General features: G+C 42.6%; 2 protein-coding genes across 4 annotated transcripts; both read left to right on the top strand.

Annotated features, from left to right (window-relative positions):
- The first annotated feature begins 32,645 nt into the window (after positions 1–32,645).
- LOC307231067 (metabotropic glutamate receptor 4-like) lies at positions 32,646–186,416 on the top strand. Its single transcript, XM_080001616.1, has 10 exons — positions 32,646–32,757; positions 106,622–106,838; positions 146,603–146,738; positions 146,958–147,112; positions 147,988–148,128; positions 157,934–158,134; positions 169,213–169,349; positions 170,620–171,555; positions 182,736–182,982; positions 184,637–186,416. Exons 1-10 carry the CDS (start codon positions 32,728–32,730, stop codon positions 184,684–184,686), a joined length of 2,250 nt encoding a protein of 749 aa, XP_079857742.1. The 5' UTR covers positions 32,646–32,727; the 3' UTR covers positions 184,687–186,416.
- Positions 186,417–248,653: 62,237 nt separating this feature from the next.
- Positions 248,654–271,215, top strand: igfn1.1 (immunoglobulin like and fibronectin type III domain containing 1, tandem duplicate 1). Of its 3 annotated transcripts, XM_080000670.1 has the most exons (27): positions 248,654–248,800; positions 252,779–252,864; positions 254,131–254,166; positions 256,686–256,805; positions 258,195–258,337; positions 258,515–258,614; positions 258,762–258,806; positions 259,629–259,662; positions 259,804–259,987; positions 260,415–260,528; positions 260,633–260,801; positions 260,983–261,255; positions 261,410–261,979; positions 262,076–262,432; positions 262,853–262,957; positions 266,045–266,169; positions 266,504–266,645; positions 266,734–267,027; positions 267,171–267,467; positions 267,848–268,027; positions 268,169–268,297; positions 268,425–268,733; positions 268,867–268,952; positions 269,081–269,273; positions 269,356–269,652; positions 269,954–270,280; positions 270,420–271,215. In XM_080000670.1, the coding sequence occupies exons 2-27, from the start codon at positions 252,816–252,818 to the stop codon at positions 270,422–270,424; spliced, it is 4,683 nt and encodes a 1,560-aa protein (XP_079856796.1). In that variant the 5' UTR covers positions 248,654–248,800; positions 252,779–252,815; the 3' UTR covers positions 270,425–271,215. The 3 variants fall into 3 exon arrangements, with proteins under 3 accessions (XP_079856796.1, XP_079856794.1, XP_079856795.1); XM_080000668.1 differs by having other exon boundaries at positions 261,410–262,432; XM_080000669.1 differs by lacking the exon at positions 254,131–254,166 and having other exon boundaries at positions 261,410–262,432.
- Positions 271,216–273,632: the final 2,417 nt, after the last annotated feature.

The following is a 273,632-nucleotide window of genomic DNA, read 5'->3' as shown; positions in this document are numbered from 1 at the left end:
ATCCTCAACTCGAAAAAGGAAACAAAATCGCTCGCTTGATACGCTGATTTGTTCGACGAAGGGAGAACACGGGAGAAAAATAGGTCGGCTGGTCGGGGCGAAATTAGAGCGAACGACAAAGTCGACGAGTTGGCGGAGTGCAATTTCCGATGAACTTTTGAGCGCGCCCCCCCCGTCGACTCGGGGGCCCGGCGCTCGCTCCCGGTTTGGACGGCCAACATGAATATTCAGCGGCTCAGCTGTCTCCCAGCCCCTCCAGAGACTTCCCCCTTTTCTCACGCCTGGGCTCCGCTCGCTCGCCGGCTCCCGGCGCTGCCTCCGATCTACTGTGCTCCAAAGATCTGAGGCAGAGTCTGTTCCCCCTGCACTCCACAGGTGTGACCCCGACACCTGTGAAAGGGCGAAGCGCAGCCTGTGTGGAGCTCCAACTCTGTGATCACAGGAGGGAGCCGGGCAGCCGCGCACGACATGGAGAGAGAGAGGCTTTCGCATTTGCCGTCGTCTAAAGCTCGCTCTTTGGAGGTGATGCCGAGAGAGAAACATATATCCCGCCATACTGTATGTCGTGTCGGTTGATGTTATTCCGTCGTTGAGGATGACATCTAAAAGGTAAAGAATGGCGCTCCCCCCTCGCCTCGGAGATTTCCCTCGAACACAAACGACGATCGTATCGCTTGGATTTGAGAGGAAAAACGACAAAATGTCAATCGCACCGTGCACAGCAGAAGCAAAGAGGAGAAATAGAGGCGTTTCCACTTTATGTCGCCTATAAAGCGTCCAACTGGTGCGTTTCCTCCAGGACGACTGTTCGGGTTGAGAGATTATGTGGGGTAAAATACATTCTGCCGCGTTGTTTGAGGGGTTGTCCTGTGCTTGTGGAGCACCGCAAAGAGATTGATCAGAGGCTTTTTTTTTTTTTCATTTTGTGCCTATAAGCAGCCAAAATGGCCTCTCCCTCCCAACAGGGGGAGGAGGCGGTGCCGCCACCTCTTATTCAGCGATGCCATGACACTCAGGCTGTGCGTCCTGGGCGTGTTTGTTGCCCTGATTTCTAGCTTTGGTTTCCGCATCGGACCAAACGTAACCCCGCCCACGGGTCGACCCTGGCGGACGACCCTCCTCCCGAAACGCACCGCGCGTTGCCGACGTGCGTGAAACCGTCCAGACCACCGTCCAGACCTGGAGGTGCTGCGCTTGGCTGGTTTCGGGCGTCCCAGACTTTCTTCAACAGATTGTAACGTGTTGTTGTCCTTCTCTACGGCGTGTCGTGGAATCAGTGATGGAAAGTAACTACATTTCAAAGTGAATAACTATAAACATCGAACTGTCCCGTGTTATAAATGTAGTAGACTCTACAGTACACACTGTACTACCGCATTTCTAAAGCAGTTGCAGTAATTGAGTTAACAAAAAATCTGGAGTTAAATTGATGTATTTTAAGCAAACAAAAACGATCAACAAATATATGAATCATCAACTAAATGTGTCACACTGCTGACACAGGATTTCTCATCAATGATGTAACAGGTCTACATCGTTTCAAATGACGATGACACCAAGTATAGAATTGATTTTTTTTTTTTTAATATTGTAATCGCGGTATGCATGATGCAATGCATGAGAACTCCGACGCACGATGTGACAAGTACTCGTCATTTTTAACACTTTGAGTACACCCCGGAGCATGTCCTCATGTAGGTTTACTTCGAGCGAAATGTGGAACTTTCACCGTTATTGGAGTAATGTTGCCTCACGGTATTTGCACTTTTACTTCAGTCCGAGGCTCTGAGTACTTTTTCCACCACTGCATGGGATTAGAGGTTGGGTGTATTTCTTGGGATTTTCTTGCATAACCCCCCGCCCCCCTCCAGCCGATGCGAGACGTTGCAATAAAACATTTAAATAAAAGCGCGCAGGCCACTGAGCGGCAGCTCCTGGGCCATTGGAGTGTTTAGCAGCCAGCGATTGGACTTGACGCGCTCGTCACAGTCTACGCGCAGTGAGACCGGACACACTGCAGCAGCGAAGCCTGACTCACTGGGAGGCGGCGCGCACGCCAGCCTGTCTATCTGCTCCCCATCTCCAAGAGAGTATGCACGCGCACGCACGCGCACACACACACACGCAAGCACGCGCGCACACACACACACACACACACACACACACACACACACACACACACACACACACACACACACACACACACACCGCGCACAATGCGACGCGCCACGTCGTTTGATGTTATTCTGCAACAGAAATAACCGCGCGTGTTGCTGTTTGTTTTATTTTTAGTTGGGTTTTTTTTTGTGTTTGTTTGTTTTCCAGGAGATTCCAGGATGCCAACCCACACTCTTGGAGAAATGAGTGGGAGAAGGCGGTAGATGTGGAAAAAAGAAAAGAAAAAAAACAGCGCGTAAAGGACGCGCGGAGATGAGGCTGGTCCAGCACGACACACACACACACACACACACACACACACACACACACACACACACACACACACACACCGCGCACGCTCCCTCTATCTGTTCACTCAATCTATCTATCTATCTATCTATCTATCTATCTATCTATCTATCTATCTATCTATCTATCTATCTATCTATCTATCTATCTATCTATCTATCTATCTATCTATCTATCTATCTATCTATCTATCTATCTATCTGTCTATCTGTCTATCCGTCTATCCGTCTGTCTGTCTGTCTGTCGGTCTGTCTACGTAGCGCAAGGAGGAGGTTCTGAGCTTCGCATCTCCAACCAGCCAGAGCGCTCCCAGTCCGCCCAGTCTTTCCCAGTCTCCGGCGGTACGGGGGGCTGCCTGCTTTGCCTGCTTTTAGGGGAGTCGATTCTTTCTTCTTCTTCTCCCGCCCGCCCCCCTCTCCCCTGCTCCCCTCCCCATTTTCCCATGCACACAAAGTTGTGACTTGAGACTTCCATCATCACTTTTGGATGGGCGCTGGACGCTCCCTGGTCGCGGGGAACCGACGCAGTGTCCAGAATGGGTGGATTGGAATACCCCGCGGATACCCGAGACAAGGTTTAGTTGTTTTTTTCCTCCTGGTGAAGCTGACGGACGCGTCGGGGATGAGAACCACGTCGCGCACTGGGAGAAACGTCCATTTGGCACCGATTCGCTTTGCTTTGGATGTGAGTCTGATCCTATGAGGGATTCTTCCTGCAGGGGGAAAGACAAAGTGGTGAGTGGCCGAACACGCAAGATTTAAAATGGGTCAGCATCGAATGCAAGCCGCCGTGATTTAAGTAACTATGATTCCTGCATTTAGTGATACATCCTATGTACTTCCCAAGACTCCGTACAGATCCTTGTAGACTAGAGAGCGTCATACATTTGTGGGTGCCAATTCAGGAGCATAACAAAGAAAAATAAACAGATAAGCTGCATATTTTACTCTCATGAAGTGAGCAGGAACATATTTAAAATAAACATTTTAAACCCACATCTGTGCTTCCCAACCCCACGCCCCGCACAATAAGCACATTGATCTGGTGCGTAAAGGCGCAGCGCCTCCCAAGATCCCTACACATGCATGTCATATCATATAGAGGAGTGACTAGAATCCATACTGTTGACATGCACCACACCAGAGCTTTTAAGACGCCACATTAGATCTGTTTTTGGGATGTGAATCCCTTTTTACAAAGACTATTAATGTGCGTTTATATGTTCTATTCAGCTCATAGACTGCAGTTGTCTCTTGTTAAAGCCAGGCATTACATTTGGGGCACTGGAAAAACAACACTGAATTCGTCATGGGATTCATTAATTAAATGAAAAGATAAAACGAATAAAACGATAAATAGATAGATAGATAGATAAATAAATAAATAAACAAATATTTTTGCGGGTTTTTTTCACCTTAAAAAATATACGTTGATATTTGAGTCAAAAACACCAAAAATGTGTGTTTAACAAACGAAAGCATTTTTTAAAGTTGACTCTTTTTTTCAATCCCTCTCTCTCTCTCTCTACCTCTCTCGCTATCTCTCTCTCTGTCTCTCTCACACCACACACACACACACACACACACTATCTCTACCTCTCTCACTATCTCTCCCTCTCCCTCCCCTCCTCTCTGTCCTTATTGAAGTTGAATCACGTAGAAGTAGGTGTTGGGGGACACAGTGAGTCAACAGCTGTACAGATGTTCTCCTAAAGACCAAAGAAACTCCCAGGACAGTGAACACTGATGCCCACACTCCAATTCATTAGCTACGATGTCCCTTCAGGGCTGTTTGGTGATAACAGCGTGCAGTGATGTGCTTATTTATATATTGTTTTCCTCACTTGTAGCATGTGTGTGCTGAAAATATTTCCATAATATTCCTCTGACATGGACTCCATCGTATTAACTTTGTCTCCAGTTTGGAGAGCTCCCTCAGGCTTTTTTTTTTTTGGAGTTGGAGTTGGGAGATGGGGGAGGTGTCACTGGTCAAAGATTGCCTTTGTGCAGTTACTCCCATAGCATCACTTCATGGAGGAGGAGGGGGTGCATGCGTTTATCTGCAGCCCTCTGAACGTACGGCCAAGAGGGGAAGTGCTGCTCCTATCAGTGGGTTAATTAATCAAAGAGACTGACTAAGCACAAAAGAGATTTTAATTCCATCTAGTTCAGCCTCCGAGCTCCCACTAGATGGATACTCGTGCCTCATGTTGGGTAATTTTTTCAGTGTTATTTCTTTTTGCTGGCTGTGTTCTCTACATCTGCGTTGACTGATAGCAACCTGGATCCAGCTACCGGGTGCGCTCAGGAAATCTTGCCCAGAGACGGATTGCGTGGAACACTCAGTGGAACATGGAGGGAGAGAGGTGCAGAGCACATTCAAACGGCCTCAGATCTACGTTGCCCATCTCTGCCCGGCTTATCTTGTTCCTCTGTGTTCGTTTAGCAAGTGCAGCGTCAGCGGAAGACACCCGCCTCGCCTGCTGCAAAGTTGTCTTTAATATGTCACTGGGCGGAATGGAAGCAGATAGCGCCGATTCATCTATGTCCGTAATAAAACACGGAGAATGTTATGGCCATGTTACACTTCAATTTTGCAGGTAAAGTCATCATTCGATGGAAACGTCACGTCGAATGAAAGCGGATCGCAGCGATCAATACGGATATAATTATTTCCTATGACTAGAGCAGAGAGCTTGATAACGTTCTCCATGCCGCTGAGAGATGTGACGCTTTCTAGTCTCCACATCCCATGCAGCGCAAGTGCCAAGATGAGGAAAAACAAACAAACAAACAAAAAACTGCAATAAAAAAATATGTGTACTATTTTCAACAACAGACCTGTGGCTAAATTCCCAGTAGGCCCCCGTTGTTCCCTTTACAAAGACTTGGGCTGAAAATGGGAAGTGTGTGTGTGTGTGTGTGTGTCTGTGTGTGCGTGTGTGTGTGCGTGTGCGTGTGCGTGTGCGTGTGTGTGTGTGTGTGTGCGTGTGCGTGTGCGTGTGAGTCTGTCTCTGTGTGTGTGTGTGTGTGTGTGTGTGTGTGTGTGCAGACGAGGTTCCAGCTCTGCTCTTCTCCCCGCAGACGCCATCTGCTCATCGGGGAGAGCGTCCAAACGGAGAATCACGGCTCGGTTACAGACACACCACGCTTCCTTGACTCTGCTTTCAGGACCCGTCTCTTTAATCCTAAGGAAAATGCCAACATTTAAACCCCCCACACATTCACACACGCACGTACGTACGCAAGCATGCACGCACACAGTGTTTCACTAATTATTATTTATTATCCCCGAGATGTTTTTACATTGTCAGTCTGTGTAAATTATAATGAATCTCTTTATTTTTCAAGTTACTGGTTCACTGAGAAATGTCCTACAAGTAACATAATAAGCTTTCATTCCTCTGAGGATAATGTTCTTAAAAATATATTTTTCCATCAAAAAATAATGTAAAAAAATTATTTTGAGAACACTATTGTATCTTCACAAAGACCCGAGTGAGAAAACATTGATGACACTGTTATTTTTGGCAACATACAAATGAACACTTGGAAGCACCGTTGACACATCTGTTAAAAGCAAGCAGCGAGCGGTTTCCCAAAATGTTGCTCGAAAATGTTGGATGATGATGTCATTGTATATTTGCGTTTAATTTGTATGTCCCTTCAGGGCCATTTTGTTTATGGTCGTATAGAAAAAATAGAATTTGTATAATTAAGGACAGAATGGGACACTCAGCAACCATGGTAGTTCTGTTTTTGTGTCATCTGAATGCCTCAGATTATAACATAATGCAACCGTGGGTTTGGTGTTATCTGAACTTATGAAGTCGTTCTGAATGACAGTGACTAAATAAAATTAAATATTAATGACTTTAGGGTCGTATAGGTGCAGTGTGCACAGTGAAATACCTCTGTCATACAGTCATAGTGCTCATACTGCAGTGCGCTGCAAGGGGCAGCCCAGGGGTCCGGCCTGGGCGGGAGTTGCTCTGCCACTATTTGGGAGGTTATTTCCCTCCCCTCCTGTGCCGGCAGGGAGGAGCTGTGTGCAAAATACTGTGATTGGACCTCAGTGCATTATGTGCCACCTGTGTTACCACCTGTAGATCTTTAGCTAATTGTCTTTGAGAAAACAAATAGTTGTTCAGTGAAAGTCATTAAACTGTGGGCAATTGCCAACCAATTTGTGTGGTCTGGTTGTCCTGTTGTCAACCACTTTTCATAGGAAAGTTAGTTATCCTGGTGAATTGATTTATTCTGTCAAAAATGGATTTTTTTTTTGTCAGTTCCCAGGGTGGAATGGAAGCGGCAGAAGGAGACAGTTTGGTTCCACTTGGGCATGCGTTTATTAACAGGCGAGGACAGGTTGGCTTGCTTTAATCAACACTGAGGGGCACACTGGCCAAAAGGATAAAAAATAGTAATGTTAACAGGACAGAATAAGACTGGAGGTCGGGCAGTGTGTTCCGTGCGGCTCCTCTGGCTCATAGAGGGCTGCTGAGCTCAATACGCCGATCCTTCACAGCAAGACAGACAAACATTTATAAAACGTTCTTGTGTGCGGCTGCGGAAAGGGAGCCCCATTGGTCTGCCGCATACCCCGCACTGGCCGGCCGACACATTTGAGCCCCGGCCTATGGACCACTCTGAAGTTAAATCGCTGAAGAGCCAAGTACCACTGGGTGATCTGTGAGTTGGTGTCTTTCATGCAGTGGAGCCACTGTAGCGGGGCGTGGTCTGAGCACGCCTTGCTACAGTGGTCTGACCACTGTGCACCACAGGAGGTAATGGCAGAGGGAGATGGCCCACTTGATCGCCAGACACTTAGACTTCTTGACTGTGCTGTACCCTGTGTCCCGCTCTTAATGCTTGCGGCTGAGGTACAGCACCAGCCGGTCCGCGTCCTCACCTCCTGGGACAGGACTGCGCCCAGCCCTCTGTGCAACGTGTCAGTCTGCAGACAGAAAGGGAGAGCAAAGTTAGGGGTAAACAGCACTGGCTTCCCACTGAGAGCTGATTTCACCTTCACAAACGTCTGTTCACAAACACCTTCACAGAGCTGCTTCACCTCCTTCTTGGTCTTGGGTCTCATTGTGTTTGTGACTGCAGTGGTTTTATCCAGCTGGGGTTGGAGCAGGACTTTACCCAAGTGGTACCTGAGATACCGTACACTTCTTTGGGTTGGCGGTAAGGCCCACCCACCTCAGGAGCTCCAGCACTGCGCCCACAAGCCATATATGCTGTCCCCCACTGTGAATGATTACATCATCTAAGTAGGCGAAGTGTATGCCGCGTGCAGACACAGGACTCGGTCCATGAGTTGCTGAAACGCAGCTGGGGCAGCAAACAACCTGAATGGAAGCACATGAAATTGGTAAAGACCCTGCAGAGAGGACAAAGCATATTTTTTCCTTAGACTCCTAAGACTTCAAGTAGCCCTTGGTAAAATAAAAAAATGTGTTGTGAAAAAGGGAGCTGTAACCGGTGGAGAAGTTTATCGACCCGGGGCATTGGTTAGGCGTCGAACTTTGACACTGGGTTCACCTTCTGGTAGTTTATGCAGAAGTGGACCGACACATCCGGCTTATCCACCAGCACAATGGGGGTAGACCAGTCACTCGTAGACTCCTCTATTACCCTGATGTCCAGCATGGCCTGCAATTCTGCCTGCACAATTTTGCGTTTTTGCTCGAATACGGCATTGGAATATCGCTAATAAGATGAAACTGAGAGCGTGCTTGTACCCCTGGGGTTGTCTCCACCTGGTGGTGAATGAGGGACATGTGGCCTGGCAGGGAAGAGAAAACATCAGAGAAGCCACGATGAAGTATGACCACGTCCACGCTCTGGCCTGGAGAGAGATGGTCACTTAACAAGACCCCGGTGAGATTGGCCGCCTTTGGAACCTCGGTCTAGCATGCCCCGGGGGCTCCTGCAAAGAGGAGTTCAAAGGGAGAAAGTCCTGTGAAGGCCTGGGAAAACACCCTCACCGCAAACAACAGGGCTCCTACACTTGTCCTAATTACGGCTATTGTCGGGAATGAACATACGAATCATGTTTTTTCAGCGTTTTATTAAAGTGCTCCAGCAAGCCGTCGGTCTGGGGATGGTCAACGCTGGTCCGAATTGAGCGGACACCCAGTAATTCGTAAAGTTCCCGAAGTAAGCATGACATAAAGGAAGTGGTCAGGATTTCCTTCGGAATCCCAACTCAGGAGATGACCTGAAACAGTGCCTTCGCCACACTTTTGGCCGTAACACTGCGAAGCGGCACTGCTTCGGGGTATCGGGTTGCATCATCCACAAGGACTAATAAAAAACGATACCCACGAGCCCTGCGGTCTAACGGCCCGAGGTCCATACGGAGTCTTTAGAACGGACCTCGACTAGTTGGATGGGCCTCAACGGCGCTCTTGGCGTAGCCGGAGGGTTGACCAATTGGCGGAGGGTTGACCAATTGCCGGAGGGTTGACCAATTGACACCCAGGAAATACCCGGCCAATAGAAGCGGGCCATTATCCGCTGTAGTGTTATATAGTGCCCGACTTGTCTGGCCATCAGGTTAGCCCCCTGGAAGAGCATTTCCCAGCAGCTCTTTGGGACCAACAACTGAGTAATTTATTCCCCTGACTGAGTATCATCATTCACTCTATACAACCTGTCCCTAATTACCAAAATGTATGGGTGAGTGAGCGCGGCGTCTGGGCGCACCGACGTGCCATCGATTTTAACTACCCGCTCTCAGGCCAACCGCAAGCCAATCATCCCAGGACTGCTCCAGCGGAAAATCATCCATGGGGAAGGCCAGTGGGACCGGGTACGATCTCACTTGGGATTCCCGCCTGCCAATGTCCCTTCCACGTCTCTCCGCGTCACTCAACACCCATGTCTCCCTACAGACCCTGAGCGCACTCCCCCAGCCTCTCTCATTAACCCATAAAAGCCTGGCCAATCTGTGGCCAAAATCAGGAAGTGTGACAGGCGGGAACTGAACTGCTCTTTCACCTTGTAACGAATTTCGAGCCGGATCAACGGATACGTGTAGATATTCCTTTGCCCCTCGCCAGCTCCCGGTGGTACGCTGCCGTCTGGCCATAGACCTCTGCGTGGTTCTCGGTGACGGTCACAGCATCGTTGAGGTTAGCTGGCTGGTGACACTAAACCCAATTAGCGGTCATGGCCAGGAGATCTACAAGGAGCTGCTCCATCACAAGGAGCTGCTCCATGACCGCTTGGGCACTGATTTGGCCAATTCGTGGCAGGTGTGCGGCCGTGGGAAGGAAGCTGTGCTGCTTTCTGCAGCCCGTGGCTTAACCACACCCCTTGGTCTGCCACAAAGTGAAATATGAATTAGAATTATATTTGATCGTTGTCGCTCAATTATAAAATGATCAAAATTTGGCAACCTTTTTCTCATGGTTACCAACTTGGTAATCACTTCAAAATGTTGGTGTAGTGCCAAGCAATTTCTGAAATCTCAGACAAAAAATCATTCTCAAGTAGTCTTTAGAATTTGGTAATTTGATTTGACATCACTGATAATATGAGCCGGGAACATGCAGCAGTGGTCTTGAGGGGTTCTCAGTTATCATATACAAAGATTCTCCCGCAGGCCGCCTCATGTGAAATGGAATGTGAAATGAGTGCACTTAACATCCCCTAAGTGGAATGTACATATTCTGTTTCAGGCTACGTGAGCATTCAGGATCAGGTTTCTGAGTACATCCTGCTATTACATCCACCTTCACTCAAACTTCCCACATGTATATGAACATTTTTGCAACCAATATTCCTGACCGGTCATGGGAACAATGCACCTGCAGCAAGCAGAATAAAAATCAGAATCAGAATCAGAATCTTGGTTCATTCCGCCTGGTGCATTTACATGTGGGTTACTAGGAATTTGTCGTGGTGAGGATTGGTACGTTTCTACAGCATAAAAAAAATTGAAATAAAAATAAAAAACCTTAAAATAAAAATGAGCTCTGAGAAAAACTGTGCCTGAGCTCTGTGTGGTTTTGTATAATTAGAACTCGTACATGTCACTGTGATGCACATTCAAATAAGAACACGGAAAACGCTCAGAGCTACTGCAACAAAATACATCTGAGCCTGGCTGTGAAGTAGTAAGTAAAAATAAAATAAAAATATACATAAAAAATTGCCAAACATACACAAATGGCCAAAAAATACTCAAATATATACAGAATTAACAAATATACAAATGCAATTTTATGCACAGGTTAAGCTATTGGTATGGGTATATAAGGTATAAATTATAATTACTGGTTATAATTACATAGCTTTCTCTCTTCTAAACCTTTCATTTACCAGTATTTTGAATGTTATAGTATTATCAATATAATATTACAAAAACCCCTTGACACAACAGGGCTTCCTCTAGCATTAAAAAAATATATAAAAATATAAAAATGTTGTGATCTGGAAATTTACTACTAACTTATAACAGCTGCAAATATCTATATATTATTCCGACTATGTCATAATTAACCATGATGCAGAATAATTGTAATTATCAACAGACATACAGTAATCGATGTTAATGACCTTAATGAGTAATGAGGCCCAATTATTGGCGTGAAGTGCCAATGTTGCCTATTGCTTGATGAAGAGACATCGCAAGGTATTCGCCTGGTTGAACCTTCCAATAAACCATTTATTATTTAAATGCATTATAATACTGTATGTCACTGCTGTAGACGTTAATCAAAATGTCACACCGTTCTCTTCCTGACGTATCAATTTAGATTTTCCAAGGTTGTATAACATTGAAAAACAGCCCTTAATGCCTTCTCCATTGAAAACCAGCACAATACGCTGTCCTCTTTGTATCAGATATGGAAGCTAGGTCCAAAGCCTTAGTTACCTTTTCTCTTCTTCTTATCCGCGGCGTGACAGTTGTAATTATGTCAAAGAAAAGAGCTTCTTCGATGACAGCGCTGATGTCAGCAGTAACTGATCCAGGTGGCTTCCTAGTACGAACCTACCATCAGGGATTTATTTTTTTCTGTTATATATGGCCATCTATGGGTGAGGCACTCTTAACTTGAAAGCTTTTTTTTGCTCTAAGGCACCTGCATAACGCAATCACAGGAAATAAAGGTGCCGTGACGTGCTCACCAATCAGAAAACATCTCAGCATCTCCATCATTCTTTCATCAAATGCATATTTATAAAGGAATGAAGAATGAAAACAGTGGTGTGACATAACCTTCTATTTATTTAAGATGCTGCGTCTTGAGTTTCAAAAGTGCAGAAAAATCTCCTGGACATAAGCAGGGCACTCAATTAATGTTGGCCATTGGCCACATATTGATAATCTGTCAAATTATCACCCTCCATGGCTGGAAAAGTCTTCCAACATTTAAACTCCCAGAGCTAATGAGCAGATCGGGTGTGCTTGTGATCCTGTTCCCCACAAATAGAGCCCGGCAGATGCTCTGGTAACCACACAACTGTCGCGTTGTCAAGGAAAGTCTCACATCTGTCTGTCACTTTCTGATCTGATAGGGTTTCCATGAAAGGTGCAGTGACTGCTCACGCTGTTTTTTTTTCTGCTTATTTTCTGGATAATCGGTGCAATTCGGCCGTCTGGCTTTCATCCGTGTCAATGTGTACAAAGCTGAGTCAGTCTTAAAGAACATGCGACACAGGGGAATCCATTTAAGTTAACAGGTATCTGCACAGCAAAACGAACGAGCTGTGGCTGAAAACGCATGTGGACATAGAAGACCAATGTTTAAAAACGCGTGCACAATCTACAAAAAGACATTGTGGATTTACACTGAATTCAATACATTTGCAATAAAACGTCTTGTGATGTTACTGCTTTCCTCGGGTGTGGGTCCCTCGCCACCCTCGCGAGCTGAGGACGGTCAAGCCACAACTTGTATCCCAGAATCAACCTGCCATGGATCCACTGTCTTGATCCAAAGCCACAAGGACACTTTTTCTGACATAGATACATATGTACATGTGATATATGATATAGATATAGCCATTTATCTTCCACTCTCATTTAAAGAAGGTATCTATGTTTTGTCAATCTCTACTGCATCCATATTTGCCACCAGCTCGGACTCTTTAGTCTGGGCAGAATTTTGTGTAACATCTCCCAGATCCTTACCCTAATAACACATGCTAACTCGGTTGGCATGCAGCCCGGGGCTATGTCTGTACTGGACACAACGGGGATGAAATTGGTTTCGACCTTCTCATCTGAATCTGGGTGAGAAAGACAAAAAGACAAATTTCTCCCCCAAAGAATTTGTTTCCCCTTAACCAGTGCTTCATTTGTAAATCAGGATGTGCCGGAACCCAGAGAGGCTGCTGATCTGGCGGAGAGCTGGTGGTGACTGCACGGAGACCCCAAACCCTTTCACACCTTTCACCCCCTCGCTGCATGCTGTTTATTGAAAGTTTATTAATATTACATGTGTTGCGTGTCCATATTGCACCGAGTTCGACACTGCACGTCCCTGGGTCCCCAGTGATACACCCGCCAAGTGTGGAGTAGATCGGATGAACGTCCAGACAGACAGACAGACAGACAGACAGACAGACAGACAGACAGACAGACAGATTGGACGGACAGAGATCCCTTCCGTTATAGTTAGATTACATATCTTCTGAACCACATTTGAAAGTCTCAGATCTTCAGAGAGGGCTATCTAATGGTTCCAGGCCTGAGATAAGATCGGTGATGATACAATTTCTTTCCACTTGGGCCCCCAAGGAGCTAATTTTAGTGTACAACCCCGACATACAATAAACTGTGTCTTACAATGTACAATTCAGTGTCAACCAATCACAAAGTGGTATTAAAGCAATTTATTAAAGCAATTGCCTCCCATGAAATATCACATTTCCGGTAAAAAATGGGTTTGGTAAGAGCCACGTTGTTGAAACATCTGTGAGGGTGAAGACTTACGTTTCACTGTAAATGCTTAGGTTTTGCATTGTTAATCATAGTGTATTGGAATTTAATATTATTTTCTGTTCATTTACGTACATTTAACTAAATAGTGTGGGTTCTCTATCATGCTGACAATGTGACTGCTATTTGAATATTATTGCCTCGTTATCGCACTGTTCTGCTTCATTGTTTAAATGCCTCTTAAAGCCTGTGAAGACCGTCCTGTGCTCTAATTAGTGTACATACGGGGGAAAAAAATGGGCTGCGTTACACTGAAAATAGCTCTGCAAAAGAACGGCGTGGGAGGGGCGAAGTGCACACTCAGGTGTAGGTGCCAGGACGGCCGATGCCACAGTTAAATTGCTCCCAAATGCTTGCAGGAGAATATTCAGAGACTGCGGTGCATTTTATGTACAAAGTGTGGTGCCGCGTCTGCTTATGTGATTCAGGGTTCTGTCATAGAAGCAGGAGGAGTTGTAAAAATGAAGCTTTATGGATGCACTTTTACTGCGACCTCCCATACAAATTGTTCCGCGGTGGTGGGGAAAAAAATCTCCTTCACTAAATGTGAGGAGAGACAGGTTGTGGGGTGCCGAACAATGATAACTACCTCCATAGGAGTCCATTTCTTCATGCAGAAAATCCCCTTTTCCACACGTGTTGATAGAGGAAGCATAATTATAGTCCCAGGCACCAGCATTACAAATGGATGCCCGGACCGTTACCTGGGAACAGCTCTGGTTTTTATGCCCACACTCTCCCTGCTGTGGAAGAAGATGCGAGAATAACCCCCCCCCCCCTCCAAAAAACAAGTCTCTGCTCAGAAATAGATTGCTGTGTTCCCTATGATGAGATTAGGGTAGAGGTGATGCAGGTGCTGGGGCATCGATGGAACCTGGCGGAGAGGCTTTACAGCTGCCGTACGGAAGGAGAAGCGTGGAACTGGGGCACTGGGGCCAGATCCCAGCCTCCTCATATTTCATTGTGATGATTTGCTTAACTCTGCTTTGGCTGATTAAACTGTCTCTCTTATCTTTTTGAAGCAAAATTGCCAAAATGACAGTTTGACAGCTAGTTTTGATTTACTGTGGCGCATGATTCTTATTCACCACTCCCTTTTTCACATTGAGGATACCATATAATAAGGGCTGGCCATTGTACTACACACACACGCACGCACGTGCGAGCACACACACACACACATACATACACACTCATACGCACACACATTGAATCATTCTAATTAAGCAAATTTAATTCATTCATGGAGGGCAGGTGGAGGAAAGGAAGGAAAGAAAGAGGGAAGGAAAGAGGGAAGGAATAAATGATAAACGAACCAGGGAGAGACGGAGGAGGGAGGGGTGTGTTTTGGAATCCGTTGTGCTGTAGAACGCAAAATAGCTCAACCTCACAGTCTTATCAGCGCTCACGTGGAGGAATACTTGCTCCAGATTTGTCATCGGCATAATCTCTGATATGTGGGTGTCATTAATAGTTGCTCTCCAAAATAAAACTGTGCATCCTGTGACGAACCGTGGCACGCGTGCATATAAAAGGCAGAATGTGATTAGAGAGCTCTGAAGATCTGTCTCAACCACAACCACCTACACGGTGCACACACACTCACACAAAGCATATGTGCACAATACAGAAAGCCACACACACACACACACACACACACACACACACACAGAGCCAGAGACCAAAAAAATGCTTAGATACACATGCACATCACACATACAACACATCCCATAATATTCTCAAGCATGCGATGCACATGCACAGCTCAGGGGGTGGATTGGGAGCGTGTGCCATACGAGCGCCGCTCTCAGATCCCTCCAGCTCACCGTGGGTGTTCTGTCTTTTCCACGAGGGATGCTCATGTTGCTTTGTCGAGGCAGGTTCAGCTCCAGGATTAATGAAAAGCTACGTCTTAGTCATGAAAAAAGCATTTTCACGATATATTTAACATCGTGCATAGCGAGGGCTCACATTAGGGAATGTTGACTTATGCTCGCCTACAGCCGCGCTTTCTGATTTGTTCAGTGACACCGCTGTGATCTTCTGTGGGTCTCCAAGGCCCTCCGGCCATCCCCATTGAGAGTCTAGTGTTTCTCTTGTCTTCAGGAGCAAAAAAATGGATAAAATATATATATATATATATATATTTATATATTTCAGAGACAAGTGTATACAAACGCACACCATGCCGTCCAAAAGTCTGACAGCGCCTTTAATATTCATCTCCTGGTGTAATAACTTTCCTCTTCTCGGTTGATGAGTGCTCATTATTGTGTACGACAATCGCGCCTGAGTCAGCAGAGCATCTGCAAAACCCCCTTCCGGGCTACGCAGCGTGCTGGGCGGGCTTCCTGAGACGAGGCGATGGCACCAGGTGACACTATTCATAACGCCGGGTCCCGCTCAGCACGCCGCCCTAGCTCTGCGTCGCTGGCGGAGGGGGGCTGAGGTGGAGGCTCTAATGGGCGACGTTGGAAAGTCTCTGCGTTCCGCGAGTGGTGTTATTTCAGAGGTAGCTGGTAGTGAATTATTGATTCTGTACAAACGGTTGTAATTACAGAGTGACTCGGGATGGGTGATTAGGTTCTTGCCTGTCTTGTTCATTTGGGATCAGAGGGCTCTCTGACTACATGATTGTGGTGGTTGAGCCAGGGCGTGCGGGTGACAGTGTTGGCTTTGTCCCGTGGCGGCTCGGCTGTACCGGGTCTGCCTGATCAGCCTCTTTAGCGCTGATAGGTGGGGATCGCGTCGTGCAGGTCGCTGCGAGGCCTGCGAACAGCACCACCGCCGAGGAAACAGAAACGGACACTTATTATTTTCTTTATTTTATGTTCCCGGTTTTGGCCAGCGAGCCTTTTTGCTTGGTGAACTTTAATAAACTCTCGCCGAGTCGGCACCCCACTGCCAGAATGACGTACCCTCCCTAAACGCGCGTGTGTGGGCAGCGACTCCCACAATGATGAACTCCAAGGCATTCCAGGAATCTGCGTGCGCGCGCCCCCACTCTTCTCTGGCCTTCCAGCCTCCCACTTTCACTTTGCGCTCCGTCAGCGATTCTGCTCCAGTGAGTGGCTGGCGTCAGGTTGCGCCTTACGGAGCTTTTAAAAGGCTGTTAAAGGTCCTTGCGAGACGATGCCCCTATCCCCTCGGCGCCACCCACTCCCCTTACTTTGTCCACCCACCAAGCCCTCCAAGCAATCACAGCTTCTCAGGATGTCAGCCGGCATTACCGTAACCCCCTTACGCCTGCGATCTGCTCCAGCCGACCAGGGGAACTGGGGCAGAGCAGAGGCACTCACTCGAATCAGTCAAGAGGGAGAGCGTGGCCAGCCATCTCCGCCACACTGACCTTTGAAGGCCCTTCGAGTACTGGAGGAACACGCTATGGACAGTGTGGGCGGTGAATGATGGCGAAAGTAATGGTCTGATTCATCTATTGGTGTAAACACAAAAATGACTACCACAGCAATGCTGGGACTCGAATAAGACTCAAAGGTCATCCGATTGAAAATTTTTAAGGGGAAGACAAGTGGAGGACCCATTATGTGCTTCCCGGGCTCCTCGCATTCCGTCCAGGTTGCTTCATCTATCAGGCAAAATGGCAGGACTGCGGATTCCGCCTGACAGCCGAGGCTTCCCCTTTGGGGGACTAAGTGGCCTCAACCTGTCGCAGTCGCACACACTGTTGCTGACAAGGTGATGATGAACACCTTTCATTAAAAGACAGAAGCCAGGCTCTTTACCTCCGATAGCGTCCTCTGCCTCTAATGTCCAAAGGACTTGGATCAAAGCTGGGAGACAGAGCCCACGGGCCTGAGCTCTGTGTGGTTTTGTATGATGAGAACTCGTACACGTCACTGTGATGCACATTCAAATAAGAACACGGACAAAACGCTCAGAGCTACTGCAACAGAATACATCTGAGCCTGGTTCGGAGCACCGCCGTGGACATTGTGTAAATCTCATAACATGCACGGCAGCATCAGGGATACTGTATGTAAATAAATGCACAAGTTATAATACGAATCCTTAAATAGATTGAGATATAACATAGCCAACTCTTGGTTTGATTGAAATGGATGCATAAATAATGCACTCTCTTGATGAAATATTGACTTCCCTGGCCATAATGTCATACTGTTTGAAACTTTTTGGCAGGTTTTCAATACTTGTTAGTGACTTCATTCCTATTGTAATGCATATAAAGGACTCCACAGACAAGACCTCGGAAGATCTTAAAATATTGAAGAGCTGTATGACACGGATATTCCATTTTTGCCGAATGGAAATAAATAACGCAGATGATTTGATTCATCCATATTAATCCAAACATGTAATATATTATCTTTAATTCGATTTCTTTTATACAGTATATAAAAAAATAATTCAATTGAGGAATTATGGATTCATTGATTGATAAGATATGAGTGGTAAGTAGATGAACAGGAAAGGACAACAGCACAACTAATGCATGCCTCATCTGAATCGTTTAATCAGCAATAGCGGAGCAAAGTGCCATGGGCTCATGGTGCAGAATATAAACAGGAGCTTTAGGGAGAAAAAAGGTCGGCTGATCCCTTCATAAACACCTGTTTCCAAAGTGCACTCACCGCCATTTAACTCTATGTCTTCAAATGAGATAACTGCCGTCCAACCCCGGCTCTTATCCCTAAATCAATGATGCTCCTAATGGCCATCATCAGAGCCTGAAATTACGGGTTACCATCCCCATGACAACTCTAATCTTACACCGTGCGCTGTCGATCTATCAATTGCCGGACATTTTTGTCCCATTTACTTGGTTGCCCCAGGACCCTTATGTAATCAAAATAGGCCAATTCAGAATTGTTCAATACGGCTTGTTTTTGTGGCACCACGGCAATGGCTGACTGGGAAATCACACATCTTTCAATTACAGTACTTTTTTTTTTTTTCTTTCTCTTTTGGTGATGGGGTGGTGGTGGTGGTGGTAGTGGTGGTGAATGTGGGGTAGAGGGTGGTGGGGGTGGGGTCTGATACTCGGCTCGTGCTTTCCCACACTCAGTCCTTTGATGATATCAAAGATCTGATAAGTGCGGATCCAGACACACACACACACACACACACACACACACACACACACTACATTGTTTCTATTCAACACTATGAATGGAAACACAGGAAGCGCACTTTACGGAACCTTGTTCTGTGCGGATAAATGGATGATTTGTATGATTTGTTTACAAAACAATCACAGACAATAATTTTTTGTATATTTGTGTGTATAAATCTATTATATAACTTGAATATAGGTTCCATATAGTGCAGGGCGATATATCGTCATAATATCGATATCATTATATGAGACTAGATATCGTTATCCAGATTCTGGTTATCGTGATATTGTGATGTAGTTGAATGTTGTAAAGGCGGCATTACAGTGAAGAAATGTAATGTTCTGTTTGAGCTGTTCTTACAGTATTATAACGTACACATAACTCATGATTATTTCATGTCTTGTGTGTAAATGTCTTGTGAAGGCACCAATAGTCATCCCCAAAATGAAGTCAATAACAATATCAAGGTATTCAAAGACATTTGATTGATCGTGATATTTGATCTTGTCAGTTTCAATAGATTTTGACAATCATTTCAATAACACCTAACTTCAATTAACGTATAATTATTATTATTATTATTTTTTTTTTTTCACCACTCGATGACCTCGTCGAGGGAAATCCCTGCTTACTTTCTCTGGTACGTCTCCACGAAAGCAGTGAACTGTGACTCGCTCAGCTCCCTTTCTCGGTGTGTTTTGGGTGTCTTTCTTCCCGGTGACTGTTCGATGAAACAATAATGGAAGGGGAGGCGTGCGCTCCCTCCTCAGCCTCCCCTCGGCCTCGTTTCGTTTCCTGTACAGGATTTCGATCCGTCTCGCCCGGAAGCTCCGCCGCCGCCGACACCTCCACTGCAGTGCCGTCGCGCTTTTCGTTGCGAGAACTTCTGGGTTTTTCAGATTACCCTGTTTGTGACTCAGAACCCCTCTCTGGTGCGCCGTTGGCTTAATGAGATCCACTATTTGAAAAAAAAAAAAAATTTAAATCATGGAAACTGTAGGAAAATAGGGAGACTTAAATGATTGTGTAGTCTCACCCATAACTGCGCTGTGCATACTTTTTATTCCACCCTCGCAATAACAGCTGGCATATTTATCACTGAATTCATGGCGTTCTTGGTACTGTGTCGTGTTATTATTCTGGCATAACAGGCAGTTCCAGGCCGACAGATTGGCAGTCTGACCGTTCCTCTCCTCCTCCCCACTTTTCAGAAGAACTAATGCTTAGCAGCGCTGCCATGCCGCTGTTTTTGAACGACTTGTGATTCGGAGCCAGATGAACCTCACTCAGTATGTGGGCGTCTCACCATAGAAATGTGTGCAATTGGATGACATTGTTATTTATTTATGGCTGACCTGGAGGTGGTGGGGGGTGGGGGGTGCGTGCTTGGAGGGGGGTGGCCAGGCTCACAGACTCTTACAAAGCTTTGCAATGCAAGTTAAACCGCCGCTAGGAAGACCGGAGTCTATTCAGCCTTTGCGCTACTCAGCTCTGAGTTTCAACCCCAAATGGGCAGCATCTTGGACAGGTAACAGTTTAAAAACACACACACAAAATTTATATATATATATAGTAAATATGAAGCAAAACGCCGGTAAATATGAAGCAAAACACCGGTAAATATGAACCAAAACACTGGTATATGTGAATCAAAATAACGTAAGTCAGCACTGCCAAGAATGCCTTTGTGACACGGGTAAGTCAGCACCCGGTCCTCCAGGTTGGGGGTTGGGCGTGGGGTTAACAACCTCACCCCGTAAAAAAAAACATCTTAGGGAAACGACGAGAAGAAGCTGTTCTGGTAAGGAGCAAATGGTGGGGGCTCGTCGCCCAATGTTCCAGAAAAAAAAATATATACAGTATATATATTAGAGAACGTGAGAGATATTTTGTCTTATGTCTTATCTATCTATCTGTCTATCTATCTTATCTCTCTCTCTCTCTCTCTCTCTATATATATATATATATATATATATATATATATATATATACATTTATTGCTATTGATGGCATTTGGATTTGATTTTGATTTGCTGCCACACTTCTAAGGTGAATTATGAGATAATTATGCAGTCATTGCTTTATACAGTATATATTGTTTATCAAGTAGGTCTATGAGGCACACACACATACACACACAAACACCGTCCTTATGGAAGTGTGAAACCTGAGCATCTTTGCAGATGCAAACTTCATGCTTGATGTATTCTGAGAAAGTGCTGTACAGTGTAAATTGCACAACTTATTGGCACTGTTGCATCATTAAGGCAGGAGTGTGTGACTTTTCATTGATAGCGGAATGTCAAATCTTCAGATAAGAGGAAAAGAAACCACAATCAAATAAATAAGAATAATAAATGGATGGGAAGGAGGAAAAAAACCCCAAAAACATTTCAAAAACATCGCAAGAGGAAGCAAGAAAGAAAAAAAATACTGCTTCTCACATCTGCTCAGAAAAGCAAAGGTTTTTGGTGGGATTACTCCGGTCCATGTACCCAGTTACTCGTGCGTCGTGGAGTCGTTATCCTGACAATGTCTCCTTGAACCTCATTAATTTTCCATCAGTTTACCTTCATACTGGATGGCCTTTTCAAGTGTTTTCCGAATACATTACACCTGTTGGGGAATTCATGCACATCACATCGGGGATAATTAAGGCCTTGAAAAGAAGCTGTTTTCCTATATAGTGTCAGACTGACAAGCTTTTACACTTGCCACCAAATATTTGATGGCAGAATAATAAGCAGAAGTACATTTTGAAATTTAATCGACTCCTAGACTTGTCCTGTTTTCTTTGCAACGTCCCTCGCAGGTAGATCAAAGTTCCATTTCACAATATGAACGGCCTGATCGTATGTTATACAGTGAATGGCATCGCAATTGATGCTGATTACGTTCATATTTTTAATTATCTAAATAGTTAAGAACCAGATTTGGTGGCCCGTGGAGACGACCGAAGGGACTTTGTCTCTGGAGAGCGGTGAAAAAATAAATAAAAAATAAAAAATCCGCTAAACTACAGAAAAAAACAAATACATTTATACAAATTTCTGGTTTCCCTGGAGTCGCAGGTGTCATAGATGGCAGCATTTTGAGATCAACCAAGATGAATACCTTCTCCAAAAAAATAACTTTAAAAAAAAGAAAATGTGTTGTTAATATTTCCATTTTGCATATGAGGCTCTCGTCAAACTGCGACACCGTTCATTAAAGTCCTGTTCCTCTGTGGAAGTGAGTATAGGAAGCGTCGTATCTCCCTTTCATGTCCCGCTCCGAGGTAGGAGTCCTTTTTTTTTTTTTTTTAACTCCCAGCGTGATTCCTGGGAGTGATTCTCAGGCGCGTGATAGATACGGGCCCGGATCTAGCTCAACGGATAAAGTAAATCAATGTGTCGAAGAAAATACCGGCTCGGGTGTTGACGGCGGAAGGAACCCCGCCGCTACGCCCTCTCTCTCTCTCACACACACACACACACACTCAGGGGAATGACTTGCTGTGACATACTGCGTACATGTTGCGTTGTCACAATCCATTCTCGGCGGGGTGGATACTACGGGGCGGTTTCGCGGACACGGATTAGGCCTAACTTCCGACTAAATCCCATTTTTAATCTGGACTGACTGGAATGGTCTTTTCTCAGCCATGATTTAAAGTAATCTCAGACTCGCTCGTGAAAAAAAAAAAATCTGATTTCCACAGGGAAGACCAGAGCTAATCTAGGTCAAAGTGAAGGCTTAAATTTAACCCGGCCAAAGGCTGGTTTATCTTTGGTTTGAGGGGCGTGGCCTCCAGGCCGACCAGGTTGGTCTGGACTAAGATCAGCACCAAGACTGGATGAAAAGAGCCGACCAGTCCTTCATCACGTTAGTCTAGGGCTTCCTAGTCCAGAACAAATTCATCTTGAATTAAGCAATGTCTCAGAAAGGCATTTTTTTCAAATCCTAGATTAATTTAAGCAGGATTGCCTTCAAACCATCAAACTATGTCTGCGAAACCGGCCCTAAGAGTTTACGTTCCAAAAAAAAACGACGGTGCAAATGCGGTTATTTGACCGACGACGTGCCCAGAAATCCCAGGCATCATTAGAGTCAACAGCAGGCTGGAGATGGCACACCTCACTCGTATTTTCACTGGACCATTAACCAATCCCACTGAGAGGGAGAGAGAGAGAGAGAGAGAGAGAGGTTTGGCCGTAACTGCCGCAGGCGGCGGGAGTGCCACCACGCTTCGTGGAACATGTAGAATGAAGTTCCAAGGCGTCTCGACTCCCCCCTTTCTATCATTGTTCCACCCCAGCCGCAAGGCGCGTCCAGGCAGCAAGTCAAAGGGCTTAGGGGTCGGAAACCAGGTAACAACAACAACGATGATGAGGGTGGTGACGGTGAATACCAAGTAGCGCCTCCGCTGTTTACCACGACGGCGGAATTCACAAGAGCGTAGAAAGATGAAAACGAAACAAAGCAAGAGTGAAGCATCGAAAAGGGAGGCCGGGATTAATGCTCATGAAGGGATTGTTAGTCAGTGAATCTGCGCAGGGGTAATGCCTTCTCCTTACTCCCCAGTGGGCTTCTCCTCGCACCGTCTTCATTCATTTTAAGCAGCGTGAGATTCCTCCTTCTGCTCCCTCAGAGCAGAAGACACCCAGCTCCGTCTCCCATTTCAGTCCATTTATCCTCTTCGAGGTGCAGCTCAGTGCTCCTCGCCGTCCATTAGCCTGTGAAGATCTATTTATTTATTTATTTATTTATATATATATTTTTTAAAGAAGCATTCTGTGCAAGTAAACCAAAAAAATAAATAAAAAATGTAAGGATGGTCCATTTGCTTTATCCGCCTTGTTCAGCCACCTCATCTTCTGAAGGAGCTTATCTTCGAAACAAGCCATTACATGCACATGGAGAGCCAATCCCTTGTCTTGTTATAACAGGCCCTGGATGCATGTGCCCCAATGTGGAAGTGGAGCGGCTCTCTGGTGCGGTTGTCACAAAGTTGATATTTTGGGAGATAAATTGCTGCCCTGCTTCCTTGGGGCTTCTTCTCTGCAGAGGGAAATCAAATGGCCGCCTAGATCCAGCATTTGTATAATATCACGTCTTATTGAGTTTGAGCACATTTCACGTGTTCCAGATAAATCAAAACTGTCAACCGTATCTTGCTTTTTTTTGTTGTTGTTGTTTTTTTTTTTTAATAAATGTGTGCCAAAGTGAAAATTTTTAAGTGGGTCCCATCTGATAATATTCACCAGTATCAAAGCACTTCAGACGTCAAAGGGCGAGGGATTAGGATAAGCAAAATCACTTTTTCCGTGACGACGTTGTTCCCAATAGACAAACGCAGACTGACGCATGATATGCATAATATCTGTATGATTTTGGGATGATATAACATCTCCTTTCTTCCCTAGAGAACACCCTTTCATGGTGTGATGCAGATGTCGCTCCAGTGCAGAAAGAGTCACGTTACTTATTAAAGAGATCAAAATGAAAAGGTGACGCCAAAATGAGTAAATTAACCGAAGAGACATTACACTCATAGGAAGATTTGTGTCGAAAAAAACCCCCAAACCCATCAGATATAATAAAACGATCGCAAAATTTGATAGCAGTAGGGAAGCCCTGATGGGTAAGGTGGAAACAATTATTTTGGGCATACGTCTAAGATTATCTTGTTGCAGCGACTTACATTGCTTAAATGCATCACTAGAATGTTTCTCATAAGATAAGATAAAGATACTTTATTAATCCCCAAAGGGAAATTCCAGTGTTGCAGCAGCAATGGTTATGTTTCTTCTTAACTACTTATTAAGTCATTAATAAGTTGCATATGATATAAAGTTAAATCCTTTCACTCATTTGAATTATGTCATTCCTCCATTAGAATTGAATTCAAGCTCATAATAATGATAATAAAGGCATTTTAGCATTTAGATATGGGTGATGGGATGGGAAGTCTCGGTTTCAGTGGTTTGGATGATTTGATGCTCAGAAACAGCTTTTGGCCGACGCCTTGAGTCTACCTTGTTAAAACAGCTTATTTTCAGTTGTGTTTCAGTCATGTTTAGTCATGTGTCAAGAGGCTGAACAGGGAAGCGGGCGAAACCTCGGACATTAAGAGAGTAAAAACTAAGGAGATGCAATACTCAACATCCTTCATCAGATCAAATATTCCATTTTGTGTCTCACAGGCTGCAGCACCTCTGCGCACGAAGAGTGAACAAATGTGCCAATCATGCACTGTGAACTCCTATTATCCCAAAATAAAATGAAGACATATGCTGATGAGAAAATTGCATTCGGTCTCAAACGCAAAAAGCGCCGGCCTGCAACCACCAGGCGCTTCAAGGGGTCACGCACTAATTTTGTGGGTTAAGACCTATTCAAATTTCTCTGCATATAAAATAGGCCGCGTGATGGTGAACATGGCATCGTTAACAATCTTTACCTTGGATAGAAATCTGTTCAAGAATGAAATGAGGTCACGCAACATAAAAATGAAAAGCATCCCGGAGGAGGGCTTTTGTAATTGTAATGAAAACAGGTTATTTTTTATTTTTGCGAAGTAATTGTATTCAAAACTGCAAGTTACATATTTAATAATGATATTAATAACCTTTGCAGGGTGGTCAATGTCAAAAGGATGGCAGTGTCACAGTCAGGTCCATCTGATCCTGGAGAGATGCTCGCAGCTTGAATGATGCCAGATAATACAATATACTGCCGCAGCAGAAGTTAGGTGTGAATGAAAGGTGAGCGATCCATGGGTGAATAAGGTTACCTTCTGTCCGTCATCTATTCATTTTATTGCTTAGTGAATGAGAAAATTAACCTAACTGTTCGGTGACTGTATCTATATATGTACTCTGATAATGTGTTTTTCATTGGTCAAATGGAGGTTGGGTGTACTACTTTCTTAAAGTGGTCATCTGAAAGATTATTTTGTTTAAAAAAAATCCCAAATTTGATATTCTGTTTAGCTGGCACACTATAAGAAAATTCAATGTCGCCATTCATTGTATTTGCGTTATGCATGTGCTCCTCTATGTGCTGTTTCCATTGTTGGCGGCGGGGTCCACCTTTCCCGCCAAGAATGCGCGGATCAGCAATGCATGCATGTGTCCATTAAACTGGAAATCAGAAAAGAAAGTGTCTTTGTCTTAGAACAAAGAAGAGGATAATGTCGGAAAAACAAAAAAGGGTCGCCGTTTTGGAATGGAATTTTGCGACATATAGTGTAATCCATCTAACACAAACAATTCTATGGATTTCCACTTTGACCTGGAAATACCCACTTCTCGTCAAATGTACGGGACGATTTTCGCAGATGGGATTCTGTAAAAGTCAAAACCGCTCTGACTTTTTTCTTTGCCTTCGGAAAATTCCACGGAGACACCCAGGACCATTTGGGCAAAGCATCCACACTTTGCCTTGTGCTTGCCGTGAAGCAGCTTTTATGTGTGAGGACGACTTGATGTGCAAGCATCTTTGTGGTCTTTAAGTGTACCACACATTACCATAACGGTGTATTTTTGTACTGTAAAATAATTTAAAACTGCTTTCAAATGCACTTTTATTCTTGTTGCGCGGCATAGAAGCGCACCCGCATTAGCTTTCAATCTACGCAGAAAACACGCGCCGAATCCAGCTTTGTTCGTGCAGCCTTTCAAGTTTTGCTGTTCATCTTTATTTCACTACACCACAGCTGTAGTGGCAACACTCTTCTAAGCTCCCCGGCTCTTGTGTACAGCAGCCGCGCCGGCTCCACTCCATTCATTTTCCTCAGGGCAGCCATCTACCTCCCTATTGATCTGCCGTGCAGCATCACCATGCCGGAGAGTCAATTAGAAGGCTCCTCCTTCCCTCCTGCCCGAGCTGCGGCACGGCTCTGAAAAAGCTCTCTGGCCGCCTTCCCCGCCCGGCATTTGCACGGTTTGCAGCAGACGCAGGAGGGAAACGCTGTGTCAGAACATGCTTACATTTATTTACGATGTCGTCTCAACCGCGTTCTGTTTACGCCTCTGCATTGACCCCTTTGGGCAAAGTGGTCGAGGGCTGCAGCGAGAGAAAAGCGGATATAAAGGAATCTCACGATGAACGCGCGGCTTTAAAAAAAACAAAAACGTGGAGTGGTTTTTAGTTTTTCATCGTTATTTTCTTTTGCAGAGCCGCGTATCTGTAAGAGGAGCGGCGAAGAGAACGCTCGCTGATAATATATCAATGCCATGAGGATAATTACACATTTACCACCGAGGCCTGTCTCAGTGCATGTCTCAGAGCCCTACGTGCTTTATCGGGAATCGCCCGTTTGTCCGGGACTCATCCACAGATACTATGTTAACTATGTCATTACACAAAATGTCAAAACCGCCTGTAAACATGCCCCACGGCATTGGAAGGGAAGCATATTTGCTGATATGAACCGTCCTATAAACTGAAGAAGTTGTTTACACTATCTCCCAATAAATGAATAAATACATAAACGAATGATAAGGATATATTGAATTAAAGAAAATGTTACTGTATCACTACTATTGCTGACATTGGCCTTACATTGAAATATATATATACATACAGTGTATATATATATATATATATATATATATATATATATAAAGCAAAGCAAACTAAACTAAATTAAAGAGTCCTTTTTTAAAATAAATTAAGTTGCTAAATCCTCATCCACTACTATGACTGCGACCATGAAACAACCAAAGCAACAAACAACCTTGCCTGAGGGTTATTATATGGCCTTTTGAAATGCATACTTCATTGTAAATATTGCTTTTGCACCTGAGGAAAGGTTGTTTCCTCTATTGGAAATGTGTTCCAGCAGCTGTCTGACATTTTGGTTTTAAATATGCAATACCCCCCCCCCTCTCCCAAGAACCCTGGGATACCTGTTCATGGAGTTACTATGGGTCATATTCCAACCTGCAAATTCACACATACACATTCACACTTATTTTGCCTTGAAAATTTCTTTCTGCTAACTCAAAGTCTTTATTTTTTCATTATTTATTCACTTAATTTTGTCATTTATTTCTAAAAATTTAGAAAAAGGGATCACATCGCACCCAGTGTGCTAATGCTGCTCGTACGATTTGGTTTTATCATCAATATCTTGAGGTTTTTTTTTTGCTCCGTAATAAGCCCATTGTTTGATTACAATGGCACTCGTTTGGGTTTCACCGCGGCGTGGTAGGCGGGAAAAGCGAGCGCTGTGCCGTGAGCTGCGTTACGTAAACCCTGGACCGGAGGTACCACTGCGAGCGAGTCATCTAAAAACAAGCCGTGCTGATTACCCTCCTGATAATTCGTGTAATCTTATTGTCTGCCTGATAGTAATCTCCATCTCCATTAATGCAGCACACTTCCTCACATTAGGTTTTCTCTCCAAGTGTCATGAACAAGATTGTATCTGCCTTAAAGATTAAATATTGAATACAAGCCCTAATCCCTTTGAGAGGAAAAAAAAAAAAAAAAAAAAAAATATATATATATATATATATATATATATAAATAAATACACATATATACACATATATATACACACACACACACAGATACATATGTGTCTCAAGCCACATAGCCAAGCCAAGGAAGGGCATAAGGAACGCAGGTAGAATGTGCAAATTTTAGGTAATTATTTCCCCAATAAATATGTACAAATTAGGATCGAGAAATATTTAGACAATATCTACTGCAGGGCTCAAATGAAGATCAAAGGTTTAAAGAAAAAAAAGTTTAAAATAAAGACAAGTGAACACACCGAACGGACCTCCCAAAGGACAGAGGAGGGAACATTATACAGGGACAGAGCCAAGCTAAGATGGACACAAGCCTGGGGGGGAGGGGGGACCTCGCAAACAAAACGACACAAAAACGTGAAACGTAAACTGTGTGCGAGTGGGTGCGACCATCACAATCATCTTACTCTTGTAATCCTCATCGGCTTACTCTAATACTTCGGCTTTTCTTCGACAAGCTGGCGGCCGGTGGTGTTCGGACATGGTTCGGACTTGGCCGGCGTTTCTCTTTGTCATCCGTTCTCGAAGTGGACCTGCGGTGAATCAACTGTGAAAAATGACTTCTCGGTCACTAGTGGATGGTTGGGTGTATTCAAGGGACCCTGTCACTTCCGATGCGCTCTCAATGAATCTCGGGCCCCTCGCTCGGTCCCAGTCTGGACGCTGAAGTCCCGCGAAAAAAACTAAACAATGCCTACGGCTCCATTGCGAAGGGCTGTGCAGAGAGATTGTTCCTTCAGAGTCCATTATGACTTGAGGAATGGACTGCTTTTTGGGCAGATACAAGGTGTATTCTAATGCTGAGTTGTGTGGCTCTCGTAGGTGGAATTGGATGTGTGTGGGTGTGTGTGTGTGTGTGTGTGTGTGTCGGAAGAAGGTTGAGAGAGCACATACAAGGAAAGCCAGAAACATCCTATTCTAAAATTTCCATTAAAAACTTAAAAAAAAAAAAATTCCACTTCCATGACCGGGCGTCGTCTAGATGTTATCATAAGAAATTCTCAAATCCTATAACTGGGTGGAAAGAAATCGCTCGAAATTCCATGGTGGTGAGCGAGGGACGCTGTATCTTCTATGCAGCGTTTGGTGCTGTTTATTTAAGAAAATATAATGGTCAAATCCCACTGAGAAAACATTCAATCAAATGGTTCTTTGTTTCAACACAGGAAAAAAACATGTGAGGATGGACTGTGTGAAAGTACAGAATCTGAGCAACGTTCACGACTCCAATGAATCCGATTATGATGATCATTTAGTCAGGTACATTTTTGTAACAGAGCATTACCTCATTAGTGGTGACGCTGAGTTCCTACAATATCACACATTCAAATAACTTATGTCAGGAATGGACTATGATTCTCGAAATTTCATGCAATTTCATTGCATTTTTATTTTTATAGTAAGTATGACCGGAATTCGAATAGGACTCAAATATTTATAATCAAACTGTCATTTATTTCATGTAAAATTATTGATTAATAGTTTAAGCTTTAAAAACCAACATTATTCTCAAGTGTTACCAGTAAAGCCATTGCTATATTATTTGCAAAAAAATACAGCTTTGTGTGGCTCGGGCATCTGTGCATTGAGCTCTGCAGGAGGATGCGGTGATATGGATACCGGTATTGGATTTTGATCTGGTACCAGATGAAAATGAATGTATAGAAGCAGAAAATATCCCCAATACAAGAATTTGAAACAGAGAGCCGCATCAAACATGTCGGATAATAGAGGCAACTTGATATACATTTCTTTCTGTGGTTTAAATGTATTTTTACGCTCCGTGTCAGTACAATTGCTGTACAATTAAAGAAGCCCATCAAAGCAGCGCTTTGGGGGTCGGTTCTCAGCAGATCCCTGGAGGACACTGCCTCTTCTGTTCTCACTTGTGCTGGTGCTGCGCGAGTTGAACCCTTCCACTTCGCCGTCAACATGATTGGTTGGATTTCAGAGCTTCGGAATTTTAATGAATAAAACATTCATGCATATTAAGAACAATTCTACAATGTTATCTCACTCATTTTTTGTTCAACTGGATTTCCTTCTCTGCCAAAGTGAAATTAATGTCGGTTCATAAGTCTTTCCTTTTATCCCGGCCAACGAGGGTTATCAGAGCAACTCCATCCTTAAAACGGCAATCTCGATTTTTTTTTCTATAGTTATTTCCAAGACCACCTCTCTCCCAGGCCTGCGCCCTCTAATCTGTGACCCACATATGAACTCTATTAAGATAAACAAAATTAGATTTGCCTTTTCGTAAACAGAATTACCTTCCATATTCTGGTCTGATACATAATTCATGAAAAAAACAACTTTATTATAGCAATAAGTCTACTTGGTCTTCAAGGTGGACCTAAAAGTGGCCACCCTCCTGAGGCCAGGAGTTATGTGAGCCTTTGGAGTTGGGCGTGGCTTCCCTGGTTTCGTTGTATTTACTCCGTAACTTTCACTGATTTCCCCTTATCGGTCCACCAAAACCTGTTTCTGATCAAATTTGAGGCAAGAAATAGGCAATCCAGTTGCTGAATCTCATCTCATATTAGATCTTACAAGGCCTCATTTAAAAGTTGGTTCCGACTTTGGTTACCCTGCTCCAGGCTTGTTGGGGGACACGGCACTGCGACGCACTGGGACACTCAGAATCTATTTTTGTTTCATGTAAACAGCGGAAAATAAAACAATAAATAAAAGATAAATACTTCCACAATAAAAACACGCTATTTTGATTGTTTTTTTTGGGGGAAACACAGTGGATCGGATGGGGGCAGATGACCATAGAAATAAATCTTGTGATGAGCTGACGTCAGCTCGTGCAGAAAGCAGAAAAAACCTTTGAAAAGGGAGCGTTCAGGGCGGTTGGAAGCCTGAGTGTTGTGTTCGAAAGGGATAACTTTGTCATTAGTTTACCTCATTATTTGACACTTGGGCCACGTCTAATATGAACATCCGACATTTTAACATTATAGATATGACAGAAAATAAGGAATAGCATAATAGGTCCCCTTTAAGAACTTTATGAGCTTTCCTTTGATGTTCCTCCATATACGTAGATGATTTATTGGGGTTTATTAATATGTATGTCTTTATTACTGCAATCACAATAAACCGGAATAAATTACTATTGATATAAACATAAACCCAAATGAATTGCTACTCATTATAGTGATTTTGTGTGTTTGAAAGACGTTTTACACCAGTGAATGAATACCAGTTATATAATGCGGTACATTTCGGCTTCCTGCCTTTGCTTTATCAGTACAAAAAAACACTAGGACCTGACGCAGTATAGAGATGTTCAATTTGTGTGACAGCAAGAAGTGAAAATGTCTCTTGATGAGCTCGCCGAGTCATACTGTGACAATGAAGCATGTGGGATCTGACGGTAATGCCTGTCAACCTTGGGAGTCCATGGCAACCTTTGGAAGTCTTTCAAGATGTACGATGTAGGAGGGGGCAGAGTTTAGAAGAGAACAAGAGAGTGAGAGGGAGAGAGAGAGAGAGAGAGAGAGTGGGTGAGGACTGTCTTTTTTCCCACTCAGCTGCTGCAGCAAAAAAAAAAAAAAAAAAAAAAGGTAACAGAACAAGAAAGTATTGAAAAGTTCAAACCAACCCAAATCCCTCTTCCATCTTTTCTTCTCCCTCTGTGCGCCACGTCTCACTCTTTTTCTCTTTTTTATCTTTCAGGAATCCAGTCGCAGGCCCGTGGACCCGAGCGGGTCTAAGGGCTCTGACATATTTCAAATCCCTGCCCGGGGGAGAGGGGAAGATTAAAAACTTCCGATTGAGGAGGAGGAGGGAGAAAAGAAAAGTGCTTATTATTCAACTTAGCTAATGCTCCGAGTGAAGGATCTCTGTCGGCCCGGCCGTGAATAATAACCAACAGGAGAGCGGCCGACCCGTGCCGCGGTCAGATGATAGAAGGAGAGAGCGGGGGAAATAGTAAGTGGAGAACAGAACATGATTACAACCTGTGAAGGAGCCCAGCTCGTATCGCACTTTAATTGAATGCCTGGAAGAGAGGGGGGACATGAGAGGACACCCTTCCTGTGCCAACTGCTTCAGGGGGTATCACCATTAGCCCTCCAGCCATCATAAAACAATACCTGTTCCCTGGCACTTTTCCCTGACTCTGGAGGGCTGTGCATTGCGGGTGTGTGGCCATGTTTCCATCCCTGGGGCGTAGACCGGACTGGGCCGGCTGTAGGGGATGCTGCCAGACTCTGCCGCCGCGTCTTCTCCTGCTGCTCCTCCTCTACTGCTCCCCGTGGACCGCTCAGGCCGCCAAGCCAAAAGGACCAGGACACACACACCTGAACTCCATCCGCATTGACGGCGACATCTCTCTGGGTGGCTTGTTCCCTGTGCACGCCCGGGGCCACGACGGCAAGCCCTGCGGCGAGCTGAAGAAGGAGAAAGGGATCCACCGGCTGGAGGCCATGCTCTTCGCTCTGGACCGCATCAACAACGACCACAACCTGTTGCCCAACATCACGCTGGGGGCACGGATCCTGGACACCTGCTCCCGGGACACGCACGCCCTGGAGCAGTCGCTCACCTTCGTCCAGGCGCTCATTGAGAAGGACGGGACGGATGTCAAGTGCCTGGGGGGCGGGGCGCCCGTCATCACCAAGCCTGAGAGGGTAGTGGGCGTCATCGGAGCCTCCTCCAGCTCGGTGTCCATCATGGTAGCCAACATCCTGCGCCTGTTTAAGGTAGGTCATAATTGCAGCATGTTCATCTGTTGGTTTACTAAAATGGATGCTTGACTGGACAGTTTTGCTATGAATGTGTGTGTGTTTGTATGCACCTTGTTGCAAAAAGAGAACTTCATTTATTGCTTGTCCTGGATTTCCATCCTTCTTGGATATTGAAGGTGGTCTGTGACATGATTTTATTGATTTTCCTGTATGTGAGCTTGAATAATTAATGGCAGTGAAAGAAGAACAAACAACATGCACTATTAAAAGGCTCAGAGGAATAATTCTTGTTAGACAGCTGCTGCCACACAATGGGCGTTTTCATACCGGTAATTCCTATGAAGTGAACCCTGGGTAACTCTCATCTCTGACTATTGCCCTGAAGGAGTCTGTTGCGTACCAGTAAAAGATGTTGCCTCTCACAACATAATGATTAATAGGGCACTGGTTGTTTCAAATATTTCCCTCAAGTCTTTTTCAAGTGTGTAGATGTGAATACGAGACCTAGCATATGACTGTTCATGGAAATGTAGACGTCTGATGGATTGTTTAGTAAATGTCATGTGCACCCATCCGTGGCAAACATAATAGAGCCTTCTAATGCAGAGGTTTGGTTGCTCTTTGAGGATTTCCATTTTTTTGAAAGCCATATAAATATGTAAATAGAGCCTCTTTGAAACAATCCCATGGCCAATTACACATTTAGAGTATTACCTCAAATTACTTTGGTGTGACTGGCTAGTTGGTTTCAAGTCTCAGTTCTCGAGCAATTAACACAACAAATTTGAAGAATAAAATTGCGAGTTAAGGGTGTGCAGTCAAATTTGATTTGTCTAAGCTAGGGATGCCACAGTGAGGAATTTTTCCCAATAAACTCATGACAACACAGCATTTTACTACAGTTGGGGGGTGGAGTGTTCCTGTTATGCATGGGCGCAAATTACGCTTGAAGATTAAGCATGGAGGTAGACGGGTCCCGATCTATGTATTCATAAGGCACTTAGTGTTTTCCGAATTAAGAAATGTTTTTATTTGATGAACGTCGGCACTGATATGCTAAAAATTAACTACATTTGTTTTATTTCTATAAAAAAAGCAAAACGCCGGTGGGCTAGTTATGTAATCGGTGATTGCCCAATACCGAGCAACACCAGTAACACCGATAACCGCGGCCAACCCTAGCCTAAGCAAAGTAGTAAGGAATTTCAGAGTTTCTTCACCTTTAGAACAGCACTCTTGGAGATGATCTGTATTTAGTGGCTCAAGTGTCCTTCAGTAAATCAGATGTTTGTTTTCTTAGGGGCTGCAGAACCCAGAGCTGCATTCTTAGAAATAAAGTATAATATTGTACCTGTAGGCTACGGCTCTTCACACTGGCAGTACCCTGTAAAGACCAAATTTCTAAGTCATTTATTTAAACCTATCTATATCAATCCCTGTGTGGTAGTTTCGCCTACCACACGCCAATCAAGTGGCATTTTCAGGGCCCAGGGTGTTGGACGGGAGGTTGTAAACATCAGTTTATTGTAGAGAGTGGGCCAGCTGGAATTATCACAGGAGCAGATAGACACATGACATGGGCTCCTTGGATATATAGATATTATATTATTATTTATTATATTATTTTATATTATATTATATATAATATAATAATATTATATTATATTATATTATATTATTATAATATTATATATTATTATTATTATATAGATATTGGATATATTCGGCAGCAAGTGAACAGTCAGTTGACTGAAGTTGACTTGAAGTTGATGTGTTTGACGCGTAAGGATCTGAGCGACTTTGACAGGGGCTAAATTGTGATGGCTAGACGACTGGGTCAGAGCATCTCCAAAGCAGCAGGTCTTGTGGGGTGTTCCGGGTACGCAGTGGTTAGTACCTACCAAAAGTGGTCCAAGGAAGGACAACCGGTGAACCAGCGACAGGGTCATGGGCGCCCAAGGCTCACTGATGCACATGGGGAGCGAAGGCTAGCCTGTCTGGTCCAATCCCACAGAAGAGCTACTGTAGCACAAATTGGACAAAAAGTTAATGTTGGCTATGTTAGAGAGGTGTCAGAACACACAATGCATCACAGCTTGCTGTGTATGGGGCTGCGTGCAGACTGGTCAGAGTGCCCATCCTGACCCCTGTCCACCGCAGAAGGAGCGGACAATGGGCACATGAGCGTCAGAACTGGACCATGGAGCAATGGGAGGTGGTGGCCTGGTGTGATGAATCACGCTTTGTTCCACATCATGTGGATTGGCAGCGTTAGGGTCCGATACAATCGAGCATCCCTGGGATGTGCTGGAACAATGAGCCCGTTTCAAGGAAGGCCCCACTTACAGGACCGAAAGGATCTGCTGCTAACATCTTGGTGCCAGATACCACAGGAAACCTTCAGAGGTCTTGTGGAGTGCCCGACGGGTTAGAGCTGTTTTGGCGGAACAATTAGTGAGGTATTAGTATATATATGTACTGATCAGTGTATATATATACACACACTGTACTATATATCTCACTCTTTCAACACATTCATATTCGGGCATGCGCACTTTCAGAACTACAGTAAATGTGGGGCACATTAATGAGCAACTCCAGCTGTGCATTCTTGATCCCACTCTCACATGGAGGCCTCAAATCCTTCGTCATTAGCACAGAGCTCATTTCCACTTCATTAAAGCAAAAGAGTGGTGTCACTGCATATTTCATTTGAGTTCCTCTGATCTCCGTTCCCTTTGTACCTCAATGTATATATTAGCGTTTTTCGTCGTGACCTTCTCTAGTGTTCAAACACCTGCAGGTTAACGTGGGAGTCGCAGTCAAACTGTTGGGAGAGCCTATCGTCTTGTTGACTCTCGGCAGATCGTCATCCATTAACAACGCTTACCACCTGAGCCCTGTGCCATTGAAAATCAACATGTTTCCAAAACATCTGCCGATCAATAATCCTCCACTCTCACTGAAAAATGGGGCACTCAACAATCAGCAGAGAGAGAGAGAGAGAGAGAGAGAGAGCGAGAGAGAGAGAGAGAGAGAGAGAGAGAGAGAAAGACTTCCTGACGTGATGTAAAGCAGACGAAGCTGGTTTGTATGGATTAAACAGTTAACACACACACTTAAAGGAGAGTGGTGTGTGTGGGCTCGTGAGTTACGACTGCCTGAGACATGATCTGTAGGTCGACTGACAGGCACCGGGTCCTGGAGAACCTGGTTCTGGAGAGCCGGTTTCTGGAAGACCCAGGGCTAGGCCTCATTTAAGATAAGATACAATAAGATAACACTTTACTCATCCTTGGGGGGAATCCAGATGTTACAGCTGCAGAAGTTGACAGGACAGTGAAAGTCAAAAAAGAGATAATCAAATATGTGTACACATCTAGAAACAGAATTTACAATAAGGGAAGGTGGCGCTACCCGAAAGTAAAATACAGAAAGTTTATAGCAGCGGGGTTTGGCAATAATATGAATTGTAGTACTGGTGAATATGCTGTTAAATGTGTAAAAAGTAAATGTATATCCATACTGAATAAATATACATCTTTAGACTGGTAAGTTAGCAGTATGGTAGTGCAATTAATGTGGGATTATAATGAAATATAATACCTGCACTGCTAATTGTAGCAACAATGAAACCGATAATATTACTTATGGTAATAATAATAATAATAATAATAATAATAATAATAATAAATATAGCTGCAGGCAGCAATTCACAGGGTCCAGTTTAGTTCCACTGCATGAGCTCCGGGGGGCCTCATCATGCCTTGCCGGAGAGCGGCGTGGGCGGGGAGAGAGCAGAGGAAGCACTGGCACTCCCAATGTACGATTGGCTGTTTGTGTCACATGTGTTGTAAAATGCACTATGAGTCGATGAAACGTCTTTAAAACAACTGTTTTTGCCTGTAAACCAGAAATTCTCATTGTTATAACTCACCATGTTGTTTGTGGTGATTTGGTGCCGTGTCGGACAGATGATGTCGCAGTGACGGAAGGGTAACCTTTGTGTGATAAATGATATATATTACTATATATATAAATATATATTTTATTTATATGAAACACATCATGGACTCATGATGGACACAGTTTGTGTTTTACGACTTCCCCGAACCCCTTGAAGTAAGGAGGGACACAATGCCGCATCTAACACCAGGTTAGATGCAAAAACAGAATGCCTTTATTTTTAAAAAATTTGCAAAAGATAAAATATCAAACAGAAAGCCCTGCTGATGTCAAGCAGGTAAGACGATACACAGACACCTACACATGAGCATTTTGTAACCACTACAGTGGGATGGAGGCTACACCACGTACCTCGCACGATGCAAATGGGTGTTTGGAGCCACAACCTGCACATATATAACAAATTGGATGATGATGTCACCAAGCTTCCTACTCAACAAACTCATCTTGCTTCACCAGGTGGCCGGAGGTTTTAGAGCCATGCCGTGTCAGTGATCCAGGAACGTTCTGCTACTTCCAGTAAAATGTTATCGGCTTTTCACTAAATCCTGCTCCAAATGTAGATCGATATGGCTCAAATTTGAACCACGAGACGTCTTGGTTCCAACGAGACGTCAACCATGTCCGTGAGTTCAGCAGTTGTTGTGGGCCAGATACTTTAAGCCCAAAAAATGCCAAAGAGTATGATAATAATAAAAATCTGAACAGTAACTATAGTTTTATCATACTATTCAGAGGTTCCGAGGCTCCCGAATCTGCACTCTGTGATTATATGCCAGGACGTTTGGAGCTGACCGAGGGACTCTCCCCTACCGCGGTTTCTTTCTTTAATCACTCTCCTTTTGCAGGGATGGGGGCCCCGTCAGGCTCGGATTAGGAGAATGGCGGGTTCGAGTTCAAATTGATGGTTTAGGAAGACCCACTGCGTCAGCTCCGGGGGGCCTCAACCCTGCTGCGTGCTGCCCGGCTGGAGAGCACTGCAGTCGGGGGAGAGCGTGAGGGAAGCACCGGTGCTCCTGCTGTACGATTGGCTGTTTGTGTGACATGGTTGTTTCTCTGTTCTGTACGAACTTAAGAAATTTGAGTGGTGACTTCTTTCCTTGGATTAGGTTTTCAATAAGTAATGTTACCATGAAATACGAAAATTGTTGTGGTATTTCTGGGATTAATTATCATATGACGGCTTCTATTTTTTCGAGGCCTAGAACACATCACTCACTCGTACAGTTGAGTGGACTCAACTCGACCTGGTCACAAATTTTTGTGGACTAATGTTTTTTCAGATTTTTTCATGAATCCAGCAAAGTAATGAGGGCCATAGAAATAAAATATCACTTGGACAGATCCACAGTGCGACGCAGTCTACACCGCACACTGGACACGGTGCCAATGTACATTATGAACCAGAATCTTCACATTTATAGTAAATAGTATGATGATGTCACAAAGCCTCTTACTGTAAATCTCATGTCGTTCATTTTGTTTACAAACAGTTGCATGTCAGTGAAGCACAACCACCTAAATACTTGGGATCAAAGTTGGTCAGTTTTTCACAAATTTTTGCTGTGTATGCGGATAGCTTTGGATGAAAGTTGAACCACGAGATGTTTGACATGCCAGTTCAAACGAGACACAAACTGTGTTGATAACATCTGTCGTTGTTGTTATAACTAGTTTTAGCCTGAAAATTTCAGAGAAAGGTCAGGGTTAGCGCTGCGGGCTGAACCCCTAATAATGACTTATTAATAACTTATAGAGCGGTGGGAATTGAATAAATGGAGGAATGGAGCAATTATTTCCCTGGATGTGGACGAGCCAGGCGTTGTGCATGATGTAACGTGTAGAAAGGGGAAAGACAGCTGGAAACGGCGCAAACAGTCTGGCATAAACATTTGTATTAAGGGAGGCACGCATGGCAGCACACTAAGGATACATATGAAGATATACAGTATACATGGACACATGGACCCATGTAAAGCACATCCTCGTTCTCAAATATATGCATGCACACAAACCTTGCTCATTCAAACACACATAGCACACACATACACAATACAAACATGCAGCCCATGCATATACAAGAGGCAATCAGGCATATTTTCCCCACAAGCCACTTAAACCCCAGCAGCAACAGCAGCAGCAGCAGGCCACCTTTACTGTACGTAGTTATCGGGCTTAAAGTGTTTCCCCAGCATTCAGCCGCATGCAGATGTGGTCCAGAGTGGCTTAATGAATATTTTACACAAGCGTTACGTAATGGCCACTTGGGAGCTACAGGAGCTTCAGCTGAAGAATGATTCGGCGGAACCCGCTGAGAGGGGGGTGGGGGCAGGACGGGATCATTCATATGCAGAGACAAACCTCGTCAGGTTGTTTTATTATTTATTTGTTTCACCAGTGCTCTAACAGCGACAGCATATAGCCACAGCATTTAGCACAGCGTGGATTTTACTGCAATGTGTGTCCCTCTTGAAAGAAAGAATGGATATAGAACTTTTAAAAGGGAGATGCAGCAGACAAGGGTTCAACATCTGTCCATCACTAAAGCCCTTCGGCATTAGTGGAACAAATACTCAGACTGTACTGTTACTTCAGAAAAAGTACAAATACCCTGACACAAAATTAAGGTGAATTAATTATTAAAAGTGAAAGTAGCACATTAGAATTTAGACTGTGCTGTACTTAACTTATTAAAAGTAAAAGTACTTGTAATATCCAGTCTCTAAATATATGGTATAAACTACTTACTAAGAACTACCTTTTTTGTGCAGATCATGATTTTGTGGGCATCGCAAGCCAACACTCAGATACTGGGCGTGGACAGAAAGCACCCGGATTCCCTAGTTATCGTCCTCGTGGACTGAACAGTACTATCTAAAATAAAGGGAATTTAAGACACAAACTTCAAGCAGTCTATGAACTGCCCAGCCAGAGAGGAGAACACGCTGGATCACTGCTACACCATCATCCACAACGTGTATCACACTGCTCACCGCCCTACGCTGGGAAACGCAGACCACGTCTTGGTCCACCTGATCCCTGTATACAGGCAGAAAGTCAAACCGTCTAAACCTGTGCGAGGAGAACCAAGAAGTGGAGCAGCAAAGCAGCGGAGGATCTGCGTGAGTGCCTGGACCGCACGGACTGGGAAATGTTCAGGACCGCAATCGACGGTCTGGACGGATACACAGACGCTGTGACGTTGTGTATCAGCTTCTGTGAGGACAGCTGTATACCGAAACACACCAGGGTGAGTTATAACAATGACAAGCCCTGGTTCACAGCCAAACTCAGCTTCATTTGAAAAAAGAGGAGTGTGCCGACAAGGATGGGTTTAAAGTGGAAAACACACGTTCGACAAGGCTCTACCGTCTGTCGGGAAGGTGATCCGCTGCAACCGTCCTTCCCTCCAGAACCTGCACACCTCCAGGACCTGCACACCTTCAAGACCTCGAGGCGGGTGTTGGAGATTTCGGCTGACCCTTCCCACCCAAACATCACCTTTTTGAGAGGTTGTGGTCCATCAGGACCAAATCCTCGCGCCGCAAGAACAGTTTTTATCCTGTAGACTGTCTTTCTCACACATACGCTACTGCCCCCCCACTGACTCTTACGCACATACACACCCCCGGTGTATGTTATGATCTACAGTATACTGTAGATTATAACAATATTTTGTCCTGTGCATAGTATCACAATTGTATTGTTGAATATCTAAAATATCTGACTATTTCTGTTTTGTATTGGATATGTGTATATATTCAACATTGTAATTGTCATATATTTTTATTTATTTTATTAGATTTTACTCATATTTTTATTCTCCTTTTTTTGGACTGTTAAGCTCTTTATTTTTTAATCATTATGGCCTGTACTGAAGTGCACCAAACATCACCGGAAGAAATTCCATGTATATGTAATTGTGCCTGGCAAAAATAAAATCAATTCTGATTGTAATCAGTACTCTTGCAAATCCATACAATCCAATACAATTCACACAAAAAAAGGCATTGGTGGTGTCATAGTAATTCACAAATATCTACAAATATATATATATATATATATATATATATATATATATATATATATATATATTTATATATTTTTTTTAAACAATGTACTTAAATACAGTAATGAGGGACTTGTACTTTCTTACTTTCCACCACTGCCCTATGGTAATGCAGTTTGTCGCTTCAGAAATTGGGTCTTTTGGTATGGTGCCGAGAAACTGACAAATGCATTTCATTGATTTAATTGATTTGGTCACTGCTTGCCTGGGACAGTGCAGACTTCCAGTGACCCGGGATTCCCTCAATCTTGAAATTGTGCACTTCCCATACCTCGGCTGCTTCTTTTGACCTTAAAACTGACCATCGCATGGACAGAGTATCCCGCATCCATCGCATAGACAGAGTGTCCTGCATCCAACCGAGAAGTCAGGTTCGGGGAGAAATCAAAAAGTAAGAAGATTGTATCATGTGGGCCACCAGCATCCCCACTTTGGTTATTATTTTGGTTATTTATTATTTTTGGTTGATATTTTTCTTTGGATTTCTCCCTCGGGGCGACAGGGGCTTTAGGGGTTGGCTTGAAATCACAGCACGACACCCCCCCCCCCCCACCCCCCCAGTATCATTATTTTTTCATGGGTTAGGTAACTTCAGTGGAAATTTGGCCCTTAGATCTATGACCCAAATCACCGAAAGAGCAGTGGGTTCACTCTGGTGCCTTAAGGTGATGTGTAGGTTTGTGGCTAAAAAGGACAAGATTGCTATATCTTTGAATGGGAAGTCGTCTATATCTGAAATTCTGCCGTACATATAAACATTTAAATTTCCTATTTGGATAAGAGAGTGACAGTACAACATTTAAAGCATAAACCTGAAAGCATGATCGGTGGATCTTCCAGGACGATATGAACACAAGATGGGGCCGCCATCTTTAGTGGTGCAGATCTAAAATATTCTATCTTTCTAAAGTGAGAAGAGCTCTAATCATTGAGTTTCATATCCCCATGCATTGTGCAATTGATGGTAACTTCATGCAAAATAATTATAATGTATAAAGTATAATGTATAGTCTGGGATGATGAATGTAGAATAGTAATATATTCAAGATTCAAGAGGTTTATTCGTCACACACATATACATACTTTCATACATATATGCAGTGAAATGTTAATGCAACGCACCCGGAGATTACACACAATATGTCCTAGACTGAACACAGTAGCTACCTAAGAAAATTTCTTTCTACTAGACCAACTAACTGATTCCTAAAATGTAATACAGTAAGTAGAATACTTATAGAATAAAATAAAAAAATATAGAATAAAATCAAATGGAATAGATAAAGGGAATGGGCTTACATAAATGGGATAGACTTATGTATATGAGATAGGCGATTATGTAAATACAGATATGTGCATTAAAGTGGCATGTGAATAAAGTGAGGTAGTGTTAGTGGGATAATACAGCACAGTATACAACAGTACGGCACAGCAATACGGTAACCGAACAACCCAGAACAGTGACACAGTATGCGGTATAGCATGCTACATACAGTACAGTAAGGTAGTGGAGCCTAGGTGTGTGGCTCAGTGAGGACCCCTGGTGAGGTCAGCATTGACAGTTCTTATGGCGGCTTGCGGGAAAATACTCAGTCTCAGTTTCTCTGTTCTTGCTGTGTGACTGCGGAGGCGCTTGCCCGACCGCAGCAGCTGGAACAGTCTGTTGTTGGGATGGTGAGGATCCTTCATGATCCTCCGGGCTCTGCTACTACACCTCCTAGTGTATATGTCCTGCAGGGAGGGGAGGGTAGTTCCAGTGGTACGTTCAGTTGAACTCACCACCCTCTGCAGGGCCCACCTGTCCTGAGCAGTACAGTTCCCAAACCAGGCAGTGATGTTGCCTGTCAGGATGCTCTCCACTGCTCCAGAGTAGAAGGACTTGAGGATCCTCACCGAGACCTGGAATTTCCTCAGCTGCCTGAGGTGGTAAAGACGCTGCCTCGCCTTTTGTCACCAGAATGTCTGTTTGTAAAGTTCATGTTAAATCCTCTGTGATTTGGAATCCCAGGTACTTGAAGCTGCTCACCCTGTCAAAAGAAGTCTCATTAATCACCAAGGGCGTGTGCATCCTCGGTTGTAATCCTCGCCTAAAGTCCACAATCAGCTCCTTAGTTTTGCTGACGTTCAGGTGTAGGCTGTTGTCCTGGCACAGGTCAGCCACCTCCTCACGGTAGGCCTTTTCATCGCAGTCGGTGATCAGGCCCACGACAACATTGTCGTCAGCAAACTTGATGATGGTGTTGGAGCTGGACCTGGCTACACACTCATGTGTGTACAGGGAGTACAGTAGGGGGCTGAGGACGCAGCCCTGGGGGGGATCCTGTATTCAGGGTGAGGGAGCTGGACATGTGCTTCCCCACCCTAACCACCTGGGGCCGGGCTGTGAGGAAGTCCAGGATCCAGGCACACAGCAGAGTATTCAGTCCAAGCTCCTTCAGCTTGCCAGCCAGTCTGGTGGGGTACTATGGTATTGAAAGCTGAACTGTAATCGATGAACAGCATTCTCACATAGGCCCCCTTCCGGCCATCCAGGTGTGTGAGCGTGGTGTGCAGTACCTGGTAGACCGCGTCATCCGTGGATCTGTTCTGCCGGTACGCTAACTGCAATGGGTCCAAGGTGCGGGGGAGGGAGGCGCAGATATAATCCTTAATCAGCCTCTTGAAACTTTTCATGACCACCAAGGTGAGGGCCACCGGACAGTAGTCATTCAGGCAGGCAGGAGAGGCGATCTTCGGGACAGGAACGACGGTGGACCTCTTGAAGCAGGACAGGACCACTGATTCAGCCAGGGAGATGTTGAATATTGTAGTGAACACCGGAGCTAGCTAGTTAGCACAGGTTTTCAGTACTCACCCAGATATGCCATCTGGGCCCGCAGCTTTCCTGGTGTTCACCCGCATCAGAGCCTTCCTGACGTCATGCACGGACACTGAGAGTGCGCGCCCATCCCCAGCGGTGTAACTCCCAATTAGCCAGCGAGCTAGCGGTGCTGTTGCCAGACTCAAACCGCGCATAAAAGGAGTTCAGTTCGTTGGCTAGGGAGGCGTCCACAGTCGTGGCTGGGGAGGAGCTGCTCTTGTAGTTTGTTATCGTCTGCAGCCCCTCCCACAAGCGTCTTGTGTCCCCCTGCTCCATCTGTAGCTCCACAGTCTCTCTGTACGTCCGTTTAGCGTCCTGCACCGCCCTCCGCAGACTGTAAGATGCCGCTTTGTAATTGTCCATATTACCGGATCAAGACTGTCTTTGTAAGCGGCTGTGCGAGCATTCAAGTTCAAGTTCAAGTTCAAGAGATTATTTGTCACATACATATACATACGGTCAAACATAAATGCAGTGAAATGTCATGACACCCGGTGATTACGCACAATAAGCTCTATAAGCTCTAAAAATACTAAAAAATACCAAATGTACGTAATCGACACAAGGTGCTCGCGCAGGCAGCCGCAAGGGGAGGCGCCACAATCGCGATTCTGGGTTCTATAATTATTTAATTCCCAGAGCGCAGCGGATGGATTTGTCAGCCCACGGTTTCTGGTTTGGAAATATCCAAACTTTCACCACGGGAACGATGCTGTCTGCTAACGTAGCCACGAAGCTCACCGCTACGTCCGCAAACTCGCTGACGTCACTTGAACTTGATTAGAACATGTCCCAGTCTACGTCAGCAAGTGCGTCCTGAAGCGCAGCCTCTGATTGGTCCGTCCACCGCTTCACTTTCCTCGTCACCACCAGTTCTCGCGCTTTTTTAAGGTTTGCTTTGTTAATGTCCCCAGTCACCACCACAGCCGCGTTGGGATTTTTGTTTTGAAATCCGCACAACACATCATACAGGTCCGACAGTGCTGTGTCGGGGTCCGCTTGCGGTGGGATATAAATGGCTGTAATGATGACCGTGCTGAATTCCCAGGGGAGATAAAATGGACGGCATAAGATTGTCAGCTGTTCCAGGTTCGGCGAGCAAGAGCGGGAGAGAGACTTGGTGTTGTTAGGGTTACACCAGCAGATTTCCCCGACTCCCCCGATCTGTCGGCGCGGAACACAGAGAAGGACTCGGCTGGACGTATGGCTTCGTCCGGCACCAGTTGGTTCAACCATGTCTCCGTCAGGCAGAGGACGCAACAGTTCCTTGTGTCTCGTTGGAATTTAATCCTCGCTCGAGGTTCATCCATCTTGTTCTCCAGAGACTGAACGTTCGCAAGAAGGATGCTTAGCAGAGGTGGACGGTAAGGTTGCGTCCTCATTCTGACCCGAATGCAGCCTCGTTTACCACGGTGCTTCCTCCATGGGCCCGCTCGTCGAACAGCGGCTCCATTTTTGTTGTTGTTGAGCGTGTTCGCGCGTAGAATTTCAGTCGACCACTCTACTTCCACGGATAAAAAGTCCCAAGGTTGTTAGTTTAGGGAGGTTTTTATATCCATGAGTGCATCGCGGGCGTAAGAGATAACTGCCGATGCTTTTTTGGCGGACATTATGATAAAAAACAGAAATACAAAAGTCGACCGGAGCGCCGGCGCAGGCGACTGCAAGGAGCGGCACCACTATCGCCATATATATTGTCATTGTCATATATATTGAATATTAATATACATGAAGAATGAATTTATGAGAATGAAGATGTTTTACGTGTTTGTTTGTCGTATTATGATTATTTTCTTGTATACTTTATTAATCGCTCTAGGGGAAATAAGTCCTCTGCATTTGACCCATCCTCGTAACTGACCTATCTAGGAGCAGTGGGCTGCCACGTAGCGGTGCCCGGGTAGGAGTAAGGGGTGAAATGTCTTGCTCTAGGGCACTTCAGCGAGCTACCGGGAGAAGCTGGGTATTGAACCAGCATGTTCAGATTATAAACGACCTGTTCTACCTCTACTGCCCACCTAAATCTCAATTCAATGAAAATAGTGTTCAATGTCACACTTATCAACTTCTTTGTCTACAAATGTTTCTTCTGGCTCTCCAGAAGAAACATTTGTTTGCAGCATTTTTTTTCCAAATGTTGTTTCCAACCCATTCACTTTTGTGGTCAAAACATTGGATGTCACCACTATGTGATTTTGGAAAAAATAAGTAATACATAAAAAAACATCAGTTAAATAGATATGTAAGTAAACAAACAAATAAATAAATTAATACACTTTTTTTTTTTTTTATCATATTTGGTTTTGGAATAAATTAGATATACATTAGGGATATAACAACATAAGAACATGAGTTGTATTAGAAAGTAAGTGGTTTTATATGGTTATATAGCCTGATTGCATATCTACTCTATATCTAAATCTCTTCTTTACAAAAATCATCTAAAAGAGATGAGCCGTCGATCCGACAGGGGACAATAAACACACACCCTATTTTGTTAATCAAATGAAGCATAAACAAGGGACAAATCTGTTCCTTCAAACAGCATCATATGTTTTCAGACTATTTTACATCAAAAGGTTGAGTTCAATCATCTTAATTACCAGAGAACAGTTTGTAATCGCGGCGACTCTTCCCCTCTGCTGGCGCTCCGTCGTTCCTCACGTTTACGGCTCCATCCCTCTGCGTGTTAAAATATGACACGTTCACCGCGCTTTGATTTCTGAGTTGTTGCGTTTAATCGGAATTATTTTCTATTATATTCCAATCGCCTTTCGCTCAACATGGACAGGAACGGCAAGCAAACATCCGGCGCGAATGACTACTCAGCTTTTCACAGGGAATTTTATCGTCTCCCCTCGGTAGTAAAAAAACATCAATAACCATAACTTGTTTTTCCGTTTCCTAATTTAATGCCCAAGCCACCACAGTTCGCGGGAAATGCTCCAACCACGACCCCCCGTCCCCCGTCCCCCAACCTGGCCACCTTTAGGGGGGGAGAAAAAAAACACAAACGCGGCCCTCTGTTTAGATAAAAAAAACGGATGTTCTCGCGAGGGCGGCACTTCATCACACTTAACTTAAACTCTCGGTGGAAGACGGAAAAGTGAGACAAATGTTCCGACAGCTTCACAATCAACGGCTCTGAGGAACGGCTCTTGTCTTCAGCCGCCGAAACGCTAGTTTAGCCAAAGCCTGTTAAGGTGACGGTTAAAAAAAAAAAAAAAAAAAAAAAAAAAATCCCCTGGAAAAAACGGCTTCGCGGAAAGTCGAATGAATCCGTTATCGTTTCTTCTCCTTCATTTGAGGGCCTGGTTCAAAACAACACCGGGGGGTATCGTCCTTCCACATCCGGCCGAGATGGAAGGTGTTACTTGAGCTGGGACGCTCAGATCAGGGGGTGACAGAGGTGTGGCCCGAGTAGCTCCAGATTTGACGCGGGGCGCGCTGGGCCCAAAGGCCTCTCACGGTACGCTCGCGTTTTCACTTGTTCGTCGACCGCGTAACGATATCTTAACAGTTTGATTCCCTGGCGTTGTGTGTGAGGCACCTCCTCCTTTGTGCCCCAGAAGTCCAGCTTAACAAGCCACGGAGCGGCAAAAATCTTTACCTTTTTACCTTTTATCTTCAACAAAAGCCTTCATTGTGCAGATAAAGCCAGCCTTTCGCACAGATTACATATTTTCATATTAACCGTTCCCGCCCACTCGTCACAGAAATGACCCTTGGACGCGCCACATCGCAGCCCATCTCTTCCATTTGCCACTGGGAGTATCTGTGCTCCCCAGGGTTTCCCGGGCCGCTCAGTCTGCTCCGCCTACGTTTTCTAAACAGACGTCTGTTTCCACGCCTTCGGCATTTCTCACGACTTCTCAGGAAAGCAATCAGCGACGCAATATCCCTCATTTTAAACCGCATTCCATTTCCTCCACCTTTCCCGCACGCCTGACTATCAGCGCTATTAATCCGACTTGCCAAGCCATTCCTTTATGTCGCCCTCGCTTTTCTCCTAAACGTGAAGGGGAATCACTGCGCTCAGGCCAGAGACCACATATTCATTGAGGAAAGAGCTCCATAATTACTAAAAGATGCGTTACAATTGACATTGTTGTGAACTTATATCTCTCACGCACAAACTCAAACTCTTGTCTTACACTCGCCCCCCCCATGTAGTACGTGGGCAGGTTTCAGCTTTTTCTCCGGTCTGGGCTCTCGGCTCCATGGCTCCATCAGGAGTTTCCTGTTACAAAGTTATGGGGGGCAAACGCACAATCTGTGATCGGTGCCAAAAATCCCACCACGTTTCAGGAGTTATTTGTATAAATCACATTTGGTTTTATTGGTAAATTCACTTCATTCGCTACTTTCATTGCTGCGCCGCAGTGTTTTTACTCACGTTACGCCTAAATGGGTGACCTGCCCAATTGTGTGACGCTGAAGGTGAGCAGTCTGCTTTCAGAGGAGTGCAGCGACCAACAGCCACTGTGCAAGTGGCGCAACAGTGTTTTTTAAACAGATTACCTACATTTCTGTCATATTAGTATGGAGGCATTGTGCGGACAAACAAACAAACAAACAGGGAATGTGGCATTTCAACCGAGCGCAGATTGTGGATTCAACCCCCATTACCTGCATTGAATCCCTGATCCAGTATGCAGGAACGTATGAAATGTACCCACGCACTACACGGGATCTGGAGTATAAAACAGATCAGAACTATTCCTTTGAGGTAGGCCATCCCCTTTTGGCTGCTTGGAGTTAAAAATGTGTTTCCCCCTTCATAGAATGTCATGGCTCCCGTCGGCTGCACACACATCGGCAAGACCGTCGTGATTCCACCCTTCTGAGCCTCATAAACACTACAAGGCCTTATTGTACTCAGTACTGGGGGTGGTTTTGTTTTATTTCACCTTCCAACAGCCGGCGCTTATTTTTTTAAATTATCTTATCAGGGTCGACACGCTAGGCGGACCGCAAATCGGCGCGAAAAAAAACCCAAAACAAAAAAATGAAATCCAGCCAAAACATCACATTCCATATTCTCACCTTGTTTCACTGTTTTTATGTCCCCGTAAAAGCTGCCGCTGACACCGGTGAATGACACCCGGGTGTCACAACTGATTTAGCGGCTCATTTAAGGAATGACAGCTAAATCAAGATAAACTAGGATCAGCTGGTCACGACCGGGCGTCGCCCCGCGGTGAAACTTACTGGATGGGAGTTCGCCAGAAAGGACCGCGAGCGATCTCATATCGAGACGGCAAGGTCAGGTCCTCCACACTGCACACTGTGTTTACAATCGAATCCGGAGGTCATGAATTACTTCAGCCAGAGAGATGCAGTAACAGCAGAGAAATGTTCAAAGAGCAAATATTGAATATATATAAATAAATATATATATATATATATATATATATATATATATATATATATAAATATATATATATATATATATTGAAGCATTATCTGGAAAAATGTTTAACTACAGTTCAAGTTTACAATGAATATAGAACATTTCATCTATAAAAGAAAAAGTCTATCTATCTATCTATCTATCTATCTATCTATCTATCTGTCCATCTATCGTCTGTCTGTCTGTCTATCTGTCTGTCTGTATCTATCTATCTATCATCTATCTATCTGTCTGTCTGTCTGTCTGTCTGTCTGTCTGTCCATCTATCTATCATCTGTCTATCTATCTGTCTATCTAGCTATCTATCTGTCTATCTCTCTGCCTGTCTGTCTATCTTTCATCTGTCTATCGGTCTGTCTATCTATCTATCGATCTTTCTTGTTTCTCTTGATATTCTGATTTCCCGATTTTTCTCAGTCTTCTTTTTCAATCCTTTTTAGGTTTATATTTATTTATCACTGTTCATCACTAGGTATATTGTATATTGCTTTTTTTGTTCAGTTTGTTTTTAGTGTCATTGTCAGGTTCATTAATTTTTAGGTTTGTTGTTCATGGCAACATTTCAAACGTTTCAACGTATCATCTAGTTAATGTTTGGGTTGATTGCAAAAATGTATATTGCCAAATTTGTTATCTATCCATCCACCCACCCACCCACCCACCCATCCATCCATCCATCCACCCATCCATCCATCCATCCATCCATCCATCCACAGTGTGGTCTATGGCAAACAGGTTTCAGGGTGAAACTGCAGCAGAGATTGACATTAGATGCAAAACAGAAGACAAACAAGTTTGCATTCCTGCATTCCTTCACATAATGATCCCATTAATGGTGAAACTGTATATTTCATATGAGTTTTGTTATTTTGAGTTTTTAGAGTTGTATGTAAAACATGAATGCTGGCAACATAAACATTAACGAGACGGTAGAGATTTTGGCGACGTTATGATAACTACTTTATGAAAAAGGTTTTAGTGTCATATATGAGAACCTTAAATATTATGTTGATATTAAAAAGGCTCCTTTGGGTTGCTTTGGCTGTTCCGTGACATTAGTGGCCACTCTGGACTGAAACAGCAGCGTTTCGAGCTCCATTACCTCTCGCCTCCTTCACTCGCCGCCATTCGTAGTTCCTTTGATTCGTATCCACAGCCTGCAAAACAGCTGTTTGTTACACATCTGGCAGCCAGGTAATCATTCAGCATGAATAATGTATATGCAGCAAATTGATTTCTCATATTTTGCCGGGGAATTTGATGGGGTGGTGACTGTTTGGAATCATTGGATATACTGTAAATTGCCAATCTTACCACCCGATCGTCTCTTTTTCTCATATAGATGTGTCAAAAAGGACATGGACACTGATTTGGGAAATAGCGGGGAACCCCTGGCAGTGACTCTACATTATGAAAGTTATTGGGCCGAGTTCCAAATAATCATATTTTAGCTATTTCATGGACCCCCTCCTGTGCCCTCATTCTGCATTATAAATTTGAAGTTCATTATTACTTTACAAATACATACACACTCATTTGAAATAAAATAGTTTGTTCAATCAACCAATGGAATTCGGTTTTGTTGTTTTATTTTTATTTTTTCAAAAACAATTAGACTGGATATTCTTTGGGTGGATGAGTAAATACATCATATTTCCAATTGAATTCTGCCCATTTACTACTGGATGGCTTTGGAGAAATAATATATTTACGAACAATGCCACTAACAATTTCTTACTAACAATGCCACATTATTTAGACAGTTTTTTTTTCAAATCAGTTGCAGTGGGCATCAGGCCAAGTATTAGATTTTCCATATTACAGCCAAATCATCGCTCAGTGTTTTAAGTACGATCAACATAGCGCATGATATAATACTACACATTTTAAGATCAGGATTATTTTACAGATATATAGCAACAAATGTCACTTTTTACAACATAAAATGATCCCAGATAGCCCCAGATAACTTTCTTCATTCCCATTTGAAAAAGAAAACCCTCAAATTATCTCTCTGCCTATATACCCTTTCAACATTCTCCAAAGTCCAAGGTGGTTTGCCACTCAAACTATGTTCAATTTGAGGAAATAGACCAGAGTAATTTACAAGTGGAAGTGCCCTTAAACTAATATTTTTCCATCTGAGGGCTAATGGCATTTTGATCCCTGTGCGCCAGAGTGGTAGGAAAAGAAAAGTATTTTATTTTGAAATTAGCTTTTAACACTGTTACACAGCTATTTGATGCAAAATCATATATTTATCATTATAATATGATCATATATGGCATATGTTTGTTTCTAACTTAGATGTCACATAAGTAGGGACAGCTAGACAGAACAAGATCATCTTGTTTTTTATCTTTTTAATATTATGCCTTCGCTACGTTGTCTTTAATGCTGCAGACTCATTCCTCCAAAAAAAACAAAAAAAAAAAAGTAAAGAAAGAAGATGAATAACAAAACGATATCACAGCAAACAGGGCTACACGACAACCAAAACAATTGTCAGAATTAAACACGACAAAGGTGTCACGGAGGTCCTACTATTGGAAATGAAATCAGGGACGGTTCCCCGAGCAATTACACTTAATTACTTTGTTTGATCCTCTGCCATGCACATTTTATTTATTACTTAAGATGTGTTTTTCTCTTTACCCCCATGTCTGTTTTGTTCACATTGAAAGGGATACATTTGTTATGGCGGGTGTTGTCTTTCGAGGTTTTTCCTGAATTACATGTTCATGTTTTGCTCCATGATTACAGTAGAATTCCACTTTGTGTGTGTTCGCATCATCCACCAAATAAACACGTTCAAACACAGACACAAATCAACTTTAACCATCTGCTTTTACAGCGTGCCAGGCACATCCAGCGTTTTCTGTTTTTAAATTTCATTGTCTTCTTTTCCTCTTCTCATTGTAAATCTAGTTGGTTATTCTGAAGGAAAAACAACGTCATGTGTGAGTTCTTCCTCGGGAGAAGCACACTTGAAGGCTTTCATGAATAATTGTTATTTTTCTGCATTATACAGTGGCTTTACATTTTGGAAGTTTGCTTTAAAGTCCCCCCTGAGATTATTTTGTAAAAAAAAAACAAAAAATAATAATATATTTGACATTTATCCGATATCTATTTCGCTGGCACTTGATAAGAAACAGCCATGAAATGTATGTACGTTATGTGCTCCTCCTCAGTTTCTATTCTTGGTGGCGGGGTCCGCCACGCACAAGAAATGAAAGGCAGCCGCGGTGAATTGGACGAAGCAGCATTATAGCTGGATGTGGTCAGTAAACTGCCGATATGGATGAACATTCATTCAAGAATTTCCCCACCACCTCAATGACCAAGAAAAAAAAAAACAAATAAATGGATCAGAAGAAGGCAAACTTTGGAGAAAAGGAAGTGACCGTCTTAAAGACAAGGGTGAACCTGACAAAACGTTGCAGTTTCAAATGGAATTCTAGCACTTGTGGTGAAATCGACCCAACACGGACGATCAGGAAACCAAATATCCACTTCCACTTCATTTTCCTCCACACTTGTATTCCTCTATAGAGATAAACACGCCGTACATTGAAAGGTTGTATCCGCTGAGAAGATGCAGAATCCTCTACAAGGTTTTGGTTTCTCCCGTGAAGATGCAGAGTTATTTGCTTCGCACATTATCTGATATTTTGTTGTTCATTGTTAATAGGCGTTGATCAATATTGTTTTTACTCATTTTAAAAAGAAGAGGGCAGTGGAAAATCCTCTTGAACTGTCTTCCGGTGTTCCCTGCACTGCGGCTCCTCCTGCTCTCCGGCAGAAGCAAGGGGCCGGGGCGGGTTAGGAGCCCGGCCTGTAGCCATGGTGATCTCTGACACGTGTTAATCTGGCTGTGAAAAAATGTCAGCGTATTGATTCTGTACGGAGTGATGCATGCTTAATTTAATGTCATCATGTCTGGGTTCACGCTGCCTCAATCGTCCTCCAGGCCGGGTTACTCTGACAGAAACGAAGCGGCGTCATCACGCTGTGCTTTTCCCCTCCGAATCGCATCTCGCTAGATGAAGCGACGACAGCTATGTTTTGTCTGCCGGGCGGGGCGCAGTGGATATAGATCATAAAGTTGCACTAATGAGCGCGGACGCCAAGCGCGTTAGGGATCCATACCGCAGCCTCCCCTTCTATATCCCCCACCAGATGAAAGGTTGCCGCGCTTTATTATCGGACCAAATGATTTATTGATTGTGGATGGCAGATGCCAGTTGCCGGCAGCTTAGCTGAGCTCCCCTCGTCCTTATCGTGGCCACAACAGCTGTAAAGGTGATTACGGTTGCTTACTGATCACAGCTGCCAGACGTGGGGCCGGACGGCCAAAAGGCCAGACTGTCTCCGTAAAGGTAATCAGCTGTCAGCGGAGGAGTCCCAAACACTTGTTATCAAACGGCCTGGCCGAGCGGAGGAGATGGACCGTGGAGATGCCGTAATGTCAGATTGTCTCGGCTGGAGAGAGAGGGGGGGGGAGGGAGAGAGAGAGAGAGAGAGAGAGAGAGAGAGAGAGAGAGAACTTAGCAAATACTGGAGAGAATAACAACAAATCAGAGAAGGAGGTTATAGGAGGAGGAGAGGTTATATCCCATTACACACACAACACACACTTTTTAAAAACTGCTCTGAAGATATTGGGCCATCGTGCTCAGAACTAGTGTGGTGACTCTAGTGTAAAGTGACATTTGTACATAAGTAAAAGTATTCAAGTAATCAAGTAATCAATTCAAGTACTTGCTCGTGCATATACTTAAAGTGTTAAAGTGAGAAAGTACTTGTCATATCCTACCCTATAATATGACTTATAGACTTTTTTTTCTGCAGATCTTGTGCAGAGTTCTTGTGCAGATCCTGATAAAACATAGTATTGTTAGTGTCACTGTGATTTACAAATATATACAAATATATATATATGATGTATGATAAATATATTTTAAACTAAAGTAAAGTGACTATCGCCGGTTATTGCAGGTTAGATCACCCATCCCCTGCACACACACACACACACACACAAGGATCCCTTGTCATGACACGTTTCCGTCTGCTCTGGGCTCGCTCCATCTTGCCCACTCTCTTGAATAAACCGGTACGTCTTAACACCATCGCCTGTGTCTCTGTGTCGGAGGGCCCTGAAAAAGCCACTCGGGTGGTGTGTGGCAGGCAGCCCTGCCACACACAGTAACCAAGCACTTTTACTTTGCTACTTCCAGCATTGGGTGTGTTTACTCGGCTGACTGGACACAAGATACCTCGGTGACAACCCCTCAGTTGCTGTGACTCTGGATTCGGAACAGACGGCAAACAGAAGTCAAATAAACTCCTCCTCAAACAAATGGCAGATAAAGTGTGTATTTGTGTGCATGTGTGTGTGTCTGTGTGTGTGTGTGTGTGTGTGTCGAAGCCACAACCCCCCTTTGAGTCCGGTGCCTGTGGTGTCACGTGGTAAAAAGGGCGGCGGACCTGTTGGGAATTGTCTGGAGGATGAGGAGAGGGGAGGGGAGGAAGAGGGAGAGGAGGATGAGGAGTGTGTCGACCCCCCCCGCATCTGAATCCGTGTGGAGTTTTCCCCGACCGGAGACGGTCCGCAGTCAGGCGTGAGAGAGACCATTACACACACTTCTGGCACGCGGCGGATGATGAAGAGATCTGGGATCCTCCTCCTCCTCCTCCTCCTGCGGAATAGACGCCGCTGGCCATGACGCTGCGTGGAGTCGATAAAGGCCAGAGCCCTGTGTCCCCAGAGCGAGGAGGGACGAGGGACAGTCTGCACAAGAGATCCTGGCATTTCAATAATAATAATAATTGTAATAATAATAATAATAATAATTATTATCATAATATGCATTGTATTGAAAGCATTAAAGAAAAAAACAGAAGCATCCAAAATATTTGCTTAAAGAAATTATGATAATATGAGTTTCATATCATACTTTTTAGAGCTCCTCCAGACAGGTGTATTTTGTTAAATTATTGTGGTTTCTGAAATAATCAGCCACTATTTTATTTGTATAGTAATAATTATAATAATAATATTTAAATAATAATAATAATAATAATAATAAATAAACAATAATAATAATAATAAATACAGCTGCAAGGGGTTCAGCTTGGTCACAGCGATTAGTATGACCGTATGGATATGTATGTGACAAATATCCTCTTGAATCTTGAATCTTATTTCTCCTGATAAAGGTATTCAGTAATATCAAATTAATTCTCAGTAATGGAATACACCCTTATGTCATAATGGCAACACATCTGGCTTTGATGTGCCATGTCAGGCAATTATGACAAAGTGGCGCAATGACGCATGGTGACGACCCTCTGTGACCAATTATGGTTTTCTGAGTTCTGTGAAACGCGCCATTACTGCTAACACGAATTACAACTTTCTGAGTTTCCATGGAATGCAGCATCGGCTCCTGCTGTCTGTGTCGTCTCGCAGATCCTGCGCAAAGCAACCACCACACACCAATGGATGGACTTGCCCCGTGCTAAAGTCCCCTCCAAGACGCAACCTGCACATATATAACAAACTGGATAATGATGTCACAAAGCGCCCCGCTCTGCAAACTACTCGCGCGTCCGTGGGTTCAGCGGTTGCCATGCGTTAGACACTTTTAGCTGGAAGAAAACCCAAGGTGAAAAATAATAATAAAAATCCAACAAAAACAATGGGGTTGGACCCCTAATAATAATAATAATAATAATAATAATAATAATAGCTCCAGGCAGCAATATGGCAGTGTCTAGTTTGGTCATGTAAAGTATGTATTACAGGTTACCGATATTCCGAAGTTCCGTTATCCGATGTTCCGAATCTGTGCTCTGTGATTACATGCGGTGTCGTTTGGCATGGACCGAGGGACTGTCTCCGACCGTGTCACACCAGACGTCACTGAAAATCGCGGGTTCTTTCTTTAATTGCTCTCCTTTTGGCGGGGATGGGGGAAGCACCGGGCTCATTTTGGGAGGAGGGCGAGTTCGAGTTCAAGTTGGTGTTTGAGGAACACCCGCCGTGTCAGCTCCGGGGGGGGGGCCTCATCCCGCTGAGCGCTGCCTGCCCGTAGAGCGCCGCAGCCGGGGAGACGCGGAGGAAGCGCCGGCGCTCCTGCTGTACGATTGGCTGTTTGTGTCGCAGGTTTGTTTCCCTGCTGTACGATTGGCTGTTTGTGTCGCAGGTTTGTTTCTCTGCTGTACGATTGGCTGTTCGCGCCGTGTCTTTGTAGCTAGAGGAAAGCGGACTCTGTATCGAAAACAAATCTCATCAATTTGTCATTGTGATCCTTTGAAGATTTTATGGTGAAAGTGATCTAGATCGTTTTATCGCCCAGCCCTAGTTCCTCCAAAGGTTCTTAGAACTTCCTGCGTTGCCTTCTGTGACTGATTATAGTTTTCAGGGTTTTGTTAAACGCAGCACGAGTTACAGGTTCCCCTGTTTCCTTTAAACGCAGCATCGACTAACGTCGTCTGTCTATGTGTCGCAAGTGGGTTGGTGTGAAGGAGTTCCGAGAGGCGAAGCTTGGAATTATGAACTTATTGACTTTGGATGATGACGCCACAAAGCGCCCCGCTCCCGAAACGAATTGAATCGCCTCAACTTTCTTCTACTCCCAGTAACGGTTTTTCACAAATTTCTGCTCCAAATTTACATTGAAATTGATCAAACTCGAACGTCAAGATGGCTGAAACGTCCCAGCTCTGTCTTGTTCCAGATACTTGTAGCCCGAAAAAACACCAGGATTAAAAATAAGAGAATCCCAGCAATAATAATAGGGTTCCAGGGACTGTGGGCTGGACCTCTAATAAAAGCCTTTATTTGTACAGCACCTTTCATTGACATGCAACTCAGAGTGTTTACATTAATATACATAAATAATACAACAATTTTTAATAGCAAACAAGCACAATGCATTTCATAAAAATAAGTTAATATTATAGTCAGTTATAGTTTTGAGTCATTAAGACCATGAAGAATCACGACCATTCCTCAGCAAATGAATGTCAATCATTATTTTTAGAATAATTGTCTGAATTATTAGTCTTGAACTACTCCAAGCAATTCTTAAACACTTCCTAAAATAATCCTCACAATAGCCTAGGGCCCTTTTCAACGGATTAAACAGAGCGAGAGATTGAAGGATCTCCATCATTCCTCAGCAAATTATTTCTCTTGAATTCACTTAATTCTCTCATAATAGTTTAGTTTCGGGCTCTCTTCACACACTCCTCTGGTGTGGCCTGATATTCTACTGATTCTTTACTAAAACATTTACTGCACGGTTACAAGGTGAATGGCATGGGTGGGTTTGGGATGGCGGTGATTTTCCAGCGTGTTTTTTTTTTTTTTGCTCGAGTGTTTGTATTGAACGTTTTTTGGGACACGAGGGAATTCCTTCCAGAATAACCTCTGTATTCCCACTCCATTTTGGGGCAGCAGTAAATGCCAGGTTCATGTTCTGCGCAAGGGAGATTACGTCAATGAAGCAATTAGGGGAATTGGAGCTACTTGCCCTTTTGGACAGGTGATTTTCCACCAGTTTTCAGCTCTAAAATGCCAGTTGGGCCTGTCTGTGACAGTTCTAAAGTTAAAATAATGTGAAAAATATGTTAAGATATCGTGATCTTTTTTTGTGCATTGTTCTTCCTTCATTGAATTTTATAGATGTTAACGCGATTGGTTTATGATGCATATAATGTCACACTAAACTGGAAGCATTTTATCCATTTCTTAAATCTGTCTCGAGGAAGCTTTCAGTCCTCAAAAGGAAAACGTGCAAATTTTAATTTTGGTACAACAGAACTTTAAGAGAGTGACGCCGTTACGTACAGTCCATTATGGATGGTGCTTCCTTTGTTAGAATAACATAGCCTACATCTAAAATATTATTAAATAGATAAATAAATATATTTGGAGGAACAAGGCAAGGGGATGCACAATGAAGCGCAGTTCACGGGCACCCTGTTGCTGGCATGCGGATGGGATGGGCCCCTAACTGCCACTGGGCCCCCGTGCAGCTGCACCGGTTGCACCGTCAGTAGGTACGCCACTGCGGCGCCAGCTTAGCCAATGTAAGCTAGGCAAGGCATCCCAGCAAGTGTGCTGAAGACCTGTGAACTCTCACCAAATTTTATTTTATTTTTTTTAATCGGTGTCAGCATGCTGGGCATACAACAATGAGTATTTGTATGCCATTGCATCTAGGACAGAGTTAGTCTGCAAGTTGAGTTAAACTTCTTAACCTGCAATGCAGCTCTTTATTCATCTTTAATCATCAACAGCTGCTGCAATAACTCTGTCCTGTGGACGACCTGTAGAATGACAAGAGCACAGTCATTGGTTATAGTGAACCACCACCAATCCCCCTCTTTGGAGAACTTTTTATCATGTTTGGGTCTATAAACAACTGATCAGTACTCCAAGAGGGGTAGAATCACTACGGGTGGGACAAATAAATATAGAACCAAACAACTTTTACACAAAAACATAGCAATGGGCGACAACATTTATTGAAAAACAGTTAATTAGGTCCAGGAAAACTGGAACCACAACTGGTCACGTGGCCTCTTCCTGTCATAATTATGGCAGTGAATGAGGGAGGAAAGGAGAGGGATGCAACCAGGAGGGTGCTGGGGTGCACTCCAAGCAGGTGTGGTGGTGTGTGCGTGTCTGATGGGACCGCCTGTATGTGTGTGTGTGTGTGTGTGTGTGTGTGTGTGTGTGTGTGTGTGTGTGTGTGTGTGTGTGTGTGTGTGTGTGTGTGTGTGTGTGTGTGTGTGTGTGTGTGTGTGTGTGTGTGTGTGTGTGTGTGTGTTTAAGATGTCCACCGGTGAGTGTACATGACTTATCCCTATTGGTACTGGTGTAGAAGGTCGGTATCATGTTGTAGCGCCTCCAAGCAGCGGAAAGGGCCCCGAAACTCTGCCGAACTCCGCAGTCTTGCCCTAAGGCTGCAGGCACTGAGCACCCTGCCCTGCAGCCACAGAAGACCTCCGGGCCCCCAGAGAAGCCAGAGGGCCGTGGAGTAACCCCCATGCCCAGCCCAGAGGAGCATTACCCAGTCCCAGGGAGCACGAGGAGACCCCGCACCCTAGGGGCGCACACATACAACCAACCCCCAGGCGCAGGCACAAGACGCAGCTGCAGGCACAGAACCCGGGCCACGGGCGCCAGGCACGGACCGCAGGCCCGGGTCACCTTTGTAAGGATCCTCTTTGTGGACTTCAGCTCTGCTTTTAATAACATCCAAAGACATCTGATGATCCGGAAGTTACACGATCTCAACATTCCTCCCCGTCCGATCCATCTCATGCATAGTGAGAGACTGCGAGCTGTGATGATGGGCACAATCACATCACCTGCACTCACCGCTAACGGAGGAGCGCCGCAGGGTTGTGTGTTGAGCCCATTCCTGTACACACTTTACACTAATTGCACCACTCTGTCACACATCGCTACTTACCTCAAATACTCAGACGACACAGCCATTCTTGCCCTACTCACGGACAACCGCTATGCAGTCGACTAGCACAACACGGTTGCACACTTCACCCAGTGGTGCAAGGACCAACATCTTTATCTCAATGTCAGCAAAACAACGGAAATAATAACTGTTCCCCCCTCACCTCAGCACCCCATTCTCTATTTGGGATGCTGGTTACTATATCAATAACCAAACAGTTCATATGGTTAAAAGTTTGAAATACCTCCGAGTGACACTGGACAATAGGCTCAGCTTCGACCAGCAAACTAGTGACAACCAAAAGTAGCCACCAAAGTCTATCAGTCGTCCGCAAGCTTTAAGGACCCCCAAACTCCTCCTGTTGTTGCACCAGAGCGTTATTCAGCCTATCATACAGTACGGTCCTGTTCCACCTGCTTCTTTAACATGTTATCCATTACTACCCGGCCAAGCTCACATGCGTAACCAACCTCGCTGCCAGGATAATTGGCCTCCCCACATCCAACCTCGCAGAGTTAAACAAAAAGCCCATTACACACCTTGCAACCTCAACAGGACATTACACACCAAGTCAATCACCACCTTACCCTACTGCCCCCCGAGCGCAGGTACAAAGCGTCGAGGTGCAGAAGGACTGGCTTTGGGAAGAGCTTGATCCCTGCAGCCACAGCCACCTTGAACAATAGGGCTCGCTGAACGGGCCCGGCTGAGTGTGTACTGTTGTCTGTCGTTGTGTGTTGTTTCTCCGTGCCGTTGTATGAACTGTTGTCTCGTGGGTACAGTGCTGTGGAAATGAATTTCCCCTTTAGACAATAGAGTCTAAAGTCTTAATAAAATCCTAATAATTTAGCAGAATAATAACTCAGGAGACAGAAACCGCTGATTCTTTAATTAGCCTTGTTTTTTAAATTAAGTGTATTGACACAGTTCAAAAGGGTCTGAACTGGGTTATTTAAGAATAGAACGGGCTGGACTAGAATACATTGCAATACAATGGAATATGATTGATTCGTCTCAAAGAGACTAGACTAGAGGGGAATAGAATAGAATAGTATAGAATAGAATTGAAGATACAATAATGGAATAGACTAGACCTGGCTAGAATTAAATCTAATAGAGTTCAATACTGTATAATACAATAGAATGGTCTCGAAGAGATTAAAACGGACCACAATATATAATGGACAAGAATAAATATAATAGAATGGACTGAACTGAACCTGAATATAATACAATACACTAGACTGGAATATAATAGAACAGAGTGGACTCGACTAGAGTAAACCTGAGTATAATAGACTAGAATATAGACTAGAATGGATTACATTTTAGTATAGTGGAATATAACAGTAATGAATATAATAAAATATAGTACAAAAGAATGGATGGATAAACTAAACTAAAATAAACTAAACTAAACTAAAGTAGACAATGATAGAATGGACCAGACTAGACTAGATTAGACTAGAATGGACTACACTTGAGTAGAATGGACTGTAATATAATATACTAGAATTGAATACAGTGGAATAGAATGGGGTAGCATTTCATAGAGTAAAATGAACTACATGAGAATAGATGGGCTAGAATAGAGTAGACGGGAATAAAATAGAATAATATAGAATGGACCAGAATAGAATTGAACAGGAAAATGTAAAAACAACATAATGTTTCCACAAAAACAATACTGCAGCTATTTTGAATACGTATGTATAAAAAAAAAGCTGTATAATACGTCATATACAAGTTAGAAGCAGGCAAGAAAACAAGAAAATATAATGAGAAACATCACAATCAATTTCACAAGATTAAAAAAATAAATGAATAAAGCTCCCAGAAGATAAACAAGCGGTGCAGCATGAGAAAGACCAAGCGGTGCCATGCGTGGTTCATCATCCCTGTCACCGCGGTCCTTCGCCATCAGCCGACGCCGTAGCTGTGTTCACCTCCACACACGGGATAATTGTGCGCGCTCAGATTGCAAGGGAGCCGGGATGAGCGAGATAGCGTCCGGGTTTGGGGCCTGGATCCACGCGGGCTCCATTACAGACCCTCCGCCGCCTTTTCCCAGCGATCTGATCCAAGCTCCGTGGCGATAGCAGGAGGTCGGCCGAGATCTGTCCCTGCAATCTTATCTCCCGTCTCCTCCTTACAGGCTGATCTATTGTAAAGAGAGGAGGTGGGCAGTGAGGGTGAGGTTTATTTATAGTGGGTTTATTTATTTGTTATATCCACCAGAACCCTCACACACCCAACTACCATGTCCCCCGACAAGCTGATTGCCGGTCACAACCGCTCCATTTCACCACGAGAACATTCCAAGCATTAGTCTTTTTTATTTACGCTTGTCTACCAGATGGCATTGTTTAATCCAAAGAGAAATTGCTAGCTTGCTCACTGTGGAGGAAGCAAGGGAGTCTTTCCTTCTTCTTTTTCTCTCGAAACAAACCTTCCCACACTGGCATAAATCACCCACATGCTATTGTACTTTTCGGATGGACGTTATCACACCTTACTGGTGACACTGGACTTTAACTTTCTGTGATCCGATATCACACAGCCGTCGACATTTTACAAAATCCCTATTTCATAATGCCAGACAGATGCGCGGATCTGTGAGGAATTAGATGAAAAGCATGGAAATGATAGTATGCGATGGTGCGTTTTGGAGGTACGTAGGAGGAGGAGGAGGAGGAGGAGGAGGCATAAAAAGAAAGACAGTAAAAGTCTGGAGCAATATTTGTTAAAATATACCAAAGCACACACCAGCAGCTGTGTTTATGAGCTCCATATGCCGTCATACTGATTTCTGTGAGGTATCTGACATCCCGGGTCGACTGACAACCACAGAATTAACCCAGATGAACATTAATGGAAAGTCAATAGCTCCAGGGTTAAATTGCTTAAGAATTATTTTGCCCTTTGTTAAACTTTTCAAACATTGACGTGTTCAGGAAAAGGGAATATCCTTTAGGGAATATCATTTCCAAATCTGGATGGTAGTCTTCCAAGTGCAATACCTTTATATTAATATATTAAGATGATGATAATAATAATATATGATAAATTAAAAAGTAAAAAGAATCATAATCATGATAAAACATTTATTATTATTATTATTAGTAGTAGTAGTATTTATAATAACAATAATAATACTAACAATAATAATAATAATAATAATAATAATAATAACAACAATAATAATAATAATAATAATTAATAATTAATAATTAACTAACAATAATAATAATAATAATCTTATAAAAAACCCAATAGGTTATTGTACTCTCTGTGCCAGGGACCGTTGGACCCTGCACTTCTGTTCCCAGGTCTAATAATAGTAATTAATAATAATAATTTCAAAAAGTAAATCATAGTAAAAATAACAAATACTGGTTTAAAAATGGAAAATAATAATAATTGATGTAAACTGTGCAAAGGCTATGAGAGAGTAGATCTTGAGGGTGCCTTGCAGATTGTTCCAAAACAGTAGGTTCCTCCAATGCGAGAAAAAGCGAAATAAGCCAGCACCACACCTACGGTAGTAAAGCAACATGCTTTTCCCTGTGAGGCACACAGGACATTTCTTCCAAGCTGGAGACTGCGAGCTGCAGCCCCTCATCTTCTTTGTGGAGTCTACAAAGCGGAGCGCCTCACTGCGCCATTTTCCTCTTTTTGTTGCGCGGCAACCGCAGCATCACCTGTCAATCACTTCCTGCTACTGTCAATAAGTCGCCGGTGTGCTGATATTTGACATCATTAAGTAGCTAAGATGAGTATACCAAGAATTATAAAAACATCTGCACATAAAAAGAATTAACGCCAAACGTGGGCGGCTGCAGGGGCAGAAAGCTCCAGTCACATTGAGAAGAAAGAGGGAGAGACGGGCCACCTGTTGGAAAGCCCCCCTGTCAGGTCCTGACCCTGCCCTGAGATCGGTCGCAAGATGAGAGCAGTGTGTGCAGCCTGGCAACCATGTTGTTTATGTGTCTTATTTTACTCTGCCCGCGCTTGTCCTAGAAATCAGCCTCGGATCAGAGACGGAGCTGTCAGGGATTGCGCAGCCTTCAAGGATGCTGCTTCACTTATTTATATTTTGCTCATTTGAGAAACCACAACCGCAGCCCTCCGGTTGACACAACCGCTTTCAGTTTGGTTTCTTCTCCCTTTAGCTTTACGCTGCCGATATTTTTTTAACCCGGGCCTTATTAAAAATGTTTTACTTCCCATCATTAACACGCTTAACACTTTACTACTGAGAAACTCACCCCTCTGCTGCGGCTTCTCCCGGTGCTTAAATGCCGTGCAGTGGGGTTCCAAACGCTGCTTTTAAAATAAAACATTAAATCCCCTTTTCCGAAACGGGACGCTCACCAACACACAAGAGACTAGAAACGGGAAGTTGCGTTGCTTCCTACTGGCGACCTGCTGCAGCCAACACCATGCTGGGGATGTAACGTGTGTGTGATTTTACTGTTTATCAAGCAACACATTTTCGCTCATTTGGTGGTTACACTCTGAGGGCTTATTGAGCTGCAGAGGGCCATTTAGTCTTTGAAAACATACCCCGGCTCGGCAATTTACGATTGCCGTCCATCGGCATCGCCAGCAAAGAAGCGATAGACAGCCGTTAAACATGAAGAGTTAGGCTACTTATTACAAAAGGGGGGTGAAAAAATATGTGATTTATATTACACGCTTATCCTAAACTCTTCATAAGTCCCTGCGATCCATCATCACTCTGGAAAACACAAGCAAGCCGGTATGAATGTTGTTTCTGTTCTTTCCTCAGCCGTGCTGATAGTAAGTGTGACTAATGGCGACGCCTGAAAAGGACTCATTGCACATAAATTGACTGTTATTTTATTTCATTTGAATGATTGTATTTATTTATTGAGAATTTTTTTTTGGTTTTCAATAGAAAGGCTCTGATTTAACTCATTAAACTGTTTAATGTACTGTATTATACTGGGAACTGAATTTACAGCCATTTATCTGAACCTCACAGCAGCCTACACTAACGAGACAATCTATAACATGAACTTCTCCCTTATGTAACAATTCAAACAATGAGTCAGCCGGAGTTAAAGTTTAAAGGTATTAATTTCCCTGAATATAATATCCATAAAAATTCTTGATATATATTTTTTCATCAAAACCAATAGTGACAAGCCTTTGACATTGGAACATTCATTCAAATATATTTTCTATATGCCTCTTTGTGCAAAAGAAAAGTATTTAATTTCCAAGACTATTATGAAAACTATAATGTAATATACAAAAAACATACATATATGGAATGAATCACATATATTTTGCCATACAATGAGATGTGTTGGAAAGTATATGTTACAAATTGTAATGACCATAAATCACATGTATTTCTATATTCAAGAAATATGTTAGCATATAATAAAATAATTATAAAATAAGATAAACAATATAAATCACATCATATAAATACACCCCCCGGGATTTTTAAAGTGTAATGCTATCTTGTCTCATCTTCATGATATAATATAATGATTGAAATTAATCGAATCTGGCAATAAGCCTGTGCCATCTCTTAATATCAGTGTAATATTTCATTGCAAATAATGGAACCATTGAATGTAAATTTTGCTGCATCTCTAATTTAGAGTTCTCTCATCTCTACTTGTTAATTGCGTTTCACTGAACATGATCTGACGTTTTTCGCTTTTTTTTTTTTTTTTCATTTTTTCACAAAACCAGCAAAGGATTCTCAGCTTCCAAGCTTTTGTGTTTATGTAACTCCCTCTCGTTGTCAGCGGACACTCCGAAATTCGTAATTCTTGCCCACGACTCCAGAACCAAGGACCGTCACCTTCACCACGTCCCCGACACTCAAACTCTCTCGGCTGAGTTTTTGTGACGTGGCTTCATTCATCCTCCTCCGTGTTCGTCTTCATTCTTCCGCTTTCGGGGGGCGAGGGCAGGGGAGCGTTTCCGCAGCCGGGGGAGGAACTCGTTTATCAGTTGCTTGCAGATCCACGCCACGCTGAATCAAATCTGAGTCTGATGTGATGCTGAGTGGGGGAAAAAAATAAAAAATAAAAAAAAAGATTCTGCTTCTCGTCTCCCTTTTTCTAAGACCGGTTCCTTGTGCCGTTCGGTGAAAATGATCCGGGGTTTTTGGAAACGCTATCTGTCGCCGCAGCCCCCAAAGCTTGAACCCTGCAAGACGTGTAGGAGACGAAGAAAGTCAGGAGCAAACTTCGATTTTTTTTTTTTTTTCCCGTTCCTCCAAATGTTCTGCTGACGGGGATCGCTCTTCAGCTCTCATGGCGGCTTTTTCCTTTATAATTTAACCTCCGTGGCTATTAAGTCATTCAGTGTGTAAAATCGTTCCCTTTTTTGTGTTTGATGATAATTGAATTGTCAGGAAATAAGTGTACCATATAATTATATTTCTGACATTTTGCGAGAAAAGCTTTTTTTTTTTTTCCTCAAAATGGAACTACGAACGGCGAACTCGGCGAACAAGATGAAGTTAATTAAGCAACCCGTCCTCGCCGCGTTCTAGTGCAACCCGCAGGTGTGTAAGGACCAGGGGCTCACATTTACCCCCACCACCACCCCACCCAGAGCGCTGGATGGACCGTTTTTTTTCTTTTTCCTTTACCTGGAAATTTGTTTTTGCCGGATTCATTCCATTCGAAATTCCCCAACTGTTGTTTTGCCAAGTGGTTTTCATGCAGCGCTTTATGGGGCTGGCAGAGTGGCGGAATGAGTTCAGTCTCAGCGCCGGCGTCCTTCTGCTGACTGGGTCCCACTTCCACTCCGGAGTCTGTGACGCACACCTCCGCGTTACCGAGATTGATAGCGTTTGTTCGGCAAAAGATTGGGGCGTGAAACAGTGGAGGTGAGCGAGCCTTTTTATTCGAAACAGAGAACCACTGGAGGGAGAGTGATTATATTTAAGAGAAGGAGAAGGGGAAAAAAAAAAAAGAAAAAGCTGATGAACTTCGGGTGTATTTAATAAAAAAAAAAAAAAGAAAATAGAGCTTTGAGAGAAAAGCGTGTGGGGTGGAGGAGGGGGAGGAGAGGAAAAAAAGAGGGGTTCGAGCCTGTCGTTGTTTTAATTAATCTGCCCTCGTTTGAAAGGTTCCAGCTTCGCTCCGGCTTATTCATCCTCTATGGCCTAAATCGGGGGGGGGGCGGGGTGGCAATGCAATTTTCTCCCCTCGACCACATATCACAGGCACAGAAACCAAAGTCTGCTGGTGACTATAGAAAGTAGTCTTTCAAAGGAACTCAAGTGGGTCTTCATGAAAAATGCATGAGGCTGGGCTGCACAGGGAGCACGGGGGGAGCGCGGGGGGAGCGTGGGCGTGGGGGGGGGGGGGGGGGGGGGGAGTGGATGCCTCGCTGCGCTGCGGCTGAGGGGGAGGGCGACGGCGGCAAACAGTGTTCTGATATGTCAACGTTGCTCAGCGGAGGAGCCCCATCCGAAGCCACGTGGAGGTGTAAAGCGTGTGTTCATCTCCAAGTCTATACCCCTCCTTTCTTCCTCCTCGCTTCTGGATCCTGATCGGATCCTGATTTGGTTTGCTTTTGGTTTTGGCTTGGTTTGGCGCCGCCGTCCTCCGGCTCCCCGCTCTCAACCCCTCCCCGCCCCCCAGAGAGAGACTCGCTGTCTCTCTTGCCAGTAATCTGTTGCCGCCCTTTCCACCCTGCCCTTGAAAATGAAAATCGTTCACTCAGAGAAAGCACCCAAAACAGCCGCCGAAGGAGTGTTTAAATATTGTTTTGACTCTGTGTCCTGTTATCGGTCGATGGCGCGGACGTACGGCTGCGAGGATTAGCGAGTCACCCCGACGCAACACTGTGCAATCACCCATTCAGTCGTTTTTGTTGCTGTTGTTGTTGTTGTTGTTGTTGTTCTGTGGAGCGGCGGATTATGGAGGTGAGCTCCGCCGTTAGAATTGGACCAGTCGTCCAGAACGGCACGCCCTCCTCAACCTTCGCTCCATTAAAATGGTAATGGCGGAGCTTTGGCGCCTCATTTGCTGCGACCATTCGCTCCCGACCTTTCACCTTGACTCCCCCGAAGCATCAAATGGAACATCAAGGCGTAAAATATAAATTCCTGCAACACTTTTTCTTGTAATGTTGTTTTTTGTTCGGTCATACTTGTCAGGGCAGAGCGGCCGATAAGGAGGAGTCACATCAGACATGACGGTCGCAGGGAGGTCCTGTCACTGTTCAGGCCCACGTTGAATCCACAACTTATGTGAAGACAAAACCTATTTGGAACTGAATTGGTGACCATCAGTCTTTGCAACAAAACACAACCTTTGATATGTAGCATAATATGTAATATGCAGCAATAATATGTACCTCACACATGAGGATAAACCCTTATTTGTGATTATTGTGACCGAATATTGTTCATTTTGCAGCAGCTTTACTCAGTTCTATGTTGTTGTTTTTTGTGATACAATTGCAGGAATTAGAAAAAATTGAAAATAAACCTCTTTTTTTTTAACTAATACCAATGAAGAAAGAGGCTTATGTCATTTTTGATACTGATTCTAATTCCAGAAATGAACAAAAACAACTTTTTAAAAAATGTTGAAACACAACGATCCATGGGGTGGGCCTGATTAAATGGATAAATTACACTAGGCAGTATTTTTCGCGGCACACTATACTACACGTACATTTGGTATTTGGTAAACAAATACAATGACTTTTAACTGCCACATGATTATTATGCTCATTAATTTATTTAGGTATATATTTTAGCTTATCTATTGATATTTTGCTATTCATACGACATTTGTTAGTCATTTTATTTATAGTGGAAAGTATAGACCAATATTATATATTTAATTTATATGCATTTTACATTTGATTTTAATATGTGTCTTTACTTATTCTGATTAAGATATTTAATTGTAATTTTAGATATTTATATTTATTATAGGGGACATATTATGCTTTTCCTTATTTTCTCTCATATACATAATGTTACAATGTCAAATGTTGATATTAGAGGTGTCCAAAGTGTCAAATAATGAGGTAAACTAATGACAAAGTTTTCCCTGTGAACAAAACTTTTTGTTCGGGATTTTGTTCGACTGATTTTTTCCGACTGTTTGGCTTCTTTCTGTTGTTCTTCCAGCGATAGCAAGACCGACAGAATGGGGTTGGTTGCTACCTCTGTTTCCGTTTAATTTCGGTCTTCAGTAAAGTGGAGGCGTTTGTCTGCGGAGACGATGGTCACAGGCCTGTTAAGCTCTTGAAGATCATTTAGCACCAGATTGGGGAGGACTAATTTGCACTTTACACGACTGGAATAAAATACAAAAGAAACTTGAAGTTAGAGTCAATAATTCCTCTGTTATTTTAAACTGCACTTCTGATGTCCGTGTTGTGTGGACGTCCGCTCCGTAACGTGTGACTGAATTGTATCGCCTGTGCTTTTAAATGTGTGATTTTGTTTCCAGAAAACATCTGGTCTGTCATGAAAAAGAGAACTTCCTGAACAAATGTGGCTTAGACAATTGTTTGGTACCCTATGACACCAATAAACGTTTTCAGCGGTCTTTTCTGACGTCAACTCGTGACGGGTTTCTTGATATGGTCATCTGCTCCAGGCACAGCACGCCCACGGAGTACAGGGACGCCCATCCACCCGACGCCCCTCCACCCGCTCAGTCCGTCTCCGAAGTTGTTCAACCGCTTCACAGACTGTCCCCACATTTCATACGTTCTATAAAAGAACTGATCTCCTCCAAGGTGTGAATTTGATCGCCTGGACAGTCTGTGTAGACAACGGACAAACAGTCTGAATCTGTTTACTCATCAAAGTTTGAGAAGTGGGGGGACACAGCAGAGCACGCGGGGGGTGTCCCCATCGTGCAGGGTGCTTGTTTCGTTAAATGAAATAAATTTTCGACTCAATAAAATAACGTACTTCTAGAATAAAAACAGACAGTTTTGGCACCCCAATGCTGGCCTGCCGCGGGCTGCGATTATTTGAAATGAAAGTTATATTTACAATGAAATGAAGGGTCCCCCCCTGCAATTTCCGCCCCTGTCCCTCATCCATGTCAACATGATCAGCCATCTCCCTACTTCCCTTGGAGGGACTTGGTACCCCGCGTCGACGGAGCGGAGTCCCCGTCACCGGGTCGCACGGAGCGGAGGGAACCCCCACGCTCCCCGCCGGGCTCCGTGCCACTGGCAGCGCTGCCATACGAGCTTCATCTCCACTGAACCGAAAATACTTTTTTTCCCACATATCAGTGCTAATGTTGTGTTTGTTAAAAAAAATAATAATAATAAATAAATATATAAACATTGAAATAAAGTTTTCGATCAGATTTTTATATTTTTGAAAATGTTAAATATATGTCAATTCAAACATTTAATGTAGGCAGTTGATGTTCTTGGGGGGCACGGTGGCGCAGTGCATTGCACTGCTGCCTCACAGCAAGAGGGTCCTGGATTTGATGCCTGGGGCGCTGTTGGCACCGTGCTCCGTTATCTCCCAAATAGGAGTCTTTCTGTGTGGTCCTCTGGGTTGGGCGTGGGGTTAACAACCTCACACCGTTGAAAAAAAAGCATGTTATGGAAACGACGAGAAGGCGCTATTCTGGTAAAATGGTGGGGACTCGTCACCCAATGTTCCAGAAGGAACGGGAGGAACTGAACTGATGTTCTTTACTCTGTCTGGGCCCCCTACTGGCAAGGAGGCCCTAGGCATATGCCTAGAACACCTGTGCGTAGATCCGGGCCTGCACATGGGCTCTAACAAATACTGTGCTTTTACTTGGGTTCCTGTACTGTTTAGTATTCTGAGAATTTGCTGCCAGCAACGTGGGCTATGATCGTTTTAATTTGAATTCATTATTACCGCTGTAAAATCCCGTTTCCTGGGGACTGGATTGCGTAGGCCGCTGTGTGTAACATCATGATCGTAAGAGAGTTGCACATTGAGTGAAGCAGGGCTTCTTTTGGGTGGGCCGGGGATCAGGGGGTTACCCAAGAAAGCTAAATAAACTAAACAAGTCGAGTTGTTTTTCACTGCCCTATTGGGGGTGAACAATAAGAAAGTTGGTTAGCTTAGCTGACATTTTGTGATTCATCCAGTTTTTCACGAGAGGAAAAGGTCACGCTAAATTGAGATTTACATAAGGCGATGTGTGCGACTCCTACTTTTCCTTTTATAATGCCAAATCTCAGAGGACTGTTGGACACAAAATTCACATAAAGGATAGAAGATTCCAGGGTCCATGGCAGTACAAGTGCTTCCTGCTGTTGGCATTCTGTGGTGTGTCCCGCAGAGTGGTAAAATTATCGGCAAATGGCTGAAGTGGACACAAACCGTCCACTTCACTTTGAAAAATGAAGTTACTCTATTGTTTTTTGTTTTTTTACCCTTTACCAAACAATTGTCTAAGCCACATTTGTTCAGGCAGTTCTCTTTTTCATGACAGACCCGGAAACAAAATCACACATTTAAAAGCACAGACGATACAATTCAGTCACACGTTACGGAGCGGACGTCCACACAACACGGACATCAGAAGTGCAGTTTAAAATATCAGAGCAATTATTGACTCTAACTTCAAGTTTCTTTTGTATTTTATTCCAGTCATGCAAAGTGCAAATTAGTCCTCCCCAATTTGGTGCTAAATGGTCTTCAACAGCTTTACAGGCCTGTGACCATCGTCTCCGCAGACAAGTGCCTCCACTTAACTGAAGACCGAAATTAAACGGAAACAGAGGTAGCAACCAACCCCATGCTGTCGGTCTCGCTATCGCTGGGAGAACAACAGAAAGAAGCCAAACAGTCTAAAAAAAATCAGTCGAACAAAATCCCAAGAAAATGGCAAACTCTTCCTGGCTTGCCGGCGGACGTGTGAAGCGACCGCGCAACAAGTTCACACCAGGCGAGGGCATTGTGCAGAAAGGGTTTTGCATTCCAGGAGGGCCTGTCTCCGATATTGGACATATTTGTAAAAAGAAATCAGACAGCACATACAAGATACTAATCTACTTACACGGTGTTATTCCATAAGGGCGGCCATTCATAAGAGCTGTCTAATTGAAACAGCAACTTGAGAAAGGGATCGATGCTACATCGGCGCAGCGAGCTCGCCTTGTGAGAGTCGTATTATTAGATTTCATACAATCTGATAACCCTTTTGCTGGTGATTGATCTTTTCCATTTCAAACATTCAGGCTCAGATCAATGCGGCTGCCCTCCAGCCACTGCTGTCAGTACGTTGTATCGGAGCTGATAGAATGGACATACTCAATCCCACATAGGTGCTGAAAAAACACACACAAAAATACTGGAGGTCCAATATCCGCCTCAGGAAGCCCCGAGCGGATGGAAGAAAAAGTTTGATTTTGAGAATTGGAGCCGTAGACCTTCTTCTTCTTCTTCTTCTTCTTCTTCTTCTTCTTCTTCTTCTTCTTCTTCTTCTTCTTCTTCTTCTTCTTAAGGTTCTTAAGGTTGTCTTCATACTATGTTGTCTGATACAGTGCTGGTTGTGACCTTAACTTCCTTTTGACTTGTTATTTAATCATTTAGACAACCATGAATCCCATAGTGTATTTGAGTAGTTGACAGCTGAATTCCCATTGCGATTCATTGAAATTGAAAGAGGTTGTGTTATGGTCTTGGAAGAGAGTAGGGGGTCCGATACTGAAATTGAAGTCTGATTGAGATGATGTTGATGTTGAAGTTGATGGCTCAAGCCACTTGTAAATACTCAAATGGAAGCCAACAATCTGTCCTTTAAGCTCGTATTAGTTGTTTGATTGACAATGTTCAGAGATGAACGGAGCCAAAACAACAGAAAACGTCTAAGTGTCAAACGACTGTTGGTCAGCACTGTGGATGTGCCTCGACTGAGATTCTGTAGTAAAGAGAGAAGAGTTGAATGCATGTCTCTAATTCTCCCACACGATCCCACATCCCATTTCCTACCGGCCGTCGGTGGGTGTAGCCACGCACACGAAGCAGAGGCTTGAATGAAACGTGACGAGATGAGTCACTGCATGTTGTTCCTCTGTGCGGCCGGTGTTAAATAACCTCCTCCAGTTCCTCTTCAGATGTCATGCACATGCAGCGAAAACGTAGCGTCCGAAACACTGTGCGCAACATGAAAAGCCCCCACACCTCCTCCCGTTTTAGTCGACGGTTATAGATGTAGGAGTGAAACATCGGCCCCTATCGATTTTGGCGCGCCATCGTATTTCATATTTTGTCATTTGAAGGTGCATTGAATCCAAATACTGGGAGTGAAATGTCTTCTCGTCTGTGTCAAATGAAAGAGGAGAAGAGGCAGGAAGAAGAGAGACGGATGGACGGTGTATTTCTGTTAAACAACCCGGTCCCGGTCTCAAGCTTTTTCCTGCTCACAGTCGCGAAAATGTATCCATTGAACCGTGTCCCGGTGCACGATTGTCCGACTTTTTTCGTGCTACAAATAACAAAATTTCAACCAAATGATTTGAAGGGGGAGATTTTTTGTGCCACATGAAACATGGGGCATTGATGTTTTCAAATTTTAAATGCATGGGTGTAAATTTGGTTCAGATGAGCAGAAAATAAAAGCGATGATAACTTTTTCTCTGCTGAATGGCCTGTTTAATTAAAATAACAAATAACAAATAAACTTACGTTACCCATGAGGTCATTGCATCGAGATGCAGAATAACATGTCACAATTGTAGTTTTTTGTAGTTTTCAGGGTTAAGGTTCTGGTTGTTATTTCAAAGGTTTATAAATCATTGCGTAGATATTATGCAATGTATATAATAATTCATTTTTGCTCCTGTATAAACCACAACTCTATTGTCAACTAGTTTTTGTAGTTTTTAGGGTTAAGGTTCTGGTTATTATTTCAAAGGTTTATAAATCATTGCGTAGATATTATGAAATGTATATAATAATTCATTTTTGCTCCTGTATAAACCACAACTCTATTGTCAATCTTGTTTTCAGGAAAACACGGGTTTTTTTTTTCCACAATGTCATGGTACTATGGGTACTACACTACCCATAATCCTAAGTGTAACAGTGACGTCTCTGATTGGTGGAGCTCGCTGTGACCATGGAAATGTTTCCCGCACTTGCTGATAGATATATTCAAATCTTCAGCCAGGCAGGCATTCCACAGACCTTTTAATAGGGAAAAAGCGAAACCAGTATCCCGCTTTTATTTTGTGCTCGCGGAACCAAATTGAAAACCATGCATTTTACGTTTTAATACATCCATGCTGATATCCCCGCAGTGGCGTACTTTCATCAGGTTAGTTTTAGTTTTAGTGTACGTGTCTGCATCCCCCCTCCTTTCCCATGCCACCCCTTTCTAAAGTCAAAGAAAATCTCCCTATTCAAATTAATGAGTTTAAATTTTCTTATTTGCAGCGCAAAAAAAGTAGGACAATCGTGCTCCGGGACACGGTTCAATCGATTAATTTTCGTGACTAGGCGCACAAAGAGATGTGATACCAGGTTGCAATTAAAAACAAAATACAAAAAGATAAAACAATATAGATCAATACATTTGGAATTCATTTGAGGTTCTGAGGTATATTCATAGGCTAACAGGCCTGTTTGACGAAGAGCAGATCATTTACAGAAAACCCTCACATCAGACGTAGGATCCAGGGATCCATTCAATTAATTTTTTTTCTATTTTTTTCCATCTTCTTTTATCTGTTCTTTTTCTGTAAATAATGACAAAAAAAAAGCAAAGGAAACATGGTTGGGTAATTGTCATGTGCAATTGGGACACATACCATATAAGATGTGGGTCTTCAATAGACAGAACATGTTAACATGGCAAATTAAAGAAAGAAATTCATTCAGAAACACAATTAAATAGAGAGAAAAACTAAAAGATAACAGGATGGATTTTTTTTTTTTGGTATGTTGTTATATACGTAGAGAGCGTGTTCAGCGAAGCAGGGCTATATACATATATCTTATTGCATATCTGATTAGTCCAGTGGATTTCAGCACACCATCACCTCCAGCCTCCCTGGAAGCATCCATAGAGTTGCACCAGGGGAAAGACACCAGGGGCGACCAGAGGCGCTCTGAGCTTAATAAGTGTAAAACTAATGAGCAAATTTCACAAAATCCCAAACCATTGCAATTTTAGGCAGTTCGGGCAAAATGTATACGTGTAATTTACATCTTTCAAAACCGTCGATACCATAGCATGCTGTTGAGCCGACCCGGCCGATTAGTCTGTGTTTTTATTTCAGTTACATCGCGGCAGAATCTGCGGTCGAAAGATAATTGTTGATATAAGCTTGACAATGCTGGAGCCTTTGTTGTTGTATAATGGCGAGTAGTTGGAGAGAGATGGCCTTCGAAAACCTGAAAGGAAATTAAGATCCATGGTTGTAGAGTCACATAATGCAGGTTTTTGGTAGCCCCGTCTCCTGAGAGCCGGAAATTTTCAGATGTTGTTGTGCACCGACTAATGGTTGAGGGCGTTTGTGTTAATGGCATAACAATGGACCAGATAGAGAGAGGCGTTTTTTCTTTTGTGAAGCGTCTGTGGGGGATCCCTCCTCAAGGTCTCCTTCCTCGCTCCAACTCTCCCATAAAGACCTTTTGAGACTTGACTTGCTGACACGGAGCTTTACAAATAAACCCGATTTGACTTGACCGAATATGTCTTTAATGTGAGAGCCGATAGCGTTTGACGCACCTTTTGTTTTATTGTCATACTTTTAGGTTTAATGATTAATAAAGACTCTCTACTCTATACTCTACACTTTCACCACTGCTTGCTTCCAGCCTCATAAAAAATGTATTCATTGTTGTAGGTAAACTAACTTAGGGGAAAAAACATAAACCTGTGTTTTCTCTGAAGCCTTGAAGTATGTGTGGGCTTCCAAGCTTTAAAACCCGGGAAGCATAAGACAAATTGTACACAGTAGTAAATAATGCAGGTATAGTTATACTAATCCTATGAAATATAAAAAAAATCGAGAAAAAAGAAAGAATAATCAAAAAATTACGGCTTGAAAAATTCTGTTCGACTTATTATCGATTTCTTGGTTCTTTTTTATTTTGCCCATAAAGGTGGCGGTTTTGCCAATCAAACCTTCACACGTTCTCAAAATGTACAACTTGGGGTTATTTAGTGAAGTGCCGCGTGTTGCAGTGAAGACCTTTTGTCTTCTGGGTTTGGGTTTTAGCCAGTTCACTAGTCAGCACTGATGATAAGCTCACATAATTAGACTTTTAATATTGTATCTATTTTTGGGGTTTGGTGACATATAAAGCAGGCTTTATTTGCGAAGTACGCTCACATTTGCCTCTGGTTGTCGGTGACTCACAATAGCCCAGACCAGTGCTTGAAGTGGAGAAAAAAAAGTGCCGGTACTCCCCGTAGTCATGTGTTGGAGGGTTATAAATCTGCTTTATGATAAAGTTACATTTTAATCGCATTACCATTGTACAAATAGGATACAACCAAATTTGTCCTTGGCATTTGACCAATGCTATACCAAGGAGCAGCTGCAGTGCCATGCCTGGGGACCAACTCCAGCTCTTTAACCGGTGCTTTGTTGGTCTTCTTCTTTTTTTTTTTTTGGTGGGAGGAAACCCACACAAACACAGGGAGAACATGCAAACTCCACACAGAAAGGACACCTGTGACGGCCGGGATTCGAACACAGGACCTTATTGCTGCAAGGCGCTAACCACTAAACCACCGTGCCCCCTCTGAAGTCAGAACTCTGAAAAATCCAACCTTGTACTTGGAAAAGTTTAAAGGAATTTAAGTTGGAATCTCAGAGCTGATCTCTTGCCGCTGAGTTTACCAAGATAACAGACCTGGCGTCTCGGCAACATGGTGGCGTGCACCGCTGTTAGTAAACAGAGTTCACTTTGTATAGATTTTAAACCATCGACTCGAATCACCGATTTCCGAGTTCCCATGAAACGCAGCATCATGTCCTGCTGCCTCTTGGCCCGATGCGGACTCTGTGTTTGTAATCCACCTGAACCAGAGCGCATGCAGCAGCCTTTACCAACAATGGAACAGCACTGGTGGAATAGTAAAACGAGCTGTTTCCACCAAAAAGGTGCAAAATAGAAAGAGCAAACAAGGATGCCTGCGAGCTAAAGAAATCCCCTGTCCTTATCCATGTATGGTCAATGACCTCACGGCAACCCCGGGCCGAAGCTCACAGCTTGTCCGTTATGATAATAAAATAAAAAAAGGTACTCCGACTCAATAAAATATGATATTTTACAATATGTCCCCTTGATTTGTCCACTTGAAAGGTCAGAACAGAGTATCGGCCGCTTGTGAGAAGTGCCAGTGCTCAAGAAAAAGTCACGGTACGCCAAAAAGGAAAACATAGAAGTGCCGGTACAGCGTACCGGTGAGTACCGGCCCATTTCAAGCACTGGCCCGGATCATCTACAATAATCTTTCCTTCAGATCAGATACAGTAGGTCAGCGGTCGGGAACCTATGGCTCTTTCGATGACGGTATATGGCTCGCAGACAATTTTGAGCTAAAATTTTTCATCACAATTAACAAGTAATAAATAATTATTCTGTGTCATTTTAAAGTAAAACAGGTAAGAGAAATTACAATTTTGAAAATACATTTCTAAATATAAATGTGGCGGACAAAGGGGCATAACCAAGCACCAAGACTCTGGGGCGCCTTTTACTCGGCGCCCTGCACCTCCCAGGTCTCTGCTCAGGCGGCACTTGTGGGAGTGCCCACAGTTAAGGGTTTAGGGAGGGAGACGGAGTCTTTCTGGCCGTAGTGCACCGACATGGCTGAGAGTTTTATTGTTCATTTCAATTTGCGGCAGGCAGGCCACAATTATATATATCACTGAGGATGATTATAATAATTGTGTATAAAAATGATCCTCTCGGGCGCAGGAGGAACGGCGTTCCACTGCTGGGCTGCTTATGAGCCCGTGCGCCAATCACCTCTGTAAAACAGACAAACATTAAGAGAACTCCCTGCCTCCAGTCGGACCAGCTGAACACAAGTGGACAGAAATGGAAAAAACTTCAATATGTATGTGACAAATAATCTCTTGAACTTGAACCTGAAGACCAACTGATTCTTAAAACTTGGGACGAGCTTCCCGTCACATAGCACACAATGCAGCGTGTGAGTATTGCCGTATTGACCATGTTTGGCTCTACACTCGCATGTGAGCAGTCTTTCTGGCATCTGAGAAACATTAAGAGCAACCTACGCTCACGTTTAACTGATGGAAGCCTCAACGCAGTATGAAGCTTAACCTCACTACGTATGAACCAGACTACAAGGCCATCAGCAAAACCATGCAGCACCACAAGTCGCATTAATGGTAAAAAGTATTTCATTTATTATTGGTAAGCTACAGTATAACAACAATATTATTAAGAAGAATAAAGAGAAATGTACTATATATAGCACTTTTTAAGTACTCAGAGATGTGATATATGTTAAAAATGTATGCCTCACTTAAAAAATGCACGCGTTAAGTTGCATTCAATTTTGTTAAATATTACATGGCTCACAAGGATATTTGGCTTTTATGGCTCTCCCAGCCAAAAAGATTCCCGACCGTTCCCGTCTCATTTAAGCTCCTCACCAGGTCACACTCTGTAATCCAGAGAAGTTTCCTCTAAATATAAAGAAACGAAATATTAGTTTATTTCATTCTGCTTAATTAAACCTTGTAAGAAAAAAAAAAAGCGATATACTATTGCTTGATTACGGTCCTGTTACTGCCTTAACAGGTTCACTGGAAGCCATTATTGATTAACATGTTTTTTTTACTAGCTGTCTCTTTTTCCACTGGTGTAATTGTAATTGCTCGCCCCATGATCTGTGGTACAGTCACTAATGAGCTTTTGGAAATCTCAAGTAGTGGGCAGAAATAGCTCTCAATGCTTAATGAACAAACCCAGCGCTGAATGAGGATGGGCAATTAAATGTGGAGATACGTTTCACTCCTTATCAAGGTTTCCCGTGCGCTTGTTTTCTGGGAGCTGACAACAGCCTCGGAACCCCCTTCCCAATATCATAATTCTGCTGCACTGCAGAGGCAGGGGAGGGGGAAAGATGGTGAGAGAGAGAGCGAGCGAGAGAGAGAGAGGAGAGAGAGAGAGAGAGAGAGAGAGAGAGAGAGAGAGAGAGAGAGAGAGAGATACCCAGACACAAGGTGAGTATGCCAGGTCAGAGGCAGACAATCTGCATTATAAGTGCAGTAATTTGGCAGTTTTAATCAGTGACACAACATCGTAGCAGGGCCTGTGAAGTGTCTCTTAAGGCGATGTGGGAAGTTCAGGAAACCGGTTACAGAGCCGCACCCCGCTGATTTGGACACTGCTAGTCAATAATTGAATGTGCCGTCAGTTATATCTAGTCGCTCTGCAGGGCGAGTCCTGTGTGTACAGGTCCGCCGCGTTGATTCATTTTTCCCCGACATGACTGAATAAATTGCAACATGTCAAATGAAATATTCATCCCACTGTCACGATTATGAATAGATTATATTTTTAACTAACGCTCGACTGCCCATCACATCCAATTATCCGTGGGCATTGCCACCATGATTAGATCTGGTGGGGAATTCTTTGGTTGGCGAGTCTGGAGCCCTCCGTCTGTTTTCAAGCTGCCTGTCGAGCCTCTTTAAAAGATTCACTCCACCGGCCTTGAAAGCAAGCTGTGAAGTGTCAGTCCCTCCCACCACGTGCCAAGTTGCACAAATCCGCCGATCAAGGGACAAATGCCAGCGACGCCGTGGTCAGGGAAACCGTCCGGAGGCAGTTTGAGTGGCTGACGTGACACATCGCTGTGGCCGGCCCCCCCCGACAAACTGTCGCCTTTCTGGGCAGAGCATGATGGGACGCTTCCCCCGGCTCCTCCTCCCCCGACACCCGGCTCCAAGGAAACGCTGAGATATTTCCACAGCTTAGAGTCAGTCTCAGTCAACGCGGTTCTGATGACAGCTTCAGAAAAGGAAGGCACGACTTCTTAATTCTGTTAAAAAACACCGACAGCCCATCTCGCTATTATCGTCAATATTCACAAGAATGATAATGGAACACATGCCTGCACATCTTGACAACTTTGGAGCAGGCTCCATAAAAAGACTGTGACTCATACGTGATAATTACAATGTGAATCGTGATTGCAAGTGTGATAGAAGGATCTCATTAGAAAGATGCCACACCTTGCTAAAAAGGGGGAAAGGCGGCATTTCATGGGAGAGGCTCACAGCTTAGAGACTTCCATTTTCACCGACTTGCTGTGACCAATGGCATTTTCTCCAGCTGTTGCAATTCTCGAGCTCATTCTTGAGGCTGGGAGGACTATCTCCCGACTTGCCAATAAAATGTCTCCTGCCACTGGGAAAGAACGGAGACCGTCAATTGGTTTCACCTTATCTACCTTTAACACGCCTCTGCCGACTTCCTGCTTCCTTTTTCATTGCCGTTTTCTTTGTTTGTTTGTTTGTTTGTTTGTTTATTTTTCTCTTTCTTTCTTCCTAACTCCCCCCCCCCTCCTGGAAAATGCACAAAAATAAATGTGTCCATTACTGGAAAGGTATTATCAAGCGGAAATTTTAAGGGGTGACATCAGGCGAAGCAAAAGAAAATTAAAAAATAAATTAAAATGAAACTTTCCGACTTCATCAGTCATACAAGGCGCGAGCAAGGTTCTTTAATGTTTTATTGATTAGCGATAGTGTTTCGGACTCCGAATGGTAAGAAAAAAAGAAAAAAAAGAAAAACGTAATTCTATCTCCAACGGATACTATCCTGTAACAACGATATAGCTACTAGAGAGCTCACAGTAAAATGTCTGAATTGATGCTGTCCATTACTTCTGAAAGGTTCATAAGATCAAAGCTTTATTTAGATGATGAAGTGAGTATGGGGATTTGACAAGGACGGGACATCTCTCCATCTCCGGAGGCGGACAGGAGGTCAGGCGAGGTAAAAAAGCGATCACTCGCTGAGTGCCCCCTCAAAATCAGGACTCCAAACAATTGTGAAAATATAGATGACAAAGCCTGGCCGGGGAATTGCTCTGAAAGAGGCTGATTGAAAGCTCATGTCAGGGAGGCCGAAGCAATCAAAAGACCTGTGTATTTCAAGTGGAAATGGGTCATGTCAGAAGCATGATAAATCCGGCCGCCAGATTCACCAAATCCCGAGGCAGCTTTCCTCTCTTTGGGCTAGGGTTTTTCTTTGTTAGCGCTCCGCTCCCGCCTCCTAAATAGTCTCCCGTTTAACCACCTGAGCAATTGTTACGTACCGTTTCGAGTCCGGAATCGCTATGCGTGGGTGGCAACCAATCTCATTACCTGTCAAAGCTGCTGAAGCCGGAGACAAATCAAATGCACTTGGCTCCATTATGGGGAAAACTGGAAGGGGCCCTGTGGATGAAATGCTATTGGTGGTCTCACTGCAGTGGACAGTGTCTAAATCTGCCATAATGTCTCCTAAACAAAGCTGTACTTATATATAAGACCTACATCTGTGACATACGGGTATTTTTACAGCCCCTAACCAGTGGGGTGTTGTTAGCTCAGTTTGGAGAACCGACATTCTGCTACGCCTTGGCTCCGCTTTGGCTCAGTTTTGGCTCAGGGTAAGTGCTGGGTGCATCAGCTGAAAGCCTGCGTCGAGGAACCTCAGTTGCTACTCGGCCGTAATGAAGATTGCTTCTCATTACTAGGGTAGCAAAGTAACTTTTTTCATTGCGCAATAATATCATGTTAACTCTGCAGTTTGGCCCATTGTCTTCCAGGTGGTAAGACTCACTGGTAATTCCAGGGAAACAGATGTGGTTTGGAATTTCAGATCAAATATCCCAATATTTTCTTCTTTGGAAAGTGGCCGTGGTTTAGAGGGATAATCCATGCATGCCACTATTAAGATAAAAGTGTGCATTATGCGTTATTTTTGGTAAGGGCACATTTCATCATGGATCCTCTACCTTTTCCATTCTAACACTAATCTGGCTTCTGGCACAACCAAGTAAATCGGCGTCACCATGATGAAGCAGAGGGTGTTTATCTGCAAGACGAGGCATCGCTTGCTTGGGTCAGATTTCAATAACGAAATTGACTCAGAAATCATCAATTATCAAGTCATTTATTTGTTAATCCACAGAGGGAAAGCCTCAGAACAAGCTCTCTTCAAGTTTCCTCCCCGGCCGCCAGCGCCTGATCTCTTGCAGCTCGACAATGGAGGGAACAAAAAATATTTAACTGCAGCAGAATCCTTCCCGCTGCTGCGATATCCAGACATATTCCACGCTAAGATGGCGGATAAGCGGAGCATTGTAATTGGAGAAGTGACCGATAACTGTCACCTCAGAATTTATGAAGATATCTGGGAAGATATCTCACTTTGACAGCTCTCTTTATCCCTCTCGGTGTCAGGCGTTTTGTGTATACAAGCTTTAAATGTACATCCCTTATGAAGAAAAGTAGAACTGTCGGTCGACCGTTCAGTCTTTCTGTTTGCTTTCTGAGTTTGCTTAATTAATATCATTTTTTTTCCCGGGAGATTATTCACATAATTGCATCCAATTTGTAGTGGTAGTGTAGTCTAGTTATTGTAAGGTGTTCAGTTTGATGGTGATGAACTCACACCACTTCCTCTACCTACACATGTTCAAGGATGTCTAGAGTAGCCACATATTGCAATCCAGAATGCCTGACGTGAGGCGTAAAACGTTTCGCGAGCGTTTAGTCACGTAACTTAACGCCTTGATGAAGGGAGGTGATCCTTGGTGTTATTCCCAAACAGATGGCACACCCGCAGCGCATCACACTAAGCTTCCTCATCGTACCCTTTTTGGAAACAAACAAAAAGCCACCTGCACCTGGATCAATGCGTCCGTGACCTTTCAGACAAGTGCACACTTTTGAAACGGGACTAAAGTCTGGACAGTCTATCGCCGAATAGGTTATGAGATTGTAAAGAAATCAAGGTGTGCTGCTGTGACCCTACAGATCTAGATAAACCATCACGGTTGTTATTTTTGAGTTTTCACAGCTAGAGCTGTGAAAATAATCATTCATTACATCATCAGCCGATCTCAATTACTCAAACTAACCCACGATCATCTTGTAAAATCGTTAGATTCCATTTATCCAAATTTAAGGTGACTCTTGAGAAAGAAATAAAAGAGAGTGAAATTAACGAGAAATGATATGTAAAAAGGAAGAAATAAATTAAATAAAAATAAAAGGACAAGAATTTACATTTATACCAGCTATTATTGTGTCTGCCTGGCTGCCGTGAAGTCCATATGCGGTTGCCAAATTTGTGGAAACTCTTGTTGTTTACACCTTGTAATAGATTCCGTCAAGGGGGATGCAACTTGAGAGTTCACGAAGCCAATATTATGAATGCAGAAATAAATGAATTAATAGATTACTATGAATTTGAAAAATACCTTCACTGTTGACCCACGTTCTCAAGTGCCAATGCCTATCAATGTCTCTTCTTCACGAGGTGGATTTCTGATGATGATGGTGTGATTAACTATAAGGTTATACGGTGATTAAAATTAAAATTACAATTCAATTGGTAATCACAGTTATTTGTATGATTAATCACCAACTGAAATGTTGTGATCGTGAGGGCCGTATTGGGAACATTAATACAGTTATAATTGGAATATTTAATGTGCATATAAGGAGGCAGGCGTTGGATATGAGACATAGTGAACAGTGATGTTCACTGTTTTTCCAAAAGGCACCAACGGTTGCAACTTACCATCATTTGCCTATTTTTTTTTTCTTCTTCCTCCTCCGCGGGGATATTGTTAACAAACAAAGACCTGCTGCCATCAGCACCTTGTGTAATAGTCAGATTCATAAGAGAAGGTTTCTTTGCCGCAACATAATTTACCTTCCATTAACGACTAACAGCTACCCTTCCTGCGGAGACTCTCAACTGTGAAACCTTGAAAAATGTTCAAGTATTTCATCGGGCCTCCTGCCTTTTTGGGGTACCTGTTGTGGAAACCACTGCACAACGAGACAAAAGCATTGACAAGTGTCAGGATGAACAGCTCCGACTAGCTTGTGAGAATCACTTTTTTGGAGGAAAACGATACCTCCATTCATTTGACTGTGGCTCCGTAACTCAAACATGAACCTGTGAAATGCTCCATAAGCTCCTGGGCTGTGAGCGGTGCCATCTATTATTTTATCTCTTCCATACGTTGCTGCGAAATGACAGCAGTGTCAAACTGAGAGAAGCAAAAGGAAACGTCACAGAAAGAAATGTCGACGCGCGCTTGGTGTTTACAGACTACAGAGAGTTAAATATCAAGTCGGCTTCGACATGCGATCCAGAGCCTTCTGCCGGAGACATGCGCTGGCGTCGATGTGACACGCGCTGCCAGGTGATAGTTTGCTGGAAGTGACGGGGCCCGGGGTGTCTTCCTGCTGCCTGAAAGCGTTTCCAGGTCGGCGGGCCCCCTCATCTCCGTCTGCTGTCCAGTCTGCTTACGCACCTTGTCAGAGGTTTTTTTCAATTTTACATAGAAACCCTAATCTGTCAGCGGTGCTGGAATTTCAGCATTTGACGTTCTCCTCGCTCGCGACCACACGAAATAGCAGATTTTAAATTGTACCTTACCAGGTGTTTAAGTGTAAGGCGTAATCAAGCCTTATGTAGGCCAATAAACTGGGCTGAGGAGGGGCGTACCAACCATGCATCACCAGGAACACCGTCCTAAAATAGCCGGCAGGCCACACCCGAGGATGTCTCTCTCCATCCCCGACGAGATGTAATCATCAGCGACAGCAGCGTCGTCTCATGAGGAAGGCTGTAGATCACACAGGAAAGGTGTAGACAAGGTATTGAGTGCTCTGCATTCCACATACACAAACCACAGATCATGATGTATTGCAAAAGCAAAATGAAAAGTCCCAAACTGTGCTCAAGTTCTGGAGTTGGACTTCCTGATCGTCGCTGCCTGGTATACCAAAGCTCTCCCTTTCTCAGGTAAATCCCAATCAAGGGAGGTTTGAGCTGCGAAACCCTGAGTTTATGGATTTATTCTTGTGGATGGAGATTTCCTTGTTCAAACACTGATGTTTTTATTCATATTGTACAGAATATGCTGCAACTCCTCACCAACAAGTTACCGAAAGGCTGTTCAAATATTGAAGGATATTTATATATTGATATTGAAGGATAAACTGAAAGCTCTCCATTTAAAGTTCACAATAACTTAAATAAATAAATAAAAACATTCTTTGTGCCTTTTGGGAGTGTATGCCTATGTTTTGTGTTCAGATGCAGTATAGCAACGGCCTAAAAATACCACACAGCTTGTCTGTATTGACCAAAGTACTTTTTAGTACATTAGCACTTAAAGATGTTGGCATACGCTGGTAAATGTACTTTTTTGGGGGTGGGATTATTCTGTTTTGTCTTGTCTGCTCAGTTTGAGGACAATTCCCCCCTGGCCAAAGATACCTTCACTGCTTGCCGCTCGCTGTCATTCAAACCGCGGCATCAGAGCGGCCTTCGGGCGTTTCTACCTTTTCCCCCAAACTCACCGCTGATCCTTCTGGCCCCTCACCCCAGCCTCACCCTCACCGCCCTTCCTCACAGTCAGAATCAGCAAACTTTTATCGCCAGGCAGATGTATGCTGGTCATTTGTTTTGGTGTTTCATAACGGCAACAGCAACAAATAATAATGTAGAACAGGCTCTCTCTCTCTCTCTCTCTTTCTCTCTCTCTCTCTCTCTCTCTCGCTCTCACGCTCTCTCTCTCGCTCTAGCTGCTAACATAGCATAGCTGCAGCTTTTTTGGTAGCCAGTGAATAGTCAGCTTCAGAACCGTCTGGTCATTTGGTAGATCGAGACAGTTCCATGCGCTTGGCGTCGCCATTTGCTGAGAATGATCTTTTTGGGCATTTCAGGAATTTCTGCGCTGAGCGTGTTTTGACAATAGTTGTTCTTCTTCTTTGGTTTAACGTTGGTCGGGCAGCTAACAAAAACTAAAACTGCCAATCGAGTGTTTATGTGAATGAAATAAAAATCCACCCTGGGAAAAGACCAGACTGTGTTTTGGCAAAGTTTGGGGGCAATGGGAGTGCGCGAAGCAAATCCAAACACAGGAACACACACATGAAGAGGCCGCTGCCCAATTATAGCCGTACAGGATACAGAGTATAGGGTAGGATAGGGTAGAGTAGGGTAGCGTAGGGTAGGGTAGGATAGGATAGGATAGAAGGGTATGGTAGGGTAGAGTAGGATAGGATTGAAGGTTAGGATAGTGTAGGGTAGAGTAGGATAGTATCGGCTAGGGTAGGGTAGGGTAGGGGACAATAGGATGGTATAGACTCGGGTAGGGTAGGGTATGGTAGGGTAGAGTAGGATAGGATTGAAGGGTAGGATAGTGTAGGGTAGAGTAGGATAGTATCGGCTAGGGTAGGGTAGAGTAGGATAGGATAAGCTAGAGTAGGATAGGATAGGATACAGTAGGATAGGGTATTTCAGTCTGGTCCCGTGTGGGGGACCAGTGGTATTTCATCAGCACCAGTACATGGTGCACTGTTGGGGGTAAATATTTCATCCGTGAATACCTCATTGCTGTCAGGTGGCTTTTAAGGCTCGGTATTAATATTAATATTTGGTTAATATTATTTAGCTTATTTTCTTCTCCAAATTGTATCACAACGTGCACAATGTCTTGTATCACAAGACATTGACAGGTGGCGGTTTCCTCACGTCGCTCGAGCATGGCTGAGCTGACAAAGTCCTCCGCTCAGACCTTCCTTCGACTTTCACTGCTCCTCCTTGGTAGCGACCCAGTGGATTTGTTGGCTGAGGAGATGTTTGTGTCCGTGTAAGCACTCACTGCCTCAATATGGCCTTTTTGTAACACTGCATGTCTCAGAGAGATGGCGTGCACCATACTGCTGCTGCGATAGCACAGGGAATGTTAACGCGGCTGCTTGTTTTTCTTGCCAGTAGCGTCCATGTTTCTGAGGCAGGGGACCAATGACCAGGCACGTACAACAGAGGAATCCCCCCCGCGTTTGCCAAATAAGGGTGCTGGCCACACGAGGCGGCTGGCCTCTCTTTTCATCCTTTGTGCCTTGGATGTGCTTTGGGTTTCAGGGCAGAGTTGTTGCAAGCGGCTCGCTCCTCTTTGGACGATGAAAGGAGAGTGCTGATATTACCTTCTCCTGAAGATTTAGATAGTGTCGCGTCAGTATGGTGGATGCTTTTATTTCTAATAAAAATGTACGGCTTTACAACTTCATCTATCTTGGATATAGCTTGTCATCTCCTCAGCCAAACTTAATTTGCAAAATGCATCAGAACTTAAGTCGCGCTGCACTTCAGGGGATCATTACATTTGAGGGAAAAACTTTCCTGTTGAGGAAACCAGGATTCTTTGCTAGAAACTTACTTTCATATACATTGCACTGAAAACATTGTATAGAACTTTCACAAGATTGTCAGTGTGTTGAGTATAAAAGTGTCCTTTCAAATGGTTGCTCCAAACAGGTGTACAGGACTGTTGTACAGTAACAAGAATACATTTCTACTCAGGCATCCCCTGGGCAGAAGATTCTATTGACAGTCCATAATTGGCCTGTTGGAATGTCCCTCTCTCTCCATGCGCCTCTATCTCTATGAACTCTATGCAGCTATAGCAGCAATCCAGCCATTATATAAATCAAAGATATTACATTAACTTGCTTATCATCTAATGAAACAAGTCTATGATCGTTTTTCCTGCCCTTGGACCCAAGGCTTTTGCAGTACTCTGTATCTGCTCTTGTACGATCAGATCCACACAGCTTGATGTGAAAGTGCAATTATATAAAATCAAAGTAGAATTAAAAAAAGAGAACCACGGTGCTGTACAAATTGTCCTTCTTAATCATTTGGTCTCATATTCTGTCTTAAAATGCAATATTTCTTGATGCAATTTCACTTGTTTTTCCTTGAGAGAAATGATCAATGTTGTAAAACTAGGAAGAATAGCAGGTAATATATTGTAGTGTGTAATGTTATGTAATGTAGTAGAATCAAGAAAAGATGGCTTGATTAATTAAGTCTTACATTAATGTGTTTTAAAATAAAGTAGGAATTATCATCCTGTTGGAATCATTTTACAATAACAAGGTGAAGTATCTGGTGATATTGAACATTAACATTTTTATATTTGTAATAGTAGTAATAGTAATAGTAAAAATTCATTCTGCCAAACTCAACTGATATTTGAAATTACCAGGCTACAGACAGAATTTATTGACACACAATGACAACACAGAGTAGGTGAATACTGCGAACCACCCAGTAGCATAGACTAAAACATGGACCAAAGACATGAATTCCACCACAAAGACACTGTAACTAATGTTCGTCAATAAAAAAACTAGTTCACTGTCACGACTAACCGTGTTGAAATGTTTTAGAAAATGAAGACATGAAAAATGAATCTACCAATAGTAAAGGTACTGAAACTGAATGGTCTCGGTCGTGAAGAACCACAACAAACAAATTATAATTTCGGAACAAATTCATATTCACTACAAATGACTATAAAACAAGAACAAAAATGTATGAATATTTAAATATTGCACAGAGACCTTAAGATGAAAGAAATTCAAATTCAAATGATGTCATTATAATCAATGAATCTGACAACACTAACTTTCATAAATACTGTGATATTTGTTTGATTATTTTGTCCAGCTGTTTTTGACAACTGTTTCAAAAAACATTTATCTGACTTGTCTTGGCATTTCTTGTCCAAATTTCCAAATGACTACACTTTACAACTTACAAACAAAACTACAATATGTCACGTTAGAAATTATGATCAATGGTTGATGTCTAGTTGAAATGGGAATGCTTCATAAGTACTGTAATAAAAGTTTCATTTGTAGAATTACATGAACGTAACTACATAATGTTTATAAGTTCAGTAAATTGTGATGCATTTCACAAAAAACAAAAAGCTGTAACACGTATCTAAAATGAATAAACTGGAACCCATGTATTGCTGCCTGCAGCTATATTTATTATTATTATGATGATGATTATGATGATGATGATGATGATGATAATGATTATTATTATTATTACCATCATTATAATAATAATAATAATAATAATAATAATAATAATAATAACACATGCTACATTGCACATTGCCTATTTTGATTAAATTGTGAATCTACACTGTATTTTTCTTGAAATGTCTATTACTTTTGTTTATTTTTGCATGTACATATATATTCTGTTAATTTAGTGTACACACTATGACAGCTGTTTCACCTGTACTTCATTCAGGATAAATTTGGCCTGATTTACTTAACGTCTCTTATCCCTTCCCATCTTATGTGAATTTATCTTTTTTTTGTCTTATCTCATCTTGTATAAAAGTAAATACAGAGAAACTAACAAAAGGGTCTTGTGGCCAAAACATCCTGACTGAACGTCATTGGTTAATTTTAATTGTAGTATTCTTTTGTTTCTTTAGTTTCTCTTATTTTCTCTGATGCCTGGCATACCACGAGTCCTATTAAGTCATTCAGGCAGCAACAAATTGCTTCTCTCCACATTTCAAGAGTTTTGCTTCAAGGTTGTTGTTGTCGACGCATGCACACCCTGTTCTTGCATCTGGGTCTCTATTATTACGTCTGATTAGACCGACAGAGGCAACAGTGTGACCACGCAACAGCGAGCCGATTGACAGCAGTGTCAGTGGAGGTGGACTGGCTCATGGGCTTCAAATAAAAAGAGAAAATGCATGAACATGATGTGCTGCCACCTCAGTGTCGACTGGGGGGCCTGGCGCTTTCTGGAGATTCAAAGTTTCAAAGAGACCTGTAAGACCCATTTGTACCTGTGAGGAAACAGACGGCGCAGAACGCTCGGGAGCCTGATTGAACCTGAAAGCACGAGATGGGATTTGGGCACAAAATGCAGTTTGAAGCCACATCGGTGTGAAGAGAAGATAGCAGGGGAAGGTGTGGGAGCAAAGAGGCAGCGATCCTGTCACCCCTGCAAGCCCTTTGTGTACAGTCGTATATAGTACTTTGATAATACAATTTGAAATAATGCAGGGATAAAAGAAAAAATGATAGATTTCCAGAAATGGAAGAGCAGAGGTACATCTTAATTTGAACCTTTGTTGGCATCAAACAAATCATGTAATGCAAAGAAAACTCAGAGGAAATTTTTTAATAGACCAGTTTGCATCCAAATGCATGTTTATATGATTGATATCAGTAATGGACTTAAGGATACCAAAGTCTTCAAAATGTGGAACTACATACCTTTGCGATTAATTGTACTATGAATGGCTGGAATGTATTTTGAGGTGTGAGCACCTGGCAAAGAGGGAGGCAGACTCAGCCACCGATACAGATGAACTTGTGATAAGCGATATATAGAGGGTCTGATGATTCCGAGACTCCTCCACCACACCCTGGTTATTCTGATGGATGGCTATTCTTTGGAGAAGTATTTTACCGTTTACCACTAATCATTACTCCGAGAGGGGGAGAATAACCACGTGTTAGACAAATAAATATAGAACCAAACAACATGTACATGGAAAAAAAAAAACATCGGACAACAACATGTATCGAAAATACAGAGTTCATTAAGTCCAGGAAAACTGGAACAGCAGTTGGCTGTGTGGCCTCTTCCTGTCATAGTTATGGCAGTAAATGAGGAAGAAAAGGAGAGGGATGTAATCAGGAGGATGTTGGGTTGTGTTCAAAGCAGGTGTTGGTGGTGTATGTGCGTGTGTGTGTGTGTGTGTGTGTGTGTGTGTGTGTGTGTGTGTGTGTGTGTGTGTGTGTGTGTGTCCACCGGTGAGTGTACAGGACTTATCCCAATTGGTTCTTGTCCTGGCGCCTCCAAGCAATGGAAAAGGCCCCGAAGCCACCCCCGAGTCCCGCAGCCGCAACAGACACCCCACGGGCGGCGGGAAAGCCCGCCCTGCAGCCACAGAAGTCCCCCAGAGAAGCCGGAAGGCCGCGGAATAACACCCACGCCCGGCCCGAGGAGTATAAGTCCCAGTCCCAGAGAGCACGAGGAGAGCCCGCAACCCTGAGGTGCACACATACAACCCATCCCCATGAGCAGGCACAAGATGCAGCCGCAGGCACAGAACCCGGGTTGCGGGCACCAGGCATGGGGCGCAGGCCCGGAGCCAGGTCCCGCGCCGACAGACAGACACCCTGCCTGAACCGCCCGCCCCGCAGGTGAGCCAGCAGGACCCCCATGCCAACCCCGCGCAAGAGTGAGGCCCACCCCACCACAGCCGATCATACGCCCCCACCCGGTCGCGACCCCTGAGCGCCCATCCACGTAGTTGAGTGCGCTCATTGTACAGCACCCGGACATTAACATTTTTTTGGGATGGTCGAGAAGCACGTTGGGGCAGGAGCACCCATCCCACAGCAGAGGGTTACTCATTCAATGGATCAAAATTCTGTACAACTCACTTCACTGTGTTTCACTCTACAACAGGGGTCTGGAACCTATGGCTCACGAGCCAATTATGGCTCTTTCGATGACGATATATGGCTCGAGGACAATTTTGAGCTAATACTTTTCATCACAATTAACAAGTAATAAATAATTATTCTGTCATTTTAAAGTAAAACAGGTAAGAGAAATTACAATTTTGAAAATAAAATTCTAAATATTAATTGGGCGGACAAAGGGGCGTAGTCAAGCCCCTGCTGCGGCCACAGAAAGACTCCGGGGCGCCTTTTACTCGGCGCCCTGCCCCTCCCGGGTCTCTGCTCAGGCGCCACTTGTGGGAGTCACTGCCCACAGGTAAGGCTTTAGGGAGGGAGACGGAGTCTTTCTGGCCGTAGTGCACCGACATGGCGAGAGTTTTATTGTTCATTTGAATTTGCGGCAGGCAGGCCACAATTATATATATCACTGAGGATGATTATAATAATTGTGTATAAAAATGATCCTCTCGGGCGCAGGAGGAACGGCGTTCCACTGCTGGGCTGCTTATGAGCCCGTCCGCCAATCACCTCTGTAAGACAGACAAACATTAAGAAAACTCCCTGCCTCCAGTCGGACCAGCTGAACACAAGTGGACAGAAATGGAAAAAACTTCAATATGTATGTGAAAAATAATCTCTTGAACTTGAACCTGAAGACCAGCTGATTCTTAAAACTTGGGACGAGCTTCCCGTCACATAGCACACAATGCAGCGTGTGAGTATTGCCGTATTGACCATGTTTGGCTCTACACTCGCATGTGAGCAGTCTTTCTGGCATCTGAGAAACATTAAGAGCAACCTACGCTCACGTTTAACTGATGGAAGCCTCAACGCAGTATGAAGCTTAACCTCACTACGTATGAACCAGACTACAAGGCCATCAGCAAAACCATGCAGCACCACAAGTCGCATTAATGGTAAAAAGTATTTAAATTATTATTGGTAAGCTACAGTATAACAACAATATTATTAAGAAGAATAAAGACAAATGTACTATATATAGCACTTTTTTAAGTACTTTATCTATGCTTTACTTAAAAAATGCACGCATTAAGTTGCATTTAATTTTATTAAATATTATATCGCTCACAAGGAAATACATTTAGAAATATTTGGCTTTTATGGCTCTCCCAGCCAAAAAGGTTCCCGACCCCTGCTCTACAATGTGGCACAAGACAAGGATGTCCGCTCTCCCCTTAACTATTCGGCATCTTTATTGAACCCCTTGGAGGCCATCCGTCAAAACAGTTATATCATTGGCATATAAACATGAAACTCTGTTCACAAAATCAGTTTATATGCGGATGATATTTTGTTAATATTTACGGAACCCAATATCAACCCTACCAGAAGTGTTCAATCTTCAATCTAAATGTTCAACCATCTCAGACTATTCAATAAACTGGACTAAAACCACATTCTTACCACTCAGTTGGGAAGACCGGAACGCTGTAACCCAGAAACTGCCTTTAACCATCAAAACAGGTCAGATATGTCGAAGAAACCTCACTTGATGGAATAACCAACCGATCTCACTAGTTGCTAGGATAGTAGCAGTGAAAATGAATAATATACTGAAAATTAAACTATATTTTCAATGACCCCAGTCCAACCAACAGTAAATTGGTTTAAAACTATAGACTCAATAATCAACAAAACTTCAGATACTACTATTTAGCGAACCATCTTCAATTTATAATTAAATATTTACAACAATTGGGCCATGGATGGCGAGACACTAAACAAACAGAATGTCGGGAATGATCAATATCTGATCTCCCATTGATTACTTAATCAAAAAGAAACATCATTTATTTTTAAACCCATTCATTGCAACTACTCTGTCCGCCTGGTGGAGATTCAAGAAACTGAGTGGTTACACTCTATCTCCCAACAAATTCCCTTCAATCTGGCACAACCCGATTATCTAGTGAACAGAATATATAAACTTTTATTAAAAACAGATGACACTTTATCTTTACTTACAATGGAATGGGAAAGAGACCTTGCTGTTTCCATCGAGATCAACCTGTTGAAGCTTATTTGCAATGACACCTTTTCTATGACCATGAAACAGCCAATCTCACCACATCCCAATGGTCACATTTATCAATAGAATACATTTCAATGAAATGGCGCGGTCGTATCCGGGGTGGGGTCCGCGTAGCCGCTGCCCAGCCTGCTGCACTCCTGCGTTGATCTGGTTGTGCTTCGCTTATCTCTCCCAGTGTCAGAACTCAAACTCAGTACATACACCACACTCTAGGCCTCGGGTTTGCGGGAAGGGGGGGTGTGAGCTATGTGGGTAGGGATGTGGCGGGCGGCTGGGATCGTGCCCATCACGCTCCTGCATGGGCGTGATTCTCGTCTGTCCTGCAATTCCAATACCATTCATATTAGCTTAGAACACATGCGTTAATACATAAATCTTACTCCGAACAACACTCCAGCAGACACCCGGGTGTCCTGCGCTGAGCACACTTGGCTGTGGGGATGGGCGCTTGGGGCTTGCGGCTGGATGGGGTGGCGGTCGGATGCGGCGGTCCTCACCCTTGCGCCGGGTGCTGGAGGGTGTGGGGGCGGTGTCGGGCCGACGATGTCGCCTATTGGAAGTGCCGCCACTGATCGTAGTATCCATGCTTGTTCTGGTACCTTGGTGTGTTTGGTGTTTTTTTATTTTTATTTTATTTTTTACTTTGTACATGTGATGTCAAAACAATAAAAAATATATTCTTAAGTTTTAACTTTTCTTTTCTTCCCATTTTCGGCAAAATATCCCAATGAACATAAATGGGCAGTTTAAGTGAAGGGCAGATATACCCCTATTTTGTTCCTTTTGAGTCGATACCTCAAAATGAATTTATTTTTCGTTTAGTGGGGAAGGCAGAAGGCATTTTAAGATGGTGCCTTATGAATCATGCAAACTGCATTGATTCCACTTGTGTATTACATGATGAGAGAAGCAGAAATAAGAAATGGTAAATAAATGGTATAACAATTTTACAAAGTAAAGCCTTATCTTGAAAATGGGTTGTAAAATTGTTTGAGAAAAATTCATCAATACGCAAAATAAGCAGAGAATTGCGGTGGTGTTTGGTTCCACTGCCTTGTTGAGTCGAGTCTTTTGAATGATTTGTTCATTTCGAGTCATCAGTATGTCAGTGTACAGGTTACTAGCAATTTCAATGATGGATTTGTTCATTACAGTACATTACTTAGGAATTCAAGCCCAAAGGAGAAAAAAAAACACGAGTCGCCGCACAGGAAGACTCGTCACACTGTCGTATAGACTCAACAAATTAATCTTGCAATTCTTATCTTGCCATCCTTGCCAGTTTTTACAGTTTGTGTTTGGCTGGTGATTGGGCATACAGATGGCAACAAGGTGGGAAGAAGCTTTACAGGCTTTGGAGTGGAAGTTTAAGGTGTAGGAGAACATACCACTGCAGACACGTTTCGTAGGTGGTTGAGCTGGAGAAGGATCCCTTCAAAACAATTTGTCCATTTTGTTTTGTTTTTCCGCCCGGCACGACACTGAATGTCAGCAACATTGATTGTACTATTATTCTGTTATTTACCTCTAAAGAAAATTGCCGAACACTGCCCTGTTATTTGCTTCTAAAGAAAATTGTCGTCCCAAGCCATTTGATCAATCATGTACTGCTGTAGGGCAGCACTGTCAGCGTGTTTGGCAAAATCAGCCTCCGACTTGCTGCGAAAATGTAACTTTAACACTTGTCTGCTCAGGGCACAGGGTGGCAGAAAGGGTGCGGGGAAAGAAAGGGGTAAAGGCGGGAGGAGTGGTTTCTTACAATTTGCAGCCGTAGAGTCTGAAATTCCAATGAAAACATTTTTTTTCCCTCTCATTTGCATATGAGCCTCCATTATAGATGGAGGTTATAATTGGCGTTTACAATCGGGATAAAGGTCAACTAATCATGTTTTAGAGCGATACAAAAACAAAACTGTGTTTACCTTAAGTCAAGTGGAGTGTTAGAATTATTTTCTACTGTATAGTGAATAGTACGGCATTGAGCATAAATAAGCATTGGGCAACAGGAAGACTGCCATTATTTCTTACACTTGAAAGGTTCAGATTACAGGCAGGGAATGAAAAGTTTTCTCCACTGGGAGATCAGAGCATCAAAACCAGAGACAGCAGGCTTGCTGTAAAACGGCATTTGGGAATAATCTCCGTGGTTCTGGGCAGTTGGAAAGGACGTGAAAGAAGAGAGAGATTCCAGTCAGACCTCGAATAAGGACGTCTTTGCTTGAGTATACTGTTTTGGAAAATGTTAAACGGCTTAAAGAATTTTTAAGTCTTTTTTTTTTTTTTTATTAATACAAGCAGATGCATAGAAAACACCTCAAAGTTAGTGAGTCTTGAGTCTATTTTAGCTGATTATTTGGTTGGTTATCTCAATGACAGATCGACTTATGGAGAAAACTAGAAGCCGGCATTAAGCTTAATCAAGCAGTAGGGGAAATAACTTCTGAACAAATTAAGAATTTATAATAGCATACAACTGCTATGTGTAATTAATAAAACCAAGGAAACCATATGTTTAATCGGGCTTAATTTTATAAATATAACTGCAAAATTAGTTCTTTTTTGTTTTAACATCAATCTACATGCTGCCGTCTGTACTTATTCTGACAAATAACAATTTGACTAGTGGGGCATCTCCAGACGAGAGCATTTAACTACCCGGGAGTTGTTCTTTTCTGTAGAAGGAGGCTTCTGTCACAATAAAGACAAAACCAAGAAATCTCCAGCAACGAGGCAATTTCAGTAAAAAAAAAAAATCAGCTTGATAAGTTGAGCTGACACTCTATTGATCCCCAGGAGGAAATTCAGGTGTTAGAGCAGCAGAAAGTTGACAGAACTGTGCAAGTCAAAAAGAGATGAAAATAGAAATTAAATGAAATATATTCACTCATCTAGAAACAGAAGTTAAAAGGGAGTGACACGATGATAACTTGTCGACCCATTAATAATATTATTATAATATAGATACATAGTGGTACCTAAAGTATGTTACATACATTAAGTAGATAGTGAATAGTAATATATAATGTATAATGATAATATTAGTAGCTAGTGGTATTTGTATAATACTATACAGTATATTATGAGATAATATTATGGTATAAAAAGCTGTATAGTAAAATATGGTAAATGGTAAATGGACTGCATCTTATATAGTGCTTTTTACAGTCTTGCGACCACTCAAAGCGCCTTCCAATACACGCCTCACATTCACCCATTCACACATACATTCAGACGTCGATGGCAGTGACAACCATGCAAGGTGCACACCAGCTCATCGAGAGCACTTTAGGGTTCAGTGTCTTGCTCAAGGACACTTCGACGTGCTGCCAGGAGGAACAGGGGATCGAACCAGGAACCCTCTGATTACTGGATGACCCGCTCTACCTCCTGCACCTTAGAATAACGTGGAATAGTATATTATTTAGAAGGTGGAAAAATAATATACCACACCAGTGAAATAAGTAAAACAACACGAAAAAAAGGCAGTGTGCTCTTCAACATGCTTGAGATTTTGTTTTCTGGAGAGGTCAAGGAAGGCAAAATTAGGTAGAGGATGGTAACGGAAGGATAAGGAAGGTAAAGGAAGGCAGAGGAAGATGGGGGTGGTAGAGGATGGTGAAGGAAGGTAGAGGATCATGAAGGAAAGTAGGGGAAAGTGAGGGAATGGCGGTGAAACGACAGCAGCCTCCCAGAGTCATCTGCATGATTGGAGCCGGGCGACGTCCCTCTCCCTGCGAGGCGTAGCCGGGTGGGCTCTAAACGTATTGGCCCCCGCCGTCTATTCTCAATGCGATTGAATGTCAAAATATTAAAGGTCAAATTTGAGAGATGGAAATATTATGAAAAGGTCTGAAGCATGCTCAGAGATTTTATCACCACTCTCCCGGGACAGAACATTTGACTGGCCGGACAGCGCTGTCTCGAGCAAGCGGCTCTATCTGACTGCACAATCAATTAAGCGCCGTTACCCGAAAAATCTGCCATCAGCCCCACTGTTGACATCCCAGCCTGACCCAGTATTACATGTTACATACGTATCTGCCAAATGCGAGATAAATTTAAATAAATTGTCACACGTTGGCTCTGTGGAATACTCGATTCTGAGTGGTCAATAGGGGCAATCGGCGGTCTGTTATTTCTGAATAATGACCTCCTTCTGTTAACAATGGCCGTTGTCATGGGAGACCACATCTCCGACTGGACTCACATCCCTCGTGCACTCGCACACTAGCAAGTGGTGACAGGTTTGAAGAGATGAACGCCGATGTGTCCAATTTCACGTTAATAGTAGAAAATGGGTTTGTCATATGTCAGTGTATGTCATAGTTCACTATTGTTCACTGTTACTGTGGACAATTCATTTTCTTAACAGAAGCTCTCAATAAGGCATACGAGTTATAAAATAATTTCAAATCAACATATTATTTCTTAGTAATAAGCGGGTTAATGTACAGCCAGACGTGATTATTGCACAATAACCCCCAGCATGGTCCAGGAGTCTTTTATCACTGTAACGGGGGTTATGTTGTTGCGCTGTATCCATTAAATACAATGGTATATTATACATTATTTACATGCAAAGAAGTTATATATAACTTTTGGTAAATTTGTAAATTGTAATTGTAATTGTATTAAATTGTATACCAAAACCATTCATTAATATGTGTTTACTGTGTGAGCGTCGCCGAGCCGCCGCCCAATCCTTCTCCGCTGGCGGGTTGGAGCTCCTTCCTGAAGCGGTGACAGGCTGTTTTGTTATATCATTATGCAGGGATTGGTTTTCCATTCAGGAGACTCAGCTATTTACTGCTCCACTTAGCCTGACAGTAACAAAGTGAAACTTTCATCTCCCCCCAGTGTCAACAGCAGCTGATAGCAATTAAGGAGAAACCCGAGATACTGAAGTGGCGCATTTGATTCATAGAGTTCACTCACATCGCACATCGCTAAAATTGAGCCGGCTTCTTCCGCCTGTGTTCTCAGCTCGTGTCCCGAACCATTCTCTCGGGGAATAATAAATGAAATGAGTATGATACGAAAAATGAATAAGTGCGTGTGCTCGTCTTGCCGCAAAGAAATTGGAACTTTATGAGACGTTGAAAAACGGCCAATCCATTATTAGGTATGGGTGATGAACAATGTTGGTGCGTGAATTGTCCTTGATGTTGAATCAATTGTGAGTAGAATAATATTGAACTGACAGCCAGAAATTTTTCTTTCAATTTTGCCAGCTCCCGATTTAAGTTTTAATAATTCAGCTTGCCAATATTGACAAAATGTTGGATATTCAAATTTTATTTGACGGACAACGGCAATTCCAAACCAAAATTCAGTTTCGGTATTCAGCTTGGAAATAACAAGCTGCATTCTTTCGGGGCCAGAATTTCAACACTGAAAAAGAAATGCGCCATCACCGTACATTGTAAATCTCACAACTTTATTTTTGGATATCACAGTACTCATATTGTGTTTCTGCATTGCCGTATGTTTTTTTTATTCGCGTGTTCACTAAACAAATAACACATGCATAAAAAGGCAGGACTATTTAAAGATTGACTGTAGTTTGAGAGAAAGTGATTAAACAAATTATGATTGGTTGAGGGGCAGTGAGCGGGCCTAGGGAGGAAATATGTTTAGTTGGTGGTGGTGGATGTGTTTATATTTTTATTGCTGATTTATCTAATTGAAAGGGCCAATCTTCATTGATATTCGGGCTGCATTTGGTTCCCGGGCTACCAGTTGAGCAACCCTGCTGTAGTGTATTGCAGCCAGGACACAAAGTGCCTTGTGTGTTCCAGCGAGGAGCTCGTACTGTAGTGCTGAGAGCTCAGAGCGGCATCAAGGCCCTGAGTTGTATAAATGCAAACTCTGGTGCTTTCAGCCGGCAGCGTCTGGCGGCATCGTAGGCTCTGCTTTTAGCATAGATTAACATAACTATTTGTTTTTACATTCACATTCCTCTAAATGTTCACAATGTTGGGTGAAATCGCCCTCGGCCACTGATGTAAGGCCAGCGCAGAGGGGGGAAAAAAGCTTTCCCCGGTGTTTCTTATTGTAAGTGTAAGGAAAATGTATGGTAATCTGAGGAGGATGCCCAGGAGGGCGATCCTGCCTCAGACTTTTCCCCCGAGGAATCTGAAATTAATTTGCATTTCGTGAGGGGAGCGCTCTGAATCCAGATGTATAATCTATCAAAAGCATGATGGCCACTGTTACATGCTGTTTATGCCAGAATGTGCAGACGACATCAAGCCTTTTGTACTTTGTAAGATGGTTTGGTGGTATGGTGTTGTTGACCAGTTTGGTTGAGGTTTAGGAAAGTGCCTCCACTTACATATACATACTGTATACGTACAGTATGCACATACTGTATGCACATACATATACGTTCTTTACATAGGTAAAAACCGACAATAATTGAAATCAAGCACATAATGTGAATATATACTTTTATGTGTTAGATCCCCAGCTCCTCCTGGTAGGAAGTGCTGAAGTGTCCTTGTGCTAGACACCTAACTCCCAACTGCTCCCCGGGCGCTGCTACAGAAAATGGCAGTGCACTCCTCCTAGGTACGTCAGTCACTAGGGTGGTAAAATGTAGAGAAATGAATTTTGTTGCCTCAGTACTGCAACTGAAAATGAGTTGAATCGGATCTAATATGATCTTAAATGCTTTTTCCCCTGGTGAGGGCTTTGGAGCAGCTAATAACTGGTACAATAGTATTCATTACAGAAGCAAATGAATTAAAACATTATTCATGTTATTTAAATTTTCACCTTCACCTTAGATGCCAACATTCCCGTTTTTAGTTGCTCCCCCACGCAACGGAACAAACCAAAGCAAGAAACACAGAAGGGAAAATGTTTTTGCGATCAGTTTCTACTGTGTGTAAAAATTCAGAGTGAAGGATCTTTTTTTTTTTTCCTTCCTGAATTCTGATGTTTGGAGAGCTGGGTTTGCACCTGTGGTGATCTGAGGACATTTGCAAATGTTATCATTAAATGTCTTTATTTCATAGGGCACAATTTTAATTATGAATTAGACATTTGAAGGTGAGGTGTTAATTAGGGAGCTAGGTTTGAGAGATAGTCCAGATGGGGTGGGTGCACAAAACTGTCCGTCTAAATTCCTCTGCTGTGGACACTTAATTCTGCAGGGGAATTAATGTTTTAATGTTTATGTAATTTGAGGTGCGGTATAATCTTAATGCAAATTAATCGTTTAATGTAAAATGTCATTTTGGAGTGAAATGAGCATTATTTTAAGTTATGCATTTGCATTTTTATCATGCATTCTTCAATTGCGTTTTGATTCTATTACTTTCAATCGCTATGAGTGAACTTTACCAAAATACTATTTTGATGATAACTGAGGATTTTCAGAAAACACTTCTGGAACAAGAGATTTGGACTCGAACAGGCCGCAAGCCAAAGCTTCTCTGCATATTTCTACATTTGATCATCTTCCCACAATGGCAAAAGATTGTTTAGATGAAACCGAAAATATTTATTTTCTCTTTTGTATGCCTGATCTAACTTAATGATACTAATACTTAAAACGTTTAAGACATGTGGATAACCTGTGGGTGGCTACAGCAAACTGCACCCCTTTGTTTTGCACTTTGAATTTGTCCATTTTTTGTCACTCGACCCAGAGGTGAATTGAATTGATGCATGAAAGAAATACTGCCAATTGTATAACTTTGCCAATTATTTGAAATTGGTGAATTTTATGAAACTTTAACAATGCATATTCTTTTGGACTAACATGTTTTTTAGGCACAGAAAGCAATATATTTAATGTCGTCGATAACACCTTTCCTTATTCACCTTTTGTAAAATAGGCCAAATTGATTTTGGTGTTTTAAACAGTCATTTTAGTCTTTTACCATATATAATGATTCTTATCTAAGAGGCTCAAGTGCTATGACACTACCTGTTCTCATTAAAATAGATTAATGTGGGTGATCGATTAGAAAGCCAGAAAACTTGAATGTTGGTCCGGTTCTCATCACTGTAATATGTATACATCATAGCAGCAGATATTCAATGGCAGGATAAATAATATCTTTCTGGTTCACTTAATCACGTCTGAAAATCCCATTCCACTTGCAGCTACTTTATGAATGTGAATGGAATCCATTTTTTTTTCTTCTCCTTGCAATTAGTTTTTTTGTTTCCCCTCACTGAAGCACACTGGGAAAATAAACCATAACGCAGCGAAGGGCATTTCAGGGTTCCGGTGCTTGAGTGAAGCAGTACGGCGACTCCGTCCTCTTTCCTGACTTCATGAATATATTTGAAACCAAACAAGTGTAGCGTGTATAAGAGTTGTTGCTGTTGTTGTTTCTTACAAGCTAAACATGGTAAAACTGCTTTCAACAGATAGAGAAATGGAAGGACGGAATAATTCATTCCCCCCCCGAGCAGAAACAGTGCAATGAATTCACAAAGGATGGATTGCAGCCGCTCATAGCACAATGGATTGAGCGTCAACTGCGCCGCCATCGGAGTTGTCTTGAAGTCACAAAAGAAATCGGGCTAATTATGCCAGCGCCGGTGCAATTTGCATGTATTTAAATGAGGTGTTATTCATTCATTTGGTGCAAAATTGTCCCTCTTTGTTATTATAGATTTTTACTCATTCTATTTACCTGCACATAAAGCTAATAATACTTAAAACCCGGGGTCCTCCACCAATTTACAATTATGTTCAAATCCTCCCGTCAGGATTTGGCACAGCACCAGCACAGCCCCTCCAAAGGATCACCTTACAATTGTAAATTTTCATGAGAAAATGTAATCAAAAGAACTACTGTCTAACAATTATTTACATTTTTATATTTATTTGAGACTGATAATTCATGAACCAGGCAGGGGTAGAGCAGTAGCGTAAATGCGTAATGACTGTCCAATTGAGACCCCCCCATGCGCGGATTATTGACTTTGACAAATGGATCATTGTGATGTTTGCGCTGGCATATCATTGGCGCAATTTGTGAATCGGACGCTAAGACGACACCGATAGCAGCCGCAATTGATACGCAATTCATGGTGATATTCGCGGCCGCGATCCATTTCTGTGTGAATTGGCCCCTCAAAGTCCCAGAATTCCATTCAAAATTGAACTGCCTTGAGATTGCAATTTTTGCAATGTCGTTTCCCTACATATATGTAGGCTCGTATGTATATGTATATGACAAATAAACATCTTGAATCTTGAATCTTGAATCTTTAGGTGGTGGGGATATATCTTTGTAACTTTTTCGTTCCCTTCTTGCACATTCCTGATCTTTGCATTGTTGTCGGGAAAGGTGGACCACGCCTACCAAGAATTGAAACAGCATATGCACATGCATGACCCAAAAACATCGAATGGCTGCTTCCTAAAAACTGACAGCTAAATAAATATGGTATAAATATCAAATAATGTTTTTTTTTATCAAAATAATCGTATGGATTACCACTTTAATATGAGGGCTGGCTCTACCTGACACTGACAATAATCTTTTGTCTCACTATCTGAGAGCCACTAAACCACTAAACATTGTAGAATGTTGGCCAGAGAGTATATAATTATGTACTATTGGTACATAATTTGAAGACAACTACAGTATGTTTTCAGGTTATTTTTAGATTTCCCATGATAGTACTTGAAGAAAGTTGTTATGTTCCCCCCTGGACTCCAGCCATCGGACCCCTGGGGGCTCCTTTGGATCCCAGTTTGAGAAGCATTGCTTTAAAGTAGGCTCATAATTGTTACTTCTGAGTGTGATTTGCTGAGTCAGGCCATGCAGCACAAAGTACATGCATGTTATTAGTCCTATCTTCACCCCCAACCTGGCCTTTAGCTCACCTTTGCCATCTTTCTATTTGTTTTTACATTTTTTTGTTTGGACTCCAAAGAGACAACCTGTGACGAGGGCCCAGTGTGGAGAAGAATCCAGTTCACATTTTTATTTCCATTTTGTTTCATTTATTATTTTTCTGGCAGGTGAGGCGGGTCAGCGTGTTGTTCGGCTAGGCAGTGACAGGATGCCTTTAGGTCAGATGTTTAATACCAAGGGTTATCTGTAAGAGCATGTATTCCTGTGCGTGTGTGTGCCTGCCTGCCCACAGGTCTGCTGTCTGCAATAATGAAATGCTGCATGTGGCAAAGCAGCATCCAGAGGGAAATCAGAGCTGTTTTTCATTAGGATCAGGTTTCACTGGGTGCACCTTCTCCCCATTCTGTTCAGAGACACAAGAACATCACAATGCATCTTCATCAGAGACAGCGCGCTTTGCATCATTACTGGGAAAACACCCCCGGCTGCTGTTTGCCCAATCAATATACACCGTCGGGATCATCAAACTTCCTTTTATCGATCATTGTGTAACTTGAAAAAAGTTTACAATTCACACGTTTGCTTCAGATAAATCCTTGGGTTGAGAAACGCAAGGGGCCAAAATTTAGGACTCGGTTTAAGCACTCCTAAAGCACTAAGTGCTTATTGCTTGAACAGTTGGAACTCAGAAAAATCCAAACTTACTTCTTGGAAAAATGCAAAGGAATTTATTGTTAGAATTCCAAGTGCGAATTTATTTAAAAACAGTTTTTGATTTGCTATGGGCGTCTATGTTTTCCCAACAGAAGCAAGGTGACATATTTTGCTCAAAAGTTGGGACTACCAAGTTGATAACTGATTTCCACGTTCCATGGCATGCTGCATAATCTGTTACAGATGCATTTACAGATTGGTTCCGTGGATAGATAGACAGAGAGGTAGACGGACGGATGGACGGACAGACAGTCAGATAGAACTGCATTACAACTTTCAAGGCCGGGGTGAACCTGAAACTATTATTGGTGGGTTGTGTTTATGGCGTGAGGGTGGCCATCGCCAAGGGTGTGGCGGTGGGCCAGTTCTGCTGACACAGCTTCTTTCCCCGTTGGAGCCTCCATCTTAAGCGTTTCACATTCCCCATTAAAACTGATATAGTGCTCAATCGCCCCTATAATAACACTGTCTCTGGCCCCGTCTCCTCAGGGCCGGAAATGAGATGGCAGTCAGCTTTCCCACACACGCCTAATTCTGATGCTCTCTATGTCCCTGGCCCCCATCGCACTCTGTGTGAGGCCTCATTCAGTCCACTGAGCAAAACTCAATTAAAAATGTACGTGCGAACGTGACCCGGTGGAAACTACAAGTGGAGGTGAAGAAAGAGAGAGTTATTTCGAGTGGGCTGAGACAACAAAAGCAAGGTTTAATCCGGCGAGCTCTTCATATTAATTATAAGGTCATTCCACAGGTTTACTACATTGAGAGAGCAGCAGACCAAAAAGGCAGCTCCCCACTTGATTAGCTCATCTACATAACCCATAACCCTGCAGGGATTCTACATGGTCCATAAGAATTATATCACCTTGACTTTATTGTTATACCACCTCACCAGGCTGTACTGTAGCTCAAAATTGATCTCCATTTAGTGGTAGGAAAACATAATAACTTGGATATAATACACCTATCTTTTTACCAGTCATTTATTTCGAGACAGTTAATGTGCAATTAACATTTGTTAATTTCTCATTTAATAATTGTTAATTTTCTAATTTCCAGTTAATGTGCAATTTGTATTTTGTATCCATAGCATTACATTCTGTTGCATTGTAACCTGTTGTTGCCCAACTCTGCATATACTTACTTTTACAATTATTTTGTTGGCATTTTCAGTACAAAGGGAGGTTATGTGTTCGCACAGGCTTGTAAGTTTGCATGTCCATCGGTCTGTTTGTCAACCAAATAAGTGAACGTGTTATGGTTCGAAATCCAATAACGTTCTGTGCACAAGTTCTTCGTGACCCAGAGAAGAAACAAATTCATTCTGGATGATTTTGGATGCATTTTGTCACAGCAAAATATTTTTAGCGAATTGTTTTGATTCTCGTGCCAGGGGGTCCTCGCGCACCTCGAACATGACTCACGCTGCATTGACATGTCTTTCTGCTGATTGATCACTTATATAACTGCTACATTATTTTCCCTAGTTCAGATTTCTCAGTCATGATGTCAGACGACACGAGAAGCTGTCATGGATCTTCCCATTCTATCATCCCTTTGTCTTATTTTACTGCCATGCGATAGAGTGTATGACCCCTATGGCAATGCTACTACGACTTTAACGTTTATAGTATGTAGGTTTGTGGCTTCAGCATGAAAATATTTAAATTCATATATTTTTCTCAGAAAAGAGGAATCTGTAAGAACATTTCACAGAGAACGCAGCTGTATTTCCAATTGGTTTTTTTTAAAAGAGGTGGATAATTACAGTCTCAGCAAGTAAAAAGCCCTGCCATGTTTTGCTCTGGCGACGCACTGATCCAGCTGATCGCTCTCTTTAAATGAATGTTTGGGTTGAAGCTAATATCTAAGTCCAACATGGTTGACCCAAAATCCTGTAATGGAGAATCTGCTTTCGGAACCCCCATTGTCATCTGATGCTAAAAACAAAACATGAAAACATGAACATGAATTTCCGCATTTTTTATCTCCAACGAAGACGTTAACGTCAATAAATTTGATCAAAACTTGATATGAATTCTGATTCTTAACGTGCACCATCTCTCATACGAAAAGCCCCGATTTAAACTACACTCAAACTAAATCTACACACATCTGTGAAGCTACACAAGTCGACGGGTTGTGTTTTATTACGGCGAGTGACCTCTAATCATAAGTTTAACACGCTCATCATCTCAGCCGGTGAAGTGCCCGGCCCCCCTCCCGCCGTCCGACGCTGCGCTCAGTGTGGTAACGCTCCGCGGGGGGCTCGGGGCGACTGCCTCTGTTTGGAGTCTGAAAAGGCAGGAAGTCTGCTGGACGCCATCAAACCGCGCCCGGAAAATCAGTTTCGAGGTTGCTTTTTTTTTCTTTCTTTATTTATTTTTTCCTTTTGCTTTCCGCCTCCTTCGCTATCACCTCCAACCTCCCTTCTAACCCCACCACCCACCCCAAACCCAACCCCCCCCCCCCTTAAACACTCCCAAACGTTCCCTTTTTTTTTTTGGTGTTTCTGTTACTTCTCCTCCTCCTACGCAGCTGCGCTGTTAACAAAATTGACTCATAGTGACTTCTACCCTCTGTTTTCTTTCTATTTTATTTTAAATTAACAGCGTTTGCAAGATTAATGGGATTTAAAAAAAAAAAATCTGAAAATTGCTAGGTAATGGTAGGTATTCAGACCGTTTAACATACCATAAAAAGGTCACTATAAAACAATCTGATAAAATAACCTGCAAACGTTCTCACTTGCTGGTTTTGATAAAAATAAAATGATAGAAGGATACTCTTCTGAATGGCCAAATTTGGCAAGTGAGCATATGATACAGAAGTTTTAGAAATGTGACATAGTAGATTAGTTAAAAATTGACATTTCCAGGCAGAAAGGTAACTTAGGTAACGGGTATCTTCCTACTTCGCTGCTTCATCTGCTTGCGCGTCTCCTCTCCTCGTCCTTGCAGATTCCGCAGGTCAGCTACGCCTCCACGGCCCCGGAGCTGAGCGACAACACGCGCTACGACTTCTTCTCCCGCGTGGTTCCTCCGGACACCTACCAGGCCCAGGCCATGGTGGACATCGTCAAGGCCATGCGCTGGAATTACGTCTCCACCGTGGCGTCGGAAGGGAACTACGGAGAGAGCGGCGTCGACGCTTTCATCCAGAAGACTCGGGAGGACGGTGAGTGAGCGTCATTGCGTTGCTCCTCTCCCGCCGTGTGAGAGGAAGTGTTTTTTTCGCTCTTGGCCCTGACAGAATAATACTTGAAACAACTCCAAAAGTGGAAGGCACGCACTCGTAGGACAAGTGTCAAATTTCGAAACACAAACTGCCCACAGATGAAGAACCGCATTTAATGGTAAGCCGCACTACTAATGGCTCTGTGGACCCAAGTTTTTGCCGCTGAGTGTAATTTGCCCTTGTTTTGTGTCTGATTGTGAATCCAGGGAGATACACAGATTCATACACGCTGTACTTGATGATTAAAATGTACTTAGCATTTTTAGGTTTACGTGCAGTGACTATACAACGTTTAAATAGTGACTAAATGTATAATAAAACGTACTCTTCCCACACAGTCAATTTGATACATGACTAAGATGTGTTTATATTTCCATTTTAACTTTAGAAATTCTAGTTATCACTGAATCTTAATACTACAATATAGAAATGATGACAGTTAAATATTTTAATTGAATATATTAAAGTTAAAGATAATTTCATATATTTTACTCCACCACAAAGTTCATTTTCTCAGCCATATATCGCTCGCGGCCTTTTGGGTGAAGTAGTCCGGTGCAAGAGAGCTGAAGAGCTGATCTTCAATGCCATCTGTGGTTCGATGGCAATTTTGACCACGCATTGCTATTCCTTATAACTTTTTGTTGTTTTTTTCGATATATTTTGTTTAATAGGAATTATGGAACCATTTTTTGTTAATGTTTGTAATGCCTTTTTTGCACAATAATTTCATCAAAAGTTGCTTTGGAGTGCATTTTGAAAACCACCACAGACTGTATACCCCTTCAAGGCATTGCTAAGTTCGGATGCAATGACAGTAATAATAATTATAACAATAATGTCAAAATATTATTTTCAGTTCACTGGAAATTCTGTGCGTGACTACCCTTATATATGTGACCCACTGCAGCAAAACCCACATTGCCGTGCATTTCTAAAATCGCCAGGAGCCGCCAAATAAGATAAAAAAAACCTTTCTAGAAGGAAAATTTGATTTTTCCAGATTAGTGTGTCTTTGTGTTTTTTTTTTATCTCTCAACGTATTTTCAAAGCCGAGTTTGATTTATAAATAGCAGATAAATGTTAAACCGTGGAGATAAATATTCCCGTTAGATTACATGGGGAAACGCAGTTCACTTACCGAGACGCTGAACAACGCCGATCGGTGGTTTCCTTTAAAGCCACCGTCCAGGTGAAGATCATTCCTCCATATTCCATGTGATGGGAAGTCACAATGTGAAACCGTTTTGAGAGAGTTCAACCTTTAAATCTTATTTGTTTTATACACACACCTGGATAAATTGTTGTTTAAGCGGCGTAACACGCAAATAAGAAAAAGCTGACGTCACTTCCGTAAACAAGACACGGAGCCTTTGGAAAACTTTGAGAGGTGATTATCTCAGAAACACAGTTTGCCGCACCCTCGTCACTAACAAGCCATGGCTTTAAAAAATATTTGCCTTATTCGCCGAGTGACACCTTGTTTTGAAGCTCGATTCTCCACTTTCAAATGACGTAACAAAAAACAACAGTGAAACGGCACCAGGAGTACCTAAAATCTGCAGTGGGTCACAAATGTGCTTCAATTGCACCGGCTCTCTGGAGACGATCGCGCAGTTCCCACCAGCTCTCTGCAGACAGTAATAATTTGCGGGTGGCTTTTAGCGCTGGTGTTTGCGAATTGCGAGTTTTTTTTGCATTGAAGGGGGCAAATTTTGAGCCAAATGTGTGAATAGCACCGGTCCTCAGAGACAATAATTTCGTGGCCGCGCAATTTGCGGTGCATTTCAACGTTGGCGGTTGCTTTGTGAATTAGACGCTCGCTTTTTGTGTTGTCTGTGCCAGTTTAGCGGCAGCAAAAAACGTGCAATCCTTTTGTGAATTCGGCCCACTGTTTTTATTAGTTTTTATTTGGAGAAACGAAGAACGGGGACACGCGGTGCCATTACACATTTAAGTACGAGCGAGGGGGAGGGGGGCACAAAATGCGCCATGGGGGGCATTGCACCCCAGGGCCCACCCTCAAGCGACGGGCCTGCCTTTCATGCATTCATATATATCTTATATTCAACCTCCTCCACCATGATTTACTCTCACCCACCCAGCGACTTGACTGAGGATTTGAGGGAATTGACAGCGAGTTAAAATATGCGCAGATGCTGGCTTACGAAGTAGAAGCTTAATTAAAAGGATCTGGACTTGAAGGTGCGACAGCCATGTCCCTGGCTTGCACTTAGCTGCAAGGAGAGAGGCAGAATTGGCTTTTGAAGCTCATCAATCTCCTCCACTCCCACTCTCTTACTTGAACATTAAATCTCCTTGGACACCAATGGGAGGTAGCTCTGAATGGCAAATACATGCTGTTTGCTGAGGTCTGAGGCCTAATTCGGATTACATCTCAGAGGTAACGCTTAGCCATGACGATTAGAGCCTGGATATCCCCTCGTATTAGGATTTCCAGGATCAGAGGGAGAGACGTTCCCTGTGATTGCGTCCCAGAACATTACCCTGGTTGAAGTGCTTTTTGTGGAACGGTGATGCGTCCGGGTCACGGATGAATCAGAGTAAAACATGCCATAAATTACCAAAGTAAGAGTTTCCCTTGGCTTTGTGCCGTTTTTTTATGGGCATATGTTGACATAATTCAGGTTAATGGATACCTGGTGGTTAATGTTGTGAATAACAGTCTTTAATCGTTGTGAGTGGTCGCCTTCATTCACTTTCTTAATGTCTGGGCGGAGAGGGACAAGGCGCCTTTTCAGAGCCGCACGATTCAGCTAAAACTGAAACCTTTTTTGTTCTTTCTTGGGCCCAAATAGCCCGTGATGAGATGATCCCTCAGAGGTTTTGCTCTTGCTTTGAACAAATGGTTGTGCGGAGCTTGGAAAACCCGGGACCTCTGCTCGCCACTTCCGCGGCTCCCCCCTCTCCCTCACACCCGAAAACAGATTATACAGGGTGAAGCGCTTCCTCCACCACAGTGAAAACTCACCCAGTAATCCCCCCCACCAAACAGTCACCAGAGATATAATAATGAATAATAAAATAATCCACATGCCCAACAAAAGTTCACTTCATTGTGCCATTGAATTACAGAATTACAGTGAATAATCTGCAGCTCCTTGATTGTTTATAATTTTGTCCACAAAATGCCACTTTGAAGCACTGTTGGCTAAATCTGCGGAAACCCCCGAGAGCGCCGGGAGCCTCCTGCAGCGCCGATGACAGCGTCGACGTCAGGCACAGTCTGGCATTCATGTACAGTTTATAATGCACTGACTCCAACCTTTTGTGTTTTGCTGGAGCGAAAACATGGCGGGATTTTCCATTTTCTGACCCTGGAATCGTCCACCTTTGTTTTACGATCATAACTTTGCTAAAAGGAACATTACACGTCACACAAATTCAGAGAAGAAAAGAAACATCCCTGCGAAAGGATGTATCTGGGAATAGCACTAAAAGAGGTCCGTAAAGACTCCCGTTCAGATTATTATTTCTTTGAGAGATGGTGACTTGCCATGACCTGACGTGAGGCCTGCGTGATGTGTTGTCGAAGGGGGTTGCGGAAGAGGTTTATAAGCCAGCGACCGCAGTCCGAAACATCCATAAAAGAGAGCTAAGCTAAACTGACTTCTCAAAACAAGTTGAAATGTGTCAAGACCGGGGCAGAATATATGTATATATACATATATATACATATATATATGTATGTATATATATATATAGAACAATCATTCCAGAGTCTTTTCAAATAGCCGGCTGGGTCGAAATGCAGCGATTAAGGAGACGGTGACATGAGCCACACCATTTCACCGGCTCTTTATGGGATAGATGAGCAGTGGTGCCGCGGTGAATAGGTAATTCTTAATCCATGAGACGCGATTACCACAGGGAAAGCAAACCCATCACCGGATGAGGATGGTCCAAAAGGGGGATCTTCAAGGCCTATTTCGGTGGCAGCCATTAGGAACAACATAGCCTTCTTGGATTGATGGCTGGGATGGAATCCTTGAAGTTCATTTTATTATTAACAAGCCACCGACGCTGCGGGGCGGAATTTGTGTTGACGCATCATTTCGTGCGTATCCTTTCAATCTACTGTGGTACCGTGGTACCGGTGCACTTTTTATTTGCCTGCCTCTTATTGTCTTGAGCTAAATGTGCTGAGAAAATGATCCAGAAAAGGCATATCATCTGAGTCAGCCCCCATGGTGACAGCACAGGCAGCCAGCCACCTGCTTGGAGCTAGACAGCTCCAGCTCTCTCACTCTTTCTCTCTCCTTTTCTCTCTCCCTCGCCCCTTCCTCTCACCCACTCCATCCTACTGTATCCCACAGGAGCCCTGGCAAATAGAACCGGGTGAAATGCGGAAAAAGAAAAAATGGAGATTAAAAGTAAATAATGATTCACTGTAGTGTCTGTTAATCTGTACTGGGCTGTTTTTCCCCTTCCCTGGTCGATGGGGTCTGGAGCTGCTTGGGCTTCGGTGGCCTTCAGCAATCTGCCTTCTTGGCATCGCAGTCGGGGGGTGAGCAGCTGCTCGTCCCCCATGCGCTGACCCACGATGTCATTTCTCCCAAGGGGTCGACATACGGAAAGGGGACGAGGGGAAAAGATTACTAAATCTGCAGCGGCTTTATGGTAGGATGGGGGTTCTCCGTTTAAAACGCACCCTGTCTTGTGTAAAACACGTGTTGCCGCTCACATCGTAAGACCTAACTAAGTTCAACAGCATCTTAACACTCGGATGCTTCCTCCCTGGGATTTTCTGCTTTAATTTGTCGCAATAAGGCGCAGCATTCTAGCCGAGAGCCAAAGGTCACGTCCGGTACGAGCGACCAAGACAGTGAAGCCCTGTGGAGAAAAGCCAGGCGAGGAGTTTGAGCGCGGAAGCTCTCGGGGCCCCTCCTCGAACCGGAGATGAACTCGGAACTGAAGGCTCGGCCCAGAGAGCTGAACCAATCCGCGGGGGGAAAAAAAAAGGAAACCAAACAACGTCGGCGGAAACGGGAAAAGCAATCATCATCATCAACGTCATGGACTCAGTTCCCGTTCCTCAGCTGAAGTCCTTCCAGATCATAGAGTTGGATAAATAAGTTCAGTGGAGAATTCTGGAAGAAAGGCCACCGGAGCCGAACCCTGACCTCCGAGCACGACGCCGGGGTTTTCTGTAACATCTGCAGCTCCCAAAGACACGTCTTTCTTTGTTCTTTCTTTAATTGTTGAGTGATTTTTACCGGAAAGCAATGTGTTTGAAAAACCAAATAATACGATTATGTTGCGATGAAGATGAGGGAAAACAAACAAAAAAAAGCTTCATCCCTCTTGCAAAACTCTTTATGAGACAGGGAGCAGCAGAACAACATGGAACACAAAGACATTTTTTTGGGAGAACGTTCAACGTTGTTCCCAGCGTTTCAGCTGTAAAATGCAGATGAGAAAATAAATTAGTTTGCTGTTGAAAAAAAATAAGAAAACAATAGTTTTCTCTCAAAAGACTTTTCTTTTCTTCTTTTTTTGGGGGGAGTAAAAGTTTTTGTCTGGCAGATCCAATTCAACCCAAAAGGTCTGTACAAATACACTGCAAAATCAAGAAAGAAAAAAAAACATGTGAAAAAAGACAGCAAAAATGGCTTGAAACAAACAAAATGAACAGCCGATTGGGGGAAGATGCATTTAATACGATTTCTTAAAACAACAAAAACCTCTACCTCTGAATGATTGTATTCTTATTTTTATTATTATTTTTATTATTATTACTATTATTATTATTATTATTATTATTATTATTATTATTATTATTATTATTATTATTATTATTGTTATTAATAATAATATTATAAAACTGTGCCCAAACATTGCATGCTTAAAATGTGCTACTTTTTCTAAGTACCGTTTTAAATGAGCTTATACACACAATGTAAGGCCGGTCATTCGATCTATTGTTAATTTTCAAGATTTTATATCATGTAAAGACTGTTGCAGTGTATAGAAGAATTCAAAACAATCAAGGAAGGATAATTCATATGGTCCTTCCAACAAACTCTTCATGGTCCTTCCAACAAACCCAAAACTAAAAGATTTAGCTGGCATGTCCTTGAGCAAGACACCTAATCAGCTGTGTTTTATCAATTTATGGGACATTTCAATAAAGCTCCATTACAGTTTCCGACAGTATGAATACAGCCTTCCTAGTCCCGGAAATATATGAAGACTTAAGCATTTTACTTTCAAAAAGTTTTCCCACGCCAGTGTGACCTTTTGAAAGATGTTTCAGGAGAATAGTGGCACAAAAAAAGCATGAAGGCATTATGGTCCTAAACACAATAACAACAGATAAAATCAAACAAAAACAATAAATGTGACCCACCGTGTACTTTAGGGTCATTTGGTGGCATTCAAATTTTTTTCCGCATCATTTGAAAGTGAAGAATCAGAGCTTCCAAACAAGGTGTCACTTGTGCAAATCAAGCAAATATTATTTTAAAGCCATGACTTGTTAATGACAAGGGTTGGTGGCAAACTGTGTTTCTGAGATAACCACCTGCAAAGTTTTCCCCACAACAGCTCATGCATTCAGCTCCCAGAAGGCACATGGTTGGAGGACCAACAGAGCCTAGGTAGTTGTCACATTAACACCCTGCTGAATGGAGACTTGACACCCTGCTGAATGGGGCGATCTCTGCTTTGTTCTTGTGTTTTTAGGGAACATCTTTTGTTTTTAAAAAAGCTTTTATCTAACAGTAAGAATAGACATGTTTTATAAAAGTGGAATTATTTAGGAGTTTAAAAGTACGGACAACACAACGAAATGTAGAGTCTATCAATAATACTGTATGAGTCTCTGAAAATCATCCTCGGTGTGTCATTTAATATATAATTGTGCGTATGCCAGATATCTCCAAAGTTCTTGGAGTTATTATGTTGGCTAACCCCAACCCTACCCCAGCTACACTCTGAGAGCCTGGTTGGGGCCTCTTTTCATTTTCTTTTAATTTGCAGGTAAACTTGAGAATCTTGTGCATTTCTACTTGTTCATCATCTGCCAATCACCAACCTCAACGGACTCCATTACGCCGTCAACTTCTTCCGTTGTAACAACAACAGGCGTATCGTTGGTCTTCTCCGGTGGTTCTACAAAATGTTCCGCTTCCGTCACATTCAGGTTGAAATCTGCTGTTTGAGATGTTCTCCAAGTCCGGAGCAAGATCACATTCAGCTTCGCTGTCGTTCTCCGCGTCGCTGTGGGAGAACTGACTGTCATCCGTAAAATGAAGTCCAGTACGCGCTGCTTACACCGACTTGGATCTATCGCACTGGTCAGATTAATGATTTAGATCTCCCTCCACCCGCTTCTCGTGATCCATAACAACACGGAGATTTTCACAGACAAGTAAAACCAAAGGAGCCTCGTCTGGTGTACAGAAGTGACGTCAGCATTTCTTCTTCGATGGTACACGTTGCTACACGCCCCCTCCACAATGATGTCTCTGTGTGTGTGTAAAAGTAGTACGATAATAAGGTTGAACTCTATCACAACAGTTTCGCATTGTGACTTCACATCACATGGAATATGGAGGAATGATCTTCACCTGTACTGTCGATTTGTAGGAAACCATCGATCGGCGTTGTTCGGCGCTGTTCAACTTCTCAGTTAGTGAACTGCGTTTCCCCCTGTAATATAACGGGAATATTTAACTCCACGGTTTAACATTTTTCTACTATTTATAAATCAAACTCAGTTTTGAAAATACGTTGAGACTTAAAAAAAAAAACACAAAGGAACACGAATCTGGAAAAGTCCAATTTTCCTTCAAGAAAGGTTTTCTCAACTTATTTGGCTGCTCATGGCAATTTTAGAAATGCGCGAGATAGCAGGTTTTGCTGCGGTGTATCACAAATTAACAAAATTAGTGGGAAGTAAGTGCCATTTGCAATATAATTTATGTATTCGAAATGGTACAAAAACGTGTCTTAATTGGTACCAATTAGTATTTACTTTGGTAAAATGCAAAAATCTGCCAAATCTGCACACAGCACAATACACACGTGATTATTCTGTACTAAAAAGTTAATTATGTTATGGGAGGTGCAGCTTCTGCCGTCCAGGACGGGTATTGAAATAGATAGATAGATAGACAGATAGATAGACAGATAGATAGATAGATAGATAGATAGACAGATAGATAGATAGATAGATAGATAGATAGATAGATAGATAGATAGATAGATAGATAGATAGATAGATAGATAGATAGATGTGCCATAGCAGCTCATATCAAAGAGCGTTGGAGAACGGCGGAGAGATATCAAGCATGTTTAATATCTGGACGTGTCGGGCTCGATTCGGGAGTGAGGCAACGACTTACAGCCAATGAGGGCGAGCACGGAGTGACGGGGGAAAGGGGAGGAGTGGAGAAGGAGAGAAGGGAGAGCAGCGGAGCAGCAGCCAGAAACACACAACATACCGATTTTAAGTTTCCTCTTTTTTTAATATATTTCTTATTTAAATTCTAAAATAATCCTGTCCTGCGCATGGTAACGCATCATTTCCGCTGTCAATTCTCGGGCGTGTTTTTCGTGACAAACATCGTTCGGAGACCCGACCAACTAGTCCTCCTGGCGTAGGATCTTGTATTGTGTCTGTCCCCCGATCAGTCATGTAGTGTAAAACCACAAGACCGCAAGATCCCCCATCACAAGAGAGAAAGTCGTGTAGTGGGAACAGCACAGGGATCCCACCACTTTAAAAGTCGTGTAGTGTGTCCGTAATAACGTAAAGGATCTTCCGTTCACCGCGCTGGCAGCGACGGGCACCAGGCAAGCACGAGTGTATTATGTGTACAAGTTGACAAAGTAGGTGAACTTTAATTTAAACAAGCCATCCAAATAATTACACTGAAATCAATCTTCTTTGAGGCAAATTTTTCTTTCTTCATCCGTCCATTGTTCACACCAGGGCCGCGCAGGGACGTGAAGAGGGGCGGGTGCTAAAAGACCAACGGGGCGGGGCGAGGATGTGTTGCTGTTACGCACGGTGTTTCATTTTGGTTCCGTCGAAACAAAGCGGGACGCGCACAGTGCCCCCCCGCACATCCCAGGTTCACACCCCTACAATGATTGCTTGCCCGAGCAGGGATATTCTGTGCACCAGCGACGTGAAAGCGCTCGCAAGAACAACGTGCGCTGTCCGAGTTGCCGGCGCAGCTCCTCTTCATCCCCGTGCGTGGGTCTCACGGCCGCTCCTTGGTGTTGGCACTGACATGCCGTCATAACATCGCTTCTAAAAAAGATTCCCGCCCTCCTTCCTTCTCACATGTGGCTCCGGCGGCAAATGCCCCCGCGCCGCGGCCCGGCACCGGTCCGCGGCCTGCTGGTTGGGAAACCTCTGTGATAGGTCTTTAGTGCATAAAACCTAAACTGGCGGGGGCAGAAATAGAACTGAGGAGACAAAGACCCCTGTTGCCCCCTCGTGGCACCGGGCCTGTCTCACTGGATGCATTTAAAGATTTTCTAAATGACTCGGAGGCAGGAACATCTGGCTGTACATGTTTTGACACATTCATATTGCGCCGGTTTGATCAGTTTGATGTAGATGACTTATGACTTGTGGTGAATATTGATGAACATTTTTGATATTTTGTAATTCATTCTTGATTTTCCTTGTAAATTGTTGTAGGTTTTTCATGTCTGCGACCCCCGTTAATTGTAAAGCGCTCTTCTCAAAGAGATTATTAAGGAAAATGAGACTTTTCCTGGTTAAATGAAGGTAAAATTGAAAAGGAAAAAATAAATGGTAGTACACTGTAAACTTCGTTAACTACCGGACGGGAGAAAAAGTGAAAATATATGATAAACCAAACAATCAACTTTACCTTAACAATAACATTAAGCTATTTGCCATGCGCAATAAACCAAAGAAGTGAACAATAAAAATAAACCCAACAATGAACCTCAAAAATAAACCGAGAACGAATAAAGGATGAACAGTAGAAATTTGTTCATAAGCATTTGGTAGTAGCATCCCCTCTCTGCAACCACTTTATAGGACAAATGCGGGAGGCGTCGATAGGGGAGAGAGGCCGATCGGGCGCAAGGGGCCCGTCTCTCTCTCCGGGGCAGAGATGTTGATTACCGCCAAGCATGTGCCCTACGAGACACCATTAATCAAGTTAATGAAATGCAGTGTCAATAAGGAGCCCGATGAGATGCTCCTGCAAAGTGATGGCCGGCCTGACATCAACATGAGAAAAGCTGCTAATGGAGTCGCTGTCCTTCCTCCACCACCACCGCGAGGATTACGAGCTTTGGCAACGGGAGGTGGAAAGTTGATGCTGTTCAATGATGAAAAAATAAAAAAGCAGGTGATTCAATGGTATGCGTGCGGAATGAAACGGCTCTGCCTTGGGTCATAGGCTATGATAGATTCAGGCAGGGTTCCAAAAATGCTTTTATACAGTGCTTTAAAAAACGGTGTGCTTTTATATTTTGTTGCAGTAAAGCATAAATAAACCAAGGCTATGTTCCTGCTTCCTGCAGTTTGCCCAGATATAAGAATCACTTCATTTCACTTTTTATTATTCTTTAATTCACTTCTACTTGTGGTACTAATAATATGGAAATTTCTAAAACTACAGCGAGAAGTTATCGTGATTAACCATACCACACACTGAAGGTTGTGTGGTATGGTTAATCACGATAACTTCTCGCTGTAGTTTTCGAAATTTCCATATTATTAGTACCATGTGTGCAGTATTTTTTGCTGACTCGGTGTGGACACTCTTTTCAGAATTATACAGATACGCTTTCAAATATCGTTGTATCTATGCAAGCGTCCTCTTTCTGTCTCCCTCTTAGTAATGCTATTGCTGGAGATAATGATTCCTGAGTATCTGCAGTATTCCTATCTTTTCAGTTTCTTACTTCTTTCTTGTGTATATTTCTCTTGCTCCATCCCTTCACATGGTTATTGTACCTGTCAACGGCCTTTAGGCAGAAGCTTCATCCTAATTAATTCAAATTTTGAGCGCAACGTGCAAATACTTGATTCCTTTTTTATCGGCTTTTTGTTATTCTGCTTCCTGGAAATTCAGTGAATGCGTTTGCATTTGTCTCCACTGTGTTATCCATTGATTGCCATGCAAGGAACATTGAACTGTTTATTTTTTTTCATTTTAATTTTTTTCATAAACATGGCACAGCGTATAGACTGATTTGTCTACCGTCTATTTTATTGCTCCGCCTTGATCGACGGGGAGGCATTTCAGCATCTGTGTTCCGCGTGCTGTCAGACCTCAGGGTGAATGGCCACGGCACATCGGTAATGTTCCAGCCACTTTCCATATGGCCCTCTTATCACCGTGTCATGGCCAGTTATGTCTTTATTTATTATTTGACACCATGCAAATGACCCCTGAGTGCTCTAAATTTTCCCCGCTGCAATTTGTTCAAACAATTACGTGTCTTTGCTTAATTGTGCACATCGGAGGGCGGCACATAAATCACTCACCTCCTCTGTCACTCTCCTCCTCTCTCGCTCCCCGGGGGGCCTCCCTTCGATGACATAATGATTCTGTATCGCGGCTGATATTGCAAAAGCCAATTAGCTAAAGGAAGTGCCGCTGTTTTAACCTTGATCCTCGGTTTTACCTTCACTGACTCGTCTTGTGTCACGTTGCACGAGATGAGATTGGGTTAGCGTCCAGGTTTCAGTTTTAGTGGATATAACCGCAGTCTGTTCAAGCTGAAGCCATTTTAGTCGTACCCCAGCTGTACCATGGAGGTAACCTTTTTCCAGCCGCAGAACTGCATGATGGGATGTGTTTGCTACCACATAATCACATTCCACTTAACTTCAGCGGACCTCTTCCCCCGATCACTGGAAAGCTGCACAGTTGTACTATGGTTGGAGTAAGTATTTTTTGAATATTTGTAATTTATTGTCTATGGAGGAGAAGGCACCTCTGCATCAAGGGTAGTTGATATTTAGGGTATTGCAAACCACTGGTCACGTGAAGCACCTTGCTGTTTGCTGTTTGTAGACATATCAATTTTATGTATTGACCACAATTGTCTCTTATTTCAGAATTTGCAGTATATGTCTTTGTGAATAGTAAAAACTAAGAAAAAAAATTCAAGCAACCAACACTTGGTTGCTTGAATTGCTAGATCCAATCGAGAAAGCAGAGAACCGAACTAATGGATTTGGGGTACAGGGAGGTTTCAGGGGATTCTTCTGTGAAGAAGTCAAAGATAGGTCTAATTCATCCCGAGGTGCCCAGAAGGATGCTTGACAAATTCGCCACACAAAGCATGTGAATTGGTACAGATAAGGCCTGCTGCTCCGCCAGTGTTTTAATATAATTGTACAGAAAAGAAAATGATAATAAGAGACGATGTTTGCCGCGAGAGATCAACGCCCCAAAAAACGGCCTCAATCCCCCGGCTACATGTTCGCCATGTGCCTGGAACGGAGCTCAGGTGCATTCACACACAATTTCATTAAAGAAATATTACCAGACAACAAAATCAAGGACCGTTTGTAATTGCAACATGGCTGTCGGAAATAATGACTTTAAGCATGTGATGTGGGGGACAGTAAAGTTAACGTGGTCGGCTGTTAAAAATAAATGCCGCGGGGAAAACTTGTTATATAGAGACCAAATTTGAATGAAACAAGATCAAACAATTATGTAAATTGACTCACTCGAGCAACTAATCTGGATTAGGGTTCTCCAACTAATCCATACAGCTCCTTCTCATTAGAACATACTGATAGCACTTTTCTAATACGGATAAGATGTGCTCAGCTTCCACTAAGCACCCTCTAAATGACTTCATATCATCACCCATACAATCAGACCAGGCTTACATACTGTATTTCCCAAAAATAGAATTTGGGATGCTGGCATCCGTTAGAAAATGTTCCGTAATCTAAATTGACATGCAGGGAATACAATTCAATTATAGGATCATCCAATATAACAAGACAAAATACACAAATAAAGAGTGTGAGTTCCAGTCTGGCAGCGTGCGTATTCCTGACCAGGCCTGATAAACAGATGAGCTCCGCTATCAGGGTGCTTTCATCTTTGGAAATGGTGAAAAAATTCAATTAAATTGTCAAATGGGCGAATGTTACGGGGCTGATGGCTGCCTATAGGGGAAGAGGCGGCAATGCAGAAATCCAGAGATGGTGAAATTATAATCTGACGGGACAAGACGACGAGAATGGCGACGAGGAGTATTTCTTTACGAAGTGAAAGAGGTCAGGTGATTAGTGGAAAGGGATGATGTATACAGAGCAAAACCCGCTCACATGGGGGTCAAAGGGAAAAATACCGACGTTGGTGCAAAATTTAATGAAACAAAACCCCAAACTGTCTCACAGAATAGTATTCTGACATGAAAAAGGACTTTTTTTTTTAATAAAACACAAAACTACTATGGCTATCCACACAGAGTCTGTTCCAAAATTTTATATTATTATTATTGTATTATTATATTCAACCAGGGATTCTCAACTCTTCTCCACATGATTCTCAACCAACCTCATATCACGGACCCTCAATTGGATACGCATTAGGCCATGGACCCCATTTGATAAGATTTTGGTCTCGGTCATCCAATCTTTATTGTTAGATAAGATTTAGTCCAAACTTCCAAACCTGTCTACGTATCCTAGAGAGATAACGTTGAAACTAAGATCAAAACTGTCATCATTGTACATTCTCTGATGGTGCTAAGGTCTTGGAAATGAATGAGCGAGTTTAACTATTTATTAATAGTTAATCTCGCTTCCCCCAAGGCCCTCGGACCCCACGTTGAGAGCCACCGCTAACCCTTTTCCCTTAATAAAGGGAACACCTAGAAGGACAGTGGTACTGTAGAAGTCAAAAAAAGCTCACAAGTGCATGCACCGAGCCCGACTCGTAACAGTGAACGAAATAATTGTCATTAAAAAGTGTTTATTTATTTAGGAAGATTTAATTGAGGCTGGAGGTGTTTGGCTGTCATAGACCCGGTAGTCATAGTACAACAAACTGTGTATTTCTAACACCTCGAATTGCTCACGAGACAGAGGCAAATTATTCTCAGGGGTTTGCAACTTTGCTATACTGTGACGAACCCAAACTTTCTTTTTGAATTAATGATATTTGTTTTTGCTTGTCTTATATCTGGACGATCTCACTCACTGGACAAGCTTTTCGTCATAAACATGTCGAAGGGGAAAGTGCAGCTCGTAGTACAAGGTCGAACCAAGGCCTGACAGTCAGTGTCCGTTCCTCTGCATATTGATGTTTTTTGAACGCAGTGATTGCTTTGTGGTGGCAGTGGAGACACATTGCAACTCAAAGGACGACTGTTGACTTCTGGGAAATCCATGAAGTTATACATATACTGTATATATGTTCAGTATTTTGCACACTGCTCTTGTATTTGTTTTGTGGATCGGATTTTTTATCTTGACTGCATAACAGATTTCCCATTCATTCAACTGATTGATTGATTGATTGATTGATTAATTGGTTGATTGGTTGATTGGTTGGTTGATTGGTTGATTGGTTGGTTGATTGGTTGATTGGTTGATTGATTGGCTGATTGGTTGATTGGTTGATTGGTTGGTTGGTTGATTGGTTGATTGGTTGGTTGATTGGTTGATTGGTTGATTGTCGATTGATTGTTGGTTGCTTGGTCAGTTGGTCAGTTGGTCAGTTAGTCGGTTGTTGGCTTGGTTGCTTGGTTGCTGTTTATTTAGGGATTGAGGTCCCCATTCCTATAATATGGTTGCATTTCTTTACTTTCACCAAGTTCCTCTTTACCCTGAAACAGCCAAAGTGATGAACCATACTAGACTTAGATTGAAATCTAAAATAAAAAGGTTCACTCTGGATCCCCTCTTTGGATTTTACAATAAAGTTCAAGCAGCTCTCCAGTCTAGCGACGTATTCCCAAACTTCTGCGCAGGGTCTGACAGCAAGTTAAGATGCTGTGACCAGGGTAGAGAGGTCCATTGGATGTCATTTGGGAAACCGTTTCGACTTCATTCGTAATGTGAGATTCTCAAAGAGTTTAATGTTGCCTTGCAGTGGAATATTCCTTGAGCAAGGTAGTAACAGAAATGTATATATATATATATATATATATATATATATATACTGTATATGGTCAACAAAGAGAGCTTTGATATCAGACAATGGGCTTATGGTATGATCCAGCATCTACTATACACATCTATGTATATAACTTAGACTAGACACACCCTAGAATGTTCCTTGTGCCTCTGCATGAAGTTGAATGTCAATCTTTTCAAAAATGACTTTTCAAATGTTTCATTATTTTGGTTTTGATGTACATTGAGGAGCTCCCTGTTTGCTTTGACGAACAGAGCAATTGTATCATCTGTGATCTGTAATGCATTGCATGTGTCTGTCCACGAGGCAGCGTGACTGACAGGACACGTCACCTCATCATAATAATGTGGCCTGATTGTGCCACACATTAGAATATGATGACTAAAATAGCCCCGTCCATCCTATAACTAGGATAATTATACAACAGAAAGAATGGAAGTGGGAACATTTGAAAATTGTCTGAATAAATTTTACTAAATAAATATGATGAACAAATACAAAGCAATTCAAAGAATATAAATGCAATTGTTGAGATAAATGTGAACCATAATACATAATGTATTTCTTTCAGAGCACAGAGAAAATACTTAAATACATTACGATTAATGTGTTATCCTTATAGCTATTCCCTTAATGTGTGTATGTGTGGAAATGTACTGTATGTATGTGGCCTCTTCCTGTCATAGTTATGGCAGTTAATGGGGGAGAAAAGGAAAGGAATGTAACCAGGAGGGTGTTGGGATGTGATCAAAGCAGGTGCTGGTGGTGTGTGTGTGCGTGTGACGTGTCCTATGGTGAGTGGACAGGACTTATCCCAATTTGTTGTGGAGTATAAGCTCAGTATTATCACGTAGCGCCTCCAAGCAGCGTAAAAAGCCCCGAAGCCCCCCCAAGTCCCGAAGCCGTAGCACCGACCCCCCCCCCCCCCCCCCCCCCCCCGGCCCCCAGAGACGCCGGAAGCCTGTGTCTTGAATTCTACTGTATGAGAAGGAGGCACAGAGCAGCCTCCATGCTGGACGCTTATAGATTGCAAATCAGCACGGTCTTTGCGCTTCTGCCGTACCGTGAAAAGGTCAACAGCCTTTTCATTCTACCTGTCAGCTTTGTCAATGATATTTTTAATGTTATTTGTTGAATATGCAATACCTGTGAATATGTAATGACCGTGTTCACTGTCAATCAACTATCAACTGAGCAATTCATGGACAATTCCTCACATAATAGGGTCATGTCACTGAAGATTGTTGTTGTATGCTTGCATTTATTTTTATCGTTGTAATGGGTGTTGTTTCTGGATCATCTTGTTGTCTTCCCTGCCATGGATGACTACCATATAACTTAAATGAAAATTTGAACCTAAACCTTTTATTAGGGGTGGGGGTTGCTCCAAAGAGGGGGGTTACACAGGTTTCTTTTTTGTGGAGTGAAAGAAATACACAGATCAGCCAAAACATTAAAACCACCACTAATAGTTCAAGTTCAAGAGATTATTTGTCACATACATATACATACGGTCATACATATATGCAGTGAAATGTCATGACAGCCGGTGATTACGCACAGTAAGCTCTATAAGCTCTAAAAATACCCACTAATATTGTGTAGCTCCACCTTGTGCCACCAAAACAGCATTGACCTGTTGAGGCATGGACTCCACAAGACCTCTGAAGGTGTCCTGTGGTATCTGGCACCAAGACGTTAGCAGCAGATCCTTTAAGTCCTGTAAGTTGAGAGGTGGGGCCCCCATGGATCGAGCTTGTTGTTCCAGCACATCCCACAGATGCTCGATGGGATCAGACCGTAACCCCGCCCATCCACATCATGTAGAAGAAAACGTGATTCATCAGACCAGGCCACCTTCTTCCATCGCTCCACGGTCGAGTTCTGACGCTTAAGTGCCCATTGTAGGGACTTTTGGCAATGGACAGGGGTCAGCATGCGCACTCTGACCGGTCTGCAGCTACACAGCCCCATACACAGCAAGCTGTGATGCACTGTGTGTTCTGACTCCTTTCTATCATAGCAACATGAACTTTTAAAGCAGTTTATGCAACAGTAGCTCTTCTGTGGGATTGGACCAGACGGGCTAAACTTGGCACCCCATGCACATCAATGAGCCTTGGGCGTCCATGACCCTGTCGCCACTTCACCGGTTGTCCTTGCTTGGACCGCCCTTGGTAGGTACTACAAGACATTCCGTTTGGAGATGCTCTGACCCAGTCATCATAATTTGGTCCTTGTCAAAATTGCTCAGATCCTTACGTTTGCCGATTTTTCCCGCTTCCAACACATCAACTTCAACAACTCACTGCTCACTTGCTGCCAAATACATCCCACCCCTTGACAGGTGCCATTCGAACAAGATGATCAATGTTATTCACTTTACCTGTCAGTGGTTTTAATGTTGTGGCTGATCAGTGTAAATCTACAATAAAAACATACAGTTTCTATTTGCTTTGTTTGGTGAAAATGTTGCTCTCGTCTGAGCAACATTTTTCGCATTGATCGCACCCTCTGCTGCGGAGCTGCTTCAGCTTCCCTGGTTCTATCATGGAGCACAAAGCTCACCGTCATGGTAGGGTCCACTTTAGGGGCGGTTTAAATTGTATTACAAGATTCTTCCAGGCATGAATATGGGAAAAATATTGTATTGTATATGATTACAGGTAAGAAGAATATATTAATGTTTCAACCCCCCCCCGACCTGTTGTTCTTACCTATTTTTGGGGTGGTCCAAGTTTTAATAAGGGGGTTCAGACCCCCCCCCCACAATCCTCCCCGTAATTCAAACTGTTTCCATCATTGGAGTCAACCAGAATGACTCGCCTCAAAATCTTTTAAATTGATCCAGTATTAACAAAATTGCATCTGCCTCAATTTAAAAGGTTCTGATGCCAATAACTCGTATTGATCGATTGATTGATTATCCAATGATCAAAGAACAAGGTTCATGTAAAAAAACCCTGACCTTTCCCTTTTAAGCGCCGCACACATTTTCCATTCATTTTGCCAGGGGAAGTATCGAAAATCCACATGAAACCTTGTGAAAAGAAGACAATGGAATACACCGACTTTACCTTCTTACTCAGTATCACTCCAAACATTGCCCCCCCCCCTTTTACCTATATTGAAACCACTTGACATGTGGTAGTATCGCCACAAGAACACAGTTAAAACGTCCTGCAGGAAATCCTGAGTTGAGGCTTTGGTCCCTGGCGACAATGGAAACCAACCTTTCAACTCATTTGCATAGTAATTCTATTACCTCACAGTGTTCCCCACTTTCACACGTTCCGCAATTTCCCTAAATCCGCATGCTCTTCTAATGGGGACAAATGCAATTTCATTTCCGCCGCAAAAGGACCTTGAAGGGTCAAATTAGAAATTGGTGGTGGAGAGGAACCATCCCCCTGTTTTGCCGCTTAGGGGAGCAGAGCCGGCTCGGGGATTCGGAGCCTTTGTGCACGTCGCCGTCGGCCCACCACCGTCATCCGTGGACAGGCAATCTCCCGGCGCAGCATGGCGGAATAACCCGAACCTTGATGTGCAATGCTGGATTTTATTTCAGGAAAATAACAAAATAACTGGGAAGGCACTATTTTGACTAAGATTTCCATAACGTAATAGGCTGCACACTGAGATACAAATAGGATTCCAATTGGCCTATTAGCGCTGATGGCGTTGGAGCCTATTAGCACTGACATTGGGGCCACGGGGTCCGGCATCCAGGTCTGATTGTGGAAGAGAATTGAAAAGGAATTACACTCGTTGTTATGTTCTCGTCACTGCTACAACAAACAGTATGTGCAATAAAATGGCAAATTTCTGAGGTGAAGTCATAGCTTTTTGATTATTATATGAAGAAGTAGCAACAGATGTAAAGAGAACTAAAAATCCTGACTTGAGTAAGAATTCTGCTGCTGCAGAGATACTTTACTGGAGTACAAGGAGAAGTTTGTGATGAGGGAAATTACTTGAGTAAGAGTATACTATTAGTTTCCCAAAAAGTAGAAAATAAGTTACTTTTTTCACCATGTGTATTTGGGGTAACAGTCTTTATTAAGTTGACATTGGATGTGTTTCATGTGGAAATAATTCACACCAACACAATAAATGAATTCACCCTTTTTATTTTGTGCACAAAAAAAGTTCTGATTGCACAGTTCACCAAACTGCAGCAGATCAGCATAAATGTTTGCTTTGGTTGGACCTAGAGATGAAATATAGAGTGTCGATCATTTAAAATGAGTCTATTCAGAGTAAATTTGACTTTGAAACTGTTATCAAAATTTTAAATGTGAAATCGTGAAGCACAATATGTTCAAACAAAATAACTACAGTAAGTTAATAGTATAGATACCGAGTTTTAGTTCTGATCAGTGAAGTACTATTACAGGTGAAGTAGTGTAATGAGAAAAGTCGTGAGTCCACGTGTCTTCCACCTCGGGAAGAGGCGTCCTGACGTGCACTCATGTGTTTTCCGTCAAAACTTTAACGGATGGTCTCGCCGCGCCGAAGCATGATTCCCTCTTAATATATAATTTCTCTCCCCTCGCATGTACTAGGATCGCATTTCTCCCCGGTCGGCCACCGAGTCGCGTCTTGATAGACTCCGCAGATCTCAGCGTCTCTTATAATCCGCCTCAGATCAAGCGAAGTAAATACGATAGAAGAGACGGACCTTCCACAGCTTTACGAGAATGCGACGCCGAGGCGGCGGGAGTTGTTTGTGTTTGTGCAGAGTTTCTGCTTTCACCGGACTGAGAAAAAAGGCCGATTGTGTTTCAGGAGTGAGAGGAAGAGACGACACAACACAAACTCAAACTCACAACCTCTCATTTGTTTATTGCCATTCAAGAGTCAATCCTCCAATCTCCCCCGGCAGATTTCAACCTCACCAAAAGGGGTGTGGCGGTCCGCGGCGTCCTCAGCGAAACCCGAGCGAACGGCGTCGCTGGTATTTCGGAGTATCAAAGCCCTTTTTGAAGTCACGGCGGCGCTGATGGGCCGCGTCCAATTTGGTTCTGGATAGGGCACGGAGGAAGATTGATTTAGTCGGGGAAGAAACCGCGGATAAAATTCTGAACATAATGTCACTTTGACTCAGGGCGTGTCGCTTCCATCAACGATGACAATGTGCTCAAGTGTCTTCGGGAATAGCAGCGGAGAAAGGGAGAGCGGGAGCGGGTGGGAGGGAAGACAAAGGAGCATCTGATTTGAAGGATGCGAGACAGAGCTGTTTGCCTAATGCGGGAAAACAGTTGTTTGATCAGCCGGCATTCAACCGCTGTAAGGGGCGTGTTCTCCACTCATGTGCTCTTTTGTTTCTCTGACAGAGGAATTTCCAAAACGGAACAACTTTTCATCATCACTTAATAAAAATAAACTTTGTTTGACTGGAATAAAGGCCTCTTCTCATCAAACGCTCTTCGATGGCTCCCCGCGGCCCTTTGAATTTCTTGAACGAAAACATTTTGCCCTTGTTCTTATTTCCGTGATTAGATGTCATTAGATGCTACTTTACTCCCCGACAAGTTGTCCCCGTGAAAAAAAGCAGAACGCGCGGACTTTGCGAGAAAGTTTTGAAAATGACCGACAGGGACAGAGATACTCGCAGTGATTCATTTTTTTCAGACACGGAAAAATAATGAAGATTACGGGAGAAAAATCTTTTCTCCCGCATCGATCCCTTACATATTATCGGGGCCGAGTTGCGACGGTTGGAAGCCTGCGAGCAGGACGGGGGCGTCCCGACGTCAACGCCGTGATCAATGGAAGAAGCCGCCCGGGTCAGCGGCTCCAAAGCCCGTGTTTACTCAGGCAAAGAATTGGAGCGAGAGGGACCAGTGGAATGAAGGGAATGAACTGGAATCAATAGAACGGCTATCATCATTTGCAAGGTTTATTAATGGCTTTGCCCCGAGCTGGCAAAGAGAATAACATTCACTTGCATTTAGGCAACACTCCAGCGCTTATGGAGCTGGCGTCCTATCAATCATCTCAGCGGACGTTGCTCTCAGCGACGGTCCGGCTCCTTCCGCAATGACGCCGTCCCTCTGATCAATTAATGAACGGCATCAATTATGTGACCAAGCTGCCACGGGTACAGATGATCCAACGCTTCACAGTCTCGGAGCTAGCGCATTGAAGCAGCCTCGATTATGTTTCTTTCGCCGTCTCGATCCTTCGCCATAGAGTTAAATGTGTTTTGGCCAAGTATTTTGGCCGCCGCACAAACTGCAACGAACGGTATCAATCAGCCCCGAGTGTTTCGGGGAAAGTTTTCGGCTGCTGGGTGATACATTTATTTTTGGGTTTGGAGGTGAGAAGTGACTCTTCGCCTGAGAGACGACAGGACGTGTCTTCCTCCGTTGTCGTGTAGTTTCGTGAAATGCGACTTAGTTTAGTCAAGTGCCGTAGACCATTTTTTGTCTAAATTGCTCAGTACTGTGATCGCACTAATAGAATACTATGGACACGTTTTAGCTAACATAGCAAATGAGTAAATTATCATTTTCATAAAGTAGGCATCAAACCAAAATATTACCATTAAACTTCACTGGAAAAACGTGGAACTCTGCACAAGAATGGATGGATGGATGGATGGGTGGTTGGAGGGATGGATGAATGGGTGGTTGGAGAGATGGATGGACAGACAGATGGATGGATGGGTGGATAGATGGATGGACGGATGGATGGATGGATGGACAGGTGGTTGGAAGGATTGATGGATGGATTGGTGGTTGGATGGATGGATGGATTGACGAGCGGGTGGTTGGAAGGATGGACGGATAGATGGATGGATGGATGTGTGGATGGACGGATGGGTGTGTGGATGGATGGGTAGATGGACAGATGGACGGACGGATGGATGGGTGGTTGGATGGATTATCACTTTTCAACAGTCCATGAAAGAAGGGATGTGCCGGGTAATGAATTTGATGGAGTCAACCGGCCGGGCTTGGTGTATCCCTCGTGTGGTCCCGTTTCTCTTTGAGTGGAGTGGAGCGGAGAGGCGTGTCCGTGGGATTAGCCCACGTTTAACACGGCTCCTCCGAGTCTTGACCCACAGACATGGAAGTGGAGTCCTGCTCCGCCCTGCTCCGCCCTGCTCCGAACCTGATCCAGGATTACCATATTCAGGCCCACTGCGCCGGGACACCCTGGCATGAAGGACATCCCAGAAGAGCTTCGGCTTCTCTCTCTCTCTCTCTCTCTCTCTCTCTCTCTCTCTCTCTCTCTCTCTCACACTCTCTCGCTCGCTCTCTCATTCACTTTCCACCCCATCTCTATCTGCCTGTTTAAGTCAGGAGAACCCATACGTTACTTGCAGTGGCATTGATTTTTATTTGAGAACGCTGTGACTCGCCTGAAAAAAAGGCTGGCTCTTGGATTTAGAATTCGGAGGATTATCCCCAGCTGCGGCGTTCATGGCAGAAGAACCGAAAGAAAGATATTGATCACAGATCGCAAAGATTCACCCAAAAGTCTTGTCACCTGGTATGCCTCGCAAGGGGAACTCACAAAGTCATTTGGGCGTCGGGCGTGGAAGTTAAAGAGTCATCTGTTATCCGCTTTGTGCTGAGCCTGTGTTGCTCCTCCAACGGTTCTTTTATTGTGGGATTGAGGAAATGAACAGTGCGCGCACTCTACTGTGAATTCTCCTCGGGAATTCTTGACAAGGCTGGAGAAAAAAGATGAAGTAGGCATCAAATAGTTTTATCTCCGCGTATTGTAAATGTGGAATATCCATCTCCGCATGCAAATGAGAGCGGCTCCTCTAAAGGCACCTCCACCTCCTTCTGCCTTATGATAAAGTTGAGTTTGGCCCAATAAATCCGCCAAACCTCAGACAGGAGACAGAAGTTAAAACCGAGGAAAACTCCCCTAACCCACCCCTAACTCCCTGTCTGTCCGTCTGTCCCTCCATCCATCCATCCATCCATCCATCCATCCATCTGTCCATCCATCCATCTGTCCTTACATTTGTCCATCCATCTGTGCACCCATCCATCCATCCATCTGTCCATCTGTCCATCCATCCATCTGTCCTTCCATCTGTCCATCCATCTGTGCACCCATCCATCATCCATCCATCCTTCCATCCATCCATTTGTCCACCCATCCAACCATCCATCCATCCATGCATCCACCCATCCATCCATCCATCCATTTGTCCAGCTGTCCATCCATGCATTCATCAATCCATCCATCCATCCATCCATCCATCCACCCATCCATTTGTCCATCCATCCATCCATTCTTCCAAACATTTTAATCGCTGTTCTCCACCGCTGTACCGCAGATAAAAGGTGAAGTAAAAATTTCACCGACATGTCACGGAACCAGACATTGCATAAGATCCTCACACTGAGCCTCCGGACCTCCCGCCTTCACGTTATCCCACTTTCCTGGTGCGGTTCATTCTTCATGAATGAGTGAAACGGTGACTACAGTCGTGCCGCGCTGTGGGTTCCAGTCGTTCATGTTCCGGCGCTCTCCAATAAATCACGGTACGGAGGCCGGATCTTGTAGGCTTCAGATGGAGGTTTGTGATAGGCTCAGCAGTTTAAGATCCACGCCTGGGTCGAGGGGGTTTGAGTCCACCTAGATAAGTACTATCAAAGTACTCAAGTGAAAAATATACTTAATCTTGTTTGGTCGGTCGAATGTGGAGCAGTGGAAATAATTTTTCCAGACTTGTGAGTTTGTAAGTCACCGTACTGTAAATCACCTTCCTGTAGATTGCTGGAGCTTGTCAGTAACTTCGGGAGCCTTTCTGGTGGGATTCTCATCTGGGTCAGAAAAGGTAGAAACTCACTGCGCTGGAAACCGCTGGCTTGCACATATTCTGGCCTGTCAGGTTTTGAATGCGCTTAACTATAAATAGGCTCTCTAGTCAACACGACCGCTTGAATCAGAGTGCAATCCAATGCAACACGCACGCATGATGCCATACATCAATGTGCCCATGTGCGCACGTACACACACAACACACACACACGCGCACGCACGCACGCACGCACGCACGCACGCACACACACACACACACACACACAGCAGGGGTATCTTGGATTTGCTGATACCTGCAGATCCTATTTAATAACTTTCCACGAGAATGATTTGAGAGCAGTTTTCAAACTTAAAGGAAATTCTGTATTTGATATTTACATAGTACTCAGTTTCTGTTGTGGTTGATTGTTGTTATATCTCGCGCATCTGTCAAGTTTTCCCTGCTTTTTCTTGATATACATTTTCTCAGTTCAGTAACATTGCACGCAAACATTGCACTATTTACATAAACATACACTTAGTACATAGTTTATGTGGTTGATTGTTGGTATATTTTAAATGCTGTATATAGATGTTTTTTTTATTTTATCTTACTCCTACTTTTAATTGTTTTTTTCCAATTTGTATTCCTATTTTTATTTTTTACATTTGCAATACTCTTCCCAGTACAGTCTGTAGAGTTTGCCGGAAATATTCGCCGCGGTCGTTATCAATTTCAGTGCAGTAAATTTTCAAAAATATCAAAATGGTCAATTCCTAGAACAGAGCGAAGAGCGTTAAACACTTTATATCACACAACTGTTTCATTAAAAATTTCCATCTGAATATTTCAGCTTTGTTTTAGATTCAACATGAGGTCAGGATGCGATAGTGATAAAACAAAGAAATATAGATAGAAACAGAAATATATAGAAAGAATCTAGAATATCTATATTTGAATAATATCCAAAAACATCATGTGATGTGATGCGTTTTCTGCCAGTGAGGGCTGTGTGTGTTTGGATTGTGGTGGACTGAGGCGTTTGTGAATATTTTGCCTTATAAGATTTCATGGAAAATGACATTACTTTCCCTTTTCATCTTGCTTCTTTGATGCTAAATTGGCTTGGTGCAGCGGGGCACTTAACAGCATCATAGAGGGGCTGCAGAGCGCCAGAGAAACGCCGCATCTCAGAATGCCTCTGTGTGTAACTCAACAGGAAAATATTTTGTTTAGCGCGATGCGTTTTGTGTTGGTACGATAACATAAGAATCACGCCGGCGTTCCTCCTCCTGCTCGCGGGCTGCATTCGGGCGCGAGCGAATTGAGCCGAGGCAACGCGCGCGACGGCATAAACGCGACCGAACGTTACATAGAGTCGATTGAAATGTCTTCATTTGCTCCTCGAAGGTGTCGGTCACAATGAAGATGTTACAAACTCCCGGACCCACGTTCGCGCAAAATGTGATAAAGAACCAATGTTTTCTGCCTCCAGTGCACTCACTGCTGCCGTATTCATCATCATTTCTTTTTCCTTCCGTCGGTCATAGTTGTGTGTTTATTTTTGAACAGGTTGAAACGTCAGGCTCCTCAGCATGGCAAAAAATAAATAAATAATAATAATAATAAAAATAAATAAATAAATAAATAAACGTGGGAACTGGACCCCCACCTGTTCCCCCGCATTTAAATTCCCTTTCATGACCTCCAATTAAATGCTGGCCCGGGCAAACTGCCCCGTCTCGGTGTCGATTAAGGAGCTTGGCGTGAACCTTCCAGAGCGTGGGAGGAAAACAGCGGCGCGATGAGTGGGAAGTGCTCTCTCGGCACGTTGCTCTCAAACCCCGACGCCGTCGCCTTCAAAGGAGAAAGGGACAGGCGGGCCGGCCATCCTGCTTCTTCTTCCCCCGGTTTGTCCGAGTGCATTTTTGGTTTCCTCCGTTTGTTCTCCGTCTTCATGTCGACTCCACGCGAGCCGTGACACGGCTACTGCTGAGGCGCTGCGTCTTTTGCCGTTTTGCTTTACGCAAATGAGTGTTTTTTGGCGTCGCCTTCCCACATTCCCGCGGCGAGCCTTGTAAAAAATGATTCATGGAGCGAAGCAAACATGGTTGCAACCCCGTGATTTCAACAATTGGGTTTTCTTTTTGACGGTATTCTTTTCATTCTTTTTTTTCCTTTGTTTTATAGATTTAGAAATGTGATGAGCACAAAAGGTCATTCTTCCCCTTTGGGCGAGATGTTTTCTGGAGCAGGAACAATTACCGGTCGGCTCTGCAGGGTGTGAAAGCAAATGGAGTTAATAGAGGATTTGAAGAGGTTTTTTTTTTTTTGTTTTTTTTTAAGAGACGAGCCTTGGCACACTTTATTTTGCCACTTTTCCAGAACTTTACTTCACATATCAGTCCGGGTTGCGCAAAATATCCTCGGGCTTTGCAGAATTTTGTTCTCCTTTTTTTTGGGGGGGGGGGGAATGTTCCTCCAGGTCTGTATTCATTATGTATATCAGAATGTTTTATAGGCATTTCTTCTCGGCAGCGTAATGAACGAGCAGAATGAGTCTGTTTGTTGTCTGCATATTTTGCCCATATCCGTGCATGTGTGATTCGGCAGCTCTGTTATCTCCGGGCCGAGCAGCTTAAGGGCTCAGATTTTCTGTCGTCGGAGGCTTCTGTGCTCCTGGGCAACAGGTCCCTCTAATGATGGGAAATTACGCTCGTGGCATGTCAATTATAGAGCACAGACTGAGGAGTGGTTGTGATTTAAGTTTGGGGCTTAACGATTCTTCCCTTAAAGGGAAGAATTATTATAATTCCGACTGCCACGTTCCGCTTTCGTAATAGGGAGAGAAAAGCGCCTTGTTTCAGAAGGAAATTCATGACAAATGTATCCATACGCTTTTGATCAACTCGATCAATATCACAAGAATGTCCAAGGCAATCTTATTTTTTTTGATAAAGCAATTAGGAGACATATCTCCTTTTTCATGCCTGATTGATCCTCATTTGCATGCCTATGTCTGTTTTGTGACAGAATCTGAGGCAGATGAGATTTTCCAATCACCTGTGATGGTTTATGTTTCTGGCCTCCGGTCACTTTTGTCATTCTGCGATGTGCCAAAACGCCGGGGCACTGCTGTCAGATAGCCTCTTCCACATGGCAGCTTTTTAGATTTCCTTCGCTTTTTAATTAACACTTTTTGCAGGTAAGCAGCGGCTGTCGCCCCCCTCCCCACCACCCCCCGACAGGACAGGTCAGAACGGCAGGTAATCTTGCTCCCGGAGGTGGAGCAGGCAGGATGTCTAGACAGACCTAGCGGGGAAACTGTTGCCGTCTGATCCCCCTCAAATATCAGGAGAATTACTCATCCAAACAATCAAAGGTAAAGTTATTATTAGCGTCTCCTCACATCCGCCTCGGATCCACCCAGTCCAAAGGGTGTAGTGGACGGATACTGGGGAGGCACAAGCGGCAGAGCTCAAACAGAAAGAAAAATATATGGCGGATAGATCACATCAAAACAATATGCAATAATGATAAAGTAATAGAAGAAAAATAGAAGAAAATGCAATATGCTGTAAATGAAAAAATAAAATAAGAACAAATAATCATTTTGAGATCGAAAAGTAGTAATTCTTAAATAATATAAAATAGGCAATATAGTAGGCAATATACAGTATAATAAGCCTAAAAAAGATTTAAACAATAAACAATAAAAATATACTATAAAAATAACCTTTGTTGAAGTTAATAACTACGTAGATAACCAATTGTGCAAGTTTGCTTACATATATAAAATAAAATCTGTACATAAGTACCCATATTGGACTGTACTACTCAGAGCAGGAGAATGGTAAACACACAGGATCTTCAAATTGAGTCATCTCACTATTATTGGAACTAGAATTTTCAGTATTGTATTGATGTATCGATACTTAATATTGGCAAGTACCAGGAGTGAGTACTCAGCACAAAAAAAACACCAAAAAAATACAAACTGGGATTGGTGCATAATGGAACTGTTTATCCCCACTATGAAATGTTTAATGTAATGTGATTTAGGGCAGCCACGATCATGAAACTCTAGCTGATGATGAATTATCATACAAATCATAATTATTATGAACTTAGTTGTCTTTTGTTTGTTCATTTCCTGCCCCTTTCGAAGTACAACCCTAATTTGTCATATGAGCCATTTATTGACATTGGAACATGGATATTTTGGGTAGGCGGTTCATTTTCCTAAACCAAACTAATGAAAACTCACCTAAGTCACATTTTATACATGATGACATTTCTAATATTGGTTGGGGAAAGAAAGATCAGAACTGGGTGAAACAGTTTGACTGAATCCACAGGGAAAATAATAATCAAAGCTGATCTAGACAAAAATGTTTTTCACTTGAAATGACACAGATTGTTGCATATTTATGATTGCGAAAACCACGAGAAGCAGCACAGTCAGTGCAAGACTGTATTCCCCAAAAACATCCAACACGCTGCCGGCTTTCGACAGTTTTCACATCAGCAAGGGTGAAAGAGGCCTGTAGCCTGTTTGGCATTGACACGACAGAGAGGCCTCCAGTCAACATCCTCCTCCTCACACACACACACACACACACACACACACACACACACACACACACACACACACACACACACACACATACACACACACACACACACACACACACACACACACACACACACACACACACACACACACACACACACACACACACACACACACAGGTGGCTGGCTATTTCCAAAATCCTTTATTTCCAGGATAACATTTCCGGAGTCTCCGTTGAGCCGCTCTTCACTTTACAAAAAGGTCCTGACTTAGAGATGGTAAATGGTCCTGACTCAGAGAGTACGTCCCCCTCTGACAATATCTTTACGCCATTGACGAAAGGTTATCGATGAATTGTACAAGTTTGGGCCCGTCATTGGTTTAAAACTGCCTGGCATGACAAATATATGTAAATATATACTGATTGTCCAGTGCTTCTCAATGGTCATAGTCATTAAAATCAGTAACCCCATAAATAGTGAGAATGTCCATCCAAGCCTTAGTTTTTGGCACAAAACACAAATGTTATATGTTGTTTTGTTTTTTTAATGGAAGAAGCAGAGAGGCTACCAAATCTACCAAAGACTGCCAAAATGATTCATTCATTTAGAAAAGAAGGTCACTGATGGGCAAATGCTTAACATCGTTGTTTTTATATATTTTAATCTCTTCATCCAAAATCACCCAATCTGCCTAAATCCCTTTTTGTTAGCCCCTACACGAAAATATTTTTTTAAATCTTAACAGATGTCGTAAATGTGAGGGACCCCCACACGTAACGACATTATAAATGTAACTGTGCGGTGTGTGGAGAGCAACGATTTGCCCGAACAGCGCCAACACACACTAACAGAGTCCACACACCAACAACAAGAGTCCTAATCACGCGTAGCCGCACGACATTTGACACGGAGCTGTGGCCACCGATTACCAGAGTTCCCACTCTCAAAACGGGAAAATCACCACGGGAAAATCTTAAGAAGCATCAAAAGAAAATCCACCGTGCCGCAGTACACTCGCGTGCCGTGAGAGTTCGCCACGTGCGCCGTGGACATCAATCTCCGCTTGAAAGAATGAATAATGGTAAGGAGCTCTTGTGTTGCGAGGTCAGAATTTTGAGGCGGTGCTAATTCATCTTTGGCAGAGCAGAATACCGGCTCTGCGTTCACGCTGACTGGCCATCGTAATAGGCAGTGTTTGTGGTTAACAGGATAATGGTGTGCCGTGGCCTGAAATAAAAGGTTGGGAAACACTGTTTTTTCCGATGAAATGACTTTCCGCTGCATCTTAAAGGTGTACATTTGAGTGGTGTCACCCTGAGCAGCGTGGCATCATCCCATTATTAGTAAATTCATTCAATTCAAATATTAAACTTGGGCCGCAGGTTATGGCTCGAATATTGTTTCGAAAATCCCAACTAATATCGCAACTCAACGTATATCCATGTCCAATAGAATGATATAAATGGATGTGAGCTCGAGATTTAACTGCGCTCAACCGAAGAGCTGAGATCTGAGAGCTGGGCAATCTTCAAATACGCAAAGACAAACAATACTTAGAAGGAAACGGGTTTGAATTGATATATTAGCCTTTACGGCGCGCGGCGTTCACATTTGAAGCAGGGAACGTGCGCACGGAGAAACAAAATGGTACATTTTACACAGTAATTATTTACTTCAGTGCTTCTCCAGGCTAAGCACACAAAAGGACGTGTGGTCTTGGTGAACAAATAACAGGGGGGGGAAACGTACAATTAGGAAAGCCAGTAGAGCAGGGAAACTACAAATTGTGTTTTCGGAGCTAATGTTATAGTGTTTCTTGGACTTAATTGAACATGAATTTGGCGTGGACAGGCCGGAGCCATTTAAGGCTGAGCAAAGCCACATAAATGGGAGTTGAGATGGAGAAACACCATTATTGAGGCTGTTTGCAGGGCTCTATAATTTGTCTCGCACTTGAAACCCCGCCCTGACTCAAAAGTGTTTTCTTTATCGTCGCCTTCTCTTGGAATCAGGACGCTGACTCTCCAGATCGATTTATGGGCAAGTCTTTCACGAGGGCCACGTCTCCATGTTCCTCCACTGACGTTTTTTTGGCGAACCCATTCAAGCAAACGTTTGTAGTATTTTTATTTTTTTACATTTCGGGTTAAGAATCGAGAAAAATCTGTATCAGCTCGGAGGAACACAGTTTAAATGTTTTATCGATCCATCTAACCAAAAAAACAAAACATTAGTAATTAAAAAGAAAAAATCAAGTTATATGTATATATGAGATAGATTTATTTTATTTTGTTATGCAGCATCATTGTCCAACCGCTCGCAATTCATCATTTATTCATCCAGTTCTAGATCAAGCAGCAAACAATCCACATCAATACACAGACCTCATCCACAGTGGAAGTGAAAATACGGGTGTCGGCACCGATAATAAACACAACAATGCAAACTTGACCGTAGGACGAGTAGTAGTTCGGTGTAGAGGTCTTCCAGGATCGACCAGCACCCGACCACCAGACCCGTCCCGGGACCCACATCCAGTTCAGGTCCGCGTTTTATTATCACCTCTGACATGCATCGGGTTGGTTCTTTAATATCTAGGAAAAAAGAGGTCCGGGTATCAATACATTTTCTAATGGTTGTTTGTAATCGGATCTCGGGACAAATGTCTCGGGTCCAAACGGATTCAGGGATGGATTTCTAGGACCCCGTGAAGACGTCTAGTCTGGTGTCAATGCGGCGATAATAACCACAACAGTGCAATGACGCACATGATGTCACCCGCAGCAGCCGGTCCCTCTTGGTTGTCCCCCCTCGCTGGAAAACCTTCTGCCCCTTCGTTTGGTCAAGATTTACAAGCCCAGGTGTCTCCCCTCAATTAGGAGCAGCAGAACCTTGATTCAAATTAAAGCCTCGCAAAGTTTACAAGGCACTGAATGCTGCCGCATGCGCCCCGCGACGCGACGGTCGGAGGCGACGGGGCGGCGCACCCTGCTCCGGACAGCGCTCCAAATGCAAGCGGGCAGCTCAAGGAGCATCCGGAAGAGGAGGGGCTCTGCGGCGCCCCCAGCACCTGACTTCCCACGCCCGTGGAAACATGTGCCGGACGGTCTCTCAGGATTTGGCTATTGCAGGACACTACTGAATGATGTGCATCGGGGCAGGGGGATTTAGGAGTGGGAGAAGATGCACTGATGAATAGGGTTTTTGTTTGGAGCGAACATTTTACTAACAATAACTTACACAACCTGATGCTAATGCTGGACAGTTTTGCAAAGAAAGCCTGGTTCTGAAGCCGGATGCCTTTCCAGTTGTAGAGATGCTGTTAAAGCCATTTGCTGTAGTTTATTGAACATGTTCGGGGTGAAAAAGCCCGAAGCATTTTCAACAGTTTGAAATACGAGTGGAGAGGGTCTTTCAGAACAGCTATTGAAACTATTGAAAGAACAGTCATTTGGTGAAAAATAAGAGTGTCCTATAAAATTATTCCCAAGTGCAGCTCATTTTCAAATCTCCTCACATATCCAGAAACAACCTTATGATTGAAAGTGAACCAACTCCGAACCCAGCAGACGCCTTTTTGTACCGTGAAGGCAGCAGGAAGGTGACACTGCAAAGTGACTCGCTAACATCAATCTGTATTTTGGGGAATTCGGTTTTCTTCTTTGAACGCTGTCTCTTCAGTTATGAAACTATTTCAGAAACTTATTTCACTTTTCCGGGCCTCAGATTTTGTTACTAAACCTGGAAAAAAAAAAAGAAAAATAAGGGATTTTAACAGCAATGAAATTGCATATAATATATGCAATTCTATTGCTGTTTTATTTCATTTATTTTTCCTTTCTTTTTTTTTTGTAATCAAATATGAGTTGATTTTAAACAAGAATGTGTTTAAAATGCAGCCGGCATAGCTCCCTTAAAGTCAACAATTAGAGTCACGGTTTTGTTCACTCCTTTGGTCTAATAGGCTAAACAACTTCGATACCTTTGGCTTCGAAGAAACAACTTCCTTCTTTCCCCTTTGCCTCCTTTCATATAGTCCTTCAATGCAGTGCCTTTTTGAGCCGGCAAAAGGTTTATTTCTGTCTTTGTGTTGAAATGAATCATTGCGGTAACCTTTTGAATTGTATTGATGTGCAAGGTTGGTGAGCCAGTACTCAATTGTCCTCATTCATGAGACATAGAAATCTGATTTGATTTTGACGTGGACTTCCAAGCATTTCTATGCACCCGGTGGCACTGAAATTCCTTTATTGTCTAAATTTGTTCGTTCTTGTGATCAGAATGTATTTGTGTTTGGAATCATGACGTGGCTTCTACTTAGAATGACTTATTCTCTATGCAAAATGTATTTGCCTACAGTCGTGCCAAACCTCATATTGCATTTGTAGATCTAATAGACTGCTAATTATAATCACATTAACAAAGCTTGTTCAAAGTGATTCATGATGATACAAGAAAAAAGGACCCGAGAGGTTGCTGTCAAACCCGACAGCGATGGTGTGTTAGCTTTTACTGGAGCACTTGGGTAATCATGCCATGGGGAGAGGGAGCGCGTCTTCAGGGACCGTGTAGATGTGTTTGCCGAGAGTGCATCTCCTCCTTTTGGGGTCTTTTTGTGTCAGCTTTGCACACGGCCCCTAATTCTGAATTTATTTTGTGGTGTGCTGTTGGCTGCCGACCATGAACAGGTTCACACGTCCAGTGGAGGAACATAAACAAGTGGACCAGACCGTCAGATCAAATTTCAAGAGCAAGACCTATTGACGTTAGAAGGACTTTTTTCCTCAAATTATCAGATCACACAGGAAATTGTCTGTTGCAAAGTGTACAAACAGGGTTAATAGCAAATAAAGAACATGGTAATTTCCGTTTAGGTCAATGGCTTTTCTCCAATTCATAATTGAAACTGATGGTCTGAAAAACAAAGATATACACATCCCAAAAACCTCCCACTTGTTTTCCTCATGTGCTATGTCTGTTGATAAGGGAAGCCATTGACACATATGCCTTGTACGTATACATAGTTTACCTTAATGACCCACACGTAAAACTCATGGAACAACACAATTGTTCGACTACATCACAAACCAAAGACTCTTTAAAACAGTGAGCCGTGAGCCACCCTTTGTCAGAACCATCACTCATGGTGTTCTGAAGGATGAGCGACTTATCCAAAGCCTTTGCTGTTTATTGCTGTTCAAGAAACAGCAAGAGTCCATAATGGAGCCGGAATTGAGTCAGGTTGACAAGTAGGTCAGTGCACGCAAATGGCTTGAACTGAGAAACGGTCCATATAGCACATACTGTAGCTGAATATACTGAATGCACTGTGTCCTAAAGATTTTACCGTTAAACTGTGCCCGCTGAGACCCTATAGATCATCCCCGGCATCAAATAACTGACTTTTTAAAAACATCATGTTTTAAAAGACAGGGAAAAATACTGTGAGCTCTGAAAACGTTGTCACAGCACTGTCTGAAGGGGAATACGAGCTGTGAGGAGGTTTTTTTTAAGTTGGAGGGAGGCCATATGGGCCTGAGGAAGAGAAGACAAAGTGTTCTGCACAACAGAACCAGCTCTGAACGGCGCTGTCAGGGATACCGGTGCAGAACGTGACACTCTTCATCGTAGCGGCAGACGCCATCAATCCATTATCCAGAGCCCTTTTCCCATTATGAGCACTCTACAAGTCTTCCAAAGTTTGATTCGTTGATTCATTTTGACACGGCACTAAAACTCCCGCTCCCCTAAAAAATGTTTTGAGATAGCACGGTTATAAAATGTGTTGCTTCATGACGTTTGCAGAGTCGCAACAACAACGATTTAACGCTATGAGAGGAAACGGTTCACACTGATCTTCTGAAAACACACTTAAGAAGATCTACCTTCTCTTTTATGAATGGTCCATTTTTGGAGATGAAATGCTCTCCTTTGTGAAGCTAATCCCGAATCAGTGTCTCTCTTGTTTCCGCCATCTCAAGAGTCCCAAGATTTGTCCATCATATCGTTTTTTTTAAATCCATCGTGAATAGAAACCTGTACGACATCCTCTGCAGAGAACTAAGCTTTCCATGGTATGGTAATGAACACTTATCAGAGTGACCAATCCCCGCCAAAGTATATTGGACGTTTTTGCCTAGAAGGGCTGATTAGACTGGACAATAAGACTGCATTACGCTCTTATTATTGTTTTGGCCATTTAGGCAATTGTTGAACTCAATGTAATTGCTTGAGATGGAGGGGAGCCACCCTCATCCTGACTCCCAGGTTAAATAAGTTCTCAATTTCAACTAGCTGTTTAAATGGTGTCCAGTGCTCAGTGGGTAAAAAAATTGAAGAATTTGTACTATTTACATTGTAATAGGATGATGAACTTGTCTAGATTTTCAAAAATATTTATTATATGTACGAGCAAGTGTGACATCCGAATCCCTTCTGCACTGTTTTTTTTTGTATACTTTTAAATTCCACTCACAAGATATTTAAAAGTAAATCCTTAAAAGAAGGCATGGAAAGATCTGGAAAATCACTTAGGTTATTCCTTTCTTCACTCCCACCTTCCCATTAATATTCCCTTGGAAAAGCATTTGGGCAGGCGTCCGGCTTTGGCAATGTTTCCTCTCTGCCAACTGTGTGTGGAATAAGAAGCAACACCAGCAAGCAAGATACTTGAAGCCTAAATCTGGATTGCGGAGCAAACCAGATTTAGGCTTCAAACCATGCTGCGTTCTATGCACACAGACCAGACCGTCTAAACATGTCATATAGGAACGGCGACAAAAGACACAGCCAAAGGATAATCCAAGTCGTCCAATCCACAGGTTTCTTTTCCCAGCCTATGTGAGCTGAGAGTGTTTACGTTTAAGAGACAGTTAAAGTACTGCGCTGCCGCCAACGGCCCCCGAGACCTCCCGATTCGTGAGATATGTGACTCGAGTGTGAATGAGCTGAAGACATCCATTTTGTTTTGCTGCGTCTGCGGAGTCAGCGGCGGTCAGATCCCTGACACTGACCCTTTCCTATTTGATGAAAGGTGCAAAAAGCTATTTGTAGCTTTTCATGGTTTCATGTCAAAGAACCGCTTCAGAGAAATTACACAGTTCCTGCGTTTTTGGCTCCCGTGCAAAGGAGAGGTTTTGACTCAGGAGCCGGAAAAGTTCGCATTGAGAAGTCACGGGCCCTGTTTACACCAGGCGCTGACGTGCGTCTCGGGTGATCCCATCACAAGCGGACGGCTCCATGTACGTCGGTCCACGCCTGGCGTTAGAATGCGTCTCCACATGCATCTCTGCTAACCACTTGTGATCGGTTCTCACTTCCCCGCTCTATATGCAAATAAACGCGTTATTATTTCCGTTTGCAAAGACCTTAATGCGAAGACCTTGGCGTGAGGGCAAAATCAAAACAATACAGACTGAAATTTTGGCGCCTGTATACTGTTCGCGCAGGGTTCAGGCTGAACAGATTATTTATTTTCCTGATTTTCCCACTTGCATGGAAAATGAAAAACGTTAACGTAGCTCAAAAGAGAATTGGAATGGAGTTTATTCTACCCTCGACAGCGGTGTGCCGTATACGGGTCGAGACACTCTCCACCATCCCGTGGATCGGGGCAGGAGGGAGCGATCTCCCGTCCACTGCGCATTTGGGTTCCCATGTCTCCAAACAAAACACATTAAAAAAGTGTTGTTTTTTTTGTATTTGTATGTATTTGCTTTGCTCCCTTTCCTTATTGAATGAAACAAAAGACCTGTGTATCCCGCGACGTGTCACACACGTCTCCCGTTGCTTTCCGCTGCTATTGGATTTTATTATTTTTTTTTGTAAAAACTGGATGTTTTGGGTAAATACTTTACTTATAAATAATAAATCCTGGGAGACTTTCTCAATTTCCCGACCAGACTTTAATATGATGCTGTTGGCACACGAATGAGTACGTATTTCGGCTTACGTGGAGGACGCCGGTTGAGTAGGCGTCCTTCAAGTGGCCAAGGACACGTTGTGACACATGTAAGTGCTACAAAGAATGTGGCTTTTTTTCTCTCAGTGCTGTTAATTGTCTTATGAAAATGCTCTTTATGAGATTGTTCATCATACTGTTCTTTGCTTGGAATGGACCAATACTGCTACTGGCATCGGTTAAAATCGACTTTACCAACACGTCCACAACATTGTTATTTTACTGTTACATTATTTCCAGTAGATTAAAGTAATGAAGGAAAAATTCTTTGTTACTGTACTTAAGTATTTTTTTGGGGAGTACCTGAACTTTACTTGAGTTATTAAATTTCCGTCTACTTTTACTTTGACTTAGAGCTACATTTAGCCCCCAAAAGGTTTACTAGTTTTCTTTACGCTGATACATTTTCCCTGAACACCTTCTTTACTCACTACAAAATAAAATGGGAGGAAAACTGGGAGTCAATGACGTTAAATCCAGCAGCGAGCTGAGTGTAAAGAAACACTCTGGGGCCCTGTTCCGAGTTGCCGGGTCTGCAGTTTTCCCGTGGAATTGGCCTACTTTTTAACTGTTGAAGCAGGCTGTATTTTTTTTTTCTTTGTCGGCCGGTTGGTGGATGGCTGGGTTTGTCATGGAGACCTGGCAACCCTGCCCGTGTTCAGTCTAGTATTTGCGGTGTTGCTACAGAACTGGCACAGGCGTGTCCCAGAGAGCCACAACTAGAGCAGCGTGTTGGAAAGCCACGCCCACAGCGACGGCCTCCTGCAGCGGTGATGCTGCTCCACCTGCACCTGCTACGACTGATGGAGACCAACACCCGGGGCCACGTTTACAACAAATGTTTTCTTATGTCAGAGTGAAAGATGCGTCTCACCCACTGAAGTGGCTCACATGCTTACCCCAAAATACGGAAATATAGGCAACCAGAATAAAATCAAAGTGTGGCCTTTAATATCAGCTACTTTAAGACTTTTACACTCGTATTAAGATATCTACTTTTACTCAAGTGGGGCATTCCACTACTTTTTCCACCACCGGTTATGCTGGCTGACCATCCTCAGAGTTTTACACGATAGATGAGTTTGTAAAGGGTTAATTTTGCCTCAAATCTGAGCATGCATGTTGCACAGGATATTTTATATTAAGCATGAATTACTGAAAAAGTCAAATTTATACATTTAGAAATCATTGGAGATAAGGAAGAAGCTGATTCGATTTTCAGATAACTTGCAGACATGAACACAGTAATGTTATTTTTCCTTTCAGATATTGAGGACCAGATATCTCTTGCGGCTTTTTCCACTTTGTCACTGGTTTTAAGTTCTGTGAGGCCAGCGAACCCCAGAATAACCCAGAATGCCGTTTTTTTGTTTTTTTTTTAGCTCATTTGGTAGTGTAGGTTTCAAACTACTGCAGGACATGAATAAACAAGCTCGCACACGTGTCTCAGTGTGGGGGACCTGGCGTTTGAGAGGCCCCGCTTCAGCTGCGCGACATAATATTTTATGTTCTCTTTTAAGAGACCGATTCCCGTTGCGACAAAATCTCATTACATTTAAAAAAGGGATTCAAAGGAAGCAGTCACACGATCGTCAAGTCCCATGTCCGCCATCTCAATGGCGGACATGGGACTGCAGCATTCACATTATTTTTCTGGTCACTGAATAGAGTAGAATACAATTGTGACATGCCTCCAGTGTTTCAACCCTGTGACGATATCCGAATATTCACATTATACACGTTCCAATTATACGGTATATGTCACGAATTCCCCTAAATATAACATTACTACATTACATCTAGGTTATTGTTATTTTGCCATGTCACTAACTCTCCTGTCATTTCGGATCCTGTCGCTCCCTCTCGCCATCACATTCCCGTCACCTAGTTTCACCGCCCGTCTCCTCACCTGCAGCTCATTCCCTTATTAGTCCTTCAGCATATATGCTGGTCCCCTTGCCTTTGTTTGCCGCCAGATTGTCGTGTGTGTTTTGTCAAGCGCCTCCCCTCCCCGATTTTCAGTTTGCTTCCTGGAACTTGGATTCCCTGCTGGCCCCTTGTCAGATTTCTTACCCTGAGTGTCTGATCTCCCAGTTTTGACCTTGCCTGTTGACTTAAGTAAAGGGAACTGTTTGTGCAGTGAGCGTTTTAGTCTTTCACTCATCTCGCAACATTTTCGGCGGTGCATTTTAGCTTCGATTTCTTAGTCGTCCCAGGAGGTGGCTGCGATCCCCTCCCTCCCGGCGTCCTTAATTTCATTAGCTGAGACATGACAAAGGGACCCCATCTTTTAAAATCTGATTATATTTCAATTAAATTGACACAATTAAGAGTTGTGGTTCCATTTCAAAGGTACGATGAGGAGGAAATAATAGTGTTCTTGGCGAAATAAAGGACCGGGCTTGATCTGCGGCTCAAAGAATGTGAGTCCTGAACGACATCACGCTTTTTATGAGGCTATCTCAGACTTAATTTATTGAAATGAAAAGGCTATAGCCTGAAAATGGAGGAGAGTGTCCATCAAAGCTTGTTCCAGATTGTATAAGCAGATTACAAATTTAGAATAGACCAAATGGACTCAAGTCTTTGACAATTTTAATTCATTATTGTCACTGCCAGTCACAGTGTTTTTATTATTTCTTACTTGTTTATTGTTTGAATATTTATTGTTCCCCAAGGTGGTGGTTTCTTAATAAAAAACTGCTCTTAATGGAGAAGCACAGCCTTAAAATTAGGAAGTTTTATACAGTATAAAAACATTTAATTTCCCATTGTGCTCAGTTGGAAATCAAACCAGTCAGACATTGCTGTGACACATTGGTATGTGATTGCTTTCCATTTGTATGGAAATCAACTGCTTAGTAACAAATTATGTCCTAGCAAATTATAAATATAATAGAGGAAGGATAAGAAACTCTATCAACATAGCTAACACATTTTATGTGTTGTATTTGTTATTATTATTATTAGTAGTAGTATTATTCATAAAAACTTCATACACAATATGCAACTCAAACTGCTCTACATGAATAAATGAATTAATTTTCTTATCATTTTCTAATAATCCTCACAATAGTTTACGGCCTTTTTCAGTACATTAGACACACAATTATAGGTCCTGAATCTCAGCTCTTGATTTGTTTTTAGTTATTATTAATTCACCAATTTATTCTAATGGAACTTTGACTATACCTTCCCCTCTCTCCAAATAGATAGGCAATGTGTAATTGTACTTTCTTTTAAATGTTTTGGGATCTGCAGGAGGCGTGTGCATCTCCCAGTCTGTCAAGATTCCCCGGGAGCCCAAACAGGGCGAGTTCGACAAGGTCATCCGGCGGCTCCGAGAAAACCCCAACGCCAGGGTGGTGATACTTTTCGCCAGCGAGGACGATATCCGGTAAGACAGCGTGACGACGTGCTGCTGGCACCCCGCTTTTTACACATGATACACACAGGGTTTCATTGGACAGAGGACACATTTCAAAGTAACTCCACGCCGCAGAGGGGAGAATAAAAAAAAAAAACACCCTATCAAAGGCAGTGCTTGTAATGCGGCTGACCTTATCCTTCATAACATCTGTTTCTGTGGCTTTTTTCTTTTCTTTTTTCGTTTCAGGAGGCTGCTGCATGCTGCCAAAAAGGCGAACCAGACGGGTCATTTCATCTGGGTGGGCTCAGACAGCTGGGGCTCTAAGATCTCGCCGGTGTTGGACCAGGAGGCGATGGCGGAAGGAGCCGTCACCATCCTGCCCAAACGCCAGTCCATTCGAGGTGAGGGGGGAAACATATTATATGTCTTTTTATAAGGGGTAGAAAGCAGGGTGTTGCTAGGATGCAAACACATCAGGGGCTTGGCCTAAGCAGGCTCAAGCCATTTTACCGCTGTATGCAAAACTTTTGGGGGACCAATGACGGGCTCCCCATCACAGGCGCGCCGTGGGCACAGTCAGTACCGTTGGGGAGGGAGCGATGGGGGCACCCCTTGGCGCATACCCTTGTACATTTCTTGGACTGACTTTACTCACTTTTTAAAACAATCATGGACTCAATCTATGAAACTACTCTTCAGTGATTCATCAAGTCCGTATCCTTATAAGTTACTGTGACACCACCTATTTTATTGTAAAATGAATGTATAGGCATTCACTCATCTGTTACAAAACAAATTAAACAACAAAAAAAAAACACAGATGAGGCATTGGATCAGCGTAAAAATATACTTCCATTTATAAAAATCATTGGACTTCTCAGCTTGATATTGAGGAATTAAGGTACACATTTTAAGTTGAGGAAATGAAAAGAAAATATAGGTTCAATGAATTAAACCCCAATTGGGGTTTTTTTCCAGTGTATTATAGGCTCTGTTATATCGGGGCAAATATTTTTATGTTTGCAACTTTTTCGAGCAAGTCCTTAGTTACCGTAACATAAGTAGAAACGTCATTGTGGCACTACACTTTTGCACGAGTACTTTTTTGTGGGTCAGGGTACTTTCAGTAAAAGGTCTGAGCTCTTCTTCCACCACTCCTTTTTTTCATTGCAGTAAAATTTAAACAAACTAATTATTAAAATAAAGCTGGAGGCACGCCTCCTGATCAGCGAGACACATCAGGTTGTACTGAGGATGACAACACTGATCTGTCCAGGGTTTGATCGCTACTTCATCAGCCGCACCCTGGAGAACAACAGGAGGAATATCTGGTTTGCCGAGTTCTGGGAGAACAACTTCAACTGCAAACTCAGCCGTCACGCTTTGAAGAAAGGGTCCGGGCTGAAAAAGTGCACAAGTAAGATATCCTTTCCCTCCGGAAAAGTCCTAGTTAATGTGTTTCTTCCCTTTTACCTTTTTCCCTTTTATTTTATTGTTTTTTTCCTCCTTATAATTTCTTTTTGACGCCGCTGTTTTTATGTGCTGGAGTTGGAGTGACACATTTAGCTCATGGTGAAAGAGTTTTGACAACATTGCACACTACAGAGCAGTTTGGCTATAGGCCTACAGTACATTCAATATAAAAAAAAAAGGGGTTCATCCCACTGCCCCCTTGCAGCGCTGCGGCATGTTTCTGCTGAGTGTGGACTGTTTACCCACCTGGAGATAACACACGCAGGGCTTAGCGCGGGCTCAACACTGTGCATTATCCAGCTGCGGAAGGCTCAGTCTGCGCGTTTTAGGGAGATTTAAACCGCCAATTAAGCTGCCCCATTGAGGTATAGAGGATACAGGTCAAAATTCTCATTGCAGAAGGGATTTCCCTTGAGGTTTTTTCTTTGTTTGTTTGTTTGTTTGTTTTTTTCCCTGCAGCACATATTCTTATCTATACCATTTAAGGCTTAATTTGTTTGTTCTAGGAATTTGTCAATGGTGAGGGGTCAACATGCAGGTTGGTTCTGTGTTTGGGTCTGATATAGATGTAAAATTGAATTATGAGGATAGTCTAATGATATATATTCCTCCAAAGCAATTGTTTGATAACATACCGTATCTAAAATCTAGCCTACAAAATTGCAACTTTCAACGATTATACCAGTGTCAAATTGCGTACTAGCTTTATACTAGGAACTTGGGTTTATTCACCTACAGACACATATTTTACGTTAATCCTGACAATTGTCCTGATGATACCTCATATTTTTTGATTTATAATATTGTCTCTCTTTCTGGGCTATGGAAAATTCAAATTACACGATGAGAAACCTTTAAAATTATCTCCTGGTCCGGCTGATGGCTATGGTAACATTCTGTATGTTCCAACAGTACTTACTTTTTCCATATATATATACTTTTTCCATATATATATATATTTCTTACATGTTTTACCTTTGATAGCCAAGAAGACACAGAGAGAGAAAAAAATATTTTGCGTTTTGGGGAAACCACTTGTCAATACATGGTGTTAAGGCGTGAATTTGAGGTGATTTGAGGTAATCCCTTCCACCCACCCTGCTGCAAAGACTGTGTTTGTTAATGCAACAGTCATTTGTTTATATATATCTTCTTAAAACCTCGTCTTAAGGTATTATGCTAATCCAGCTGTCATGGTAACACGGTTGGTCTCACCAAATAAAAAATAAATAAAAAACATACCTATTTAGTATACAGATTTTTTTTTCACACAGAAAGGAATTTTCAATATTATATACTATATATATATATATATATATGTATATATATATATATATATATATATATATATATATATATATATATATACTGTATATTCCTTTGCACCACATAAACAGACATTTGAATGATAATTTTGAAAAGCTCTCGAGTCGCATTCACTCTTGAATTGCTCCGCTAGCGTGCTAATTTAGTTTGAAAAAAATGGTCATAGCTGTGTTCATAGCTACATAAAATGCGAGTGAAGCCGAACTAATCGTTGCACATTGCTTGTTCAGATTATCTTAAACAAATGTCATTGTTTTTGTGATCCGATCCTGAGGTTTGAAGAGTGGGAGAAAAATAGCTTTGTACATACGCCAGTCCCCCTACAAACGCAGTTGATGGAACTGGTCTCTTTTTACTGGTGGAGCTGCTTTTAAAATGAAATGGACTATACAGTCTGCCTACAGCACTTAGAGCTGCCATCAGTAGGGTGGCCATACGTCCGGTTATAGGTCGTACAGTCTGCTTTTGTCCGTCTACCAGGGTGGCATTGAGCTGGACGCTCATTTGTCCTCTTTTTTAGGTCAGTCCTATTTTATACTTTATCTAATGGTATATGATAAATAAATTAATAAAAATCAACTATGTGGTAGTATACCTTCCCTTAACACTCGCTCAGTCACTCTCTTACCCCCCCCCCCCAAGTGGCCTTCTTTTTGGTGTTATGGAAATTGCCACCCTAACCCATCAGTAACATGGGACAATTGCTTACAAATAGGCACCCCCTAAAGGAAGCCATAGAAACTGCACCAACATCGCCAAACCTGGTGCTCCTCCTCCATGAGGCTTCTCAGCCTACGTGGCGGAGAGTTGTTGCAAATCCGGTCGGTTGGAGCTGACTGTTTGTCCATGCTTTCCCAAAGAAAAATGAAACCAGTTTTGGTATATATGCATTCTAGCTCAGGGGATTAAGCTTATGAGTGAAGGTTGACAGGTCTGGGGCATTACCTCCTCGAGTCTGGACCGGACTTTACTCATCTGAGAGCTTGAAACCTCAGCGGGCATCGAGATCACAGTGGACTGAGGGACTGACTGATCAACAACAGTGGCGAACCCCCCCGGCCGATATATCATGGTCAATTTTCGCAACAAGCAAATATTTATCAAAAATGGCTTACAGCGTAAATTCAGGCGGGGCAATTTAATCTAACTCTCGGATGAGTCATTCTGTCAGACGACGTGTACCTAGCACATCTCCCCCACTCAATAAAGACAGACTATTTACATCTCGCTGCCCTGGACGATTGCTGTAACCTTCTCACCAGAAGATCACACTGGATCAGTGTGAACACTCGGGTCCCTTCTGTGATCCACTGGGGCGTCGAGACGCTGTTTGCATAGCATATTGAGGTGGGATACGATTGAATTGAACAAACAGCTAAATCTATAACAATGTGTTCCCAGTTTTATGTGCATGGAATGTGCATTGAACGTCTAGCTTTTTACTTACTTACTTTAGGTACCGTCATATCAGAGGCCTCACAATACCCCTCGGGGACACCATACACACAATGTGAGATATCTGAAAACACTCCGGTTGCGCGATGCGGTGGCTGCTCACCCCGGCTCACCGTGGCCTTCACAGCTGTTTCTTTTTTGGGGGAGGGGGTGTGTGTATGAAATTGTCCGTCGTCGTGCCGGTCTCAAAACTTTATTATCCTCTCTGCCTGCTGTGACGGGTGCTGCTCGGCATCTACTTAAGGCTGCGGCGCGGCTCTCCAGCTGCCGCCAAACCCAACATCGGTCCCCCGTGTAAGGCGCGGGTGTGTGCGGCGTGGCGGTAGAATAATCAATGTCTCTTTAGAGCACGGGGATGCTCGGGATGATCAAAGACGGACAGAGTGCATGAGCGACACGTAGAAATAGAAGGAGCTGGGTCTTTCATCTATGAATGAGACAGATGTAAACCTAATATTGATTAAGCAGGAGAGGAGCTGCAAGTTACAGCATAGCTCCATCCAATCAGTCTCAGATTAAGAATTAATAATGTGGGAGCGAAGTGAGATGGCGAGGCAGGGACCGGTTTGTCGTTGTGGAAACTTTGTACTTCAAATTTTCCACGGGTTTTTTATTTTTTATTTTTTTATTTACCTCAAGAAGATCCTTCAAGAACTCCATTATATTTTAAGACAACAGCAGCTCGATGGGCGGAGGTCGGCTGCAGCTATTCTCTCAATACTGGATCTGTTGATCCAGTAGGGATTCTGAGGCCAATCGCTCAGGTTGACCCCCAATTATCCAAAAAAAAAGGTGTAACATTGTGACTTTTTTTGTTACGATAAATACATCTACAATAAAAACACACACACAAAAAAAGTGGTTATTATTGGTTTTGTTTGGAGAAACGGGTAACTGCACAGTGGAACGGGGGTCACAGTGTTGCTTACCGACATGGGGAAAGTTCCTTTTGTGCATGTTTTTCTTGAGTCACTAATGGAGACGTAATACCGGGCCAGCGTGGCCAACCGTTATTTCTTTTGAAATGTTCAATTTCTTACAAAGAAACTGCTATGTGACAGCGATGTAAACAATAATACCACTTGAAAATACTAGGGGAAAGTTGAAAAGCTGTCTATTGCCCCTTTAAATAAACATAAACAGTTGCAGTATATTCAATTGCAGTTTTATATGGAGTGCAGAATGTAAAAATTTGGTGATATATTGATATATTTTGAATATTCACTCCCCTCACATTTAGCTAGTTTTCCTCAAATCTAAGACAGAAATTCATGTAAAACAGCATGCTATATGTAATTGTTCACAATATGTTTATATGTAAAAAAATAAATGTTAAATGTTAAATATAAATATTAAATGCAAATGTAAAATATAAATGTTGAATATAAATCTAAATGTTAAATATAAATCTAAATGATAAATTGAAATCTGAATGTAAAATCTAAATCTAAATGTTAAATCTAAATCTAAAGCTGCTTTCACACATGCACTCTGGACAATGTCTGGAAAATGTCCGGACCTGATTATCCGGACATTGTCCAGAATTTCCCTTTCACACATGTAGCAAATAAACCTCTTGATTCTCTTGAACCTTGAAAATGGAGATTGTCCGTGTCATACATGTTAACACTACCTGGAATTCATCTGTTTGGTTTAGACGAGGGGCGGAGCCTGGACAGAGCGTTCAGGAGGTAGGACTTGACGCAATGACACTGCGGAATTTCACAGCACGCCCAAGATGCCGGACGAGGCTACAGACCTATCAGTAGATGGGATTTTTTTTTTGCCTTGATAATCCATGTATTTTGTATTAACATTATCACTTAGATTTAGATTGAAAAATTTGATTTAACATTTAGATTTGGATTTAACATTTAAATTAAACAATTCGATTTTGATTTAACATTTAAATTAAACATTTCAATTTCGATTTAACATTTAAATTAAACATTTCGATTTTGATTTAACATTTAGGTGTAACATATAGATCTAAATGTAACATTTAGATTCGACATTTAACATTTATTTTTTACATATAAACATATTGTTAACAATTACATATAATATGTTGCTTTACATTGATTTCTGTCTCAAATGTGAGGAAAATTTGCTCAATGTGCAGAAAGTGACTTAAATATTCAAAATATATCAGCTGGAAACCGAATTGCAACCACATTTTTATATAGTTTTCATAGACGCAGCATAGTTATAAGGATTTCAATCAACATCAATGAAAGTTATTTCTCTTTCAGTTTAAGTTGCTTAGTTTGCTTCAGTGGACAGGATTGAATATTTTGTGTGATATTAAGATTTACTTCATTGCAAATTCTTAAAACATTGGAGCCATTGGATTACATAAATTCTGAAACTATCTGAAATTCTGATAGTATTTTTTCTAAAAATTGAATAAAAATAGCCAACTACAAGTAGTTCTTTGAACGAATTAAAATATATTTCAAAAATCATGTTGATTAATTAAAATAATTCAATATATGATTAAATAATATGAACAAAATGAACCATTGATTTATAAAAAAATATTTGTTAATATATTTATACATTTATAATATATTAATATAATATTTTTCTTTGTTCACTTACCCTAAAAAGTAAAGGATCAGTGCGGATTCAGTTTATATTTTGGATAAAGACGCCAGTGTGGCCCGTGGCCAATCATGAGAAAAAAGGCGTCGCTGGGACACGAAATGCTGTCACAAAACAGCCTCGAGTGACGGCTCCGAGTGGGAAACACTCCTCACTCCGCTGCTGCCGCTCACATAATCACAATTAATTTCTTCTGAAGGTGAAAAGCCAAATTCAAGAATGTGTGGGAGTGTGCCGACACACCGACAAGACAGAGAGAAAGGGGGAGAGAGAGAGAGAGAGAGAGAGAGAATGGAAAGAGTAAGCAGAAGACACAATACAAAGTCGCTGTTCGACAGTAACACCGCTCCTCTGTCCGTCTTGCCAAACTTCGACAATCTCCTTCCAATCAGGCCCCCGGTGGCCCTTGATTACAGAGCTGTAACCTTCAGCTCTAATTCACGCATTTCAAAGAGTCGCAAAATAATCAGGGACATTAAGATGCCTTTGGTCTTCGGCAATGGGAGCCGCAGATGTATAGCTAATGGAAGACGCTTTAAGAGAGGCAGAATTAGGGGCTAGAACCCTTTCAAATTGGAGTGGCGACTGAAATTGCTTGAGCCCTTATTGGGGACGGCTGCTGAATGATAAGCGGAGATGGGCTCTCTGAAGTGACTTGATATGGATTGCTGAAAGTCAACAGGTCCAGAATGAAGACCAGATAAAGAGGCGGCGGAGAAAAGCCATCGGCGAGCGGCGCAGGATTGTAATCGGCGAATGTTGCTGAAAACATGAGACAATACCTGCGGCACAACGGGGGAGGGTAGAGATACACAGTCACTTTTTAAATAACTGTAATACCATCGGCTGCAGGACTCAGTGGACGGAGGCTATCACCAACGCTGAATGTTAATTTAGCTGTCGCTGTTTAATGCAGGAGACGTTTTGGAAGAAGAAGGAAGGAAGAACAATCTTTAATCGTCACGCAACACACCACACTACAACACATGCACGCACACACACACATGCACACGCTTTGGATGGTGGCCGGTGAAATTAGGCCTCTGCGTCTAACCCATCCTGGCTTGTCCTTCCTCCGGGGGCACAGCCAGGAGCAGTGGGCAGCATTCGTGGACAGGCCCGGGGACCAGGTGATAAGCGTCCATCGCTGGTCAGACGATGATGGGTGCATGTTTTTGGTGGGGGTCCTTACTGACGTGAGGTGGAGGAAACCCCATGTGAACACAGGGAGAACATGCAAACTCCACACAGAACATGGCTTCCATCACAGTGTCCTCAGAGACACTTCAGCAAACGTTTGAATGGACGTTTTAAGCACCTCGGATTATAGATTACAGCAATGATGCTCCAAGTCATTGCTATATCATTTTATATAGTTTATAATTGTTTTATAATGGTCACTCCGCTAATGCCTCCTCGGCACCCTTTGCAGCTGAGCCTTCATCCACTGGATTTGACTTCGGGGGGATCGTCGGGGGGGTCAATATGACAATCCGTCAAACAGAATCTGTTTGTTGGTACATTGGAAAGCACATTTTCATATACAAGGAATTAGTCTAACTGATTGTTGGTGCATTGTTGTGCAAATGGAAAAGTAGCATAGAAAAACAAGGCTTAACAGTCTTGAGTTACGAGTCCACTAGCATACGAGCTTTTCCGAGTTACGAGCCGTCATTCCATCGATTTTTTGTTTTGATTTGCGAGCAAAAATTGTGAGTTGGGAGGAGAGAGCTTCAGGTGCCGCTGCTAGTTGGCGTGGCGAGCCAATGCGGCCAGCATCCCGTGTCTCACTCCTTCACTTCACGTGGTTACCTTATATATAATAATATATACAAATAATATAATAATGATAACAACATTTCTATTAACAATAATAACAATAATGAGAAGAAGAAGAAGAAGAAGAAGAAGCAATTAAAAAAAAATCTTGTCACCCTTAGGGTTTTCATAGAGCTTCATATTGTGTATAAAAGGTGTTATTCAAATAAAGGTTAGTATTATTAAACGACCGTAAGAGTACATACAAGTATACATATGTGTATACTTGTAGATACCCTCCACTACACTGGGGTGTCTGATTACGAATGCCCGGCGGTAACCAAAGCACATTGTTATCTCGGCAAATCTTTTAAACTGTGTTGTCTTGACTTTGCGAATCGGAAACAAGTTGGAAAGGGCGCCTGTGTGCGAGCTGCTCACAATGAGCTGTACTTTTTAAATGGAGGGCGTGGCACTTTTCCAAAAGCCATAGAAGGAAATGCATTGCCCCTTAGTGAGTTTTTTCCCCTTCCTGACTGAATGGGCTCTGCCTTTCACAATTAACTAGAAAGTGCATATCAGCGCCGCTGCACATCACCTCCAATAGAACTGCAGGCTTTTCTTCCAATGACATCAGTTAAAAACAAAACAGGCAACTATTTCCATGTAACTCAACAATATTTGGAGAGTTTTGGTGACCACGGCTCCTGACTTTAACATAATGTTCCGGTCGCCATTCTGGAGCTGTAAAGAAAAAAAACACCCCCACAAACAAACAATTCAAAACAAAACAAAACGTCCTTTCAAACTTAGATGAGTCCGAATTTAATCCTGACCTTTGTGACAGGACATGTCCTGCCGTTCAAGATTTCACTGTTTATTTTCCTCATTTCTTGTTTTTGCAGCTGTTCCCTTCGAGAGAGCGAGAGAGAGAGAGAGAGAGAGAGAGAGAGAGGGATAGAGAGAGACAGAGAGAGAGGGATAGAGATGGCGAGAGAGACAAAGAGAGAGAGAGCAAGACAGTGATAGAGAGAGACAGAGAAAGAGGGATAGAGATGAGAGAGAGAGACAGAGAGACAGAGGGATAGAGAGAAAGAGATACAGACTGAGAGAGGGAGAGAGATAGAGAGAGAGAGAGAGAGAGAGCGAAATAGAGTGAGACAGAGCGAGAAAGACAGAGAGAGACAGCGGGAAAGACAGAGAGAGAGAGAGAGCAAGAGAGAGGGATAGAGAGTAACAGAGAGAGAGAGAAAGAGAGAGAGAAAGAGAGAGAGCGAGAGAGAGAGAGAGAGAGAGAGAGAAAGAGAGAGACATCTGCTCTGCTAATCCTCTCCCGAGCTGAATGTAATAACTAACGATAGGTGTTTATTAATCCATGCCGAGGTTGTTCCGTCACTTTTTGCAACTCTTAATTGCTGTCAGGCCTCAGTGACAGGGTGGAGATACAAGCCGCCAATCCCGAAACACCCGCCGCTCTCCTCGGCGGCGCCTGTGCTTAAAGCCGTCTCCGTGCCCCCGTGCTGTATGCCGACGATAAAAAAAAACCATTAAGAAACCAGGCATGCACGTGTTCAATTTAGATTAACAATAGAACAATTATCAGGGATGAGCTAATGACAGAGCTGCGACTATTTGTACACCTGCCGAATGGAATTCAATTAGGCTTTGCAAGTTAAACAGTGCACTGTTGGGGGGGGGGGGGGGGGGTCCGCTGACGCAAAGTTTTCGGGAATACGTGTTTGAACAGCGGCCATATGGCACAGGATTTCCCGATGATCTGCAGAGCTGGGATCTGAATCGTGTTCAAGAAATATACAGTGAAAGCAGCGGGGGGAAGAAGGAAAAAAAGATGAGCTGCCATGCTCAAGCAGATGCACAATATTCGGACCGGAATCTCATTTTCGGCACAGTCAGTTATTCTGAGGTTCTTATTAAATAAAAAGAAAACTATCGTCGTCGGTTTGACCGTCGACCCTTATATATGCTGCTCTTCTCCTGCTCAGTGCATCCTCCTCCTCCCCAAGCCAGCACCACCGCCCTGATTGGACATTGTAATCTCCCATCTTTAAAATGCTAAACGCTCAATGTATGCTCTTTATTCAAACAAATCCAAAAGGCGATCAGGTTTCTAGCACATTTGCTCTGGCGCCATAAAAGCTTTTTTTTTTTTTTTTTCCCCTTACCATCCCTTATCTTCATTTCCTTATCGTCAAAGAAGAACGGGAGTTCACATTACCCTTAACGAGGACCATGTCGATCTCACAAAGGAAACCACTTGAACCTCAAAGTGGACCCGTTCTTCCTGATGGATGGGATTCGCCATCCTTGCACTCCCATTAAATACCCTCCTGTTCACCTTGTGAGATCCTTTTTGAATCCCTCTCCCTCGCTCTCTCTCTCTTTCGGGTAATTGCCGAACTCCATCGCCACCAGCGTCACTCTAAATTAACCCAGACTTCGGGACAATGGGTCAAGAAGTCGGGAGAGAGAGTCCGCTGACGGAGGGATGTCACCTCCCCTCTTGGGACATCTTCAATTAAAAAAAAAAAAAAAAAAAGCGTGTCTTTTAATCTCTAATAACGTATGTAATGTCGTGCGCTTCACAGACCAGGAGCGGATCGGGAAGGACTCGTCGTACGAGCAGGAGGGCAAGGTGCAGTTTGTGATCGACGCCGTGTACGCCATGGCGCACGCGCTGCACAGCATGCACGGCGAGCTCTGCCCGGGGAAGGTGGGACTGTGCTCCAAGATGGACCCCATCAACGGAACGCTGCTGCTCAAGCACATCCGGCGGCTCAACTTCGCAGGTCAGTCCATCCCACCAGTGTCATCTAGGCCTCCGTGAAGAGCTTTGTGTTTAATATGAGATAAGATAAGAAAGTACACAATTGATCTCCCGCAGTGGAATTTGGTAAGTAAAAAGTAATTCAAAGTAATAATATGTAATAATAAGCTGCTCGAGAATGTACATAGTAGGTAGATTCAGTGTTATGCAAATGGCTTGGATATAAAAGAATGTGGGGTGAGCCATTTTATATTAAAAAAATCTATCATTATGCACTGTCGTGGGTAACAGGGATGTCGTTGGGGGTGGGCGTCGAGGGCTTCAGCCCTGAATGTTTAAGAATAGCCCCTGATCTAAAATAGCCCCGGATCTTTTTTTAATTTGACAAAAAATAAGAATAATGAAAAAATTGTCCCGGATCTTTTCAGCTGTCATTCCGATCACGCGTCAAGTCCTCGAAAATAATATGATATTGTTGATCAATACGACTGTTCTAGCTGTTCCAATCAATCGTCACAATATCCACATTACTAATGATTGTTTCTCTTGTGTGTAAATATCCTATGAAAGCACCAATGTCAAATGATCCATATCAAAAATACAGCGATGTGATTTGGTCAATATCGCCCAAAGTTAGATACTGTGGAGTTGAAGAAGTGGGACGATCAATTTTACGATCCATATCTGAAATGTGATTTACAAACTTTTTGGGGACACACATTCCAAACGTTTTCTCTGAAGAAAATATAATGTACCTTGTGAGCTGAATAAAATTCAATAAAGTTTTCTATTTGATTCCGCTTACCTCGACTTACTACTACTCAATCTGTTGATAACAAAACTAGGTCAGTAGACTGATAGTACTGATATTAGAACTGCCATTTATTGTGGGTTTTCATTCCGTTTAAAGCCCAATTTGAAGAGAAAATATTTGACCTTTATTCCTGTTTGTTTATTGTTCTTTTTGTTCTTTTTGTTTTTAATGTCAGCACAGCCTTCCATAATGAAAACAATCACACAGTGGTTCTTAAATTTCTGTGGCGAGGAAACAGCCGGGACAATTACATTTCTTTCATTGACGCGTCAGTGTACTTTGTATACATGAATTATTAATTTCAACTGCTGCACTTCTAGCTAATTTGTTATTCTACAGTAATGTCAACTTGTCGCACAATGTCACTTCAATGTTTAATTCATATCATGAGATTTTATATATTTTTTTAAGGTTACTCAAACTCAAGCGTTTGTTTGGAATGTAATTTTCTACAACTGATGGGCTTTTTAAACTTAATTTGGTGGAATACTATTTGTAATATGTTATATTCTCTGCCTTTAAATAAGAATGAGCTTTTTGTCCCATTGGCTCCTCTGCTCACCCAGATGGAACTGGGAACATTTTGAAATTGAGTTTCCTGAAGGCAGCAGATGCAGTTCCAGTTCCTTCAGCAGCATTTAGTGATTGCAATTGATTATGGGAAGGCCAATACCAGGTCCAAAATTCCAGGTCCATTTTGATAGATTTTGTGTAGATTATTATTCTTATTCGTATTATTATTAGTCTAATTATTATTATTATTATTATTATTATTATTATTATTATGATAATAATAATAATAATAATAATAATAATAATAATAATCCCTGCAGAATGGACCCCTAATAACACAATAAAATTAAACAATAACCCTATTGTTATTGTTCAGATTTTTATTATTATTCTTATTATTATTATTATTCTCCTGGGCACTTTTCGTCCTAAAAGTGTCTGGAACAGGACAACCACTGGAGCTACAGTGTGGACAAGTGTGGACAAGGTTGAGGTCTCGTGAGAACCGGGAAGTGTGAGACATCTCGTGGTTCAAGTTTCATCAATATCGATCCACATACGGAGCAGGAAATATTTAAATACCGACAACATTTGACCAGAAGTAGCCGAACATTTGTGCATTGCCAACACGCCAATGTTGTGAAACTTCAGGTCGGGTCTTGGAGCGAGATGAGTTTGTGGAGTAACACGCTTTGTGACATCATCATCCAATGCGTTCTAAATGTGCAGGTTGTGGCTACGAAAGCAAATTTGCATCGTGTGCGCTACAGAGTGTAGACTCCATCGCCCTGTAGTGGTTGCAAACTGTGTGTGTGTGTGTGTGTGTGTGTGTGTGTGTGTGTGAGTGTGTGTGTGTGTGTGTGTGTGTGTGTGTGTGTGTGTGTGTGTGTGTGTGTGTGTATGTGTGTGTGTGTGTGTGTGTGTGTGTGTGTGTGTGTGTGTGTGTTTGTGTGTGCTTACCTGCTTGACGTCGGCAGGGCGTTTCGTTTGATATTTTATCTCTTTTGCCCTTTTTGTAAATATAAACACATTCTGTTCCATCTCACCCGGTGCTGTGTTTTTCCTGCTGCATTGGAGCCAGTCATAACACACAAATTGTAGGAGTCAAAAACAGTCCAAAACATATTCCGTGTTTCTGTCCTGACACATGGAGTTCGCTTGCAGCTCCAGAGCGACGGGTAAAAATCGTGTCTTGTTTTATTTTAGTCCCAAATGTTTAAAAAATAGATGGAATGTCTCTGAAGGAAATGCACTGTTTAGTCTGTTTGAATGGAACCGTGTTGTTGGGAACCTCCACACTGCGTGATTTCCTTCTGTAGAAACACTGTGAGGCAGGACTCTGTGGACTATAGGTAGTCGACAGCCACCTTCTAATAAGCCCGCGTCATTACGTGAGTCGATGCTGCGTTCATTGAAAACTCTGAAAATGTAACTTGTTTTAGTCGTAATGCTGACGTAAAGACAAGCGACAGCACAAACTGAGGCTATGTTCCATGGAAACTCGATAATGGCCCCCGTGTATTGCTGCCTGCAGCTTTATTTATTATTATTATTATTATTATTATTATTATTATTATTATTATACATCGATTATATAATGGGAATGCATTATATCGCAAAATGAAATGTTCCATTTCTACAATTTATTTAAAATTAATAAATGGATGGATGTAGCGTTGTAGACGGGCATACTGTATGTCATGGAAATGGAGAAGGGGTTGAAGATTTTCATGGAGATGGTTGAACCAAGGTCAGAGCCTCCAGACACTCATTTCCATACACACTAAAAAAACAGAGTCACAGACAGAAGGTTGCCAGTCTGTCTCTCTTGACATTCAGAGGAATATGAGTCCAAGACGGAGGAAATAGATGTGAAGCCCTCTTCAATAACTTCCGTTGGCATGCCCCTTAAGGAGGCACTTGACCCCAAAACGTCCCAGTGGAGCGGCCTACCATAATCAATGAATGAGTGTGTGCTTTATGGATGTAAAAATAAAAAATAAAAGAAACACAAGATTATGTTCCGATAAGCAGGCACCAGCATCTTGTTAGTGTCAAACTTTTAAAAACATAACTTTTAAAGGTGATCTCAACCAAAACTGCGCCTTTTTTAATTTCATATGCACTTCACTAAATTGATTAATTTAATAATAGTGCATTCCTGTACTTGACTTCGGGCCAAACTAATATAGAATTTGGATCAATCTTTATTTGGGATAGCGTCTCTCTTTTCCTTATTTGTGCTGAGATTTGACATCTTAGTGACAACACGTAGATTGAAGGTCTAACTATAACACCGCCACCGCCTGATTTCATTCATTAAATTCATTGAATGGCACAAATTATGTGTTTTATGTAAACTAGAGAGGCAATGTTTATAAAGCAGCAAATGTGGTTATTGTGTGTTCAACTTCCTGTCTGAAACTGTAAAGAGGGAAATATGTGAAGTATATATATTAATGACGAAATTAAAAGTTTGTCTGTCTTGGTGTATAGGCTGGAATCACGGCCACTACAAATCCAATGTATTGTGTTCATACAAAAAAATATATATACAAGATGCTTTTTTTAAATTTCCTCTTCTCAATCATACCAAATAAATGTGGAATAAAATTTTGCATTTTAAATATTTCATAAATACAAGAGGGAATAAGACAGAACGGCAACTGTTTGTAATGATGGGTGAATGGATATACTGTAGAGAGTTACTAGTTGGAATCTCTAGTATAATTTCCCAGCTATGAAACTGCTTGAATATTATTCAAGATGGCAGAAACTTAATTATGGTTAATTATGCCTATATTTTGGCTAGGCAACTTATGTTGTAGCTTTTATTGTAATTATTAATACTTATCCTACCTACATTGACTTGATGATAAACTGTATATACCCAGCTACATTTTCCAATGTGTTTTGTTTTCTAGTCTATTAAAACAACTTGGAGCAACGAAACCGAGGACAGGTTCGTGGCAACAACACACCTGCCTTTTTGACGTTTCCTAGAGGGAGTACCGTGACGGAGTCAAAAAAAAGATAAATGTTGGTGAGAAATAGCAGCCGTGCAAACGTTTAATCTAGAAAGGAATCACTCTCCTCTAGGGTGTAGATTTGCTCGTCTGGACAGTCTGTGTCGGCGGCGGACATGCAGTCAGAATTGGTTCCATGCTTGTTTTCCCGGCTCTCACAGCAGTTCAGTCTCCACCACCTCCCCGTCTCCCTGCTTCCCCCGGACGGACTCGGCTCCCTCCCCTGACGGAGCGTCTCCCTCCTCGGGGGAACTTGGAACTGGGACAGCGCCCCCCCCCCCCCCCCCCCTCCCCGGGCGCACGGGGAGCGGGTGCACAGGGAGCCAACGGGTTTGCAATCGTTTTTTTTCTATCTTTTCTTTTTCTGTTCGGAACCGCCAGCATCGCACATAGCGATTCCGCAGCCGCGATTGACAATTTCCTGACCCTCCTCCCCGGCGGCCTATGAACTCGCGCAAGGTCGTGAAAGGCAGCATACGATGATTGGTCGGGGTTATACTTGTAGCGTGGCCAGTCTCCCGGCCAAGACTCAGCAAAAATGTATGGCCCAATGATTGTCTAATCTGACATGCTGACCATTGTGAAAGACAAAAGTATTTGTGTAGTCGGATCGCAGCATTAAAAATTTCCATCGCAAGTCTTAAAATGTCTTCAATTGAATTTGACAAATTGTAGGCCTCAAAAGTCATTCAATTGTCTTAAATCTGAATTTGAGGTCTTCATTTCTGCATGAACATTTTTGGTACTGTGTGCATGTTGCCTGCGATCTACATATTTATTTTTTGTCAAAATCAAATTCTTCTGCATCTCTGTCAGCATCTATGATGTTATAAAACCCTTGAACTACCGTCGAACCCACTACCTTCCGACATATACCTGCTACGCTATGGGGAAATGCCTGTTCTAGGTGAACCCAACCACTTTATGCTGACATTCATCTCTCGAGAGCAATCCAAGTAAAATTGTACTTATCTGTCTGAAAAGTAATGGCTCCATTTATTACAGATCCTTATATCTTACCTTGCTATCTTACCTAAAGAGAACTTATAATAACAGTTCAATGAGTCATGTATTTCATAACCAACCCTGTTTCCACCTAATACTTACAGTACCTCTGCCCTGTGCCAAATCCACTGCAGAAAGATGTGATTTTTCTCAAATTCAGCTAAAAAATGTCCTAAAAAGGACCTTAAATAGGCACTAGGTGGTGGCAGCAAAGCCACCACCATGCCTCTCCATCGAGTTCAATGTAAATGTTGACTCGTTTTGGATAAGACTCCTTAAGCTGTGACTTTGAATCCAACTTCCTACACAGTTCTCGGTAAAACACGCAGCCGAGCTCTGCGGTGGTTTCCTCACTGCTGGTCCCGTACACGTTTTGAAGTGCTCAGCAGTCAGAGCGTCCGCCTACAAAGCAGAATTATCAAAAATCTTCAATCCATCCTCGCACGGTGTTTGACACCCTCGAGCGTTTCCTCCCCGCTCATGCCCACCTCAGCCTTTGATGCAACTAAGAGAAGTTTGGGACGACAAGATGAGGAGGGCGAATGAGATTTCCCCCATCAGCGTTCCACGTCTACAGCTGGAGAGGACAAAAAAAGAAAAGAAAAGTTGAAAAGGGAAAGAAAAGTGTTTTTCCTCCATTGTGAACAGCGGTAGATTCAACACTATCACCCACCCTAGGATACCACCGTTCGCCAGGGTGGAACAACCCCCCCGCTCTCTCTCTCTCACGCTCTCTCTCTCATGCTCTCTCGCTCTCTTTCTCTCTCTGCTCTCACTGAGGGGAGAATATTTATTGTCGCACAAAGAATATTTCAACACAAACATATTCTGAGCTGGAACGATTTTATTTGACGCAGAAAAATGCTGCTCATAGATTTCATAAAAGAAAATAACTTGAAGCTAAATAAGAAAACGACAAAAGAGGCCTGTGGTTTAAAGTGTCACATGCTATTTTCAATATTATCACCTCAATCTTGGAACTGAAACCAAAACAAATGAGTCATTTCTTGTCCTATTATAGATTCCCTTCCACTATTTCTTCCTCTGTTGTAACCCCAGCACCTGTGTGCTTTTTAAGGGTTAATATGTGGACAAGGAAAGTAGATGCATCTCTAAAGAGGCCATAGAAAACTATTTTGAGCCCATTTACCCATAGCAGAGGCTTATTTACAGTGACTGCAACGGACGGTGGCTGAGGAGGGAGGACGGCGACGCTCCTGAAATGCAGATCGTTAGTAAATTGCGCACGTCTCCGCCGTGCACAGGTCGTTAAAGTGCTAATGACCGGCATGGAGGGCAACAAGCTGCGCCGCCTCCGCCGCTGCGTCCTGATGGTCCCTCCCAGCAGAACGTGTTGTTGGATTAATGACCACGCTCGTGTCATTCCTAACAGCGTTGGGGGGATCGACAGGAGCCGACGGGCAAACTACGAGTCCTGCCGCATCAGGGGGGAGGACACACCGGGCCACAGTGTTACACGGCAGTCCGCGGCGATGGGCTTGCTTTTTGTGTGGCCCCGCTCATCGCATTACCGCATGGCAGCCCACCGCAGTGCCGCAGCCCTCTGAGGAGCTCATTAAGCCCCTGACTAGTTAGAGCGCTGTTTAGACTCGCAGTTTGTGCCACATGACAGGCCTAATTCCTCATCTGCAACTGAGACCTTGACCAGTCTGGCCCACCGCACTCCATCCTCCTCCTTAAATGAAGAGAGCGTGGCATCACCTCCGGAGGGATGACACGGATCTTTCTCCTCGCGCCGCCTGAATTCTTGACTTTACTCACAAAGCAGGCTAAAGGGAGCCTGGCGAGACCAGGGTTCCAGCATTGCGAAGGAAATAATTTATTGATTTACTGGGTATGGTAACAGGCAAAGTGGGCAATCATCCATCTCTGGATAGGCGTCAATTTGCTCACCAAGCGTGACCAACAGAGGCTATGAGTTTCTAAATATAATCACATCAGCATCGCTGGTAGGATTGAGGAATTTGCCTTCTCAAAGGCATGAAGGCGTTTGCAATTCATTGCCTTCTTTTGGTGACAGCATGGTACCTTTATGAGCACTTACAGTCCCCAATACACAAGCTGCGCAGTGTGACAGTCAAGTCTATTTGTGTATCCCCCTTATCACAGTCAGTCTGAAAAGGTCTTCACGGGGCAGGGTGGTTTGATGGGTGAGATGAGATGTCAAAGGTTAGTCGAGTCAGCGAGAAATTTTACAACTTTTACAAGACAATTTACGGCTGATCTTAATCCTAATTGACCAGGAGGATAGATAGATAGATAGATAGATAGACAGACGGACGGACGGACGGACGGACGGACGGACGGACGGACGGACAGACAGATAGATAGACTGACAGATAGATAGATACAGTAGATGGCGTATGGATGGATAGATAGATAGATTGATAGATACACTAGATGGCGTATGGATGGATGGATGGATGATGGATAGACAGATAGATAGATAGAAAGATAGATAGATACAGTAGATGGCGTATGGATGGATGGATAGATGGATCGATAGATTTTTAAGTAAGGGACTTGAGAAAGTAGTCTGTAACAAAATGTATAACTTTGTGAATGAAAACGAATTTTTTGGAGAAATTTCAATCAGGTTTCAGAGACAATCACAGCACAGAAACTGTTCTCACCAAAATAGTAAATGAAGATGAGTAAATGAAGACCCAGCTGGACGTCAACAAGATTTCAATTGCTGTTCTTTAGGACTTGAGCCCAGCCTTTGACGCCATTGATCGCAATATTCTCATACATCGTCTGGAGAATGGGGTTGGTCTGTCTTCATGTGTCTTGAACTGGTTGTGTCTTTTTGGTGTTTTTCATCCGTTTTGGGGATCACGTATCAGAGAAACATGATTTAACTTATGGTGTTGCACAAGGGAGCTGCCTTGGGTCCTTTCCTTTCTTACTTCCATTTGGCGATTTTATCAAAGAACATCATGTACATTCACATAACAATGCAGATGATGCACAACTGTATATTTCTGTGGAGTCAAATCTTGCAGATGCCGAATGTGCTCTCACTACCGGTCTACTTGCTATAAATGATTGGATGAGTGAAACTAAGTGAAGATTAGACGGAAATCCTTTTGGTCGGCACCAAAGCCAAAAGGGAGGAATTCTGTGCAAGTCTTGATAAGCTGAATCCCTTGGACACATCAGAAGTAACAAGTGTTACTCGAGATTCTAATTCAAGTTTTAAATCTTATATTAAGAAAGCGAGCGGAACAGCTTTCTTCCATGTGGCAGACAATGCCAAAGCACGGCCCTTCCTAGCCCAGGGCCGTGCTTTGGGCCGTAGATACTGAAAAGCAAACTCATGTGTTTATTACAAGTCGACTGGACCACTGCAATGCCCTTTTTTAGCAGCCTTTTTTAACTATCTAATCTAACTATAAAGGAAGGAATCCCTGTCTTTCTGTCTGTCTGTCTTTCTGTCTGTATGTTCTTTGATTATCATGTCCTTTGATTAGCTCGACAACCGTTCATCTACATTGGCTTCACACTTGGCGGGTGTATCGCTGGGGAGCCAAGGCTGTGCAGTCTCGAATTTGGTGTAAATTGGACGCGCGACACATGTAATATTAATAAACTTTTAATAAACAACGAACAGCGAGCCAGTGGGGGGCGGGGCTTCAGGGCTCTGTGACCGAGTCACAAAGACTGTCTCTCCCCACTGTATGAATTTTAACCGGCAGTTTCTTCCATTGTGGACCACAGGACGGAATCATTGACATTTTGTTAAGCTGTGCCATTAAAATGTCTCAGAAAGTCTTTAATATTGAATGGGCATGCACTAGTGCTCCCAAACTGTGGAAGGAGCTACCAAAGGATATTAGAGAGGCAGACTCTGTAGGTGCTTTCAAGTCAATGCTAAAAACGGTTATTTTCAGCTCAGCCTTAAATTGGTCCTTCTATTTTCTTTGCTGTTTTTAAGTCGTTTTTTTATTAATGTAATTTTTAAAAAAGTTTAAGAAGAGTTAAAAGAAGTTAAGAGGTAAGAGATGGGATGTGGAAAACTCACGGTGAATGTTTAAAGAAGTTCTCGTGTGGCGACCGGCCCGTGGTTGAAGGTCATTGTTGATCTGGAAATACTGCAAAGTATTTTTTTAAATGGAGAGATATTTAGCCAACAGTGTGAGAAAGTCATGGTGAATGTCTGTGTGTACTGTATGTGTGTCCAGGCAATTCTAGGAAATAGATGAGAATGAAACAGTTGTTAGGAAGAAAGACAAGGCCGGTAAGAAAAGTGAGCGCGTGGGTTTATTTAATGTTTTGCATTTTGGGCGTCACGATAGTTAAATCCAAGACTGAGGGACGCTTACTCTGACACTGTTTTTCATTGATCTCATTATTTTGATCGTTTCATGTGTCAAGCACTTTGAGTTTCATGTTGTGCATGAAAGCTGATATATAAATAAAAGCTATTATTATTGTTATTATTGTTATTATTGTTATTGTTATTGTTATTATTATTATTATTATTTATTATTATTATTAGTATAAGTATTGGGAAATTGCAGATATGATCGTTGATTGAATGTAAGACATATCCACATTGTAATAGTAGGTTTATGTTTATTTATTTACCATATTGGCTATCTGATCTGGTGCTGGATTCCCTCCTCCATCTGTCAGTGAGTGCTTTGTGGCGTGGGCTGCATTGTCACACAGGCGCTGCTGAGTAAAACGGTAACGCCTTAATCCAACAGGGCTGACTCATCTAGATGTGGATTAGCGCGCTGCATCCCCCGGCAGCTAAACAAAGAGCGGGAAATAATACTCATCAGCAGAAACTCAGCCACGGCGATTGGCCACATTTCTCTCCCCCTTTTGTTTTTCCACAGGGAAGCCAATTGTGGTCCGGCTAACTGTATAATAAGCCATTCAAAACAAGAGAGATTTGTGTGCAGACAACTTTGATCAGCCTAGGAAGGGAGAATTATTTGGAAGGCTTGATGTTGAAGAGCGATCTTCCAAGAATATCACCTTGTGCAAACTCTTACCAAGGGTCCCCGGTTTCCGTGTTACTATTCAACATTCTGTTACTGCTTTTCTACATTTAGTTAGGGAAGGCGTCTCAAAATTGTCTATTCACTTTATTGTTTGCCACACAATTAGCGCTTGTCTAAGTACAGAACAAGGGTAAAGTAATATTTAAGGAACAATACAGCATACTTGGTGACACTCAGATTGGGGACCCTGGAATCTAAAATCAGTGGTGGAGTCACTGAGGCAAATGGGGTCGTCGCCAGGAGGTTGCTGGTGCAAAACTAAAATAAGTTACAGTACAAGAGAGGAAAATAACACCAAATTAGATTAAGAATTAACATGCAAAGACTCCAGCTATGACTTGTTGCCAAACAGACGCTGGAACCTCCTACAGTGGACCTGGAAATGAGTCTACTCTATTTGGACTGAAAGAAAGAAAATCTCTCTCTCTGGAATTGTTATTAAGGTTTTTGAGCTGAATAACTGAATAAATCAATCCTGAATAATAGTAATAATAATAATAATAATAATAATAATAATAACAATAATCATCATCATCATCATCATCATCATCATCATAATAATAAAAGTGTATTTTTGTATGTCTTCTGAAAATAATTTATTTTAGCAGTATGCCTTGAAACACCCATGCATACTGCAAAGAAAATCACCAAAAGGGGCTTGGATAACTGAAGTTAAAGTAAATAACACGATTACTCTCTCATGTAGGCATCGCTGGCAACCCCGTGCTCTTCAATGAAAACGGAGACGCTCCTGGGCGCTATGAGATTTACCAGTACCAGATCCGGAACAGATCCGCCGAGTACAAAATCATTGGCCACTGGACAGATCAACTCCATCTTAATGTAAGCTTTTCTTTCTCTCTCCCATACCCACACACTCCGGCGGCACACAGGATGCTTGACGGCATTCATGTTCATTCATATTCCCTTCAAATATTCCATTTATGTTAGTCTTCACAATGGAAATCCTCTCTGTAAGCTGTTGTCTCCAGTTCTGCAGCTGTGTTTGCACAGTAATTCCTCCCAAACCATTTGATACTGCTTAGTGGCATCTTGAAAGGTATAAATATCCAGAGGGCGCTTTAAATGATGAACACAGTGGATTGTGATTTAAAAAAAGAATGCTACAAGAGCTTAAGGATGGACGGACACATTTGCTTTAATCACTTCAGACAGCATCCATCGCTGACTTCCAAAAACAATTTTCTGGGCAGAGGGCGTAGTGAAGTAATGGTATAATAACAATGAATTACATGAAGGGTCCACACAAGTTATGTTTGAAGGAACAAAGGCCCTGGGCATGAGGGGAGACAAAAATGAAAAGCATGAAGTGTATGGAGCGGACCATTGTCTTTTCTATACAAAATAGTAAATAAATTATATACATATATATAGAGTATATATCTATATGTAGGTGTGTGCATATGTGATGTTTGGGGTAAGCTAGTTGTGGGAAACTTCTGTGGTTTATGCCAGTTCTTACTCCAAAGCTGCTTTACGTTAATTAGTATTCTTTGAGCTCTTAATTAAAGGTACATTTCAAAACAAATTTACCAGCTTCGAGTTTAACAACCACCTTTGAAAGAACACATAATCACCTAAATACACTCTTTTTCCGAAAGACGAATTATGTTTATCTCTGTAACCAGACCTCCATTTCTTTCCAACACATACAGTATGTGCGTGTGTGTGTGTGTGTCTGTCTGTCTGTCTGTCCGTCTGTCTGTCTGTCTGTCTAAGAATTAGGAAAAAAGACTCCTCAGAAATACAAATCTATATAAGTCCCTCATCGCTCATGATGTCTACTTGACCAAGTATGTTTTGAATGTGTCACTAATTTAGTAAATCTTTGCTCAATCAGAACAGGAAATAAAAGCTGGACTTTATGAATGAACCTGTACAATATTGGCATTCCATATTGGTTCTGTGGTTAAGCATCAATCATTGTCTTCTGATGAGCCCAAAATACCTAAAGTCACTGATCACTCATCCATTACATAAAGGTTAGAATCAATAGCAGTTGTGAAATCCCCTTTCCTTTAGTGTCAGAATGTCTGTTTCTCTGCTTCCCTGCCTCTTAGCCGCTCTCATCCTCCCCCTATTTTCTGCCCAGGTTCGGTCGATGCAGTGGCCAGGTGGTGTCCGTCAGGTCCCCTCTTCAATCTGCAGCCAGGCCTGTCAGGCTGGCGAGCGTAAGAAGATAGTGAAGGGCATCCCTTGCTGCTGGCATTGCGAGCGCTGTGATGGCTATCAGTACCAGGCCGATACCTACACCTGCAAGATGTGTCGCTTTGATTTGCGGCCCAACGAAAACCACACAGGCTGCGTCCCAATCCCCATCGTCAAGCTGGAGTGGAGCTCTCCGTGGGCGGTGATTCCAGTTCTCATTGCGATTGCCGGAATTAGTGCCACCGTCTTTGTGGTGGTCACATTTATCCGCTACAACGACACTCCTATAGTGAAAGCGTCGGGCCGGGAGCTGAGCTACGTGCTGCTGACCGGCATCTTTCTCTGCTACGCCACCACCTTCCTAATGATCTCCACGCCCGATGTGGGGATCTGCTCCCTGCGACGGATCTTCCTCGGCCTGGGGATGAGCATTAGTTACGCAGCGTTACTTACCAAAACCAACCGCATTTACCGCATCTTTGAGCAGGGCTCCATGTCTGTGAGTGCGCCCAGGTTCATTTCCCCGGCATCCCAGCTGGTCATCACCTTCACCCTGGCCTCGGTTCAGCTGCTTGGGGTGTGCATCTGGTTCGGAGTTGACCCGTCTCAGGCCATCATCGACTACGAGGACCAGCGGACATCCAATCCAGCGATGGCTCGCGGTCTGCTGAAGTGCGACATCTCTGACCTGTCGCTGATCTGCTTGCTAGGATACAGCATGCTGCTCATGGTCACCTGCACCGTGTACGCCATTAAGACCAGAGGGGTCCCAGAGACGTTCAACGAGGCTAAGCCAATTGGTTTCACCATGTACACCACCTGTATTATTTGGCTGGCCTTCATCCCGATCTTCTTCGGCACCTCGCAGTCCACAGAAAAGGTCAGATGGAGGCTGTTTTTCCTTATTCATGCTACTGCCCATTTGTTTTCTCACTGCAGTAATTACAGTGTAGATGCTATATACAACTCTGTCTCACTTTTTTCGTGCTCATACTCACGGATTGTATGAGCGGACAAGCAGACAAAGTTGGACAATCCACGATTGTCAGACTTTTTTCGTGCTACACAGAATGAAATTTAAACAAATTAATTTGAATGGGGAGATTTTCTTCATCTTTAGAAGGCGGAGTGGGGCCATGGGGAATGAGAGGGGGGGGGGGGGGTGGGCACGCAGATATGTACACCTTGAATTTAATAGACCATTCAATTGAGAAAAAGCTAAACCTGTTTTACACTTTTATTTTGTGCAAATCAGAACCAAATTGAAACCCATGCATTTGAAATTGGAATACATCCATGGTTCCCCCACCTCCCCACTTTCGTCAGGTTAGTTTTCGTTTTTAGTGTACGTATCTGCACCACCCCTCCTTCCCCATGCCCCACCCCCCTTCTGAAGACGAAGAAAACCTCCCCATTCCAATTAACTGGTTTAAATTTCATTATGTGTAGCACGAAAGCAGTCGGACAATAGTGCTCTGGGACACGATTCAATAGATACATTTTCGTGACAATGAGCATGAAAAAGCGTGACACCTGAGCTACATTTCTTTCTCTGTGTGGCTCTTGGTGTTTTCATGTTAATGGTATTCTCTTGGGTTGTTCATGATTTCTTGAGAAAGTTAGTTTAACCATGGCAGAAATTGGCAGGTGTCCGGGATCCATGGATTAAATGTGAACAGCCTGAATTGTATAGAATTTTCAAAGCTCCAGTTTTACTGAAGCTGAACCTTTTAACTGCAATAAGACACGAGATAATACTTTGACCTTTTCCTTCTTTAAAGTTTAGATAATTCCCCACCAAAATAGCTTTTTTGTCATAAATGGAATTGAAAACGCACTTTTCTTTACATCCCCCTTACTTGGATTTCAATATCTCAACCACGACGTCTTAACATCACCAATGACAACAACAGTCTAACCAAACCTACAAAATCATCTGTTAAATCCCTTTGATAACACCCCAGTCATACTAGAAACTGTTGAAATGGTGTGAAATTCCTAAGATTGTCTTTGCCCATTATGCAGCATGTGGTGGTTAAGCTATACGGTATAGTTGATAAGCAGTCTAGTTGAGCAACTATAAATCGTAAAAACAAAAAAGAGGAAACCTAATTACACCGTTTACCTTGCCCTTACAACTGAAAATAACGTCACTGAAAAGCCATTAGCCAGGACCCTGGACACAGACCAGGCTTGTTGTTACCAGGTCACACAACTCAAATTTAATGGACCATGACCCCGATGAACCAGAATTTGTAACATCAGAAGAAATAGTCCCTGCCTGTTTCCAACTTTCTTTCCAGTAACCACTGGAGCTCTCTATTTTCCGTCGAGGAATATGAAGACTTAATCTATATGGTCCAAGTCCTGATTCCAAGGGGAGGTAACAAGATAGAAAACATCATTTTGAATGTAGTTTAAGGATTGAGCTCGGGATGCAGGGTCTTTTAATTCTGCAGGCACTTGGTTAAACAAGCACGCAAGCCTGTGACTCAGATATTTGTGACGGCCGTATGCCACATTGCATTACGGCCCTGTGAGCTGTTTACACAACCACAAGTTCACACTCGTATTCCCATGTCAAATCAATGTGTCTGCCTTCAAGAACCACGGCCCCAGATCCGATCCAGTGGGAGCACTGGGAGGCTACAGGTCAAACGGGATCCAAATGGCGGACGTGAATACTGAGTCTCGGCTTGGGATGCGTGTACTCACTAGAGTGCATGGAAGGCGAGCCGAGGTCTACAACCATAGTGCAGTAGAACTCTGTCGGCTGGGTTCAAAGGGGTATCTTGGCTTTGGTTTCGAAAGGGTTCAGGACTCTGGCAAAAGGAAAAGCCTGGTCCTGGCATGGGCTCTATCAGCGATGCCAGAACTGTTCTGACAGATGCAACAAATTAATCCTCACCTTCTCCCCTTTGGGATTAAAGCAACACAATGTGTCAAAATTTTTGGCCTGGAAGACGGGTTTTGATAATTTCCTATGTGACAAATGTTTTGAAGGGGACAGAGTGTGCGCATTGTGTCATGCTCAGCATTGGAAAAATAATTTCTCCAGTCAACAGCAATACGGATGACTGTCACCAAATAAACACTCCCCAGTAGTGTGCTTTATCTGAATTATACAGACCGTTTAGCAACTAAAATGATCGCAAACTTTTATTTTGTGTTGTCATTATCTGTTTTCTTTCTTTTTCGGTGTACAGTTGTGCGAGGATTTGGTTATCTAGAAAGCAGACAAGCTGCCAAGCCACACAGCGCCAGTTATCACTGTTAAATGTACCTCTCTCCTGCGGAGAGCGGCATGTGTATTTGTTTTAGGGAAACTCCAGAGATTGCAGGGCAGAGTATAAAACATAGAAAAAACATTAAATATAACAAATTTAAACAAAAACATTTAATAAAAAAATTAAAAGTAGGAGTAAGATCAAATAAAAAATCTATATAAATATAATAAACAATCAACCACATTAACTATGTAAATGTGTATGTTTATGCACACAGTGCAATGTTTGTGTGCAATGTTTGCAGACTGAGAAAATGAATATCAAGGATTACAAGCTAATACTATACAAGTCTGTGAGATATACCAACAATCCACAACAACCGAAACTATGTACATTGTGCAATGTTTGCAAGTTGAGAATAATATAATAAATAATATCAGAGGAATATCAAATAAATGTCACTACAGCAGTGAGCTGAACACAGTATTTTTGAGGTGGGTCCTCGGTTGTGACAGATTTCAGTGTTCTTATGGCTTGGGGGAAAAGTGGATAAGCTCTTTCTGAGTCTCTCTGTTCTGGTGTTGGGGTTTCGGAGGCGTCTGCCTGACTAGCCCTGGTCCTGCACCGTCTGGTGTAAGTCCTACATGGGGGTGCGTGTCATCCCGGTGGTATGCTAAGCTGAACATACCACTCTCGGTAGGGCTTTGCGGTCCTGAGAGAAACAGTTCCCATACCAGGCGGTGATGACAGGATGTTCCCGATCGCACCAGAGTAAAAAAGGTTTTCTGGATCTATGGAGAGACTGAACTTCCTCAGTCGTCTGAGGTGATAAAGGCGCTGCCTTGACTTTTTCACCACTGTCCATGTCAGGTTCTCAATTGACACAGAGTTACCTGAAGCTGCTCACCCTCTATACTGGGGCTCCATTGATAGTGAGAGGGATGTAGATACTCTGCTGTGTCCTTCTGTCCATGACCAGCGCTTTGGTTTTGCAGACGTTCAGGTCGAGGCTGTGGTCCTGGCACCACAGTTTCAGGTCCTCCACCTCTCTCAGGTAGGCCTTCACATTATTATTGGAGATCAGGACTACCACAACTGTGTCGTCAGCAAACTTCATGATGCTCTCGGAGCTACTTTTGGCCACACAATCATGTTAATACAGTGAGTACAGCAGAGGCATCAGGACTATGGCTTGGGGGTCTCATGTGTTAAGGGTGAGGGGATTGAGGTGTGTCAGCCCACCCTCACTACATGGTGATGGTGGGGTCTGCTGGTCAGGAAGTCAGGGACCCAGTTGCACATTCAGGTGTACAGTCAAAGTTCCCTGAGCTTTATAACCAATTTTGGGGGCACTATGGTAATGAAAGCTGAACTATAGTCAATGAACAGCATTCTCACATAGTCCGTCGATTGATCGGAGCGGTAGGCAAACTGTAATGGATCCAGGGTGCTTGGGAGAAAGGAGAAGATGTAATTCTCTTAAAGTCTCTCAAAGCATTTTATGACCACCGAGGTGAAAGCGCTGCCGATCAAGCTGCACTGGAGCGACTGCGGGAGCTCGAGCGGTCACAAAAATGGTCACAAATTCACAAAGCCCCTGACGTAAGTGGTTTTTGGTTCTTTTCCAGCTTCAAAGTGATGCCTCTCTGGAACCAGTTTTCGGGTTCCAGAACCGGTTATTTTGCTGTTGAAACGCAAAGCACTGGTTCCAGATTAGGAACCGGCTCCAAAGCGGCCCTCAAAATGCCTTTGTGGAAAAGGCATATGAGTTGCCTAGTGTGCGCTCACCTCTGGCGGCGGAACTCTGTTCTGTGTGCTAACCTCAGGGCTAATGCAAATGCTAGCACCATTAGCCTTGGAGCAGGCAAAGAATGAGTTCAGATCTTCTGCCATGAAGTGTCAGCACTTGCCGTGGTGGTAGCTCTGCATCTGTAGTCCACAACAGTCCGTAATCCCTGCCACATGCGTCTGGTGTCAGACAGCTGGAACTAAGACTCAACTCCGTCGCTGTACTGTCGCTTTGCCTCTTTCACAGCTCTCCTCAGTTGGTGAGACAGTGCTTTGTAATTGTCCATGTTCCCCGACACAAGACCCGTGTTGTAAGCAGCGGTGTGTTTGTTCAGTGCATCGCGTATGGGATCGTGGATTTGTCCACCTACCAGTTCGGAAAGGATCTCACCTGAATAATGGGAGCCACACCATCCCCTAGCTTAGCAACAAAGCTAATCAGCACTTCTGTAAAGTCGCTGACGACATAATGCGGTGCAGCAAAAGACATCCCAGTCGATGTTACTCAGTGCGTCCTGCAGCGATGCTTCTGATTGGACCGTTCTGTTCCTGACCTCCCTCGTAATCAGAGCTTCCCGAACCATGCGTTATTTGTACTCCGGTATCAGGAAAATAGTGGGATGGTCTGACTTGCCAGACAGTTGGTCCAATGTTCGTTCGGGAGATGTGTTGATGGAGGTGCAGCAGAACTTGTTTGAGGTTCGCCTTATTAAAGTCCCCAGCCATAATAGGGGCTGTGTCGGTGTCAGCTTGTGGAGGGAAATCGATTGCCGTTGTAATGACCGAAGTGAACTTGTGGGGAAGGTAAAATGGACACATGATCATCAGATGCTCCAGTTGAGGCGAGCAGGAATACAAGAGGTCACACCAGCTGTTGACAATGAAACAGACCCCGCCACCTTTGGATTTCCCGGACTCGGCTGTTTTATCCATAAAAGTGGAGTGGATAAGGATTCCTTAGGTTGAATAATTTGGTCCGTCACCCTGGGCCATGTTTCAGTCAAGCAGAGGATATTGCAGTCTCTCACGTCCCGTTGGAATCGGATCCTCTCCCCGATGTCGTCCAGTTTGTTCTCCAAAGATTGGACATTGGCAAGTACGACACTGGGTAGAGGTGGGTTATGTGCCCAAGCCCTCAGTCCGTTCCAGACTCCAGCCCGCCTCCCAGCTTGTTTTCTCTTTTTCCTGGGGGGCGCCGCGTCTCCACTTCGGTTCTGACGCGGACCTCGCAGAATCTCCTCCAGCCACGAAGAGGTGGATAAAAAGTGTGGAAACTGGTGAGGAATCCTTAATCCAATGTCCATAAGTTGGCTGTGGTCCTGTGCACAGAGCGCAGATGAATAGGTGTAGAAAAAATAACAAAAACTAACAACAATAAAAATAAAAGCACAGTCTCAGCGGAGCCGGCGGATAGGCATCTTGAAACAGAAGCACTATCTTGATATCTTGACTAGAGACTGAGGATAAAGAGTATATCTTTATGGGGGTTTCCAGACTACACATTTACATACACACATACTATACACATTAAGGAAATTCCACAACCAGTTCACAGCCCTTAGCCCAGTGGAGTTTTTTCCCCATTTCATGATGTATACTTCCGATTCCGATTCAACGGAAGACGGTCAAACCACATCCAATCAATTCCATCGCTCGACTAAGAGAAAAAAACGTTCTCTGAAATGAGCCGCCAGCCTCTGCTTTTGGACTTATCGGACACACTTCTTCTCCTACTCTGCGAGTCTGTCCTCAGTTGGGATGCAGCCGAGGTTTAAAGAAGGTGAGCCTAATTGTTTCCTTGCTGCAGTTGGTCATCATCTCCCGGTGTGAGGGAGCAGGGCCTGGTTATAAACCTGCTCCAAGTTCTGCATCATATGCCTCTCATTAGCTGATAGATATAGATGATGCTGTGACGCTGCTGCTTCACTATCTATCTATCTATCTATCTATCTATCTATCTATCTATCTATCTATCTATCTATCTATCTATCTGTCTGTCTGTCTGTCTGTCTGTCTGTCTGTCTGTCTGTCTGTCTGTCTGTCTGTCTGTCTGTCTGTCTGTCTGTCTGTCTGTCTGTCTGTCTGTCTGTCTGTCTGTCTGTCTGTCTGGCTGTCTGTCTGTCTGTCTGTCTGGCTGTCTCTATTCTCCATACATGTATACAGTGCATGCTACATGTGTTCCTTCCTTGCTTACTCACTAGTTTAATTAATGTTTGGGTTAGCTTTGGAATCAGAAAAATAATCTGATTCTGTTTATTGGGCCAAGTGCTTTTCCATGTACAGGGCATTTATCATTGTACAGTTGGTGCAGTGTAGTGCACCCCACACAGGCAGTATAGGAAAGTAATACTTAACAAGAAGACAAGGACTCCACTGTGCATATATACAGATTGTGTATATATACAATATATACACAATATACAAAATGTGCTCTACGCACCAGATCAAGATTAATTACAAGAAAGGGCTATGTAAGGGGGTAAGTGACAGTAAGGATGCAGGAATTGATTAGGTATAAATATGAATGTATTTGGATATTTCGGTCTATGATGAATTGAAATTATAATAATATGTATACAACAGTACGGTTGTTCCGTCTTTTAACTGCATTTTTTTTCAGATAATTTTTCTCTGAAGCACTCTACATCTTGTGTTTTTGAAAAGTGCGATAGGCCTTATTGTTATAGATAATATAGGCGGGCATAACGTTCTGATCAATAGCTTTAATTGGCATTTAAGCCAGGTAAACAAAGCCTGGCTGTTACATTCCCTCAACTTGTTAACGTGCACGCTGCTGCAGCAGCAGGGCACATCACTGTGTTCTTTGTTTAAGCATTCCATCTCCTGCCTCGGAAGATGAAAGAGAATTTTTAAATCGTGAAGAGATTAAACATCAGCCTTTTCTGAGAATGAGGTAATCCATTAGCTGGTGTGGTTTTGAATTGCAAAATAGAAGGAAAAGGGGGAAACTTTGATGGGAAAGTAAAGCCCTACTTTTGTTGCCTCTCACAATCCCTGAAACAAATTCAATTTGAAAAACCTGGAATAACTCCTCTCATTGGGGCTAAATTTGAGATGTGCTACTCCTGGCAACCCCGCCCCCGTCCCCTTCCAAATTGTATTAGCCGCTCATTAATGATTTCCTGTAGAAAACCAAATGCACAATGGCTGCGAGAGAGTCTCACTTTTAATCATTAGGAAAAGTTCCACCATCACCTCCAGCTTGGCAAGGTGAGACATAAAATGCCAGACAAAATGGAAATTGTAGCTTCATGAAAATGTGTAGCATTTATTTGATGATTATTATTATTTTTTAGTTTATTCTTAAGCTTTCTGGGCGGATCACATTCAAAATGACTTTGACCAGACCTTCGGGGTCTGTGGGTGTAGCATCTGAAAGTCTAGAATTTAATAGGGTTATGACTATGTAGCAGGAGGTTGGAATTGACGTAAAGCGGCTCTTCACTGTCGCAAAGCAGAAATACCGGGCAAATTCTCGTGCAAAAGACTTTAAAATGAAGCCGGAGCAGACCAATGACAGATTCTCTGAGCTGTTACATAAACAACGTTGGTTTTTAAGGAATTAACATGTCAAAGCAATCACACCTCATAATCATCCTACTGTAAATGACAGGCACAACAAAGCCTCACAGCTACCCACGTTGACACTTCTTTCGGAGCAATTAAATGCTCCACTTCCTCTGGGTCTTGATTTACCGTTTCTGTCCGCCTGTGCGCTCATCACCACTTTACAGCAGGCCTCAGCACTGCGAGGACACTCATTTATTTGTCATCCGGTGTCAGGATAAATGCAACGAATGCCACTGGAGACTTTCTCTATCATTCAAACGGGCGACATCTGGTGCATCTTCTGAGTACGATGGCCGGGTTAGATGCTTGATGCGGGTATAGATGTGACACCTGCTTACCTGATGAAATGGTCCAAATGAGGGCCTGTCTCATAGACAGAGGCAGGAGGAAGGACCCCCGACAACAGCACGCGAGGGGAAGAGGTCTGATCACAATGGGCTCGATTCAAATTCAATCAACCCACACAAAGGCCGTCCTGGCATCGCGATGCATGAATTGGTCCCGTGAAACGTGGCGCTTTTGTTTGTTTCGGTCAAAATATCCATCATTCTATTGCAGCAGTCAGCGTAATGGCAAAAGCTGCAGTTTTTGTCATTACGCTGTCAAACAAAGAGCGAAAGTTAAACGAGCTCAGCCGCAACACGATCCTGTTCATCCTAGCAAGCCTCTTCCTGACAAGTCCTCTCCAGCTCCTCATTCATTTGCTGCCCCCCCCTCTGTTCTACCCAAAGATAAACAACATTACTCATACTAGTGTAGTGTCCCACAGGCCCAATGATTGATAATAAGGATCAATGACACAAAACAGAGGATGCAGAGTAACTTCTTAATTTCCAGAGGGCAGTTTTAGGGTTTTAGCGTTTAGCTGAGAGCCCCTGGTTCTCTTGTGAGCAGACAACAGGCCAAACAAGCCAGTCAAGGCCAATGTATTGCAATGTGACTTCATGACATTCCCCAGATGAAGCTCCATTACGTTGTCCCTTGAGGCTTCCATTTGTTTATTAGTTTAATTAGAATACAATTATAGGGTATTTTCATGCAATAAGCTACACTACTGATTATTGCTTTGCTGTGCTGAGAGAGACAATGTGGTTTCTCAACCCAAAGTGGGAATGATACATTGGCTGCCTTTTAAATGCACTCAATGGTTTATATCGAAAAGCACGTGCCCTCTAGTGATTCTCGCTGAGGGTAGCGTCCTGTTACATTGATTGACCCTCAGATCAATCTTGCTTTATCAGATTTGCAGAAGACTCTCAGTGTCAGTTGCTCAGTGTCTGAAGGCAGTGAAGTCGAGATCTCTGTGGACCTGCCATCACATGTTGTTCCAATTTGATCCCTTTTTATTCTCCTAGTTGCTCGTTAGTGTTGCCATACCCTGCTTCTCCTATGTACACTTTGCCTCAGGCAGGTTCTGTTGATGACAATGCGATGATAGACGTGTGAAAAATACACCGTATTTTTTTTTTTATCAGATCCACATTATCTGTGCATGCCCAGGTACAAAGCTCTTAGGAGCAGCCGGATTAATGAGCCGGCTGCAGTCAACAGCAGCCAGTCTGCCGCTAAAAACAGGTCACCTCCTGGAAGCTTGCAGGGAAGAATTGTAGCATTGTTCAATCGATGTTAACGCAGCTGTATTAGAAAATGGCAAAACAATATTTTGGGGTAGACTGGATTTTCATGATTTAGAGGCCAAATCCGTTACATTGGACAATTTGCGACAAATAGCATCCGCTAAAGCAATACCACAGGAATCCCACCAACATCGCCAATTGTGATGCTCCTCCTCCACGAGGCTTCTTAGTCTTCGTAGCAGAGGGGTCTTGCAACGCCGGTTGTTTGGAGCTGATTGTTCACTTACACAGACTAAAATTAAACCAGTTTGGGGATGTTATGCCCCATAATTCAGTGAGGCCGGGATTGATCAGCCTTGGGGTGAAGGGCATTTCCTCCTAACTATTTTCTTCCCCTGTTTGTTAATTAATTAATGTATTTGTTATATAACCATGTTACATGTTACTCTGGTTCCACATAAAAAAAAACATTTAAATGGCTGTTATTTGGCAAAATATACTTTAATTTTTTAGTTATTATGAGGACAGCTTGGGTTCTGCAGCACACCCCTAAGGCAGCACGTGAACCGAGCCCAGAGATGTGCACAAGCACACTGTCTACAGCTGGGAGGCGGCTCATGCAGCTGTCCCTCTCTTATTTATCATCCACCTCTCCATCTCTCGCTCTATCCCTCCGTCTCCCCTAGTACAAGGCCTGGCTGAGATGAGATCCAGCAATTCTGGAGGGAGAGGCACCGCAGAGAGCCACAAATAATGAAAACAAACACAAGAAACAGGCAGAGGTCACAACTGGGGAGCTGTATGCTACTCGGTGTGAATGTAAAGTCAGCACAGTCCCACTGTGGTCCCCCTGTCACTGATGTAAACAGCCTCTGTTAAAAGCACCAGTTTCTACTCCAATGGTAAAAGCGTATTACATTTTGTCCTTTCAGAAAAAACACATAACCGATGCATGAAGGAGATCATTGATTTTTATTGCCATTAGTCCTTTGAGGGGTGAGCTTATAGGGTGTATAGGGAGAACGCCAGGCAATGCAAAGGAGGCAATGCAATCGGAGGACATCTCCGGTTTCCTACGACCCTAATACCCTCTCCTGGGTGATCAGACAGCCAGTAAGTACTACCATGTATAGAAACTTCACCTCCTGCTCGATGGCACCATTAAGAGGTGTCATTAATTCGCCAGCGCTGCGCAAACAATTAAAATGGAGAGACTGAGGCTTGTACTTCACCAGCCCTCCCCCCACGATTCAGAAGGTTCAGTCATGTATAAAACTTTCATGAGGTTGTTTCTTTTTCATGGGCCCGCTTGTTGTGAATCTGAATCGGATGCAATCGGCCGCTGTAACCTAATTTGTTTTCAGCGTGACGTGACGGCCATGTTAAAACGCGGTCAGCTCCGTGGAAAATATCGAACAAACGAGGGGCCTTGGGTTCATCTGTGTATGACCATAAAAGCAGATGAGATGTTGATTTAACGAAGATTCTTCTGGAGGATATTTTGTTTGTATAAGTGTGTTCTTTCCAGAGGATCAGTAGGAACTACTTCAGCGACAGCGTGACCAACCGGTGGGTCATTGGGAAATCTAATTACAATGACACACGGCAGATGAGATTTGTTCCATGCCGCCTACTAACCAACAGACAGCAATCAATACAAATCTCATGTCAAAAAGTCGTACACGCCTCGACGGAAACATGGACGCTGCAGCAACATGCTTTGAGAAAAGAGCTTAACCGTCTGTGTGTGTGTGTGTGTGTGTGTGTGTGTGTGTGTGTGTGTGTGTGTGTGTGTGTGTGTGTGTGTGTGTGTGTGTGTGTGTGTGTGTGTGTGTGTGTGTGTGTGTGTGTGTGTGTGTGTGTTTTCTTTCTTGCAGATGTACATCCAGACGACCACACTGACCATCTCCGTGAGCCTGAGCGCCTCGGTGTCCCTGGGGATGCTCTACATGCCCAAGGTCTACGTGGTGCTGTTCCACCCGGAGCAGAATGTGCCCAAGCGCACGCGGAGCCTCAAAGCCGTGGTCACCGCCGCCACCATGTCCAACAAGTTCAACCCCAAGGCGAGCCTGAGACCCAACGGGGAGGCCAAGACGGAGCTGTGCGAGAGCCTGGAGACACAAAGTGAGAGCGGAGCAGCAATGGGGAGGACTGAGAGGAGAGGAAGCGGGCCTGCCGTACATTGTCCTGGTTTATGTTTTGTCCGTCAAGCTCTGAATGTTCCCACAAAAACAAAACAGAAAGAAACCACTTCGCTATAATTCAGAGATGAAGGCCGGAGTACAAAAATCAAAACTTATTAGCAAATGTGGCCCGTGTTATTAAACACTTCAGTGGTTTTAGGAAATTAACCTCCATTATTCATTTTGAGGAAAAAAACAAGTAGATTTGGTTTGCAAGACAGACAGAATCCATTACAGGATTCTCATTCATTTTGTTGTCTCGTGGAGAACAATGCTATGAAATATGAGATCTGTTGTTCACATAAACAATTTGGCATTACAGAAATTGCAAAGACACAACTACAGCCTTTGTCCCGCGGCACTTCACGGTGAAGAAGGACATTTTTTCCTCTTGTCATTATGTCCACATTGTTGTCTTGGTGTTGACTGTAGACACTTTTAGGATATAGTGTGCATCCTGTTTAGCATTCTCCTCCTCCCCCTCCCGCTATTCACACCCGCTCTGAGAGCGCTGTAAATTATCGAGAAGCAAATGAAACCCTCTCGCTAAACTAAACTCAAACTTCCTCACAGCATGCCTCCCCATAATTTCAATACCAATAAAAATGGCGTGTGCCACTGTATCGGTGGCAGACTGCGGATTTATACGGCGGAGGGAAATAATGACTCCAGCCGTTGAGTCAGCAGAAATTACTTAAATGATGTCAAAAATCATGCGCTCTCAGCTCGCCTCCGACAGGGTTCCGGCGGTTCATGTCTGTCAAAAGAGATAGACTTTATCTTTTAATGGTATGTGCTTATTTTCAATATTTTGGCACAATTTTGCCTTTTTGCTTTCCTCACTAATGGAGACAACTCTGACTCTATATACTGACGCCTAAAGCATGTGCCAGTAAAATACCCCATAATTTAGTAAATAGCAATTTTGTATTAGCAGTATGCAAACTAGTCACCCCATCTCCTGTTTGATGTTTTTAGGGGTTAGTAAGGGCTTTTGTTGAGATAAGTTACGAAGGGGCAAAGGCCCAGATTTTATAGCGCGCAACAATTTATCCAGATGGGGGCTGGCGTTTACAGGGGCTGCGCCGTGCGTGGCCATTTGAATAAGCACCATTTGTCATTGTCAGTGCCAGTGTGGACACATGGCTTGATGAAATTGAAAAATTCCTGTCTGCTCCAGCTCCCCCACCGCCTGGATCTGGCGGCAATATGTCAGGGTTTATCTGCTCTACCCCAGCGTATCAGCGTACGCGGTCTGGGGAGACGACCGGGAAGTGGAAGCCCGATCGCTGGAGATGCAGGGTGGAGACGGGCTTACGGGAAAAGCCTCGGCATGTCGCTGGTAAAACAGGCCACGCTCGGAGGGAGATATATTGCCCCAGAGCGTTTTCCTCTGTATTCTTTTTATATTTTTTTCACCGTGGCATGGCAATTTTATTTCATTATTGTTAATTCATGGAAATTGGACCGAAATAGCCAAGGCCCACACTCACCTATTTCCCCCCAACCTCCCCCTTTTCCTCCTTATCTCGTTGTCCACCTTGGCTCATTACGACTCTGACCCTAACGCTGCTCCATCGATCCTTCTCTTTCAGCTTTCTCCACAAAGCAAACGTACATCAGCTACAGCAACCACGCGATATAGCGAACGAAGGCCGTCGCGGACGCTCAGGATTCCACACTCCGGGGGGTTAAAACGTGCGAATGTGGGAGGATTCAAAGGCCGGCGGAAAAGCGTGAGTCATGGTGCGAAGGGGGAGGACCCGGGAGTCGTCGTCGTCGTCCCCCCCTCCTGCCCAAAGAAGAGAAATCATGGCAGGGACGGATGTGTCAGAGACGCAGGGACGGAGGGAGGGATGGAATCCCGAGGGACCGTGGACCCACAGTATTAAGTAAAAATGTTTATGTTCCAACAGAGACTCACAAGCCAGAGGTGGAGGGATAGCGCTTTACTTTTTTGGTGTTTCCTGTGTACTACGACCGCTGCCTGGACCCAGAAACTTCTCTCAAACTCCTCCCGTCCTGAGCGGCGCGGGGCCGGCGCTTTGAATGCGATCGAGAAAGAATTCCGGTGTGCTCGATGTCGGTTGAACGACATTCCAATTCTCGAGGCATCAGAAGAGAATGACAACACCAAAAAAAAAAAAAAAAAAAAAAAAGGCATGTCACATCAAACATGTCACATCAAATTATTTTCTTTCCTAATGTTCTCCAGTTGCGAAGATCCAGCAGCCGGGTGGTCGTTTCCACCGACACAAGGTATTTGTATCAGACTCCATGTGTTTTGAGTTTTTGAGTTTTTGTTTTTTTGTTTCTGTTTTTTCTTCGACTGGCTTCCGTTACGTTGAACAAAAATGATGACGGTGATGATGATGACTACAACTGTAAAAAAAAACGAAACAAAAAAGCAAAAAAAAAAAAACGGTCTTTGCTGATTTTTAGCATGCCAGTTTGAACATCTTGTGTTGTGTAGTTTAAAAAGATATATATTTGGAATGCGTTCAAACCCTGTTGCAGTGTCGTTGCAAATGTTCGGGCCTGAGCCTACTGTACGTTAAAAACTGGTCTCAAATGGTGAAGGTCTAGTGAGTGATTTTTTTGTTTATGTGTGCTAAAGTGAGGCCATGATTTGTATTACCAGCTAGCCTAAGGCTGCCACTGCCCTCCGCATTTTTGTGCTTTGATACGATGGTTCATGGCTAAAATGTTCCGTGTTTTAGCCCCGTAACCCCCCAGGTTAAGCCGTCGCCCAGGATGAGTCTCCACCACCACTGCCACCAGCTTTCCTCTCGGTCTCAGATAAGGGTAAGGCCATAGGGTAAGGGCGTGGTTGTACCGTCCATTAGGGCGGGAATTTAGATGAAGTATGCCCTCGAAGGTGGATTATTATTATTATAAGTATGCTCCAGATTATTCTCCGGTGATCTGCGTTCAGGACCAGCAATTTGAAATAATCACTGCTAAACATTACCTCTATCCTCAGGCATCCTCTCTCTTAAGGAGGAGTGGTAAGGAAGTCGTACGATTTTATCTCTATCGCTCCATCTCAACTTTCTGAGCAGATTAATGGGTGGCGTTTCCGCGGTCACAGAAGAGCCTCCAACGTTTTGGGGAAGAGCGCCGTGGGGTCATTTGTGTTGTATGCTCCTTTCCATGCCTCCGTCTGTATTACTTTCAACACCATTTGTGTTGCAGAATAAAATGTGAGTGCTGACCAAATTAAATGGCAAGTTAATGTATGTTATTAAATAGATTGATGATGTCTGCTTTATGTCCTGACATATCCTAAAATAAGGGAAAATTTGACAAAAAATAAAATAAAACAGTGCCTGGCTATCTGATGTATTTGTAAAACCTAATGAAATCTAATGAAGTGTGTGGAGCATGTTCAAATTTTTTTTATACAAAAAATTTCATTTATATTAAAAAATATTTTAAAACTTTGTCCTTTCCGACGTTTTATGTAGACCCACACCAGAAACAACACGTCAGGGTCACGAAAGCGGCACGGCAATGCTTCAGATGCGCGGCCATGTTCGTCAATGTGGAAGGTCACATGAAGCATCAGCGTCACGAAAGCGTCTTGACGCGACGCTCCTAAACCCCTCGCATTCCTTTTTAGGACTCTGCTCTATTTTTCTAATTGCAAAGTGTAAACTGGAATGTAGATTCCCATAGAGGTCCATTGAAAATATTTTAATATTAATTATTATTATTTTATTATTTATTATTATTATTTTGTGAAAATATTGAATTACCAAGCCTGGTATGCATCAACCACCACCTCCCCCCGTCCCCACACACACACACACACACACACACACACACACACACACACACACACATATATATATATATATATATATATATATATATATATATACACACACACACACACACACACACACACACAGACACACACACTTTATATATCGCTGATGTGTGGTCCATACATTTTCCACCTCAACAAATTAAACCTCATTTATGCAGCAGGAAAACAGATATCACGCCCAGGAATAGACTTTATATTTTACTTCACACTAGGGAAGTAGTTTTATAAAGTTTATTTGCCTTGCTGCTTGGAGTCACTACGTGTGGGCTCCAGTCAAACTGACCTGTCAAGAAATCGATTTTTGTAGTCAGGAAATAAAGATTTATTTAAAAGGTATAATGAAGGTATTCATATGTTTTATATATATGTAAAAGAAAGATTTTTGCATGTTTTTCTTTGTTTAATAATCGAACCACAAATAACTAATAACAAAAAATAATCAGAAAACACTTTATTACGGAAACAGCTCAATAAATACACTTATATAGATTGTGTGAATCTCCTGCATCCTCCTCTGGTTAATGGGATGAACCCACCGCTGGCGTCCCTGGCTCCTTCCTCGGACCCACGGAGAAGAACCGGCACCGCCTTCCTCCTGTCAACAGGTGCAATGTGTATATAGATTATTACTCATTCCAGGGATAAAAACGCACTGCATTTAAGCAGGAAGCTGATGTGTGAAATTTAAACAATAAACGCTAGATTCACAGACTCCAACATGTAAATAAAATGAAAAGTAAAAGGTTGAAAACGAAAATCAAAGATTCACTTAATTCACTTACCCACTGAAAGTTGAGAAATTCCACAAAGTGAAGTTAAAAGTCCAGAGAAAGCTGTTTATGCGAACGCGTTGTAGATGGACCCGGAAGAAGTTGACGCTGACGTGACACTTCTGGTGTGGCCCAGGAGTTAGTGTTAATGAGTTTCTGTCACAGAAAGAAAAGAAAAAAAATGCAAACCTGGACACCTATGACGGCAAAGAGATTGTTGTATATAAACGGCAATGTGCATTTACGGTATATGTTTTCTTTACACAATCCTTTTCCATCTGCACTGAATAACGTAAAACATGTAAAGAGGAAGATAAAAGACAGTGGCTGTGCTCAGGACAATGCGCTGCGGCAATTGCTCTGATAATAGCGCACAAAGTATAGACAATTTGGGGGAAGAAACGTGATATTATTTCACATGAATCGCCAGCCTGTACTTAAATCCAAGGCCCCTGCGCGCAGCCAGCTCCCAGGATCTGTTTTCGGAGTTCCCCGCCTCCGCGATACTCTGAACCCGCAATACAAAAGGCTCAAAAATATCACTCTGTACATATAGTAATTATGTTAAATGCACGCGCAGCACAATGACTAATGACTAGATTCCTGTAAAACATCACAAGGTGGGAGCCTCTCTCTTTATCTGCTTTTTTTTTTTAGTTTAAAGAGTTAACAATACTGTTGAATAAGTACATGCAACACAATCCAAAGGCTCCTCGGAGGTGTTTGATGTAAAACATCATGAAATATCATGATTCCCTGTGCTACGCCAAGGAACTTTGAGTCGGAGGCACCCCACTGTCTTCACTTTGTTATTTCCCCTTTCGAAGCGATCAAAAGTCTGCCTGTATCTGAGACCTGATTACTCAGGTGTTTACTATTTTGAAACACCCTGGTATTTGATGGACGAGGAATTTAATTTGAAGGGCATGTTTGCTCCGCTTTGAAAGTCCCACACTATCAGTAGCTTCCAAAGCGGCTTCCTCATCCCTCACCCCGCCTCTCGTAACTCCTTATCATTCACAGATTTTAAATTGCAAAAGCAGATTAAGACACGACGATTACCCAAAACACAGCATAGTTTGTAACTTGTACTCTTGCTGTCCAAGGGCATGCCTTAAAGAAAGGGGCAAATGTTAAACCTTAAAAAAAAAATATATATATATATAGATATATATATATATATATTAAAAAACCCTTCAATGTCCGTTTTGAAAACAGAAAACTTGAAATAAAGTCAGACAGTCTTTATGTTATACTGGCAGTTTTTGAGAAGCAGATTTTTTTTCTTAGGCTTAAACGACTGCATTTAAGCACAGCGAGGAGCGGCAGCAGGGTGGTAAGTTTCTTAACAATACAAACCTTTTCAGAAAAGCCAACCTCAGATATTGGAGGAAAGGAATTTTCTCAGAAATATGTCTCAAACTCCCAAAGAAAGAAAGCAAACCTCCATGTCATATTTTATTCCTAATGTATCTATTTTTAATTTAACATTTAATTAAATCCAACCACTATTAAAGCCCTAGAGCACTACATATTATTGATGACACGTCAAAGGTATTTTTCAACTTATAACTGCAATGATAAAAATCCAATATATAGCACTTTTATCACTTAATACAAATTACGTAGTGTATTCGACACAAAATAAATATATCCCAAATGTTTTTGGTCTGTATAAGATTCTGCTAAGTTTAATGTATTGTAGTGAAAGAGGAAAGACCTTGAGTAGACCATTGTCTTACCTTATTAACAAAGCACTATGGTATTGTAAACTATGGTAATATAGTGTATATATATATATATATAAATAAACTTTATATATATATATATATATATATATATATATATACTGTATAGAGTAAGCAGGCAGCATGGATCAACTCATAATCTGAAAGGAAAAGAACCTTAGAGTACCAAATCATCTAGGATTACATTCATTATCACAAAATCATCCTCATAATCACCTGCCATTACACCTCAACCGGCGGCTATGACACATTAACCCCTACTGTTTGACAAATGACTTAGATTGTGGTCATTGTTTCCTAAGGACGATACACTTGGAAACACGGCACTGGAAGGTCCACCAGGCGTTACAGGTAGACAAAGAATTAGCTTTTATTGTTTTTTAGTTTTTAGTTTTTCGGTCTATCAATTTGCATAGAGAACCATGTGTTTCCAATTGGATTTGTACATGAGGTTGAGCCAATTTATGACCCAGTAGGTGCACACCAGTTAGAACAGAGTGGAGCTTGGTGGTAAATAGGACCCGGGGAGACGCCCTTTCCCAGATTCCTAAATATAAGGACGCTGCTCCTCCTCAGTCATGAAGATAATGCTCATCAGCTCATGAGGCCCAGGAGCATAACCCCCAATAGCTGGGATGGAGCGAGCGGTGGGTGTGCCAATCTACCTGCTGCTGATCAAAAAATATTGAACTTAATTAGCTTCCGTTGCCATTTTGGACTTGTTGATTGTTTGGCCCTCCCCGATGGCATCGACGGGTTATTTCTGTCTTTTTCCCCCCCCCTGCAAGTGGATGAGCTGTTGCACATGGTGATTTGCACAGATGCATGAATGAAAGTGTTGCAGGATTCTTGCCAAACTACGCCTCACACCTTCTGACTCATCTGGTGTCTGCCTCCATCCCTGACCAGGACGAAGGAACTCACCTGAGAAGAACACAAACGCACGCACGCAAACATACACACACACACACACACACACACACACACACACACACACACACACACACACACACACACACACACGCACACACACACGCATAATCTCCAACCCTGAGAGCCCACGGTTTTTAGCAGGCGAGGGACGGCGTTTAAAATTTAATTTCCGGAGTGTTTAACATAAAGGGGCATGGTTCTGGGACAATGGTCTCATGCAGGCTATTTGGTTTTGAAATAGTAAATAAATGCCTATTTTCAAGTTACAAATGCTGCTGTACATAATACCATCACCTAATACTACCCATTAATTAAAAATGTATCTTAGCAGCAAGATAAGATTTTAATGAGACAATTGGGTTATAATTAAGACATTTAAAGATATAATTATGGTTGGCTGTCTCTGGTAAAAAAAATAAATAAATAAAAAATGTTGTTGTTTTAGTTTTTAGTTAACACCTTCATATAACCAAAATCAAACCAGATGAAAAACAAATTATTGAAAAAATAGAAGTTTTCTCAACAAGTTTAAATAATTTGTGATTAAGTCTCCTAATACCATAACAGTACAGAAATAAAAAAAGTTATAATTCCATACTCTAAATCAATACGAGCCATAACAATATCAACCGTAACCTGGCAAAGTTAAATACATTTTCTGTGTCCACAGAGTTAATATGAAACAAAAGCCATTTCGGTGAATTGGCATTGACACATTTTATGGTCTTACAAATTCTGCCTCCCACGAGATTTTCTTTTAATGAAGTAGCCTCCAAGTGCTGTGGCAACGGGCTGGGGAACAGATTAGTTCATGCCCAATTCACTGAGCTCTCGAAGACCAAGGAAATGTGCTAATGATGAAATGTTTTCAAGAGGCACTCAGATGCCATTCAACTCCAAACCGTCCCCACGATACACTCTAGTGTTGCTTACTCCCAGTCATCCAAAACCACACAGTGTGCAAAGAAATATATTGTACTAATTGTTGCCTGGTCCCCCTACAATTTTTTTGGGGGTTAATTTCATTTAACAAGGGTTAACCACACAAAACTTGATGGTTATATCATATCGCATGGCATTTTAAAGAATAAAACAAGGGCAATATTTGGGATAGAACTCATTTAATACATGTGATATTATTTTAACACCAATCAATTCCAACATTTCAATCTTTAACATTTTTGAAATTGATAGGATATAAATAAATACTGCAGTGTGTTGATTGTTTTTTTTTTTTTCACTCTGTTGCTGAAATGAACAAAGAAGAAACAAGTGAATGTCAGTCCTGGTGTTGGGATGCACTGGCACTCTATAAGCTTTAGAGTTGCTGCAGTGGGCCTCTTGAGGGGTGGGCTGGGGGGAGCCATGGCTCTCACAACAACCACCGGCCTCCCCCGCTGCCTCCCCCACCTGCCACGCGGTGGATATAAATGTCAACCTTGGCGGATCTATCCGGACAATGACCCAGAAATTACATGGGAGCTTGGGTTTCTCTTGCAATCTTCACTCTGTCATGTATACGGAGATAAACACACTTGATGGATGTTTGGCTTTTAAAATGTTGTCAGGTGAAAACAACTTCAAATGTCCGTGCTTTAACTGGTAGATTTTACATGACGGACGGTCCTTCACGTACAGACAACACAGTGAAAGAGCATCTTTGAAGTGATCAGATTGCAGAAAATGTTAATTTAGCTGAGTGGACAGGAGAATCCCTCTAATTTGGGATTGTTTAAGTAATTATCCATCTAAACTCATACCCTGAACTCCAACCATGCTGCAGCCTTTGTGAGGTACCATCCCACTGAAAGTGTTCTGGGACAGCACTGCGTTGCGGACTTTCCGAAGTCTTTGTTTCCCGAAGACTCCTTGGCCCCCGTGTTGACGACACTTTAAATGTGGATCACATACAAACTTCCCACCACGGGCTTAGTTCCTGTGAAATTTCTGTCTGTTTGATCCTTTGTTGCAGGTGTTTTTGTTTTTGACCTTGTTCCAAATGTACCAAGGGAGTTCACGTTACACAACTGTTTATAAAGCAGTGGAGGACGGAACTGTTCTGGTCTTGTCCACTCCACTCGTCATTTCTAAAGAACACATTTCTTAAGAAAATACACATATATTCCTTTGACTCATGCTTGGTTTTTGTAAGACTGGCCTTGCTTCATTATGCAGACAGAATGTAGTGTTGCCAAAATTTGGGGCGGGTAGGCTTTTTCAGACATTCCAGGCCATTATACGGTAATTTGAGGCCAAAAACTGAGTGTTCCGGGGAAAACCGACTTTCTTGCATTATGCCAGGACTGTTTGTGACATCCAAGCCTTTTAAAGTGCACGGTGACCCATCCCTGTCAATCCCTGCTCAGGTTTTCCCTGCACACTGACCGTCCTCCTTGCTGTGTCAAGAACCACATTTCTATTGTTGTAATTATGCCACAGTTCGCATTAACGTAGCTATTGGTGTTCCAGAAAGGACATGCTGCTCGTGATGCTTTGAAATAATGGCCTTTCTCACTTTGCACAGGGGTGCAAAGTGACATCTGAGCTGGGGAGGTTTCTTCACCGCTGCAGGGAGGAAGACAGATGAGTATGTTTTATTTCTCGAGCAGCTGGCCTCTACTTGCATCACTGAACCTCACTCTGACAACCGGCAATATTCATTGAACTTGTAGAATATTTGGGACAAGTTAAGATTTCATTAAGCGGAATAAAAGCGAACTACTTGAAGAAATGAAAAAAAATCACCCTGTAGTTGAAATGACAAGTTGGATGCTCTGGTGGGAAAAACCATTGAGGTGTTTCAATGCAATCTACTCAACTGTGTAATTGCTGATAGGGCGATGCATCGCTTGGATTGAGGTTCAAAGGCTTATTCACACAAGCCAATGCCTTCGAATGATGACACTATAAAGGCACTGCCGCACAGCTGATTAGATAGCGCTTCGATGTAAAGGCACGTGGACACGTGTTAATGGCCGACGGGCTGCCAGTGTCCCAGGTCCAAATCAAACCCCGTGGCAGGATTTCTCCAGAGCACTGGCCCACTAGCATCACCACAAAGTTTCAGCGACTGTTACTGTCGCTCATGATCTGCGGCAAAAGGGGGGACGCTTTCATGCAGGGAATAACCAGGAGCCCAAAGTCTGAAATCAATAATGAAATAATAGAAAATCGAATTATATGCAAGCAGCACTGTTAAACATTTGTGTGTGTGTGTGTGTGCGTGCGTGCGTGCGTGCGTGCGTGCGTGCGTGCGTGCGTGCGCATGTGTGTGTGTTTTTTCCACAGGGTGAATCTAAATCCATGGGGCAATGGAGAGTGCTGCTGGTGAGCGCCTTGACAAGTGTAAATATAAATGTCACCCATTGCAGTTGGTACGAGCGCGCAGAAGCAAAAAGTGAGTGGAAAAAGACTTGCGGCATAAAAAAAGGGAATCCAAATATGACTTGTGCATGTGTAAAAAAAAAAAATAGATAAATAAAAAATGTATATCCACCGGATACAGTCTAGTAGCTTCTTTCCCCCTCCACCTGGAGATAATATAATACCGCTGCCCTGGGCTGACAGAATGAGTTCAGGAGCATATTATTTGTCTGGAATGAAGCAACGATATACGTAGGATTGAAAGGAGCATTGCGGCGATGCTTCTCTCAAGGTCCTCAGATGGAGCTCCCTGCGCTGTGCCGAGTGTCAGAGACAATACTGATAGCGCCAGCGTTGCTGCAGAAATCTGGAGGTCGGATGTTGCAAAAAAAAGAGGAAAGGGGGCTTGTACCCAGTGTTCCATGATGAAAGAGCAAACAGAAAGGGGGGGTGGGGGACAAACAATTATGTAGGTGTATGTATGCGGAAAAACCATTTCTATCAATTTATCATTAATCACCCCAGCATAACATGCAGTGACACATTCAAGTGATATTTCCTTCACCCCTTTGTCTCCAGACAGTACTGATCACTGATCAGAGCAATGGCGGCTTACACAGATCAAATACAGTATGTTGCTAGGAAACAGTGGCTGGCGAAGGACTATCCTCCGGTTATTTCCCAAACCAAAGAAGTAAAGTAAAGGTGAATCGCTGGTTAAAAGTACCCATTTGCTGTTAATGTGTTGTCGCTCTAAAACATAATCCGAGCATACACTGGATGATTAGTACATTGTCCGCTATCGATATCACAATAAAAAATAGAATATTGCTTGAAAATATGACAATATTATTATTTTCAGACAGGAAATAAATACACAATCTGTAACGACTGAGACAGACTTGAACCCAAAAGCATGATCACAAACACAATCAAGTTGCGATAACAGTTCTAAACATAGTTTCAGACAAAAGACAAAAATTAAAAAGACAGGCAAGGGGGTAAAACTTATCAAAAAGGGCAACCCGGCCTTACGCTTTTTCGTATCACTAAAATTTATCGATGGAATCTTGTCCCAGAGTACCATTGTTCGACTTCTTTTGTGCTCCAAATAGCAAAATTTAAACCAATTAATTTGAATGAGGAGATTTTATTAAACTTTACAAGGGGTAGGGTTTGGGGAAGGAGAGGGGTGCAGACACGTACACTAAAACTGGAACTAATTTAACGAAAGTTCGCCACTGCGGGGAGGTGGGGGGGGCGGGCGCGCATGGATATTTTATAGTTTAAAATGCATGGGTTTCAATTTGGTTGTGACTTGCATGAAATAAAAGCGGGATACTGGTTTTGTTTTTTCTCTATTGAATGGTCTATTAAATTCAAGGTTGGGAGGGAAATAGAGATATAGGGTCATACCCTCAGTATGAATGTCATTCATAGACTCAATTTAACTGCATAAAAATGTCGGAGACGTCGCTGTTACACTTAGGATAATGGTTAGTGTAGTACTTCTCCATGACATTGGGAATAAAACATGTTTTTCTTAAAACAAGGTTGATATCATAGACTTGTGGCTTCTACAGGAGAAAAAAAAATATATATATACACTGCGTAATATTTATGCAATTAATTGTAAATTTTTCAAGCCCTTATGTTAAGCCTAACCCTAGAAACTACAAAAGCTAAATTCTGCACCACTTTGTAAAACATCTTGATGCAATGGCCTCATGAGTCAAGTAGTTGTATTATTAAAAACCTAAAAAGGAAACAAATTTATGGGTGAAAAACAACACGCATGTGTTACTAGGTGCTCATTTGGCCTGGGAATTTAGCTATGTAATTTTCAAGCCCCTGAATTATATTTTTGGCGATTTTCAAGTGGCGCCGCCTGTGGACACACTACCCCGGAAAAGTTTCCAGAGCTGTCCAAACAGTTTACCTTATTTTGGTAGCTCTTTTAATTACTGAGATATAAGGGCTTCAAAGGTGACCTCTGGACAGGGTTCAATGGTCAATATCTCAGTTTAGGGTCCACTGAAATGTCTCAATCTTACATATTTTAACATACAAAATGAAACCTTTCCAAAAATGTGTTTTGTTCTATGACAAAGTAAAACAAAAATCTGATTTTATTCCATTTAGATTATGAATGGTGTTGGAATCCACACTGGTGGCAGTGCTAGTCAGCCTCATGCTCGTCAGAATGAAATTAAATCCAGGCATTTAAAATTTAAATGCATGTACGCGGTGGCGTACTTTTGTCAGGTTAGTTTTAGTCTATGTATGTGCCCCCCTACTTCCCCATGCCCCCCCCACTTCAAATTAATTGGTTTAAATGTTATGTTGAGCACAAAAAAAGTCGTTCCCTGGGACACGATTCAATTGATTCATTTTTTTGACTATGAGCCGGGTTCCCCACTAGAGCTAAAAAGCGTGATACTGGGACAGGCACAGGCGAAGGGAAAAAAACAAGAAAGTCATTACAAGGTCAGAAAAAGGCAGTCAGGAATACAGCTGGACAGCTAGGTGGAAAAACACTAGATAATCTAGCACGGAGTGAGTGTAACTGGACCAGTATATCTAGACTGGGGAACTAATGAGGGGATGGGTTGCATGTGAGCGGGGAAACAAAGGTGAAGGGAATGAGGTAATCAGGGGCTGGAGGGAGTGACCGCATCACTGTCCCTGATGAGTTACGGGTCCAGGATGCTGTGGGCCAAGAGTGTTCCTTTAGGGCCATAGCGTTTCCAGTCCACCAGGTAGTGGAAGCCCCTCCAATGGCATCACTCCCTGAGGGCTCCCTGGTACTCTGTATATTGGCAACCACCGAATCTGAGAGGCCTGAAGCCAGGAGCTTCCCCCTCTCAGGCACGAAGGCCAGAAGGCACCATAGGCCCGGGTGCAAGTGCCAAATCGTTCTGCGCACCTGCGTGAGTAGATCTAACTGGTGGGAGATCTCCCACGAGGGGCCCACACTTATGTTGCACAGATCTACAGCAGTGAAGCAATCATGCCCAGTATTTTCTGTTGCAAAAGTGACATCACTGACCATCCAGGTCTGAAATGTGAAGTGCATGACTTGATGGCCTGAGCCCTGGCTGAAAATAAATTTCATATATATATATATATATATATACAGTATATACAGGTACATCTCATAAAATTAGAATATCATGAAAAAATTCTATATTTTTTGTCACTAATTTCAGAAAGTGAAATCCATATATAGATTCATTACACGTAGAGTGAAATATTTCAAGCCTTTATTTCTTGAAATTTTGATGATTGTGGCTATAGATAATGAAAACCCAAAATTCAGTGTCTCAGAAAATTTTAATATTGTGAAAAAGTGCAATATTGGAAAATCATGGTGTCACACCCTAATCAGCTAATGAATGCAAAACAAAGGTTTCTGAGCCTTTAAATGGTCTCAGTCTGGGTCAGTAGGCTACCCAATCATGGGGAAGACTGCTGACTTGACAGATGTCCAGAAGACAGTCATTGACGCTCTCCACAAGGAGGGTAAGCCACAAAAGATGATTTCTAAAGAAGCTTGTTGTTCACAGAGTGCTGAATCCAAGCATATTCATAGAAAGTTGAGTGGAAGGAAAAAGTGTGGTAGGAAAAGATGCACCAGCAAATGGGATAACGGCAGCCTTGAGAGGACTGTCAAGCAAAATCCATTCAAGAATTTGGGCGAGCTTCACAGGGAGTAGACTGAGGCTGGAGTCAGCGCATCAAGAGCCACTACGCACAGATGAATCCTAGGCACGGGCTACAAATGTCGCATTCCTCGTGTCAAGCCACTCCTGAGCCAGAGACAACGTCAGATGCTTCTTACCTGGGCTGTGGAGAAAAAGAACTGGACTGTTGCTCAGTGGTCCAAAGTCCTCTTTTCGGGTGAAAGTAAATTTTGCATGTCATTTGGAAATCAAGGTCCCAGAGTCTGGAGGAAAAGTGGAGAGGCATCGAATCCACATTGCTTGAAGTCCAGTGTGAAGTTTCCACAGTCAGTGATGATTTGGGCTGCCGTGTCATCTGCTGGTGTTGGTCCACTGTGTTTTCTGAAGTCCACAGTCAACACAGCCATCTACCAGGACATTTTAGAGCACTTCATGCTTCCTTCTGCTGACAAGCTTTATGAAGATGCTGATTTCATTTTCCAGCAGGACTTGGCACCTGCCCACACTGCCAAAGGTACCAAAAGCTGGTTCAATGACCATGGTGTTACTCTGCTTGATTGGCCAGCAAACCCGCCTGATCTGAACCCTATAGAGAATCTATGGGGTATTGTCAAGAGGAAGATGAGAGACACCAGACCCGACAATGCAGATGACCTGAAGGCTGCTATCAAAGCAACCTGGGCTTCCATTACACCTGAGCAGTGCCACAGACTGATCGTCTCCATGCCACGCCATATTGATGCAGTAATTCATGCAAAAAGGAAGCCCAACCAAGTATTGAGTGCATAGAAATGAACATACTTTTCAGAAGATTTCTGTTTAAAATATCCTTTTTTCATTGATCTTATGTAATATTCAAATTTTCTGAGACACTGGAATAGCCACAATCATCAACATTTCAAGAAATAAAGGCTTGAAATATTTCACTCTATGTGTAATGAATCTATATAATATATAGGTTTCACTTTATGAAATGAATGACAAAAAATATTGAACTTTTTCATGACATTCTAATTTTATGAGATGTACCTCTATACCCGTGGGGGCGGGACAGAAGTGCTGCATTGTCACTTCCTCTGCCTTTTCAGGCTCGAATGCAGAGCATTTCGATTGGATTACATGATTTGATGATCAGTTCCCATGATTTATAGAATGCTGTCACTCCGATAGGGAACTGTGTTACCGTCAGAGGGAGGAAGTCCAGTAACACTGCCAGGGAGATGTGGGACCAAGGTCGACAAGGCGAGGCCAACGGCCGGAGGAGACCGAAGAATATACAGGCTGAGTTAGGTAGGACAGGCACTGGATGAAGAATATTTGAAATTTGATTCTTTGACCCTGTATCCCCTGTTTTAAGTGTCCCACTTAACGGCGCCAATGAAACAGGTGGACAGGACTGTAGGATCTACTGTAGGAAGGTGAGAATAGAGGCAGAGGTGAATCTGGACTTCTGGACTCACCAAATGTCTTCTTCGCTGCCAGAGTCCACTGGTTCCGAATAAAGCGACGGTAGAAGCTAGCAAATCCTATGAATGTTGGAGGTCCTTGCAAGTGGAAGGACAGGCTAATCTGTGACTGCACACACCGTGGCAGAGTCCATCTGAATTCCCCTGGGGTTGATAAAAAAAACCCAGAAATGACACATAGGACACATTTAACTCGCACTTCGCTGCATTGACAGACAGTTTGTTCTCCAGGAGTCTCTGGAGGACCCGACGGACGTGCTGCATGTGTTCCTGAGGGGACTTGGAGAAGATGAGAATGTTATCCAAGTGAACAAACACACATTCAGCAGATCACACAGCACATCATTCACCATGATGTCATGACCAAGAAGGTCCAGACCTGGGCCAGTAAAAAGCCTGGATCTCTGGTTGACACTTCTATTTGTTCCGGCCTCAAAAACTTGTAAGAAAAAACTGGAACTGAGCAGACTCTGATGCAAAAGTGTTTATTGTGTATCTGAGAGTAAGTAGTAGAGCAATAAACAGTGAGTGGGCTCCGGAGACTGACTGAAAAACTGTTGTTTTGGTCCTTCTTCTATACCCAAGATGTTCCTTCCTCCTAGTTCATGCCATGCCCCTTTCAGTGCAGGGAGCCAATCACAGTCTTGTGGGATGTAGGCTGTATCCCAAAGAACCAATCAGTCTTTTGGGATGCGTCTATTTTTCAGGGTTCCTGGAACCCTGAAATACTGGCGTCATGTTTGGGCATGTTTGGGCATGTTGAGTCCTAAACCTTTGTATTACTGGTGTCTCGTCTGGGTATGTTCGGGCATGGACATGGGCATGGATTTTTGATACATACAACTTGAATATTTAGTTATAGACTTGTGGCTTAGTACAACATGTGATAAGGTTTCTTGTCATGTGGGGGTTAATAATTAACCACAACATCCCCCTCTTTATGACTTCTAAAGTCACACTCCAACACAATAATGAGGATAAACAAATGATTTTAAGTGGTAAAGCAGAGTATGCTGGATACATTGTATGACTAAGCAGGATAACAAACTTGTGAGCAAACAAGCAGATAACATAGCTGTATATGTGAGCAAATGCATAACACAACAATTGTAGTGAGTATATGAATACTACAAGGATACAGGTTGTCCAATAATATGGTGGGTGATGGGTATAAATCATGTAAATCAGCATGGGAGGGTGTGGTGCATGTGTGAAGTGTGAGGCTCAGTGAATTATGTGAGAAATACGGGTACGGAGTTTTAGCGTAAAAAACTGTTTACACGCAATAATATTTGTGATGGATAAAAATATGCAAAACCATATTTTCTGTGGTATAAACAGAAAAAGATCCAAATATTAACGTTTATACAACAACAACCTTAATATAACAGGTATATAACAAACCATTCATCCGCGGTGGCCTTTGGCGGTGAAATTCACCATGTCCCCCTCCGCAGCCGCTAAACACACAGCAGTTGGCGTACGACACTCGCTGGTGTAGATTGTCGACGATGGTATTGAGTATGGCCACTCTGTCTTTGTATGATATCAATTGTGTGGGCTGGGCCTTAGCTTGCCGGTGGGCCCTTTGTGACTGGAGCTGCCACTGTTACCTGATGCGCATTTTGCATTGGCGGATGGATGTAGCTTGTCCAAAAGGAAGCGGAAGCCAGGCCAAGAAATAGCTGCCACCGTGGCAGGGTGGGAAAACAACAGGTCTTTTGTGGTACCCAGGCGCTCCTGTTGGGAGTCACCTGGAGAGTCTGTGTCCGATGAGGAGCTGGATGATTGGGGGAGTCGCATCCAGTCATCCTGGGCGGCGGTGCCACGAGGGGAATCCATGGGGGCTGGAGTTATAGGGGTGAGGAGAACCAGCCATGCATGCGATGTGGTGGTGTCCTTGGAGTGGTAGGACACCGTGGTGAGGATTGAGGTGGTGTGGCATGCTCGTTCTAGAGCTGGTGTGATGGAGGCCAGTTGTACCTTTGGGGGTTCTGGGGCCATTGATTAACTGTGGGAAATTTCTGTTTTTGCGTTGAATGAGAGGGTGTCAATGGGCATGAATTGAGGGGCTAGCATTCTGATTCGCAGGGGTTGGCATACAAGCAGCCGGCATGTGTGGGGGGGATGGTGATCATAGGTGTCATTCCAGTTGTAGCAGTCTGCCATGATCTATCAATAAACAATAGCAGAGTTAATGTTGTCGTGACTAAACGGCTGGTAGTGTTTCACCTGACCCGTGTGTTCACACGCCCGGGTGTTGATGGGGAGGCTATACGGGTGGTATGTCTGCATGTCTTGTGTACTTGTTTCCTTCTATGTGCACGGGGAACTGGCCTATTATAGTCTTTGTCATTTTTGTTACCATGGCCCTAATCAGTGGAGATAACAGCAGGAGGTCATTATTACTATTAATTAATTACTATCTCTTTCGCTTTCCGTTTATCTGGTCCTCTGGAAGGTTGCGGACTTTCTTGCAATGAGATACGTGTACCCACGTTGGTCGTTGTGGTTTAAGCAGCCATGCCTGACCTGGATCTAGGTAATTGGGATCAGAGTGGCTGCCTACCTGTTGCTCATTGGTTGATCTAACGAGCAACAGGTAAAACCCCCATCCCCACACACACTCAGGAGAAGAGCCCCTGTCATGACACGTCTATCTGTTCCTAGGCTTATTCCAACTGGCCCACTCTCTACAATAAACTGGTGTCTCTACAACCCCTCTTTCTTTGTCTCTGTGCCAGAGGTCCCTAAAAATGCCACTTGGATGGCACGTGGTAGGCGAAGCTGCCACACTGGCACCTGCACAGTGTGGGGGTAAAACCCCCATCCCCACACACACTCAGGCATGTCATGACACAAAGGGTCGTATGTGTGCACCTCAGGGGTGCAGCGTCTCCTTGCGCTCTCTGGGTCTGGTTTATGCTCCTCAGCACTGGGCGTGGGTGTTGCTCCGTGGGCTTCCAGGTTCTCTGGGGGCTGGGCCCCCTTCAGTGGCTGCAAGGCAGGGTGCTCAGGGCTTTCCTGTGGTTGAGGAGCGTCTGTACAGCCGTGGGACTCAGGGGTGCCATCGGGGCTTTTTTCTGCTGCTTGGAGGCGCTTCGATCTCATACACCAGAACTAATTCGGACAGGCCCTGTATACTCACCAGCGGACACATCACATGCACACACATCACATGCACATGGACACGCACACATACAAACACCCATACAGAACGCATACAGGCGGACTCATCACAGGCACACACAATACCAGCACCTGCTTTAAACACACCCCCAACATCCTCATGGTTACACCCTCTCCTTTCCTCCCTCATTTACTGCCATAACTATGACAGGAAGAGGCCATATGACGATTTGCTGTTCCAGTCTTCCTGGACTTAATTAACTCTGTTTTGTCGATACATGTTGTCATCCAACATTTCTATGTTTATGTTTTTCCATGTGAATGTTGTTGCTTGGTTCTATGTTTATGTCTCACCCGTGGTGATCCTCCCTCTCTCTGAGTAGTGATTGGTTGTTTTAAGACCAAAACATGGTAGGATCATTCTCCAAAGAGGGGGATTGGTGGCAGTTCTGTGTGACAAGAAGCTGTACTCATGTCATCCCACGGGTAATCCACAGCAGAAAGTCGTTGCAAGCAGTTCTTGATGATTAAAGAATGAATAAAGAGTGTATGTAGGTTATTGCAGGTTGAGAAGTTGAACTCGACTTGCAGATTAACTCTGTCCTATGCAATGGTATACAAATACTCTGTGTGGTATGCCCAGCATGCTGACAGCACAGGTTAAAAGATAAAAAAGTAAAAAGTCTCACAATAGTAAGCTGATGCCCAAGAGAAGAGGAGCCATCTAGTGAGTCACCGTGCACAGGAGTCGACCATTGAGGGAAGTGGCCGGGGCATTCCACTTACTCTCCGCTGCAACAGTTCAGAATTTAATGGACTAATCTGACACCGTGTGCACTGCTTGGGTGAGATTGAAAAGATCCCAAGCCGCATCTCTACCAGGAGTGGTGTGGTCAAAAACCTTGCGAAGCTCTGCGGAGTAAGACTTCACCATGGGACAGGAAGAGGATTCACTCTCCCACTCAGTGGTTCACCATTCTTTAGCTCGTCCAGAGAAGAAAGATATGATAAACTTGAGTTGTGATCGATTGGTGGGGATTTGGTTGAAGCTTGAACATGAGGGAACACTGGACCAGGGAGGACCAGAAAGCTCCTGGAGACCCCAAGTAACGTTCAGGGGGGAGCAAACGTGGCTTGGAAACCGGAGCTGATTTTTATTTTTTATTTATTTAATGAATAAATAAAAATTTAAAAAAAAGGAAACCGGAGCTGCAAGAGCTGCCAGGCTGGCTAATGGAGCAGTGGAAGCAGCAGGCTGGGAGATGGAAAGTCTCTGTAAATGTTCATGGACTGACTCCAGGCTATGCTCAAAGCGAGTGGACATATCCTGCAATGGAGGTGAGGATTTGTTCGTGGCATTGAATGGCTTCAGCTTAAACTATCAACTCCTGCTTGAGAGGGTTTGAGTCAGCTAGGTTCATACTTGCCAGTAATGTAACAACTGTGGGCAAAAACAGGCGAAGGGAATGAGGTAATCAGGGACTGGAGGGAGTGACCGCATCTGAAACAAAAGGAAAAATAAAAGGAGGAGAATTAAACAAAATAAAGCATGGCAGACTAAATCGGTACACTATCGCCATTGGAGAATATTCTACATCCCAAACGTACGTAAACATTTTTCCCCGATGCATTATAAAATTCTGCCGCTACTTTGCTTTAATTCACAATTTGTTTTATTCACATTTGACATTCACCTGTAATCCACAGCGGAAAATAATAGACGTCAAGGGTGCACTCTTATCTCGAAGGCTCTTCCATTAAGGACAACTGTTGACGGTGTGTGAAACACAGTCTGCGATGCTGTCGCCACTTTGGCATCCAGCGAATGTTGTTTCTAATTGAGCCTCGGGGAGCAGCAGGACCAGGAGAGAAGCAGCAGTTTAAGAAGGGATGCCAGCAGCGTGTTTCCCTCAGGAAGTCATGAACCCCAATGCAAGGAAGTGGGTGCAGTCTTTTCAATTAAACTAGGCCAAGCCAACAAGGATGTAGGAAGGCAGTGGCAGCGGAAGATAGTGACTCATGAACCGCAGCCAGACGCAGCTGATATTCACTGCAAATATTGTTTTCATTTTCTATGCGCCGTTTCATTTGATCCTTTAAGCTCTGCCAACTTTAAGTGCACTAAGAAGCTGTAGTGGATTTTTTTAAAAATTTTTTGTTTAGTTCTGCATATTTGCCTTTTATTTGCATAAGATAATTTATCAGAAGCCTATTTCACTTTAACTGTTATTGGCAACAAGTACAGCTTTAAATACTGTGTTAACACTCAGTGCTAATGGCTTGAAATTGTCCTTGGAAAACTAAAGCTCTTCCTTTTTTATTCTTTTCTAAGATGGTAGCTAACACATTATACAAACATTTTACAATGAATGAATAAAAACATTATATTCTGTATCCTGTACTGCAATAATTTGAATTCAGAGCCCTGACCTCTCTTTACTGTTACTATTAATAAGGGCACTTTCACACAACTATGGAATATATTTGACTGATTGATTTGTATTTCTGTAGGATTATGTGGGATTTGTAAACACTAAGGGAGTACTAGCCTATCATAACACGACCAAACAACGAAAGAGTAAAAAGCGAGAAACTGAATACTTGAATACTTTGGCTCCTTGAAGGCTGTCTTTCTTGTTAAAGCTAGTCTTGTGATTTCCTGATGTTACTTTACACAGAAAACGGGCTTCATGGTCACAGACACTTTCAAGACTTCAAGGCAGAGTCGACCTTCTTACTTTTTCAAGGCAATGGTTGTCCAGGGAGACAGACAGCGAAGAGAATAGAGAAGAAAATAAAAAAAACTTTAAGCTGAGAGAAAAGAGGCTGCATTTAGAACAAACAGGCTGAGAGTTTCACTATATTCTCACAGCAGGTGAGGTTCTAGATCATCTCGGGATACCAAGATATTTAAATTTTTAGAGATGTGCCAAATGTGACGCACACGCATATAAATTATTATGCATTTAACGTAAACCGTACGACTTAAACAATATTATAAATCAAATTACATAATGGTAAAACAGCTTAGTCAAATTGTGTTTTTGAAAATCAGGAATCTACCCTGTACAAAAATGTGTGATGTTATTATTATATGATTGTTTGTCTTATGTAGAGTAGGTTAATACTCCAAATTATTATGCAAATTGGATTTAAGTGTCATAAACATTAAATTTTTTGTTTTTCAATTAAACTCATGGATGGTATTGTGTCTCAGGGCTCTTTGGATCACTGAAATCAATCTCAGAAAACTGTGATAATTAGTTTGCCAGGTGAGCCCAATTAAAGGAAAACTACTTAAGAAGGACGTTCTACATTATGAAGCAGGCCACATGTTTCAAGCAATATGGTAAAGAAAAAGGATCTCTCTGCTGCCGAAAAGCGTCAAATAGTGCAATGCCTTGGACAAGTTATGAAAACATTAGATATTTCACGAAAACTTAAGCGTGATCATCGTACTGTGAAGAGATTTGTGGCTGATTCAGAGCACAGACGGGTTGGTGCAGATAAAGTCATAATGAGGAAGGTTTCTGCCAGACAAATTCATCGAATTAAGAGAGCAGCTGCTAAAAAGCCATTACAAAGCAGCAAACAGGTATTTGAAGCTGCTGGTGCCTCTGGAGTCCCGCGAACCTCAAGGTGTAGGATCCTCCAGAGGCTTGCAGTTGTGCATAAACCTACTATTGAGCCACCCCTAACCAATGCTCACAAGCCGAAACGGTTGCACTGGGCCCAGAAATACATGAAGACTCATTCTAAAACAGTCTTGTTTACTGATGAGTGCCGTGCAACCCTGGATGGTCCAGATGGATGGAGTAGTGGATGATTGGTGGATGGCCACCATGTCCCAACAAGGCTGCGACGTCAGCAAGGACGTGGCGGAGTCATGTTTTGGGCCGGAATCGTGGGGAGAGAGCTGGTAGGCCCCTTTAGGGTCCCTGAAGGTGTGAAAATGACCTCTGCAAAGTATATAGAGTTTCTGACTGACCACTTTCTTCCATGGTACAAAAAGAAGAACCGTGCCTTCCGTAGCAAAATGATCTTCATGCATGACAATGCACCATCTCATGCTGCAAAGAATACCTCTGTGTCATTGGCTGCTGTGCATAAAAGGAGAGAAACTCATGGTGTGGCCCCCATCCTCCCCTGACCTCAACCCTATTGAGAACCTTTGGAGCATCCTCAAGCAAAAGATCTATGAGGGTGGGAGGCAGTTGGCATCAAAACAGCAGCTCTGGGAGGCTGTTCTGACATCCTGCAAAGAAATTCAAGCAGAAACTCTCCAAAAACTCACAAGTTCAATGGATGCAAGAATTGTGAAGGTGATATCAAAGAAGGAGTCCTACGTTAACATGTAACTTGGCCTGTGTAGATGTTTTTGATTGAAATAGCTTTTGATTTCAATAAATATGACCTCCTCCAAATTCGACAAATTACCATTTTCAGTTCTTTACAACCTCTAAAATGTTTTGAAACTCTCTTGTGCATAATAATTTGGAACAGTGCATTTTGAGTTTTTTATTTTTTGGGGGTGCATGGCAATTATCATTGGGAGGTTTGTTCAATAACATTCGAATAACACCCTAACGGCTGATGACTTGAAAATTATACTGACTGTCATTTGCATCAACTATTTAAGAAAATCAGAGAAAATAAAATTTGCATAATAATTTGGAACGCGGCGTAGAAACAAAAGAACCATGGAGTAACAAGTAATTTGTTTTGTTTCATAGTTGATTCTTCGTTAAAATTGAACATAAGTTAGTTTCTATATCAGCGGTTCTCAACATAAGCGTCGGGTCAGCTCGGGTCATCCCCGTCAACCCCCTCAGAGGTCCTTCAAGAGTTTCCAGCCGGGTCCCCAGGAAGAATGATTAATATTTGAACTTCACCATTATTTTGTTCGGAAGACGTTAGAGGAAGTACCATAATGACTGTTTTGATCGTAGTTTCACTGTTATCACCCTATATATAGTACAGACAGGTATGGAAGTTTCCACTAATCTTCAAAAATATTCAAATGGCCTAGCGTGTATCTAATAGAGGATCCTTGTTGTGAAAAAGTTGATGAATCACTGTTCTAGATAAGGACAAACCCGTTGCTAAAAGTCCCTAATATTTTGAGATCAGTGAATTGGAATATGTTGCCTGTGAAATTGTTCGAGGTCACATTAAAGGCAGAGGGATATTTCCTTGGTTTTGGAAAGGATATACGAAGGACAAATATGGGATAATGGGAAATAGAAACTTTCATAGCTCTTTTGTCCGCTGTGGTCATCTCAGAAGGGTTGAAGTGAGCTTAATGTGAAAGATGATAAGGGGCAAAAAATAGCCTGCTTATTTCTTTTGAAGAGAAGAAATGCCGTGTGCCATGAGGAAAGGCCAGATTTAATGTAACTAATCTGCATCCAGGAAAAGTATGGAACTAAAAATACAGAGAGGCCTTCTCCCATTACATGGGGACTGGAGGTAGATCAACAGCTCCAATGACAATTATGTCTAATTTTCTTATTCTTACTTATTTTGAATTTACATATATTTATTTACATTTGTGTTTCTTTGGGCTTTTTTTTACAGTGCCTTTTTATTTCAGCTACAAATTCACTTTTTACTCTCTGATTTATTATTGTTTTTATTTGTTTACTTTGACTTAGTTTTGAAAAAAGTGCTCTGCAAATAATATTAATAGCTTGCTTTTATCTCAACTTGCAAACATTCCATAAAATTACATTCTACTGGATTCATCAAATTTGATAGATGAAAAATGGTTACCGTTTTTAACAAGAATGTTGAAAATCCAATAATTGAAACTGCTATCATAAACATTTGATTCAAGATTTGATTGGCTCCTATAATAGTTTGTTAGAGCATCTACTAAAAAATAAATAAATCTCCTCATATTTTCTGATCTGATTGTAGTATATTATCCATAATCATGAAGCAGCTTGATTGTAGTTAATCTTTCTCCTGGTGGGATGCAGCTAATCATGGCTGAACAGTGGATTCAGCCAGAAATCATTATGAATATAGAAATTTGTTAATGTTTCGTATACAGCATATGGTTAATGTGTTCTGTATAATATAATATATGCTCTTTATCACATATAAAATATAGTGTTCTTTCTTTATAACATTCTTTATGTTTATATGCTGAGGCTTGGCCAGTGGAGATTAAAATTAAGGGGTTAATAAAAACACACAATAACATTACCGTCAAAATTTATAGACATTCCAGAGACATAAATTTATTCAATCTTCCGGAATTGTAGTTAGTTGTAACAGCAACCATAAGCAATTACCCAATCTTCATGAAAAACAGACCCCCCAAAAAGACCTAGAGAGAGGGAGAATGACCAATGTCAGATTTGTTAAAAAGATCACCTACATGTGTATTCCATTACAAACAATTTATTTGGTTGTATGTCATCTTGAAAATAGGCCTTGAACATCATCACTTCACACACCTCACACTGACTAGCCTGTACCCTGTGTATTGCTGCCTGCAGCTATATTTACTAGGGGTCCAGCCTGCAAGGAAAAAAGTGTCTTGAATGCGACAATCACTGAACCCAAGGACATGGTTGAGGTTAGAACTGGGACGTCTCAGACATCTTGTTGTTTAAGTTTGATCCATATTGATCTACATTTGGAGCAGGAATTAGTGAAAAACTGAATCTACTGGTGGTAGCGGAACGTTGGCGTACCTGGATTAGTTTATGGAGTGGGCGCTTTGTGACATCATCAGCCAATCATATTTTCATCGTCATCGCGATATGAACATGCGCGATAAACGCATCGCAAAAAACTGCCTGAAGTGCAACAAATGAAAAAAAATAATTTAAATAAAATAAAAAAAAATATATATATATATACATATATATATATATATATATATATATATATATATATATATTATTTTTATTTTTTTTTTAATCCGTCCGAGAGAGCAACGCCATCTGCGATCGACTAACCAGTGGACTTGTTCTCTGTTAAGACGCGGAAACAGTGCATCATTTTATGTAATTCGTAACTAACACGACTAGTCATAGAATTACACTTGATTAATAATCGAGATCCAGGCACGTGCAGAGGGGGGGCAGAGGGTGCCCAAGCACCTGCCCCTTTGCCCCATCGTGCCCTTACTATCAGGCACTTTTTTTTTAAGTATGAATGGACTATGCCCAATAGTTCTCAATCCACCTCTCAGTCTGCAGTTCAAAGTACGCCATGCAGTGTGTCGTATGCACCGCTCAAGAAGGTGACCATCAATACGCATACACGCAATGTTCTTCTGTGGTGCTTGACAGAAAGTTTTATCGCTACCTACTGGCCTGGAATGTTTATGTGAGCCTTTTAAATGGTTTTTGCGTTCTCTTGTGGACCGAGATATTTTCAAAAAGGCCGTCCAAACAGAGGGGGGAAAAATATGTTTCCAGAAATACCCACGAGGCCTTAATGAGCTTGGTCACCTCCTCGAATCATTTGAATAAAGAAACCTCCGTTCTGAAGAATAAAGACTTGAGCCTGTGACGGCAAAGGCTAGAAGGCAGCATCAGAACCATCATGTCACCAAGTCTCGTTCACACTGAACCTTGGTCTCCGGGTGCTGTTAAACGACTCATCTGCAATTTTTGTTTTCTTTGGGCTTTTGTGTTTGGATTTGTGGTTTACTGTTTCTAATTGCATGCACCAGGGTCTTACAAATTAATATGATCCCAAATGTTGTGTTAAAAGCAACAGTTTGGATTTAAACTGTACTGCTCCAGTACCTTTTGCGCCGTTCCCCATGTTCTCTCCAGTTACGTTTCTCAAGTGTGCTTCGTTTTCAATGTGTGTGTGTGTGTGTGTGAGTGTGTGTGTGCGTGTGTGTGTGTGTGCATTTGTGCAATATACAGAAAGAGATGAGGGGGCTTCAGGACTTTGTGCTTGAGATCACAGTAATATTTCCCAGGGGGCTGCAGCCCCAATGTCCCAATGTACTGTATGCGACGCTGCAGCTTCATCTCTTCTCAGCTTTTTGTTTACTAAAAAAGATACTTTATCAAATGTAAGTGTCCTACTTTAACCAGATCTGTGCTGTTTAATTCAGGCAATTGGGTTATTTATTTTATTTTTTTGCAAGGGAAGGAATACATTGTCCAAAGGTCCTTATTGTTGTTGTTTATTTTTGTTTCTAGTAGCTTTAGGCATCTGCTTCCATTTTAATGCTCACGCTGATATTATCAATATGTTTTATATTGCATCACATCCAGCACAATCAAATATCACAATATTTTAGAGTAGTACTGTACCTCAATACCGTTTATTGAAAATGACTATCGGTGCTTTCGTAAGATACTTACACACAAGACATATTCAAGAATCAATCAAGAGTATTGTGGATATTAATACCTAATCTCATCACGATATAGATATCATAACAATATATTGCAGCTCTAGCTATAATACTTAAAAGGGAAAATCAAAAGGGTCTCATGGTCTCATTTTACGTTCATGGTTTAATTTAAATACAAATCCCAATAAGAATCAAACATTTAGCCGAAAAAAAAGTCTTTAAGATCCGAGTGGCAGAGAAGGAAAAGCTGTTTCCTTCATTCTTCACCTTGACTGGTAGGAAGACATCCCCAGCAAAGAAGTGGGCAAGGGGGAAAACGGGCAATAGCTAATAAAAGCAGTGACCAGGGATGGCCTCAGCTGATGAGGCTGTGAATTGTGTTGCTGAGCTGCATCCTCTGTCAACAGCCTCTCTGCTGCTGTGTCAATATGAGGCTGAGGAATAAGAGGATCTGCTTCCTCTGAGCACACACTCACACCGCCGCCAAAACAGCTCTGCTCACATAAAAATAAATGACACTTGAGATAAAGTCACTGACATCTACACTTGTTTTGGCAAACATAATACACAGACGTCCCAAATAAATTGGAGAATTTATGAAAGACAGAAAGAAGGCAAAGGACTAGAGCAGTGCAAACAAACAAGGGACATTCTGGAATTGGAACTGTATTTTGTGGATTGAGACTCATAATACATCACAGACCAGGGGTCTCAAAGCACAGTAACTCCTTATATAAATGCATTATGCGTTGTATAAATGTATAAATGCGTTTTTTTAATGACAATTCCGGGAGCTCGTGCACCAGAGAAGAGCTCATAAACATCAGGGCTACAACCCCTGTGGATTTATTTTCCACTTTCATCGTCACATCCATGGAATTACTGAACATTCTGGTCAGAGTTGCGCTCACCTTTGTGCGTGCAGTGAGACGCCGGAGAAGAGGGAGACGCGCCGGTGCGCCTGTGCGCCTCCGCTGACACGGACATCGCACACCATTACCTGGAATATTTATCTCCAACGTGCGTTCACTGGGAAACAAACTGGACGAACTTTGGCTACAGTTGGGGAAGAACAGAGACTTTTCTTCATCTTCTGTTTTGTGCTTCACGGAGACGTGGCTGGGTGGAACGACACCGGACTCTGCTGGCTGGCTTCCAACTCTTCAGAGCGGATCGGGGCACAAAACTCTTCGGCGGCAAAACAAAAGGTGGAGGTTTGTGTTCTAGCTGGTGTAGTGATGTGACAGTGATCCTACAGCACTGTTCTCCTGATCTAACTGCAAACCCTTCTTTTCTCCCTGTGAGTTTGTTTCATTCATACCGGTCGGTGGTTTACGTACCACCGCCTGCTCGCCGACCAGATACAGTGTGTGGAACGGACAAACCCGGACTCCTTAGTTATTTTCCCTGGCGACTTCAACAAAGAAAAACCTCAGCCAAGCACCCCCCAAATAGACACAGTTTGTTGTCCCACCAGAGAGGAGAATAGTTTGGACCACTGTTAGATAGCAGTGAGCAGCACCTATCATGCCGTCCCCCGAGCTGCGCTGGGACACTCTGACCATGTCATGGTCCAAACGATTCCTGCATACAGGCAGAAATTAAAGCTGTGCAAACCTGTCTGACATCAAAGAAGTCGACCAGTGAAGCTGTGAAGGATCTTCAGGCGTGCTTGGACTGCACCGACTGGGATGTTTTCAGGAATGCTACCAACAGTCTGGATGAGTGCATGGAGGCTGTGACCTCATACATCAGCTTCTGTCAAGAGAGCTGTGGACCATCACGCACCAGGGTGAGTTACAACAACGACAAGCCCTGGTTCACAGCTAAAGTTAAAGAAGGAAGAGACGTTTAGGAGTGGGGACAGAGTCGTGTTTAAAGTGGCCAAATACAGGTTTAGCAAGGAGGTGTGAGATGCTAAACGACTGTTCTCAAAGAGACTCCAACACCAGCTCTCAGCCAATGACTCTGCCTCTGTGTGGAAAGGGTTCAGACAAATCACTAACCTCAAACCAAAAATGCCTCACTCTATGAACCAGTCATGCGTGGCCAACGACCTGAACAACTTCTACTGTTGCTTTTAAAGACAATGGGACACCATTCCCTGTGACACCTTCCACCAGCCCCAGCCTACCAGCTCCACCTTCCCCACCATTGCAGGAGACTGGACCTCTTCACAACTACCCAGCTTAGAGCCCTCCAATTCATCCTCCAGCACCTGGGCTCCTCAGGAACCTACGACAGGATCCTGTTTGTGGATTTCATTTCTGCCTTCAACACAATCATTCCGGCTCTTCTGCAGGATAAGCTCTCCCAGCTGAGCGTGCCGGACTCCACCTGCGGGTGGATCACAGACTTCCTGTCTGACAGGAGGCAACACGTGAAGCTGGGAAAACACGTCTCTGACTCCCGGACCATCAGCACCGGTTCCCCTCAAGGCTGCCTTCTTTCTCCTCTGCTCTTCTCCCTGTATACAGCTGTACCTCCAGCCACCAGTTTGTCAAGCTTCTGAAATTTGCCGACGACACCACCCTCATTGGGCTCATCTCTGGTGGCGATGTGTCTGTCTACAGGTGGGAACTTGACAATCTGGTGACTTGGGGCAGCCAGAACAACCTGGAGTTCAACGCTGTGAAGACAGTGGAAGTGGTTGTGGACTTCAGGAAGAACGCAGCCCCACTCACCCCCCCTCGAAACCATAGAGTCCTGCCGCTTCTGAGGAACCATCTTCTCCCAGGACCTCAAGTGGGAGCTGAACATCAGCTCCATCGTCAAAAAAGGCCAGCAGAGGACATATGTCCAGTGGCATCTGAGGAAGTTCAACCTGCCAGAGACGATGATGGTGCACTTCTACACCGCCATCATTGAGTTCATTCTCACCTCCTTCATCACCATCTGGTACGCTGCTGCAACCACCAAGGACAGGGGCAGACTGCAGTGTGTCATTTGCTCTGCTGAGAAGGTGATTGGCTGCAATCTGCCATCTCTCTTGGACCTGAACGCCTCCAGGACCCTGAGGCGTTCAGGTAAGATTGTGGCTGACCTCTTCCATCCCGGACACAAACTGTCTGAACAGTTCCCTCTGGCAGGAGGCTGCGGTCCAACAAGGCCAAAACCTCTCGGCACAAGAACAGTTTCTTTCCGTCTGCAACTGGCCTCATCAAGGCCAGGGACCCCCACTGAAACAGACCCTCACCACCACCTCCCATAGATACTACACAGACATATGTGCCTTTAATTGAATGGGTATGTCAATGTGTTACATTAATGCAGATTCTTCATTCTTCTGGACTATTATGTGCACATTGCACATACTGTTACACTTTAAACTGAACATTTGCACAGTCCTGCACAAACTGTACAGCTCTTTATACCTCATACTCTGAACATTTGCATATTCCTGCACAAACTGTATAGCTTTATTTAAAAAAAAAAGAAAAAAAGCCTTATTTTACATATTCTTGTATATTTACAAATTGTTTTCCTATTGTTTCCTAAATGTATGTTTCCTGTATGCATCGAAGACCAAGACAAATTCCTTGTAAGAACCTACTTGGCAATGAAGACAATTCTGATTAGATTTTGATTCAGAGACAAATATCACTTAATTGGTTCTTCCTGTTGCTTTAAAGATTAAAGGAATAATCACTTTTCCCAAATAAGCTACGATAAAGTGGTTAACACTGAAATGTGGGCTTTGAGATAGGACAAATTTCATCTTCCAGTATTTTACACCATTTCACTATGAACACTATTGATGATGAAATAACTGGGACAAATCTTGGTGTATTTTTTGATATTTCACAATCCAGAGTGGTGGGTCCCTTGCAGCCAAACATGAAGATGTTCCCTAGAACACAACAAGCACAAGGTAACAAGAGGAGGCTGTTTAATTCTACATGGTATAAAGAATATCCATGGATAGGGATAGAATATTCACAAACTCAGGACTCACATTTTTCACCCCCCTCTGCCCCTCAATCTGCCTTTGCTTCACTCTGGTTTTGCAAACTGGAAAAAAAGCACTATTTAAGGACGGTGGGTTTGCAATACATTCCAAATCAGTGCACCATGGAAACGCCATGTTGGCATGGTTTGAATACAAAATTGGAGCTGAGAGTAAGACATCTTTGTTGCAATCAATGGATAAAGAGTACCAAAAAAGAGTGACAGAGAATCGGGAGTATAAAAACTGTGGCAGATATTCTCCTGCTTACTACTACACAAAATATTCCCCAAATAGTCCATCGTGGGTCAGAGAAGTCGGAGAATGGGGGGGGCCTTTCTGGCCATATTGGAACAAATCGCAAAACATGACCCAATAGTGAAGAAAAAAATCTCCTGAGGAAATGTTAAATACACAAGTAATACCACACAAAAAGGAAAATACTGTTTCGCAGAGATGGTTCGCCATAATATCATCCAAGAGGTCAAAGAAAGTGAGGCATTCAGTGTTCTAGCCGATGAAAATAAGGACATGAAAAAAAAAAAAAAAATTCACTGGTCCTGAGATGATTTTATAAGAGGACAGTACATGAGAGTTTTTTACATTTTCAAAAAGCTGATAGTTCCACGCTGATGGCCTAACAGAGAAGATCATCAGTTATCTAGAGAGATATGGGCTGGACTACAAAACAAATCTTGTAGGCCAGGGATATGATGGAGTTTCCCTAATGAGCGGAAAAGACTGGCGGTGTTTCTGCATGCATAAAGGCAGTGGCAAAACATGCATTATATGTGCACTGTAACGCACATTGCCTGTACTTAGTTCTCGTTGATACTGTCAAGTCAGTCCCTGAGGCGGCATGTTTCTTTTCTTTACTACAGAATCTATACGTCTTCATGTCGGGCTCGTTCATTCACCATAAATGGCTAGAAGTTTGGTGAGAAACATATGGAGGTCAGCCTAGAGAGCTTCAGAAGCCTAGCGACACAAGATGCATTGGCATGCAAGGGCATGCAGGCACTTTGACTGCCTTAATATGATGGACAGGCTACCTGCAGTTCTCTGTGTCCTTGAAGATATTGCTGATGAGAGCAGTGGGGACAGGTCTGTGGAGGTACGGGCTCTACTTGCCCGAATTGACTTACCTTTCAATGGGCTTCTGGCAACATTCCGCAAAGTGGTGGGTGACACCAAGCTTCTATCTGATATGCTTCCGTCACCGTCACTCAATCTAGCGAGAGCTTTTGAGCTTATTGAAGCACTTCAGGACACATGTCAGAATTACAGAGAGGAATACTTTTTTGATGAGCTATGGAGAGAGGTCTTGGACACAGCTCCAAAAGGCAGTATCAGCATTGTGAAAGAGTGGAAAAAAAGACCAGCTCCAGACTACAGGGATCTGTAGTGACGGTAATGGCGAGTGTAGGAGTGACCAAGATGACAAGGATGGTTTTAAGAAGAACATCTTCTTTCAAATCCTTGACTCTATGATTGGGGAGTTACTGAAATGCTTCTCCAAACACAACTGCAAAATAATAAGAGGTGTTCAAACACACTGTCAAACTTGGATGATCTGAGGCATGAGCTGCACCAAGCCAAAAGGATTTTGAAGAGGATAAGGAAAGGAGGAATAAAAGCCTGACCAACATATTGGAGTTCACTGTGTTTCTGGAGCCTTTCAAAGAAGTGTTCGATTAATTTTTCCAATTGTGCAAAATTGCTATTGCAATACCAATAAGCAGTGCTGCTTGTGAGCAGAGTTTATCCCCCCTAAAATTGATCAAAAATCACCTACAAACAATCATGATTGATGAGCAACTGAGTGACCTGGGAGTGCTCAGCATAGAGTCACAGAGAGCCAAGTCCCTGGATATGGAAGAATTTATTAGACTACAGTATTTTAGTACCCAGCACAACTGCAGAATACAGCTGTTCTGAGGCAGAGCATAGCATAGTGCACTTAACCCACATGAACAGACACATTTTAAGCACAGAACATGAAATGCAGAGAACACACACACACACACACACACACACACACACACACACACACACACACACACACAAGAAAATAAAACAAGTTAAATGAATATTTAATGCCTACAGTATATGATGATTTTTATTTAGTAGAACAAAATTGTGTTATCCTATCCATGAAAAACAGTTATTCAATACAAAACAATTTTCAGGCTCTTGTGCAGTGCCACTTTTCATGTAATACGACCTGTATTAGGAAACAGGGCACTGCACAAGAACCTGAAAATCATGCTCACTGTTTTGTAAGCCAATTTTCAACGCTGTATTTATTTCCGATATAATTTTCTGATTTCCCACGGGCCCCTCCCAACTGGTTCGTGGTCCCACCTGTGCCACCCCATTTAAGAATTCCTTATCCTTGCCCCTCCCTATGTTACTGTTTGGAAGCTAGATTCAAACACGCGGTAGTTCAGCCTTTTGTAAGGAATTTGTTCATTCAAATACACGTTGGATACTGTAAAATCAAGATCACTGTAATCATTTTAACACACTGCCCGCCTCAATTACATCTACTTGACTCAACATATACATCAAACTGAATGTAGCATTGTAAAAAAAAATTTTTTGTTCGTGAAATTCCCTTTTCCATTGCAAATGATAGCCTAATGTGGTGTGGGGATGGTATGGTTTGAGCATCCACACCTGTCCTGGGTCTAGGTTATAGGGGCTCAGGATCAGAGTGGCTGCATACCTGTTACTCGTTGGTTGGTCTAACGAGCAACAGGTAAAACCCTCATCCCCACACACACTCAGGAGAGGAGCCCCGGTCATGGCACGTGTTATTCCAACTAGCCCACTCTCTACAATAAGCTGTGTGTCTGAAACCCCATCATTTGTGTCTCTGTGCCAGAGGTCCCTAAAAACGCCACTTGGGTGGGGTATGGTAGCCAAAACTTCCACACCTACCTTTGGATATTGTTTTAAATAATTCTTAATTTCCCCTCCTTAAAGGATAAATAATAATCATCAGCATAATGCATTGCATTTATATAGCGCTATTTGCTTTTCAAGCCACTAAGGTACTTGTCCTACCAGGCTGGACATGCAGTCTACCAAAATGTGTAACCCCCTCTATAATGCACAGATGGTGCCCTACCATCAAGTGTTTTATTTTGTATATATACTTTAGATCATACCTAATAACCTTGGTGCATATGGAGAAGTTTCCTCTTTCCTAGCAAAACTTATAGGGGATACACATTTTCTCACACTGCATTTTCTTTTTTGTAAAGATTAGTTTATTGAAAGACCAATTAACAGTGTGATTGCAATATTTTACATGTTACATGATACATGATTACTTCCATTGTTGCATGAGAAAAAAAGATTTAAGTGAAAAGGAAAAAATACACAAATATGTATAGATATATGTATACAAATACAAATGTACTTTAATGTACATCAACTTAAATATATATAAGTTGAATTGTGATAGACTTATATATATATATATATATATATATATATATATATATATATATTACTAATAATAAACCACGTGCCATAGTGGTAATATATGAAAACAGTGACTATATAATAATAATAATAATAATAATAATAATAATAATAATAATAATAATAATAAAAATAATGAAAATAATAAAAGAGTCCATTAAAAAAATATAAAAACTTTGTTGATAAAACTACAATACTAAAACAATAAATTAAGCAATCCACATGTTGCCATTTTTCATTGACCTGGGTGAAATTGCAGTGGAGTAATGTAGCTCCCCCTTTGCTGAATGCATGGGTGCTCCCGTGGCCAGGGGCACACTTCATATCAGGGATAACACACCTTGTCAAGAGACGGACAGACATCCAATCAGTGACGATCCTTGTTGAAAGGCATCCGCCTTTTCCAGTTGGAGTTAATGTTGTTGTGTTTTCTCTTTGGTTAATTTGATTTGAAATTTGTTTTTGTGTTTTCTTATTTTCCATTGTGATTTGCCACCGTATAAATGCAACGTGTTGACAGCGGCATTCCTTCTTTGACCTCTCTGATGGCATTTCATCATCAGCGCTGGATGCCTAAAAAAGCAAGCTGCCATAAGATTTCCCAAAATGCAGACAGCTCTGCACGGTGACACCTTACAAGGCAAGAACCTAGTTTTTTGTGTGTTCCGATTAAAACATTTAAATAACAAGGACTTTTCTTTAAAAAATAGGCCTGGTAAATGATAAAAAGAACAATGTATTTTTTTATAAATATTATGTAAATCCATAGTTTATATGACACAATTTGGAAATGAATCGCAAAACCTCTGAATACAATTTTTTATTTTCTTCAAAAGAGACCCAAGATAAGTTAAGAAAATAAATCCAAAAAATGAATCTGAAATGAATTTAAGGTGAGAGAGTGTACATAAATCAGTAAAATGATCTATATATTTACAGTGTAATAGTATATATTGTAGCGTTGCAGGGTAACTGAATGGGTGGTGAAGAACGACGCGGAGTCGATGATGCATTCGATAGCTCAACCGAGCCCGGTTTTATTACCCTGCCGCAGCAACAGCTAACCCGAGGTTGAGGTGTCCCTGGTAACAAAATGAACAGGCTGGCTAACTCGCTGGCTCTCTCCTTGTGTCTCGTCAATTATCCCGCCCCCGAAGAACTTCTACCCACAACGGTGAATGACCTGTAGAATGACAAGAGCACAGTTTTTGGTTATGGAGAACCACCACCAACCCCCCTCTTTTGAGAACTATATATCATGTTTGGCTCTATACACAACTGATCACTACTCCAAGAGGGGGAGAATCACTACGGGTGAGACAAAAAAACATAGAAACAAACAACATTTACACAAAAAAATAAACATTGGATGACAACCTGTATTGAAAAACAGTGAATTAGGTCCAGGAAAACTGGAACTGCAACTGGTCACGTGGCCTCTTCCTGTCATAGTTATGGCAGTAAATGAGGGAGGAAAGGAGAGGAATGCAACCAGGAGGGTGCTGGGGTGCACTCCAAGCAGGTGTGGTGGTGTGTGCGTGTGTGATGTGACCGCCTGTATGTGTGTGTGTGTGTGTGTGTGTGTGTGTGTGTGTGTGTGTGTGTGTGTGTGTGTGTGTGTATGTGTGTGTGTGTGTGCGTGTGCGTGTGCCTGTACGTAAGTGTATAATGTCCACCGGTGAGTGTACATGACACTAGTAGTATCCCCATTAGTACTGATGTAAAAGGTCGGTATTATGTCGCGGCGCCTCCAAGCAGCAGAAGGGGCCCCGAAGCCCTCCCAAAAGCCGCAGCCCTGTACACACCCTACGGCTTCAGGAAAGCCCCGAGTACCCTGCCCTGCGGCCACAGAAGACCCCCGGGCCCCCAGAGAAGCCAGAGGTCCGTTGAGCAACCCCCACGCCCAGCCCCGAGGAGCACGACCTAGTCCCAGGGAGCACGAGGAGACCCCACACCCCAGGGGTGCACAGATACAACCAACCCCCAGGTGCAGGCACAAGATGCAACCGCCGGCACAGAACCCGGGCCACGAGCGCAAGGCACGGACCACACCCCGGGCGAGCCGGTAGGACCCCAACAAATGTTGGTGCTGTTGGTTCCTTTGAGTGGGCTTCTGTCTCAAAGAATAAGGGTTGTGGAACTTGAGAGGAGATTCCATCTGCTTGTTCAGGTTGAACAACATGCACAGTTGGAAACTGAGGAAGCTCTGGGTACTGCTCAGCCTCACCTGACCTGGTGTCTGTGTTCGGCAGCAGTCCGTCTGGTATGCTGGTTGTCTGGGTTGATTCAGCCGGGTCATTATCACATATTATAGGTGGCGGGGGACCAGCCATTATTGTCACTGTCCGCTGTCCAACATCCAACACAGCATTGGTATCCTTCATGAAGACAAAATTCAAGAGGTGTGCCTGTTCGGCCCCTGTGATAGGGGCTGATGCTGTAAAACACCACTGGAGGTCCTTTGGCAGTATGGGGCGTGTGATTGTCACTGTAGAGCCAGAGTCAACCAATGTAACTACTGCCTTGATATTAATCAGAGCTAGCCCCCTTGACAATTTAGGTTCCTTCGGGGGTCACAGAATCCGCTACCGCAACATAATTATTCCTAGCTGTTGGACACATGGAAGGTGCATGGCCAGGAGTGGAGTAACCTTCCTCACCTCCGCTCCCCATCCCATTTCCCAACGGCTGGTGTTGGCCCGGTAGCACAGGATTGTTAAGTTCAGGGCAGTGGTACTGAATGTGGCCCCTCTGGCCACATCTCCAACAGGCGTCAAACTGCATTTCCGGCGGGCATCTGTAATCTTGCGGTCTAGGAGGTTTAGGTGTGTCCCATTGTAGAGAGGAATAGAAGGGTTGGTCGCGTGAGGTCAAGGAAGCTTTTGTATACTGACCCTCCATAAAGATCTTCAGAGCCCCTCTCCTAGTTACAGGGTTGCTAAGTTGGACCTGCTCCTGCAGTTTGTCAGGTGTCAGCCCACTGATGAAAGCTTCCTTTGTGAGGATAAACCTCTATTCCTCACTGAACTCTGGAAACGCTTTACAAGCTAGGTGGTGTAGTTCAGCTGCATAGAACCCCAGTTTCTCCCCTTCCTTGCGTGTTTTCTCATTGAAGAGTCTCCTTGCAGTCGATTTACAGGTTGGCTCACTAAATTGCCTTTCTATTATTCTATTATTATTATTCTATTCAAATTGCCTACCCTTCTATCTTGGCTATAGCTGTGGCGACGGCTTGCGTGAAAGCAGTGATCAGCAGTGCAGTGGAGTCTGGAGGGGCCAGGCGATTGGAGTGAAGGGGATCGTCTGGGGTCCTGCTAACCTGATGAGCAATGGGATGGCAGTAGCTCTCTTCTGCACTGCAAAAACCCGATCCATGAAAAGTCCTGACACTTGTGAGCTCATTGAATTAGCATGGTTGGTCGCTAAGTCAACACCAACTCTTGGAACCCTGGGCTGGGTTGCTGGAGTCATCGCGGTATGGCTCCACCTTGAAGGGCTCATGTTATTAGCTTGGTCTGCAGCTTTGCTAATAGTCTCCAGCTGCGAAACTATAGCGTCCTGGTAGTTAGCTTCCTCAGCCAATGGGCTGTCAAAAACAGTCTGTGGTATCCTAGCCCAGTAAGCATTAGCAGACAAGCTACTTGATTCAACCCAGAATGTTGCAGCCTTATTTCGATCTGGAAGTAGAACGTTATCTATGTCTGTAGAAAGGTTTGCTCGGGAAGAACCACAGAGTCACAGTTTTGCTTGGCAGAGCTGTTGTGCTGTTCACATCTCAGTATAACTTGCCTTCAGCCACTGTATTAAATGCACCTCTGCTTTCCTTTTTGGAACTTGACTTTCATGCATCTCCATTTCTCCCTGAGTTTGACTCAAACACACCTCGCTCGCTTTCGGATCACCTGACGGAGGCGGTGGTCAGGAATCCACTCGCATCCATAGTTGCCGTCCAGCTACCGGAGGTTCGAGGTACTCCAACATTTCTGACACCAATGTGGCGTTGCAGGGTAACTGAACGGGTGGAGAAGAACGGTGAGGAGATGATAATGCGTTCGATAGCTCAACTGTGCCCGATTGTATTACCTTCCACAGCAACAGCTCACCCGAGGTTGAGGTGTCCCTGGCAACAAAATGAACAGGCTGGCTAACAAGCTGGCTCTCAACTTGTGTCTCATCTTTCTCCTTCCGTCCAGACGCACTTCCACTTAACCCCCAATTATCCTGTCCGGGAAGAACTTCCTCGCCAATTACCCACTATGATGAACACCTCCCTCAATAAAACACTGCAGAACGGATATTTATACCCAGCGTTACAATATATATAAAGGGAGTGTGAGAGGAAACATATTTTCGTTACGTTTCTCTCAATGTTAAACGTCATCAAAAGTGCAATCCACAAGAAAACAACAAGTTAGTACCCTCTCCACAGGGGGCGCTGTTTGAGCGGTCCAATTTGAATCCTAATGTATTTAAAGCGCAACGATCAATTGTTTTTTTCATGAATTCACTATCTCGGGCTTATAGAGAAGAAGGTTTTTTTTTTTTAATTAAAGCTGTTTTAACCTTTTTTTACAGTCAAAAAAATAGAGGAAAAATCTCTGAGTTCACAACTATTTAGAATGGTGAAGTACTGTCTTTAAGATTTTTTATTTGGAAGTAAAAAGTATTTACACAAAAAGTAATTCTGAAATGGAATTGCTACATCATTTCCCCACACATGAATTCACTGGGTATACCAAACTGCAAGATGCTCTTTACGAGAGTTAACACATCATGATACAATCAAACTAAATTCTAAACAAGATCAGCTGCCCATGACCATCAGATCAGCTGCCACTAAAATTACCTTTATAGATAAGTAGAATGATGGTTATATGCTATATAGGATCTACTTAAATAGTCATTGTGCATCCCTTGACTGATAATCAATAAAAGATCTGCATCCCGCAGCAACAGCAGCTTTCACAACATCACATCCATGTTTGTTGATTTAGTTTCTATGGCGACCGGATGTTCTATAATGACCATAACACTTGATGGGTCGTCGCTAGATGAAGAGGCCCCGGTCCTGACAGAGGGAACATTCAAGATTACTCTACTATTATTCTCGTATATTTTTATAAATATATTCTTAAGGATGCTTTCAACACCGCCTGGGGATCAATAAAGTCTTATCTTCTCTTTTCCCATCTTGTTTTATCTCATCTTACCATATCTTATGCCACCATAATATACTTTAATAAGTATATTTGATCATATTTTAGTATGAATTTGAAATCAAACTTCCGTCTGGGTGCCATGCCATGCAAGCACATACATGGTGAAAAAAGGGAGAGCTTGTAACTACTCTAAAAGTCAAACTTCTGGTGGTAGCCGACGGGGTAATTGCCGCTTTCCGAGTTTCCCATGAATGCAGCACTTACTGAACTGCTTTGGAGCGCTGGAGAGCGAGAGTGGGACATTTGACCCAAGAAGCGATCTGTGATGTTTGTTTGGAGAAAGATCGCTCTGATGTAGCTGCTGATGCGGTGTGAAGCTCCCCTGCCCTCATGAGTATTACTCCCGGTCTTTATTTGATGCGGGCTTTTATTTGTTTGTGTCGACTCCGCCCCCAGCATTTATTAGAGGCCGGGTTTTTATTTGAGTACCGGTTTATATTTGAGGAAATACGGTACTAGTTATACAGCTGTTCCAGAACATGGATGCTGGTCTCAAGTTTGCCAAAAAAAAAAAAGATAATAATAAACACCTTGATAAATCCTGTGTTCTGGAACAATGTTCTATATGGACAGATAAATCCATCCATCCATCCTTTTTTAGACTATTTTTTTTATGGAGAAATCAGTCAAGCATGATGGCTCTACAGTGAGGGTTTTGGGTGTTTGGCCATATAACGCCAAAGGCAAGACATCGGTGAGGTGAGGTGCAGATCAGATGATCCTCTAAGTTTTGGAACGGGAATACACATTTTGGAACAGGGAAAAAAAAAGTCTTGGAATGGAAATCAAAAGTTTTGAAATGGAAATAAAAATGTTGTCAATCAAATAAAAGTTTTGTAATGGAAATAAAAAAGAGCCAGATCCCAGTGAGATGCCGAGGCGGGACCCGAAACCAGCAAATTCCACCGCGTCAAAACACCTCTGTGTGAAGGATAAGGGGGGAGAATGTTCCTCGATGGGGCTGTGAGCGACTAATCGAGGAAGTGGAACTGTTTACTCTGAGTAAGTTCTGCAAAAATTTGTCTTATTTGCCCCACGCAGGGACCCCCTTTTTCGGTTTTTGGTGGAACACGCAGTAATGTTTGGCTTCAAAAAATATGGAAAATCTGACAAGACAGGAAGGGGGAAAATGCAGCTGGATGTTATTGTGCTCTTGGAGAGAAAAAAAATCCCCAAAACGCCGCCAATAAAGCGGCCTCCTTTCAACGGAGCTCTGAGGGAGATGGTAAATAAGTTCCAGGTGGCAAAGCGCTATATTTCCCGCTGATCTCAGGCATAGAAATGGTTCCTTTTCCCCCTCCTCCTCGCTCTCTCTCTCTCTCCCTCTCACTCTCTCTAGCATTCTTTATTTTCCACTATTTCCCCATCACACTTACAGTAACTCTTCCTCCATCCCTCTTTTTACTTCCTTCTTTGTCTTCTTCTCATATTGGATTTTGTCTCCCTCCTCTGTCTCCCTCCCCCATTCCATTCATCTCTCCCCGACATTCTCCCTTTTTCCTCTTTCTTTCCCAGTCGCAGCATATCTCTCACTTAGCTCCTCGTCCATCCCTCTCTCCTCTCGCTCCTTCCTTCCTTCTTTGTCTTTCCCTCGCATTTTATTATGTCCCTCTCATCAGCCCCCCTCCCTCGCTCTCTCCCTTCCTTCCCTCCGTCTCTCTGTCTCTTCCGTCCCGATAACACTTTGCTCTTCCTCATTCATCTATTAATTCTGCACACAACTCTCCCATTGCTCCTTTGTTAAATTTTTCCCCCCTCACATTGGATTTGGTCTCCTGTCTTTTCTCTCTCTCTCTCTCGCTCTCTCTCTCTCTCTCTCTCTCTCTCTCGCTCTCTCTCTCTCCTACAACACATGTCTGCTGCGATGTCTGCTTTGGACGAGGACCCTAGAGGTCAAGCACAGGCTCCGGCACGGACGCCTATGACTGCTGCTGCTGGACAGAATAAATGAGGGGAATGACAAGGAGAGACCAGCAGTGTAAACCCATCAGTGCCGTCTAACTGGACAGTGACGTACAGTATGGCGACTGTGTCAAAGCCAGTTTTCTCCCCCTTAAATAACTGTGTCAAGTACTGTAGTCTAAGTCGACAGAAAAACCCAGATCTCTCGTCCAGTATCGATCGTTTATCACAGAACCGAATGAGCTGACTAACTCTATTCCTCAAACTGTACGATAACACTATGATTAGCTGTTTGACGCCTGTTTAACACTCCAATCTCATATTACACTTTAGTCCAAATACATGACCTCATTATCAGACGCTTTTGTCGAAAGCGACTCAAAATAAGTACATTTCAAATGACTTCATCTGACTTCATCCATCGCACTGCAGTGAATCTGATCCCTTCACTTGACACTCACTTAAATAATAATAATCTTTATTTGTGTAGTTCCTTTGCTGATAAATTTGATAAAAGTAAATACAAAAGTGCATTAAAATAAAAAATCTAACAAAAAATGCATTTAATAAAAAAGGTAAATATTGCTATGGTTCGTCAGAAAATTATTTTCTTTCTTTCAATCTCTGTTAAATTATATGATGTTGATTGTATGATGATATTAAATATTAAATCATATTTTGCCAACAGCAGAATTGTGGCCTTTTGTCAAACAATCGCAATTGAAAAGGTAATTTATTAAAATATCTAACAAAGTATCTACAGAGAGATCACACCTAGTTCTCCAGTAATTTTTAGACGTTTTCTTTTTGCTTTTTAAGTAAAGGTAATTCAGAGCCGACTGGTTATAATTATTATTATTATTATTATTATTATTGTTGTTATAATAATAATAAAAATAAAAAAAAATAATAATGATAATAATAATAATATTATTATAATTATTATAATTATTATAATTATTATTATCATATTGTTATATTATTATTATTATTATAATAATATAATAATAATAATAATAATAATTATTATTATTATATAATATTGTTTATTTGGTTGTGACAACAAAAAATGGTTTGGTGGTGGTGGTGTTGCACCCCCACCCAGCTCCACCTCCACCACCACCTCTACATCCCCCTGCAGCCTCTGCCTCCATTATCCAAAGTGCGATTCCAGCTCCTCATCACTCCCGTTTCAAAGCGCTGTCAGTCTGAGCAGCCACGCGCGGGAGTGATGGGAATTAGAGCCCAAATGCTGAGCTTAAATCTGACATGTATAATAATAATACAACCTTAATTCCCACATGAGATGTCTCACACAACTACCAGTTTTCTGAGTGCCAGCCAGACAGCCTCCAGCAAGTTATTTACAGTAACTCTGCAAACTGAATGATTCTTAACCTTTTTTTTTTAATATCAAAGACACTTCATTTGAATAGGCCACGGACCCCATTTGATAAAATTCTGGATTTTTATTGTTGTATACTGTACTGTATAATTTAGTGTCTATGCTTTAGTTTTGGAGACAACAGTGAAACTCTTGTAAACTAAATCATGTTGAAGTTTAAACTTCATTTTGCGGGGGACCCCAGGGAACCTCTTGAAGGACCCCTTGTGGGTTCCTAGGCCCAAACGCTGAGAACGACCGAGTGATACATGTGTAGTACAATGTCCCCAGTCCTGTTTTACTGCACATGATCAAACACCCACGGAATGCTCCTTTATTTAATTTAATCAAATTACCATATCAAAAACCAAATCCCTTCCCTTGATTGCCTTCTGGTGCTTGGATCAATCTTTGTTCTTTTTTTACTTGTGTGTTATGCCAAATAGGCTGTTATGCCTCTGCAATAAAATAAAACAAAACACACATGTGGCTCTTTGAACTGCATGCAAAGTAGAACAAATTCATATAAACAGCTGCCACAAGTAATCCCCAAGAAGCGCGTGAGAAATTCCCCAAAATTGCCGTCGACTGAAGCAAGCAACGCCGGACGACCATCCAGCCAAGTGTCGCTGGGTGGTCAATCCCACAAAACAATTGATATTTCGAGGACGCTACCAGGTATGTGCATGCTTTGGCTGTTTTCTCAAATATATATTCTTTATTTCCCGTTTACGTTTGGACTACCTGCCATGTCGAGAAAGTAGCAGCAGAAGCAGCAGCAACAGAGACTCCTGAACAAAACAAACCAGAACGGTTCACCCAGGAGAGGCCGAACCTGGAGTTGACAAATCGCATTCTGACTCCTCACATTATGTGTCACATTTAATAATATTAATAAAACGAACCCCGGTTGCTCCGTAGCTGCTTCAGAAAACACTGCAGCTCCGTCTGTGTTGCTCTGAGATCAGATCACTGACGTTCCTCTTTAAACCTTCACTGAGGAGGGCTTTACATGTATGTGTTGCACGGGGTGACATCACTAGACACTGGAGGAAAACCGACATATTTCACCAAAGTCGCAACGAGACACGAAGGTTCGTGGCCAACAACAACAAGATGATCTTTGGATTGATGGGGGGTCGGGTCGTACATCGAATCTGTCATACATTTCTCCAGGCACGGTTCATATTCCGATTAAATTGGGCATTGTGTAATATTTTTGACAGGGGCTGTGCATCGTTGAGTTGTAGCTTAATTATTTGGGAGTTGTAGGCGGCATATAAATTTAGAGATAGTATAACATGGTTGCGGTGTTCATCCACCTATTATTCCTTGTGTGAAATTGTATACCATTTGTGATTCTTAACATGTGCAGTGATATTTTGCCCTATGGGATCTTATTTTGTTCTCCACTGAGTCAGTCAGTATCAGTATCCTCTAATTTCTTTGTGAGCATTTGTGTGCCATTTTTATCAAGTGATTGCGTCAGTGCCTGGATTATTGCACACTCTTAAAAACTGCTGCTGTGTAGCTTTAGGCCTGCTCGATGGCGTTCTTCCCTCTAATGTTTTTTTATCTTGTGCAATATTTTGTGAATACATTTTCTATATTTTGAGCCATCGGGCTCCCGTCCTGTTTAATCAGGGCATTAACATGTCTATGTGATGAACCAGACTGGGAAGTAGTAGAACAGTAGTTTTGCTGTTTTATTTATTTATTTATTGTATATATATTTGTTTTTTGTGCATATGTGAAAATGCATTCCAAAGACTTAAGAGGCTACTTGTGAGTGTACCAGTTCTGGGATATGCGGATTTCACCACATCCTTTGTCCTCGAAATATATGCCAGTCATGCTGGACTTGGGTCTGTGTTATCCGAGGACCATGATGGAAAACAAAGACCTATTGCTTTTGCAAGCATGGGCCTCAGACCCAGAAAAGGGAATATGTCCAACCAGCCCTGGAAAGCTGGAATTCCTGGCATTGGAATGGGCAGTGACCCAAAAATTTCAAGAGTCTGCTCTGTTGGGAAATACATTTGTAGTGTTCACTGATAACAATCCCCTCAGTTATCTGCAGTCAGCTAAACTGGGGGCTGCGGAGCAAAGTTTGGCATCAGAGTTGGCAGTCTTTGATTTTGAAATCAAGTATGGACCGGGACCAAATTATCGTAATACAGATGCCTTGTCACGCCAGTTGCATTCCCAGGGCATATCCTCTCTATTCCCTGGCTTGAAGGTGCCACATGAAGCCTAAGAACAAACAAAAGACACGCCTCAAGTTGCCCATGCTGTCGCCTCCACCTGCCAAGCTATAGCTGTTTTTCCATCACAGCCCAGAGCTGACCCACTGGCTCTACAGTCGCCAGATTCAGCGATGGCCCGTTCTTGCAGTACTGGAAAAGAGGAAAATCTCCAAGAGAACAAGAAATGGTCAATGCTTGCAAAGGAGTGAAAAAGTTGGTGCAGCAGTGGGCGAGAATAAAATCAAGGGATGGTGTCCTACACAGTATGTCACCCCGCCCTCCGCATACTTTACGGTCACATTTTCGATATTTGACATTTTTGTTTTTTTCACTTAATATTAAAGTGTACTGTAGAATTAGAGCTTCAAAACAAGGTATCATTTGTGGAAATCAAGCAAATATTTTGGAAGCTATGACTTGACAGAAGGCTGTGACAGAACTTCTGATAAATCAGCCCTTAAAGTTAAAGCATTTCCAGACTTTTTCAGCACAAAATACTAATTTAGAAACACAATTAGTGCTTTAAATGGTTACATTTGGATAGAGCTGTACTCCTTCAATGAAATTATATTGAATGTGTTTTTCTGAAATAACATTTGAAACATCAATTTATAAAAAATAATTTGGAAAAGCATATTTCAAGGCAATCGTTTATTTTAATTAATTAATTAAGTAAATCTTTTGTAATTTTAAATTCATACTCACTATAGTAGCATGACCCCTTTATTATTCTGTAACTTCTAAACATTCCCATTTCCTGCCTTTATTGTTTAATAGCAATAGAAGTTTGAAGAAAGTGGCACTTTTCAGATTGCACACATTCAATCAATCCATGAATCACCAGGAGAAAAATGGTGGGGTCCTCCCCGCCATTTGCATTCTGGGAATTCCGCCGCCTCCAGCTGCCAGTTCGGCAATACGATTGAGAGCTTCTGCCACCCTTTTCTCGCAATCCATAACAACACAGAGATGATGTTTTCACAGAGAAGTTGATTTTATTGCTTTTGGTGTTTATTTGTTGTTGTTTCTTTAACACATTGTTTACAGAAGTGACGTCAGGAATTTCCGATGTTTTTCACACACAGCCAACGCTGAAAAATGCACCGGGTTGGGACGCGGTGGGTCACATTATTGCCAAATACAGGCATCAGTTGAAGGACAAGTTCTGTTCCAATTACTGTTTCCCCAGTGCTTGCAGACAGAGGTCCTTAAAAGCCTTTTAGACGACGGTCATCAAGGTATTGAATGTACCATGAGTCTTGTGAGGTAGAGCTGTTTTTGTCCATTTATGGGAAGCGACATTGAATGATATTGTCAGGAGCTTAACCGTTGCATGCTGGCCAAAGCAGTACAACCACAAGTCTGTACATTCCGGGGGGGGCCTGGTAGCCTTGTAAACATTGGAAGTCATTGCCATCGATTTCACCCTATTAGATAAGGCTAGTGATGGATGGGAGAATGTGCTGGTGGTCACGGATGTTTTCTCCAAATGTGCCCGGGCATACGCAACATCAAATCAGCGGGCCAATGCAGTGGTCCGGGTGCTGACAGACAAGTGGTTCGTTACCTGTGGTGTACCCAAACCTGTTCACAGCGATCAAGGAAAGGGTTTTGAAGGGGAACCTTTTGAAATGACCAGGCCACCTGTATGGAACTGAAAGAAGCAGAGCCACACCGTCCCACCCAGAGGGCAATGGACAGTGTGAAAGATTTAATCGAAGATTGAATTACTTGTTGCGTACCCTCCCCCAGGAGAAGTTAAGAAAATGGCCGCAATACATACCTCAGGTGCAAGGAGTGTTCAAAGAGTGTTTAGACCCTGGCTGTAATTTGTCACTGGGACAGTGACCTTTCAAAATGGGGGCCATTGTAATAGAGGATGCCTTTGGGACCCTGGGGAAGACTATATGGGGACAACGGAAGCTGTCGCTCTCTCTCTCTCTCTACGGTCGGTTTGCAGAAGAAAAAAATGCAGTGGGATGTAGATGCGGCACGAGGGACGCCAAAGATTTGTTTGCGAGCCCAGGACACAGCAGTTGAGGGAAGATTGGTTGCTGTATAAGCACGCTGTAATCATGTCACCCGCTTGTAGATGCAAGGTGCAAACCTTGAGTGGGAAATTGGGGATCATGATTAATTGGTCATCACGACTTTAAGCACGTTGCTGGTCTGGATGCTATAAAATCAGTTAAAGGACTGTGTTCAAGTGCCACATTGACTGTCACTGTTTCCCCCCCCATATTAAGAGTCATTAGAGTGGGCTTTTGTTTTAAATATGTCTTTTTTTTTTTTCGTTTTTTTTTTGGTATTTAATTAATTTGGGCATTGCGCAATATCTTTGATGGGCACTGTACAATCTTTGAGCTGTAGCTTAATGTTAATCCACCTATTATACATATACACATTTTATACCATTTGTTTACATATACAGTGGTATTTTGCCCTATGAGATCTTATTTTGTTCACCACTGAGTTTGTTGAGTCCTAAATGTATCAGCAGCCTCCAATTTCTTTGTGTGCATCTTTACCATTTATATCAAGAGATTGCATCACTGCCTAGATTATTGCACATTTAAAAACTGCTGCTGTGTAGCTTCGGGCCTGCTCGATTGGGTTCTTCCTTTTAATGGTTTTTTATCTTTTTTATGAATACATTTCGATCTTTTTAGCCATCGGCCTCCCGCCCTGTTTAATCTGGACACTTACCTGTCCATGTGGTGAACCAGATTGGAAAGTAACAATAATCAGCCCTATACACAATTTTTTATTACGAGACTTGTTTATATGGGTACATATATTAATATGTACCCGTATAAACAGAATCTATTAGATAAAAATATAAAAACAATCAAAATATATTCATGCATTCATCAATTAAAAAAAAAAAATATAATACCAAAATATTTAAAATATTATATTATTAAATATGAATAAAAAATAATAAAAATATTGATAAATATATGCCATTTAAAATATGCAAAACATAATAACAGAATATATAACATATTATATTTTATATTTTAATATATTTATTTTTTATCTCAATTTTACTTTGACAGGAACTGTTCTGTCAACTGAATTCTCCCTCCTGGGATTCATATTATTGATATTATTGATCATTGAAATATATATTGATCTTTATCCCAGCACAGTCTCAAAGGGCTTCACGAGCTTCCCATTTCACAGAGAAATCAACATCCCCTAGTCTGAACCTCTTACTCAGCAAAAACACTCGGAAAAACTGGAAGAAACCATGAGAAGGGGGGAAATGCTATTTGTATTATATAAACTGAAACTGAACAATATGCTGTGTTTAACTAGTTTAACTCTTATCTTGAGGCTGTGCATTATAGTGCTGGCACTGTTGACAGTGTTGTCAAATGGGGTCGACCTCAGAAGGTCGTGGGTGGCTGTTGTGTGTACAAATCACCAGTGTTGGCAGTAACCTGTTTTAGGGGTGGTTTGGGTGGTTACTGTCGTCACATTACATTTGTTGTAAAGAGCAATGTAACGGGTTCTTCTTCTTCTTCTTTCAGCTGCGAAAGAAATGATCCACAGCGGATCATCTGCCTCCAATACCTTCTGTTCTGCGTATCCTCCTCCCTTACACCAACCGCCTGCATGTCCTCCCTCACCACATCCATGAGCAATGTAACGCGTTACTGCTCCTAAATTCAGAAATCACATTACAGTTACAAATCAAACAATTATGTCGTTATTATTTTTACTCGCCTTAGCTTACATAAGTTCTACATAAGTTCTACACCTGCATCCAACGAGTTGCTCACTCTGGACACTGCCGCTCCATCGCCGCTGTGGTGCGTTTGCAAGTTCAACTGCAACCTGCCCGGGAGGGAGGGGGCGGGGCTTCTTTCTATACAGACAAACCTCATTGATTGGATGTGAAAGGTCAGCTTTAAATCCTTCAAATTGACTGGCTTTCTGTTTTTCGCCTCTCGTGTGAATTTCCCGTCACGCGGGATTTTCTTGCGGGAGGGGGAAGAGGAAGGCCAGTCTCGTTTATATTGTTTTATATATTGATATACTTTTATTGTGAGGCAGTTCAAGTTCAAGAGATTGTTTGTCACATACATATACATAGTTCTAGCTCACTGCCAGTGCCGCCTTAATTCTCCGAGGGGGTTGAACCTCGTTCTTGCCACGACATTGTCCTCTGAAGTGCTCTTTGGGCTGTTTTTCACCAACTTTGCTGTCCACTTCTCGAGATCTAGGGTATGTTCTTATTAGGAAATGGATTTGTGCTGATATCTGGGCATATGTCAGGTTTAATGTTGTATTGTTCACTGGCAATTAGGTGACAATGCATCTCAGGCGATGTAATGAGTAGTGTGACAAATTGCTTTCCACAGGGAGTAATTAAGTAAAGTAATAGATTACTTTTTTTGAGTAACGACCCCAACACGGCAAATCACACGTTATCAAGTTCTCTTTAGCCCGAGGTTCATTCCACATTTCATTTGATAGCCTGAAGAGTAAACACGTTTACTGTAATTGCCTCCTGCAATAACTTTATATCACTGTCTGACCTCAGGGCTGCATCTGCCAAGCTCTGCTACTGGTACGGAATACCCATATGCATATAGACATGAAATGTGCTTTGAATTTTTATTTAGGTCGATTTTTTGGTTTTAATTTTTGCCTAAAATGACATACCCCAAAATGATGTATCTCCACAAGGCCTATTGTATATGTGTGCTTCTGGCTTCCTTTGCCGAGAAGCTGAGAAGGAGGATCGAAGATGAAATTGATGTTTAAAATCAGACTCAAAGTAAGAAATCTCCAAAGTGCACGACATTATGTTGACCAAATCCTGAAAAGAAAGCCATCTGACCGTTTTATCGCCGTGTCCAACCTTTTTTTTGGTAAATACACTGATAGAAGTTGGGAGTTATGGGAGTTATGATGAAAGGTAAAAACGCCCACACAGCAAAAACAAAAAACTTCTACAATCAAGCCGCCGAACAAGCCGACCACCAAAAGGCAAACATGCCGATAAAAAGAAAAGAAAAATGAACAGAAAATTCCTGGCCGAAGCGTTCCACCTGCAGACAGAACTTCTCCCAGGCTGGTGATCCATCACACTTCAGGGGAACTCGCTCTGCCCTAGTTTGAGTCCAGCGAGGTCCAGATGAAGGTGTAATAATAATAATCCCACGCTCCACCGTCCATGCCACGCACATGCATGCCACGCACCCAGAACCTATTTTGGCTACTAGGTGAGGTTAGGTCGGCGGAGTCATCGGGGAACTGATCTAATTTCCTTTGTCTGATTCCAATCTGTATGGTAAGAATCAGAATCAGAATCACAATAAGAATCACATTGAGTTTATAACGTCAGGTACATTTACCTATACAAAGAGTTTGTCATGGTGAGGATTGGTGCATTACACTACAGGCAATAAATATAAAAAAAAGCTCAACAGACTGAATTTTTATGATAATAATAATAATAATAATAATAATAATAATAATAATAATAATAATAATAGTAATAATAAAAATAATAATAAAATACAACTGAATTAATAATGAAATAATGAAATAATAAATAAACAGTTCAGTGCAAACACATTTAAAATAAAAGTTGGCAAATATACACTCAATAGCCAAAAATTACAAATCAGAAATGGTCAAATCTAAAAAAAATATATAGAATATACATGTGCAATTCTATGCACAGGATAGATTATTAGTATGGGTGAGAAGCAGCCAGGGGAGTCGTGCACGGTGCAAAGTGTACGTGGCACCGTGCACGTGGCCATTACCGTGCTCTGTGTCAGACAGCTCATCAGCACGAGGCAGATGAATGGCACTGAGGGGGACCAAAGCAAATCTCGATATCGGGACTTAAAGGAGCTTAAATAGCCTAAATGACGACTCCTTTGGCATGGGAGGAGGTCGCTGAGGATCCTGGGGGAAATTAACAGACATAAACCAAAAAAAAAAAAGTAATGGTCATAGATAGACCTAAGTGTGAAATGGAAGGGCCATATTTCAGTTTCTCCTTAAATCTCACTTTGGTAACGGAGAGGGACCACTGCTTTGAAGGTTTGAGAATTAATGTTTAATAAAAGGTTGAAACCGTGCCTGATTTAAGGGAAATATGTAGGAAGGGATGAGTTTGTTGATGAAAATATTTTTAAATTAAATAAACCACATATGCCGAAATGAGTGCTGAAAATAATGAGTATAGACTGCAGGACTAAAAAAAATAAATGAATAAAAAGCTCTGACTGACACGGTTGGTGTCAGTGAGCGGTGAAGGGAATTCCATTCTCTGAAAGTTTCACAGACCTCAATTGGGAAACAAATTATTCTACATTTGGCGTCTCCGACACACGGGGTGAGAGAGGCCTCTGGGTCCCGAGAGTCCTTCTCCCACCAGAGACTGTCCACCGAAAATACCTTTTATCAGAGAAGTGTGTTTTATTAAGAATATATTTCTGGGAGGGGGGCTCGTACATCATATGGGCCCATTATTAGAGCAGAGCTATCGCTGGCGTCCGAGGTAACGCTGCACTACTCAAATGGCAACAATAAGGAAGAGTTATGGCAGCTGAGCCAGGGAGATATATAACAGCCGGCCATCATATGATGAATTACAGTTTGGGCTGGGCTTATTTGTTGGTACTTAGGGTTGTCTGTGATATATACCAAATGGCTACAGCGTGATAGGGAGGCCGTTTGCACCGGCTTGTCAGTACAGTTGGTTATCAGACGGACCAATGAACTGAGAGAGAGCCCAAGGAGCGGGTGTGAAAACAGTGCATAATGCCGAGATGATTTTATGCCTATTATGTGGACGTTTCTGAATTTCATTAACTGGTCATCCATCACCCTGGCACGGCCAATCTGTTTATGCTCTGAGGTAGATATTAATCAAATAGCACATCCTATCGCCACACAAGGCGATAATCAAATAGTACATCCTATCGCCACACAAGGCGATAACATGCAGTTTTAGCCAAATTGCAAAGAGTTGTAGCAGTCATGTAAGTGGGAGATATTAAGATAATTTATTGTGCTGCAGCTATCTGGTTTAAGGACCCTGCCCATCATATGGACACTATACATCAGGACTGGATTAGGACTGGATCAGAACTCTTTGTCTTTTTGTTGTTCTAAAGTTAACCTTGTGCAGAGTTGCCCACAGATCGTTGGTCTTGCTCCTATTTTATTCTTATCATTATATATATATATATATATATATATATATATGCCATGTTTGTTGATCTTTCTTTTTTATTGAAAAACTCAGAGTGAATTCTGAAATAGACCATGGTCATGTGTACATTTTATATAGTGGAAAAGATGACAAATGCTCTCTCCATGGAATCCAATTTTACCTATGCATTTAAAAAGACTTAGAAAGGATCTATCTCCGTTAAGTAATGGAAGCCTGTATGAATATGTAAAGACATATTCCAAGACACAACCTACTAGTCAACTGTATGTAATACAAGTGCCAAGTCTATTCTCAAAACCCTCCAGCCTTCAGAGTTCAAAACTCAACATGACTTCATGTTTATTGAGCTCTGCGGGAGGCGGGGGGGGGGGGGGGGGGGGTGTAGGTGGGGCACACAAGCGTAACACCGCCATCTTGCGGCCGCACAGGGAACAGCACCCATGTTTCGAGCGAAAGCGCCAACCCAGTCAGTGTGGAGTGGAGTGGGAGGATTCCAGGCCTACGCTTTCATGAAGCAACACACATTGCTTTTTAGTTATTTATTTATTTTATTTATTTTATTTTTTTGCACAAAGCTGACAACATTTCTAAGGCCCCGTCCCCATTCCAGATCGCAGTCGTAATTTAATCTGGATGGCTTTCACCGTGTGCTCAGCACTGACGATCGGTTTCACAGGCCTATTTTAGACCCTTGCCTGGGTGCGGTCCAAGTCGGCCCGAAGAACATGCATCACGTTTATAAATCTACATAAAAAGCAGAAAACCCCGGGGGGCCTCTGTTGAATCACAGCGAATCAGGGTTTTACTGAGTGACACAAAGAGGAACGTGTCGGTGATAAGAGCCACAGGTCAAGCCAGGTGAAATTCTACATTTCCAAACCCATGACCTAGTGTGTGTGTGTGTGTGTGTGTGTGTGTGTGTGTGTGTGTGTGTGTGCGCATGTGTGCGCGTGTGCGCGTGTGCGTGTGGTTTTCGGGGGCAACTGTGTGTTTGAAGTTTTCTGTGAACAACACATTGCAGAAATCTTTTTACAGAGAGAAGAACAAAATAACGTTGCTTGGGGAAACACGTGAGACTTGGCTCTACAGTGATTAATTGGGGACTCCTGCGGTCGCCATGGAGACGGAGGTATTGTCAGATGAATCAATAGGGGAGGGGGGACTCATTCTGTTTGGGGGGTGTCGCCCAAAGATACAATTGTTATGTTTCTTTTCAGTAAAACGATATTGCGTTTGTGAAATAGGGGTTGTGGAGGTCATTTTTGAACGGCTAATCAAAACATTGGACAAACAGTCGCAACAAAGAACAGTTACAGGACAAGGGTTGTGTCAGAATCAGAATCAGGTTTATCTTCGTCAGGTACATTTAGGATTTTTCTCTCTTGAGGTTTGGTGCATTCCTACACAGACAATTAGCATATAAACATAACCTTAACGGTCTGAAAAAATGGAATATAAAAATATTCCTAAAATAAAATACAATAAAAGGTGAGTAAAAATAAAGTAAAAACACAGAAATTGACAAATAAATAAATCCAGCCAAAAAATAGGAAATATAAAAGTCATATATGTATATAAAAAATATACAGAAATACATACAAAATCCAATACTATGCATAGGACAACTGTTGTGTTTATTTATTATTGTAATTATTATTGTTGCTACTACCATATTATTATTCATATTGTTACGATAATGTAATTAATAACGTTTATTTTATCTATATATTTATTTTATCATATATCATCCAAGGTTCAAGATAATTAGTTGGGTTTGATTGATTATTATGAACTGGTTTCATCATCTGGAAGTAGTGTCAGAAAAAAACAAACAAACAAACAAACAAACATATACAGTTGTTGCATAATGTGGGTACTTGCCTGCGGCGGCTGCAGAGCATTAAGCGCTGCAGAGGAGTCGGGTTGTGGTTCGGGTCAAACGCTTTGCTCTGACACATCATCCATCATCTGTGAAAGCGAGAGGCCAGAGACACACAGAGGCCATTCCAGTTGACCGAGGGGGGAGGTGAAAAAAGGAACGAAACACAAACATATTTATATTCTAATCACGGAGGTGTCTGGGCATGACGCAGGGGACTGCCTGCATGTGAAGGGGTATAAGGTGTGAAAGGTGGACCGCGATGCAGTCCCCAGGCAAAGTTTGACACGGGGAATTTCCCAGGTTTCGCTCAAATGCACAAAAGAGATAAAAATAAAAATAAATACCTGTTGCTGCACTTAACATGGCTTGAAACACAAGAAGGAATCAGTAAAAACAAATGAATAAATAGAAAAAATGAATCCTGGATAAAAAGGGATTATTGCAATTAAGTGCATGTTAATGAGTTGCAGTGTTGCAGTTAGTCTTTTCTATCGTTGTTAAGGATATCTAACTTGTATTAGCCGTGAGATGAAGGCTCAGATTCTCCACCGATCTCAAAACAAAAGTTGAGAAAAGTGATTCTTTTTAGTTTAAGGTTCCAGATTTCCAGATTTCACAAGGTTTCACAGGTCTGGGTAACAGAAAAAAAAAAAGAGTTGTTTCATGTAAAATTTGAAATAATTACTGCAAATGTAAAATTGTAAAAATGTTATCAACAAACACGTATGAATGAATAAATGAATTTGAAGTAATATTAAGATAACTACAATAATAAAGTCCAACAGAATTAAGATTAAAAAAACACTAGAAGAAGTAGAAGTGCGTACTTTATTTAAACAGATACCCTGCACCTGCTTCAGTATTAATGGTGTTTCCTACTCGTCATCTCCCAAATATTTCCTCTGTAGTTTCGATAGCACATTACTCATTTGGCATTTTCCAGAACGCTGCGTGTCCAGAACCCCGAGTGTTCTGTTGGCATGCAAGGTTCCAGGTTTATTATTAGAAAGAGGCTTTCCCTTTGTGGACAAATGTCAATCCCACAGAGGCATTGTAATAAATATCCATAATTCAGCATTAATCAGAGTGCACTGAGCACTACCGGTGGCTACAGGCGTGGAATGCAGATTCCGATCGATGGGAGTGACATCACGGCTCGCTGATTGATTGCCAAAGAGCAGCAGGGGGGCTTCATGAACATCAGGGCGTTTGCTTTTCTGGGGACTAGCTTGTATTATTTTGAGGTTTTTTTTTTTTTGTGTCAGCAGATTCCAGATATACAGTGGGGGAAATGGTTATTTGATCCCTCACTGATTTTTTAAGTTTGCCCACTGACAAAGAAATGAACGGTCTATAATTTTAGTGGTAATTTTTTATAACAGTGAGAGACTGAAAATAAAATCCAGAAAATCACATTAAATAAAAGATGTAAATTATTTTGCATTTCATTGAGTGAAATAAATATTTGATCCCCGATCAAAACATGACTTTAGTACTTGGTGGAGAAACCCTTGTTGGCAAGTACAGAAGTCAGACGTTTCTTGTAGTTGATTTCCAGGTTTGCACACATCTCAGGAGGAATTTTGGACCACTCATCTTTGCAGATCCTCTCTAAATCTTTAAGGTTTTGAGGCTGTCGCTTGGCAACTCCAAGCTTCAGCTCCCGCCACAGATTTTCTATAGGATTAAGGTCCAGAGACTGGCTAGGCCACTGCATGCCCTTCATGTGCTTCTTCTTGAGCCACTCCTTTGTTGCCTTGGCTGTATGTTTTGGGTCATTGTTGTGCTGGAAGACCCATCTAACACCCGTTTTTAGTGTCCTGGCTGAGAGAAGGAGGTTATCACCCAGGACTTCACGGTACATGGCCCCATCCATCTTTCCCTCGAAAGTGAAGTCGCGGTGAAGTCGACCTGTCCCCTTAGCAGAGAAACACCCCCAAAGCACAATGCTTCCACCTCCATGCTTGACGGTGTTCTTGGGGTCGTAGTCAGATTTCCTCTTCCTCCAAACACGGTGGCATTGACACCAAAGAGCTCGATTTTGGTCTCATCTGACCACATCACCTTCTCCCAAGCGTTCTCTGAATCATTCAGGTGTTCACTGGCAAACTTCAGACGGGCGTGTACATGTCCCTTCTTGAGCAGGGGGACCTCACGGGCGCTGCAGGATTTTAATCCATTACGGCGTAGTGTTATGGTTTTCTTGTTGACTGTGGTCCCAGCTGCCTTGAGATCATTAACAGGCTCCCCCTGTGTAGTTCTGGGCTGATCCCTCACCTTTCTCATGATCACTGATACCCCACGAGGTGAGATCTTGCGTGGAGCCCCAGACCGAGGGAGATTGACGGTCATTTTGTGTTTCTTCCAATTTCGAATAATCACGCCAACAGTTGTCTCCTTCTCACCCAGCTTCTTGCCAATGGTCTTGTAGCCCATTCCGGCCTTGTGCAGGTCTACAATCTTGTCCCTGATGTCCTGAGACATGTCTTTGGTCTTACCCATGATGGAGAGGTTGGAATAATAATGATTGATTCTGTGGACAGGTGTCTTTTATACAGGTAACAATTTGAGATTAGGAGTACTTTCTTAAAGCGGGAGGACTAATCTGTGGGAGCCAGAATTATTAATGGTTGGTAGGAGATCAAATACTTATTTCACTCAATGAAATGCAAAATAATTTCAATCTTTTTTTTTATGTGGTTTTCTGGATTTTATTTTTGATATTCTGTCTCTCACTGTTATAATAAACCTACCCAAAATTACCACTAAAATTATAGACCGTTCATTTCTTTGTCAGTGGGCAAACTTAAAAAATCAGTGAGGGATCAAATAATTATTTCCCCCACTGTATAATTACAACCAACCTACTCCAATTATCACAAGCTTGGGCAATAGAGCTTGCAATTAAGGTCGGACGGAAGTCCAGAGCTGCGACGGATTTCATGTGCAATTAAAATTTCGTTTGTCACATTAAGTGCACTTTGTAAATGTGCCAGATGTGACAGAAACATAATAGAGGGGCAAACTGTGGGAGCCGTTTCGCTGCACTTCTAATTTTCGGCAAGAGCATTAGAGAAGATAATTACAGTAATATCGCTTCCTCTGCGATCTACAAACGCAGCTCCAAATCCGTTGTGGAATCTCAATAAGTTCCCCCGTTCACATACAGTCTGTGTGTGTGAAGCCAAGTGAAGCGGCGCAGAGTGGCGTCTCTGAGGGACGCTCACAAGTGTTAGAACGTGAGAAAGCAGCGGAGCGAGTGTTAAAACATTTCTACATTGGATCGTCATACATATCAACATGACTCCTGTGGGAGGATCCGCCCACCTACTGAACATGATAATAATCTCTTTGCTTGGAAGTGATTTACACTATACACAATGCGTCTATCTTGTTGATGTAACACTGGAGACAATTCAATGTTGTCAAATTGTGAGAATTTTAAGACATTTCTGGCCATAAAATCCTCTTCTGTTCCATCAGAGTACAAATTCAGTAATATAAATTTAGGTCTATATATATATATATATATATATATATTATACTGTATGCATATGTTCCCAATTTCCAACTTTTGTCAGAATCTGAATTGTCAATACAGATGTCATTGTATCTGTAATGTAATGTAATATAGCCTCACTCCCTTTGTGTTATTCCTGGACGCCACTGGAAACCAAACTCCTCGTCTTCCTCTTCGTCCTCCGCTCTGGATCCCAGCGCATCAGAGTGACCCCACGTTCAACCTACGGCGGCCCAACAGCCGTCCCTCTTTACAGCCTTTTGGGGGATTTTTTTCATTTACCTTGTGTTAACACGGGACTTAGTGGCTTGAGTTGGACACGTGTTCGGGAGCGGAAAGACATTAGTCGGGTCACGTCCGCCAAGCAGTGTCGTGTTTGCGGTATTGCGACTAAAGCGTCCCGGCATGCGACAGGCGACAGGTGGCTTCTTTACGAGTCGCTGGCGCGCTGGAGACCAGGGTTTATCACCACGGTCACAGAGGGAGAGGGTGAGAGCGGAGGGAGGGTATTGAATGTCAGCCACCCAGAGACCAGTGTCTACCGGGCAGAGAGCGATCGTATCCAAAAAAAAGGGGAAACAAAAAGAAGACGAGGAAAGAGATTTGTTTTTTGGGTATTTTTTTTGGGGTGGGGGGGGGGGGGGGGGGGGGGGTTATTTCTACCTAACCCTTATTAGAAAAAGGAAAGATGTTATAAACAGGGTTATTATTGCTGTTATTGCAGAAATAGAGACATCTCAGTTATCCGAGGCTCTGCTCACCGGCTGCCCCCCAAGCACATGATGCGGAGAAATACCGAGGAGGCCATGGCTCGACTCCGAGATATCTGGACCCGAGCGCGATTCAAAAGCCATGTGGCTTTCTGTAAAGCGTTATGTGACCACGGCACCGGGGGGAACCTTGGTACAGTCTGCACTGCGGAGAAAAATAGAAAGTTAAAAAAACAAGAATAATCAAAAGCGGCAACCCCTGTTTTAGACAAAAAGGAGTGCATTGCACTTCAGGAATGTGGAATGTATTTCCCATCAAAGGAGGAGGAAACTCAATGCAACATGAAATTCAACTATTATTTATAATGTATTAAAAAGAACCGAAAAGGATTGACTTTGTTTTTTGTTTTTATCCTATTTTTTTTGCCCCCCCCCCCCCCAATGACGTGGTCTTTTACAGAGTGCAAAAGCCAACCTTTTTAACCTCACACCAATACACATTGTCCAGTTGGTTTTCCAGGACACAAGTCCTAAAAGAACGAGAAAACAAAAAAAAAAACAACAACCAAAAAACGATTTAGATCGAAATGTGCCGCAGTGAGTCTGCGCTACGCAATCAACCCCCACGGGGCTTGATTAGTCAGATGTAAACAGCTTAGACGTCGGCTAAATTCTCAATGAACAAATTTGCAGTTTTCACCGTCTCTCCCCCGCCCGTCTGCTCAGTCATCTGTTAAAGCGGCACATGCCGGAGCCGCTCATATAGATCCTTTTGCATTTGAACATGGCCGCCCGCCTCTTTATTGGTTAAAGCTCTGTGCAGTTATGGATCTGATAGCAAAAAAAATAATAAATCCTCGCACCTTCTCCGGGGGCGTCTGGTTTCTATCTCCTGTGTTTGTGAGATACTTTGACACCCTCCAGACGCCCGTGGCAACCGGGGCGATCGCTTTGCGGTTAAAACAAAACAACAATAATTTATGAGGGGATCCTCTGAGTGGCTCTTCCACTTGCGGCTGCGGGAAACGGCGCTTGACCCCCGTTAAATGTCATCGAGTTATGTTGATGAAATTACGACACGATCAATAATGCGCGACAAAAACTGATGATATGTTAGCAGAGGCGGAAATAGAAGTGAAAATCCTTCGAGTGATGTTATCGCAGAGATCATTTACTGAGTACACGTGGAAGTTGGGATGAGGAAAAGGACTCGAGTGAGAGTATAAAACTGTAGTAGCTTACCAAAAAAGGCATAAGCATAACGTAAAAACTTTGTTCACTTTTTTAGTTACTTATTCACGCTGTGTTAGGGCAGAACGCTACATATTTGAGTTGACATTGGCGAAAACTATTTGTTAATAGCGTAGACAAACACGGTGAATGAATTAAATTAAATAATTATCAAACTATTTCACTTTGTGAACACAATAGTGGTGATCGCACAGTTCACCAAACTGCAGCATAAAAGCATATACTTCTGCTTTGATTGGCTCTAGAAATTAAATATTTTTAGAATGTGATCCTGTGATTTCTTCAATTTGTTTCGAGCTTATACCAATTAATGTAAACGCAAAGCTAAATCGCATGAACTGAATAGAAAGCAGTGAATTGTATGTCTACTCAATAAACTACCATTAGAGGTGAAAGCGTACTGTGGCAGTTCCGCCTGCCACCTGCCACCCGAGTGGCGTTTTCGGGGACCTCTGACATGGATGAGGTGATGAGAGAGATGTTGCAAATACACCAGTTTATTGTAGAGAGTGGGCAAGATGGAACAAGCCAGGAGCAGACGGACACATGTTATGACAGAGGCTCTCCCTGCGTGTGTGTGGGGATGGGGGTTTTACCTGTTGCTGATTGATTGCTCTGACGATTAATATGTGTACAGCCCCCCTGGTGGCTACTCAAACCACACCACACCCACGCCACACATACTCAAGTACAATTTCTCTTCAGAGATGAATAAAGTATTTAAAGCATCCATCCATCTATCTGTGTACTGTAATGGGAGTAGTTAGTAACTAGTTAGTTTCCACGTCTGCTTGTGACCCCTTGAAAAACACAGATTATTTGAGATTATTTCTTTAAAAGCACCTTAATAAACAAGGCATGCTGTGTATTTTGGGAAAATTCAGCTCGGCCGACCAGCAGAGAGTGTGCTTAATTCTAGTTTTTTATTTGCATATCACACGCCTGCTTTCACACTTTTATTTGAGAAGAGTAAACTAAAATAATTGTGTTGTAGGTTTTGGGGCTGTCAAAGGCACAAGTGAAAAGAAAGGTGTCAATCTGGGCCACTGAAAACATTTCTGTAGTCATTTTCACAGTGAAAATTGAGTTCTCCTGACTATTGAGCTTGATAAAATGAATTGAATTCAAAGTCAATAAAGTGTGAAAATTGGACATTCCACTTACGGCTGGGTGATTTCAAGAGGTTTTACCAGCCAGACTCAAGCCAAGGCCTCAGTCAGAATGAATGATGAAATTACTATTTTCCTACTTTTAACACCACATCTTTTAACATCATTAATAAATCCATAACTACTAACAATGAAGATTTAATAACATTTTTCAACATCACAATATGTATGTTGGCATTATAAACCCATTTTAAACAATTGGCAATTACAAAAATAAAAAATAAAAATAATTCTCCATGGCTGTCTATGAATCTTTCATTAAGTTCATTGAGGAAAAAAAAGAGAAACCAGAGGGCAATGAAGAGGAAGAGAGTTGGAACGGATGCCGGAGGAGTTGTGGAGTGAGTTATGAGGCACGGCCTAAGAAGCAGATGCAGACAGTTAAAGATGACACTTCCAGGTCAAGAATTTGAGGAAAACTGAGACTTTTATTGTGCGCGGGCAGCATCTCAGAGCCCGAGCCCGAGCGAGAACATTTTGTCCCAGAGTTCTACGGGTGTCCAACCACGCGGCATTTGGCCAAGGTAAAGACAACTGACGCCTCGAAAAAAAAGACACAAGAAGATATGAGCCATGACAGGACAAACTTGTACAACAGTTATTTGGAATTATGCAAACGGGACAAAGCGGAACGTGTGGTCGGCCTCCAGCTCTGTGGACACAACGTGATGAGAGCATCCATCAAACATACTGAATCTGATGACCATCATCTCCACCGCCGCAGGAAAACTAATATACGTCACACGGTAAGACAGATAGCTCTGTTGCAAAGACACTTGTCATTTTTTTTATTGTAACTCCACAAGCCTCCTAATCCCCAGAAGAAGGGAAGAATCTTTAATTACCACACACACACACACACACACACACACACACACACACACACACACACACACACACACACACACACACACACACACACACACACACACACACACACACACACACACACACACACACACAAATGAGGCCTCTCCATTTAACCGATCCTGGCTTGTCCTTCCTCCGGGGGGGCAGCCAGGAGCAGTGGGCAGCATTCGTTGATGCGCCCGGGGACGTGGTCAGATGATGATGTGTGCATGTTTTTGGTGGGGGTCCTTACTGATGTTAGGTGGAGGAAACCCCCTGTGAGCACGGGGAGAACATGCAAAAGGATCCTATTTGGGAGATAACCTGCCCGGAGCACGGTGCCAACAGCGCCCCAGGCGGGAATGAACCCAGGCCCTTCTTGCCACTATTAGAAAGTTCTGATGCTTCCTAAGCAGTGGGGTAAGAAATACCAGTGCACTTCCATTTCCCCCAAACAAAAGGAAAAACAGACACGGTGATACTTTGAATTTTACGGAGGAAATAAATCTAACATCATTGCATCTTTCCTGTTTAAACGTAATCCCATGGTCTGTGATTTTACACCATCGTTGCTGTGCAGATAAACCAATATTCATCAATGCTATGCAGACTGGTTTGGTCCAGAAATGTCATTTTTCAAATCAAATCAATAAGTAAAGAACAAAAGCAAATTTTTTAAATCCCCTTCCTACAACAAATGAAGCACATTTCTGCCAAGAAATCACTAATACTGTACATAGAATAACAGGAAACTAATTAGCCTAAATGTTGATATGCAAATATATTGAATTCTCTCCAGTTAACATCAGACATGCAGAGCAGACAATGCACAACTATGCACAAGCAATATTAAACATGTGATGAAAAAAAAAATAATATGACATAAATTAGATAGCATCTTCTTTCAATTGAATTCCATTTGCTAAATTAGCTTTGTGCCAATATGTCCGCATATTGTCATATAACAGTACGCTTGATTGAGAAAGTGTAATTGGCTGCCTGAATGTTCCCTTGCCACGGCGTAAATGAGTAACTTTCAACACTGTGAAATTTATGGTTCAGTTTATTATTAGTAGTCATGAAAAAATACTAGGGTGCCAGTTTCTCCTCTTTTACCCCCTTTCCAGAACTTTCCAGTACCCTCGAGCCAATAAAACAGACAAAGGAGGTTGTTTTGAGTCAATTTAAATGATAACAGCATACAAAGCAAACAACCAGCTAATTTAAAGAACTTAGAGTAAATAATATGTGACAATGGAAAAAGTCAGCTATAATAAACCATAGCCTATAATTTTTCATCTCTAAATCAGGAGAAACCGCAAGTCCTAACCATAGAACTCGGCGGCGTAAATAAAGTCATGTCAAATGTGCACATAATTGCGAGAGTTTATGAAACATTAAAATAAAAATAAAAAGCGAGCGGTGGAGCAGCGTCCACTTGACGATGACACCAAAACATATATTTTCCCGAGTGACAGCTTTACGATCGCCGTTGCGGCTGGGTGTAAATGCAAGCAGTTGCGGAAAGGAAGGTTAGGGCAGGGCAGGAAGATCGGCTTCCCTTAGGAAAACTAAAGCTCCGGGACGACGCCTACTTTGATCTGCTGTCTTGTGTGGTCCAAATCTAGTCACAGGTCTGTTCTCTGGAAGCGCAACATTAAAAATAAGGAACTTTTCAATACTGACACAGATTAAAGCAAAAGTTCACAAAAGGTGTAATTCATAGCTCGGTAGGCTGCTTCTGGGGGGTTATAATCACCGCGCAACCCTGAGACTTAAGAGTGAGCGCCTTCCTAATAATAACCCCCGCGGTATGTCGCTGCCGTTTGGTGGTTATAAACACATCTTGATGGTGTTGGTTGTGTATCAGATTTTCAAAAGGACGTGAAACGTTCTCAGGCCAGTGTCCTGCGTGATGCTCCGTGGGAACCGACGCCTTCACGGGACCTCCTTTCTGCAGCTGCTACTGTACGTGCAACGTCCATCTGAGTTAATTGTCTCACATAAAATGATATAGCACCACCTCCATCGCGGAGTCTAGTTTTACAAGTGAAAACAAATGTCTGTGACAAAATACCGTCAAAGACACTTAATTAGTGGAGATGAAATAACGGTGCACATGAATCGTGTACATTGGGTATTGTCATTGTTATATGACTTGTAATGTTCTGAACATTACCTACAACAGCCCATATTTATTATCTAGACCCACTAACATAATGTGCCGCGTTATTGCATGTCAGTTATAATTAATGTGTTATCTCTTTCTTTTCATAGAGTAGGTCTAGGCTACTTGACAAAAACGTTCCCCACCTTGCTCAACTAATGAAGCATTTCGCCGGGAAAATACATCATCATTGTTTATATCCACTTGAGTTCGCCAATGAAATATATGCCGCATGAACTGTAACGTAAGGTTATTTACAGTTAACATGACAGTTTTTATTAAGTGCTTGACATGTAAAACTTTCTATGGCTTTTATTACGCCTAGTAAATATTATGTAAATATAAGTAAAGTGTATGTAGTAACCAATATTTATCTGTATCTATATTTTTGATCACCCCATCTTCCACACAGTATATATAGACTGATCAGTCACAACATTAAAACCACCACTAATAACCACTAATATTGTGTAGCTCCCCTTTCTGCCACCAAAACAGCTCTGACCCGCCGAGGCATGGACTCCACGAGACCTCTGAGGGTGTCCTGTCGAGGTCCCCTGACGTTTGCAGCAGAAGACAACAACTTCAAGAACTGACTTTTCACTTGCTGCCTAATACATCCCACCCCTTGACAGGTGCCAACGAGATGGAACGAGATGAGCAATGTTATTCACTTCACCCGTCAGTGGTTTTAATGTTGTGGCTGATCAGTGTTTATGTTGATTTTGCAGAAAACGGCCAACGTATTGCTTTTGATACAGTGGCGATAAAGCCATTATCCACAAGGTAAATGGATTTAGGTGATATTGGTGTGGGTATAATAAAGGTGAAAGTAAATGTGAAGGTCAATTATAATAGAGTATCCAATAAATATTTACTGTATGTGCATTGCTAAACATTACCTTTTATTTTATTTATGTTGATCTTCTTCATTTGGACAGTTTTGACAATGTTGTCCTTCCCTCCCTGTTGTCCCTCCCAAATATAAAAACGAAACTCAAATACATTCGGTGTCTTCATGGTATCATCGTGTCTTTTATTTCAGAACCAATAATAACAAAGATTTACAACTCCAGCATAAGGCACGGGGGCAATGCATGACAGGCTAAGTGCAAAAACAAGGACATTAAATTCATGGTAAACTTCCAACTAGCTATGCTTGTAAATCTCTAAACCTGTAAATGTACCTGCAATAAACAGTCGAGCTACATCAAGAGGACACTTCGTCTTCATAAGTGTCATCGCAAGGCTTATATGGGGAAAATATGATAACCGGCCCTCAGGAGGTATGATCCACACTCATTGACCAACGCATCATAATTCCCCCCTCACTTCACCGCCCCCTCCACTCCAATGTCTATAGAGTGACCACAGATACAAAAAAGCCTAAACTGCTTTTGGCAGTCGCTGAGTCTCGGCAGCACAGCAGCATCGGGCGCAGACATCGCTGGAGGGATTTATTACACGGCATAAATTGGGAGCAGGCACTCAAGTGTCAGTGTGGGGTCCGACACTGCCTGACTGGTCCAGAGCACAGGGCTGAGCACCGGGAGCAGGTAGGTTGTCCTCGTAAAGGAGGTGACGCGAGAGTCGGACGGAGCTGAGAGCGAAACCTCTTAAAAGCGATCTAACTCGTTCAGCGTTGTTTGAGTGTTAACAGACGCTGACGCGACGCGGCCAAACGCATCGCCGGGGGACGAACTGCACAAAACGCTCGCGACTCGCAGCAGGTGTAAAGCCAAGGAACAGCTCGATTAAAATATGTGTTTTGGGAAAACTCCAGGAATGTGCATGAAAATCTAGTTATATCCAAGGATGCACAGCTTTCTCCTCTGCAAAGGACTGATCCTGTTGCAATAAATAACAAATAGAAGGTCCTAGATATCCTTTTGTGGTCCTCGTGGTCCCAGTGGCATTTATCTCAAGTTTTTCTTCAGGCTCTGATATTACAGTCTTTTGAGTTGGATATGTATCGAACACTGTCCACTCTGCAGGATTCTGTAAACCCGAAGACCTGCCGGTTGGGTGGTGGTGGTGGTGGTGGTGCGTTAATGAAAAAATTTGAGTCAGCAACGCAGTTCCATCATCAATCATAGTTGTGAGGTCACCACTGGGAGGTTGAGGGGTCTAACTTTAGATGGAGGTGTCAAGTCGATGTGAGGACCGGGACGGAGATAATCACATTCAAGGTATAAAGGTATATGAGTTAAGTGAAAATGCTACCCGAAACAACTGTTTGCGATCCGTCTCCCTCTCATTGTGGGAGGGTATGTCCTTCAACCCAATACAATTTTAGAAAGAAACACTATTATCTGTGTTGTTTAGCTTAAAATAAAACCAGGGCCAGTTTGAGTGAGAAAGAGTAAGCAGGCAAATTGGCTAGTTAAACAAAATTAGAGTTCATGCACTTCATGTTCAAAGTAGCCCCGTTTACCGTACATGCTCTGCAAATCGTATATGCACCAACCTTAACTGAAAACATTACTTAAATAACACTGTTACTGTCACACTCATCTGTAGCCAGAAGGCCTTGTCATTGGGCCTGGGTTAGTGTGAGATATACACTCCTCGATCAGCGTCCTGCCCGCTGCACCGAGCCGCAGTCAGTAGACTCAAGTGTGAAGAAACAGCGAAAGACATTAAAGAAGCAAGCGGATGCTGTTTCCACACAACGTGGTCAGCGGCGTGCTCGTCTGCGCTGGACGTCAAGCTGTGACATGACAAGCACGAGCGGGGTTGGTATTGGTTAGAGTTATTATTGTTTTCTCAGACATCGCAGACACAATTTCCAGAATCACTCCAAAGAGCTCCGAAGGAATGTAACAGGTTCGTGCTTTCAACGCATCAATATCAATAGCAGCCTCATGCACAATTGACCGTAAATTAATGAATAAACTGGAATAAATGAATAAATAATAATGTAGGTCTGTGCAAATAATAAGTTGAAAAAAAATGCAGTTATCTTATCTTAAGAAAATGAAGTGATTTGTGGACAGGCCATAAAGCGAAGAACACCAAATTGGTCAATTATTTTAAAATGGCTAAAATGGATGGTGGTGGTAACTTTGTGGGCCCGTAAAATGATGTTACGAAGAGTGGCTGTTATTTATCTCAGAGAAATAAATGTTTTCTTTACTACAGCCGAAGCAATTAGTATCTGTGATATCTGTGGAACAGCGTCCAGCGCGCATACTTAGGATATAATAGATGCAGACTCATAGTCGGGTATTCGCTGGAACAGAGGAGAGCCTTGAGCAAACATCGAACTGTAAATATAATTTGCTCATCTCTGGTCCTCCGCCGGGTCAGGGGCGGGGGATGGGGGCGGGGGGTCCTTCAACGTGAGGACGGCTCCTGTTGCAGGGCGCCTTGCTTTTACCAAATGTGTTTTCGAGTTCAGGTCTGGTCGGGACCACTTGTGCGAGCCGGTTCTGCCCAGGACACCCACTAAAAATAAAACACTTCATTTTCAAGATGGCACTGGCTGCAAGGGGGGAAGAGGTGGGGGGGGGGGGCGGCGGGAATACAAATTGAAGAATTGAGGGACTTAACTGAAGAACCCATTTTGTGATTTTGAGAGGGTGATTTTGATGTAATTTGGCTGATTAAAAGACTGAGTGGTCCGCATGTGATTCATATTGTGTTTGGGAAATATAATTCCCGGATTTACTTGTGAAGAAACAATGTCTGAAGGATTTGTAACTGGAGAAGAGAATAATGAGGTTATTAGACGTGTTAAAAAAAAAATAATATATATATATATATATATATATATATATATATATAAATTAATGTATGTAACTTGAGGCATGATGATGAAGATTTATTGTATTTTTGATATTGTTAATGCTGTTTTCTATATAGGATTTCTTGTTCTGACTGATAAAATGAGGCAAAGCTGCCTTCGACTTTAAAGTCATGAAAATGTATAATTTCAAGAGAACAAATTATTTACAGTACAGTGTAGAAATTAGGGACTTATCAAGAAATATGTGTCTACTAAGAAGGCAGGACTAAGGAGTAGTAAATACAAAAATGGTAAATAGGGTGCGTTTATGTATATAGCGCTTTTATGGTCATACAAGCGTCATACCAGTGCGAGCCTCACATTCACCCACACACATTCAGACATTGATGGCGGCGCCTGCCTCATCGGGAGCAGTAAGGGGTTCAGTGTCTCGCTCAAGGAGACTTTTATGTGGTACCAGGAGGAGCCGGGGATCGAACCAGCTTCCTGAGCCACCGTCGCCCCAAGGCCGAGGCCCGAGGAAAAACAGACCTGTATCCTGTTAAAATGTAGTTTGAACAAACCAAAAAAAAAAAAGTAATAAGGGTTTCAGTTTCAGTTTCCGAGTGCAATTGCACTTTTACACCACTGTCCTAAATCTCGGTACAGTGTTTGAAAATAATTTACTTTACTGGACAAATTCTAACCCTATCGGCCACGTTTCAATAATGTCTATGTTACAAACACAACTAAAATGTAAACCTCGGCTTCAGTGCCCCTTTCCCAGAGCTGTGGGAGCCACGGGGAGAGAGGGCTACCAGAGATACCAGATGTGCTCGGTTCGGCAGATCGGCCCACACACGCAAGTCAGAGGCTGAAACAAACCCCCTGGCGCAATGCAAGCGAGGGCCACCGCGTGCCGCCTGAGACGGGGTGGGATCCCGGCCGTGTATTTTCTTTTTACAGATTTTACCGGCAAAAAAAAAAACGGTTACCGGAGCCAAACGTTAAGCAAGTGATGTAGTGCCGTAGAGCCTTTCGCGCAGTTTTGTACCCGAACACAGAAGTTACATAGTGCAAGAACATGCGTTCAGAGGGGTGGGTGGGAAAGAGGTGCCATTCTCCATATTACAAGTCACTGTACAGTAAAAATGATTCTGAAGTTGTTATTTTTAAGGTAAAAAAGTGACATAGTGTGGCTTTAATAGTGTGACCGGACAGAATCTTTAGGGTCGGTGGTGGTTGAAATATAATTACACTATTGTGTCGATGACAGTTTTCTTATTGTACCTTATTTTAACATAAAAATCAATCAATCAATCAATCAATGAATTAATTAATTGGTTTGACTGAATTATCTATTAACCTGTCTGAGTAATTCCATTGATTATGTTAGAACTCAACACAGCCCTTCATCGTTGAACAGAGACGGCGGTGAGTCAATCCTTTAATCTCAACATGTCAGCGCGGCATTCTTGACATGGATGTTTATGCGTTGTTAGGGTTGGAGGCCGACGGATAAATTACACTGGTTGCTGCCCCTTACTGAAGGGTTAGTGCAATTACACGAGTAAACCCTGCCTCCACTTTTCTGGGAAGCAATGTCATGTTCCTAATTGTGAATAACTTTGTTGTGAAAACGAAATATGGATACAATTTTGTATTCCCACTATATGAATAAATGAATGCCAACACCGAAAAACCTATCAAAAGTAAAATAAATAAATAAATAAAATAAAAAAAGCCCTATCAAGATCCAAACTCACACAGGTCACACGCTTCCCTTCCCCCCTTTCTGTTTTCCCAGAGCGTTCTGAGTTAGCGGAGCTCGAGAGGACACCAGGATGTGGAAGAAGTCGAAAGTGACGGAACCCACTGCCACCGGGCAGGGGGGTAAGTGCAGAGCGATGGACGTCCTCTCTGATCACACTTTGTCAATTGCAGGCCGGCACATCACGCTTTCACGCCCCCCTCGTTTCTCACATTCTGTCTCTGTGGCGGCCGCATCGATCCCCATCGCACCGATACGTGCGTGTGTGTCTGCGGAAGCGTCGGGACTCCGTGGAGACGGCCGCAAAAACTGACAGATTACCCGCAACTTTAAGGTCGTCCTTTAGATTCCAGAATTCTAAAGACTGGAGCATCGTGGACTGAACAGGAGAATCCCTCTTCTGCTTTCATTTTTGCTCCGATCTTTTTACGGCACCTATGCAAAGCACACTCTCAATAACCTCAAGAGGACTGTGGCCTTTTTTTAAGAATCATATTGTGCTCGAAGACGCACAATATGCATCTGATTTGCCTGACGTTCTTTTTGTCTACAAGCAAAATAAACTGCGGCACATAAAGCAAACGTTCACACGGATGTGACATTACGGCCTTTTACAAACCATCAATCAAGCGCTCTCCCTCCCTCTCCCCAGCGATTGAGATGTCAATCAATCAAACAAAGTGAAGAAATGAAAAACTGAACTGGAGACGCACGCAATTCAGAAATGATCAAAAATGAAAAAAAGGAGGTTCTGAGGAGGACAGGAAAAAACAAGGCGAAGAAAGAAGAACCGCCGCGACACCCGGGGCACAGCAACGACAGCTGATCACGAGAGCGCAGCGAATCGACGCGAAGAGGATCGTCGCCAAAAACGGAGACGATCGATCGAATATCAAGACAGCGGCGACGAGCTGCGTGCGCCATTAGAGGGAAAATTAAAGGAGGGCGGAAGCTAGAATCATCCGAAATCCCTTTTTCCACCGTAGTTCTATTCCTTTTTTTTTTTTTCTTCTTCTTCTTTACACAAAGAGCTTGCATACAGTTCCGTCGAGCAATGTTTCAGAGTTTGTCAAAGAACGCACTCTTGACGGACCACCCCTCAGGAAAGCTCCAAGAAAAAAAAAAAGCCCCTCTAACACATTATTTTGTCGAGGACTAACCCCATTTTATGATGTGATGTGTCCCAAGTCTCTTGGAATGTTTCCTTTCTGCCACGTTCTGTCAGTTCTGTTACCTTGTCACTGTGTTGAGTACAGTTCTCTGTACAGTACATTGTATGTTTGTATGTTAAATAATCCTGTCAAGGTTCCTAAGCTACCACGGTGCTTTTGTCAGGATTCATATTTTCTTGTCCTATCTCCTCTCCTGCCGTCATCTTGCGTGTTAAGTCGACGTTTCTGACGAAGCGCAGCCCGACGAAAGAGGTATGGGAAACAGGCGAAAAGAGAAACAAATCAACTGACACGACTGTTTCACAGTATTTACAAATGCATGGTTACAACTGTGGCTGCGTGCATGTCTGTTGTGCTCCTCATCACCTTTTGAAAGGGGTCATTCGGACGGGATGATCTGACTTTCAGTTTCACAACAGAGACATCTCGTTGTGACAAAAGCAAATAGTTGTGGGAATGCTGCTGCCTGAGGGCACTGCGGTGGAAAGCCAAGATCATTTCATCATTAACTGACACTGTTCCAGCGAGCCTGGGCTCATGAGATTGTGACACACAAAACTGATATTCCTCAACATTTTGAGGGTATCCGTGACGGCGTCAGAGCCGGACATCGGATCCTTGAACTGGAAGATAAGATTTATTCCAAAAGGGAAGTGATATTTGTTGTTCCTCCAGAAGAGAAGGACAAGGGTGTCTCCCGTAACCCTACCACTTCTTGTATTCCCTCTACTGGACCTCTGTCTCCCTCTGCTCTACTTAACTTGCCTCCAACTCTACTCTACCACACCTCTGACTACTGTACCTACACCTCCCTCTGCCCTTTACCTCCATCTTCTCTCGCTCCCTCTACTCTACTTCTACTAGACCTGCTCTCCCGCCCTCTACTATACTAAACTCTACCTCTACTCTGCCTGTGATCTACCGCCTCTACCCTAGCTCTACTCTACCTCCCTCTTCTCTACATCTACTCTACTACTCTACATCTACTCTACGTCTTCTCTATAGGGGACCGAGGAGGGAATCCATGACATACACATGAGTCAACAGTTAAATTGACCCATATGTACATAGATTCTCAGAGTGGCATGCTGCTACTAAGTGCCTGCCTTAGTATAGTTCTGTAGGTCCATTCCGGGGTGTGGCAATACCACTGAAATGAAATTGGCAACCCCAGTGCCCCCTTAACAGCATAGAAACGTCTAAGCTAAACTAATTGGAATTCAACGTAAATCTTCGATGACCTGAGTAAAAGGAATTCAGGAAACTCACAGAAATCCTCACGAATTACATTTTCTACATTTACTGGGACACTTCAACCTTCCCGCGCTATGTTAATCGGCCCTCGGCGGGGTTCAACGTAACACTCGACGGTCACAGATTGAATCCATAGTGCCCATAACCATGACCATACAGCTACAAAGCAGGAAGAACAGCAATGTGTACTCACATTGCAGCAAGATCAATAAGCAGAAGTAACAGTTGCAACATGTAAGATCACGCAGGTTGAATTCTAAGCATCTTAACAAATCAACCCCAGGCAGGATTAATAAGGTTGTTTGCGTTGCATTGTAAATCCCTTTCTCCGACATTATTGCAGAGATCAGTAGTATTGTGTTCTTTTGGAGGCTTAAATCTTTCGAATCTTTTGGAACCAAATCCATGCAGATTATGCACACTCTTTTCTAACTGTCTGACTACAAATAGGGGCATTTAAAGCCCGGCTTAGACAACTGGCTTTGATCACTTTTCTTCAATATGCCCTGTTCAATAGTTCTTGGAATGGGCATTTGTCGTGTTAATTTTGCTTGCTTCATTCTCACGATTCCCGTGTGCCGAGACCCATCCGTTCTCAAAAAATGTATTCTGATATCATATCGAAACCGCATTCTTTATTTTGAAAATCCCTGCCTAATAGTTATTCACATTCCTATTCAGAATAAATCTACAGCCATAATGCTCTCCATGCAAGCTGTTCTGCATGAAGTAATATTTTAGAAGGTTACTTCAAAGTAATGGCCAGTTGCCCTTACATCATGCAAAATGTTTTCATTTTGTCAAGGCATTATGTCGAATATATCTAAATTGTTGATTAAACTGTGTTTTTGCTTAGGCCAGCAGTTAAAGGCGTCTGTCTTTGGCAATTTAGGCAGCAGCGAGGACGAGTGTCAGTTAAGGTTGATTTCAAACTGATTGTTCATGTTTTTTGAATTTTTTTTACCTGATGTAGCCATGCCTCTCAAAATGACCTTGAGAAAGGTTCTTCAAAGCTACTGGATGATGGCTACATCTTTCATAATGCACGTCTATCCTGTAACACTACTCCAAAGCCTTGATCATTACACTTTAATTATCTGTCATGAGTCTAGTCCAAGTCGGAGTGCGGCTATTTCTATTTTCACTTTGATAGTGAGCAGGTGCTCAAAAAGAGAATTATGGACCTTCAACGGCGCAAATAAACATGCAAAATAATACACTGAAGCTAAATGTTCATTTTCGTATGGTATGAAACAAAAAAATATTACGGATGAAACCGTTACTACAACCTCAAATGTTTGACCATACAGTCCTCTCAAACAGGACTTATTATTGCAGCACTTCATCTAAGAGAACCGGCTTTGTTGCCTATTCCATGAGGCAAAATATACCAAAACAATATAAATATTGTTGGCAATTGTGGTCTTAGAGTACTGTAACTACTATTGAGAATATATGTCCTACATTCACCATTTAAAAAAAATAAATATTGTTATCCGTTTTATCTGCATTATTAGGGATCAAAAAGAAGTCAAAGGTGCCAGGTGTGATGATCACACAGTTTATGGAGGAACTTCCTGAAGGAATGACTACTCCAGATTTTACCCGGAAACCGATCGCATTGACCATTCAAGAGGGTAAGTCCCCAAATTGAACATAACCATTACCACCAAAACCCTGAAAAAACACAACACGATATAACTTCTCATTGTGTTTTGTGTCACACCCTTCTCCAATATATGATTTTAACACGATATATGTAAAAAAAAAAATACAAGAATAGTTAATGTGTTTAGAACAAGTAGCAGCCAAGTCCTGTTTTTCAACCTGGGATTTAAAATGTTGGTTCCCATCATCTATAACTGTTCTTAGTACAACCTCGCTGAATGCTTTACGTCTGAGAAACTTACCACTCTGTTGCAGCTTCTCACTGTGCTCAATGCAGTCCAGTGGGGCAGACTATTAAGCCTCAACAAAAACTCAACTCAAAACATTAAAGGCGCAGTGTGTAGAATTAAGTAACATCTAGCGGGGAGGTTGCAGATCACAACCAACTCAATAGCCCTCCCAACAGGGCGGACTCTGCGGAAGAGACGGTGGCGGTGAAACTCCCGAAATATGCGGGAGGCCCTCTCTAGAGCCAGTGTTTGTCCGTTCTGGGCTACTGTAGGAGAAACATGGCAAAACTTGCGAAAAACACGAAAGGCCCTCTGGAGAGCCGGTGTTGGGTTTGTCTGTTCTGGGCTACTGTAGAACCATGGTGGTGCAACATGGCGGCCTCGGTGGAAGCGTACCTGCTCCCTATGCAGATAAAAATGGCTCAAGGTAACAAAAACACAACAAGTCTTATTTTCATGGGATTATACAGATAAATAATCCCATCAAAACATACTTATGGATGTTTTATTCCATTTCTGCCACGTCCGTTCTGTAAATTCTACACACTGCACCTTTACATCTCTTTTTTTTTTCTAAAACACAATGGCATAAGCGGTGTAAGGAAAATGAAGAAATAGCAACTTTTTTTTTTACAATCATAATAAAAAAAAAATAAAATAATAATAATAATAATAATAATAAAAATAATAATACATTTGTATAGTGCCTTTAAAAAAACCCAAGGTCGCTTTACAAATCATGATTTGACAGAGGTGTGTGGATCTGATGTGAGGGGAGCAATGCATACAGCAGGTTTGCATGACCCTCCACATTTGCTGCAGATACACATGATCAGTAGGGTCATCATTTACGACCGGTTCAACATTCTTTACCTCTCCCACACACATCCTGAAACTCAAAAAAAAAAAAAAAAAAGCGTATTTGGGAAGAAACATGGTGTAAATGTACATTTATGGCATGGCTGCAAAAACTGCATCTGGTCTCTCCTGCAGTAACAAGTGTTGAGTAAAATATTGAATGCACAATGTACATCTGTAGAGAATGACAGTTTGGTGGTTGTGGCAGGATGGGACAGGGGTCTCATAGTGCCGGAATATTTTACGTGTGGATTTCATCTTATATTTCAGGTAAACATGCTGTGTTTAAAGCCATTGTTGTGGGCAATCCCACACCTATTGTAACATGGAGCAGAGCAAATGGGGAAGTTATCTATCACCCAGAAACATGCCTGCAAAAGTATGATGAGACATCTCGCAAGCATACTATCGAGGTAATCCTTACTAAACACAAAAGGTGCCACTTAATATCATCTCAAGAATTGTGATTTTTCTATATAATTTGTTTTGTAAAATAACAAATGAATAGATTTGAATAAATAATATGAAACCCCTACATTTCCATAGTGATTTTATGGTATTAATTTAGGATTAACATTGTATTTGCTTAGTTTCCTTCGGTAGCTCCAGAGGATGCAGACACCTACAAGTGTTTTGCTTCCAATGAATATGGAAGAGCCATTTGCACTGTTGTGCTGAACGTTATTGAGGGTAGGATCACTGAACATTGAAATTAATCTTATTTTTAGACAATTTATTGCTAAAACCTCATATCATATTACCTCCCCCATCATTTTTTTAACAAGTCATTTTATTACTATAATAAACATTGATTCTTAATATTGTTTTGTTACATAGTTGGATTCCATAAGACGAGGGAACTTCAACGGGCACAAGGGGATGGTGAGCCTCAACATTTTTAATACTATACATTTGTCATTCAGAGATGGGCAGCGTTGATATTTTTTCAAGTTATTTGAAGAGTTTGAAGAGGGCGTTTGCTCTCAGGGCCACCAAAACGATCTACTCCCACTACATTCTTGTCAGACAGCTTCTAAATACCATTTATGTGCAATCAAATGTATTTCATTTTTTTTTCCACATAAAGCAACTTTTGACATCATCTATATATATACAGTATATATACAGTATATATATATATAAATACTATAAACAGAGATTCATAATTCATACATAATAACTCATGCTCAACATGTTGGTAAGAATAAATTCAATATCAAGCATCAACATTACCAATAGATTCATAAATCATCATCAACAAGTTATGAATTGTAGTCCACCAATGCTAATTATTGGCAAGCCTGGAGTGAATGCCTGATATTCATATTCATTACCTTATATTGTAGTATACATAATTGTACCATAACTGTAGATTTCTTAATTAAATTGGATGACATGGGACATTTATCCTATATGTCATATCACACTTTGTACATTTTGTATTTTTTGTCTTTTTCTGTATATCTTTCTATTTTATATATATACTTTTTTTTACTGTTAAGCTCCTTTTATGTTAATTGTCTGTAGAGAAAGGCACCGATCCTTCCAGACAAATTCCTTGAAAATGAAAATGTACTTGGCGAAATAAAAAGATTCTGATTGTGAACTTGGGAGTGCTTTACAGTTAACTTTGAGTATTATATCAGCCCTTTATATCAACATATCCCAGGTCCAATATTCCTTTGTTTCCAATGTTGTTCTCAGAGCCTATAGAGTTCCGAAAAATGCTGAAAAAACGGTAAGAAATGCATTGCTTGCAAAAAAAATGAAAAATGAACAAAAAGCAAAAATAACAGAGTTAATATTATAGTTATAGATAGAGTTAATAAAACAAAAAATCTGTTCAACCATCTCAAATCAATCAAATCTCCTTTGGCAGTAACCCCGATGGAACGCGTCAGGAGAAGCCAATGGCACCCGACGAAAAAGTATGGGAGATCCTCCTGAGTGCTGACAAAAAAGATTATGAGCGCATCTGTGCTGAGTACAATATCACAGACTTCCGAGGCATGCTGAAGAGACTCAATCAGATGAAAAAGGAGAAGGAGGAAGAGGTGGCACGGGTATGTATATCTCAAGGCCCCTTGCCTCACCAAACACTAATCTTTAGTAATTCAACGTACTTTTAAAGTAGTATTTTGCAATAAAATATGCCCTTATATTCGTTGTTCCCTCTTATTCTCATTATTGTATTTATTGTCATCAGTAGTTTTAGTAGCTGTAAAAATATCAAGAGTACAGTACAGTAGTTTGCCTGAGGAACAGTATTAATGGTGGTGGTGAATTTGATTTCAGTTTGGCTATATTTAATATACTGTAGTCTTTACATTGATTGGGTGTTGGTTGGTTGTTATATAAATAATTTATTTATTAATATATTATAATTATATTTATAAATATAATTCTATTATATATATAATTATATTATATATAATTATATTTAATTATAATTATATTTAGTTTTATTTTGATATTTTATTTCTATGACAGTTTATCTCCCACATCAGTACATTGAAACACATTGAGGTCAATGCTGATGAATACGCCACGATTGAACTTGACATGGACATTAAGGATCCAACTAGCAAGATCTTCCTCTACAAAGTGAGTTTTGACCTTTTTTGCTTGACTGCCACCTGCGAAAATGGGGAGCGGGCGTGTCATTTGCACGTTCAAAGTAATCTAAACTATCAACATGATATCTGCAGGATGGCGTCATGGTTCCATACACGGACGAATTGGGAGACGAGATGAAACATAATTTGAAACAAGTTGGGAAGAAATATGTATTCTCCATCAAAAAACTCAGCCCAGAAGACGCTGGACTCTACTCGGTGGATGTTGGGGGCGTCAATGTCTTTTCCACAGAGTTCAAAGGTAATTCACGAGTCTTAAATCTACAAATGGCACAAACGGCTACATCTGCATTTCTTTGCATAATCGAGTTACTTTCCTGGGATTAACCAGAAGAGATTAGCTTTTAATTTTGCTTTCTCCGTTCCTTCTTGTGGTATGAAATATGTGTCTCTTTCTTGTTTTATCTCTCTCAACCTGGCAGTACCCCCGATTGATTTTGCTGTCAAAATACAAGAGGTGAAGGCAGAAGAGAGGGAGGACGCCCTCTTCCAGTGCGTTCTGACGGCACCTATGAGTGAGATCAAATGGTTTGGAAAATCTGCTCCACTGTCAAATGATGAGAAACACGAAATCATTGTATCTGAGGATAAGCTCATCCACAAATTGATTGTGAGGGACTGTTTGCCTCTGGATGCCGGTATCTACGCAGCCGTGGCAGGAATCAAATCCTGCAATGCCTGGCTCGTAGTAGAAGGTGAGACTGATGATTTTGTCAGTGTGTTCCTGCTTATGTATCAGAATATTCTGTATCAAGAATACAAAATATTGCCTGGTGCAACAAGGTGTTTACTTTGCAATGTTACACCTATGCAAAGTAATGATATTTTCTCTGATCTCAACTTTTGTAGCCAGTAAAGATCCTGCCAATAAAGGAAAGAAGGGCACCCGCAAGGATACAGTGGCCGGAGGCGGCAACGATGAAGAATTGCTAAGAATAGCCAAGGAACAGCAGACGGCGTATGAGAAGGAGATGGAGGAACAAATGGCAGCAAACAAAACGTCGCAAAAGGAGAAAGAAGCTCGGGATGCAGTTTTGCATGCAGAGGTCCTCGCAGCAGCGAAGGAGGCGGAGGAGGCCCAGGCTGCGGCCAAGGCCGCAGCGAGGGCGGCTGCCAAGGCGAAAAAGGCAGCGGCGGGCCAGGGGGGAACTGGAAAGACTCCCAAAAAGAAGCAAGCTGCTACAGGTGATGGTAAAGGCTCTGCTGGAAGTGGAGGGACAGGTGCAGGTGGCACCGCTCCAGGAGCCGGGACCGGCGCTGGAGACGGTGCCGGAGGTGGAGCTGGAGGTGGCGCCGGAGGTGGCGCCGGAGGTAAAGGCTCTGCTGGAAGTGGAGGGACAGGTGCAGGTGGCACTGCTCCAGGAGACGGGACCGGCGCTGGAGACGGTGCCGGAGGTGGAGCTGGAGGTGGCGCCGGAGGTAAAGGCTCTGCTGGAAGTGGAGGGACAGGTGCAGGTGGCACTGCTCCAGGAGACGGGACCGGCGCTGGAGACGGTGCCGGAGGTGGCGCCGGAGGTGGCGCCGGAGGTGGCGCCGGAGGCGGAGCTGGAGGTGGTGCCGGAGGCGGGGCTGGAGGGGGAGGAGATGGTGATGGCGCTGGGGGAGGAGGAGATGTGGGAGGAGAGGAGGATGAAGACTCCTTTGAAGATTCTGACAACGAATTGGATGAAGAATTAGTGGCAGAAGGAGGAGAGAAGGGAGCGGGAGGAGCGAGAGGAGCGGGAGGAGCGGGAGGAGCGGGAGGAGCGGGAGGAGCGGGAGGAGCGGGAGGAGCCGGAGGAGCCGGAGGAGCGGGAGGAGAGGGAGGAGACGGAGGAAAGCGCCGCAAGAAACGTGCACGAGATGGTCCACTGGTCCCGGACACAGTCGTAGGTAAGATGTTAGTGTGTCTGATGTTGAGTCGCTCTATGTGTCAAACTTCTGTACATTTTCTGACTTTTCATAATGTTTTATATATATATATATATATATATATATATATATATATATATATATATATATATATATATATATATATATATACTGTACAATTGACTGTTACAATATGTAACGGTCATTAAAAGAAAGAATATTAAATTACGATTTTTTTTTTTAAAGAAAATGAAATATAAACACTACACTTCCCGAAAACTTGTTGAACATTTCATTTTAGATTAAAAAGAGGAGGAACTATGGCCATTTAAAAGCATTTTGTTTGGTTTATGAGAACATTTTATACACACACTACACTACAAATCAATAGAGTACGTAAATATTGTGGGATTTAAACTTGATATTGATAATCACCAATAGGAGATAATAATGAAGGCAAAGCTGCAAATGAACAAGGTGATAAATCCGGGCAAACCAGAAAGCGGCAGAAAAAGAGAAAGCCGGTGGTTGAAGAAACCGTTGTTGGTAAGAGATGTCAAAGGTCGCATGATGTGAACGATTTAGTGGCTTTAAAAGTCATCTGGGATGAAGTTGACTGTTTGATCAGGAATGGTAGATTTTAACCGAAAATCTAACTTAGTCAAAACTATTGACAAAGTGCATTGAACCCAGGCGAGTTAGAAATAAGAAGCCTCACAAAGCCCTAACAGTATATCTTCAGTGCTCACCATATTTTTGTAATTGAACAGAAGTCTTTTCTGTTAAAAAATTATAATAATAAAAATGCTTCTTCGGGACCTCATTTGTTACATTCATGACTGAATGTGAATGATACTTATGTTTGGTTACCAAACACAAGGAGTTGGTTTCATGAAACTGGGTCTCTGCACAGGAGGCTTAATTCACATATTATTTCCCAGGCTATAAACATTTTTGTATTAACAACCAAACCTTGCTAATAAGTGTTTTACTTAACTGAGTCAATACCCTGCGTTTATTAGGAACATAGAATGTAGAATAGCGTCTAATCATTTACTCCTTGGTCTAATGTTTGCAGATGTTTGTTGCTATAAATGTCTGATTCAAGTGCATGCCATTTGGAGGGTGAGATGTGGTAAAGTGATTTTCAACAACCGGAATACACTACAGTACAGACATTTTAAATAAAATACATATATAAAATATTGAATTTGCATAATTTACCTAATTTGCATAATATAAATTCAACATCCAGTCAGTAAGAGGACAGCGCATCTTTTTGCAAATCCAATCCAAATGGAAAGGATGGTGCATTTGCAGACAAGCAAGAATTCCAATTTGAAAATCTAACTCCAGAAATTCGGTTAATACCTTTACCACCACCATCTTTGTTTGCCTTAAAATTGTTAGTCACGTTGGTTGCTAGTGCAAATGTCGCTTTTCTGCTTTATGTTGGCTTTGTAATTGGCGGTGTCATTATTATTTTTCATTAAAATTGTTTGTACAGCATATCAAGGAGCAATGAACAAACCAGCCACATGTGATTTATGATAATTATGATGATAGGGAACCCTTAAAATCAACAAGAAACAAACAAATAAACAGCAAACAGGTGGCAGCGGAATGGGGCGCGGAGGCAGTGATGAATTTGGAGAAACCCACGGTGAGCCAGCAGCAGCTGGCAAGGCAAGGCCCATTGATCCAAGAGCAGGTTGTTGGTAAGATGATGGCCATTACATTAGGAGCTGCATGGGAGACACTGTCTTGCAGCGAAGTCATTTGGTGAATGGATGACTTTTCCAGTGGTTTGGAGGATTTACAGAACATGCGTGTCGGATTACTGAGAGGAAGAGATAAGAGCTCTAAAGGGTCAGTTGACCTTTTAGAATAAGCAGAGATTTTTTATTTTTATTTTATGACCACGGCAGTCCTTTTGGGAACTGTTCATGAAAATGTATGCACGTGAATATTTTTTGTTTGTGGTAATGGTTAAGCAACAATCAATATTGATTGCTGCTTTGGAATTAAATATGAAGTGGAATTGAAGGGAACTTTGATTTTAAGAGACCAGTCAATATGGACCGAATATGTCTTCACCTCAGTGTATACAATTGTATTGTCTCAAGCATCTGTGCTTGTCAACAGTCCTCCTTGCCCCTTTGGTTTAAGTTTCTGAAATTCTACAAAAGCTTTCACGTTATAAGTAGAAAATGTAGCATATGGAAAAATAGATCATATCTGAATTTAAAAGTAATATACAAATAAAAAAAACTTAAGACGTTCATGAGGTTTGGAGGTGCAAAGGAAAGTAACAGTATACTGTAGAGCCAACTGAGTAACTTATTGAGAACAAACAAACAGACTTTAATTTTATTTGAATTCACTTACTCTTTCTGACTTACTTAAATCAACAAAGTTATTATGACAAATGAAATATCTGTCCTTTTTGGGAGAAGTTTTAGACTTTCAGAAGCACGTTCTGCATTTAATATTCATTAAAAGTGGCATAGTAATTAAGACGATATCCGAAGATTATATCTATATTATCTGTGTTTTGTCTGTATTTTATTGTTTTCATTTATTTATTAGTGCCTAATGTAATCTTGGCATCATTGAAAATGAGAGATACCCTCAATTGTATTCCTGAGATAAATAAAGGTTGAATGAATTAATGAAAATATCATGGACAGGCTATATCCTAAAGATCAATTGCTGTACAATGTTTCAAGTTGAAGAATGGTTTAAAGTTCAGACAACAAGACAACTCATGAAACAAATTGGTCTAAAGAACTACTCTATGAACTTATACGATTTATACTGTTCATTCCTCTTAAAAACTGTATATTCAAACATCATTATTTGCATGTGAACATGCATTTCATTAGTAGATGCAGCAGCAGAATGCATGAATTAGTACAGCAAAATGTAAAGAGTGATGTTTGGCAGCTTTAAGAGGTTTATATTATGTTACATGCAGGTATGCATTTAATCAAATATAATTGTATATTTGGAATACAAGCCAAAAGGAGAACAATATTGTGAAATACAGAGTTATCATGGATTAATGTACATACAGTTGGCAAGGGCGGGAACATCCACCCTGGGGGGAAATCAATAAGCAGTTATGATAGTTACCCATTCATTTCAACAAGTTACGGCAAGACATCGATTTGGATTTTTAATGCAACAATACTATGTACTCAAATGACCTGAGATGAGATGTGATATGTAGCTCGAACAAAGTCACTGTAAGAGCAGTCAAGTCAGAAGGCAAGACAACAATCTATACTTAAAGTTTGGTCATAGGTATTTTTTTTATCAACATTTCATATTTAGATGCAGCAATTAATTGTCAGAAACCGTGTAAAATATAGTTCTAAATTACACATACTAACAGAAACACATACTGTCCATGCATACATACAAAATTATATTTGCCCATTTAAAGCTAAAAGGGGACTCTGAGGGCTCTGCCTCCTCTATAGTGATACCGTCACTGGCAAGAATTTGTTCAAATGAATGGTTGACTGTACTGTAACTGGGTATTGCTTTCCTTCATAGGTGGCCACTCCCATCCTTGCCAACGGTTTGTATCAGTGACTTCATTTAACTTAATGTCTGGTTAATCCCCAGAACCAGTGGTTCACTTCCACGCCGGACTCTCTGACTGCAAGGCTGTAGTCGGAGAAGCGGCAATGATTGAGTGCAAGCTGAGCAATGAGGACTGTGTGGGAGTCTGGTACAAGGATGGAGAAGAGGTAAGCCTTGTGTTTAAATGTAGTTGTTATGAGCTCAGCGTTTATCAGTTACTGTTTCGGTAAAGAATGCGGAACTAAGATCAAAATGCAGGGTCAGGAACGTCACATTATATGAGACACCAGCGCTTTACTAGTATGACGGGTCTGCAAAACACCAGAGCGAGCCAGTGAGGAAAATTATTCATGTTCATGATCTGGTAAACAGGCAATAAAAATCACAGCCATTAATGTTTTCTGATTTCTGGAGACATGTCTGAGTAGATGTTTTACTATTATCTGCGACTTTTTATAGATAATAGGTTATAAGCCACTTGTACTTTTTTTTCCTCCATAGATTGCCTCATCTGAAGATTTGAACATTTCTAAAGACGGGACTTTCCACAGACTGACAATTCGTAAAGTCACAGAAGAATTTGCAGGAAAATACCGGTTTGAGGCTGATGGCCGAAAGACAGAGGCTGTGATTAGTGTTGAAGGTGAAAAATATTAACTCAATACACTTAACATAGCACTATGAAATGTCAGAGTTATAAAACAAAAGATGCTCCTATCCCTTTTTCACAGATCCCCCCAGATTTTGCGCCGACGACCTTAAGGAATTTCAAGCTCAAGTTACTGTGAAAAAAGGTCAAAAGGCTACCTTCAAAATACATTATATTGGAAGGGAACCTATAAAGGTTCAGTGGTACCTTGAGGGTGAAGAGCTTTCGAATGAAACTAACGTCAAGATAGAGAACACAGATGGCTGCACTCGCCTGCTACTGAACAAACTCCAGCGCAAAGATATTGGAGAGGTCAAGATTAAACTCAAAAATGAGTTTGGTACAGTTGAAGCCTTCAGTCAAATCATGGTACTGGGTATGTATATTCAATAGCCTTTTTTGAATATAAAATTCCTTGAGGCCCATTTGATATTAATATGCCATTTTGTAATGTGTATGCCACACATTTACATTTATTTAACGCCTTCTCTTATGTGCCATTTTCCCATCTACCGCCAGATAAACCCACTCCTCCGATGGGACCTCTGGAGATTGTCGAAGCTTCATCCTCAGCCATTGAAATCAAGTGGAGGCCGCCAAAAGACAGCGGAGGCTGCAAGATAGATAACTACATCCTTGAACGTCAGCAAGTGGGACGCAACACCTGGAAGAAGCTGGGTTCCATTGGTCCCGAGGCCAAGTACAGGGACGGGGATGTGGATCACGGCAGGAGGTATTGCTACCGCATCAGGGTTGTGACTGAGATGGGCACCAGTGAACTGATGGAAACAGAGGACGTTCAAGCTGGCACCAAAGGTGACGCTTTATTGTGCTGCCATTTTTTTTTTTTTTTTTTTTTTTGGTACAGTAAAATATTTGGATACAGTATGAGCGATTTAATCTGGTCATGTATTTACATTTTAGTTATACGTTTCAGCTTAATGAGGACAAGTGATATCTTCCAACAACACACAGTATCTTTCTACCAGAATCTGAGCTGTAGTCACACACACTGCATTTGATTACACGGAACATTTCTCTTTTGATTCATCAAAAACAGCCCCTGGGGAAGATCTGTGAAGGTTTTTTTGTTTTGACAAATCACAAATTGGCTTGCAGGTGTCAAGTAATTACAGGGACGTTCCTCAATCTCCTACATGAATGTAACACAAATCCCTGCTTTCTGTTCTACACAGCCTACCCTGGAGCTCCTACGACACCAAAGGTGACTAGTGCTTTCAAGAACTGCATTAATCTTGTTTGGTCTCCCCCGTCCAATACTGGGGGAACTAACATTCTCGGATACAACTTGGAGAAACGCAAGAAGGGCAGCAATTTGTGGGGCCCCGTCAACCTGCCTGAGGAGATGATCAAAGGTTTGCGTAACGACGGCTATTTGATCGAGGCCATCAGTTGGTCATTGTAATCCCGCATACAATGGAAAATTGATGGATACAAGTTCATCGCTTCGTTGGCGATAATTCACTTATTCAACTTGATATCATTTCTGTTTACAGGAAAGGGCCATGCTGTTAAAGACATAATTGAGGGCATTGAGTATGAATTCCGTGTGGCGGCAATCAATAATTCTGGAGCTGGTGAATTCAGTACCCCATCTGAGTTTGTGTTTGCCAGGGACCCCAAAAGTATGTCCTTTCCTTCCCCTCATTATTTTGCTTCGTTTTTACATTCACTTGTAATCTTTTCTACATTGCCTTATATACTGTATATGGACCATCATTTCTAGCGGCAAATCTGTATCATACCTTACAGAACCTCCTGGTAAAGTAATTGACCTGAAAGTGACAGATTCCACCTACACAACCTTGTCCCTGTCTTGGACCAAACCCAAGTACATTGAGGGGGTCGAAGATGAAGTCAAAGGGTATTTTGTGGAGATCAGGCCGGCAGAAAATCCAGAGTGGGAACGCTGCAATGCAAATGCGGTCATTATGAATACTTTTACGGTCAAAGGCTTGAAGTCCATGGCCATGTACTGGGTTAGAGTAATAGCGACTAATGATGGTGGAGTGGGGGAGCCACAGGAGTTAGACAACTACATCCTAGCCATGCCTCCACCTGGTAAGAAAAATTAAGAACTACTTATTTGATATTTTATTTTGCACTTACTATACAGCGGAACAAATATGTTGTTACTAAAAAATATTGGAACTGCATCTGCAATGCATGATCAACACATCTGTTATTTATCTAGTGAGACCACGGTTCACCGATGGCAAAATCAAGAGTTTTATGGTGGTGAGAGCAGGAAATTCTGCACGTTTCAACATTAACTTTGAGGTAATTTGAAACAAAGCTGTAACAAAATCTAAGCTGTACTTATTGGAAAAACAATCCATCCATAATTCAGAACATAGTCTGAAAACATGTATTTTGAGATAAATCTGGTTTCTCGTTTTTTTGTACAGGCCTCCCCTTGGCCAGAAGTCACTTGGCTGAAAGACGGAACGCCTGTGTCCAAAAGAGTGACTATTAGCAACGCTGAAGGCGCATCCCAACTTTTGATTCCTTCCTCAGAAAGATTAGATACCGGAATCTACACTATCGTAGTGAAGAACATAGTTGGCCAAGAAACATTCAGTATTGAAATAAGAGTCACAGGTGAGATGATAAACACAAGGGGACTTTCAATCATCGCTGACAATCATATGAACGGTAACTACGTCTATATTTCAAATGGCAGATGAGCCCAAGCCACCGGGTCCAGTGGAGATCGACGAAAATGTGCCGGGTACCGTCACCGTTTCGTGGGCTGCATCTCCAGATGAGAAACGAGATGACCGGCTGCACTACAGTGTGACCAAGCGCGACTCCCATAAGAGGACGTGGCACACGGTGGCGGACCGCATATTCAACAACAGGTTCACGGCGTGCAACATCATGCCGGGCCGGGAATACAAGTTCCGCGTCTACGCTAAGAATGACATGGGGTCCTCCAAACCCTCAGAGTCTCCAAAGTGGTTGGTCTCTTGTAAAAAAGGTTGGTGAAAAAGTGATCACACTGATCACATACACACACACACACACACACACACACACACACAAAAAAAAAAAGAAATATCAGTGTGATTATATATGTATATATATATTCATGCATAATTTATAAAATGTTAAACAGATAATACATAATGTAAATTGTTGTTAATGTTAATAATTCATATTACTCATATAAATATTGAAATACTGTACAGAATATATTAAAATAATATAGAGAATTTTGCTGACGGTTTGCCAGAGCCGTTTAAAAACGGTTTCATTCTATGTTTATCAACCTGTGACAGAGAAGTTCATCGTGAAGGTGCCTGAGAGCAAGGTCTGCAACCTCGAGCGCCCCCCCAAGTTCATCGTCCCACTAAAAATGCACACCGCTCCACAAGGGTACGAGTGCTACATGAGCTGTGCGGTACGAGGGGAGCCGACACCCCATGTCACTTGGCTCCGCAATAACATCAGCCTGAATACCAACATAAACTACTTCATCTCCAACACCTGCGGAGTCTGCTCCATGCTCATACTGAGGGTCGGCCCCAAAGACACCGGGGAGTACAAAATCATTGCTGAAAACAACCTGGGACGAGCAGAAAGCTCCACAAAGCTGACAGTCAGAGGTAAATGTTGAATCAATGCAGTGTCTTTTTTCACATGCTTTTCTCTCTCAAGTCATCCGTGTACTTGTATATAAATGTGAGGATTTCAAATAATTCATCCCTTAACAAACCATCCCTTCTGTCTATCCCTTCCCCCCAGAATAAACCCCAGCGCTGAAGATGGCTGTGCATGTTTTGAATATGAAATGATCCACGCCCGTCTTGTTTCGTGCACAGATAAACCCAGTCCTTATACATTGTGTCACAACTACTATTGTTTTATTCACTACACTCTCAGATGCCGTTTTGTTGGACGTCGAAAGTTGTTTAACGTTTTGATGGATTAGCTGTTATAGTGTGAAGGGAGGCATGCCTTCACGCTTCACTAACAAGCGAGTGATTCCAGATGGGAGGACATAAACAGCTTCTGGACGTTGTTTCATTTCTATAGGGCGTAGAAACAAAACTGAAGAGCGGTGCCCACTCAAAACATGAATGTGCAATGTCGTACATTTTCTACTCTGAACTGAACACAGAAAGCCAGCAGACGTCAAACTTACCCTCGTGTAAAAATCCGCATGGTAAAATGCACACGCATCAAGAGACATTCATACGTGTGGCTGTGCATCGGATCATTTTCTAAAAAAGTATTCTTCTTGTGTGTGCTTATAGGAGAGTGTATGCTTATAGGAGGGTTTTACTGAGCTTTTAGTTGTAGTTACAAGTACATGGACGTCATTCAACATGCATGAATGTTTCTATTGGTTGTGTTGTGTTTAAACTCCTGAACTTGTCGCAAATCATACCTTATAGCGTTGCCAAAATGGACGGTTATATTATCTAGTTAGCGAGAAGAGATCATTCTCATGAGTCCTTCATATGACCCGATGCTTTTTTCCCTTCAATTCATATCAGAGTTGTATGAAACTTGGTGTAAATAAATATTTTCAAAATGATGTTTTGATACGTCATTTTTTTATTCCAGCTGCCATGCCTGAAAGGCAGTGGAACTGCATGTTAACTCTGCATTCATTGTATTATGTTGGAAAGATTTGGTTAACATACTTGTCTCAGCCTGAGGCCAGGTGACTTTGCCTGATGTGGGGTCATGAATTTCTCTACAGAATATTGGCATCCTGATGTTTTCGTTTATATCTATAAGCACTTTGCACCCATTTAGATGCTTCGGCCAGTTTTGACCCCAAGGAGAATAGGCCTTTATGAACTTGCAGCTAGTATAAATAATCCTCTCTCTCTCTCAACCACAAAACATAAAGACCGTCCCCTTTATTTGAGCTAAAGGGAGGCTGCTGTACTCAAAAAGCTCATCAAGACATAGACATGACATGAGACGGTTCCTACTCAGTTGCTGTCAGAGAGGAGCAACACACTGATATAAAAAGGTCCCACTCACCATTTACTCACTCGGAAGCAATTGTCAGAAGAGGAACATGAGCAAGAGATTCTACGTCAATGAAGCCCTGGCTCTAATCTGAGACGGTGATTATGACGGCGAAATAGAGGAGGTGCCGGAAACTGAGGACAATGTTGAATATAATTGGGAGTACAATCATCTGAGGGAGAAGAAGAAAATCCACAGGTTGAAAAAGAGGTGATGTTGATGGGATGGAAACATGTGGTCACAAAACCCCCTCTGCACGTCAGGGAAGGCTGTCAGTTGAAAACATCATCGGACTGGTCCCAGGGAACCACGCTGCGCCAGATTTGCAGTTACACCAGTTCATGACATCAAATCTGGCTTTGGCATAGGGTTGGGCGGGGAAACGATCTCGATAGGGGATCGCGACAAAATCAATGTCGATAATGATAAACTTGGGGCATTTTTCAGCACCTAATAGCCTTTCACACGGCAGAAATAAACTCGACAAGAGCCAGTCAAACTGCAGTTCGGTCTGCAAAACGATGCCGTCGGTCGGTGCCAACCGAGACGGGAACCATGACAAGTCTTTTCCATCACCTGAAACGGTACCATGCCAACAACCACAATGAGAGTATGGAAATGCAGGCTGACGTTATCCTCAGTCTACTTACAAGTTCTGTCCAACGTCCTCGTGGTGCTTCCGCTGTTGGCAGCGCTAGCGAGCTCTCCCAAAACAACGCCTTTTACACCGTTGCACCATAAGAAAAGCGATCAAACAGGAGCAAGGACATAACAAGCGCAGTTTCTTAATATATAGCGAAAGACATGAGACAAGTAAATCTGAGCCATATGAGCCTTCATGGTGAGGCGAGGCGTGGGCTCTTCAAAGCTGATGCTTGCAGACGGCATATTTTCCCAGAGGACCATACCGTCAAAATAATCAGCCAGGGGCTGGAGGATGCCCTCGCATCTTGGGGCCAACAAGACAAAACATTGCCGAGGCTGCTTCACTTAAAGATTGGACCGGCCTGCAGTGTTTCCTCACCTGCTGCATCTAGTCATTCGTAAGTTAATGAACACATCCGTATTACTGCCACCAGCACGCCCTCAGAGCGTGCGTTTAGCACTGGTGGAAATATTGTGTCCTGCCACGGAGCAGCTTTAAAGCCAGACGCTGTGGCAGCTGTGGCACCGGATTGCACCGCCTAAGAGAGTGACTGAGGAAGTGTACCGGTTGCGCACAGTGCTTGATTTGGTTCAGGAAGCCTTTAATAAAGAAATGGAACACAAGTCCTACAGTCTGGTTTTAAAATACCGTGCCCTCGTTTTGAGATCTTCCTTAGTTTATACTTCATCTAATGGTACTTTACATAATGACAAAACAAACAAAAAAATAAAAAAAAATTAAAAAAGATAAATTAATGCATTAACATTTTTTTACAAATAGGCTATGTGTAACTATGCATTCTGATCTAACAAAATGGTATTTCATTGGTTTAATAAACGTAACTAAATTAGCCACGAGGCTGGTTGACGTCACGTCACGGGACTAATCAACCTGTAATAGTAGGCAGTGGCATCGTTAGGGGTGGGCATCCTGAATGTTTAATGAATAGCCGGATCAAAGTGGTATATAGTATATAGTAAATTGTAAATAGTGTTTGCTTACTCTGAGGGCGCGATCGGGGTGCAATTTGCGGCACTGTCGCCCTCTTCCTCATGCGCAATGGAGACATTGGAGATTGAGCGCCCCCCAAGTGTCCCAAGTGTCCTTTTTGGGGTTATAGAATTGGCCTCACTATTTAGGAAGGAGGCACGGGGACGCGGAGAACGCAGGGGAAAATTCATGGAGGCGGAGATCGAGCGAGCGACACACACTCATCGTGTGGCTGCAAACAACAGCGATAGACTACCGCCAATTACCGCCAGCGTTCTATTACCGTAATACCTGGCGTAGGCAGTCCCGCCGGAAAAAATTTCCACAGTACCTGA

This window comes from Zeus faber (genome assembly GCF_960531495.2).
Source record: "Zeus faber genome assembly, chromosome: 5".
In the NCBI taxonomy this organism is placed as follows: domain Eukaryota; kingdom Metazoa; phylum Chordata; class Actinopteri; order Zeiformes; family Zeidae; genus Zeus; species Zeus faber.
The sequence above is the reverse complement of the archived record's forward strand: the minus strand, read 5'-3'. Positions and strand labels throughout refer to the sequence as shown.

What these genes read in the sequence shown, in the direction of transcription:
- LOC307231067 (XM_080001616.1), top strand. Translation starts at nt 32,728, where the DNA reads ATGGTAGCCAACATCCTGCGCCTGTTTAAG. An exon ending in CCAGAAGACTCGGGAGGACG is followed by an intron (nt 106,839 to 146,602) that starts GTGAGTGAGCGT and finishes TGGGATCTGCAG; the next exon opens with GAGGCGTGTGCATCTCCCAG. An exon ending in CAGATCAACTCCATCTTAAT is followed by an intron (nt 169,350 to 170,619) that starts GTAAGCTTTTCT and finishes TTTTCTGCCCAG; the next exon opens with GTTCGGTCGATGCAGTGGCC.
- igfn1.1 (XM_080000668.1), top strand. Translation starts at nt 252,816, where the DNA reads ATGTGGAAGAAGTCGAAAGTGACGGAACCCACTGCCACCGGGCAGGGG. An exon ending in GGTTGAAGAAACCGTTGTTG is followed by an intron (nt 262,958 to 266,044) that starts GTAAGAGATGTC and finishes GTTAATCCCCAG; the next exon opens with AACCAGTGGTTCACTTCCAC. An exon ending in GTTGGTCTCTTGTAAAAAAG is followed by an intron (nt 269,653 to 269,953) that starts GTTGGTGAAAAA and finishes AACCTGTGACAG; the next exon opens with AGAAGTTCATCGTGAAGGTG.